The sequence below is a fragment of the Panulirus ornatus genome, chromosome 19, assembly GCF_036320965.1.
Source record: "Panulirus ornatus isolate Po-2019 chromosome 19, ASM3632096v1, whole genome shotgun sequence".
NCBI lineage: Eukaryota > Metazoa > Arthropoda > Malacostraca > Decapoda > Palinuridae > Panulirus > Panulirus ornatus.
In genome coordinates this window covers 63,508,470-63,783,519 of record NC_092242.1, presented here as the reverse complement: position 1 = coordinate 63,783,519, position 275,050 = coordinate 63,508,470, and the positions used below count along the sequence as shown (strand labels likewise).

The following is a 275,050-nucleotide window of genomic DNA, read 5'->3' as shown; positions in this document are numbered from 1 at the left end:
GGCACGACGGTACGACTCTTGAAGACGACTGTACGACCTTCGAGCAACACGGTAGGACCCTTAGGTATAATGGACCTTGAGGGAACTGTTAACGAAACAATACAGACAAAAAGCTAAGCTTGTAGACGTAGCTAGGAACAAGCCAGGGTTGATGCAGCAGCAGCAGACGTGGGCAGGAACAAGCCAGGGTTGATGCAGCAGCAGCAGACGTGGGCAGGAACAAGCCAGGGTTGATGCAGCAGCAGCAGACGTGGGCAGGAACAAGACAGGGTTGATGCAGCAGCAGCAGACGTGGGCAGGAACAAGCCAGGGTTGATGCAGCAGCAGCAGACGTGGGCAGGAACAAGCCAGGGTTGATGCAGCAGCAGCAGACGTGGGCAGGAACAAGCCAGGGTTGATGCAGCAGCAGCAGACGTGGGCAGGAACAAGCCAGGGTTGATGCAGCAGCAGCAGCAGTAGCAGCACCACTAGAGAAAGTCTGGAGGCGTCAGTGGGGTTGAACACGGCGTGACCGACGGCCCACAGCTGCTGACCCGGCTACCACACGGCAGCTTTTTTTGCTCTCCTTGAAAACTGACAGGTAAGTTATATGCACGGTTAATTGGTGCCCTCCCTCCCTCCCTCCCTCCCTCCTCTCTCTCTCTCTCTCTCTCTCTCTCTCTCTCTCTCTCTCTCTCTCTCTCTCTCTCTCTCTCTCTCTCTCTCTCTCTCTCATACATAAAATGTAATTATATAAATCGAAACGAAATCCTCCTTCTTAAGTAGAAACAGTACGTAAAAACACAGGCGAGGCAAAGCGAAGCATGACAGTCAACTAGCCAGGGCAGCACAAGGAACCCCAACCAGAACCTAATATGACAGACAGGATCACAGTCGATCCCCGTTGATGAAGCGGAGGAGAATTAATCGCTCATGTGAGCATCGAGAACCTCAGTGAAAAACGAACCTTCATACAGCAAAATATTTCAACACCCTAAGAGAAAAAAAATGAACGCCACTCGGACAGCAATCAGCTTTAACCCTCTAGAAATAGAATATATATATATATATATATATATATATATATATATATATATATATATATATATATATATATATATATATATATATTCAACCAGGTGTGGAATTCTCGCGAAATAAGGAAGTGGAGCACGACCGTAGCTAACAGCTAAGCCATCATAAAGAAAATGAATAAGCCAGAGTAGGATGATGAGGTTTAGAGGCATAAAGTATGACACAGTGAGTCGGGCAGCAGTAAAACTCCAAATTACCCTCAAAAAGTAAGGCTACGCAGTCACGACATAGAGGGAGGAACAAAGTGGTGTTGGAACTGCGTAATTATGATGATAATTGACTCAAAGTATCTAAAAACAACAATAATGATAATAATAATAATAATAATAATAATAATAATAATAATAATAATAATGGATACGGAATGGACAGGAAAAAAGAATAAGGATTGCATTAGAAAAGTGGAAAACGACATTAATAAGCTAGGAACTAGAACATGATATCCATACGTAGAAACAAAATATATTCATAAAAAGGAGTGAAACTGTGGCGCTGTACCGAAGTTACTCAGAATCGATAAGGTTGACAATGAAAACAGAAGACAAAAGCCTGTCACCTTACGAAGCCTTGGAGACCCAGATCATCACCAGCAAGTTGACTGAAACAAGTGAGCATCGCCTCGAAGTGACACACACACACACACACACACACACACACACACACACCAGATGAAAGTACTGAAACATACAATAAACTGACCTTCATCCTAAATATAAATGAGATCCACGAAGACTATTTATGATCATAGCAAGATTCCTTGGCCTTACTATAGCAGGAACCCACAGAGAGGAGATCTAGGAACAGATTCCTCTTGCTCTGGCCATTTCAGTAGCGGAGGAAAAAAAAGAAAAAAAAACCCACATCAGTTCCCCCAGCTAGAAGATGAGAGATCGTCTCACCTATCACACTCCATCACAAAATGAATTCCGCCTCATCATGGAACGAGAGAGAGAGGAGGAGGAGGAGGGGGATATATATTTTTCCTAGAAACCAGATGCGCTTTCTTGCTAATCTTCTGTAGCGGAATAGCGGTGCAGGAGGCGGGTAGGGTAGGGTAGGGTAGGAGTGTTAGCATGCGTTCCTCTACAACATACCTACAGCCATACCACCTACATCACCGTACCCACTCTTTATGCCTCTCCACACCTCTCCACACCACTTGCACCATTATTCGTCCGTGCCCTACCCCAGCTGCACGTCCCTGAGCGATAAATTGTGGCTACGTTGTGCAGTCAAGAGCAGTTACTTCCCCTGGCGGCCCCCCTCGCGCAGTGCTGCCAACGCCTGAGGTAATTGATGATGGGGGTTTTTCGAGGTCCCCGAATTTGAGTGGGGAAAAGATGACGAATTATTTCCAAGACGCTCGCTCTCTCTCTCTCTCTCCCTGTCGTGTTCGCAGAACCCACGAGCACATACCTCCTCCCGATCTAAACGCAGGAGAGATAATGTACACGGTAGCTTGTATCCGTCCACCATAGACAAAAAAAAAAAAATCATTACGCAGACGTATGGTGGAGGAAGGTTGGCGGAGGCGGGTGAGTGGCAACACTGGCTCCGCAGCAAGGTAAACACAGGCTGCCAACCAGGGGACTCTCGAACCAACAGAAAAATAAATGGATGCTTTAAGAAATACGTTCCAAAATTGATGCATGGAAAAGCTACGTATCTATACTTATGTTTGTTTGGCTAATGAATGCAGCGGAGGCAGGAGGGGGGGAAAGATGGCGTCTGGCTGGATGTAATACGGTGTCCGGTATAGCTAGTGTTGTGAGGGCAGACGAGGGTGAGGGTGAGGTGGGGTGTTGGGTTGAAGTGTCTCGCCGAGGAAGATGTTCTGAGAGACGCTTGGGGTAGCAGTAAGGTGGTGGTGGGCCAGACGGGACAGTGGTAGGGAATATTGATTTACAAAGAGAGGTGGTACTAGAGTACTGTTGGGAGGGAGTGGGTGCGTGGTGGGCTGCGAGGGAGGTGAGGTGCGTGGACAACCACCACACTCAAGCCTGGGTCGAGTATGGCATCAAGTTCAGGTATGGGTCGAATATGGCACCAAGTTCAGATATGGGTCGAGTATGGCATCAAGTTCAGGTATGGGTCGAATATGGCACCAAGTTCAGGTATGGGTCGAGTATGGCATCAAGTTCAGGTATGGGTCGAATATGGCACCAAGTACAGGTATGGGTCGAAAACGGCGACAAGTTTAGCTATGGGTCGAATATGGGACGGTACGACCCTCGAGCACGAAGGCACTACCCTCCAGCACAATGTTACGACCCTTGAACACGATGACGGCACGACCCTTATGCATAGGATCACAACCCTTGAACAACAACAGTACGGCCCTTGAAGACCTGACCCTTTTCAGACTCAGGTCAAGTTGGGTCGTACCACCGCTGCTGTTGAAGGTGTCGCTCCGACGTGATGAAGGAGTCAATCAAGAACTGCCATTGTCAGAACAGGCAGAGTGTTTGTGATCCTCCCTGTACAACAGCGTGGCCCGCTATATCTATAAAGCGACCCACTGGCTGCAGAAGGACCCACTCAGTCCAGTGGTCACAACTGAAGCAGCGCAGAAGTGAAGCAGTTCGAAGCTTTGAACCACCGAGCCTGGCAGTTCGAAGCTTTGAACCACCGAGCCTGCAGCTCGAAGCAGTGAACCAGGGGTGGGTTTGTATCTAGACGAATCAACTCAAAAGCGTGTAAAGGAAAAAAAAAAAAAAAAAAAATATATATATATATATATATATATATATATATATATATATATATATATATATATATATATATATATATATGCACATATAAGTGTGGGAATTTATGTTTCACTTTGATGGTTTTCGCTTCCAAGTACACGTCAGCTGACGTAACGAAGCCCTTTTTCTCTCCATTGTTTTCTAACCAAGAACCAATTAGAAACCTCATCCAAATAGCGTCTAGCAAAATACCACCTTCTTAAGGCTTCTTTATCAGATATACATATTAATGATATAATAATATATATAATCGTCAAATAACCTTATGAATGTCTAAAAGGTATGAGTGTCTATCTCTGCCATTATATGCCAAAAAAACACTCGAATCTTATCAATTTCATCAATTTTAGAATGTCTTAAAATTGTGAATAGTGTGTGGTAGTTATATGAATAAATGGCAGAATAAATGACAGACTGGGGTAGTGAGGACAGGGGTAGTGAAGACTGAGGTAACGAAGACTGGGGTATTAAAGACTGGGGTAGCAAAGACCGGGGTAGTGAAGACTGGGGTAGCAAAGACTGGGGTAGCAAAGACCGGGGTAGTGAAGACTGGGGTAGCAAAGACTGGGGTAGCAAAGACCGGGGTAGTGAAGACTGGGGTAGCAAAGACTGGGGTAGCAAAGACCGGGGTAGTGAAGACTGGGGTAGTGAAGACTGGGGTAGCAAAGACTGGGGTAGCAAAGACCGGGGTAGTGAAGACTGGGGTAGCAAAGACTGGGGTAGCAAAGACCGGGGTAGTGAAGACTGGGGTAGCAAAGACTGGGGTAGCAAAGACCGAGGTAGTGAAGACTGGGGTAGTGAAGACTGGGGTAGCGAAGACTGGGGTAGCGAAGACTGGGGTAGTGAAGACTGGGGTAGCAAAGACCGGGGTAGCAAAGACCGGGGTAGTGAAGACTGGGGTAGCAAAGACCGGGGTAGTGAAGACTGGGGTAGCGAAGACTGGGGTAGCGAAGACTGGGGTAGCGAAGACTGATAAGCAAGAGGAGAGAGAGAGAGAGAGAGAGAGAGAGCCACAAAGGGTAGTTTGGCCCGCCCCTAACGACCATAATTAACATTCTAACTACACAATTAGCCCAGTTGTGGCATGACCGGGAGGCAGGCCCGGCCTGTGTGACTGGTCATGTCGGCTCCTCGTGTCACCAGTGTTCATCATCTTCACGTCACCAGTGTTCTCCTCATGTCACCAGTGTTCATCATCGTCACCAGTGTTCTACTATTCTTACCAGTGTTCACCATCTTCACGTCAACTGTGCTCTCCTCATGTCACCCGTGTTCATCATCATGTCACCAGTGTTCATCATCATGTCACCCGTGTTCATCATCATGTCACCCGTGTTCATCATCATGTCACCCGTGTTCTCCTTATGTCACCTGTGTTCATCATCATGTCACCTGTGTTCATCATCATGTCACCCGTGTTCATCATCATGTCACCAGTGTTCATCACCCCATATCACCATTGTTCTCCTTACATCTATTACTGTACTTAAGTCTGCCTGTTACAGGATACAGTCTATTGTATCTATCATGACACACACAATCTGTGCTATATATATATATATATATATATATATATATATATATATATATATATATATATATATATATATATATATATATATATATATATATTACCGTACACTATCTATCACATCTATTACTGTTAACTACATTCCTCACCAATGACGTGAAATCTATTTTCTAAGCCCCTCACCCCCTTTGCCACACTGACCTTCCGGAGAATTTAACAAAAATGCAAATTCATTTGCAGTGAAGGTGTTGTTGGCTGGGGGGGCGGGGGGAGCCAAAGTTATGATTACGCCATCGACCAGGGCACACCGACCAGGTGTACAGGTCAGCAACGACCCCGAGGACACGTCAGCATCGACCAGAGCACATGTCAGCATCGACCAGGGCAACACGTCAGCTGACTGGGTTAAAGCTGAGGTGGACGACCCAGCCTCCTCCCCTCTGGGTATGAGGTGTCTTATATAAGCTTTTGACCTGACACCTCTTTGAGACTTATATCAAAAGCCATCATCGTAACTCAATCACGGTGTCATATATATATATATATATATATATATATATATATATATATATATATATATATATATATATATATATATATATGATCAATTATTGTCCATTTCAGAATAACGTTTGATATCCGCTCAAAAGTGATCTTCTCTCTCTCTCGCACTATGTCCACACCAGAACTCCCTAGGATAACCAAAGCCAGTTGTGAATACCAGCACAAACACGACTTTTAAAGTAGTCCAAGGTTGATTATGCATTCACAGTACACCTGCCAATTAGACCAGGTGTACATACGAAAACAGCAGACCATCCTGGCATCTCTCTTGCGTATGTCATCGGTGCCAAGTTATGAGGGTCGAAATATTTCCATTGCTCTTAATTCAGCCTCCTGGAGCACGGCGGTACGACCCTGAAGCACGACGGTACGACCCTGGAGCACGACGGTACGACCCTGGAGCACGACGGTACGACCCTGGAGTACGACTCTACGGCCCTGGAGCACGACGGTACGCCCCTGGAGCACGACAGTGCGATCTTGAAGCACGACGGTACGACCATGGAACGTGACGGTACGACCCTGGAACGCAACGGTACAACCTTGGAACACGACGGTACGACCCTTGAGCACGGTGGTATGATGGTGGCGTAGGCTTTGACCCGATCCTTTTGGTCAGGTCGGAGAATCCACCCAAGAGCCGTCTTGTGCTCAAGAACCATACTGTCGTGTACAGAGGTCGTCCCGCCGTGTATTCCAGAGACTGAATTTAGAAAAGAAAAAAATATAGAGGCAATTGTGATAAAAGGTTTTAAATGGCCGCAACGTCTTGTTCAAGGGGCATACTCTTCTGTTCAAGGAGTCGGAACAAAAATGATAAATGTCCAACGCATCTTGGTAAGCCTTTTAGGTAAGACGGCTGGAGGTTGTGAGCGGTGGATAGTGCTGGCGCCTGGACCTGGACGGGAGCCTTACCCCTGGGGCACGCTCGCCAGGACCAGCCTAGTAAACATGGAGCTGACGCTCATTGCCATGAACCATCCTAACTCACTCCCAAGCAGAGCGAAAGCACAAGTACCTTCCTAAAGTCACTACAGCAAATTACATCCCCCCCAAATGACGCTATTGTAGTATGACGACCTAATAAATTCGTGTATCAGGGGACGTATTTTTCATCAAGGGTATACAAGTAAATGGACTGAGACGAACAAATGGCCGCAGCTGAAGCCACGAAGTTTTCTGGCGGATGCGATCGTGCGTGGTAAACAAATGAAGATCATTGTTATGCTCGCGCTAATTCCAGCCACAGTCATCGTGGTATTTAAAATTCCTGGCAGTGAAAATATATTACGGGGTTGATGCTAATGAGGTAATTATCAAAGTGGGGTGATATAGGTGGGTGGAGTAATGTAGAGTAATTGGCCCCGTAATGGCCAGGGTTAACCCATATAATTTTGGCCTCAGGGCGCTGTTGTTCGAACGTAAGCTACCGCTCGAATGTAGCAGGTTCCTCAAACTCACACACAGACCAAGCGCTGGTTCGCTAAACCCAACCCTCCCTACCTTGCCTCGCTTTAGTTAGCGATCATCGCTTTTTACCACAATTCGCCAAACCATCCCGGGACTTCACTCTTTATATCCCAGACTTCTGAATACATTGTCCCTTCATGGGCGGCTGTTCACGAAGTGTCCATTGTCAGACGTTATCTATCGCCAGGCCGGGTCCAACACACTCCCGTCATGACTGTACACACAGCACTTTGATGGCGTTTCAACCTTCACACAACCTCTCACTGACCTTACCGTTAAGCTGTCCCCTTAAAAGTTTCCTAGTCTACCAAACCCTCTCAGTTTACCTCCGTTAACTATTCCTCTTGGTGTCTTTCTCCCCATTAGCCCCTCTGGAAGTTTCCCCATTAGCCTCCCACCCCCCTTAGGGTTTCACCATTAGCCAACTCCCACATGCGTTCCCCTATGAACCGGTCCCTGAGCGTTTCCCCATTAGCCAGCACACCCCCCACCATCAGCTGCTTTTCACCATTGATGGACCCTTGTGACGTTCTATATTAACCTGGAGGCCCACCTTGCGATCCCCTATTATCGCACCCCCACTTGCGTTCCACGGTTATCGGACCCCCACTTGCGTTCCACCATTAACCATACCCCTTTATGCAATTCACTCGTCGTATCGACACTCTAGAAGGTCCAGGAAGACAACGGGTGAGGCGATATGGGCGACCCAGCTTCCAGGAAACGCCGTATATCATTCCGCCATATTTAATTTTATCTAAATTAAAATTTTGATAGAAACAAACACCACGGGCGAGGAGGACCGGTCGAGTACCTCTCCTGTGCCGGCTCTGGCATGGGTCTTACGGTATGTACGGGTCGGCTACGGATAATTTGGCCGTGATTGACACTGCTGGTGGCTGCTGGGTGAACGGATCCCAGAGACACACGTCGTCTTACCCCTTTGGGCACGTCGGTACGACCACCGTGCACGTCGGTACGACCACTTTGCACGTCGGTACAACCATTGTGCACGACGGTACGACCACCGTGCACGACGGTACGACCACCGTGTACGACGGTACGGCCATTGTGCACGGCGGTACGACCACCGTGCACGAGGTACGACCACCGTGCACGACGGTACGACCACCGTGCACGTCGATACGAACATTGTGCACGACGGTACGACCCCTTGAGCACGAAGGTGGGACTATTGACCATGAAGGACAGGCCTTCTTTGACCTGACCACCTTATCTTAAAGTTCACGTCAAACACCACGACCTCATACCACAAAGGGTCGTATCGTCGTGCTCGTGGGGTTGTCCCGTCGCGTCCACGACGATTATCAACGACCAGGAAGGGTTGGTACCAGCTGCTGCTGCCCTTCTGGCCATAAACAATTAGTTGTCAGACAGAGGTTGATTACAGTGTTGTGTGGGCATGGGTTGTGCTGCCCATGGTAATGGGTCATGATGGTGGGGGGATGATCAGGTGTGAGCCCACGAGAGACAGACCCATTGACCGCTAATGACCCATTGCTCTGAGTTACGACAGGTGGAGGAGGGGGGGGGGACGAGGAGGAGGAGGTCATCGTTTTCAATCCCCCGACCTCGACAGGCCCTGTAAACCAGCCTGGGTAAACTTACGATGGGTTTGCCAGAGCACAGGCTGACTACAACACCATCGAGGAACACACACACACACACACACACACACACACACACACACACACAGCAAGCCGGTGTTACGAGGTGTGTTACTGAGGGGGAGGTTGGAACACTGACGCTTGTACGAAACAGAAATTGAATACAGTGGTGTTGGTGACTTTCCTTATAGAATACAATAGTGACTGTGACCTCTGCTACAGAATAAATACAGTAGTGTACCGGTGACTTTCGTTCTAGAATACAGCAGTGTTAGTCATCTTTCTTTCAGAATACAGTAATATTGGTCATACATCATTAAAGAAGAGGGGAGTGTACTGATGGCCTCTGCTGTATGATACAGCGTTTAGGGTCAATGTTATGGGATACAGTGTGACTGGTGAGGTGTGTTGTATAATACAGCCGCGTGCTGGTGACCTTTCTTTGTGGTGAGGAGACACAAGTGTTGACCTGCTCGGGAGCATGGCTCCTCCCCCTCCTCCCTACCCCAAACTCCAACCCCATCCTCGACCCTCACCCTGGCTATGGCTTGCCTGGCGACCCACATTCCTAGACGCTACTAACCCGGCCAGATAATGAGGTGACCTGTGACATGAGGTGCTGATGGAACGTCCTCAATGATGAGGGTGACCTGTGACATGAGGTGCTGATGGAACGTCCTCAATGATGAGGGTGACCTGTGACATGAGGTACTGATGGAACGACCTCAATGATGAGGGTGACCTGTGACATGAGGTACTGATGGAACGGCCTCAATGATGAGGGTGACCTGTGACATGAGGTGCTGATGGAACGGCCTCAATGATGAGGGTGACCTGTGACATGAGGTACTGATGGAGCGCCCTACCCATCTCCATCATCATCATATCCCCTCCATCTAGTCGGTATCATTCTCGGATGTACAGACTGGCAGTAGAAGACGTGGATTCAACCCTGCTATCTATCACTCATCTACTTCCTTCACCTTCCCCCTTTCCTCCCAGTTCCCAAAAACCCTCCAACAAACACATCCCCTCCAAAAGTCTCCTACAAAATCCGTCCCTCCACCCACCAACGAACAAAGGTGTCTATCTACTCATGGCTTCCCAGTCTCCACCAGACGTCTGGACCTGGTCACCGCCGGCACGGAGACCACCTGGTGACGCTCAGTAAAGACTTCCAATTTCCCTTCGCGGGACACCTTGACAATGTCCTCAGCACCAGCGGGTGGCGTCTCTGACCGCCTCAACACTCACTACGCCTCGTACAGTGTCCCTCAGCGCGCAGTCAACTGTGCACTGTGAAGTTAATATAGCAGTGGGGGATTATATGCTGGTGTACTCTACTATTACAAGGACACTGGACCGCCTAAATATATATATATATATATATATATATATATATATATATATATATATATATATATATATATATATATATATATATATATATACCATACGTTGCCGAGGTGTAACTGCTGGATTTGATATAGTCAATAGCATAAAGTGATTAAGCCCAAAATAAGCTTGTGTACTTAATCATGTTGTTAGATCTGATGGCTGTCGGCAGCGAAAGACCAATAAGCTAAATTCCCTGAGCCATACCCCAAGACCAGTTATCTATATCATGCTGACCTACCCAGCCGTAAAGCCAAAACATAACATGACAAAAGACGATTAGAAAACTTATGAAACATGACCAAAAAAAGTAAGAGAACCCAACGACCCAAATTACTATCAAAACACGAAAGAACAAGACGACATATCAAACGAAATTGATGAACAGAATTACTAATAAGAATTGCTTAAAAAATGATGAAAAACAAAAGAATAACGAATTGTAAAGACTTGAACCCAGCTGGTGGATGGCCTTCCCGTGTATAGCTGGTCGTTGGCTACACCTGGAGGAATAACAGGCAATATAATCCTCCAAAACTCACCTACAACAGCAACAGCGACAGTTCATACAATCCTCCCAAACTCGCCTACAACAGCAACAGTTCATACAATCCTCCAAACCCAGCTACAGCAGCAACAGTTCATACAATCCTCCCAAACTCACCTACAACAGCAACAGTTCATACAATCCTCCCAAACTCGCCTACAACAGCAACAGTTCATACAATCCTCCAAACCCAGCTACAGCAGCAACAGTTCACACAATCCTCCCAAACTCACCTACAACAGCAACAGTTCATACAATCCTCCCAAACTCGCCTACAACAGCAACAGTTCATACAATCCTCCCAAACCCAGCTACAGCAGCAGTAGTGGTGGCAAGAAGGCAATGCGATCCCTCCACTGCCAGACGGATGGCATACACAAGCTCAGCTCCCCGCCACGGCATTCCTCTCCGTGCGCCAGGAACCTGCATACCGTTTGGTATTACCTGGCCGGGAGTACGAAACGCTCGCCAGGCGTGCCCATGACGCCGTCCAGTCCGAGTGTAAACCGTCTGTAACCGAGGGGTCCTCAACCTTTGTGAACTAGTCAGCCACTGTACTGGCCAGCAGTAATTACGTGTTGGGTCGCGACGGCCACACGCCGGTCATCAAGCAACGTGGGTGTAAAATCTACCTCACAGGATTCAAACAGAGCATTTCAAGTTGATCCTGATCTACAGTTGGCATTCAGGTAGACAAAACAAAAACTGAACTAGCACGGTTGGAGACGTTAAAAAAAAAGGGGGGCAAAATAAAAAAGTGTCTCTTATTTCAAGTGCCAAATAAGTTATGCTGAATAAGGGCAAACAAAGTGCAGGACACGTTCATCGTAATACCATAACACGATCCGTTTCAGATTCACTCGCCTTTTCCTCCTAGCCTCTCTCTCTCTCTCTCTCTCTCTCTCTCTCTCTCTCTCTCTCTCTCTCTCTCTCTCTCTCTCTCTCTCTCTCTCTCTCTCTCTCTCTCTCTCTTCCACTCATCTCTGTTTCTACTCTACCCCAAAAATACAATCAACCACATCAAACTTGGCCCCATTTTCGAGCTTCTACGTCGTCCTACTGGCCATGGTCTGTCCTCTCTGCATGATAGATCGTGAAGGAAAGGGGGAGCTCCCCCACAAGCCTCACTCCTGGTACAGGAAGACTAAGTCTGTCTGGTACAAGAAGCCTATCGCTCCTGGTGGGGACCAGCAGGTGAACTCTTACAGATACTCTGGGTGGTGTCCAGCCACCCTCAACAGAGCCTCCGCGATCGTCCCGTGTGGCAAGAGACGAGAATCAAACAACCACTGAGCGGCATCTGCGCACTGGGGTGCGACGTGCAAGACTCTTATGTCCCACAGGCGGATTAACTGGTCATATACACTGTATTAATATGGACCGGAGCCGGAGTGCGCCTACATCATCCTCCACGTCCGATAAGATCAAGTCCCCCCCAGAAAAAAAAAAAAATGAATGAAACAAAGGATTTCTTTGCCTCCTGATTTAAATACGTTTGTGTTAGTTATCTCCCTACAGAGGGTAAGGTCCCGTCATGTTGGCCCCTAGTCTGCTGCTATCTTCGTCCTTGCCTTTAATTAGAACCTTCCCAATCAAAAATGGAGGAACTTTCGATCATAACTAAGGTCCATTGTTGGAGCAGACGTCATCGCCTGGGCCCCGATGACGTCCATACTTTAAAACTTAAGGGAGAACACCGGACGCTCGAACTTGAGACACCGCTGGAACTTAAAGGTGAACCCTGAACACGAGAACTTGGTGGTCGGTGAACACCATCGAACTTAAGGGTGTGCGTTGAGAGTCTGGGACCGTGAAAAAGGGAACACTGAACACAGGCCTTAGACAGTGAACGCCGTGAAAGGAATAAGTGGGAATGATGGAACGCACCAGCAGTGAAGAACGGGACTTTACAGCAGTGAACACATAGGAAGTTAGCGCTGACGCGAACCACCGAACCTAGAAGCACGACTCTTTAGGATCAGGTCAAAGGCGAGGCCATCACACCCAAGGGTCGTACACGGTCGTGCTCGAGGGTCGTACACCGTCGTGTTCGAGGGTCGTACACCGTCGTGCTCGAGGGACGTACACTGTCGTGCTCGAGGGTCGTACACTGTCGTGCTCGAGGGTCGTACACCGTCGTGCTCGAGGGTCGTACACCGTCGTGCTCGAGGGTCTCACACTGTCGTGCTCGAGGGTCGTACACCGCTCTCTGTGAGTTTAGGTGGCCATGGACTCATTATGAGCTCATGAGACAACACACTCAGTATGAGCTTGTGAGACAACAGACTTACCATAAGCTTATGAGACGAGAGATATATGAGCTTAAGGCACAAAAGACTCACTATGAGCTTATGAGACAAGAGACTCATTATGAACTTATGAGACAAGAGACTCATTATGAGCTTATGAGACAAGAGACTCATTATGACCTTATGAGACAAGAGACTCATTATGACCTTATGAGACAAGAGACTCATTATGAACTTATGAGACAAGAGACTTATTATGAACTTATGAGACAAGAGACTCACTATGAGCTTATGAGACAAGAGGCTCATTATGAGCATATGAGACACGACTCATTATCTCACAGCACCACACAGCTTCTCTCCCTGAGCTGTGAGAGGCTCATTACTCTAACCCCCCTATGTTGTAAAATAATTACAGGCAATCTTTCTTCCCCTTTTTCTTTTCTTACGTGTCATTCTTTGTCGGGTAATGACACTGCAAGGGTCCACGCCTAACTCGCGTGCTCTTCACTGAAGACAAAAACGAACTCTCCTCACACGTGTTGTGTGAGCTCTGGACACAGCAAGCTGTGTGTGGCGTGAGTGAGGCTTTACGGAGAGTTTACGATCGCGGTAGGGCAATACTCGACCATCAGTTCACAGTGTGGAGGCTCAGCGCCTCACTATACCTATACTCCAACACCGGTCCACGGTAGGTGACCAGGCTGTAAACGAGGTCGCCAACATTTACATTAAGGATTCCAGTGTTTACAACGAAGGAAAGGAATGTGAGCACGGTCACCAATATTTACATTCCACAGTTTACAACAAAGGACTGAAAGTAAACACGGTCGCCAACATCTACATTCCACTGTTTACAACAAAGGACTGTAAGTAAACACGGTCACCAACATTTACATTCCACTGTTTACAACAAAGGATTGTAAGTAAACAGTCACCAACATCTACATTCCACAGTTTACAACAAAGGACTGTAAACACGGTCGCCAACATTCACATTTCACTGTTCACAACAAAGGACTGTACGTAAACAATGTCACCAGCATTTACATTCCACTGTTTACAGCAAAGGACTGTACGTAAACACTGTCACCAGCATTTACATTCCACTGTTTACAACAAACGACTGTAAACACGGTCGCCAACATTCACATCAGGGATTCCATTGTTCTCACTGTCACGGCTCGATAATATTTTGGTTTAATTCTACAAATATTTTGCTTTAACATCAGGATTATTTTGGTTCAATTTCGCAAACATTTAGTTTATCTATATAATCAATAGAGGATATAGGTATATTAGCTATATCTATACCTCATAATCGATAACTATATGAGAGACTATCTCAAAGCTTTATAGTCTAACGTGAATCAGATATTCGTATACATATAATCATACTGAAACAGTAATATATATATATATATATATATATATATATATATATATATATATATATATAGATAGATAGATAGATAGATAGATAGATAGATAGATAGATAGATAGATATATAGATAGATAGATATACACACTAAAATACGTATGTACATTCGCAAACAAATACACGTACACACAGTCAAAAAACACTAAAATACATATGCATATCCACATATAGAAACACATATACACACCACCACGCGTGTATTATACGCTTGAATACACTGGCATTCAGGGGAACAACTCTTTCCTTGGACCATGAGAGAAAACTTGCCTCGACGAACGGGTAACTTAGGCAAATACCCTCCCGCCGCCACCACCCAATTCTAATCCCTATTTTTCCGATAATATATCATAGCCAAGCGTTCTCCTCATTTTAGTCGGTGAGGAGAAATTCCCTACTACGAATCTAGTCACTAAAATGAGGTATTATTCGTGTAAGAGAAGGTTTAATCCCTTCACAGATGCGTTGGAGACTTCAACTTGAAAAATTCCTTTGTTTGTAAAATCAATGTAATCTTTAAAGTTTCTCCCCGCGGTGTGAGCCTCAACACATCTGCTCTTATCCCACAGGTCTTGTAGGGTTTTTTTTTATGCCTACTCGGGGCAAGGAGGGGGAGCTTCAAAGCGGAGAGGTACCATGGTTGTGAGAGTTACTATAATAGCGAGGGGGTACCACAATAGTGAGGGGTACCATGGTTGTGAGAGTTACTATAATAGCGAGGGGGTACCACAATAGTGAGGGGTAACATGGTTGTGAGAATTACTGTAATAGCGAGGGGGTACCACAATAGTGAGGGGTAACATGGTTGTGAGAATTACTGTAATAGCGAGGGGGTACCACAATAGTGAGGGGTAACATGGTTGTGAGAATTACTGTAATAGCGAGGGAGTACCATAATAGCGAGGGGGTACCACTGAAGAGGTACCTCAATAGCAAGGGGGTAACATGGTTGTGAGTTACTATGATAGTGAGGGGGTACCACAGAAGAGGTACATCAATAGCAAGGGGGTAACATGGTTGTGAGAGTTACTGTAATAGTGAGGGGGTACCACTAAAGAGGTACCTCAATGGCAAGGGGGGAAACATGGTTGTGAGAGTTACTATAATAGTAAAGGGGTACCACTGAAGAGGTACTTCAATAGCGAGGGGGGGGGGGTAACATGGTTGTGAGAGTTACTATAATAGCGAGGGGGTACCACAATAGTGAGGGGTAACATGGTTGTGAGAATTACTGTAATAGCGAGGGGGTACCACAATAGTGAGGGGTAACATGGTTGTGAGAGTTACTATAATAGCAAGGGGGTACCACAATAACGAAGGGGTACCACTGAAGAGGTACTTCAATAGCGACGGGGGGGGGGTAACATGGTTGTGAGAGCTACTATAATAGTGAAGGGGTACCACAGAAGAGGTACCGCAGTACTGAGGGGTAACATGGTAGTGAGGACTTACCCATGATTGAGAAGTATAAGAGATGTATGTAGCCATAAGGGTGGGAGAGGTGCGGTAGAAGAAAAAGGTACAATGATGGCATCAGATACCATGGAAGTGAGAGGTACCAATGTATCAAGAGATACCACGAGAGTGATAGGCTGTGGAAGAGGTACCAAGTGAGAGCAAAGTGCCGTGGCAGAGAGAGGGGTACCAAGTGAGAGTAACGTCCCGTATAAGTGAGAGAGGTACCAAGTGAGAGTAAAGTTCCCTGGTGGAGAGAGAGATACCAAGTGAGAGTAGAATTTCGTGAGAGAGAGAGAGAGAGAGAGAGAGAGAGAGAGAGAGAGAGAGAGAGAGAGAGAGAGAGAGAGAGAGAGAGAGAGAGAGAGAGAGAGAGAGAGAGAGGTACCAAGTGAGAGTAAAGTCGCGCGGTATTGAGAGAGGTACTAAGTGAGAGTTACCGTTGGCCGTGCTTGGGAGAGGCCGTGGTGAAGGTCAAACTATTGATTGTCTGTGGCTTCCCTGGGAGATGTGGGTGGTGGGGTGTTGGGCTGGGGAGGGGAGGGGGGTGGGGGGGGACGACGGGCTGGAGGTGGTGGTAGTGAGATTGAAAAGAGAGGATGAAAGTCTGGGTGAGAGCGGTGATGGGGGGGGGGGGGGAGAGGGGAGGAGAGGGGAGGGGGACGAGTGAAAGGAGATGAGTGTAAGAATAAGTGAGAGAGAGAGAGAGAGAGAGAGAGAGAGAGAGAGAGAGAGAGAGAGAGAGAGAGAGAGAGAGAGAGAGAGAGAGAGAGAGAGAGAGAGAGAGAGAGAGAAGAGGGGGGCACTGAGTTCGTGTTGCCTGTAGGAGGGAAGGGGAGGAGGGGGGGGAACTAAGAGCGAATGGTGGCAGCGTGAGAGTAGAGAGAGCTGAGGCAGTGTGAGAGTATAGAGAGCTGAGGCAGTGTGAGAGTAGAGAGAGCTGAGGCAGTGTGAGAGCAGAGAAAATGGGTGGAAGAAAGGAAGCTCAGTGGATATAGGGAATATACATTCGGTCGAGACAGAACTAGAAAAAAAATAGAGTCCAGACATATAATAGTACAATGGCCCGGTCCTTTGAGCCGGTGGAGCATTATAAGGACCTTTGGGTTTCTGTATTTTTTATAAGTCTTTGTGGAAGGACCGTGGGACAGCTTCCAGTCATCGGGATAATATACAAGAGTAGCTACGGGGGCCTTAGACAAGACATATATATTCAGAAGAGCTATATGATATCCCATCTTAGTTTATCTGATTATGAAGAATATTCTATAAAGACAAAACATATATCAATGCCTGATCTATATAGATGATTCTTCCATTTCTCTTCGTTTATTCATTATGATGATGAATGATCATGTGATAATAACAACAGCTCGAGAGTTCATTCTATAAAGTGGAGCTGAAAGTTAGATGAGGGATCGCGATGGGGTGGGTGTATCTGTATTGACGACACAGGGCAAGGAGACTTTACACAAGAGTAGAGGTGAAGTATATATATATATATATATATATATATATATATATATATATATATATATATATATATATATATATATATATATATATATATATATACGTCTTCGGGTGGTCAATTGTCGATCTGGGGGCCTTAAAGATGTTAGCTGGTGCTGCCCACAGCCTCCGGAGGGGGTAGGTCCGGTCAGTCATAGATCTCTGTGACTGAGAGGTTTTCGCGTGTTCGTTACACGGAGCGTTCCCGATAACCCCTGTAGTCATGACGTGGAATCTGCGTTTACCATCACGTAAGTGGAGAGTGTAAACAGAGGCGGTGTGAGTGAGGGGGGTGGGGTGTGTGTGTCCCGTGGAAGAGCGTGGTTACAGTGAGGATGGAGGGGATGTGTGACGAGGGGGGAGAGCAGAGGAGGTGCTGTGTGGACAGTAAAGAGAGTGGAGGCGGTGTTTGAGTGAAGAGAGTAGATGCTGTGAAAGCGAGGAGAGCGAATGTGGTGAGAGAGAGAGAACGAGAAAGAGAGAGAGAGAGAGAGAGAGAGAGAGAGAGAGAGAGAGAGAGAGAGAGAGAGAGAGAGAGAGAGAGAGAGAGAGAGAGAGAGAGAGAGAGAGAGAGAGAGACAGAGACAGAGAGTATCGACCTATGGTCAATGAACCCAGAGTGGGTGAGTGGGCGGTCTGGTGGGTAAATACAACCCTGAACTACAGAAGTACTGGAAGGGCACAACACTAAACCCTTACCCCTACATTGTGACTCCTCCTCCTCCTCCTCCTCCTCCTCCTCCTCCTCCTCCTCCTCCTCCTCCTCCTCCTCCTCTCCTCCTCCTCCTCTCCTCCTCAGCTACGACCATCACCCAAACCCGTCCAACCGATCAAGAACGAGAAGTTGGTGAGCAATTCTCACTTGGCCGGATGATAGCGAGACAGACAGATGCTGCAGCGTGGCTACGACGGAATCCGGCAAAACATTGAGCGGAGGATGACATGTACGCAACCCGACTCCCTGCTCCAACTCCCCGCATGTTAGCGATCCCCTGCGTCTCCGGGACGTGGAGGATGAGAGGGTCGATGGTCCGGCAGGAAGTTCCCACTGACTGGTTGCAAGAGGCGCGGTACGTTCACACGTCATGACCAACATATCATATATCCACACCGGAGGTTGGCACGGGGGGGAGGGGAAGGGGGAGGGAGAAGGAAAGGGGGAGGTGGTGTGTGTGTTTGTTGGGGGGGGGGGGGGGGAGAGCTGGGTTAAGGCGGGCGGGAGATTTAATCAGTCTCAATCCGGGTACATCTTATGGTCCACATGCAATATTAAGCTCCAGTGGCTCACTCCTGCCCAACTGGAGTGGCTTTACTCACACACACACTCCCCCTCCCACACAGACACAGACACACACACACACACACACACACAAAGCCCCACCCTCTCCTCCTTGTGGGAAAAACTGCCATTCATTAGTCGTGCTCTGACTATTAACCTGTAAACCCTGCAGACATAAACCACAGGGAAAGCTAACTGGTGTACACCACCTTCAAAGGAGGGAACAGAATGGAGTACGTGGTAATGACGTGTGATACTACTAGGGCAGGGTGCCCTAACCTTGTACAGTACAGTTGTGCTTGTAAAGCATTCAGTATCAGATACAATGGTAAGGTTGCCCTCGCATCAGCTCCCTCCACACCTTGTCTGGAGAAAGCAGGAGACCATGTGGCTTACAACGCAGCAAGAAGACACAGTAAAGACAATGGCCCTATCACTTTTGAATCTCCCAACCTCCTGAAGAGGAGGATCGGCAATCCGAGCCAATCTTGAGCAGACAGGACCACAGCCCTGATCACCCAGGGCGGCAATCACAACCACGTAATCTCACGGTTGCCAATCAGAATCGTGGGTCATCAGTACACCCATAGCAGCCCAGACATTCGGCTTTCACAGAGACGTATACCTCGAGAGACCCAGCTCAACACCGGAGGTGGAAACATTAATCTCAGACACTCTCGTAGAATTCACTATGACCTGAGGAGGGGAGGAAAATTTGATACCAAAAACGAGCCAGTAATTTGTGAACTTCAGTTCGTTTGTCTATGCGGACGAGTTGGAAAGACACAGGCACTGGTGACGCAATACGGACGTTAAAAGCAAGTAAGGTACGTCTCATGTAGGACACAAGCGTTCATTGTCAGCAGCAGTAACATTACCTCACACACACACACACACACACACACACACACACACACACACACACACACACACACACACACCGGGCCTCCGCGGCGTAGTGATCAGCGTTCCTGACCGTGAGTCAGCACGGGCCAGCCAGGGGTCGGACCCGGCACGGATTTCGAATCTTGGGTTCTAGCAGTCGGCCCACACCCAACCCAGTTGTTCATCTTCCCCTCAGAGCTGGACGATGAATAGATACGTGGACTAGACTGGTGTGTGTGTGTGTGTGTGTGTGTGTGTGTGTGTGTGTGTGTGTGTGTGTGTGTGTGTGTGTGTGTGAGTAAAGACATGGTACATATATACACAAAGATAAGAGACGCCCCAACACGAGGGTAAAACTCTTCCCCCCTAACACACACACTTACACACACACACACACACACACACACACACACACACACACACACACACACACACACACACAGTAATTACACAAGCACCTTGTGAACTACCTGCTAATGCACCATAAATGTTAAGACAAAAGACCGAGGAAGGGATATTAACGACACAGAAAGGCGATAAAAACAGAGTCTTCAGCTGGTAATGTCATTACGGGTCAACAGGTCTTTCTATCACGTGTTTACACTCGTTAGATACATCACCAAAGCAGCCAGCGTCGTGACCCACACGTCTGCAGGTCATACCAAGGGTCACCCCACGCGTGCGTGCGTGTGTGCGTTGGTGTGAGAGGTCGCGAAGGATGTGTTGGCTGAGGCTTAGGTCAAATCCAGCGAGATTCGCTCTGTCTTGCCCTAACCAAGTGCTATACTGTCTCATTTTAGACGTAATTCCTGGTATAATCATGAGGAATTACGCCCCAAGATTAGATTAAGTTATGAATTTTACAAGACAATTGGAGAATCGTGGTGCAATTCCATGTTTACATTCTTTTTACATCTTATTTTTTTAATGTAATTTTCAAAACAGTAAACATTCATCAGCGGCAGAATTCCTTTGTGAAGATCTTTGTTTAATAAGGAACGGTAATTTCAGAACACCAAGTCATCTCGGAAATTTCTCATTTATTTTCTTAATCACGAGAGAAAATAAGCGTAAATTATCTTAATATGGAAGTAATTACTTCATTGGTCGCCTACGCTTGTGCCGGGGTCGCCCTAGCATGTGTCCAGGCAGTCATGGTTTTTATTATGCTTACACACGTGTTCATTACCGAGGGATTAAAGTCTTGACCTCCACGGTACGACCCTCGAGCACGACGGTACGACCCTCGAGCACGACGGTACGACCCTTGAGCACGACGGTACGACCCTTGAGCACGACGGTATGACCCTTGAGCACGACTATGCAACCCTTTGAGCACGAAGGTACAACTCCTTGAGCACGACGGTACAACCTCTTGAGCACGACGGTACTGCCACTTGAGCACGACGGTCGTGCCCCGCCCGGCCCAGCCATCATACTCAGGGGGTTGTACCGTCGTGTCCAAGGACTTATTGACCACCTTCTTCAAATGCCAGCAAAAACTGCGTCTTCCTCGACAAAGAGGCGTCAGACCTACCGTAATACCACAGTAAACACAGACTTCTTTGTCCAGCTGGCGGTAATTTCTCGGGATCACACACGTCCCTCGCTATTTCGCAAGTATACGACCACGCCAACAGGAGAAAATAAATCAGGGAATAAAAATAAATGAAGGGACGTAACAAATATGCACGAGCAGCCACAACAGCAGCAGGAGCAGCAACAAAAGCAGTTGTCGCAGCTGCAGCAACAGCAGCCACGGTGCCATCTATAAGCCACAGCTGTCGAGAGACAGAGACGGCCCGGGGGGGAGGAGGAGGAGGAGGAGGTCCCTCTTCCAGCACCTGCCACTTCACCGGACGCCTTACATCGAGGGAGACGAGCCCATAAGGGAATCGAACCAGCGTGTCTCCCTTCTGTTGTATAAGTGAGTATCTGACGTCGACCGCCACTCCTGCCAGCCCGCGCCTCTCTCTCTCTCTCTCTCTCTCTCTCTCTCTCTCTCTCTCTCTCTCTCTCTCTCTCTCTCTCTCTCTCTCTCTCTCTCTCTCTCTCAGTAAACATAAAGAACCAGCTGATGGCCTACATCTATTGCATCACAACGTTCCTGACGAACTCCGTTGCTAGGGCTTCGCTCCGCGGTCTCTAAACCTCCCCCTTGAGCACGACGGCACAACCCCTTGAGTACGACGCAATGACCCATTGAGCAAGGCGGTGCGACCCTTGGGTTTTGGGTGTTGACGGCCTAGCCTTCGACCTGATGATCCTTTTAAGGGGGGTGAGTCTGGTCGAAAGGGCCAGGCCAGGCTAGACCAGACCAACATACCAAAGTGTCGTGTCGTACCGTCGTGCTCAAGGCGTCCGTACCGTCGTACTCAAAAACTCCGTACAGTCGTACTTAAAGACGTTACCAAACGTCTGGTGCAGCTAAACACACACACACACACACACACACACACACACACACACACACACACACACACACACACACACTGACCCCCAGGGACCCCTAGTAAGGCTACTGTTTGTCTAACAACTTCGGTAGTAAACGCACGTCCGCGTAATTTACCTTATGCAAATACAACAGTGTTGAACAGCGGCGCTCCCAGATAATACCTAGCATGAGGTGTTGGCTGCGCCATCTTACACCGGCTGACGAGTGCTTGGCTTTGCATAATTGGGTCCATGGGCGTCAACACGGAGGTGAGAAGGTGGCGGGGAGGAAAAACAGTGTAGGCACGAGTAACGGCGGGTCCTGGGGTACCCCTCAAAGCGACAGGTGCTGCGCTCTGCAGGGGATCATGATGACGCTTTCCTCTGGCGAGAGAATGGGGGAGGGGTTGTTGCTGTTACCTGGTACACACACACACACACACACACACACACACACACACACACACACACACACACACTCAGCTCAAAAATCAGATAGAGTTGATAGAGAAGGTCCAGAGGAGGTCAACAGACTTAAGAGATCTCAGTTACAGGGAAAGGCTAGAAGGCTTACTTAACTGTGTCCATCTTGGAAGAGAGAAGAGTGGTGGACGAATGGAATAAGCTGACGGAGGAGGTGGTCAATGCAGACGACACGCGGCAGTTTCAAATGTTGGATGATAAATTACTAGAGATGGGCGGGCAGGGCCACGAGCGTAATCTACCCTCCCGCCCCCCCGTACAGTTACAAATAGGTAATTACGCACGCGTACGCCAACGCCAGTGGGCTGGAGAGAACCTATATTTAACCTCACTTATCTGTTTTCCTTCTCACGGTCGGAAGGCGGCGATGTCTTTTATCTACTGGTCGCATTCAGTGCTCCGTCTATCGGAAGGTCAAGGCTATCAGGACGTAGAGCCTACAATGCGGGAGGAGCTATCAGGCCGTCTGGAACCATCAGATCGTCGGCCTTACAAGGAATGCCAAGCCCATCAGAACATCCTCACAGTACATACCCCTACTGTGCATGAATGCCCTCACCTGCATAACTAATACTGGAACAGCATGTGAATGCGGTACATTATCATGATGCAAACACGGTACATGTAACAAATGCGGTACACTCTCATGCTGCAAGGAAGACAGTACATAACGCAGCAAACACAGCACATATAACAAACACAGTACATTCCCATGCTGCAAGTGACAGTACATGATGCAGCAAACACGGTCCATCATGCAGCAAACACGGTACATCATGCAGCAAACACAGTACATCATGCAGCAAACACGGTCCATCATGCAGCAAACACGGTACATCATGCAGCAAACACAGTACATCATGCAGCAAACACGGTCCATCATGCAGCAAACACAGTACATCATGCAGCAAACAGAGTACATTGTCATGCAGCAAATACAGTACATTATCATGCAGTAAATAAAGTCCAATGTCATACGACAAATACAGTATATCGTCATGCAGTAAATACAGTACAGTATAATACAGCAAATGCAGCTCGTTGTCATGCAGTAAATACAGTACAGTATAATACAGCAAATGCAGCTTGTTGTCATGCAGTAAATACAGTACATAACCATGCAGCAAATACAGTACATCATGCAACAAATGCAGGTTCACCATGCAACAAATGCATTAAAACGTTCAGCAAATGAAGCACATTGACGTGCAGAAAGTACAATACATCATGCAGCAAATAAGCCTCGCAACAAACACAGTACATCACGTAACAAATACAATGCATCATGCAGCAAGTACACGCTACAGCGAAGCCAATGCGTCATATGACAAATAAGGACATAATGAAGCAAATGCAATGCACAGCCATGCACCAAATACATCCTGCAGCAAATACACAATACATCATGCAACAGGTCACTAGAGGACGAAACAAACAGTAGGCAACCTTGGCCAGCCTCTCTCTCTCTCTCTCTCTCTCTCTCTCTCTCTCTCTCTCTCTCTCTCTCTCTCTCTCTCTCTCTCTCTCTCTCTCTCTCTCTCTCTCTCAGTAAACAACAAACAATAATGGACGCAAACAACGCCTCAAACTCCTGACGGTTGCCCAGCCGTCAATAGATGGTAATACACCCCCACCATGTAGACATATTCGAAAGCCATACCCGCTCATACCACGGAGATATATATTTCAAACTATACACGTTTACCTCATAAAAGTATGTGTATCTCAAGGTATATCCGCATTATAACCAAGAGGATATATTCCATATCACATGTTAAATGATATGAGGAAAGAGAGAGAAGCCTTCAGTGTCCCTCCTCTGTGCCCAGGGGGTGTACATAATGGGCACACCCCGCGAACCACGTCTCAACATTGTAAGGTGCGAGGGGCTCACACTTCAGCCGAGAGAGAGAGAGAGAGAGAGAGAGAGAGAGAGAGAGAGAGAGAGAGAGAGAGAGAGAGAGAGACTCTGTGTGTGTGTGTGTGTGTGTGTGTGTGTAACCGGACGCCTCACCGGTGTAATGGGACTGAACTCCCCTCCCGTAACACTGACCCTCTCCGACCCTCACGTCCACCACCTTCCTCTGATCGGCGACCCTCACCATTACGTCAAGCGGTGGTGGAGCAGACGTGGACCTACTGAGGTTTGCAGTAAGATACAGCCCAGCCCCGGGGTCGAGCGAGTGAGGTTCGATTCCCGGTTGCGAGGGGTCGGTCCACAGTCATCCCAGCTGTTCATCCACACTTAGCGTTGATGAGATAGCCTTAATTAAGGCTTCGATCGCTCGTGCAGTCTCAACATTAGGAGAGGAAAAAAAGAAGCCATTTCTTACACAAGGATCGAACTGAGGGGTACATTTTATAGGGAAATTGACTCCTCCCAAACCACCTCGGGAAATGAATGAAAATACAACCAGGACAGACATGTGATTACTGCAGGAAAATACATTAGGAGCTAAACTATGGGCTCATGTTGAAGGATGTAGGCTTGTAAAACAAATCCTAAGATGGTGGCACAGACGCCCAGGGTGCTATAGACACGCACGATGACACAGAGACATCCACGGTGGCACAGACGCCCAGGGTGATACAGAGTGATTAGAACGTACAAATGTATGAATCTGGGAAGTATACAGCGTGTGATATGTGATGAGGAGGGAACCACCCACCTTTAGGACGGGGGAAAGGGGGAAGTGGAAGATGGAGGAGGGGGGGGGTTGCAGGGCAGCTTCATTCTCCCACACACATCAAAAATGAGTCTGATGGTTCCAGGCGCCGTCAGTATGGCTGGGAGTGACCAGGTGGGGGTCTAGCGTGTGGTGGGCCCCTCACAAGAGACCACTGAGGCGTCCGTGTGTGAGGCACCACACCATCGTCGGCTGAGGGAGGGGGCCCACGCCTTCCTCACACCGGCGGTAATTGGATGCTGACGTTCATGTTTGCTGGCGAGGAAGGTACCTGCTCGCTCTCTCTCTCTCTCTCTCTCTCTCTCTCTCTCTCTCTCTCTCTCTCTCTCTCTCTCTCTCTCTCTCTCTCTCTCTCTCTTGCCACACACACCAACACAAAGCAAATGACCCGCGGACGACACGTCGCGACGACCAGCCCAGCCCGCACCCCACCACCACCACCCTTTACACGACAGCTCTCCTCCGCCATCCTCCTTCCGTCTGGAGGACGACCCATTCAGCTCCCACACGTACGGACCGGGTGGTGACCAGCCGTGGCACGAGGCCTCCGCCCTCCTTGCTGGACGACCCATCAACACCCCTCCCAACACCCTGGCGGAGTCTTCCACACACACAACAGGGACCACGAGACCATGACCAGGAAACAGAAACTTTCCCACCCGAATCTTTCACCTTCAATCATCTTCCTTTTCTCCCTGGTCGAAAGTGAGTAGCCAGCCAATCAGCTATGTAGACACTACATGCCGGGCGTAACAGCTTTTTACCCATCGTGCGAATATCCTTAATGAATATATCAACGAAGCGGTGTCTACCCGTGTCCAGTTCACACCCTTTCAGGGAAAATGACGAATTCTTCCCCCAATACGAAAAATCTGCATCGTCTTGACGGTAATGATTCACTTTATTCTTGTTTTTTATCCGATTTTATCGCTTTTTTTTATGCTCCTGGCTCTACATCACCTATGAACAAAGACCCGTAGGAACTCTGGCGAAGTCTAAGGGCAACCCATAATCATCCGTGGGTACTTTGTCAGACCGGGCTGATGGTAGTGGTTACCGTGGCAACTGGTGTAGTTCGGACGCCACCGTCAGGTGGCTCTGGCGATCGTTTGTTTTGATTCGTGAGGGCTGGACGTGGAGGGGATGGGTGGGGGGAGGGGGAGAGGACACTCACACCGCCACACGGATATAGTAACTTTACGCAACTGTTGTACCCATGAGTTTTCACGTTTGATAGCAAAACGTGAGCAGAATTATCATGGGCATGGAGGGTATATCGCGTTCAGACACTACAATCAGATGTCATCAAATCTCTCAATGGTAATATCATTCTTAATATGCTCAGTAAATGTGTATTTATATGCCAAATACTTCTCGATAAATTTCCATGGATCTATCGCCTGTCATGTGAGTTTCCACCACTCCTTAACCTAAGTCGACTGTGAAGTAGGAAGAGGAATGTGCAGCAGAAGCTGTAGCAAGGCACAGATCAGTGGGCAGCAGACATCAAGGAGAACCTGTGGAGAACATACAAGAACAGACGGATGTCACCTTTAAGAGAGGCTGACGAGGTTCATCAATCATTGGCAGCACAGCCCACGTGCAGCTCCCACATATTTGTGGAAACTCTTCCTCCATGAGTCGCTTATTTTTAGAGACGCGTGTGTGTGTGTGTGTGTGTGTACCTGACGTCCGTTTTGGGCGGGCTTCCTTGCTCTCCCCCCGCCACTTCCACCTCTGACCGAGGTATCCTGGTGTGTATGTGTGTGTGTGTGTACCTGATGAGGAGGCGGAGGCGATCTCGTCCAAGCTCGTGTATGCCCTGCACTTTGAGGGTGGACGGTATACTGCTGACCTGCCCCTTGTTGGTCCTTACATTGACGGACGGCCGATTCATAGCACCTGAGGCGCCAGCACAGACGCATGCTGATGGGTTTCTGGAGAGTCGAGTGCGACGTCGTCTTGTGCGGGAGTGGAGATCGTCCCTCTGGTTGACGCAACACCACAAACACTTCCATGATCCTGTGGTCCCCGACCGGTGGACGTGGTCAGCTTCCTGTGTGCTGCAGGAGCCTCATATGGATAAAAGGGACACGTTGGGACAGAGGAAAAATAATTGTGAGTGTGTGTGTGTGTGTGTGTGTGTGTGTGTGTGTGTGTGTGTGTGTGTGTGTGTGTGTGTAATCTAATTAGTCCAGTAGTTTCTATAAAAGTCCTGGAAATTTCTGGGCGGTGGTCCCAGTGCTCCACCAGACGTTTCATACTCCCTCCCAAGTCATAAACCTATGATCCGCGCGTCACATGTAAATTTTCACGTCATGGGGAAAGATCGATCGCTGTGCACGAGACCCTAGAATACGTGTCTCATGGTACGACCATATCATCCTCCAGTGACCATTTTGCCACGCGCGTCGATATAGATTCCAACGGAGGTTACTTCGGAAATGGTCCTTCCGAGGGAGGAAGCCCCACCATCGATAGGTCTGTAGAACTTAGGGCTGGGATGTCTCCGGGAGGTGTCGGGTCTTGCGTCGCTGAAACTGTACAGGATACGCTCATGTCCGAACACTCCATATCAGTGGTCTAGGTCTTTGAACAGACCGATGTCTCTGCATTCCCATACCGGACCATGTGGTCTGCTTCCATAAGCAATGAGGCTCAGGCACCCACTACACCCCAGTTCAGAGAAAGCTAGCAGCGCCAATCTGGCACCACCAGATTGGCCTCTTTGGTTTCACAGACCCGTACTATCGCCGCACGGGCCTTCTTAATTGATGCCACGGTTGGCGTGTGGTGCTGAGGACAAGGTCATTTCCTGCACTCCCCCTGGGGCGTCCCTCCCTCGTGTCATGGTTTATTTCGACTGTACTGTGACCCCTCTCCAGACGTCCCTCAGAGCCATCATGTCTCTCAACAGTGAGAGAGGAGTTCAGTCTGCTCTCCGATGAGGTTCACGTCATTGTCGCAATATGAATGGCTCCGTGTCTTGCAGAATCTGATCGTCCACGACACACCAGATCGCCCTACCGACCATAGCCGTAGTTAGGGATGTTCCCGGCGTGAAATAATAAGACATACGAGAGGAGCAGAGAGAGGGAGGGAGGGAGAGGGAGATAGAGAGAGGCGCGCGCCCACCTCTCAGCGGGAGCGAGCTAGCTATCCTCGCCACAAACTCTGGATTTAAGCAAGACACATTAACACCATCGTTGTGGGATGTGTACATTGAGCTGATGTCCAGCTGACGGATACCACGGTTACCCCACGTTGTGGTGACGTTCCCCACCTGAGGCTACGTCCACACACACACACACACACACACACACAGTGTACAGCAACGCTGAAAAGGAGGAAGATCAGCCTTCTCCACCTCTCCCTCTCAAACGGTGTGTGTGTGTGTGTGTGTGTGTGTGTGTGTGTGTGTGTGTGTGTGTGTGTGCGCGCGCGCGCGCAGAATCCAGTCCCCCTACAATCTTCCCTAACATCATTCATAATATCCTAATATAATTTGTCACAAAATTGCCTTGGCACACCAACCAATTTCCCTCCCCGGGGGATCAATTGGTGAAGAGGGAGCCGGACAAATTATCACCCTATTTCCAAAATTAGTAATTTGGAAAATGAAATGTGCGTAGAAACACGACCATACCAGAGCTATGGTAGAGCCAGTGTTGCTGTGCGGGCCACACCACCTCTAACACACAGTTGTACTACAGGATTTCAGTGTATATATGACGACCTGTGACGAGGTGAAACCCTGATGTGGTCAGCGTGTGACATGAGGCGTGGTATTAGGGACGTGTACGAAGGACGTGTACAAGAGGCACGGTATTAGGGACGTGTACAAGGGGCGTGGTATCAGGGACGTGTAGGAGAGACGTGTACAAGAGGCACGGTATTAGGGACGTGTACAAGGGGCGTGGTATTACGGACGTGAGCAACGGATGCGTAACAATAGGCGCGGAATTTTGGACATGTACAGGGGCGTGGTATTAGGGACATGTGCGACGGACGTGTACAAGAGGCACGGTATTAGGGACGTGTACAAGGGGCGTGGTATTAGGGACGTGAGCAACGGATGCGTAACAATAGGCGCGGAATTTTGGACATGTACAGGGGCGTGGTATTAGGGACATGTGCGACGGACGTGTACAAGAGGCACGGTATTAGGGACGTGTACAAGGGACGTGGCAATAGGGACGTGTACCATGGGCATGGTGTTAGGGATGTGTAACAATGAACGCCGTATTATGGACTTACACAGGTAACAGGGCATTTAAAGTGGCCCTGATTTTGAACCTTCACCCATATCAATGTCTCAACACCGTGACTCCTGGTGATATCTGCCCTTCCCATGTACCCCTGTGCACGATGCAACACAATACAATACTGTATAATGAAGGAAGATACACCTAACGGCTCACTAAGGGCCATTCTACTGTGAATTTCTCAGTAGAAGGTTATTGATCCATGTGCTTTAAGGAGACGCATTACGACCAAGTGGTTTATTTATTCCGGTGCGATGTCAGATATAGGGCTGGTACGTTCAACTGTTCGCCAGGTAAAACAATGAAGCCCATCTAGATTTATGCACATATACACTCAAAGGATCGCCTCGATTTCACTACCAAAACATTTAATGTAAAAATATGGAGTCGGTCCTCACCATTCGCCTCAATCCGTAATCTCATTCCTCTCTCAAAAAAAATTTACATTCTTACGTCAGTCCTGTTGACCACAACTTGGGGTCACAAGCTGAGGTCAATCTCTTTACCTCTGACCTTCGTAAGGGCTCAGATCCTTCTCCTCCCGTCATGTTCACGGATTAGGGAGTTACAAGAGGATTAGGAACGAGGGAGGGGAAAGTGATTGGATACGCGACGCCACCCTCCCCCCTGGCCAGTTTAACAAGTTGTGTAGATCTGGGGTTATACATGACCTGTATCATGGCTGACATTAAGTATGACTTAATATAACACGAAACCCATCTTCCTCAGCTCTAGCCTAACCTATCCCTCCGTTGGGTCGAGGCTCGACCCTGGTCTATCCCTGCTGGTGACGACCTCTCGTCGGTCGTCCCTGAGGGCGTCGCAAGTCTCCCACCCCGAGGTCGTAACACTAGCGACGCACCACGGTCGTGGCGGACACTTCCCCCAGCCATCCACCTGGCGAGCGACGACGACGAATCAATCTAGGCTCACCTGTATATAACACCCCCCCCCCTCAACCACCACCGCCACCCCCCTTTCGCAACAACACCTGGTGTCTGCATATATTTTTCCCAGGCCAGGATAATCTCTCCTGCCCCTCCAACGTTCAATCTCTCTCTCTCTCTCTCTCTCTCTCTCTCTCTCTCTCTCTCTCTCTCTCTCTCTCTCTCTCTCTCTCTCTCTCTCTCTCCTCTGTGCCCCATCAGTGTCGGCTCTGTGCCTCCCCTTGCTCTCCTCAGCCCAGCCTCTCTACCCTCGTTAATATCTACACTATTGTTTGTTGTGTGTGTGTGTGTGTGTGTGTGTGTGTGTTGCTAGGCTTCCCATGCATTACACCCTCGTGGCCTAGCCCTCACCCTAGCCAAACCTCACCCTAGAAGCACCTCACTCTAGCCAGATTTCAGTTTAGTGAGCATTACACTAGCCAGCACTCACCCCAGTTAGGCGTCACCCTGGCCAGCTCTCATCCTAGCTAGCTTTCACCCTAGCCGGCCTACACCTTAGACTGATCTGATCCTAGCAATGCGTCACTCTAGCCAGCCCCCGAACTAGCCAGCCCCCAAACTAGCCAGCCCTGACAATACCCAGATTTCACCCTTCCCAGCCCTCACCCAAGCCAGCGCTCACCCTAGGCAGCCTTTATCCAAATCAGCATTCTCCTTAGCAAGTCTTCGCCCTTGCCAGCGCTCACCCTAGCCAGCCTTCAGTCTATTCAGCCTCACCTTTATCAGCCCTCATCACTACCAGCCCTCATCACTACCAGCCCTCATCACCACCAGCCCTCACCGCCACTTTCCCCGCCCCCTTACCATAAGCCCCCTCACCCAAGCGCCCTCATCCCCAGCCCTCTCCATCACAGCCCTCAGACAGAGCCCTCCAAGGCATTAGACACTCTTGACCCTCTAGTATATTGCTGAACACGCTTGATATGGTGCCGTGTGCCCGAGCCTCTCTCTCTCTCTCTCTCTCTCTCTCTCTCTCTCTCTCTCTCTTTCAGCATCCCTGCAGTACGGCAAACAAGGACCATTCTGGTCTAGAGGAAAAACAACGACATTTAATATATATATTCATATTCATTCATTTATTTATTCATTATACTTTGTCGCTGTCTCCCGCGTTAGCGAGGTAGCGCAAGGAAACAGACGAAAGAATGGCCCAACCCACCCACATACACAGACATATACACATATACACATGTACATAATTCATACTTGTTGCCTTTATTCATTCCCGTCGCCACCCCGCCACACATAAAATGACAACCCCCTCCCCCCTGCACGCGCGCGAGGTAGCGCTAGGAAAAGACAACAAAGGCCACACTCCCACTGATCTTCACTGCACGTCAGTTGACTAACAAAGTCGCTCTTAACCACACTGATATTCTGTGTTTCTTTTTCTTTTCACATCGAGGAAGAAAAAACAAAAAACGGATGAGGTTGTTATTTCGTGTCCCCTGACCCAAGCCGACTGAATTTTCCAGCGGCACATCAGCCAGGACCCGCCACACCCCGCCACATCTCCCTCCCTTACAAGGACCCCTCATGGCTCCTCCATGTATCAATCACATGTTCTCCCCGAAGGGACGCGTGTCGTTCTCTGATGGAGGAAGACATCCACCGCTACGTGTCGTTGACGTATCATGACAGGTCCAGCCGGGGTGCCACAATATGAACCCCCTCCTCCTCCTCCTCCTCCTCCGCTGTGCAGAGCCCCGTGTTGCGACCACATGGCCCTCCACTGAACCGAGACCTATGGCCTTCTTCAGCTGCGGTGGCCAAACTTGAGAGGCGCATTCTAGCTGTGGCCTCACGTAAGATGGGAACGGCTTGCGGGACGTTTCCCTTACACATGAACTTGAATGTTATTCTAATATTTGCCAGCAGACAGTTGGTCTCCTCAATTATTCCCCTGTGGTGAGACTCTGGCGTCAGGTAAGGGGAAGATGTCGACTCCCAAGCCCTTTCCCCGCACACACACACACACACACACACACACACACACACACACACACACACACACATTCCTCCTGCTTATTACACCGCGTCCCATCCTCATTACTTTCCATTCCGCCGGAGACCCCGAACCCACTTTGAGAAGGTTCCTTTGCCATGAGGTCCTTTGTCCCCTCCCACTGAGGTAATCTTCTACCCACTGAAGGGGTTTCTTCCCTCTTATCCCCAAGCCTTCTCCTCTCATGTCTGGGCGAGAGAGCTCCCTCTCTCGTGGAACTCCATGAAGTTCTTTACCAAGAACCTCTTCCCTCCTGAATCAGCGTCGTCTCTCACTTCTCCCCTCTGTCGAATGCCGTTCGTCCTGCTTCCAAGCACAGAACACACCACACTTTGTTGATGTTACCGCCCTGCTCATCGGCATACAGTGTCAATCAGTGTGATTTCATTGGTCAGGACATATCGTTCGAAGTGAAGGGTCAGTGTAGTGAATGTAAGAGGGTCACAGTTCATCGGCAGTGTACAGTACCCCATGTGTTGGTCAGTGTTGTGTAGTAGACAGTGATGGTCAGTGTACAGACAGTGTTGTCCGGTCTGAAGTGTTACTCAACGTGCACCATTCAGTGTCAGGTTAGCGAAGGTCAGTGTAGAGCCTTCATCGATCGGGGTGGAGTGAAGGCGAGCGCTGAGAAGTGTACAGTATTGACCAGTGTACCAAAGCGTTGGTCAGTCTACAGTGTCAGCCACTGTGCGACGTTGGCCACCGTACATTGATGTCAGTATAAACTGCTGAGTACTACATAGTATCTGACAGTGTACAATCAAACGTGCAGTTCGGTACAGTATAGTATGGTGGGCGAAACTGTTCAATTGTGATATGAGTTGATCAGTATAGTGTAGGTAAATGACAATTATTTAGTGTACATGGTAACCTATCAGGGATCACTGTTTTGGGTCAGTGTACAGTGTAGCTGATCCGTGTTCAGCGTTGCTCAGTCTCCGGAAGAGTTCAGTGTACAGTTTCGACCTATGAGGAATACTGACCAGTACAATGTTGGCCAGGTCTTAAAGATGGTCAGTGTTGATCAGAAAATAGTGACCACCATAATGTGCTTCTCAGGGCACTGCTTTACACTGACCACCATCACTACACTGACCACCACCACCCTACACTGATCAGCATACAGAGTTCGTCAGGTCAATGTAAACTGTCCGTTTCAGTGTGCAGTTTATCAGTGTAAAAGTCGAGAGGTAACTCGACCTGCTGATCAAAACTGCAACACTGAGCAGTGTGCAGTGTCGGCCAGAGAACACAAGTGTAGTTCAGCATACACAGGAGTGTATGCTACTCTTGTCAATCATTAACAACAAAAACAACACTTGTAAACTGATGTATACAGTATAATGTCAGTGTACAGTCCTCCTCAGGAAGTACATTACAGTGTACGTATATTACTGGCTATACAGCAACAGTCAATGTCTTTCGTGGTATGAAAAAAAAAAGATAGCACAAACACAGCCATGATTTTTTTTTTTTTTTTACCTCCAGTACAATCCAGCCATCTACTGAAACTCATGGGAAAGCCATCTAACTCCACACACACACACACACACACACACACACACACACACACACACACACACACACACACACACACACACATCCTGCAATAAACAAACGCTCCTTAATACCACCACACTCCCGTAAAATGACATGTAAACAACACCACCAACAACAACCCCCCCCTTCCCCCCTCCCACTAATTATTAACTTGGTTAATTACTAAGACACAGACGAACACGTTCACGCGCTGGCGAGGAGGTCATCAAGGCTAAGGCCAGGTCACGTGGGTCAAAGTCCCCTCCTCGTAAAGGTCGGGGTCGAGGTCGAAAAAAAAATCCCCCTCCTCTCTCTCTCTCTCTCTCTCTCTCTCTCTCTCTCTCTCTCTCTCTCTCTCTCTCTCTCTCTCTCTCTCTCTCTCTCTTCCCTCAAAAAAAAGAGAAAAAAAAATAGCGAAGCAATAAATGGCGATATTTGGCAACTCTCATCATTTTACCGATGCGAATTTATTTAAAGAAAAAAAAGAAACTTTATGTATCGCGAAATGTCTTGGCAAGTGCGACATTTCTTGAAGCTTGCTCCGCCGATATTCCGTCACTTGTGAGTCTATACGTCGTCAAACTCACAGCAAATTAATGGCCGAGGCAAAACACATTCCATTTTCTAATATATATACTTTATCAATACATAGATCTGCCGGAGAACCACAGTGTTAGTCAGTGTACAGTGTTCACAAGTGTATACACAAGACGGTCCTTCTGCAGTATACCTGACAGTGTTGAGGGCTTGCACACTGTTGGTCAGTATAGATTTTCTCTGTCAGTGTAGTACACTGTTATCGATGTACATCACAGGTCAGTGTACAGAGTCAGGCAGGAGTACAGTGTCGACGAACGCACACTGTAGGTCAGTGTAAAGAGCTGCTGAACAGTGTACAGAGATAATCAGTACACCGTGTTAGTCAGTGTACAGTGATTATCAGCATACCGTATCAGTGTACAATGACCTGTCAGTGTAAGATGCCCCTAATTCAAAGTGCAGGTCAGTGTACAATGTTGGTCAGTGTAACGTGTCGGTCACTGGCCAAAGTATACTATGTTGTGCAATGTACAACACTGTCAGTCTAAAATGCTGTTCGTTGTTCAGTACAATGTGGCTTAGCTGTGTATAGTGTTGCCATGTGTGCAATCAATGTTGGTACACAGCTTGTCAATGTACACTGCTAATCTGTGTGCAGTGTAACTCGTCAGCGAAGTGTTAGTGATACTGTGAAGTGCAGTACACTGATATTCAGAGTACAATATTTAGTGTGCAGTGTCTATCAGTGTACAGACCTGCTAGTCAGTGTACAGTGAAGGTCATTCTACACTGCTGGTAATCAGATCATAATATTATGAAAAAAATCAGTGTAGATTAAAATACAATGTTGTAGGTCAGTGTACAACGCTGGTTAAGTCTCTACGTATAAACTCTGTTCACTGTTGGCCAGTGTACTGGTACTCAGTGTACCAGGATGGTTAGTGTTGTATACTGTAATGAGAGAAAGTGTGATTCGCCCGTGCAGTGTCTACACACTGAGTGCACGTACAGTGTGAATCCTTGTTGATCAGTGGACAGTGGAAAATCATTGTGCAGCGTCGGTACAGTGACGGCAAGTGTACTGTTACGCAGTGTACTGCAGCAGACATTTATATTTGTGACCCTTTCTTGTCAGTGTACACACTAATAGTCAGTGTATATGGTCAGTTTACTGTCGTGACCATCATTGTCCGTGTCCCTCTCTGGTCAGTGTACACAGCGTCAGTCAGTACACTCATCAGTGTACATTTTTGGATAGCTTTTACTGTTTACTTATGTACGGTACAGTGTAGATCAACACTGAAATTCTGGTCAGTGAAGCGTTCTCGTCAGTGTTTTGCCTACATGCATCACTGTTGGATGAACAGTGACAGTCAGTGTAGAATGATGACCTACATGCAGTGTAGTCATGTGCAGTACTGCTGAATAATCACAGCTCGTCACTGAAAACTGTCAGACAGTATACAGTTTTGAGCACTGCAGATCTCGAAGTGATGTACATTTTTACTCCCGGTAAAGTGCAGTGTATTTCACTGATGACTGGTGGTGAGTCAGTGTACTGTTAGTAAGAGCGGTTGGTCGTCATACCTGTTGGTGGAGCTACAGTGTTACTAAGTGTACATGTACATCTGGTCTCTGTACACTGAGGTTGTGCGGTTGTCCTTTCGTCAGTGTACTGTGTTCGTCAGTGTAGTTTGTCATCGCTGTTGATCAGTTCATCTAATGATCAATCAGTATGTAGCCACTTTTGATCAGTGTAAAGTCCATTTTGCTCATCTGAATTGGTCAGTCAGTATTACTGATCAACGCTGGTCAGTGTAGAAGGCTGACAGTGCTGACATCTGTAGAACAACGGTGATTAAAAGGTATTGGTCAGTGTAGATCAACACTACAGTGTAGTCAGTGGGTAACAGTAGCATTCTGGACAGTATAATGAACCAAGGTACGACTCTGATCAGTGTAGTGTATGGTCAGTGTATCATCATGGACGGTAAAACATTGATGGTAAAAGTCAGTGTAGGATGTTGTTATCAAATGTTCACTCTATCGTGTTCACTACACTGCAGTGTCTCGGGGTCAGTGTATAGCGATAAGCCTACAGTGTCAGTGAACAGTGCAACCAACTGGGCAATGTCAACCACCAGTCTGTCAGTCAACCTTCACTGCTGCTGAGCAGTACATAACGTTCATAAGTCCAGTGACAATCACTGCACGGTGTACAATACTGCTGGTCAGTGTACAGTTGTTTTCAATCACTGTCACTGAGAAGAGAAGTTACGACTTACATTAAAGTCATTCCTCTTTCCAACCCCTCTGCCGCCCCGTGGATCAACCTGACGACAAAATCTCTGTCTGTCATGGCCGCCAGTGAATCGCGAATCAGAATCATCACCCCCATACGACAGAATTAAAGAGACAGACACGAACTAACTTTGATTCATATGTGCCGCATCGCCTACAGAAATTTCCAGACCGGGAGAGACAGGGAAACGGGGAGGAGGGGGGCAAGAGGGGTGCTGGGGGTTTCCAGGTTCTCCCAGCAGGCTTCCAGGCCAACAGAAAATCTGGACGAAGGGAAGGGAAGGGGAGGGAGGGAGAGAGGAAGGGAGTGGAAGGGGCGAAGAGCTTTATAAAAATCTGGGGAGGAAGGGAGAAGGGGGAAGGGGGGGGGGTTGTAGATATAGATAATCCCGGAGATTTACGAAATCAAGTGTGAACTTCAAACCGCCAGTGTTGTATGGCGCTAACACTAATGGTTATTTGTAGACAGACAAATACGCTGGTTCTTGCTAATTATATATATATATATATATATATATATATATATATATATATATATATATATATATATATATATATATATATATATATATATATATATATATATATATATCACTTCTTTAAGACAAGGTACTGATGAACGGAACGAACTGAATTTAAATTCAAGTAGCGGAGTGAAGGTGAGGGGAGTAAGTGTTGCGCCTCCCTGGTAACAGAGGGCGCTGGGTACTCACCATATTTTGGCGGAGTTTCTGCAGGAGTTTGTCCATGGCGGCTGACTAGCTGGGAGGAGGGTGCTGGAGGCCGACTCCGCCCTTAGGGACACGGTTATGAATTCGATGTATCAGGGGGGTTCCTGGCCTGGCCTGACCTGACCACAGCCAGATTCACTCGACACTAAGATGCAGAAATACCTTGATGGGAGGGAGGGATTGTATGGCAACAGAACGGCCCGTCTACTGAATTTCTCCTCCCCTCTCGGCGTACAGGCTCGGGGAGCTGGCTAAACACTCAGGTTATAACAACAACAAATGGTTCAAGGCACAGCGGCGGCACGAGGAGCATGGGAAGGGGGTCGAGTGTCACGTGAGTCTCAGTCTTTGAGCACTTATGTTTGAGGGAGCGACCCAGGGCGCTTCTCCCTGCCTCACTAGTTACCAAGGTAGCTAGCCTCGCCGGGCCAGCACCAAGTATGGTTCCATCATGGTCTTTCTCTCTCTCTCTCTCTACTCTCTGAAGGAAGGTGTGACACTCGTGTGTGTACATCAAGGCACCATGCTGGCCTCAGGAGCAGTGCCGCCAGGCCCTGGGGTGTGGAGAGAGAGGCTGAATAGCTAGCGCTGGGGGCAGGGAAGCCTCCCCCTGCAGCGGTAGGAGCCGATCATGGCAGCGAGGAGGGCCAGACTGGAGGCGATAGCAAGTATCGACAGGGGAGCACACACAGCCCCGTCCCGGTGTCAGCTGTTGGGGCTGCCGGCAGCCTGCCCTCACGACCACCACACCACGCCCACACCACCATCAGGACGCCCACCACGCCCCTACGCCCGTAATTACCGCCAGTGTAGTAGCACCAGACCACCGGGGACACACGCACATGGCTACGTTGTACTTGCCTTGCACACCGCTCGTCGGGTCCGCCCCCGCCGTCAACAGAGGCTCGCCCTGCGCACCCAGACCATCACCCGCACCCCGTCGTTCACCAGGCGGCTCTCCCTCCCTCTCTTTCTCTCCCTCTCTCCCCGTCTTACTCCTGGGCCTCTCCTTCTTCACCACTTCCCTGGACGATAACTTCACTAGACTCGCCCTCCTCCTCCGTCGGTAGAGGACCTGGCATGCCGGGCGGGAGTGAGGGAAATGGTAGGAGTGTCTTACTACGTGAGCACTCCCGCCTCACGCCCAGGAATCGATAGGTTACACCCGGCAAGGCGCTCCACGCTCGCCCTTCCTCCCCACACTGCTGCACGCCTCGCCTTCCACCGCACGCCTTGTACCGCACGCCTTGTACCTCACGCCTTGTACCACACGCCTTGTACCGCACACCTTGTACCACACTCCTTGTCCCACACTCCTTGAACCGTACACCTTTCACCGTACGCTCTGCACGTACACCTCGTACGGCGCACCTTGCCGTGCGTGTTGGAGCTACACCGTGCCATTGCCTCACACCCTACCCGGCACCATACTCGAGGGGCCTGCCTCACACACTCTCCCAGGACCTACTCTGACCTCCCCGCACTCAGTGACTTCCACCACACACACACACACACACACACACACACACACACACACACACACACACTCCAGATGTCATACTTACACGTGCTTTACGCACCTACCACCACACTCCACGCACTCACCACACTACACTCCACGCACTCACCACACTACACTCCACGCACCCCTCACCACACTCCATACACCCACCACACCACCGTCCACGAACTCGGCCACGGCACACTCCTCACCACGAAATACTTCACATACTTCATTCACTATACCGCACCACATCCCACACACTCTACTCTTATACTCATCACACCACACCACACACTCTCTCCCCATCACACCACACACACTCTCCTCCCTATACCACGCGCCACGCACACTCCTCACCACGGCACACCACACCACACACACTCCTTACCTCACCACACACACACACACACTCGCCTCACACCACAGACCGGCCATACTACAGTACGCGGCCCACACCCGCCCTGACACATGTTACCCAGCAACAGTGTGAGTCGCTACCAGCCGGCCGGGGGAGAGGAAGGGGGGGGAGGGGGCAACAGTCTCGGCCAGTCCCCCTCCTAACATAAATTCTACCACAAGCTCCCCTCCTCCTGCTTCCATCCCTCCCCTCCCCTCTACACCTTCCCCTACCTACCACTTCTCCCTCCCTCCCCCTCCTCTACCACACTGTGTCTAGCCGACCTCCACCTCCCCCTCTACAACCACCTCCAACATCATCATCATCCCCCCCTAACCCTCCCCGGCAACCCATTCGACCCCACTCCCTAATATTCCCCCCATTCCTAACATCCTTCCCCTTACCCATCCCCCTTTGTGTGTTGCCTCCCTTCCCTTCCCTTACCTTAGTGTCTCACATCCTCCCCCCAGCCCCCTATATCCCTGCGTCTTCCCTCACCACCAGTGTCTCCCCTCACCACCAGCGTCTCCCCTCACCACCAGCGTCATCCCCTCACCAACAGCGTCTCCCCTCACCACCAGCGTCATCCCCTCACCAACAGCGTCTTCCCTCACCACCAGCGTCTTCCCTCACCACCAGTGTCTCCCCTCACCACCAGCGTCTCCCTTCACCACCAGCGTCTCCCCTTACCACCAGCGTTTCCCCTCACCACCAGAGTCTCCCCTCACCACCGGCGTCTCCCCTCTCTCACTGTACCGCCTAAGCCTCGCCACAAGCCTTGAGGATATATTTTTTTCTTTCTTTGTTTCCCTTGTGGTGTCATTCAAACCTCCCTGACTTCCGTTCTTGATGTAACAGTTATCGTGGCCTGTTGTGTGACGGGGTGGGGTGTTGTGTGACGGGGTTGGAGTGTTGTGTGACGGGGTTGGAGTGTTGTGTGACGGGCTGGGGTGTTGTGTGATGGGTGGGGTGTTGTGTGACGGGGTTGGAGTGTTGTTTGACGACGGGTGGTGTGTTACAGCTGAGTGTGTAACGTGGGTGTTACGGCCTGGTGTGTGACGGGTGTGTAACGTGGGTGTTACGGCCTGGTGTGTGACGGGTGTGTAACGTGGGTGTTACGGCCTGGTGTGTGACGGATGTGTAACGTGGGTCTTGTACGGCCTCGACGCCTCCCATATCTGAGGAGTGTGAGTGACCGTGACGTCTGCTGATGACCAGTCGAGACCTGTCCTTCCTTCCTCACCACACGCCAGCGACGGCGCTCCATGGGCACGACGGAACGACCCTTGAGCACGACGGGACGACCCTTGAACATGACAGGACGACCCTTAAGCACGACGGGACGACCCTTGAGCACTACGGGACGACCCTTGAGCACAACGGGACGACCCTTGAGCACGACGGTACGACCCTTGAGCACGACGGTACGACCCTTAAGCACGACGGAACGACCCTTGAGCACGACGGGACGACCCTTGAGCACGACGGGACGACCCTTGAGGACGACGGGATGACCCTTGAACACGACGGTACGACCCTTGAGCACGACGGTAGGATCCTTCAGCACGGCGGTACGATGACCTGGTCTCTCATTTGACCCTCTTGGGGTTCAGACGACATGCAGGTCCATCATGTCCGAGGGTTGTACCTCCCTGCTCAAGGGGGGGGGGGTCCGAGAGGGGGCGGTACCGTCGTGCTCGAAAAGGATCGAACCGTCGTCGTCAAGGATAGAACCGTCGTCGTCAAGGATCGAACCGTCGTCGTCAAGGATCGAACCGTGTCGTCGTTGCTTTATGGGTTCAGGTGTCGTTGCAAAGTCGTCGCCCTTAACTATTTCTCCTTCCCGTGTCGGGAGCCGTGCGGCGGGTGCTTCGGAGCCCCGGGGCTTCGCTCTGAGGTTCAAGGCGTGTCTCAAAGCGTTCGGAAAACTTTCGACAATAATTCATGAGGCGCTTCCCAGCCGGTGTACGGAAGAGTCTATACACCTCAGCTCCAGGGAGAGAGTTCCAGTCATTTATCTCACTTGGATGTTCCAGGCGTGACGCACCTCCCAATCTATCTATCTATCTTCCTATCTGTCTATCCATCTATCATCATAAGCTCCATTCCCAATATCTTTCCGGGGTGCATCAGGGACATGCTGCCCCTCTCCTGCGGTATATCGCAGTTTAGTATCAATTTAGTCCAGCAGTAAAGGAGAAACAACCTTCATCTGTCGCCTGATGCTACACATGTGGGATTCCGGCCTTCATCTGTCACCTGATGCTACATATGTGGGATTCCGGCCTTCATCTGTCACCCGATGCTACACATGTGGGATTCCGGCCTTCATCTGTCACCCGATGCTACACACGTGGGATTCTGCATAACTCAGTATTCCCAATTCCTTTAAAGCCTCTCCCATGATGTAAAGTCTCGTATGCTTCAGTCTTTCATTTTAATTGTTTCGTAATATTCACAGTGTTGGAGGTGATTCAGCTGTTTATATCTGGTTATCTATATATATATATATATATATATATATATATATATATATATATATATATATATATATATATATATATATATATGTGTGTGTGTGTGTGTGTGTGTGTGTGTGTGTGTGTGTGTGTGTGAATCTGTGTCTGTGTGTGTATGTGTGTAAAAGGTCTCAAGTGATTCGTCTTATCTCATCGGATTCGTACCTAATTACCCACCGGAACTCAACCGGTGATTCAGAATATATTCCTCCACGGTGTGTAGGGGAGAGAGAGAGAGAGAGAGAGAGAGAGAGAGAGAGAGAGAGAGAGAGAGAGAGAGAGAGAGAGAGAGAGAGAGAGAGAGAGAGAGAAAAGAGAAAGAAAATACTCATCTGATTTACTCTGTACCTCAATCATTCAGAGCGGATCCAATCCCCTACCCCTCCCACACACACACCACACCCCCTCTCTGATCAACGCTGAGTTTCCTGTCTATTCGAACAGTATATGCATATATCTTTATATACTAAATGATAAGTATGGCTTCTATTAATTAATAATGTTTCACATTCATTCGCTCGGGAGTTTTACGTCGTGCCTTTGTATCAAAATGTCCGGCTAACAATGGCGTTGGGTAGATTTCTTTGTTGTCTTTGTTGTCGTCCGCCGATAGAGTGTAGACATTTCGTATTTCCGTTTATCTTCGGTCGGCACGAACCTAAAAAAAAAAAAGGGGGGGGGAAATGGATGGAAGGATAGGGGGAGGGGGGAGGGGAGGGGGGCTTCTTCTTCCCTAACACATCCGTCCGTCCGTCCGTCCTCATCAAACCCCGTCAACTCGACGGTACGATTCCACAACACGTCGGCATCAACCCCAGACCCGACCCACCCCTGACGGCGCGATGTCTGCGACGCGTCGGAACGACCCTGGAAGCAGACGACGGCGGTTACGAACACCCCCATCCCCCCCAACCCCCCACACACAACACCCCCCCTACCCCCCTTCTTGGGTAGGTTCTGCCCGTCGTGCTCGAGGGGTCGTACCAGCGCGTTGTTCAGCGGGGTGACTCCCGATTGGCCAGTCAGGAAACAACAGCACGCGACAGGCAGAGAGAGAGAGAGAGAGAGAGAGAGAGAGAGAGAGAGAGAGAGAGAGAGAGAGAGAGAGAGAGAGAGAGAGAGAGAGAGCAAATACAGGGTTGGGCAAACATGATAAAAACAGAACAGAGAACAAGAGAATCCAACGGAACAAATGCGGCACACGAGATATGGTCAGCCCATGTATTCTACACACACATGTGTACACACACATAAACACACACATGAGCACACGTACACACACACACACACACACACACACACACACACACACAGGACTGTGTGTGTGTGTGTGTGTGTGTGTGTGTGTGTGTGTGTGTGTGTGTGTGTGCGTGTGTGTGTAAGTGTGTGTGTGTATATTTCCACGAGACACCATGGAGACATTTAAATGTTAAGGGAGGGGGTGACCCTCTACCATGGCGGGTCGAGGGATGGAGGGGGCATGGAAGTGGGGCGACGAGCGGGGGTGGTTGGACGGAGGAGTGGGTGGGTGAGGGAGGGAGGTGGGGGGGGGGGAGTTCTGGGCCGATGGGTGGGTAAAGGGAGTTGGGGGGGAGGTGTGGAACCCATTGATCGCTCAGGCCCACCTCAAGTGGGGGATTATTGCAGTGTTATCTCCGAGATTCTCGCACTTACCGACATCCTTGATACTCTCTGCTGCCAACACACACACACACACACACACACACACACACACACACACACACACACACACACACACACACACACAAGCGCGCGCTAGTGTCAGTATATCCTTACAATTAGTGAGTAAATGTGAGGGATGAGAGGGGTGGGTGACAATACAGATGAGTAAAATCACTGGTTTTCTGAATGAACGTGTGTGAGGATAAGTCAATGGCAGAACGAGGCACGAGGATGATGAATGGCCAAATGAACGTATGACCCGATCACCAATGAATGAAACGAGAGGCAAAACGTGAATGAATAAACAAACGAGAGGTCTGGGCGATGAATGAGTGAGAGGGCGGACGCGGAAGTATGGGATGAATGAGTGAATGCGGAAGTCACCGGGAGAGTCGATAAATCAATAAGGAAACGGACAGAAGGTAATGAATATAGAGGTGGACAACCAGCTCACGTGGATAGATTAATTCACCGCAAGTGAATGGGATAATGAATGAAATGGCGAGTATTCTTCTGCAGTGAAAAAATAAATAAATAAAAAAAAATAACGAAGAAAAATCATTCTTAATTTCAGTCTCTTGTCCCCTGGCATGATCGACACCGGGGACCTCAAGCGCCAACCACCTTCTTCCCCCCTCCCGAACTGACCAGGCTTAGATAGACGGATGGACTTTAAGAGGGAAAATCTTAGTCTAGAGACCACGTAAAGTAACTTCTACGTATGAATGATCTGGCAGGCATGTGCCGCTGTCTCAAGCCGATGGAAACCGTGATGGCGCGGGTGTATAAGGCAAGATAAGGCGGGGGGAGGAGAGAGAGAAAAGAAATCAGCGTGGATAAGGCGCGGTCTGTTTCTGCCCGCGTTTTCAAATGGGCGGGCGACGGTTTGAGACGTGGCAACGCTTGGCCGAGTCGTGCAACATTTCCGCTAATTTTCTTATCTTTTCTATCATTTTTCATTACCAACAAAAATATCATAAAGTACAACATACATGTGTGATCCAAGAAGAGATCTTAGCATTTAGAAAGACTCTATCATAGGCAGAAAAACAGAAATTGGGATCACATGCACAAAATACCTTCTTAAGAATTTCATATTCACTGACATTCTCTTGGTTGATTTATATGATTGCATGAAAGTGAATTCTGCTGCCGATTTCCAATACACTGCTGTGTAACACGTCTACTACTTGAGCATAGCAGTGCCACACGAATACGACCCGTGCGACTCTTGAGCACGACAATTACGACGGTCAGGTCAAAAGCCTGGCCAACACGCCAAGGGTAGTCCCATCGGGCTCTCGGATCGTAGAGTTAGGGTTACTGGTCGTACTGGCGTGCTTAAAGGTCGTACTGGCGTGCCCATGAGGTTAAACCCTATAGGTAAAATGGGTTTTTCACTTATCAATCTTTGGGAATTAGGATCCTCCCGTCTAACCACACCTACCTTCACAATTCGGGCCTCCTCCTCCTCCTGCTCCTGCAGAAGGTTGCCTCCATATCGAGGTAGACGCCTGGAGGATCGTGGTCTGGCAAGGACGCCCCACCCCAGTGAACAACTTCAGTTGGCTGAAAGCGACAAAACAAATTCTAAACCAACAAAAGAATTTTTCAGAATGCCTCAGGAAACTTCAGTCATAATTCATACTCGACTCTGAAAGTCATTTAATTGTCACGACGGCAGGGGGAAAAGAATACAACGCTGTCGGGGACACTTCTCGCCCCCAAAGGAACCCAACTTACCCTGTTTCCACATCCAGTGCAGACTCGGGGTTGCAGGAGCCTCATGAATAAGGCTCTAGTTACATAATAATATTAATAATGATAGTAATGATAATAATAATAATAATAATAATAATAATAATAATAATGATAATAATAATAATAATGAATTCCGTAAAATTACGTGTAAAACATTTCACAGTTCATAAAACTGCCAACAGACGCCCTATGGGTAAGCAGCCAAGCATCATCATGTCACATTGTAGCTGGGCAATTAGAACTTTCCTACACCCGAAGGAGGCGTTATCATCTCGATGGAAATCAAGTATGTATACGTCCTTCCGCTGCACCGGGTCCCCGTGGTCCTGTCTCCCTTTACCTGGTAGGATCTTGCTAAATCTACCCTACTTCCCTACGGGGCTAGCGCGTCGTGCTCACAGCAGGAAAACCCACGGTTATATAAAGATACTAGACGTGTGAGGTACGTGTCATGTGTGTGTGTGAGATGGAGAGACTGCAAACTCTGGAGAGAATGCCAGCAATCCCACGTGTGAGCGAGGCAGAAAGAAAAGGTAGCAACCTGATCCAAGGAAGTGAAACGTGACAACGTCTGAAGTGCTGTCTCGCTGCGCGCAAGCCCTCACTAAACCCTTGCGGTTCCGAGTCGGTGGCAGCCCACCAAACCATCCCCCACCCCTGCAGAAAAGAATATGATAGCACTGAGGACAAGCGGCGCGGCTTAGAGGAAAAAAAAATTACCATTGTCATGCTGCGGATTAGTAGCTGGAGTCTGGCGGGAACGTGTTAGGTAAGGTTGCACCCACCGCGGGAGGGGGGCGACACAAGCGTTGCTGGGAGGGAGGGGAGTCAACTGACGCCTCTTTAAAACATGGTAAAACGCTCCACATTTCGAAGCACTCACGAAGCTTCCAGAATTTAAAAACAGCTTAGATTACCAGATACAATCTACAGTTATCATCCTCGGTTATTTTTTTTTTTCATTTAATTTCTTAAAGTACTACTGTTAAGTATACAAATTTTAAAATCCGCATGACACCCTTACGTCCGTCGACCCCATTCATCTTCAAACGCATTGGTAAAGTTTACATAACACTTTTAAAGTTGCGTCGGCTCCGGGGTGCGACTGATACACTTGAGACTCTTGGATTTTGCAACGTCCCTGATCATCATCAGTGACCCGTGCACCAGCGTCTGAGGGCTTGCAGCAAACACCTCCCTGCCAGTCTCCCGCCGAAACTGGTCTAGACGGCGACACCACGCAACAAAGAGGAAGCCCCACCCCCTTATCTCGACGAGGAGAGGAGACCCCCTTGTAACTCTGCAGACGTTCCAATACCCGCGCCTTCTGCTCGTGACGCAAGCATTTGCAAGCTCATCACACACACACACACACACACACACACACACACAGCTAACAGAGATGGGTCGAGTGGAGGGCATCATACATAAATGGTATCGGAATTAAACACAGCTGAGCTACTGGGAAAGGCTAGAAGCTTTAATTTTCCCCACAATGGAAGAGAGAAGAGTGACGGGTGACCTAATCATATCTTTTAAGTTTTCATGCCAGACTGATGAATACAATGAACAGTTCTTCTGAAGATGTATGATAAAAACAACCAGAGAACATAACATACAATTAAGCAAGAATTTTTTTCCAAAAATATTTGAAGAAATATCTTTACATTCTAAATGTGGTGGAAGAGTTGATTAAATTGTAATAGGACGCGGTTAGTCCAGACAGTTTACATTTTAAACGTTGTTCAAGAGATGGGGCCCCACGAGTGTAAAACTTCCTCTCCGTATAATACATGTAGATAACTGCACACATGGAAATGCTAGAGGCCTTAACTTTGCCCGCCATGGATGAGTGAAGTGATGGTTGACGAAGACAAGGAACAGCTCTTTGAAAGAGCAGCCAAAACCCATAACTTGAAACTAAAGAAGAAACCTCTGAGGAAGGATGTAAAGTACTTTTATAATGCGTTAAAATGGATGAATGGAATATAGTAACTACGAACAGCACACAGAAATTTAAAAAAAAAAAAAAAAAAAAAAAAGTATGACATACAAATGGTTCAAGAGGTGAGGTGCCACAAGTGCAAAATTCCTCCTCCACACATTACAAATAGGTAAATACAATCACCTCGTCGCTCTTGGGGAAACAAGCCAATATCCAATCGTTGCTGTGAACGACCGTTTACATAGTCATCTTCAAATGATTATACTAATTATTGCTTACGTTCAGGCAACACAAGAGAATCACATGTGTGCCAACAAGCGAGACTGTAAAACTTACCAAACGCAATTTTGATCATCTTTGGTCGTTTGAGCAATTCCATCCTTTAGCTAAATATTTTTCGTAACGTAACCTTACCTACTGCCACAGTGTCTCTGAAGAATTGTAGTTTATAACAGCTTTCGTATATTTACCAGAGGACCATTGCCATACTGGAAATCCTCGACCCAGTAGAAATACCTGACCAATTCTCTGTTACTTAACTGTGAACCGTCTGGCAAAGAAGTGGCTACCAAGTTCCTTAGGAAATTAGAAATGTTGGAAAATCCCATACTAGAAATGAGGCACAGTCGATAATACAAAATATCAATCCGCAAGTCAGTCATGTAGACACTTACCTTTGGAAAACCTCATTAATTTCCCACAGTTACAAATTGTATTACAAATCTCTATTCTGTATGCAAAGGAATACCATGGGAACCACAAATAACTCATCTCTGGGTACACAAGTAAATATAAGTTTACAGATATTCTGTACAACGATTATTTACTTTTACTTACGAAAAAAAATTATATTAACTTAAGGATGATTTCAGTAAACGTTTTTGATCAAATTACTATTCTCTTTCGTCACTAAACTGCTTCAACAACTACTAAACCTGAAGTAAACTAACAACTATACTCTCTCCTCACGACCTTCCACTCACTCCTCCACACTGACATCTTTATGAAGCCTCGGCGAAAATTAATAATGATATTGCCATGGCTCATCATTATTACCCCAGCCAACAATAATGGCTGGGATTAGAAGCTGAGAAAAATCAGGAGGCTACGGTTTTACAGAATAATGGGAGATAAACCTTGGGTAGGTTGGCTACGGATTTAAATGAGGGGAAAAATCGTAAACACTTGCTTTAAATATCGATGGTAACGTAACTCATATTTACGTTATTCATTGTCTATTCCATCGAAAACGTATAAAACCTATCTTCATCTAGACTGATGCGGTTTATTTAGTGGCCAAGAAATCAATAATGCTTCAATAAACAGCACTGAACAAAACATCAGTAGGAAGAATGGGCGTTCAAGAGTTATGGCTTTTGCCTTACCTTATTTCGAACATTGTGATCCTGCAGGTGATTTTGTGCTTTGGAAATAAAAAAATAAAATTTCACGTCTTTATCTTAAGAAACACTTATAATAAATTAAACTACGAGCAACTGAGACCCGTTGATTTTTCCTTTACGGGAAACTACCAATAATAAGTTGCGAAAAACCTGTTGATATAAAGAGCATCGCATGAAGCCCAGAGCACCACGCAATACTGTAAACAACGGAATCCAAATGTAATTAGGCTCGAGTGCATTTCGGTAGGGGATCTACTTATGTTCTTATAATTCCCAGCTTTTATTCCAGCTAACAAAACTAGCAATTTAAATTACAGTTATAGGAAACCACCCACATTATTTTGTAAGATTGAGCTTTTTGAGGGTAGTTACTACACAAAATGATAGTTAAGGATGGTTTTGATTTTGGTATTCAAAACTACATAATAACCTGATATCAAAATCCCTCTGGCCAAAATCTTTTATGCATTCTGCATCGATTTATTTTCGCAAAGAAATAGTGACAGCTTTACAAGTATCAACATATGAGACACCAGTTTTAGTACAATAGTCACAACATCAGAAGACAGGGGACAAAGGAGAAAGAATACGGCCCATGTTTATTGTGTGTCGCAGAATACTAGAAGGGACGGGAGATCTTCCCCTCCTGTATTACTTTCAAAACAAGGAACAGGACACACACAAACACACATATATGCCGGTATATTGATAATGGCATAACCCCAAAAGACCAATCTGTTCTGACCTATACAAGATATTGTAAGAAAATATATGAATACAATTTAATATAATGAATTATAAATGAAACTGTAACAGGTTTAGAAAATAAGAAATATTCTTTTGAATGGACAACAAAGCTTTTTCTCCACTGCAATTACTAAATTATACCTTAAGGAAAATTTTATGACTAGGATGTTATGAAAACCTAAAAATACACAAATATGAGACAAACATCTTTTTACACTTAACTGCCTTTTCCGCCTAAGCGAAATAGCGTCAGGAACAACCGAACAATGGCTTCATTTGTTAAAGATTCTCCAGCCTTAGCCAAACACTGGCCTTTTGTCTTTAGACGGCCCGTCCCCCCCTTCCTCACTTGCACACATTCAGTCTTTAGTTACCACGAATAATGGACGAAAAATATTATTTGGACAATAAATGACTAGATCTTCCACGACGCATGCGCTCAGACGATCCCCGCGCCCGCCGTAGACTGCCATATAAAGACAGGAAATCGTTAGCAAGCGTCACTCATTGTCTTTATATTTCACTCTAAATTCTGCAGAACTGTGCCAGAAGCTAATGGCTATGACAGATTATACTTCTAATGACGTCTGGTATAGTTAATGCTGGGGTGGTACATGGGAGAGGCCTGATAACTGAGCTGATGTATGACTATTATCTGACGGAAGACAGTAATAGCTTCCTAAATTCCTAATCTGTATTGACTGAGACAGACAAGCAGAAGCTGGGTAGCTACATCTACCCCAGAAGACTCAGTCAACATGTTTTCTGTCCGGGTGCGTATGTTAGAAATGCCTCTTACCCATAAAATGTTTGACAGTGTTTCTCTTTGATGTTGCAACGAGGAACTATGGTAAAGTTGATATTTATCATGACTACATTATTTCCGATAAAGAAACTGAATACTACTCAACCATATTCATAAATGTTAAAAAAAAAATAGTCATTTGTTTCATTTCATTTCGACGCACCTGGGGATATTTCCCTTGAAAAATAATTCTGGTTCTATAACGAGAAATTTGCAGAAAATCAGCTGGATTTCTTTATCAAAACTTATTCAGTGCACACTAAATCTTTCAAGGAATAATTAGAGTCCAGTCATTCTTAATGAAGAGTTTGTAAAGGACAGAGCAGATATCCATTAAACCACCTTCACCATCGTCAAACCTTATTAATAATTACATTCCCTGAACTAATGAAGTGTAAGCTGCTCTCCTGCTTAATAAAGAACCACGATTTTAAGTCGACTGAAATTACCAAATATGTTTCCTGCAGATTTACGCTTGACGTATGATAACAATCAAACTATGATTAACCCTCATTAACGCGACAGCGCAGCCCTTGAACATGATGATACGACACTTGAACACATCACCAGTACAAATATAGGTCGGATCATCATACAAGGGTCATTCTTATGGGTCGTCGCGTCGCGCTCATGGGTCGTAGCGTCGTGTTCAGGGGTCGTGCTGTCATACTGAAAGGATTGGCAACCAATAAGCTGGTTATGGTCGAAAACTGAATAATAAACACGATGGTTAACCTTGTCTTCGTCTTCTAGCCACAAATTCAGCACCTTACAGTCAAGCTCAACGCCAATGTTAATTATTCTGCTTGCAGGAGCTCGAGCATGCGCTGTGGTAGCTGTTTGATGCAAAAATAGGAACAATCTTGCATAGCAAGGTAATCCATAGAAAGACTTACCAGGCGCTGTACCAGTAACACACACGCACGCATGCACCTCCACCCAACTTGTAAAATACACGATAATGTTACTGATTCTCAAGTGTGACATTTCTCGTTCTCAAATTTCGTTACTACGGTGTCAACTGACTGCATCAAATAAATAGTCGAGGATGGCTGATCCGTACCCGCCAGCTGTACTGACATTTCTGAGCTGATAACATTCTTCCCTGACTCCCGTCATTCTGCCCATTCACCTCCCTCACCATTTCTATCCTTAAGTTGGTGTTTTTTTTTAAAGGAATAAATCAAATCAAGACGAAATTAACTTTTCCTCGGGATTTCAAACTACAGAGATATACAGCTCGCGTAATACACTTTTACTATTCTCATCAGCCATTCCATGGAGGCAGAAAAAAAAAATCGTCCATGGAGGAGGAGGGGGCAAAAAATATGTCATTCACAGAAAATCTTATGAATTTTTCGCCAGTCGAGTTATTTTCAGACCAACAGAAATAGACGAAATCCAGGAGAGTTCAGGTCAGCTTCTCCCCCATCACCCCCTATCCAATTTTTCTCCCATAATCTGCAGAGGAGTAGCATTCTTATTCCTTTAAAAACTTTCGGTCTGTATTTTCAGTGTTTATTCTCTTATATATTAGATTACTAATGAGAAACGAAACCGGCTGCTGCTGTCGATCCCAGACGATGCCATTTCCATCAGTCTTTCTCGCCTTTTACCAACTTTCCTCCAAACCAACATTACTGACTGTGTATTTAACAAATGATAATAACCTTTTCAATTTAACATGGCTACAGTGGTATTCTAAATTCAAGACTGCAACAGAACTACCGCAAAACGAAATAATAACATAAAGTGTAGCGCGCTGAACTTGATTTCTGGTGGTGTCTGTGTTAATGATTGGAAATGATATCATGTATCCAGCACGGCGGCCGAAAGTTTTCTCCGCGTCTGCCTCAGGGGTTTCTAGTTGAGACCACTGGGAAGTCGGCCTGTATCTATCTATTATGATGGATGAGACAATACATGTTTGAATTATTTTCAGTGGTCATCCCGGGACTTAACCTGTTTTTCCTCCATGGTGAGGCAACTTCAATATCTTCCCCTAACATATTTTTTTCGTTTTTTGACCATTTCTAAAAATGGAAATTTTAATTTCTCACTGAACGTAGATCTATTAGTCAAGGTCTCTTCGGCATATCTTGTAGATTTTGAAGCCGCACAGAGAAAACATTTCATCTTCAGCAATTATCAGCACGACATGCATTTCTCTCCTGCACGGACCAAGAGGAGCTAGACTTCTTTCTAACCCCATGGCAGAGACAAAGGGGGGGGGGAGCTTCTTTCTAACCCCTTGGCACAGACAAAGGGGGGGGGTGAAGCTTCTTTCTAACCCCTTGGCACAGACCAAGAGATGCTAGGCTTCTTTCTAACCCCTTGGCACAGAACAAGAGATGCTAGGCTTCGCTCTAACCTCTTGGCACAGACCAAGAGATGCTAGGCTTCTTTCTAACCCCTTGGCACAGACCAAGAGATGCTGGGCTTCTTTCTAACCCCTTGGCACAGAACAAGAGATGCTAGGCTTCTTTCTAACCCCTTAGCACAGATCAAGAGATGCTAGGCTTCTTTCTAACCCCTTGGCACAGATCAAGAGATGCTAGGCTTCTTTCTAACCTCTTGGCACAGACCAAGAGATGCTAGGCTTCTTTCTAACCCCTTGGCACAGACCAAGAGATGCTAGGCTTCTTTCTAACCTCTTGGCACAGATTCCTCAGCGAGGTAATCAAAAATGTCGTTCATATTCAACACGAACGAAGCAACCCCCCCCCCCCCCCCACGGCATTCCTCCCTGGAGGTCAAGCATCTTGTGACACCGTGACCTTACGCGGCACCATCATACCTCATTACCTGAAATGACCTGATTACATTGCCTCCCCCTGACATTGCTGGTTGTCGCCTGGGAAATTTATAGCCTGAGCTATGTATAGTCGGAGCGGAGGAAGTGAGGGGGGAATGGAAAGGCGAGGAGGGTGCCCCCCTACATCACTTGTCAAAATCAATTCTTAAGAACGATAAAGGGAGAGCTCAGGCGGTAACCAGGAGTGACAAAAAGATAAAGCGTCCATATCATGGACCATCTCAGTATACATTTTCAGAGCTAGCATAGCCTAGGAGGACAGCTGGTAATTGGCTTTCGTGCGATAAAGATAACCCTCGGGGGGTCCCGAGGTTGAGTCACTCGGGTCGATGTGTCGACATCGAAAGGGCTCCCTCACCACCTGAGTTGCCGGCATCAGCACCGTCCAGCTGGGGCGCCGGCCAGGGGAGCTGCTGCCCAGTAAATTAGATATGTGGCCGGAAAGGTCAACTGCAGCACCCCAGGCCAGCCCCACCTACCCCCCCCCCACCAAGACTTTTATTCTCTCTCTCTCTCTCTCTCTCTCTCTCTCTCTCTCTCTCTCTCTCTCTCTCTCTCTCTCTCTCTCTCTCTCTCTCTCCCTCTCTCTCTCTCCCTCTCTTATCGCATATTTCTATCTCCGTCACTTTCCTTTACTGTTACTTGATTTTTTTCTCTGTCACCTTTATCTTTACTCTTTATCTTTCTCTTCTCATTTCCTACATGACTTGCCTCGTTCTCTTCAATATACTTATTTGAGTTCCACCTCTTCCTTTCTATCTTTCTTTAGATATTCATTGGCCTTCGTTTCTCATTATTCCTGTTATCAATTCAACTGTATTTCTTCCTGCAATTCATTCTCTCTCTCTCTCTCGCCTCGCTACTGACGTCATACATAGTGTATCATAATTCAAAATCAAATGGTATCTCATTTTTGTATACAGGGTCTATGTGCCACGTTATACATAATTATACAAACGTTTACATATAATTATTCTATTTGTGGCTATGTATATACGTGTTTTATGTAACACACACACACACACACACGCACACTATCCACCCTCCTGCCTCCCAAATCCACACACTCACCTGCACTATCCGCCCTCGAGAACTCTCCCGACCACCTCACCATCACAACTTACTCTCACCACATGAAAACAACCCAAACTTTAAGTCCTCCAACTGTAACTTTTCCTCTTACTTCTAAACCTCTCTCTCTCTCTCTCTCTCTCTCTCTCTCTCTCTCTCTCTCTCTCTCTCTCTCTCTCTCTCTCTCTCTCCAAGATAAAAACATACCATCCCAAATCAAGTTTTCGCCACCAGAGCGGCTGCGGTGGTAATGTATACACGACATATGTTTCCCGGCATCGTTCCATGGGTCCTCATGTCAGCTGACGATAATTCACGCCTTGAGGAACATACGTTTGCTACCCAGAGTCACACTGCATATCTACGTACATATCAAATTAATAATAATAATAATAATAATAATAATAATAATAATACATGGATGCGATGTAAGTCAAAGTTCTCAAAGAATTTATGCAAATAAATGAGCCAAATGATGAATGATCTTCATGAAATAATGGGCTTTCTCTGTTCACAGAAAGCACAGGGTTTACTGTGACAGATTATGTTTTGCTAAAACTAATTGGAAGATGACATGAATTACCTCCCAGAGAACAACTTATATACATCTAAACAGCTATTTGTGTGTGTGTGTGTGTGTGTGTGTGTGTGTGCGCGCGCACGCGTATTCACCTTTTTGTACTACTATACAGGGAGTTCTACACTCGTGGAGCCCCATCTCTTCAACTTGCGGCAACATACATTGTAAAATCAGTCGTGTTTGCATTTACCATGTCTGCAGGTGTGTTTATGTGTGGATGTCTGTCGGGGAAGGAGGGTTAGCACCATCCAACGTAAGGAGAGCCTTGACTTCCAAACTTAAAAAAAAAAAAAAAATCTAAAAACCAACAACTTCTGTATTTCTTCCTCACTCTTTTTACTCCCGTTCTCTCTCCCTTCTCTAGGTGACTTTACCAGGAGCACAAGGGATCACATGCATCATGTTACATCACCCAAGACACAACTCTCATGCCTTATTCTCTAATGACGATGATGACTCGGGTAGACACATGTCCTAGTCAAAGGCCACCTCAAAAGGGAAGAGAAAAATAAGGAATATGGATATTAAGTATAGGATTGCGGTGTTTCTAGACCTGACTCTTTAACAAGGAGAGGTTATGTAGGAAGAGGGAGGGAAAGACGAAAAGATGAGGACCATCCACAGCTTGGGGAGGGAAAGAAGGCATCGTAACGTTGTATATTCATACTCGAGTGGTCAGCCTCAACACACAAACTGAGGGAAGCAGCAGCAGCTTGAAAGTCATGGAAAACGCTTAAGGTGATCTATCTTGATTACCCTTCTAAACTGGTAGTAATATATACAGTATTTCCTTAATGATCACCTTGCAATCTTATTTTTTCTACGACTACTGGAAGAGAGAATCAACGTCCGCTAGCACGTTCAAACATTCACATAAATATCCTGAACACATGGAAGGGTCTGCTAAGCATCTGCTGAATGCTCTTCAACTAATGAGCCACCTCATCAAAATGTAAATCTCGCAAAGTTGTTACTATAACTTCTCGTCTACTTAACATAATAATGACTATGCAAATTAGATAAAAATGATCATACTAATAGTCTCAGCTTCATCTCAGCAGCACATCTACCAAACCAAAGACGTTGGCTACAATGACCTCCTCAAAGAGCACGTCACTGAAGCTCTAACTCATGTACACAGGAAAAAAAGAAAATTGCACTCAAAAGTACCTGCAATGAAATCTTGCCATAGGCAGCGCTTAACGCACGTCTTGTGATTAACATTATTGCTCTTGTCTGTTGCCACGCACCCTGTGCAACTGTCAGGCTTGGTAGCTTCATCTGGAAGAGAGTGTAATTTCCTAATTGTAAATACGTAATTGTACTGTCCAAGGAGGGAGATTGACACTCGTGGGGCCCCATCTCTTTACGTTCTTTCATACCTCATAAATCTATGTATGATGTCAGCATTATCTATTTTCTGTCATTCTGTTTCATTCATCCACCACTCATACTAAAAAAAAGTATTTACATCCTTATTAACAAATTTCTTAATTTCCTGTTACATTCTCTGGTGATCTCTCTCTCTCTCTCTCTCTCTCTCGAACTGTTCAGTCCACATCGTCGATCACGCATAACCTTAAAGGATTGTGATCAGGTCACCCCTGACTCTTCATTACCAAGGTGGGCAAATTTAAAGCCTCAGCCTTTCTCTGTGGTTTAGCTGTGTCAATTCTGGTACAATCTTTGTTGCCATCTTCTGAACCTTCACTATCAACTCTTCGGGTTTCTTAAGGTGTGTCCAAACGTGCACAGCCTATCCTAGTTTTGACCTGATTATTTGTTACTTGCCAGCAGACAATCTGTTTTCCAAACCATTCTTGTAATATGGGAATCCGGCGACAGGTCAGGAACACTATCAACTCCAAGTCCTTTTCACACAGGGAATCCTAAAACTTATTTCCTGCTGGGTAATAATCATACCAAGGCTGTCTTATGCTCTGCCCCATCCTCTACTTTACATGAGCTTGGGTCAAATTTCAGCAATCACGTTTTAAACCAACTTTGTAGTCTCCTTATAAGCTGATGCAAACCTCCTTGCTTTCCACTTCCCTCATGACCTGCATATTCGGGTAGGTCTCCATATACCTTGAGGTTAGCCATTGGCATTGACCATCAAGAGTAATAGGCACAAAACCGAACCCTGGAGTTCTCCATTGATCAATTCTACTCATTTGACAAAGGTCCCTCAAACATGCCTCCTTTGTTCCAACCAAATGAGATAAAAGAAGCTCTCCCTTATTTCTACATTGCAATCCAGCCTCCTCCAAATAGTCCACTCAGCCTTGATCTCCTTTCCCTAAAACTGATTTTTTCTCTTGGGAAATTCCTCCGGATAGTCATCCACTTGCTTTCTTTAAGTTTTCTAGAACCTTACACGGCATACTCATTGGTGAGGCTCATCGGTAGTCCAATGCCTGTTCCCGTCCTCCTTTCTATATGTAGGAATGATGTTCGTTCTTTAGCACTTCTCTCCAGTAACAAATCGAACAGTACTTCAAGTGGTTTATCTTGTGTATCTGCAAACATCTTTAGCACATACGGTGAAATTTCATCAGGACCATCACCTTGTATGGACAAAGTCCTTTTAGTACTGTAGTTATCTTTCTTAGATCTCAAAGATTTTCAGTACCTCCCTATCCCAACTCACTTGTATTGGGGCTGCAATGTCCACCACTTTGTAAACTTAAAAGTTGTTATTCATTTCCTCATATCCTACACAATATTCCAGCCTGAGTCCCTTACCTTGTTTAGCTCTTCTTTAACTGACAATTGACTCGACGAATTTATGGGAAAGCATTGGATTTACAACCTGCCTTGTTGATACAAGTTTCTTTGCTTCTCCTTTCTCATCCTGCTATACTCATTCTGTGCTCTTCGATAACTTGCAAATGCTGGCTGGCCGGAGAGATCCTTTGCTTCATGACACTGTTTATTAAACCATTCCTTCCTTTTTCTAATGTCACCCTCTATAATTGAGGCTTGAGGTACTTATGCGTCTACTCCCTCATTGTACATTTCACAAAACCTCTCTACCACAAAGCCTTTCAGGCTGTCCAGTCTTTCTTTTAAGGTCTACTTACTCCTTACAGGCATATTTCATTTGGCAAAACATATGTCCTCTCCATCTATCTTGTTTATCTCTCGTGCATTTCATCAGGCATTTACCAAGATTTTACAAAGATTCTTGTTGATTAAATTACTCCCATTACCTCCAGCAAACTACATGAAGTTAATTTCTTATGCAGATGACCTCACATCCTAACAACACAATACTAATATCAAACATAGCACTACACTGCACAATCTGAACAATGGTTCCTGAAGTGGAAGAGGATGAGTGAATTAGATTTTTGCTTTGAATAATATGATGCGTTGGTGGATTGGGTGGAGAGGTAAGTAAATGTGGTTCTTTAGAGAAGTAGCATTGTGGTCTGAAAGTGCAAGGCGCTTGGGAGGTTAAGTCAATTTTGTTGGCAGAGAACAATATGCCAGTGGCAGATTCAAGTGAGAAAGTGAAGAAATTGGCTTCCAAGTTTGTGACTGCGTGTGAAATGAGAAAGTTGTGGGTAAATGTGAATAAAAGCCTGAATATTAAGTTTGGCACTGCAGACATAGATCAGCTGGGGGTGCAAGAATGAAAGGCGAAAACTTGGATAAAGTACAGTATTTCAGATACCTGAGTGGGCATGGAAGCGTATGAAACAATAGATGAGCCATCTTTCAGTGGGATAGTAGGTGAAGGACTAGGGATTAGTGAGGAATACGTGGAAAGAGACATCACTATCAGGGAAGGCAAAGATGGGCATGCTTGAAGGTATAGCATAGACTACAGATGAGAATGTACAAAAAAGGGGAATATGCTGAAAATGAATTGTCTATGGACAATAAATGGTGTACGGAGGGTTGATCAGGTAAGAAATGACAGGGTAAGAGATAGGTGTATTGATAAACAGATGGTTGAGAGCCGAGTGGCTATGCTGAAACAATTTTGACATCACGAGAAAGAGCAAGGAGTGGTTGACCAAGAGGATAGATGTCTGAAGTGGAGGGAACAAGGAGAATGGAAGACTAAATATGGAGATTTTTGTCTGTTTTCCCGGCGCTACTCACTGAAGCAGGGGGTAGCGATGCTGTTTCCTGTGGGGCTGGATGGCACCAGGAATGGATGAGAGCAAGCAAGTATAAATATGTAGTGTATATGTCTGGTATGAGTATGTATATGTATGTGTATGAGCATTTATGTATATATGTGTATATAAATGGATGGGCTGTTCTTAGTCAATTTCCTGGCAGTACCTCACTGAGATGGGAAACTGATCAAGTTAATAATAAAAAATATTGCATTTTATCTTATTTATGCATTACAATCCATAACACACACTTACACGGCATATCTTGACATCAAAATATCAATGAAGTATGAAAATAACTGAAAACAAGGTAGGAACAATGGATAGAAGTAATAAGTAGGAATGTTAGACAAGAACTTTGGCTAAAAAAAAAAAAAGGTAGAAATAGTAGGTAAGAGCATTAGCTGAAAGCATTGTGTAGTAGTAGTAGGTTGTAACATTAGACAGGAAAATTAGGTAGACACAGTAGAATTAGCTGGTAGGAACATTAGGAAAGCGCCTCTGAAAATACTACAGTAGAGTTGCCCTTTGCCAGTGGCCTGTTAAGAGTGAGGCACAAAAGGTTAAAGAGCAGCCCTGGAGTTCAACATTAATGGAGACTCTTTTGCCATGGCTACCCCCTTAAGGAAGTTCCCAAAGGGAACAGGTGTCAGAGATACAGAGAGGTATATGCATAGAACAAGGTAAAAAGAGAAAGAAAAAAAAGACAAATGAATCAAAAAAGGGTGGCAGTCATCATCTAAGTCATGGTTTATGTGTGAAGTATCAGTCAGCCAGTGCATAAGGGCAGCAACCTATGCCAACCTGGTGCTATCTCCTGCTTGGGAGAGGGGCAACAAACCACATAGGATCTTCAAACTATTTTTTGAAAACTGTAAGGAACTTCTCTGTTCTTGCAGCTTAATGCAAGAAATGATTTCAGGATTTTCCAATTTATCATGGTGAAAGGATTATAGCAATATATGGAGAACTAAGATACATACAAGGAGCAACTACAAAGATATATAAAAAAAAGTACTCATAGTTATGACCACATAAGACGAACCTCAAAAAACTATACCAAATGAGTACCCAGAGAAAAGAAGCATATACACAAGACATCTGATGGGTAGAGCAGTAACGGTGTAGAAAAAGCAGTGTCCATTAAGCAAGCCAAGCGATAAGTACGAAATGCTAGTCCTGCCATAGTGGTGAAATCTCATCACAGGTACTTGTAAGCAGATAGGTGGTACTTCTTGTTCTCTCCGCTTATGACATGTATACCTGTTAATCAGATTCTCATAAGTAATTTTCCCCCATATGTCTAAACAATTACAATACACCTCTTCAGCTCCCTTAATCATATGCTTCTTACCACCACACCTTCCTCTTACTCAATCATTTATTACTTGATGAACCTTCCTCATGCCACATATTGTCCTCAATCATTTCATTTCCAACACACACACAGGATACTGCATGCATGTGCATGTGTGTGTGTGTGTAGCACATGCATGTCTGGATCTACATACACAGCAGTAAAGACATGGTACACATAAACAAGGTCAAGAGACAGGGTAACACAAGTGAAAAATTCCCCCTGTAATACACAATTAGTAATCACAAATAAATGAATATAAAAAGTAAATAAACAATACCTAACAGGAAAACATAAATGACTGATTGACCATTAAATCAAAACCTATTTGGAAAAAGGATGTTACTTTACATAAAGCAGGATGTGAAAAAAATTATGATCAACTTTCCCTAAGTATTTTATTAGCCGATCCATACAGGTGTTCAAAACCCTAGAGAAAACAATAGTACACTGGCGGCTGACTTGGGCTGGGGACTTTAGTTAAGAGACAGAATCTTTTCAACAAGATCTCTTACATTTTCAAGTTTCAAAACTGCATTTATGAATAAAATTTCATAAAATATCAAAAGCATTATACAGAAACTTGAGGATGATGTTTACGAGTTAATGGAGTTTGCCAGAGCCCTAAAATAATCTGACAAAATTTTGACAACTGTGAGCTGTAAGTGATTAACTATGGATGGATACTGTTTATGGTCACTGCCTGCCTTATCCACTACCAAAACACTGGATACAAGATTTTTTCTTTCTTTATTACAGCTCTTTTGAAAATCCTTGGGATTTATTATGTATAATATCAAATGGCATCATCTGATTTAAATTCAATTATAAAAACTATCAATATGATAATCTTAAAAATCTTTAGATAAATTTTTCAAAGAAACAGTTCATGGCAGTCAGTCACCTTTCACATCCAATAACCCATACTTAGTCATCTTGACAGAATGCCATGAAGTAGTGGCATATTATGTATGCAATTCCCAAAGTTTAGTTATGAGCAAAGGCATTGTGGATCGTTCTTTGTTACCAATAAAATATAGTTGATGTAGAATTCTGGCAACCATCTTTCAAACAATCCACGATGCATCTGCTGTTCTGCACCCATAAGGACTCCCCTGACTCGAGAGCTCAAACCTTCACTGGAGGCTCCACCTAAACTGGAAGTGCAAACTGAGGTAATGTGCAGACACTTGGTTGTCAAGACGAGCCAATAAGTCTTCCTAGTCTATCATTTCCTCGCATGAATACTTATACCCTGTTCTCAAGAACAGGAACATAAAAATACCCAATAAGGCACAGATAAGATGCTACAGTTTGGCAAAAATGAACCACACTGGGGGCTAACAGTATCAAAAACAACAGGTAACACTGTAGTCCTGAATCAGGAGACAATGTCAACCCGCCATCAACTGTCTGACAACAATGTCAAGCTACCAACAGTTGAGTCAGACAGTACTGCCATCAGCTGTACTTGCCAACATAGCAAGTCTGCCATCAGTTGTTTGGGCTCAAGTCTGCTGAACATATATCCACAGCCTGCTTGGCTCTCCTTCATTGAGCATGAAAAACATAAAGACCTAGGAGAGTCCCAGGCTTCCAACAGGACCCTAGGGCAGCAGTCACACAATCAGGAGGGACCTGGCCATCATATTATAAAGCTTTATATCACTTGCTTCGGCACATCTGTCTTGCATATCTCAGCATTGCACTGTAATGATTTCCTCCGGCCTCGAGCTTCATTTGACAAGTACCTGTTGTTCTGACCGTTTCCCATCGACCATTTGAATTTCTTAAAAGAAACTTACCCTGACTGGCTACTATATCATCTAACAGAAACAAACAAGAGAATAACAGCAGTCATCACAGCATCAGAGGAGGAAATATACCACGATTATCAGAAAGATGCACTTGGCTCATAATCATCCAGCTTATTCTACAAAATGGGCCAAGTTGGACTCTCTTCTCCACTAATATGCTTAGCAAACAAATTTCAAATTAAATAATAATCTTACCAACTCGAGACTTAATGCTTGAAATACATGAAGACTAGTTGAATAATTTTTCTTTTGTCAGCATATCACACTGCAATTACATCCACTACTACAATGAATTTAGCAAATTCCTACTTAGCTAGGTATCCAGTGCTAATAAGGAATTTTAGTCAGCAACCCCAACTACCATGACTGCCACACCTGATTCCCACAGATGTAGATTTGACATATTACAAAATACATGTACTCTGAAAATCTTAAATCCCCTATTATCGTTTGTACAAAACATAAGACCTTTAACTTGGGGCTGCTAGACTACTGAGCAAAAGCTCTACAACATATGCCAAACCAGTGTATCCACTCATAAGTCTATAATTTTTGTAACCCTAAAATAAAAGATTAAAGTTCTGATATACTGTACTGCATTAGTGCTTTGATTGGCTGTGCTAAATTTATTTGTTTAGAATTGGGTTTATGATTATACATATGAGTAAACTGGTTGGTAGGCCCACCATGTATTTCAAACAAATATTATATTTTCAGTCATCCATCTTACTAGCATCAATATGATTGAGATTTAATAAGGTACTTCCCTTGCTCTGAGTATGATGGCAAGAAATGTATCTATGAAACAAGCGGAGTCTAGTTAGTCCAATGGCCTTGGCCTAGAATGATGACCACTCTGATGCAGATCCCCTGTTTCCTGTAGCGCCTCCATAACCCCTTTCCCTCCCTACGGCATCCCACCCACCCTTTCCCTAATCAGTCTCCCACTCCCCTGTCCCGAGCACCCACACAATGTGCCACCTTGTAAAAATGTTACCCAGGATTAGATGCTAGTAATAATATTCAAAATTTATTACAATATTGAACAGAAAAGCCTGATTGTCAGGCAACAATGTAGAACCACACTACGATGGTGGTTCAGGAGTGACTTGCGTCTCAACAAGGGAACATCAGAGCTGTGCAGCACCTGGAGTAGTTCACACTGAGAGCACTCTCTTCAGGTGATCCCATACTAAATATGCTCCCCAAGGGAAGTATTTCTCCAGTACTGAGGTCTTCCCCAGGGTGTTGCTCCTTTACTGCCAAGCCCTGTGTCCAGGCAGTACCCAATATTTACATATAGTCATCCAAGTCAATGTCGTTGAACTCCTCTTCCAAGTCTGCTAGCTGTTGTAAGTCTACCTTGTAGCGCAAGATCCCTGCAAAAAATAAAAAAGTATATATAGTTAAGTTTTTTGCAACAACTCCTAACAGACATAAACAAGATCACTATGTTACCTTCCTTCTGCAATCACAAAAATACTTGTATTCATTCTTGAAAATAGATTTCTGGAAAACAAACATTCTTCAATCCTTGACAAATGGAATCTGACTAACATGACACATCAAGAATTTTTTTTAAGGTGAAAAAAAAAACAGATACAACAAAAATTCTTAATAGAATGTCTGGTGATCTCTCACAAGCAACAGCTGCAAATCCATTCACATACCAACTCATTAACAGAAAACTAAGGACTTCAGGATGTCAGTATTAAAAGCTAGATTAGGAAAAAATACTACTTAATTATCTCAGAAAAAAAATTATTCCTTGGGGTGTTGAAGAAAAACAGACAACCCACAAATCTCCTACATGTCACAGAAAAACCAGTACCCATGTATCTCCTATATGCCAAAAAAGGCAACTAAGAGGGGATGGAGTAGGGTGGCTGGAAATCTCTGCCTCTTGTATCATCACTTTCTAAATGATGGAACTGGAAAAGGTGATTTGCCACTCTCAAGGGCTCTGTTCTTGATGCTACCACATAAAGCAGATGAAATGGTTGAAAAGAAAAAAAAATCCTTGGCGAGGTAGCAACTAGAACAAACACATCCAATCTCTAGCTGACGTGCACAAAGCACCTAAATCTGGGACTTTCATCCACAGTCAAGCCCTACAGATTACTCCAATATCTATCTTAGATTGTTCCCTATGTCTTGATTCAGCCCACTGACAGTATGTGACCCCTATATACAACATAGATCCAATTCATTCTGTCCCTTGCATGATTCTTACTTTCCTGAATGTTTCAGCCTCAATATCCCAAAACCTATTTCACTCCATCCTTCTACATGCTTCTTGGTCTACCCCAATCCTATGTCCCTCCACTTCTGGCATGTAGATCCTGTAAGACAGTCTTTTTCTACATATCGTTTGTATACATTCAAACCATTTCAGTACACAATGATAAAAAACTCAATGAGACTACACTTAATATCAAACCCTCTTACATACATAAAAAATCCTCAGGCACTTCATTTCCAACACCTCCAACCTATTCCTTTCTTTGTTCATGGTCCAAGACATATCCATGCAACACTGTCAGGACTACTGTACCTTTAAACATATATATACACCTTAACCCTGACAGGCAATGACTTCTTCAATACACTCCTAATATGCATCCAGAATTTTAACCCACCCTCCGAAACTAAGACTTGGTTCAGTTACCATGACTCCATCTGCTGAGACATTTATTTCCTGGTACCTAAAGTACACCACTTCCTCAAAGAACCCCCCCATTCAAAGCTTTCTTTAAAACATCCTGTCTAACCACCCTGCAGCACTTCATTAACTTACTATGTTCACACTTTTAATTTTTTTTCACATACTCTCTAAAAACTTCCATGTTCCTCTAATACAAGCATAATGCAGATATAAGCCTTGCCCCATCATCCTTACATTTACCCCCTCACTGTCCCATTCTCAAATAGATTTAACACCCTTAATGAAATCACACACCCTTGATGCAGACCCACCTTCGCCAGGAAACAGTTCCCTCGTCCCTTCCTACAATATGGAGGCCTTACTTCCCCAGTAAAAGCTCCTCAGTGGATGCAGTAACTTTCAATTTACACCATATATCCATAGCAATTTCCATACAGCATCTCTGTCAACCCCAATATGAACTTTCTGCAGGTACATAAACCAGTCCATAAACCAGCTAACTTTCCTGAAACCATGGTGTTTTTCCACAATCAGCTGCTCAGAGCAAGAAACCACCCTCTCAGTCACCACTCTTCCATACATCTTACCAAGTACACTCAAAAAGCTGATACCTCTATAAATAAGAACAGTCTCTGGGACTTCACCATGGATGGTAAGCTCTTGTTTCAGTACATTTATAAATGACAGCTAGAGTGGGGAGTCTGTGCAAATGAGGCCTTTGTTAGTTTGTTCCTAACACTAAGGCAAGTAAAAATACTGTAGTTAATTGAAAATCATAATTCATATAACAAACCTAAACTGTATAATCAACCCATGCAATAATAAAAACAACTAATATTTATTACCACAACAACATCAAAGTTATTCATCCTACCATGCAACCTTAATTCAGAGTTAGATATATTATTTCTGGAGCCACTTCAAAGAAAACCCCACCATCTTACTGAAAACTTTTGATACAATTAAAGTTACATTAGAGAGAAAACATGCTAAATCACACAAAAATAAAGCAATCCACTAACTGACCCGAAACCAAATTTGTGGATTATATTCAAATATAATCATCCAGATCAACATCTAGGTCAGCAAGTTCCTCCATATCTTCCAGACATTGCAAGTCCACCTTGTACCGGAGGATGCCTAACAAACATAACACTAAGCATATAAATCAAATGAAGAATAATCATTAAAAGTATGAAAGCAGATAGAAAGAGATAACAAATACTCAAATTGGCTGAAAGAAAAGGTATGGTCCCATCAGAAATTTCACAAACTTATGAATAAGACTATTATTATTCAAGTTTGGCACCCTACCCACCATAAATATATCCCTGAGATACTGAAAGTATCATTACTCAAGTAAGGCTCTCTACCCAACACATATATATGTATCCATGAGTTAGTGTAATGTCCAGAGTCGATTATACATTAAATGTGACATACCTACACGTATCAACAACATATGATAGGGTTGAAGAGAAGCCTTGTGGAAGGTCTTACTAATTCATGGTGTGGGATGAGACATACAAGAAGCAGTGAGAAGATTCTATAGTGTTAGCTGTGTGTGAGGAGGTTGAGAGAAGAGTAAATGTTTCCAGGGAAAGTGGGTCTGCAGCAGGAGTGTGTGACGTCACCATGGCTGATGAATTTGTTTATAGGTGGGGTAGTGAGGCAGGTAAATGCAGGATCCTTAAAAAGAGGGGCGATTATGAAGTAAACAGGAGGGGAGGGGAGGCCTGGAAAGTGAATCATTTGTTGTCTGCTGATGGCAGCACTGATGGCAGATCAACTGAGAAGCTGCAAAAGCTGTTGTCTTAGCCTGGTAGTGGCTCTAATCCATGCAGGGGCAGGAAAACAACAGACTCATTTATGGCATGAAGGTCCTTGATAACACAGTACCCTTTTTTGTCCAATGTCAATGATATAGCCAACCCAAAGTTGAAGTCTCTCATAGCATAACCAAAAACAGGGCGAGTCTGTTAATATATGACCAGAAATACTGGAGACAATAAAAGTGATCATAAATACTTATGGCACTCTACAAAATCACCATGTTACATAATATTTTTCATAATATTACATTGACCAATTCAGATGACTACACTATTGATGCATAATATACCTACCTATTCTTCATTCAGTATGATAAGGGAATAATTCACAATCATGGAAAAATTTACAATACAAAAACAAAGATAGCAAGATAAACTAAAAATATCAACAAATGTCTTAGGCATCAGTCTTTAAACTCACTTCATATTGGTGATATTATGGCTAGATTTACTAGACAGTGTACAAAATTTTTGAGGACAATCATACTCGTAAAATACTCGTAAAAAACAAATATGTCCATATCTATGAACCAGTCACCATTATCAAATGCACCCAAGGTTTAATTTGTGGATGATGGCTGGGCCCCATCCAGGAACTCCCCCTTCCTCCCCAAAAAAGCTAAAGTCCTTCAAATAATTCTCCGACATTAGTTTTTCTTGCCCTTTAATTATCTATTATTCTTATACTCTCCCTATAAAGAAGAGTGTGCCACACAATGAAGCATCCCTTACACAATGGTTAACTTATATTTCCACATATCAAGCATACTGCAGCCTCAAATTAAACAGACAGCAGAGGAGTTCTAAACTAGTTTTTCATTAATGATTGAAATATGAATGTGTGATGCAAGAGAGAATTTGCACAGCATGAGGAAATGATAGTATAACTAGTTACGAAAGAAAACTGACACATAATACTTAAAAGATTATACAAGTTCTACTAGATGTGATTGACCTGAGAGGACCATAGCTTCATAAAGGAATGGATAAGAAAAAACAATAAAGACCAAAAATCTCTAAATAATAAAGTACCTCTGTCCTAAATTATTAATCAATTTAATACATACCTCCAATACCACCAAACCCTCGGACATATTGTGAGCCTTCCTGCGAGCGGTCTGTAATAATTTCTAAGGTTGCACCAAAGCTCTTGTAGTTATTTGCAAGCCATTCTAGTAATGGCATTGAATCTACTAACTCCAGTTCTACCCCAGTCTGCGAAAAAACAAATGAAACAATCAAAAGATTATGATACTATAGCTTGGTGTTATCAATAAAAACAACTGTAAAACATTCAGTGCAAGTTAGGTTCAGAAAGTCCAGAGGTCATAAAGGGTTATGTAGAGTCTGCATTACCTGTGATTTGACAACAGCTGCAGAATCAAATAATTCAAGGGGTGATGAAGGCAAGCCTAGAACCCCTTCCACTCCCTCCCAGTAATCCTAACTCCACCATCACCTCAAACCCGCATCACCAATATTTGTGGTATGCTTAAAGGAAGCCCAAATATGCGATTCTCTGGAAATAGTTTTACATCTTTTCATATCTACTTCATCCTAAAAACCACCGAAAAAGCATTATGCTCAACAACTTTACAAATCCACGTAATAAAATTCATTATTGCTAAGTTTTCATTTAATATCATCTTAAATGAATGAAACGAGAGCATTGTAAGTTGTTTTCAAATTAAGTTGCTTCATGTTAAAACATGCAGAAAACTGTTATGGAACATAATCCCCCTTATACTGTGGGTTTCAACAACTCAATTTACAATGACTCAAGTTGCAACGAGGTTTCCAATAATATAATGCAAATGTAAATTGGGGGCTGGAAGCACTGATTATCATTAACCCTAAAAGGAAAATCAATCCTTTTAGACTTCTGAGAGCACAATCTATATCCCATATCATATGGTAAACCAGTAAAAAATCAAAGGAATTCACCATTCCATCCAGCCACTTAAACTGAAAAACTGACAAGTATAATGTGCCTCAAAAGACATATGTTTTAAGTTAAATGACTTTAAACAAGAAGTTTTTAATGTTATTTTGACTGAGGGCAAATAACAACAAAGCACTGGTTGGAGTGTTCTGGAAATATGGGCAATGTACAAAAGGATAACATGCAAGAAAACAAAAAAAGGTAAATGTAAATGCATGATGGTTACACAAAATGTATCATGTGGCTCTTACTCCACTCTCACAAAGCAACAATGAAAGGATAACTCTGATGTAATGCAAGGGCAATCTGAATATTATCACACAAGTAAAACCTCCATGCAAGGGCAATCTGAATATTATCACACATGTAAAACCTCCAAGTGCAAATGATTTCAACAAACTGACACGTTAAATGAAAATGTATGAACAGATGAACTTACAGCTTTGTCTGTAAAGTGAGTCTTGTCCTTTTCTTGCTCAGGAGTTAAGTGTAAAATAGTTTCTTCTCCAGACTGGTGGTTCTTCAGGACATATCTGAGATCAGGGAATATGATCAACTTGTTACTCTTATCTACTCTACCTAATTGAATTATATAAATTGTTTTCTTCTACACAGATAGTATCATAATTAAGTAAACCCTCCTCCAAATACTAGTCTTTATTTATTTCTAAATAATATTAACTCTATCTTCCTCAATTATATCTTTACTATCCTTCAACTTTACCTTCCATCACCCTCTCATCTCATTCCAACAAACTAAAAATTCAACCAGGTGAATATCTGCTGACCAAAGACTGTTTCTATTCGTGGATAGGGAAGTGGAGATAAATGCCAGTCTTGAAAGTGAAGGTCAAGTCTACAATAAGGTTGGAGTGGTGGAGCATGATACGTGAATCAATTGCTGAGGGAAGCTCCAGAAACGTGCAATTACTTGACAGAAAGGTGAGAGCATATGTAAAAAATGTAAGGTATATGAGTGCACTAGGAGCAAGACAAGATCATTTGCATGTAACTAAAAATGTGGATGATTTAGAGGCAGACTGCTTTGGATAGCCTTAGAGTGAAAACTTGATCAATTTATCATCATGTAACATGATCAGTCACAAGGACCCCTAATAATGTTTTTAAAAATACGTTCACAAGGAAAGCTACCTTCTTTTTGTAGGACCCTTATCCACAACCACAGTTCTTGAGTCTCCACCTGATTAACTACTATCTGGACTGCTATCAGTCTCATAAAGGACATTGCATAACTACAAAAAATAAATACATTCTTTAACACTCAAGATCTTTCTTTTATGAATATATGCAACTTACCTGACAAGATCAAGGTTCTCCCAACAAATGAGAATCTCAACAGCTCCACATTCAAGAGCTTTCAGGGTGTCCGCAACTCCAAAGCAGTACTTTCCTGTGTCTTGACTAATCTCTTCAAAATATTTTGCTGTAGCAAAAATAAAATGATTGGATAAATAAATCATATTTCCAAGAAAGAGGTTAAAAATTTTGCTTTTTAACAAACAATAAATTCACATGTGTGGGTTAATGTGAAATATTCATTTCTAAAAGCAGTAAGTTATCATTTCATTTGTGGCTAACTTTCCATTCACTTCATATGGCATTTACTGTGAATGCAACCACAATTCTCAATGTTTCTCCTGTACATCTAGTCCCCACATACTAGAATTTCAGCACCTGGTTTCATGTGTAAGGAACTCATGAAAAAATATTTCATAAGAGATAAAAACACCAAAGGAACTGAAAATGTTTCAGAAACACCAGGCAATCACAGGCACAAGCAATCATTCGCTAGCAAGAGGCAGCACCTCCAAGACATATACACAGTATTATATCATGTATATTGTCCATGAAGACAAGAATGAAATAATGCCCTTAAGATATCAAAAATAAAATTCCCTGCAGCAGCTTGTCCATTTCACATGTGTTATGATGGGCACATAATCTGGAATGTTTACACTGTATATTGCGTTAAAATACCTTGCACAAAAGCAAACAGCGAGTCATGCGACAAGAAGAAAAGCTGAAGAGGCATGAAATACAGAGATAAACTTAAGACATACCAAGGCACTTTAATGCTGATCAACATGGTGCCGATATGGCCATAGCCTCAACCTACCGTTCCATATCCAAAGCAACTTCACATACACAGTTTAATTCAAGGTATCATATTACTACTGTACTTCTATGCAAATATTCTTCATTCGGATACTTAAATTAATAATGAACCTCCATCAAAAATGTACATTTTTTGTAAATCAAGCTAAAAAACCTTTCCCAAGAACACATCAATCATCCTAATAAATAATAAAGGAAAATCTGGTCCACTCCCCAGTGTTTCCATTAGTTGTGATTTCCCCTTTTTATGCTTTAAGGGTGATTTTTTTCTTTTCTAAAGGGGATTAGCAGACACATGAGGGAGAGATGTAACTTTATGATGATACATTTCCCCTGTAACAGGTGACTATAAGCCAAATCATTATATCAGTAAGTTACTGAACTACGAGACCCTAATTTAACTGTTGAAATTGAAATTCAAAATGCAGTACTTATTTACATACTGCATAAATATCAGACGAATTCAAGAGGAGAGACACCAGAAGCGAATGTAAAGAAAAACATATGCAAACACAAAAAATAATTCTAAAGGACTGTGTAGAGTGGTGCTACAACTGTACATGAAGCTTTAGACTGTAATTTCCCCAAAGAGAAGCTGGTAATTGGGATAAGCAATCTAATTCTGCAGGATAAAGATATCAAGTTTTAATCATTCTTACATATCTTGTCCTAATCAAGAAAATAATCATGAACTAATCAACAGAAAACAATTAAAAAGGGGCAAAATGATAAACTCTAAATACTAATTAGACAATGGGGAAAACTATACCGCCATATTCAGAGGGGCTATTAGATGAGTGAATAAGGATACTCAGAAATTGTCTTGAAATATGCAATAGTTTATAAAACCAAAGAAAGAATTACAAATGATGTTCAATGTGCAAAACAAACCAGAAAACTTATTCACCAATGAGTTTCTTCTCTTGGATGAACTTGACATTTGCAAGAGATTCTGCTGCTAGTTCAATGGCCTGATTGAAGCCATTCTCGCCACCGTATGATACATCAACAAGCTTTATCACTTTCCCTTGTAACCTCTGAAAAGAAAATATACTTCAAAGTTGTATGCTTTATCAGGAAAAACAATATAACACTAATTAGGCAATCAGCTATCAACTGCTTCAATTCTGTCATTGTCAACCGTTCATATATTTTTCACAAATATTTCAAGTATCACTGCCAAGTCTGATACCTGAAGATGTTGAAATCACTGGAAGCAATATATTCTAAATCAAAGAATCCTGCCATCCTACTTAAGAAGCAATTCTAGAAATCAATATTTTTATCAAGTACACTATTTTACTCTGAGAGATGTCATAGCACATACATTGTATGTATTCATCACTCTACAAGAGAGCACCCACACACACAAAAAAATTACTTTGTCAAATTCACAGTAAATATGACTATTTCCTTTATCATATTCAAACTACAAACTATAAAATAAACATATATGTGAATCTCTTTGTATGATCACAATAAAGACACCATATTACATGAAGGAGATTAAACATGAAAGTATTATGAGATACAAAGATCAGTACAGAATTTACCAAGATAGTAGGTAATCCAAGTATGAAGCTATCTGGTACCACTTTAAAGAAATTAGTTGTATGTTTGTTAAACTTCCTAATGAGAACCAGGGAACATGAAAAGCTGGGGGAAAACCATGGAAAGGTCTGTGTGGTCTGTTTATGGACAAGGGGCTGTGATATCAGTGAAGATAATCAGACTTAGTGAATTAGTTGATTTAGCAAGAGGTGTTTCTGACATAAAAATTGATTTTAGACTGCATGCATAAGACAATTACTGTGAGCCTGGATGGAGACAAATAAAAACGCACATCCTACCCAATGAGTAAGCCTGTATGCAAGATGAATATTCAAGGAGTGGTCAAATTAATGAGGAAAACCTTAAATGTTTTATCATAAGGAATAGGTAAAAGATAGTGATAAGGGTCCAACAAAGATTTTTGCACTAGGACTACCAAATATATTACTAAATTGATAGATATGGATGTAAATGTATAAGTGCATGTATATGGGTGTTTATGTATATATGTGTATATGGGTGGATGGGCCATTCTTCGTCTGTTTCCTGGCACTACCTTGCTGACACAGGAAACGGCATTCAAGTACAATGAATATAAATAAAAAAAGATAGAAAACACAGTTTAGATAACTTACAGGGTCAAACATATCTGACTGGGAGAGTTCAGTCTTAAAGTCAGCAGATCCCGCTAAAACTAATCCAGCAATGTTAGGCTTATCATTTGAGATAAATAGTTGGACTGCAGTCTCTGCTACCTGTAAGAAAATTTCAAGAAGATACTTCAACATTTACACCTTTACATGTAAGAAATCTCAACATTTCTATCTAACAATGCATGTATCTACTGTTCAAACCCTTAAAACAACAAAGTATATGGAGCAGCTTCAACAATCTTATACCAACCATCTATACACATTTAACCATTAATGGGTGAGATAGCAATACTCAAAATGTCAGTTAAAGAATTTCTATGTAAAACAGTCTGAGTACCGGCAAGCGCCAAATGCCTTAGTGATCAAGATAAAATGAGAAAATGTAGCAAAAAGTGCACACAGAGGATAATAGCAGTAGTTAAAACTCACCTTTCTAACATAATTGTGACGCTTCTCCATACGTAAACGTGCAAATCGTAAAGCTGACTGACCACCACGACCTGGAGCACAAAAATAAATTAATGATTTAATTCATTATAAGCATAAATGCTATTAAGTGATGAAGTAAATGGAAAGTTACAAAATTCTTTACCAGGATAGCAAGGCATTTGTGTAAGCATGATGGGAGGAGGGTGATTAGTTTCTAGTAAAGGTGGGCATGCATTAAAGATGTGTGATGTCATCATGACTGTTTAACTCCGTTTGCTGTGACAGTCTCTTTTTTTTATTTCTCTTTTAACTGCCTTGCCCTTTCCCAACTCAGTTAGGTAACACCAAGAACAATGACTGCCTTTGAGGAAAACTAAACCTTTAGTTCCCCATCTCACAACTATAGAAGAGGAAGGATTTCCTGCCCCTACCTCCAAGCCCTTTTAGTTGCCTCCTCAAACACCCAAGAAACACATTGGCTAAATTCTTTCTCCCCATCCGCAAGGATGACATTTGAATTTATTCAAAAATCAATTTTCCTCATCTCCAACATTTGGATTTACTCCACACCTTTCAAAAGTCTTTTCCCTTTACTGCAAGATTCACAAACCCCTTACAGAATTTGAAACACCCAACAAGCTCCCACGTGTGTTGCCATTTACGAACAATCTCACGTATTATGAAAATAAAACATAAATGACTTGCCACTTAAATTGCCAGGTGTTCTTCTAAACCTTTACCTGTCTAATGGTGTTCTAGTGTCTGGGGTAAACCATGGAAAGGTGTGTGGGACTTGATGTGGAAAGGGAGCTGTAGTTTCAGTGCATTACACATGACAGCCCTGGTTCAATCCAATGACAGCACGTCAACCCCGGTATACCATGTCGTTCCACTTCACTTTATTCCTTGCACGCCTTTCACCCTCCTCTATGTCCGGGCCCTAATTGCTCAAAATTTTCACACTCCATCCTTCCACCTCCAATTTGGTCTCCAACTTCTTCTCGTTCCCTCCACCTCTGACACATATATCCTCTATCCTCACTCATTCTCTCCTTATGTCCAAACCATTTCAACACACCCCCTTCTGCTCTCTCAACCACACTTTTTTTTATTTCCATTCATCTCTTACTTTTTCATTACTTACTAGGTCAAACCAACTAACACAACATTTTGTCCTCAAACATTTCATTTCCAACACATCCATTCTCCTCCGTACAACCTAATCTATAGCCCATGCTTCACAACCATAAAACACTGTTGGAACTACTACTCCTTTAAACATACACATTTATGCTCTCAGAGATAACGTTCTCTCCTTCCACACATTCTTCATCACTCCCAGAACCTTTACCCTCTTCCCCACCCTGTGACTCACTTCTGCTTCCATGGTTCCATCCTCTGCTAAGTCCACTCCCAGATATCTAAAACACTTCACTTCCTCCAATTTTTCTCCATTCAAACTTACATCCCAATTAACTTGTCCCTCTACCCTGCTGAACCTAATAACTTTGCTCTTATTCACATTCAACTTTCTCCTTTCACACACTTTTCCAAACTCAGTAATCAACTTTTGCAGTTTCTTACTTGAATCGGCCATCAGTGCTGTATTACTGGCAAACAATAACTGACTCACTTCCCAGGCTCATCTCCAGCAGACTGCATACTCGCCCCCTCTCTCCAAAACCTGCATTTACCTCCCTGACCACCCTATCCATAAACAAATTAAACAACCATAAATATATATGTGTGTGTGTGTGTGTGTGTGTGTAAGCAGACATATAATGAGAATGAGTGAGAGGTTGACAAAGAGGATATACGAGTCAAAAGTGGAGGGGTCAAAGAGAAGGGGGAAACCAAATTGGAGATGAAAGAAAAGTGAAAAAGATTTTGAGTGCTTGAGGCCTGAACATCTAGTTAAGTAAAAAGCATGCTAGGGATAGAGTGCAGTGGAGACGACATTCCATCAATGGACTGAACCAAGGAACCTAATAGCCAGGGAAAACCACAAAAAGGCCTGTGGGGCCTGGTTGTGGATAGGGGGCTGTGGTTTCAGTGCAATGCACATGACAACTAGTGAATGGATGTGAGTGAAAGAGGCCTTTTCTTTGTCTATCCCTGGTGCTACCTTGATAATGCAGGAAAAGACAAACAAGATTAAATATATCCCTCAAAATCATTTGGTAGGGTAACCCAAGCAAAGTAACTTTTGTCATTTCACAATTCCTAATTGTGCAATTTGAAGCATAAGGGTCTTAACCATCAACATTCTACCTCAACACAGTTCATGCAAAGTGTGGGATATGATAACAGTGCCAAATATATTGAAATATATTACCCTCTATTTCACATTAGTCCTCCTCAAGAAAAAAATATATCACTTCTGAGCTACAGTCATCTGTCTTAAAAAGGGATAACCAGGATATAAGCAAATCTTTGATGCTACACAGAAAGCTTGTGGAAACCAACAAGAGCAACCTTTACTGAATCCCTTAAACGATGTTCCTTCAAAAAAGTATTCATTCGAGTAAATTCAGAGGAGAGGGCTAGAATTTCATCTGGTGAATTAAAATATGTTTAACATTAATCTTCATTCGTGGGCAACTGCCAAGAAATTCCTAGAGCAGGTGTATTTCAGACGTTAACATGGGATATGTCAAGCTGGTGTTTACAATGCTTGGGGACATTTTCTATGAAAAGGACATCTTTTATCATACTTCCGGTGCTTGGATAAATAATTAAATCCTAGCCATATTCTGTTAGTACTAACCATGTTTCTTCGGAAGATCAACAGTAAATTTGTGTAGTACTTCTCGGGTATTTCCCTGCAGCGTCCCAAAGAGCGCACCATTACCATCCATCACAATGAAACCAAATTTGTTGTCGTCTGCCAATAGGGCAGAAAGAGCTTCTGTGTGGAACTGAAACATAATAATTATAACTAAATACAGACACAACTTCTTTAAGTGACATGAACACAACTGCATCATGCTGTCCCTCTTAATTCTGGCCTTCTTCCATAAACAATCAGCACATCTCTTTTATCATTTTCTTTCCTTCACAGGATGTTCACCGTTTCCTGCATAGCAAGGACCCATTCACTCACATCCATTCACTGTCACTTACAATGCATTGAAACCACACTCTGCTATCCACAATCAAGCCCCAAAGACCTTTCCTTAGTTTCCTCCTGCTGCTTCATATGCCTTGATGGCAGTCCACTGACAGTACTTCAACCCCTGTATACAACACTGCTCCAATTCACTCTATCCTGTGCAAACTTTTCACCCTCCTGCATGTTCTGGCCCAAAGCACTCAATATCCTCAATCTATCTTCCCATCTTCAATTTGGTCTCCACCTTCTTTTCTGACACATATATCCTTTTCATCAACCTCTCCTCACTCATTCCCTCCATATGTACAAACCATTCCCACCCCACATAACATCTTCAGCTTTCTCAACCATACTCATCTTACTACGATACCTCTCTCTTACCCATTCTCAACCCACTCATCTTACTACGATACCTCTCTCTTACCCAATCATTATTTTGTCAACCCTTCTCAAACCACTTTATGTCCTCAGATATCTAATTCCCAAAACATTCTCCTCAATAGCCCATGCATTTGCATCCACACATCACTGGGACTAACACTTTCAAACATATCCAGGTATCTAAAGCATTTCACTTCCTTCTGTGTATTCAAACTTACACCAAAAACAACCTATATCTCTGCAGAGATAAACCTAATAGCCTTGCTTTTATTCACATCTATTCTCAACCTTCTCCTTTCACAGATTCCCAAACTCAGACAACAAATTCTGCAGTTTCTCACCTGAATCTGCCACCAGTGCTATATCATCAGCAAACAACAAATGACACTTTCCAGGCCCCCCTCACGCCCTACAGGTTGCATACCTGACTCTCTTTCCAAGACCCTTGCACTTACCTCCCTTACAACCCAATCCAAAAATCAAATACATCTGTTTATCCTCTCTAACTATCTATATCTCTGATACCTGTTCCCAACTGGAACTCCCTCAAGGGTTGGCCACAGCAATAGCAGCTCCATAACTAGAGTACTTCAGTGCCACTTCCAAGCCTTTAGTGCCTCACCCTTAAAAGGTCTCTGGCAGAGGACAATTCTAGCACAGTGTTTGCAGAGGCTCTAATCTTATGTTCCTTCTGACCACTTCTACGTAACACTCATGCCTAATATTTCTAACTACCACTTCTACCTAATATTTCTACCAAATGCTCTTGCTGAAATGCTCTTATTAACTACTATTAATCTTACCATGTTGCCAAAAGGCAAGGCTAGCACAAAGTGCTCACAGCAGGAAAATCTAGAGTTACAAAGAATGAGTTGTGCAAGTTAAGTGTCGTTAAGTGTTATGTAAGACCATGAGAGATAGCATGTTTGTGGACAGAGTGCCATTAGTCCACATGTTAGTGAGGCAGAAGAAGACAGCAACCTAAGTCAGAGGAGTGCAAACTGACAACCACTAAAGTTCTGGCTCACTAAGTAGCTGTCACTAACCCTCCTGATACCCAAGCAAGTAGAACTAGTACAAAGCTCCCTTCCTTCTACCTCCACTTTGGTCTCTCGCTTCTTGTTCCCTCCACCTCTGACATATATCCTCTTTGTCAATCTTTCCTCACTCATTCTCCTCCTATGTCCAAACCATTTAAATAAACCCTCTTCAGTTCTCCCAACCACACTCTTTTCATTACCACACATCTCTCTTACCCTTTCATTTCTTACTCAATCAAACCACCTCACACCATATATCGTCCTCAAACATTTCATTTCCAACACATCCACCCTCCTCCATACAACCATACCAATAGCCCGTGCCTTGCAACCATGTAATATTTTTGCAACTACTATTCTTTCAAACACACCCATTTTTGCTCTTCAGAGATAATGTTCTCTCCAACTCATTCTTCGTCACTCCCAGAACCTTCTCCCCTCCCCCACCCTGTGACTCACTTCCATGGCTCCATTTGCTGCCAAGTCCACTCCAAGATATCTAAAACACTTCACTTCCTCCAATTTTTCTCCATTCAAACTTACATCCCACTCTACTTGTCCCTTAACCCTACTGAACCTAATAACCTTGCTCTTACTTACATTTACTCCCAACTTTCTCCTTTCAAATCTTTCCCTCCAGTTTTGACTTTTCCAAAAGAAGGAATAGAGAAGGGGCCAAGTGAGGATTTTCCCCCTAAGACTGTCCTCTGTTCTCGACGCTACCTTGCTAATACGGGAAACGGCTAATATGTGTGAAAAAAAAATATAAATATGTATATATGTACCTCGCAAATGCGGGAGACAGCGACAAAGTATAATAATAAAAAAAAAAAAATATGTGTATGTGAGAAGATGTGCCTTTCTTCATGTTTCCTGATGCTACCTCACTGATGTGGGAAATGGCAAGCATGAAAAAAAATACCTGGAATAAAGATCACAGTATACTATGAACATGAGAATCGATGAGTGTATGGACAAGCAACTCACCTCCATCTTTGTACATAAACTCAAGACATGAAAGGAATGTTCTCCAAGAAGCTGACAAATTCAATAGGACACAGGAAAGCCCATGATCTCAACCAAGGTTATGCTATAAAGTAAATGCAAGTTGTTAACTCTTTTAATTTCATTTTCTGATGTATTACCTTAATAAATTTTGAAGAGAAATCAGGCATGGGTTATCTATTGGTTCCCAGATGAAATTTAAGAACTGCTTTATTCTAGAACTTTATCTCACTAATGGATAATCTCTTCAGGTCTGATTTCTACCCAAATTTATCATAGCAATGCTTCTGAAGATGAAATTTCAACACAATCAAGAAAAAATGTAAATTCAGCTCCATCTCTAAAAACAAGTTACTTTCAATAAAACAATTATTGTGGCTTGATCTAATCAAACTCAAATTAGCAAAGCTAAGGAATGAGAATCAAATCCATGATGAATGTCACTCACCACTATGTACTATGCAAGGACATAAATAATACCACCAGGCTACAATCATACCTAACCATCAATAACAAGAGGTGAGAAGCCACAACAATAATTACCAGTATAAACACCCACCTTATTGTCGCAAAGGTAGAGTGACGTGTTGATTGGTTTAAATGGTTCAAAATCGATGTTAACCTTCTTCTCCTTCCCTTCTTCTGTTACAATGGTACCACAATAGATAACCAGTCCATTGGGCGGAACTAAAACAAGACATAATATTTTTTAATTTTCATAAAAGCACCAACAGTACATACAGGATTAGAATGCAAAGTGCAACTCTGTTATCTTACTTCATAGCATTGAAAAAACTAAAAAAATGATAACATGAAATATGTGGACAAACCCACCAAGTGGAGATGCCTACAAGCAAACCATGCAAACTTATCAGCACATCCTCAACATATTTCGTAACTGCCATGAATATTTGAAAAGCCACCTAAATCACAAAGCTAAACCAAAATCTTAATTTCAACCTCAGTGAAAAGGTCCCTCTCTCTCTGTGCATTGTACTTTGTTTCTGGACTGTTGTAGATAAAAAAAAGTCTGCCAAAATATAAACATAAATCTTTTTCATTTCCTTTCACAAATTGATTACAGTTTCCTCAAATTAGCAAGGCAGCACCATAATCAGACAAAGAAAAGGCCTCATCCACTCACATTCATTCACTAGCTGTCATATGTGATGCCCTGAAACCACAGCCCCCATGGACAATCAGGCCTCACAGACCTTTCATTGCTTTACCTTGACTACTTCATATGCCCTGGTTCAGTTCAGTCCATTGACAGCAAGTCACCCTCTATATATCACATTGCTTAATTTACTCTATCCTGTGCACATCTTTCTCCCTCCTGCATGTTCAACACCAGATCATCAAATATCTTTTTCACTCCATCCTTCCATCTTCAGTTTGGTCTCCCACTTCTTTCTCTCCCGTCCAACAAATTCTGATATATATCCTCTTCTTCAAGGTGATTAAGAAAAAAAAAAAAATTTATACCCCCATGTAGCATATAGAGGCAAATCATTCTATCTCAAGCATGCCTTTCACACTCATGAATGTTCAGGCCTCAGTACTGCATAACGTCCTCCACTTCATCCTTTCAACACACTGACAGTCACTCTTTCCCCATTGCTCCCTCCATTTCTAACAAATGGAAACTCTTCACTTGGTCATTCTTTGTTACTCCCCCCCCCCATATGACCAATCCATTTCAGCCCACCCTGATCAGTTCTCTTAATCAGACTGTACTTACTACCACATCACTCTCTTACACTAATCCCTTACATGATGAACCCACCTCACATCATCCTCAGGCATTTAATTTCTAACACATCCAACTTCTTTCCTATGGCAAAGAAACACCAGAAATATATCTTCTCCATAATTCAGTGAATCACTCATCAGCATACCTTTAGTATAGAGTTTGAGCCTCTGCTGTACTGACGTGATAGCCGATAAAACTGATAATCTGTTTACTCGAGATTTGATGTTTGATGCTGTGCCAAACTCATCCGCCAACATCTTACTAACTCGTGCAATCTGGTCTTTTGGTGGGATGATTAGCGAAATCATGGAGGTACCGTTCCTGAAGGATAAAATATAATAAATAATACAAATCAAATTTACAAACTTCCCATTTTCACGATAACTTCCAAACCCTGTACTATTTAGAACACATCATTAACTACATAATATAGAACAGATGAAGCTGGAGACAAAATTTTAAAGTTCAAAGCCAACAACAATCAAAATCAAAGGCTGAAAAGTAAGAAAGCCTTGACTTCAGCATTACTGTTCCATCAACACTAGATTTCTGCTTCTCACCCTCTGGCCATTTCCAGACTCTTTATCAATTTCTTGATCTTCCAGATCTCAACATTACGATCCGCACTAGTCTCATCCGAATTATACCCCTGGGACGCCATGATGCTGTGCTGCCTGTGCTACTTGGCCCACAAAACTTGCACTTATGGACTCTGGAAAAAGAGAAAATGGTACAACATTAATTATCCTACTATTTGCAACTGCTGTACATTCACGTATACAAAACCAAATCAAGACTACTTTCAATAAGTGATGCACCATTTAACAATGTATGCTAAAACTTTAACAATACATTGTACAAAAAAAACTTGTTTACTGACTGCACCATTAAAAGTAAAAATCAATAAAACGACTTCTATACATATCTGACATATATCATTAAACACAAAAATATACAATGCTATGCAATTTGCAAATTCACTACTCTAAATAATATCTGGAAACTAAAAACAATATTCTCATCAAAAATCCACGCAAGCTTATGAATGTGATGTTTTCTCTTAGAAAATCAAGATCTTTATGAATCATTCACTTGTGTTCTATCACCATTCTTCAGCAGTCGCCCTCTATCGTGACAATTCTGCCTTCCCTCTGTTCTAGAGATTATTCTAGCTACTGCTCACTACTGCTGTATGCAGACCATTCAGTAAGATCTGGATCCATAGTATATGACTAGCTTCTAATACCCAGTTCTGACATGACGACCAGCCAAAAGATCTTCCAAATATATTCCCTCATCATCGTGCTCAGTACTCAACAATATGCAACCCTGGACCTCCCTTCCAAAACACTCTGTATCTAACCAACAAACTCAAAGTAAAAATAAAAAGCTTGCCCCTACCCCAAACTTCAGTAACCTTTACTCAAAGATCATCCTACCCTAAAAAAATCTAATACTGGCAAACACCTTACAAACTGAAATTATCTGACAAGCACTAACCAACCACTCTCCCAACTCTGTCCTAAACTCCAAAGCACCAGACATACACCCATCATAAACCACATTTCCTAGACAAACATGGGTCACACTCTCCCAAATACATTCCAGACCCAACCAATCATTACAACACAACAAATGCTGTGTCATAGCTAAGATCCTTCATGCCTACGATGCAACTATCATAAAGAAGACTCCTACAACTTACTACTTAATTGCTTTGCATTCCCTACTCTGATGCATGCAAATCCCAACACTTCATGACCTACAGTCCCCATCACTGGGCATACCCAGCTTCCTGAGTACTGAAGCCTCATAAGGATAGAAGGAACTCTTAAGGCAGGAAGTAAGGATATGCATATATTTTCCTTCCTTCCTTTCTATCTTTCACACTTTTGTTTCCCATATTAGCAAGGCAATGCCAAGAACATATGAAGAAAAGGCCTTTCACCCACATCTACCTTCATGAACAATGTTTCAAAACCAAAGCGTCCTATCTACAACCAGGCCCAAAAAATTTTTCTACAGTTTATCCCAACTGCCACATGCCTTGGTCCAGTCCATTAACAGTACATTGCCCTATATAACGTGTAGCTCTAATTCACTCTACCCCATGTACACCTTTCCCCTTCCAGCATGTTCATGCCCTGAGCACTCAAAATCTTATTCACTCCATCCTTCTAATACCAATTTGGTCTCCCCCATCTCCTTGTCCCTCACATTTCTGGCACATATATTTTTTTTCTCAAACCTTCCTCACTCAATCTCTCCATATGCACAAAACACTTAAGCACAACATCTACAATATGGCTTCTTAAGGAGAGATCCATTGATGATACTCTTTCCTGTCTTACTAAAGATTGGTCATCGCACTGAAAGATTATTGGGAATCCTATGTGGTTACCCTTGACATATCTAAAGCTTCTGACAGTGGGTGACATTGGGGTCTCAAGTCTGGGCTACCCTCTCCATCAACAGCGGTGTCCTTCAAGCGTCTGTCCTGTCTCCTTCCCTTTTTCTCCTTTTTATCATTGATTTCCTTTCTTTTACAAATAGCCAAATGCACTCATACACTGATGACTCGACAATGCATTCCTTCATATCCTCCAATTCTGCTCCTTCTTTCACTCGATCTGCATCTCATCTCGTACAAAAATACACCTCAACTAGATACAAAATAGAACGATTTCATAACGAATAAAATCTAATTTCAGACAAATGAACAAAGCAACTAGCACCAATGTAGAAAAATTAAACAGTAGTTACAATCATAAGTTCCTCAGAACCTAACATTCCATAAAAACGATTATTCTTGTTTCTCAAAAATCTTATGTTGTTTCTTACACTGTCTAGGTTAAAAATATTACATTAAAACATAATGAACTTAAAAAATTAATAACAATTACACAACTATAAACTAAACCCTTACTCTGTACACATAACTCCTAAATATCTTTAGAAATTAAAATATTACCTCTTCATGAATATTTCTTAAAATTTCTTACATTCACATACTTTACAATAATCACAACATTCGTTTCCCTCTATGAAGCACCAGGAGTAACCCAGAAAAAGGGGTGCCTGAATGAAAATGAGCTGATACCCATGTTTTACACAACATAATCCTTTACTACCCACAGCAGAACACTCATTAACTGATCATCAGATACCAAACATCTGCACTCTCAAATATATGAAAATAATCAAATAGAGATTAACCATAATTCTCAAGAGACCAGCTCAAGCTTGCCAGACCACAGGAGTTCACCATCTTAGTTTCATTCACTATGTCTGGGTATCCAGTAATCCATCCCAGTCTCACTAGGTTTGTGGGGGGGTCCCATGACCTGGGAATGTTTCAGAACACTATGAATGGTCGCTAGGGCCCTTATACCACGAAATCTTAACACTACCAGAACAAAGTCAACACCTTCCAACTCGGTGGATATTTCTCGTGGTCTCATTTCACAGTTGCTCACCGACACTAAGACATAACACCGTATAGTAAATTCTACTGAAAGGCGCCCAAAACATGCCAGTGATGGGAATATTCCCCTGCCAGGCCCTTAATTGTCAACGATAAGGCAACTGGTAACCTGAGAGTCCGCCAGCTGATTTTGTGCCGAGGCTTTGTACATTGTCCCCTGCCCTCCCATATGGCTCCTAGGGTATCCCTGGCCCTTACACTAGGCGTCATCATCCTCTAGTATCCCTCCTACGATCCTGAGGAGGCTCTAGGATGGAAATTATACTCTGAATCCTGACCGCCAAAAGAGAAACTCTCTAGTAATAGGACTGGGCAGGCTCTCCGCGCCGGCATATTTCACTTCCACTGCGCCTCTCACCGATCATCCTTCCCTCTCACACTCTTACTATCCCATACTGGCGATATATGGACATCACTTACCTTAATTTACGTCCCTACGGTGCGACTAACTTTAAAAATAAAGAGGAAAAAATTTACAAGGGCCCCCTGTGACAGTAGCAGTACAGCATGGCAGTGCGGCACTGTTGAGTTGACAAGGGAATATCACTTTGCGCACACAACCACGTACGCATGTCACTGCATAATGGCGCAACGTAAAACATTGTACCACGTTATTTATTATCAATTAAGGTAATATGATGTAAATACAGCTAAGAAATTCAACCCAAGAATAGGCATTTGTGCTCCATTCCGTCGCGAGGGAATCATCGCCCCTAGCTGCACTTGAGGTAAATTCCATCTGCATTACTTGTTCATTGGAAATCCCAGGTTATAATAATATTTTTGCATGGCCTAGTGGGTTCTGAAATAAATATCACGCCTCTGTTTAGGAAGATCTGGTCACTACTCCCATGGGATGGTCCACAATCGAATTACTGACGGAAACGTGGAAGCAATCTCCGTGCATGAAGGACATAAGTCAAGTACGTGGGAGGTGCATTGGTTTTCTTTTTATCGCAAGGATGAATATCGTGCATTGGATTTTTTTTTTCTTTTGTCTCATTCCTCAGCAACTGCAGTCCCAGGACTCTATCCTGAACCTATGAGTTTGTCACCGATATAAGAGGGTACGGATTAGCTACACTAATGTCAGGATGGCGAATGGGTATAATGGGATATATAGGTCAAACTGTCAAGAGTCCACTACGCCATATTTGAGACATGTTGCTACGCATATAACGAAATTAGTTATCGGTATATATAGCTTTTAACACATTCAGACGGACTTTCACGATCGTTTTGAGAGTTTCTTAAAACCGTGGACTCATATCCTGTTTACAGTGGCTGAAGAAAAGTAGAGGAAGATGTTTCCTTCAGAACAATGGAAGGATTCACCCTTTTGTGTGTATTTGTATATATGTTTTGTGTGTGTGTGTGTGTGTGTGTGTGTGTGTGTGCGTTCAACCTTGTTCAGTGAAACAGTAAATGAGATAAATAAAAACATTTATCCCTTACGTAATGTTGCTGACATGACACGTTCGAAGCGGACGTACCTTTCGAGTACGAGGTTTGGCGATGAATGATGGAGGGACTTGCGTGTGACCTTAAGGTGCGGCAATTAAACCACTAGACTTTTCGTTGTCTTTGTGTGGCGCGTGTGTGTGGCTGTCTCCTGCTCTGTGTCCTCTTTCTTCCCATGTAAGGAAGAAAGGGTAACAGCTACCTTCACACTTCTTACAATCTTTGGCACGCGTCTGTTGGGTGGGGGACTAGCTGAAGTGGTGGCACCAGCGTGCAGGAAATTTTGAACCGCGGGCAAAGTTGATGATGCAAACGAGCGTTACCGAGGAACAGATGCGTTAGGGGGAGGAAGTATGTTGCACAGTCAATATTTTATATCATGGGCGCCGTACAATATTCAGGACGACATTTAAAACTGGGAAACCGAAACGTTAGAAAAAGCCCACCTTAAATGACATTATCACTGAAAAAGCCGAGGCTTCTAATAATGTGCGAGTTTGATGAGATAATTCTAAGTCACATGCTTCATTAAGGACCAATTGCTTTTCTTTTTTTCTATGTAACTCGAAAATATGATTCGGTCCACTCTGTTTGCATATAAAATTGGATCTTTGACGCGAAATTCTTCTTTTTCAATCAAATGGATAATCGTTCTTATGAAACTGGTAGATATTAGATTCAATTCAATTTATTTGATTTAATGTGTCACCTATGGAGTTAGAGATAGATCACTTGGTCACTGTTCATCAGTCGACGGGAGTACAATTATCTCGCAACATAACCTGGCTCACAACTTGAACAATACGAATACACATACTTATTTTTGATGTAGTTGTTCCCTAGCTTCTTAGTAACTGGCATAAGACCTATGACTAGTTTTATTTTCACGCCACTTATGAAAAGATTTAGCCTAGTTCCATTCTCAATATTACGAGCCACCCTGTTCTGAAAGCGACCTTGGCGCTCCATTAAGCATTCTTCTATTCCTAATATCATATGTGCCCATGGGGTTACTTCAGCTTCAGGGGCAGGATATAATTAGTAACAGACAGGGATGCAACCCTGAGGAATGAGAAGTTCTTCGACGAGATTGCAATCTCGACGAAGGGGACCACTCGTGGTGTAAGTACAATCAGGCTGATTCCAGTAACGCTACCCATATATATTTATATATATATATATATATATATATATATATATATATATATATATATATATATATATATATATATATATATATAGTATCCCTGGGGATAGGGGAGAAAGAATACTTCCCACGTATTCCCTGCGTGTCGTAGAAGGCGACTAAAAGGGAAGGGAGCGGGGGGCTGGAAATCATCCCCTCTCGTTTTTTTTTTCTTTTTTTTAATTTTCCAAAAGAAGGAACAGAGAAGAGGGCCAGGTGAGGATATTTCCTCAAAGGCCCAGTCCTCTGTTCTTAACGCTACCTCGCTGTCGCGGGAAATGGCGGATAGTATGAAAAAAAAAAAAAAAAAAATATATATATATATATATATATATATATATATATATATATATATATATATATATATATATATTTATTTATATATTATATATATATATATATATATATATATATATATATATATATATATATATATATATATATGTGTGTGTGTGTGTGTGTGTGTGTGTGTGAATGAGGAGCATCTGGAGGAGGTATAGTACCTTAAATACCTGAGTGGCACAAGTGAGAGGTCCGGAGCACACTGAGGCGTGTGTAGAAAGAATCCGTCTGGGGAGGGTGAATATGGGTATGTTTCATGGTATCCAGTAGTCTCAGCATGATAATCATGTGTTCGAATTCTTAAATTTTGTTTAGGAAGTGTTTCTGAAGTCTCTCGAATTTGTTTGACTGCTAATTTGACTGGTGACCACACGACGCAGCAGTATTAAACTTTGCTTATGTAAATAAATATTTTCATCATCAGTTTTCCTTGATTCGTTTTGATAGTTCTCATTATCGTACTAGTCAGTACTTGACCTGTCAGTATACCATCTGCTAATGTGTTCCTGGAAGTCAAGCTTCTCGTTGATTTTTGATGTCTATGCTTTTTATCTTTCCCCTTGGGCCTGTGTGAGGAGTCACTGGTATACTGTTAACCGCCCTATGACTTTATCACGTCTATCCTGATGTAATCACATCCGGTATTTGTTAGTTATATTGAAGACTTTTTTTTTGTCCTCTGGTCCTATTATTTCAATTTCTCTTGTGTGTCATCTACAAGACATCTGACTATACATTTCCTTTACCTTTCTGTCAACGTCTTGAATCGTTGTTGCATGTACAGTAGTCGCTAAGTTAGTAATGTTCCTTGTGGAACTCCCTGAGGTACCAGAGTGTGTATAACTACATACCTAGGGCGAAATTTAGCCAAAAGGCAGGTGACAGAGCGTAGAGCTCACCACAAGAAAGTCTAAAGTTACGAAGAACGAGTCGTTTGAAAAATGCATTATCGAGTTTTGTGTGTTAGATGGATAGACTGTATGGCTGAGGACCACACGTTAGCAACCTACGGGGGTTAGGAAGAGAGAAGAGACAAGCTAAACCAGTGATAATAGCAACTCCTCCAAGCGGTTCCTTCATGTTCTTCCCACTTTCACGTCGACGTAGGACATTTGTCAACACTGTTGACGAGATGATATAAGTCCTCAATTTTCTGAGGGCGATATTGTCCAAAACTGGGGGTTTAAATATTCATACGAGAGGGCAGGAGGGTCATATGGATGACATATGGCGGCATAACAACAAACGCTCATATCTTCTTCCCTCAGTCTACTGTCTACACACATTTTCACATGATCTTGACCGGCAAATGGAGTGTGAAAGTCGCATCTTAAACCACGAGAAAAGCATGGTTCCCGCCGTACAAGGCGAAAAAGTAATAACATTTATATACATACAAGCAATATTTCTATCAGCAGATACTTCCTTTATAACGAAAATAACGAAATGAAAGAGGTCTGTGTTACGTAGTGGTGATGTTGTGGTAGGGGATCCAGTGAGGTGTGTGTGGTGTGACGAGTGTGGTAGGGTAGCGGACAGGTCCCGTCCGACACCAGACACCATGGTTCCCCCCCTCACCCTACAACCAAGGGATCCTCAAGTCAGGCTATCGTGTCACATCATAGCATGATCCTTAATTATTCCGGATAATGTCACTGTAAAGACTGAACATGGTGTTACAAGACCCCTGCCTGCGTGTGGTTACAACGAGAAGGAAAAGTTACTTCGGCGAGGCTGTGTTACTGTCATTCGGCGTCCAGGAAGTTCACGCTCCAAATTTGGAGTCCATCATTTCTCTGCTTCAAATTGTGGCGCAGCCTCGAAGCTGCTGCAGCCGCATCATATGAGGGTCCTAGATTATTTAATAATACTCATACTAATAATACTAATAATAATTAATAATAATAATAATAATAATAATAATAATAATAATAATAATAATAATAATAATAACAATAATAATAATAATAATAATAATAATAATAATAATAATAATAATAATAATAGACACTAAAAACTAAGTTTGAAAACTATGCTATGAAATTCTGGATCCAACTTTTAAATGAACCTTATGAAATTGTCAGAAAAGCTGTGAAATGCCTTACGCCCCTTGCAACGATACACATCTCTGCCAAAAATCATTTTCTTTATGAAGAGCAACTAAAGATAACATAGAAACAGACTAAATGTAGGTGATGATCAACGCTTGAACGTGACCAGTTTTTCCAAGGCCTGAACTCTTGTCCAAGTTAAAATAATGTCATCCAAGTCACTGTAGCTCTGCCTTGAGCTGTGGGAACCTTTAAAAATTCTCGGTAACACCAAGACTCATCGAAATTGGTGCTGGATTAATTATAAAGAAAAACAGTTATCCCAGAAAAAGTAAAGAATGTCCACCTTAAAGAGGCAGGTCCACCATAAGATATTCATAAAAGTTGGGTCACCACCTCCTCTCTACTATATTACCCCATTATCAATTTGGTTCACTCTCGGGCTCTGACCCTACTCCACATTCCTTCATGCTCTCCATAAACCGTTCCTCCAGACACTCACAGCCTGTGACTAGACTCGAACTCGCCTGCACCTGTATAATTCTGTATACGCGAATGTTTCGAATGCCTGTGATGTTTTGCCCAGACCATAACTGATAAAATAAGAATCATGATATAGGTAATGGCGAGACTAGACCGTCATCCTTTCGGCCAACACATCATCTTGCACCTTCGATTATATAATCGTTCATACGGAAACGAACCTCAAATTATTCTATTTCAAGACGCCATGGCTCCCCTTCGTCCATAATGAGTCACCTATCACGAAATTTGTTAATGTTGCAGACAGAAGAGAGTAAGAGGTCAGAGACACTTTGGGTATAATGTCTGCTACACTATACAACACCAACATACCATTAAATAAATAGTTTTATATAAAATCTGTTATACCTATCATTCTCTTCAAAACGTTCAATGTATGTAACAAAATTATAAAAACAAAATCAGCCTTTTAGTTCATCGTGTGTATACAGTGTGTGCATATTTTCCTGTGCAGGTATCTGTACAATGATGTGTGTGATAGTGTATGCGTGTCTCTTTTTGTGTCTGTTCGTAACGCTGTCATCAAGTCTATACGCATGAGGCCCATTTCACGTCAGGCATGGATAGGGATCTCAGTAATAACTATATAGTTATTTTAATATATATTGTGTATCTTTGTGTGTGTGTGTGTGTGTGTGTGTAACTACTTATGTACAATTATGTACTTGTACAAGAATCATTATGTGTGATTCGGGAAGGGTTTTACACTCGTGTTGTCCCGTCTCTTAACCTTGTATATGTATGTACATCCGGTAAGAAAAATACCGTACCACTTTTGTACCAAACAATATGACACCAAGGACGAAGGATTTCAAGAAATAATCACTGGTTTGGCCTCACATTGGTGGTCCTGTTTTCATGATACTGTAATTTATCGATTGATGGCGTCATTTCCTGTCATTTACCACAATTAATGCAATTGATTTCATATTTTGATAGAAATAACTATAAAGTGGAGCATCATAATGATGAAATGTCCCATATACACACTTACCTAACATATCGAGATAACACGAGTTTTATTGATCACTTCAAAATTCACCGCACTCATCAGCGACGATACTTTCATTACCGTGTGTATACCTTATGTAAACACGTACATAATTGTAATACAATAAGATTTTCTGTGTTGAACAGCCTAGCTATCACCAGGTAACTGCTTCTTTGTACTGTACAGGGAGGGAGTTCTACGGTCGACGGACTCCTTTTTCAAAATTATTCAAGAATTGAAGTTCGTCAGCAAGTCACCCCTAACTTTATTACAAAATGCAAAATCTGTGTGTGATTAATATTTATGTTCCGAAAAAAGAGTGAACACTAGTGTTGCTCCGTCTCAACTTTGTATATGTATCATTTCTTTATATCGCCACCACTCAACTTCGTATTTTTCAGCCGAGTGGCTGCTTAAATCCAATAAACCGTTATTATCATTATTATATATACAATATGATTATCACAGAACTGGTCGACAGGAAGAACGAACAGTTGGGACCGAATGTCTGCTGTCAAATATTAGAACAGTTTTCACGTGTATTCACAAGACGTTCATCTTACGTAAGGCTAAAACTTTATGCTTTTCAGGTTAGCTTACCGCACCTAAAGTCGGGATCGAGAAAACAGAAGATATAACATGAAATAAAGTAAAATACGCGTCAAAAAAGATGTAAAGCAGTATTTTTATAGTATAAGAGTGGTGGACAAGTGGAATAAACTGAAAGGGCGTCGTAACTGTGGACAGCATTCAAAAGTTTAAAAGGCTTTACAATAGGAGAGAATGCTAAAGGGATGTGACCCCGCCAGTGTAAAACTCCCTCCACTTACAATGGAATAGGTCATTAAACACACACAAGCGCACGCGCACCAAGCGTTGCAACTCCGAGGGGAGAATAAGCACCTGGGTTACATGTGGGCAGATCGCCCAGCCCAGAATCTGAACCCAGGCGGGTCCCGTGAATGATTCATGGTCAGCGACGCCAGCCACTATGCAATGAAACCCGTGGTGTGTGTGTGTGTGTGTGTGTGTGTGTGTGTGCTCCCGCGTATGTACATGAGATTATGAGTAAGTGAATTCATAACCTTCTAACAGACCGCCAGTCAGTCATGACCAAACTAAGTGAAAAACGAGAATTGCTGAAAAGAACCTGTCGCCCTATCACCACGCGGTCACTCAGGCCGAGAGACGTGCAAGTTGCGACCACGTATTTTCCCCCCTTGATCGTCCCACTGCTCATCTACAGGCATTTAGAACTTGCACGTTAGGCAACATTGATTAACTTCAATCCTCGTATTCTCGGTTTTCAATCTTTCTGTTGCTGGGTTGAACATATTCCAGTCCCGTTACGTTATCAATAGGGAAAGGCGTCTTGTAGACAAGGCAGTAATTAGTTCCTATGGATTTTCGTGTGTTACGCGTGGGTCCCACCGGTATCACGCACGTTATTTAACAAGCTACTTATTTCAGCTAACATTCATGGTTATTACGAGCTTGTCGCTTGATTCCTGAATGCAGCACGGTAGGTACGCTCATCATTCTAATAATACGCTATTGCCTATGTACTTCAATTGGTGACTCGAGCGACGCAGTTGAACGAAAACATTATTGGTCGGTCTAATCTCACACTGGATACTGTTATCATGTTGCGGCCACATGCGTGACAGTATGCCCCAGATTTACACAGAGATACAGCAACATCCAAAACTTTTTATCTCCATTCACGAGATTGGTGGTAAAGCAAGACTGATATCGAAGCCGCAACAATGCCTGTATTCGTAAACTGAAATATGTAAATTTCGTTGAGCTGGTAGATTGCTCGACCTACGTACTACGTAACACATAGCTCACGGAACCGTTGAAAAGTGTCCTTTATTCAGAAAAATGTCCAGATGTGTACACATGGCACAATGGACAATGTCTGCGTTTCCTAAGGGACATAGATCCTTCTCATGGCACAAGGAAACAACAAAAAGAACAGGAAGTTCTCAGGAACCTCAGATCTTATCATGTCCCTTTTAGTGTATTTGGGTAGCGGTAGTTCGACGTAAACTTTTTCCCTCCCTCATTTTTACTCTCAATAAAACAAAGAAGTTTATTCACTCAAAACACTTGGACTTCAAAGTAGACGAGTCCTTCTAACTGCCAAGTGCTCCATACGACTGAGCCAATTAGCACATCATTTCATTTTATAATGCAAAAGCTGATGATGATGATGATGATGATGCTGTCTTGGTGAATACACCTTTCTCATCCCTCCACAACTAGCTTAAACGATTTTCATTACAAATGAGGCAAAAGAGGCTGGGCCATCTTTATTAGACAAGGCTCTCGAGCCATGCTAAATCTTAGCAAACCCGACATCAAATCTAAGGCGCGTCGTTTAGCTATTCAGACGAAGATCCTCACTCTAGATCGAAGAGATCATCGGTTTTAGAGTTTAAGGAGGGAGTGTAATCCCAAAGATTCTCCAGCAGATCCAAGCGAGGCCCTTGCTGGTGGGTAATACATCCCAGAGTGAGGATACTAACCTAACGCAGCGATCTAGGTAAGTCCCCTGAGGACGGTACTGACGTTGGTAAAATCCTGTTTAGCTTCGTGCTCTGAATAACAACTTTGGGATTTTCTTTCATACAAAATATTATCTTCGATAGTTAGAGGAATGATTATTCTCAGTGTTCCCCTTCCTGAGGGTAATAGGTTCGGTCTTTCTGTTGATGCTCGAACACAGTGAATACACATGACCAACGTTTCTGAGAAGAAATTCAAACCTAATTTAGAAAAACTCGCCTTTAAAAGCCAGTAAAATTTAACAACCAACTCAGGCAAAGCACTTAAAATTGTAAGAAAGAAAACTGCCGACTGAAATCTAGTCCTCTTAGCATAGCAAAGAACCTTCATATGAGAGAACAGTGTTAGAAGAAAAATTATCATTAAGCAAGCAGAACTAAGCTGGTTTTATCCTGTTACTTAAACTACTTAATCCAAACTTGCTATCAGATTGCAGATGATGTCATACACACCACCAAACCCCATAGTTTTATATATATATATATATATATATATATATATATATATATATATATATATATATATATATTAAACAATATAATTTCCTTATTCATATATATAGCTTATGGGCATCAGGGATAAGTCACCATGCGTGACACTACCCGATATTTATGCAACTTTCCTTTCATACACGACCAAACCTAATATTAACTCGACGACAACCTCTATTGGATCACAAAATTATAAAAAGCAATATCTACAAACATATAGAAAGAGTAATAATGTCGGCGATTTACCTTGAAAGATCCAAACCAAGAGGGAAGGGCAGCCTGCTCATGGCGAGCCTCGTTCCTTCACATACAAGTTCAAGTCCTTCCATCATGGATAACATTTCATTCATTTGATTTTTTCAGGGTATAATGATCCTACGAAGACTATTCCATAAAGATGCACATGTGTGATCATTAAGACGTCCATAGCCCCTCCTTCACTAAGCTGGAGAGGAATAAGGAATTCAAATAAGTCCTTGATGGCATTCCCTATACACCCAGTGACCTCTGCTCTTACGTAAGGCCACTGAATATCCGGGTTATTATATTTCATTCTTCCCGACTTGAACCATGTATTCACTTTCTTATAACATATGTGAACAGACTACCATGAAAAATGTTTGTAATGAGATCTAATAAAGTATGTCAACTTTTCTGATCGTGAGGCCCGGCTGGGGTACCGTTATGTAAACACGGCCACTACAGATCTGCTGACACTTGTCTGCAAATTTTCATATCTATAAACATATTTTTTGTTATCCATAAGTCCATTTCTCAAACCAAAGTCACTGTATATATATATATATATATATATATATATATATATATATATATATATATATATATATATATATATATCGGGAGCGGGGGGCCGGAAATCCTCCCCTCCTTGTATTAACTTTCTAAAATGGGAAACAGAAGGAGTCATGCGGGGAGTGCTCATCCTCCTCGAAGGCTCAGAGTGGGGTGCCTAAATGTGTGTGGATGTAACCAAGATGTGAAGGTATGTATATTTGCGTGTGTGGACGTGTGTATGTACATGTGTATGGGGGGGGGTTGGGCCATTTCTTTCGTCTGTTTCCTTGCGCTACCTCGCAAACGCGGGAGACAGCGACGAGGTATAAAAAAAATATATATATATATATATATATATATATATATATATATATATATATATATATATATATATATTTTTTTTTTTTTTTTTTTTTTTTTGGTACATATTCGCCTTATCCCACATTAACGAGGTAGCGTTAAGAACAGCGAGCCTTAGAGGGTATATTCTCATTTGACCCACCTCTCCGTTCCTTCTTTTGGAAAATCATAAACGGGAGGGGAGGATTTTCACACACTCAGAACGCGCCTCTTACGATCCTTACGATTGTCTATATCTTTGAAGCTTTTGCCTTTGTTTATTGGCCTGTTCCTGTGTTGCTCTAAATCCAAAGCTTTCCTATCCCAAAAGGGTAACCGTTCTCCTCTTTCCAAATATTGCTTTGTTGCATTAATAGCTATTTATTTCTAGGTTTTGTCTCCCCGTCTCTTCAATTTCTTTCAACTTCTTGAATTTCACAGTCTTCCATCTGATCATCAAAATGGCCTCCGGGTGGTTAAGATCCTCCGGTAATAATCCTTTCCCTTCTAGTTCCACATACTTGGCTTTTTCCCTTCTCTCATGTAGCTACTACTTGCTTTTCTACTGTGATCTAGCCATTAGCTTGATCACAAAATGCTTGGCAAGCCTCTGCATCACATGTTAACTGACTAGCCATTTGCAACTCTTGGGTGGGCCGTTTTGAAGCCTTTCTACACCCATGAGCTTTAAAGTTCAATAAATTCTCATCTCCAACAGTTATGACCCGATTCTTTTTTTTCTATGTTAGCTGAGACGGCACCGTCTAGAGTCTGTTGGAGGTGGGGAAGGGTCTGGGAGGAAAATCAGATGCTGTTTTCAGATGATACAGCTCTGATAGTATAGGTATATTCCAGTGAAAAACTAGAGAAATTGGCATCTTGAGTTTGAAGGAGTGTGTGCAAGTAGAAGCTTGAGTTAATGTGAATACAGATAAGGTTAATTGGTTTGCTATGGGACAGTGATAGGGCAGTTACAGTGTGAGTTTCAGTGGAGTGAAACGGGAGAAAGAAGGATGTATTAGACACCTGGGTGTGGCCATGGCATGGGCTGTAACTATAGGAGCTGACGTGAATCACAGAGTGGGTTGGGGAAGAAAAGGTCCTGGGTACGTTTAGGAGAGTGAGTGATGAAAGAGATCAATAGACGTCTGCGAGGGCAAAGATGGGTATGTTTGATGGAAGTTACAATGGAGCTGTATGGATGTGAGGCATATGCTCCAAGTGAAAGAGCACAGAAGGGGGTGAATGTATTGGAAATTAAGTGCTTGAGAATCATAAATGGCATGAAGAGGATTGACTCTGTGAGAAATAACAGCGTACCTCCATGTTGAGACCTTTTTTAAGAAATTTAGCCATAATGGGAACGCTTGCACATAGCATTCATTGCAAGTCTTGTTTGAAAAGACTTGTCTAGAGGCTTTCAAACCAATGAAAAGGGTATGCTGAAATAGTTTACACTTTTTTTAATTGACTGACATGGCACGGGCAAATAACATGCCCCAATCAAGGCCATCTTGGGTGAAAGAAAAAAAGAGGAAAAAAGTAGAAAATAATCAAGGCTCTGCAAGTGCTTGCAGACCTGATTCTTTAAGGAATCAAGGTTGTAAGAAGGAAGGACAAAAGAAAGAACATAATTAAAAGCTTCGCAGTTCAAAGGAAGAAGGACGCATCAAACAGCCAATCCTCAAATGGCAGTTCACACACAAGCTGTGGGAAGCAGCAGCCAAATGCATATCACAGGTACAAACTTCTGGGGAGAGGACATATGCACAGTTCACTAGAAGACTAGAATAGAGAGAAAGCAGCAGCATCATGGCATAAAGAAAGGGAGGTGATGCCAAGAGAATTAATGAGATGGAGGGTTTTACAATTAAAAAAAGGATGAATGAAGAGATACTGAATAAAACAATATATAAGTATCAGAAGTGGAGGGCAGATGGAGGATATCGAGACCAAGGAAGAGAGAGAAGAATGGAGTAAAAAATTCTTAAATTATCAGAGCCAGAAGTGTGTAAGGTGTGTATAACAGTGAATTAGAATGATGTGGTATACAAAAGATAACATGCCATCAAAGGGTTGAACTTGGGAACTGAAGCAGTCAGGGGAAACACAAAAGGGTCTGTTTGACTTGGCTAGGGATAAGGGGCTCAAGTTTCAATACAACATAAATGAAAGCTTGAGACTGGATGCAAGTAAATGAGGTCATTTATTATCTGTTCCTGGCACTACCTCATCAACAATGGAAAGAGCAAACATGTATGATACAAAATAGTTAATGCAGCACCATAATACTGTACTTCAGAAAATAATTCCAGTATTTTTTTTCATTATTGTTTCCCCTACAGATGACATTTCCCCATCTGTGCCTGATGCTACTGCTAATGAGAGACACAGCCATCAAGTATGAAAAAAAAAATCATAAAACCAGTAAATTTCGTCCACATCAAATAAAATCCAGGTGTGGCTGATGCATTCTTAATTTACATTCCACCGTTCCTATGTGGAACTCATTCATCCCTTTTCTGATTTGTTACTACAAGCATTGCAAAGAGTACAAATTCAAAGGGTAGTTTTTGCAAACTCAGCAATAACAGTTGACATCAATTCCTTGACAAGGTCAACTTCTTAGATGTAAGAAAATTTGTTGAATACTGACCTGAAATAAGTGGTACTTCAGTGCCAAAGATATGAGTAAACAAAAGGAAGGTAGCCCAATAAAAAATTAAATATACTAGGGATGTTCCCTTCATGGATAGCAGTTACTTGCTTCTTTCTTAATGATGTACTCTACATCTAATGTTTTATACTATGCTACACACTACCTACAGTATGTACATATCTAACAACTTATACACATCCAAATATAAAACATATACTGCAGATAAAAAGTGCAGTGAAGTGTTTTAGATATCTGGGAGTGGATCTGTCAGCGGATGGAACCATGGAAGCGGAAGTGGATCATAGGGTGGGGGAGGGGGCGAAAATTTTGGGAGCCTTGAAAAATGTGTGGAAGTCGAGAACATTATCTCGGAAAGCAAAAATGGGTATGTTTGAAGGAATAGTGGTTCCAACAATGTTGTATGGTTGCGAGGCGTGGGCTATGGATAGAGTTGTGCGCAGGAGGATGGATGTGCTGGAAATGAGATGTTTGAGGACAATGTGTGGTGTGAGGTGGTTTGATCGAGTAAGTAACGTAAGGGTAAGAGAGATGTGTGGAAATAAAAAGAGCGTGGTTGAGAGAGCAGAAGAGGGTGTTTTGAAATGGTTTGGGCACATGGAGAGAATGAGTGAGGAAAGATTGACCAAGAGGATATATGTGTCGGAGGTGGAGGGAACGAGGAGAAGAGGGAGACCAAATTGGAGGTGGAAAGATGGAGTGAAAAAGATTTTGTGTGATCGGGGCCTGAACATGCAGGAGGGTGAAAGGAGGGCAAGGAATAGAGTGAATTGGAGCGATGTGGTATACAGGGGTTGACATGCTGTCAGTGGATTGAATCAAGGCATGTGAAGCGTCTGGGGTAAACCATGGAAAGCTGTGTAGGTATGTATATTTGCGTGTGTGGACGTGTGTATGTACGTGTGTATGGGGGTTGGGCCATTTCTTTCGTCTGTTTCCTCGCGCTACCTCGCAAACGCGGGAGACAGCGACAAAGTATAAAAAAAAAAAAAAAAAAAAAAAAAAAAAAAGTGCATAGTCAAAATACCATGTTCAATTAGTAATACACGACTTTTTCTAATTTCATACTAAACTCCAGTGAACCAATATGAAACAAATGAAAATAAATATTTCCATAAACTTTACAATTCTGTGTTAAAAAGTAAGAAGTGTTTATGTTTGTATACAAGTGCCATATATTTCGCTTCAGCATACTGGACTTATGTAGAATGAAATTTTGAACATTGATCCCTCACTACCAGGGTACCTTATTCTCGGCTCAAGTTGTTTTTAGATAAAGCTTTTACCTGCACCCACCCTCAAGTACAAAACACTTCAAATATATATGACTTGTTCTCATTTCTGACATCAGCTCCAAAAACACTCAGTTCTAACAGCTCACTCACTAAACTCACATCCATTTCATTTGCAGACTCCTCCTTCCTCTCACACTTTCAGCTACACAAACATGACTTCTCTAATTTGTAATCTACCATGGCAATATGATGTAAAATATTTTCATCCATATGTGTACATGGAAACTATTTAAACTAAATGCAAGCAGACAAAAAATCCCTGTACCTAGAAAGTAATTTGTATATGTTTGAATGGAGAAAATACAAAAGCTTTATGTATGAGGGACTAATACTCCATAAAGATTTCATAAAGACAGCAAAAGCTGAGAACAGAGTAATGCACAATAAAACATCAAAGATACCATATGAAAGATTCAGTGAACAGTAAGAAGTCATGTACCAATATTCTATGACCAAATACTTGTGCAAGCTTGTTTGCATGTACATAAAACCTTTTTTCTTAGAAGACACAGGAGAAAAAGCAAGTGAAGCATAAATGAATAATGTCATTAGTTCAATAGGATTTATGAGAACAGATACAATAATTCTATTCAGGAATCTTTATTCTTTTAAGTATGTCTGAAAAGTAGCTACGGTAACAAAATATAAGCAGCATTTTGGGTATATATTGCTAGGGGGTTATATCCTAAGTCTGCAAAATCCCACTGTCCACAATGGTTTCAGTCTTAAAGTGTGCTGATAATCACAAGTTTACTGTGCTTCTGTGAACTAATTTCTAGATTCTCTGCGATGGAAAACTTCTCAGTTGTAACAAATGATGCGCTAAACAGTATACAGAAAAAACCCTCTAAAAAACTGGAGTCTAAAATTTCTAGGGAAAAAATATAAAAAGTATTAATATCCATTACTTTATCCATCTTCAAATATGTGAAAAAGTACTGGATACGTATGAAAATTCATTTATCATCACCAGAGTTTTTTATGTATCCAGTAAATGATGCATATACAAAATTCCTTCTCCTCTGTCCATGTGTAAGATGGTAACACCTCAATTGGCAAAGTATCACAACTAAAGAGTAAAATATAAATGATACTTACAAAAGAGCTGAAATAACTGTTAAAGATGAGAGTACTTCTGTTCGTTATAAAGAAACTAGATTTAACATAATTCATCTACATATGCCATGGGAACACTTGAAAGAGTGAGTTCCAAATACCAAAATAACAAGCCAAAAAATTACTATCTTTTAAACGAATTTCTTTTGTAGATATAAATAACTTACATATATCTATTAAACTTTGAATAAGTCTTTTATACTCATCCCTGGGAAAAGGTACTGTAATTGGTTCATTTCTTTCAGTGTGTGTATAAGTCAAACCTGTGTGATTAACTAGCAAAATCTCAGTTCTCATATCTGTAAAGTTTTCATGAGATGCATTTTTGGAAAAGCATGTACAGTCAGCAAAAAGTATCAGTAAACATGGGTTTGATGGAATTTGAAATGAGCAACATTACTCCAGTTGGTTCAATACATTTGGTACCTCTGATTACCTGATGCATTTCCTACATATAATGAAATCCCTACATCATGCCATATTCTTTAACTTAAATCTTTATTGCACCATAGTTATACTCTATAAATGAAATTTCTAAAGCTAAAACGAATGAGTGTTCATTTACCAAATATCAAGTGGTTATGACAGAAAAAATAAGAGAACAAAAGGGTTGACTGCAATCACTAGAAAAAAAGAAATAATGCTGAATGAAATATTCTAACAAGTTGACAAAATGATACAATTATCAAGACATCACTATTTCGTTTGTGAGGGAAATATCAAATGAATGCATGCTATTTTTCCTCTGCTTATATGACTGGATCATTAATGACCTTGAATGTTTAAAAGAAGAATTTAGATTCAAAAGGTATGACTGAACCAGACTTGAAGTTGTACTTAGTTGTTCATCAATGACCACTTGCACAGTAACATAAGAATGTAACAAAGAAATAATAGCGATATTTCACAAGCAAAAATGATAAAATCTCACATGAAATATGAATGAAATGGGAAAATTCAAATGTCATATAGCTGCACTGCATCTTTTTCTGAGAATTTTAAAGTTCAGCCAAATTTCCAAAATAGTCTTGCCTTGTATATTTGATTGGCAGACATTAAGAATTCAGGTACATATTACCAACAAACAAAAAAAGGCTTTCCATATAACAGAAATGAAAGGATAGGAATACAGAAGTCTGGTAATTCTATTCATGAAGTTCCATATCACCTGGAAGTTTCCTATCTTGGAAATGTCACAGCTAAAAATGATATAACATACCAGTAAATGATGACATCCAAAAATATTTATCAAAACTTGTCCTATTTTTCAAAATGTAAGACAAAGTAAGGGTAAGAAAACATTTTCTGCTGACTGTACATCTGGTGAATGCATGCATGAATTCATGCAAACATACATGGGGCAAGGATAAGGATATTACTAATGTTCTTGTTCACCATCAAGATTTATATTACTGTTAGTTAAAGGAGGGAAACATAATACATTTTTCTTCAATATTCAGATTTAGAAACTCACCACTCCCATACTTTATGTAGATAACATTCAATTATATTTCCTTTCAGCAAATGCAAAATTGGCAAGTGACAACCTACACTTTGATGTTCCTGTAGCAAACTGCTAGAAAATTCATCCAAAGAGTATAACAAATCCAAAAATATTCTTAAAAGGACTCTACTAATTAGTCATTATGTCTGAAGATGTGGACAAAATGGTGATGTAAAATGAAAACATGGCTGTGACAGTCGATTTCTTTCAATCCACTGGTCATATTATTAAGTGTTAACACATATTAAATAGTATCAGGATGAAATGTAACAAAAAGGCTTGATTACCATCCATGTGAAACCATGGAAAGTAATAAACTGTGTGGTAATAACTTTCTCATAATATACTGAATATCAGATTGCAAAATCTAAGGCCTCTTACTTGGTAAGCAGATATCTTGCATAATATCTTGTACACAATAATTTGTGAACACACATACTCACACACACACACTCATACACACAAACAAAAGAAGTACTTTTATAGTATAAGAGTGGTGGATGAATGGAATAGAATGCCTAAGGACATGGTTAATGCAGATAAATCTAAGAAGTTGTATGATAGCAAAGAATGTTCAAAAGATGGGGCCGGCCCCACGAGTGTAAAACTCCTTCCCCATACAGTACAAATAGGTAATTACACACACACATACACACAAAAAAATAAATAAAAAATACATATATACATTCATAAAATAAGTATGATAAATGTTTAAATGTAAAGCTTTATGAGGAAGATTTAAATTCTTTATTATTTCAGTGATCTGTTTGTACAGTCATTCCTCAATAGTGAGAAGTACAAAATTCTACACCATGGAAAGAAGAAAAAAGGGAAAGAAAGTTGAAAAGAATAAGATATCTAATGTACTTGAAGTACAAGAGTGCTGAAGGCCTCTTTCACTTTACATTTCTGACACTGGTAAAATGTGTAGCTTGACGCTGCATTATTCATAATCCTAAACAATCACAGATCATATGCAGTTACTGCAAATTTCAATGCTCATTTTTCACTGAAGACAAACTTCATAAGTTCATAAAAAACTGTTGCCTCTTCATGTACCAGTCATTAGCTTTTCCTTTCAAAACACACTTCTTTTGATTCACAGGGCATTTGTCTCACAATCAGTATTCTACTGAAGGACAGAAAATGGACACGTTTTGGATTTTCCTGACACCCAACAGTTCCCATGGATGATGAATTATGTGGATACTCTTTTGTAGAGGTAGATATACCCAAGATCCAGAGGAGGGTCTACTGACTTTGACACCTTGTTGTCATTGAAGATAGTCCACTCTCCATCCTTTTTAATGTGACACACATAGTGCCCCACAAATATTGACGTTCCCATGTGGCTTATGAAAGCACTTAGCTCATATCTGCAATAAAAGAGATAATTCACAATCCCATATTTCAAGGTTATTGAACACTATGATCAGAGCACCATAAAATATACCTTCACACTTTTACTCATGAAAAATTATTTTCAGTTGACTAATCACACATTAGCACAGTAACTGTGATTTTCAGGGGCCACAAACATAATTCAAAAGCAGTCACAGTACATGGTTATTCCATTATAAGTGATTAAAACATTTCTTAAAATAATACTGACAATGGAACAAGAAGGGTGTTGTCTGCAGCACATAATAGTATTGGGTGTGTGTTTATTTTGTTATTTTATGAACAGTAGTACTAAGAACTCTTCAGCTGTGAAGTTGGCAACAGTGTAACTTACAATAAACTTATGCCAGGAAGTAACACCTGGGGTTCTGGTGCTAGGTCTCTAACCATGTCAGCATTTGCTAAAACATAGGTAAACAAGCTCATGTTTTTGGCATGTGTGTACTGTTGTCCAGTATGAATTTCAGACGTATGAAATGTCATTCAAAATGGGTGAAGTAATCATATTAGGATATCATTTTCTCCCACATTACATATTCACATATCTTTAGCGCAAAGTATACTCACCGTACTCTAAATACGTTAGATAAGCTCACCAAATATCAATGCTTACTGTAGGGCATTAACTTATGCCTTAATCCAATGTTAAATGTCTATCTTATTACATTTTCAACTAATTTCTGCATTCTGTGAGACCAAATAAAAAAGCTAAAACTGATTGGAATTTTGTCATATAGGCATGCAAAAATGCTTGTGAGATTCCAGTCCTAAAATGATCAACAATCACCATTGGTGATGAAAGTGACTACGGATGAATTGGCAATGAAAAAGACATGCCATTTCCAACACCATCAGTGATTTTTCAAAGCCATACCATGATTACTACTTATATTAACCCTGGCCAATGTTAATCAGTTAGGTCAGAAATTTCCTGAATTTTTTTTTCTGCCTTTAAGAAAAAAAGAGATTTGCCTTTTTGTTTTGGCTTTCCTGAAGTACCGAAGCTAATCAAGTATGATGCATACCACGAAGCTGTATGCACATGATCCATATCCACCCCACGTAAATGTATCCCTGGGGATAGGGGAGAAAGAATACTTCCCACGTATTCCCTGCGTGTCGTACAAGGCGACTAAAAGGGAAGGGAGCGGGAGGCTGGAAATCCTTCCATTTTTTTTTTTTTTTTTTTTTCCAAAAGAAGAAACAGAGAAAGGGGCCAGGTGAGGATATTCCCTCAAAGGCCCAGTCCTCATCCTCTGTTCTTAACGCTACCTCGCTAATGCAGGAAATGGCGATTAGTATAAAAAAAAAAAAAAATGTAAAAGGAGGTAAAAGATAATAAATAAACAGAAGGAAAGCAAATATCATGAAACAATGAACACACACATCCAGTCCTTCCCAGGAAATGCCCAATCTGGCCTTAGTACAAATACCATTATCTCAGATCATAACTTGGAGTTTAATGTTCCACTAAAACCAGGGCATCTACAAATAAATGAATGCTTCATTCATTCCTTTACAAAAATGATTTTCTGTTTGTTTTACCAAAAACATGTACTTAACTAAGACAAGTAGAAATGGTGACTCTATGACCCAACATGGAAAATAACAAAAAGCACTTGCACAAGACTGAAACAAAATGAATAAACATGCTTAGATGCATAGCAAACAAATCATCTGAAGATGCTGGGATAAAGGCACGAAAATATCAGGAAAACATCATTTGACATGCATTTTATGCTACAAACAGTGTTAAAAGTCATTCATTATATAATCAAGAAGTTTGCAGAAGTTAAAAAACAATTGGAGAATATGTCTACATGTAGAACTGTGCTTCACAATTACATGTGTTAAATAAAGGAATCATAAAGAAGATACACTGAAAAAAATTTCTTACTTGGGAGGACCATCTGTGTAAGTAGGCTTCTGTGGGGGAGGAACTGTAGCTGCCCCACACTGAGCAGCTAAAAGTGTATCTAACTCATGTTGATGAGAAAATATCCAATCAGCTGCTCTTTCCAAGCTATTGCTTGTCTCCTTGAGGGCAAGCACTGCTTGTGACCGGGTGAAACCCATAGACATCAGCATTGACAAACTGTCTTCATTTGGGGTGAAATTATCACTACCTGGAAAATAAATAGTCTGTCAATAGTATGTCAAAATGACAGAGGGAGAGTAACTACCTATCTGCTTATGACAAGTTTTTGCCGGCATGAAGCATTCACCACATCTTATTTGGTGAAATAGACTGTCTTCAGCCACCACCTGCATTACATGATTATCACAGACTGTCTTCAGCCACCACCTGCATTACATGATTATCTTTTCTTGGTACATCTGAGACTGATAAAAAAAAATAAGTTGTCAAGTATTATCTTAAACATTGCTACGGTTGTTCAATGCATCTTTCTTATTCATTTTCATTATGTTCCATTGTACACTTGAAGATTTAATAACTCTATATCTTCTTTATATCTTTTTGTTGAGAAACTTTAAGTCTAATACATTTTCTTTTATACCTTCAATTTGTTGCCATGCATCCATTATTATATACCTATATCTTATTTCTAAGCTATTTAGTTCCACTTCTCTATACTTCTGTGGTAGTTCAAATATTCCATCCCCTCCATTTTGCATTAGAGGTCCTTCTGAATCCAATTAGTTTAGTTATATTTACTTTATTAGTGACCATATGACAAAGCACAAAATAAAACATTTTCATCAGCAAGTTTCTGCCTCTTGTAGTGAAAGTTCTCATAATTATACCACTTATCACAAGACCCTACAATGTTATCTTTTCAATATATTCCCTTAATTCCACTCTTTCACTTCACTTTAAATTTATTTCACTCATAGCCAACATACCCCCATTTCTCACAAAATGTTATCTAAGTTCCCTTTTTTCATCGAGGTTATACCTATACAAATTCAAACACCCACAGACTAAGTTTTTGAAGACAAATGCATATTTGGCTCTTTCCTCTGTTCCTTTCTTTTTTAAAGGTGGTAATAAAAAAGGGAAGGTTCCAGCCTCCAACTAGCTTCTTATGACATGCAAATGATTTATGTGCAGAATCAACACCCCTATCCCAAGGAATAATATCCCTAGGGATATAAAAGACTGTTTCATATCTCTGCAACATGTGGCAATCAATTCATTTTCTTTATGAAAGTCACCATACGGTGTGATGTAAATGTATACAATCAGACACACCCTGAAAATACAAACTTGTTAGACTGACCTTATGGATAGTGACAAAATAAAACCATAAACAAAGCATTTTTCATTACCAATATCATCAATAATACTGCATGAAAGTACTTGAAAAAATTCACTTGCTGCATTCGCAGACAATGCATTAAATTTCATAATGTGGTTCAGCTACAATACAAAATGAAAACATGGCTGTGACAGTTGATTCCTTTCAATCTAATGCTCTAGGAAAACATATTTGTATGGCCAAATACTCACTAGGAGATTTACTTGTAATGACAAGTGGTTCAGCAAAGTCAGGGTCACCCATGTGTTCCATTACCCAATTCATCGCTGCTTCACTACCGTTGTTACCAGTAAAATGGACAGCCTTTCTGCAAGCTTCCCAAGGGAAACCCATCTCTGCTAACTGCTGTATAATCTGAACATCAAGCTCTGGCTCTGCTAAGTATATTTTCATTACAAAATTAGCTGATACATCTTCAATATTTAAGAAAAATTACATATTTTACAGAAATTTGATATCATGGTAGAAATATACTACAGAAAAAATTTACATCAAAAGGAATATATGACACCTGGGTGAAGTCTGGTACAATAATGTAAAGGTGGTAAGAATCTCTGTTGGGGAAAGAGGAAGAATGAAACAGTAAAAGTGAGTGTGGAAACAGCAATTACAGAAAATTCTATGTACTAACCCTTCAGTAATGCAACGACAGTAACTTTTCTTGCACACTGAAGGCAACGTTTAAAAACACTGTATAAAAATGATATCTTAAACCTGTTCTTCTGAATAACTGGATTCACCATTTATGAATGCTGCACACTCTTAAACTTGTGCTACTCTGCTGCCAGGCACATGAAGTACTCCAAGAGTATTTTCTGGCATACCAAGTAAACTGTGGTATTTTTGTAAATTATTTTTATTTAGCTTTGTCGCTGTCTCCCGTGTTTGTGAGGTAGCGCAAGGAAACAGACAAAAGAAATGGCCCAACCCATCCCCATACACATGTATATACATACATGTCCACAAACGCAAATATACATACCCATACATCTCAATGTACACATATATATACACACACAGACACATACATATATACACATGCACACAATTCACACTGTCTGCCTTTATTCATTCCCATCGCCACCTCGCCACACATGGAATAACATCCCCCTCCCCCCTCAGGTGTGCGAGGTAGCGCTAGGAAAAGACAACAAAGGCCCCATTCATTCACACTCAGTGTCTAGCTGTCATGCAATAATGCCCGAAATATTTTTGTCAAAAACAATGATCAGAAATGGTTTTACATCAGTTATATCTATTATCTTGTAAGTGACACAGCAACAAAATACAATAAGTAACATGACAGCAAAAATTTTTGTTCCAGCATACTTGACATCTCAACATATTTGTGATGTCACTGTGGTTGTTTGATATGTTTATGGACAGAGTGATATGGGAGATGAATGCAAGGGTAACAGAGTAAGGGGTAGGCCTATGTCACACTGGTGATGAGGGGCCTGAGAGGTGAATTAGGTTTTTAGCAGATGACATAGCTCTTGTGGCAAATTCATGAACGATTTTCACCAATAACCACTCACCCCCATCTTCCTTCCTGCATTCACACAAGCCTTACTCTCCTGATGAAGACTCTTCAAAGCATATGACATCTTTCCATTTGCTCCACACATTCATAGCACCCTCCAAGTTTCTCTAAAGTGAATTTCATTTTCCACCTCTTAGATGAGGTTACCAATTTGTCTTATCTGTTTTGGATAATTCTGTAATACTTGTTAGATACTATTCCACTTTCTTTTGTATAATCCTTGGATGTTATTCCACTTTATTTTTTGTATAGTCAGAATACATAGAGAGATGGTCAATGTAATAATCTAGGAAATGCAACAAAGGCAACAGCCGTGATTCCATCACAGGGAATTTGTTGTCATTGTAGGAAATGGTGTTAAGAATACAAAAGACTATTATCATATGTGGATGACATACCCTTAGGTGAAGAAGTAGAAGTCTCAGGCAACTCCTCCTCCCCTGACTGAAGACCAAAGCCTCTTAACACAGACAAGTCAAGGCTTTCAGGCATATCTATTGATACATCATATTTCATAGGCACCCAACCTTGACCAATACCGAATTTCACAAGCTGTAAGAAAATAGTTGAAATCCATTAATAATCCTGAATGTCATCTCTAGCTTACTGTGAGTTTTAAATAAGAACTTCCAGAACAAATAACAATGCTGGGCTCATGCCACACATCCATACAACACTGTCAGGCTACTTCAAATATAACCATGTTTGCCCTCCCTGACAGTGACCTGTCTTTCCACACAATGCTCCCACGACCTTTACACCCTCAACCACTCCATGACTCACGTCAGTTTCCATGGTTCCAATCAGTGCCATGTCCACTCTCAGTTATCTAAAACATTTCACTCCTTCCGAGTTTTCTCCATTAAAACCCGCATCTCAACTAACTTGTCTCCTTGCCCTACTAAAAATAATAATAATATTGCTTTCATACACAATTATTCTAAACTTTCTCCCCTCACACACTCTCCCATACCCCATCACCAACTTTTGCAGTTTCTCACTTGAATATGCCACCAACACCATGTCATCAGCAAACAACTGACTTCTCAGGCCCCCCTCACTCCCTTCAGATTGCATGCCTTTCCCTCTCTCCAAGATCCTTGTTTTTCCCTCCCTCACAAACCTATCCATAAACAAAATGAACAGCCATAAAAATCAATAAATGCTACATGCAAATCCTTCTGTTTCTCTTAGAGTTTCTCACAAACATTCTTCAAAGCAAAAACCTGATCCAACCATCCTCCACATCCTCCATCACTCCTGAAACTATTTTGTTCCTCGCTCATCTGAGGACCTGTGTGCTGAAAAAGGAATGACGACTGGGTATACCAGGTTTACAAAGAGATGTACATAAGTACCCATGCAATAGGAAAGATGATAATTGGCCATAATTGGATATCATACTGATTGATAAATAAGCAAAAGAGAGACTTGTGGATGTAACTGTGCTTTGTATAGGTTTTCAGAAGAGAGGAAGTGATATGGGTAAGAAGGGGGAGGTGAAAGTGGGTGTGCTTGGAAAAGAGGATTGTGTGAAAAGATATTAGGAGAGATTAAGTGTTGAAAAGCAAAAGGTGAAAGTAAATGAAGTTAGGGGAGTGGATATGGAATGGGAGGTATTTAAGGAAGCAGTGCTGAAATGTGCAAGAGATGTATGTGGCAAGCAGGTGAGAGGTGGGCTAGCGAGAAAGGGTAGTAAATGATGGGATGACAAAGTTGAGTCGCTAGTGAAAGAAAATAGAGGTGTTTGGGCAGTCATTACACGGTAGGAGTGGGAATGATTAGGAGATGTGCAAGAGAAAGCAGGAGTTCATGAGGAAGGTGCAGGAAATGAAAAATAGGGCAAATTACAACTTGGGTGAAGAGCATCAGCAAACTTTAGGGAGGTTTTGGAAGGCAATTAATAATGTGAGAAACATAAGAAAACAAAAGGGAACAACAATGAAGGGGGTAAATGGGGAAGTGGTAACATGCAGAGATGAGGTGAAGAGGAGATGGAAAGAGTAGTATGAAGGACTGTCAAATGTTTAATGATGGATTAAAAGACGTAAGGTGTTTGAGTCTGGGAGCTATGCAAAGTAAGAGAGAGTCACAGCAAGTGATTTGGTTTATAAAGATATGGTGAAAGCATTGCATAAGATGAAACATAGCAAGAAGCTGGAGTGGATGGTACTGCAGTTGAAAATCTAAACAGATAACATTAATCTCTAATTTCATCAAATACGTTGATTATATCATATATAAGAAATAATGATTTATAAAGATATAAACAAATTTGTCAAAAACCATGTTGATAGGAGCTAATTATGATTTACAGTCTTGTCTCAAATGATGGTTTTCATTTGCTGACCAACTAGAGACATAAAACTAGCTGGGCAATGATTTCCAGGCAGGAATTTATCACCTTTTTAGGATTCTGATGTGACATTGGAAAGGTTCCAACCCTCTGGAACAATCTTTCATTGTTCTGGGATAAAATATATCAAGGCCACATATCTATTTCCCTTCATTCCTAAATATTTAATGCATATATGGTATATCTTGAACACATGTGTTAATACACTGCAAAATGTTTTACTCTCCAAACAAGAACACAGGATCCACAGGAACAAAGAAATAAGCTGGGTCTATGATGGTAAGTACAGATTTATATCAGTTCCTTCATCTGTTAACTGACTGACTAATACATTTTAAGTCTAATAATAATCTAATCAATTTGAATTCATTAAATATTACCCACCTGGACAACCAGGTAATCTGGGAAAGTACGAAGACGAGTAATTTTCTGCATGCTGACTTCCTTCTTCGCAGCAGAACTATACGCAACTATTTGCTCTGGAGATGCTAACTTTGACAGACAAACATCAAAGGGTATCTTTGCACGCACTAATTCCTCAGGCTGTCTGTAAAACAAAAAGGAATCATGCCATACTTTCCCAATTCAAAGATTTCTTTATAAATCTTCTCCATGTAAACATTAACCTGATGTCCGTGCATATGATGACAACTAAATAGTGGACGTAAACAAATGAGACTATTTCTTCATCTGTTCCCTGTTCTATCTTGCTAACATGGGAAATGGCAATCATGAAAAAAATCTACACTTTCACATATTTTTCAACCATGGCTTTGGACTGCCTTTTTTTCCATACTTGTTTGCCATTTTCTAGGTAGGTGAGGTAGTACCAGGAACAGATATACAATGGCAACATTTGTTCACACCTGCTCTTTAGCTGTCAAGTACAATGCACCAAAACCAGAGCCTGTATAGGCAGCCAAGTCCTAAAGACCTTTTCATGGTTCCCCCAACCACTTCATATGCCTTGGTTTAGCCTACTAACAGCAAATAACTCCCTGCGTCCCACATTGTCCTATTTCATTTTATTTGAAGCACACTTCTCACCCTCCTGCATGTTCAAGGCCCCACTCAAAGCCTCCATCACTCCATCCTTCTATTTCCTTTTCATTCTCCTGCCTCCCCCTTGCTTCCTTTACTTTTGTCATAAACAAAATATCCTTGGAGTCAATATCTCTTCAATCATTCTCTCCAAATATCACACATTTTACCATACCCTACTCAGGAAATTCCATCATATGCTGCTTATGACCAAGCCCCTCTCTTACTCGTCATTCCTTACATAATTAACCCTCCTCATATCACATACTGACCTCAAAAATTTCATTGCCAACACACCCATCCTCTTCATTCTTCAATATTTTGCAATTATGACCCATAACTTAACTAGCACAACACTAATGAGACCACTTCACTATCAAACATACCTATCTTTAAATGAACAGCAAGACCTCTCCAGACACTTCTAAATGCACCTGGGACCATTGCCCCATACTCACACTAAGGTTCACTTCAGCCCACACAGTTCCAGCTGCTGTCACATACATTTCCAGGCAAATTCACAACACTCCACTTTCTCCAGGTTCTTTGCATTCAAGCTTAAACTCAAGCCAACATGTCTTGGCCCTCATGCTTAACCTCATAACCATACTTTTATTCACATCAATTCTCAACTTCCTTCTTTTCACAAACTCTCCCAAATTCAGACACTTGCTTCTGCTGTTTCTCACTTAAGCCTGCCACCACAGACATGTCATCACCAAGAAGTAATTGACACACATCCCAGCTACTCCCTACCCTGGGCATAAAATAGACCCCCCTTTCACTCCAAAACACACACTTCTAATTCCCTAACCATCCCACTCAAAAACATATTTAACAACCATGGTGACATGACAAATCCACCTTTACCTGGAACCACTTACCCTCCTCCCTTTCTACTCACAAATGTGCTCCTCAGTAGCTGTTGAAGGAGGCAGGAACATCTTTATGTGCTCCCCACTTATGCCTTGAATTTTCTTTGTTTTTTACCCTTTTCATACCTCTACAACCTACTATGGTTGGATATAATCACCTACCAAAGGATAAAATAGCTTCTATAGTTGCACTTTACAAGGAAAATAATTACACTGGTGTGATTTTAAGATCACAATGGGTGAAGAAATTCATTGATAGCAGTAGCACAGCTACACCAACCCATGTGAAACAACCTGGGAAGGCTGGAAAAATCTCCCTATATACTCCAAATTCTCTTAAATGTCAACAAGATGCAGATCCATGCTTGAATGTAAAATAATAATAATAATAATAATAATAATAATAATAATAATAATAATAATAACAATAATAATAATAATCATGACAATAACGATAATAAAATAGACTGCTCACTGATGTGTTGGTAAGGAAGTGCAGCGCTGCTTATAAGAAGACCTTAAGAACTGAAGTTGCAGGCTGCATCCCAGTTGATATTTTCAAGATATATGTAGTGTGAAATATGGCTAAGTTTGAGAAATGTCTTGAGGAATTATGAGTCTACCTTCTATGTGACAGGTGGCCATGGCAGGCATGTGTATTGAGGACCAGGCTGTGATCCATTTGACCCTCAGTACACTGCAAATACTGTAAAGTGTCCTGCTTCACTTATGGAATGAACTGTTTCATCTAGTACAGTGTTGAGGATCTTGCAGTATTGCTAAAGAATGAAACTATAAACAGACATAGTTACCTCGAGCTACAGTGTGAATATCTTCTAGATTCATTTAAAAAGTGCAAGGCTGAAGTGTTCATGCAAGATGGGATTCTTTGTCACATTGCCAAACTAGTCACTGATTGGCTTAAGGAATGTGCAGAGGAGTTTTTCAGTGATCGACCTGGAAATTCACTGGATCTGAATCCATCTGAATCCAAAGGAAAAAATCTTTGGTGCTTATGAAAATGAAATTACAAAACAGGGATACTTTATTGCTACCTAAGGAGCAGGTGGACATTCGTAAAATTTTGGCAAAGATGGACCTAATTGGCTTCAGAACCTTGCTGATTCAGCTCCTGGTCATTTCAAGAAGTGTATGAAGAGATATGGGAAACTAATAAAGTACTACTTGGTGGTGAATACAAAGTTATTGTGGTTCTATTCCAGGTTTATCCTTGGTGGTTGTGCTGCAGCCCCATTGTGCCAACTTCATTGGAGAGCACTGTATAATTGGTGGGTATGATCTGCTGTCAAGCTGTGAGCTGAAAATGACTAATGACTGAGAATACCTGGTTCAGAAAAGGAACATATACAAGTATATGTGGGTGAGTGACAGGTCAGTAGGAATTACTGAATTAATTACTAATTGACTGGAGTGCAAAAGAAAGCCTTTTAGATATGAATGTGTTGAATAGGAAACAGGGGAGATGTATGATTACCTTCTGGTGAAAAAAAAGGGAAGATTATAGTGGTTTTAGGAATTACTTGGGAAGAGGATGGTGAAGTGAGCAAGCTTGGATAAGAGGCTTGTGTGCAGAGCTGCTGAGAGAGATTGGTTGAAGAATGGCACAAGGTTTCAAAGTAAATGATGTTAGAGGAATAGACAGGGAATGGAAGGTTCTCAGGGAAACACGGCTTACATGTGTGGCTGAAATGTAGCGCATGCAGAATGTGGGATGTGGGTGTTCAAGAAAGAATAGTGAGTGGTGGGATGAGGAACTTAAATTGTTTGTGACAACACCACATGACCCCTTGCTATGCAAATATGAAATTATGTGCTCATTCATGTATCTGTAATCTACATAAAATAAACACTAACAAAAGTGAACATTGTAGAACAGTGCCTGATACAGCAAGCAGTGCTAAGTGTTACAAGAATACATATTCAAAGAGTCAAATATGAAGCAACCTCTAAAATCTGAAGTGGGACTGACTACCTGGTATCAGTATCATGAGACGTGTACTACCCGTAACGCATAAATGCTTACAATGATCATAATCTGTGATACTGTTTTTGAGGTTATATAGCTTTTCGGATTTATCTTCTTGTAAGTGATTGGCGTATAATATCATATACAACAAACAGCAAATCTTAAATCTAATATCACCATTACTTTGTGAGTTTGTTGGTCAGCACATTAATATTCATTACTGGTTTGAGGTGCAGGGAGGGAACCCTGCTGAACTTGTGATTACAGGTATGGTCAGATAATGTACAGAAAAGTTTGGCACACACGCCAAATTATAACACTGCACATACAGACTCTATAAAGGATATTTAGTGAATTATCAACGCTTTGGTCCCATACTGCTTCCAGAGTATGCCAGCATAAGTATTCTGAAAGTTTTGTATGTGTCTTTTTCACATAAAGTTTATCCTCCTAAACTTGGACAGTGAAAATTGGATCCTCTATAACCTAGACATTTGAAAAACCAGCCAAAGTCCAAGTCTTGTCCAATTTACAGGAAAAGAAAGATACAATTTCAGGTTGTCGACATTATGTCCTGAAGATGCAATTAATGTTGTAAGATTTTAACATCTAAAACCCAGAAAACATCCTAAGCCTATACTGAATATTCCAGGTTTGAGAAGATATACCCAGATATCAAAGTTGGAGGACAATGGATTTTCTCCCAAAACCGACAATCTATCCCATTCCTGATCCCCTTTCACACCAATCATTCCCCGTTCGGAAATATACACTGAATTTCATAATATACCATATATTCCACAATACTTAATTACTCTGCTTCTTCCATACTGTTTAAGTTTAGTAATGCAGAGGTAACATTTTCTGGAACTCCTTTTATATGCTGACCTGTATATATTATCATATATCTTTCCCTTTTTCCTAGATTATACTGTTACGAGTCCTTTTAATCATTCACGATAGTCTATAGGTTCCATTACCTCATTCTGCATATAAAGTGTATCTGAATTTTCTCCAATATATTACATTCAGCTTGTTTAAATGATAACCATACAACATACCAGTAAATTTTACTTCTTACATCAATAACTAAACTCTGATTCAAGAATGCGTATTTTGCAACTTTTACAGCTAAAAAATCTTTAATCAGGAACCAGATTTCTGAATGAAAACTTTACTGTTACCAAATTTCTTCCACAATTTTATCGGACAAAAAATGGGAGAAATAAGCTTGGTTTCTTTGCAACCAACAATATTCCATATAACACAAACTACAATGTACAAAGACAATTACACTAACCTAAGGCAAAATCATCCTGAAAGTATTCATAGCATCCTTGGTTTTGATGAGTGGTATAGGAATCAGTTGTGAGATGCTGGTACGGGCATCTAGGAGCAGTATGTACACATGCCCGCAGTGTTACCAGGTCTTGCAGGACAAAGTAGAGTACGTTAATCTGTCTGCATAGGTGAAATAGCGCTGGGAATGTGCAAAATTTCGACCCAGCTGTACAGTTATTCAATGTTGGGTAAATGCAGTAGATGCTGCATCAATATATAATGAAAAGCACATATTTTTTCTCTGAGTTGTCTCCCTCTCGCTCTAGACACTTGTAATAAAAGACACCTTATGATGGAACAGTGTCACAGTGATTACTGTGTAGTGGAACAGTTTGTAGTATAAAACTCAAAACCCGAAACAGGCAACAGCTTGTTACAGATTTTTAATTTCATTACTTATGTTGAAGTTGACAACAATGACAATAATGATGAAAATACATCAAATTTATCAGACTCAGTGTCAAGGCTTGAACACTAATAGCATGGAATGTATGGTGAAGTGGTGAGCAATGGTACAGAAATAAAGGACGTACTGAGGAAATAAGTTACATGATACAGCATTTAAGGCAGGAAGAGGTGAACACAACAACCAACCAAAGAAGTAGAGATCCTCTCTCATCTCTTACTAATACTGATTCTACAGAAGTCCCTTACCAACTACTGAGGTTAAGTTCCAAAAAAAGACCCCTTGACTGGCAAAACTGTGGTTGGCCAGGTACAGGGCCTACAGGAAATGGTGGTTAGGGATAGTGATCACTCAGATACATACCTTAAGTTCCATAAAGAACATATCAGGCTTAAAAACACATGTTTTACTTCAAAAACAACATGCTTATTCTTAAAAGTACAAAAAAATAATGTACAAAACTGTAATATAATAATTTGATAGTAGTATGTCTCCATCTTCCCACAAAGCAGCCAGCCAGCTGAGCCACAAAAAGGCTACCTCAACAAACATCCAAGCAACATGCCTGTTTATGATGGTCCTTCCTTTCTCTAGAAATAATGGTCTGCTGGACTAGGCCAAAAGCAACCCATGGTCATATGAAACTTGCTCAATGCATGGATAAAAATTTTGGTGGTGCTGTGTGAAACCGGGGATTCTCAAAACCTGATATCATGATTGGTAAAATAGTATGAATTAATTTAAGCATGTATACTCAAAGCTGTGGTTGGCTAAGGATCACTATCATATTTGTGCTTAACAATAACATAGGATGTAATGCGGAAATCATAATGTAAAATTACAGAATGGAAGAGGTATACACAAAAAATCAACAAGACGAAGAAGCCAGCTGTGAGCAGTAATTGTGGGTCAAGCAACTGAGCAAGCAAAGGCAAGAAAGAGAAAAAAGCAGATGGCTTGCCTCACCAGTTACTAATGCTAGTTTCATCCTGTTTAAGATGAATAATACTAGTATAAGGCATACAGTGAAAATACTGAAAGTAAAATTGAAGGATGGAAGAGATATATACAATGACATCCAATCAAAGAGGACAGCTGCAAACAGTGGCAGAACAAGTGACAGAAGGGCTAGCACACAGCATTCACCAGGAAGCAAGGCTTTGTGGAGAGAGGTTCCGTGAAATTACAATGGAGTAGAAACATGGGTACCTCAAGCCTCTAATGCAGAGGAAACAGTATGAAAGAGGAAGGAATGTTTAAACAAAATAAGCTAAAAAGCTTCAAGATGTGTGGTGGCAAAGATAAAAAGTAATCCAGCCCGCCAGCCAGCACTGGCAAGGTACAAGAGAGCACAGAACAAGTACAGCAGGACAAAAAGGTAAAAAGAGAAACTTTGAAAAAGTATATTATGGACAAGGCAGGTGAAAATCTAAAAAGAATGGGATACAGCAAATTGAGCAATGTTGTTTACAAGGGGCAATGTGCTGTCAATGGCTTGAAACAGGGTATGTGAAGTGACTAGGTAATAAACAGCAGGTCCGTTTGGACTTGGTCGTGGATAAGGGACCCAAGTTTCTGTGAATCATATATGTCAGCTATAGGGTGGATATGAGGGAATGAAACCATTCTTTAACTGTTCTTGCCAATAACATGCTAACATGAGAAACAGCAAATAAGTATGAAAAAATCATACTGTGAATGCGGATCATATACATTAGTTAAAAAATTTGTATGACAGTAGAGAGAGTTCAAGAGACAGGATCCCATAAGTGCAAAAACCCTCCCCATACACTAAAAATCTTAGTTATACATAAGTTATTTTGCCAACATAAGCATACAAACATGCAAACACTTATATGGATATAATGCAGACTGCATACATACATCTAAAGAGTATGATACCAGATAATGCCCAAGAGATGGGGTCCCACATGTGTAAAACTCCCCCCCCCAATGTTCAGTATACACACGTGTTAACTGTTGGTCTGAAAGAAAGACAGGAAGACAAACAAACTTATACACTTACATAACTTTCTGTGATGCTTGAGCTTCTGCTTTTCGAGCATGGTAAGCTGCAACTTCTTCTTTATTCACAGCTTCTTCCATGGGTACAGGAAGAGGCAAATACTGGTCTGGTCGTGTCACATAACGAACCTTGCCACTAGCACTGCAAACAAACTTGTCTTCTACCTGCCATTAAAATAAGTACGTTATTTCATTAAAGATGAAGGAGACAACATACCTACGGTGAAAAAATTCAAGGTAAAGCATTTCTTTTCACCAAAACAAATTGTCGATGAACTTTGTTGAAACCCACCCATTCAAAAACACATAAATCACTCCAAATCAAAAACTTACAGAAGGCCACACAAGGATGACTTGGCAAATTAGGGAAAAAGATAATGACAAATCTTAAGGTTATGTCTCTCTTTGCACTCAGACGAACAGCTAAAAGTTACCATGTGTCATCTGTTTCAATTCCATGTGATGAATATAATGCATACTGGATCCCAAGCATTGCAGGCTTACAACGGGTAGAAAAGCCCAGATCCCTGAAGTAAACTTGAAAAGATTTAAAAGCCATCTTAGATCAAACTTGAATTTGAAAATACCTCAAACTTGAAACAGCTTCCAGGGTCAGCTGTTCCAGCAGAGTTGCATGATGTCATCTTTAATATGTGCTCTAAGAACTCCATGGCATCTTGCTGCTTCTTTGTTGAAAATTCTGCATGACCCTTTCCGACCAGAGTACGGAACATAAGTGGTGATATACCAGGCTGAAGGTCATCTACATCGTGATTTTCATCTATTTTGGTGGGTGCTACTGAGTACCTGAGAAGAGTAAAGAATAATACATTTTTACACAGGGTTACATTTGATGATGTTAGGTCCCACATTTCCCATACTTCAGTAATACATATTAAGTCCTGAATTCTATCATTCAGTCAGATCTAAAGCAGTAGGTGCAGTCTAATTAAGAAGGCAGACCAGAGTAAACTAAAATTGCTTGGACATACATAAAGGATGAGAAACAAACTACAGACTAAAAAGATCTATGTGACAGCATGAGGGAGCAAGGAAAAAAGAGAGACCAAAATGGAAATGGAAGGATGGAGTAAAAGAGGGTTTGGGGTAAAGGGTCCTGAATACTCAGGATGGTACGTGTTGTGCATGAGATAAAATTAAGTGGATTTAGGTGGTGTTGGGAGCAACATGCTATCAGTGAAATGAACCAAGGAATATGAATTAGTTAAGTAGAATGGTTGTGAGCAAATGAGGCAACTGTTTGTTTGTTCCTCATGCTATCTCACTCATGAGAGACATCTGGGAATAAAGAAATCAGGTTGTCATAATAAATATCATTATACAAAAATATTTCAAGTCCAAGAGAGACATTATTTGTAACTCCCTAGTTAAAAAAGAAGTCCACAGGCATTTCTCCTTACATCCTCTAATCACTTTTCTACTCTCTCATTGCTTGGGCCTCCATTTCTGATGTCTTCAATACAGCAGTCACAAACAACTTCAAAAGGATCCAATGGTCTGTTGCTGTTTATATTCCACCACAATTTTTTCCATCATCTATATTAAAACCTTATACATTTTCTATATTTATCTATCATACCTGATCACTGTTTCCCATGTCAGCAAGGTAGCACCAGGAAACAGACAAAGAATAGCCCATCCATTCATCTTTTCTTTTCTTTCAAACTATTCGCCATTTCCCGCGTTAGCGAAGTAGCGTTAAGAACAGAGAACTGGGCCTTTGAGGGAATATCCTCACCTGGCCCCCTTCTCTGTTCCTTCTTTTGGAAAATTAAAAAAAAAAAACAAGAGGAGAGGATTTCCAGCCCCCCGCTCCCTCCCCTTTTAGTCGCCTTCTACGACACGCAGGGAATACGTGGGAAGTATTCTTTCTCCCCTATCCCCAGGGATCCATTCATATACACATATATATATACATAAATGCCCATACATACACAAACATATACATACATATACAGCTACCTCACTGAAGGGAGGATGTTATTTCCTGTGTGGTGGGGTAGCGACACGAATGGATGAAAGGCAAACAAGTATGAATATGTACATGTGTATATATGTATATGTCTGCGTATGTATATGTTATGTATGTATATGTGCGTGTATGGGTGTTTATGCATATCATTATCATCATACATAATTGCTGTTTCCCACGTCAGCTAGATAGCATCAGCAAAAAGACGAAGAATGGCCCATGCATTCATATACACTATACATACATAAACACCCACATATGCACATATACATACATATACATATCAACATATACATACAAATATGCAGACATTACATACATAAAGATGCACATACTCACACATGCTTGCCTTTATCCATTCCTGTCACTACCCCGCCCCACAAGAAAACAGCATTGCTATTCCCTGCTTCAATGAGGTAGTACCAGGAATACAGACAAAAAGGCCCCATTCATTCACACTCAGTCTCTAGCTGTCATGTGTAATGCACCAAAACCATAACTCTCTGTCCACATCCAGGCCCCACAGACCTTTCCATAAGTGTATATAAGTGGATGGGCCATTCTTTGTCTGTTTCCTGGTGCTACCTTGCTGACTTGGGAAACAGCGTTTAAATACAATAATAATAATAATAATAATAATAATAATAATAATAATAATAATAATAACATTTACATATCAACATATATACATATACATACAAATACTTTTACATATATAAACATGTACATATTCATACTTGTTTGCCTTCATCCATTCCTGTCGCTACCCCATCCCACAGGAAAAAGCATCGCTACCCCCTGCTTCAGAGGTAGCACCAGAAAAACAGACAAAAAAGACCACAATTGTTCACACTCACTCTCTAGATGTCATGTGTAATGCACCGAAACCATAGCTCCCTATCCATATCCAGGCCCCATAGATCTTTCCATGGTTTACCCCAGACACTTCATATGCCCTAGGTCAGTCCATTGACAGCATGTCGACCCCAGTACACCACATCATTCCAATTCACTCTATTCCTTGCAAGCCTCTCAACCTCCTGTATGTTAAGGCCCCGATTGCTCAAAATCTTTTTAACTCCATCCTTCCACCTCCATTTTGGTCTCCTGCTTCTCCTTGTTCCCTCCACCTCTGACACATATATCCTCTTTCCTCACTTATTCTCTCTATATGTCCAAACCATTTCAACATTCCCTCTTCTGCTCTCTCAACAACACTCTTTTTATTTCCACACATCTCTCTTACCCTTTCATTACTTACTCGATCAAACTACCTCACACCACATATTGCCCTAAAACAATTTAATTCCAACAATCCACCCTCCTCCATACAACCCTATCCATAGCCCATGCCTCCCAACCATATAATATCGTTGGAACTACTATTCCTTCAAACATACCCATTTTTGCTCTCCAAGATAAAGTTCTCTCCTTCCACACATTTTTCATCACTCCTAAAACTTCGCCCCCTCCCCCACCCTGTGACTCACTTCCACTTCTATGGTTCCCTTTGCTGCTAAATTCACTCCCAGATATCTAAAACACTTCACTTCCTCCAATTTTTCTCCATTCAAACTTTTTTTTTTTTTCTTTTTTTGTCGCTGTCTCCCGCGTTTGCGAGGTAGCGCAAGGAAACAGACAAAAGAAATGGCCCAACCCACCCCCATACACATGTATATACATACGTCCACACACACAAATATACATACCTACACAGCTTTCCATGATTTACCCCAGACGCTTCACATGCCCTGATTCAATCCACTGACAGCACGTCAACCCCGGTATACCACATCCAATTCACTCTACTCCTTGCCCTCCTTTCACCCTCCTGCATGTTCAGGCCCCAATCACACAAAATCTTTTTCACTCCATCTTTCCACCTCCAATTTGGTCTCCCACTTCTCGTTCCCTCCACCTCCGACACATATATCCTCTTGGTCAATCTTTCCTCACTCATTCTCTCCATGTGCCCAAACCATTTCAAAACCCTCTTCTGCTCTCTCAACCATGCTCTTTTTATTTCCACACATCTCTCTTACCCTTACGTTACTTACTCGATCAAACCACCTCACACCACACATTGTCCTCAAACATCTCATTTCCAGCACATCCATCCTCCTGTGCACAACTCTATCCATAGCCCACGCCTCGCAACCATACAACATTGTTGGAACCACTATTCCTTCAAACATACCCACTTTTGCTTTCCGAGATAATGTTCTCGACTTCCACACATTCTTCAAGGCTCCCAGGATTTTCGCCCCCTCCCCCACCCTATGGTCCACTTCTGCTTCCATGGTTCCATCTGCTGCCAGATCCACTCCCAGATATCTAAAACACTTTACTTCCTCCAGTCTTTCTCCATTCAAACTTACCTCCCAGTTGACTTGACCCTCCACCCTAGTGTACCTAATTACCTTGCTCTTATTCACATTTACTCTTAACTTTCTTCTTTCACACACTTTACCAAACTCAGTCACCAGCTTCTGCAGTTTCTCACATGAATCAGCCACCAGTGCTGTATCATCCCAATTAACATACAAGCATGCACCCTCAGCAGGATAAATTCTGTAGAGCTAGGATCCCTAACCCCAGTCCCACAAGCTAGCTAAATGCAGGGATGTACAATTCCTTTGGTTTGATACGCTATGTCATTTTCTTTCATATCTGATCGCCATTCCTCTCATCAGTAAGGTAGTGCCAGGAACAAACAAAGGCCACATCCATTCTCTAGCTGTCATGTGTAATGCACTGACACTCCAGCTACATACATAACTATTCATCTGAAAAAATTTCTGACTTTAAAAGTAAAATTCAAGTGCTTGCACTACAATAACAGTTCAGTGACATGTTTTGCTACCATCCTCATTATGTTTCAAACATCTTTTGAAGATCTATAAGCATACCTGTACAGGACAAATAATGTACAATGAGGCAACCCCTGTGTATTACAGTACTGGCACTATGACAAACATACCTTCCTGAAAGCAGTCCATGAGCAAGTTTACTCATTTGAACATTAAAATCCTCTGCTGGATTAGCTCCTCCGTAGCCTTCCATGATGGCCTGTCCACCATGGTAAAACCTATCTACAAAACCAGGAACTGTGTACAGTACTTGTATGACTGAGTTGACATAGCAGGAGTTGCCAAGATTTCTCATCCCTGAGAAAGGGAGAAACAAATTTAAGGAACAGGGTAACTTTAGTATCCATGTAACAATAATTTTTTCATATGCAATAGCTTTCCCACCTTAGCATAGAAGCATCAAGAAGAAATGAATAAGAACCTCACTTGCTTACATTCACTCCCTAGTTGTTACATATAATGTGCTGAAAGCAGAACTATTTAGCTCAATCACTCTACATCAGCCCCTCTATTCAACACAAAAATAATTCATTCTGTTTAATATACACCTCTCACACTCCATTCCTCCAATTCCTTGGTCTCCCTATAACTCATCCTCCCCACACTTCTGACACATAGATCCTGGTAGTTAATTTTTCTTTGCTCATCTTTTTCATATGTCCAAACCAACTCAGCACCCATCAGACAATTCACTCAATCTTACTGCACTTACCACCAAATCTCTAACTTGCAATGACATCCCTTACATGATTAACCTGTCTTACACCATATACCATCCATAGGCTTGATGTAACAATATGTGAAGAACTAAACAAGTTCAAAAGCGTTTTCAGAGTGGAAGACACTATAGCCCTAACACTAGTCAGATGGAATGGTTTGGAGGTTTTGAAAATCATTGAGAAATCTAAAAAGATGTTATGATGGCAAACATCATACCTATATATAAAAAAGGATACTGGGAAAAGGCACTGAACTACAGACCAGTCTCCCTAATGAGTGTGGTATGTAAGGTTCTGGAAAAGAATATTAGAAAGCAAGTGGATGATATTGTATAGTACAGAAATTTCCAAAGTGAGAAAGCATGGATTTTAGGGAAAGGAAGTCATGTGCAACAAACTTCTAAGAGTTTTATTAGAGAGCAACTTCCTCGTACATGGGTGCCTCTCAATGACCATTTTCAGTCAAATCTATAACAAGACATTAATCAAACTGTAAGCCTTTATCTAACATTTTATCAGCTATAAATATATTCTTTGGGTGAATATCTGAGCACAGTTTATAAGCTTCTTCACACAAAACAATTACACTGCTATATATATATATATATATATATATATATATATATATATATATATATATATATATATATATATCTATATATATATTTATCATTTTTTTTTATTATACTTTGTTGCTGTCTCCCGCGTTTGCGAGGTAGAGCAAGGAAACAGATGAAAGAAATGCCCCCCCCCCCCCATACACATGTATATACATACGTCCACACACGCAAATATACATACCTACACAGCTTTCCATGGTTTACCCCAGACGCTTCACATGCCCTGATTCAATCCACTGACAGCACGTCAACCCCGGTATACCACATCGCTCCAATTCACTCTATTCCTTGCCCTCCTTTCACCCTCCTGCATGTTCAGGCCCCGATCACACAAAATCTTTTTCACTCCATCTTTCCACCTCCACTTTGGTCTCCCTCATCTCCTCGTTCCCTCCACCTCCGACACATATATCCTCTTGGTCAATCTTTCCTCACTCATTCTCTCCATGTGCCCAAACCACTTCAAAACACCCTCTTCTGCTCTCTCAACCACGCTCTTTTTATTTCCACACATCTCTCTTACCCTTACGTTACTCACTCAATCAAACCACCTCACACCACACATTGTCCTCAAACATCTCATTTCCAGCACATCCATCCTCCTGCGCACAACTCTATCCATAGCCCACGCCTCGCAACCATACAACATTGTTGGAACCACTATTCCTTCAAACATACCCATTTTTGCTTTCCGAGATAATGTTCTCGACTTCCACACATTCTTCAAGGCCCCCAGAATTTTCGTCCCCTCCCCCACCCTATGGTCCACTTCCGCTTCCATGGTTCCATCCGCTGCCAGATCCACTCCCAGATATCTAAAACACTTCACTTCCTCCAGTTTTTCTCCATTCAAACTCACCTCCCAATTGACTTGACCCTCAACCCTACGGTACCTAATAACCTTGCTCTTATTCACATTTACTCTTAACTTTCTTCTATTCCTGGTAAATTATATGGGAGGGTATTGATTGAGAGGGTGAAGGCATGTGCAGAGCATCAGATTGGGGAAGAGCAGTGTGGTTTCAGAAGTGGTAGAGGATGTGTGGATCAGGTGTTTGCTTTGAAGAATGTATGTGAGAAATACTTAGAAAAGCAAATGGATTTGTATGTAGCATTTATGGATCTGGAGAAGGCATATGATAGAGTTGATAGAGATGCTCTGTGGAAGGTATTAAGAATATATGGTGTGGGAGGCAAGTTGTCAGCAGTGAAAAGTTTTTATCGAGGATGTAAGGCATGTGTACGTGTAGGAAGAGAGGAAAGTGATTGGTTCTTAGTGAATGTAGGTTTGCCGCAGGGGTGTGTGATGTCTCCATGGTTGTTTAATTTGTTTATGGATGGGGTTGTAAGGGAGGTGAATGCAAGAGTTTTGGAAAGAGGGGCAAGTATGAAGTCTGTTGGGGATGAGAGAGCTTGGGAAGTGAGTCAGTTGTTGTTCGCTGATGATACAGTGCTGGTGGCTGATTCATGTGAGAAACTGCAGAAGCTGGTGACTGAGCTTGGTAAAGTGTGTGAAAGAAGAAAGCTAAGAGTAAATGTGAATAAGAGCAAGGTTATTAGGTACAGTAGGGTTGAGGGTCAAGTCAATTGGGAGGTAAGTTTGAATGGAGAAAAACTGGAGGAAGTAAAGTGTTTTAGATATCTGGGAGTGGATCTGGCAGCGGATGGAACCATGGAAGCGGAAGTGGACCATAGGGTGGGGGAGGGGGCGAAAATCCTGGGAGCCTTGAAGAATGTGTGGAAGTCGAGAACATTATCTCGAAAAGCAAAAATGGGTATGTTTGAAGGAATAGTGGTTCCAACAATGTTGTATGGTTGCGAGGCGTGGGCTATGGATAGAGTTGTGCGCAGGAGGATGGATGTGCTGGAAATGAGATGTTTGAGGACAATGTGTGGTGTGAGGTGGTTTGATCGAGTAAGTAATGTAAGGGTAAGAGAGATGTGTGGAAATAAAAAGAGCGTGGTTGAGAGAGCAGAAGAGGGTGTTTTGAAATGGTTTGGGCACATGGAGAGAATGAGTGAGGAAAGATTGACCAAGAGGATATATGTGTCGGAGGTGGAGGGAACGAGGAGAAGAGGGAGACCAAATTGGAGGTGGAAAGATGGAGTGAAAAGGATTTTGTGTGATCGGGGCCTGAACATGCAGGAGGGTGAAAGGAGGGCAAGGAATAGAGTGAATTGGAGCGATGTGGTATACAGGGGTTGACGTGCTGTCAGTGGATTGAATCAAGGCATGTGAAGCGTCCGGGGTAAACCATGGAAAGCTGTGTAGGTATGTATATTTGCGTGTGTGGACGTGTGTATGTACATGTGTATGGGGGGGGTTGGGCCATTTCTTTCGTCTGTTTCCTTGCGCTACCTCGCAACCGCGGGAGACAGCGACGAGGTATAAAAAAAAAAAAAAAAAAAAAAAAATATATATATATATATATATATATATATATATATATATATATATATATATATATATATATATATATCCCATTTTAGAAAGTTAATACAAGGAGGGGAGGATTTCTGGCCCCCCGCTCCCGTCCCCTCTAGTCGCTTTCTATTTCTTTCGTCTGTTTCCTTGCGCTACCTCGCAAACGCGGGAGACAGCGACAAAGTATAATAAAAAAAAATAATAATATATATATATATATATATATATATATATATATATATATATATGATCCCTGGGGATAGGGGATTAAGAGTACTTCCCACGTATTCCCTGCGTGTCGTAGAAGGCGACTAAAAGGGGAGGGAGCGGGGGGCTGGAAATCCTCCCCTCTCGGTTTTTTTTTAATTTTCCAAAAGAAGGGACAGAGAATTGGGCCAGGTGAGGGTATTCCCTCAAAGGCCCAGTCCTCTGTTCTTAACGCTACCTCGCTAATGCGGGAAATGGCGAATAGTTTGAAAGAAAGAAAAGAAAATATATATATATGAGAATACCAATTAAATGATGCAGGATAATACCTGTCAATCCTGGTCCAAACTTGGGCACAAGCTTGGTGCCTGACTCTGTGAGTCGAGACCATTCCCATGCTCGCTGATTATAATCCATTTCTAACTCAAGCATTGTCTTCTCTGTCTTCTCCATCACTTTCACATTTATGCCAAAGTGCTGTAAAGAATGAGAATAAAAAGGCCTCATTGTTAGCAATATTCACTTCCATCTTTACAGTAATGTTTTAAGCTTAATAATTTCTGATCTACAACTTTTAACGCAAAACCTTATCATTATCAAGAGAATTTTTGTCTATTGAGTTGAATAAACTTAACTAAAATTTTCTTCAATAAACTAATTTCTAATTTGAATGTTCTATGCCTTGGGAATTATGTGATTCATGAATGAAACTCTAGTGATGCAGAAAGATGAGTGTAGCAGGTGCAGAAAAATAGTAGTAACAGAACCACTGAGCTTCTGCATGAGCCACTATAATATACTGTGGCATATTCAATATTTTCTGAGTAATAATCTTTCTCTTATAAATAAAAGATGTTTACCTTAACAATATCTACAGATTCTCATCTACAAATGATACAATAACAGAAAAACTGACAAATCAGATAAATATGATTTTTTAAAATCATAATTTTCCTTTCTTTCATACCTAACTGCCTCTCCTGCCTAAGCAAGGTGGCAACATGAACAATCGTGTGGGTAATGTTCTTTCTCCCCATTTCCTAGTGTTGGTAGTAATTGGTAGGCAGCCACCAACCAGGGAGGCATATTACCAGTACTACACGCCTGGGTGTCAAGAAGGTTAGTGATGACTATAGTGAAGTAGCACTTCAGTGTTGTCAAGTAACTCTCCTCTGACCCAAGTAGCTGTCTTCTTTCTGCTTCTACCACATGGGGACAGCTGGCACAAACAAATGGTATTTCTTTATCACATAACACCTGATAACACATAACTAACAAATCATTTTTCCTATCTAGATTTTCCTGCAGTGAGTGCTCTTCACTAGCACTGCCTTTTAGCAAAACAGTAGATTCATTACAGAGAAGTAGTAGGTAGGAACATTAGACAGGAGCTTTAGGTGGAAACATTAGGTAGAAGTAGCGGGTACGAGCATTTGGTGCGAGCATCAGGTAGAAGCAGTAGGTTGGAACATTAGGAAGACAGGTAGAAATAGTCAATGGGAACATTAGGAAGGAGCCTATGAAAAGTCTATGCTAAAGTTTCCCCTCTACTAGTGGCCTGTTAAGGGTGAGGCACTTGAGGCTAAGAAGCAGCAATGGAGTTCACCAGTTATGAAGACTTTTGCCGTGGCCACCCCCTAAAGGGAAGGGGCGTTAGAGATAAAGACAGATAGGTAGATAGCACATGATTTGAAGTTAATAATTTTGGGGCACAAATTACTTACGGCCAAATGCTTTACAAGATTGGGGTCAAGCACCATGTCATCTTCATCATAGCTATAGACATCAGCATTTCCATCCTGTGTAATGGTGCCAAGCTTCACAGCAAGCGGATACTCTGGAAAAAGTGCCACTCAGTTTTGCATTGTAAAAATGGCATAGAAAATTTCAAGTGAACAACAGCCATGATTACCTCTGTACAATTCTAATGATATAAAGCAAATTTATCAGTAACAAATACTTAACAATACTTTGTTCTGTGGTAGCAAGACTGCCCATCAATTGGGCATCCCTGCTCTATGCCACCTTATATGGATAAGGATGGGAACACCAATTTTCCAAGATCAATTTCCACAAATGATACATGAGGCTTTGGAAATAAGTAGCATGCATGTAGCCATCTACGTCAATTTAAGCAGATCCATAAGACTGAAAAGAATGTGAGAGGAATAACTGATGAATGTAAATAGACACTAGCTGTAACTTTATCTAATAAAAGTAATCAAGATATGCAGTCAAGAATGCCAATGCACTCAAAAGTATGAAAATTATTCATAGTGCAGACTGAAGCAATAGATCTCTGAGTTGGCTCTATATGCAAAATGAAAAGAAGCTCCTGATCAGACCTAGTGATATACCTTTATAAAGGAAGAAGAAATTTTCAAGTGATACACAGCCACCAGGAAGAGCCCCATTTATTGCGAAAATCTTTTTGTATACATATAGATGCACTTCCTTGTGGAAAAAGGCTGTAAATGGAGGAGGGCTTCCAGCTCTAACTCATGCCTCCTTTGGTCACCTCTTACAACATACAGGAGATACTTGGGTAGAATTCTTACATCCCTATCCTAATTCATTCCTTTACCATCCTTCCAAACTCCTATACAGTTGGAGCTGGATGTAATGATGAGAGAGGTGATTGCAGGGTTATAATGAGCGAGATGGTGACACTGAAGCTGGCATATGTGGTGTCAGAATTGCAGCAGATGCAACAGTGATGGGACAGAAGTGATGGCAAAGGTGACAGGAAAGGTAATGGATGAGGAGGTACAAGGGAATGGCAAAGAGGTGGTGATAACAGAAGTGGTAGCAAAGGTGGTGAGGTATCCTGAGCCACAAATTAATAAAATCCATCCTTCAGAAGTGAAGTTAGTGTAACAAAACAAAGTAACCTGCAAGTGCACCCAACCTTGACCTTTGGCCTTTTGACCCCAAAATTATATAGAACCTTTGCTCCAAGGGAAGTCTTCATGAAATCCAATGAGTAAAACTTAAGTTATTGTGCTGAAAAAATATAATTTACAAGCTTGGTGGTGACTTTTACCTTTGACCTCAAACTAATAGGGAACTCTTATCATTCCTAAGGTAAAAACCTCAAGCTAAGTTTTGAAGAAACTTACTCGGCTGAATTATTGTTTAGACACAATCATTAAAATCAACTTAGGGTGGCAATGACCTTGACCTTTGACTTTTAAGAGTAAAATCAATAGCTACATTTGTTTACCTCCAAGGTACACTACATTCATACCAAATTTTCATGGGTTATGCAGTCATCTTGGAAATGCTAAACTGTGGACAAAAATGGCAACAATCATTCTTGTGAACCATATCATTCCTACAGACTATTTTTTTTCTTTTCTACAGCTTCAATAGTCTATCTGGTTTCTTTCCATTACTGAAACCTCAGTTCTATTCTTCACACTAAACCAAACAAGAAAACTGCATTCTAGAACATCCAAACTTTTTTTCATCATCTGAAAATTTGCATAAAACTAAATGCACATTGTTATCTCTGTGCAAATTCATACCAAAAACATATAATTATCATTCATCTATAACTTATAAACATTAAATGAGAAAAAATAAAAAAAACGTACAATACATTAATATGGCATCATCCACTATAGTGGCAATATTCACAATATGATAAAGCATTCTTCTTATCTAGAGGAATACTGTAAAATATTCTCCAAATCTACACAATTACTAAAAGCTAAGGATCAGCACTGGAGTTCACCAGTTATGTAGACTTTTGATCTGGCCACCCCCTTGAGAGAGTTCCTAGAGAGAATGGGCATCAGAGATACAGATAGATAGATAAACATAATTATTGAAAAGAATTTAAAATCTAATATATCCCACAAAAAGCATAAATAATACAGTTGCAAATGAGACTTACTTGTCTTTTCATAATGTTCAACTGCATGATTATTACCACCAGAGCCATCTAGCTGCCTTCGACCACAAAGAATCTTCCCATCAGTCAGGTTTAACCATAGGTTATCTGTTTTGTCACACTGCTCACACTTCCAGCCTCGAGGTGGAACCTACAAAAAAAAAAAAAAATCATAAGCTTTACACCTTTAACAGGTTGCATGACGTAAAGACTATGAGATCCAGAATTGCCTGCTGGAGAAACACAAGAATGAAGATGCATTTCACATACAATACTGTAACAAAAGCAGGAAGCACTACTTTTGAATACTCAAAGTCCTTCATCTAAACACAAGCTAAATCCCTTCATAACTAAATGCATCATGCATAACATTTCACCTACCAAGGTGATTTTAGAGATCTTTAAAGAATTCATTTTTGACAACTCATGGCATTATTCCATCCATTCAAGTCTCAGTATCTCAAAATTTATCATAATCTAACTACAAGTTTCTAAAAATTTCCACAACTGCCCCAATATAAAATTTCTTGTTATTAAGTTATTTTGAAAAGCTGAATAAACACTGCAAACACCTGCTATCTGCTCATATTTCTGGGCATCTCAGGGGATTCCTGGGATCATGCCAACAAACTAATCAATCCAACAATCATCATCAATTCCATCAGAGACACACGGGACTCCTAGACTCAGCCTATAAAGTTTTACCTGTGAAGAAGAAAGTGAGGGTACCTTGCCTTTTATTTTGTCACTGTACATAGACACATGAACCAGTTCAAATTCAAAATTTTTTATAAAACCTCATATACATGTATATATATGTACCATTTTTTATTTATTTCCTTTTTTTCATTATATTTTGTCGTTGTCTCCTGCGTTAGCGAGGTAGCGCCAGGAAACAGACAAAAGAATAGCCCAAACCACCCACATACACATCTATATACATACACGCCCACACACGCACATATACATACCTATACATTTCAATGTATACATACATATGCATACACAGACAGACATATATACACATGTACATATTCATACTTGCTGCCCGCAGCCATTCCCGTCACCACCCTGCCACACATGAAATGGCACCCCCTCCCCCCGCACGCGCGTGAGGTAGCACTGAGAAAAAACGACAAAAGGCCACATTCGTTCACACTCAAGTCTCAAGCTGTCATGTGTAATGCACCGAAACCACAGCTCCCTTCCCACATCTATATATATTTGTTTTTATATTCTATTTACCACATATGTATTCATCATACTTAATCACTGTTTCCCGCGTCAGCAAGGTAGCACCAGGAAACAGACGAAGAATGGCCCAACTACTCATATACACATGTATATACATAAAAACTCTACATGCACATATACATATCAACATACACATACACAGACATATACATATATACACATGTACATATTCATACTTGTTTGCCTTCATCCATTCCTGGCGCTACCCCGCTACTCAGTCTCTAGCTGTTGTGTAATGCACCGAAACCACAGCTCCCTGTCCACATCCAGGCCCCACAGATCTTTCCATGGTTTACCCAAGCCGTTTCACATGCCCTGGTTCAATCCATTGACAGCAAATCGACCCAGGTACACCACACCATTCCAATTCACTCTATTCCTTGCACGCCTCTCACCCACCAGTATGTTTGGGCCCCGATCACTCAAAATCTTTTTCACTTCATCCTTCCACCTCCAACTCTGTCTCCCTCATCTTCTTGTTCCCTTCACCTCTGACATATATATCCTCTTTGTCAACCTTTCCTCACTCATTTGTTCCACATGTCTAAACCATTTCACTCACCTCACCCAGGATAAATTAAAACAAATAAAGTTTACCTTAATATTACTTAATGCACATGGCATCTGCAGTCCAGCATTTCTTAAAGGTGAAATAGTTAGCATATGCAGTGAGTGAAAAAAAAAACATGAAACATATATAGATGATTAAGATGATATACATGTCAGAAGTGGAGGAAGGAAGGAGGAAAAGGAGGTCAAGAAATAGGCAGATGGAGTAAAAGAGGCTTTAGGTTTTAGGGTCTGAACATTTTGGAAAGTGAGAGATGTGAATGTAAATGAACGAATTGGACCAATGTAGTATATGGAGGGGGGGGGGTGATGTGCAATCAAGAGGCCAAACCAGAATATATTTTGTTTGTGAGGTTTGCCTTGGAAAGTAAGCTCTGTTTTCGGTGCAATATAGATGACTAGGGAGCGGATGAAAGTAAATGAAGCCGCTGTTCATCTGTCCCTGATGCTACCTTGCTAGGGAGGGTGAAGCAAATGTACATAAAAAACGTACTTTACATGTGGTACAGATGGACAGGAATCATGACAGAAGTCCAGGTAGTTAATGTTTGGGTAAAACACAACTGAAATCATGAAATTATGATTGGATGATATAAGTTTGAAGACCTGAAGTATTTCGTGTGATTAAATTGAACAAGTGTACCTTAACACCATTATCAAGCTGCTTCAGAGTATCAGCATTTTTGGAAACCTGCCGCACTTCCCCATCCCATGCACCTGACGCAGCCTCAACCTCTGCTAAGTGCAGTGCAGATTCTGCTCTCAAAATTGCTGCCACACTCTGCTGTACCTGTAAAGATAAAATACAACTAATTTTATCAGAGCAAAATGCTTTGAGCACTGCTAATAGCAGTTACTTACTGGAATGTATCAAATTTATAAACACAAGGTAACTGTTCTGGGTAGATTCTTCGGACATCAACTATACTGTGAAATACTGGTTATCCATGCGTCAAAAGTGAGTACTGTATGAGAAGGAGATTATATGTGCGTGAAGTATGAAAAGGGGATTATATGAGGTGATACCAGGAGAGCAAATGACCGTTGACTCTCTTATCAGTCTTAACCCTTGGTTAAATACACAGCAGTAATGCAGGCAAGGGAATGTAAAAGTCAAGTGACTACATGGCAATGATATTAAGAGAATCTCATTTTACTTTACTACCCAAACTAATATTCTTACTGTGAATGTATGATTTGCTCAATCTTGTCCTCCCATAAAATACCTACATTCATACATTACTTGACATCATATTTTCACAACCCCTCTATACATCCATTCCTTACTTTATGGGGTGTTATGTTCTGTGAAAACCTCACACAAAGAGAAATCAGATATACCAAACCAATAAACACAAAGAGGAAAATGGTATACTTTGATGGATTTTCTACCACACACATCCACATAGTAGTAAATTCTGACCACATTAGACAAGGGACTGGTAGAAGTAGGTTCCTTGAAGTATAAGTGAATCTGCATAAAGTCATCCCACATAATGTAAGGGATGGGTATAGTATGTTCATTCAACATACTTCCTATACTGTGCAAATTAAAACCCCATTTCTTAAACTAAGCCATACACTTTTTCCTTTTATAAGCACTAGCATCACAGCATCAGAACATTTCCCTCCTTCCAAGCTCTTGCATATACTGAATGAAAGAGCTCTTGTGCCACTGATTCCCATTTCTTCAGCATTTCCCTTCCTACTTAACCAATTATAAAGGCCTTTATATATTTTCTTTTTGGTCTCAATTTTCACATCCTTTCATTTCTAAACCCTCTGTTACACTCACTCATCACACTTTTCATTTTCACCCATGCTCTGCTAATGATCAGATTCTAATGTAATGTTATACAGTATTCTATAAAACAGTATCAAGTCCTTTCTACAAACTGAAACACTGTGAATCACAGCAAACAGACTTACAATTTCTGGAAGGTCGGGGTTGGGAAGAGGTATGACATCAAAGTCTGGCAGAATAACCAAAGAGTTGTGTTCCTCATATTCGTACCTCTTCTTGTTTGCATCAGGGTTGAAACCGCCCTCTACACCAATAGCTAATCGTGCAATTTTTTTCTCAGGCTCCATTTCCTTCTCTGGAGGAAGCTAGTAGATAAAATATTGATATAAAATAGTTTTGCTTCTCATTAGTTAATATAACTACAAACTATCCAACAGCAGCACATAAATTCATAATATACAGAATAAAGACCCTAATAATGCCATCTTTCTAAACATGTCAATAGATGAATTTACAGTCAATATGATCAAATGATAAGATAAATAGTCCATCTGATATGAGGCTGAAATATGGCACAGCTATCATAAAATGAAAAAAAAAAAAAGTTGTGGTAAACTGATACAATGTGGCAGACTTTCATGAGACGAATCAAAACAAAGCTATCACTCAGCAGGAATTTTCAATACATAATCTTTGGATTCCATGAAAGCTTTATAGGGACCTGTGGGGTATTTAATGAGAGACTGATAGGGTTACATACTCCAAAAAGTTTAAAACCCCTTACAACTGACAGTTGGTGTGCCACATATGACATGGGACACCGGGAATTTACTAATAGTGTGCCATATATGGTCTAGAGTATTTAAAAATCCTGAGCATGGTGAAGAGTGGAGTAACGAGTCAGAAAGCAACAACTGACCACTCAAGACTATGTTTTCACATCCATCAGCCACATTTTTCAAGTCAGCTATCTCAATCTCATATGGGACCTGAAATCATAGCAGGGTGGAGTGAAAAAGATTTTGAGTGATGGAGGCCTAAACATGCAGGAGGGTGAAAAGTGTCCATGAGACAGAATGAACAGGAAATGACAAGCTTTAGAGGGGACAACTTACTGTCAATGGACTGAACCAGGGAACATGAAGTGGCTTGGGGAAACCATGGAAAGGTCTGTGGGGCCTAGTTGTGGGTTTAGAGCTGTGGTTTCAGTGCAATGTGCAAGACAGTTTGAAATTGGATGTGAGTAAATGCTGTGCTTCTTTGTTTCTGACACTGCCCTCCTTATGTGGGAAAGAGCAAAGGTTCTGGGAGTGATGAATGTGTGGAAAGAGAGAAAGTTCTCAGAAAGCAAAAATGGATATGTTGAAGGAATAGTAGCTCCAACAATATCATATACAAAGTTGGGCACTAAACCAATAATCTAATAAAAGATAATTATCAAAGTTAATTTTTGTTATCGGACTATTTTAAGAAGTTAACTTCCATAATTATCGAACCAGTTAATGTACGATAACTTGATTTTTAGTCCGATAATGTCTGTTAATTTTTTCTATAAAATATTTATCGTTTTACATTTTCTTTTTAGGTTCTTCAGCATAATAGTATTCTTTGTTGTTAATTCTATTTCTAATAATAGGAAGGTCTAAACTATAATTGGTTATATAACTGATATACTTTGTTTTTCATTCTAATCATTGTCAGTTACATGTATATATGTCATGTCTTATATAAATAAAATATGTAGCTCAGATAAATTGTTTATTTGTTTCATATGTCCAAAATAATCATGCAATGTTTAATTCTTCTCACTTATGTATAGTGATGAAAATTATATGGCTTGTAAAATAATAAACAAATATTAAAAATAGATTAATCTTTGCTTTACATCTTTACATCATCAAATGTCAAAATAGATATTTTTATGTAAATATATAGTACTTTTGAGGTAAGACCTGGGAAGAAGATGCAACGTGGCCAAAACATACTCTTAGACTCAAGACAAATACATGCATACAAACAATACGCACATATACACACCACACCCAGCAACCACACAGAAAAATTATACTATTCCTGTATTCCCATTAAGAATATATACTCAATGATATCAAATATATACAGTCTATCAAATATGAAATATACGACTACACATGGCATTTAATGAGACAGTATGAGAGGGTATGAAACTGAAGTGTACAATAAATTAAATCTTCACAAATTATAATCTGTATGAAAAATATAACAGAAGGTTAAATGGCATACCCAATAACTGGGTACACTTAATATATTTCTAGCAATCTCATGATCCCTAAACTTATCAGTGCGAGACATAAATACAACATATCCATACCTCTTTCTTATTCCGCCTGAGGTGCAAGAAGATGCAATTCCCTGTTCGTTGTGAATATCGTGCAACATGTTCCTTGCTCCAGCTATAAAAGGTGTTCAGACAAACATACAATCCAGTCTCACTTTCCTGTAAAAAGATGTAGGAATTCCAATATCATATATATTCAAATAATACAAAAGAACATAACCTACAATTCTAATACATGTTCATCTTACACAATTTCAAACACCCTCTACAAATCACAGTTTGAATCCCTTATATACCCAACAGAAATCCTGATCACTATAAAGATTAAAAATTTTGTACCTTAGGAAGGTCTAACAGAGAGTTTCCTCTCAAGCAGGAAAAGGTTAGTAGTCCAAATAACCATAGGGTTGATTAGGTTTCTATTCTACAGAGCCAAAGCTGAATATTTTGGCCGTGGCTACAGGTACAGGACCATATCTTTATCAGGAGGGTACGAGAATCCAAGTTCTAATGCACAAGTTCTAATGCACAATTCTAAAAATTCAATAATGAGTACCACAAAAAAAAGAACTAAGTATTCAAAAATAAGTGCATTGCTGAACTTGACTTTTACCAAACAATGATCCCAATCACTGTTATACACACGTTAATACAATTCTATCTCAATATTTATCACATTCCATAGTTAATATGATGAGCGAATAAGTCAAAGTTTATTTTGGCATAATACAAGATGAACATATTCCCTGAAGACATTACACTAAATATACACAAACATTTATTCCTATGTGGTCCTCATATCTTCAAAATGAGTGATGATACAGCATAAAGAATGAAAACAAGCGTACAAAAATGTATTTGACTTCCATACAAAACAGAATGATTTCATAATTACTGAAAACTAATACCAATGAGCTGAGCAGAATTACCAGCAATAATTAGGAAGAATTAAAAGTTAGTTACACACAAATTAACATCATAAGCACCGAATTTCATCCATAATATGAAAAGGTTTGATACAAAGCACACTAAGGTTGAATATCACCATCAAATTACTCAAACACTTGAATATTACCATCAACTCCATCAAACAACGTCAATAAGCTTTATAACAGACTATAAACACCAGATTCTCAGGATAACAGCTAAGTGAATACTAACATATTACAAAGGTACAAATGTTTCCATCAAGGATGAGTCACGCAAGTATGATTCCCGTCAACTGTTCAGGTTAATCCCACTCTTCTCACTCAACACTAACCCACAAGCCCGTCACGAGGCAAACACGGCCAACAATTCCACCAAACTTCGTCTTAGAAATCAAGAAATATAATTCACCGGGTCGACTCTCTATATCACTGGTGCTGACCAGGGCCTTCACTTGACACACCTTATAAATATATGTCAATTGTCAGCATCTTACAGCATAAATCATTCATGGCAGGACACACACTTACTGGGGTGTCATAGCAGAGCATGCATTCATCCTTGTAAACTCTGTCCCCGCCCTTGGGAATGCGTATTTTGCTAAAATGATTCCTCAACTTCTCCATTGTCATGACACCAGAATCCAAACCAAAGCAAAGCTATTTTCACCAGAGTAAATTTCTAGTTTATAGCTCCTAATAAACCAATTTTATTTTCTCCCCATGATACTTGTTGTTACGGTTAATGTCAAAATTGATGAATAAAGTCTTCTTGTACCTAATGGTTTTCTATAAATCAATAAGGTTGGTGTAAATAATAGATAGCACGAAGGAAACGAGCCTATTCAATGACACTCAAATGAGTTCAGTTTATTTTTGGTGAAATATTCATTCTATGATCATCGACGACGACATATGAAGTATAATTACATATACTTATTTCTGATGTGGTCCTCAATATAATCTGATATTCTGCCTCGATAAAAACAATTTACGGGTACAATATCATTTCAAGTAAAATGTTACTGTGATAGTTAATGTTAGCATTTATTGAACGCAAGATGAATATCTGAACTCAGATGACACAGACGGCCGGGCAAAATCAACGATAATTCCTTGTTCGATTTTCTAAATTTGTGGGCTTTGTTTGATCTGGATTCATGCCGCAAAATACAAATATATATATTACATACCGAAGATAGCACATAAGGAAATTAAAAATACACTTCCAATGTGAATCTAATAACACATTTAAGATAATTGATGTCACAAAGTAAAGAAATAACATTAAGGGATTGCAAAATCATAATTGAACTAGTTACGAAATAGATTGATTTCATAATGATTACAATCGAATATTAAAAGACTGAGCACATTTACGAGTACTATGGATGGGTGGGTTTTGGAAAATTTTGGGTGTGGTTTTGATAATTTACATCTTTAAAGATACAGAAATAATGAGGATATTGAACTCTGATGTTATCAAACGACAAGCGGTACGTCAAGAAAGGCAAGAGTCAGTAATGGATTTGCAATCATTAACTCATAAACAAACTAGTACATGTTAAAAATTCTTTTGGCACATGTTAAAAATTCTTTTGATAATGATAAGGATCTAATTTGTGCATGCGTACACTGATGTTGAGATTATTATGAAAGCTGTGTTTAATAATGCTAGATCCTATTACATTTCTATCAACAGTCAAATGTCAAGAAACAGTCATCTGAGTGTTGCTCCAGTCAAGTAAGTGGATGTGCGGATGTGGCCTTTCTTCATGTTTCTGGCGCTATATCGCTAAAGCAGGAAACGGTGATCAAGTTTCCTGGGGCCTGGATGTGGAAAAGGAGCTGTGGTTTCGGTGCATTATACATGACAGCTAGAGACTGAGTGTGATCGAATGTGGCCTTTGTTGTCTTTTCCTAGCGTTACCCCGCGCACATGAGGGGGGAGGGGGCTGTCATTTCATGTGTGGCGGGATGGCGACGGAAATGAATAAGGGCAGACATTATGAATTATGTACATGTGTATATATGTATATGTCTGTGTATATATATATATATATATATATATATATATATATATATATATATATATATATATATATATACGGAGATGTATAGATATGTGTATGTGCTGTGTGTGGACGTGTATGTATATACATGTGTACGTGGGTGGGTTGGGCCATTCTTTCGTCTGTTTCCTAGCGCTACCTCGCTAAAGAGGGAGACAGCGACAAAGTATAATGAATAAATAAATAAATGTTGTAGCCCACACATCTCAAGACTCTCGTTACCACAGTTGAAAATAAAAGTAGATTCCTTTCTAACTTATCCTAACATTTTAATGTTTACCATGTTCTACACATCAAATTCTAATCATTAGAAATTTGACAGGCCTTTAATATTTTTTTCAACACTTCAGACTAATATAAAATAAATGGAATGTTAGTGACCTTGTTCTTGAAGTTTTCATTATCATTCTTTTGAATCAGCAATTAAACAAAGTTTGATTACCTTTTTATTTCTACACAATTAATACATTACCTAAACTATATGATTTATCAAACTATATCAATAAAGACCATGCAGTAATGGTGTCACAGCCTGTACTTCCCATGAATTGCTGTCAAAACCACGGGACATTTCTTTCTAAACTATTGTAGTGTCACATCATTTACCATGTTTTATATATATCTTTGTCTTTTCATTACAGGTTGAGCATCCCCAATCCAAAAATCCAAACTGCTTCAAAATCCGTAACATTTTGAGCTGCAACATGATGTTGCAAGTAGAAAATTCCACACCTTAACTCATTATTTTCTACTGTATCAGTGGCATTCCATATTCATTTGACTGTTAAGTACTTATGTGTGAATAAGTAAAAAATGATTGCTTATCCATAGCATGTAAATTCAGTCAGGAATGAAAGTGATGTCAAACAACCACAGATTGTCCACATGGGCAGCTGAGGTTATGACAGCTCTGCTCTCTGGTGTTCAGTGTTATACAAACTTTGTGTTATGTGCAAAATTATTGAAAATATTATAAAGTACCTTCAGAGCATGTGTATATGGTGTATATGAAACATAAATGGATTTTGTGTTAAGACTTGGGTCCCATCCTAAAGATATATCTCATTATGTATATGCAAATATTCCAAAATCCGAAACACTTCTGGTCACAGGTATTTCGGATAAGGGATACTCAACATGTATTGATTTAATATGCATTTCCTATCAAAGTGCAAATTCCACCTTAGTCCCTATGAATTTTGGGTTGCAAAGGTAAACTGTACACATGTGAATGGGGCTCTTGTAAGTTCTGTAGAAAAAAAAAAAGGAGATGAATACTGCTCCAATTCACCATGGATCTCAAATTTTCTAACAGTGCCATGCATTTCTCAACATTTAACTGCTTTCCCACTACCATCTTAAATAATGTCAACCTGTTAATTTCATGCAATTAAAAGGACATGCATTATTCTGCCTAGTATGATGGAGTGAATTAAAGTCTATGCATACTTTTGAAAAAAAGATTTTGGCCAATTCAAAGACCACATTTCAAGTTTTCTTCGTTCATGTGTTCATCATACACCCATAGACTTACACAATAAATAACTGCTTACAGTAACTCCTAAAACAGAAAAATACCTAATGGCATTAAATGAATATAGTAAACAATGATTACAGCCTAGCTGGTCAAATAAATTGAAGGAATTACTCAAAACTTTAATGAAGTGGAAACAGAGGCAGATGTGGGCAATTAGATTATTTCTGTAAAGCTCACTCTGACTTTGAAGCGATATGCACCCATAAGAACACAAAGAGGCAAACAACTTTATGCATATATATACATATATACGTATATACATCTTACCCTCATGAGCAGTAGCTACAAGTGTATACACTGTGCATAAACATTTGTTGAATATCATTAATCAGCATAAACTGTCAAGGCAGAACTGATGAAACATATGAAAAATAATTACACAATGAAGTTTTATAATGCAGTCATACCAATAAAGTATTCACTTAAATAATTATGATCACTTTCATAAAAGCAGTACAAAAAACTTATAAATAAGCATATGTAAAAAAATCCCTGGGGATAGGGGAGAAAGAATACTTCCCACGTATTCCCTGCGTGTCGTAGAAGGCGACTAAAAGGGGAGGGAGCGGGGGGCTGGAAATCCTCCCCTCTCAATTTTTTTTAATTTTCCAAAAGAAGGAACAGAGAAGGGGGCCACTGGGGTGAGGATATTCCCTCAGTGGCCCAGTTCTCTGTTCTTAACGCTACCTCGCTGATGCGGGAAATGGCGAATAGTTTGAAAAAAAAAAAGAAAAAAAAAATACACAGGAGGTTTTGACTAAGTTATTGTTTACTAATAGCTTATTTGAGCTTGGCAATAAATCACAATTGCTGGATACTTAAATTCAGAGGCTTATATGCAAAACATGCTACAAACTGTAGAACCATACAAGCTATTACCTAAATGAACCTGGTTGGCTGCATGGCTCACTTCTGGAATTGAATACAATGGCTCAATACAATGAATTCTATAAATTCAGTATTACATCAAAATGATTATTGAAGTGTAACTTTACAACAAAAAGACTGCTGTTATTTTTTTTATTACCATCATGTTTCCACAAACCCAAACCAAATTAAAAGAGACACAACCTCTATAAGTATAATGTTGCAAATGTCTTTTTATAGTCCTGTCAAGTGCCCCAGATTAATTAATCATGTCATCATTAAAATATTGTAACTCTTAAAATTCTAAAGTTATGAAAAGCAGTGAAGAACTGTGAAGACATCTGTACAAGTAAGAAGAGGGGAAGGTAAGTGTGAAGGTGAAGGTGGGTGTGCAGCAAAGATGTATAATGTCATCAAGACTGATTAATCTGTTTACAGACAAGGTGATGAGGGAGGTGAATGTAAGAATCTTAGACTGAGGTGCAGGTCTAGGGTGTGTTTCACATAATAAAGTATGGAAGATGAATCAGCTGCAGTTTGATGATGACATGGATGTGATGGAAGACCAGATAGAATCTTTAGAAGCTGGCAGTAGAGTTTGGGAGAGTGTGTGAAAGAAAAAGTTTGGAGTAAATGTAAACAAAAGTAAGGTAAGAGGTGCATGAGGGAATCTGTATATAACTAAATAGTGAGGACATGAAGGAAGTGGAATGCTTTAAAGTACCTAAGAATGGACATGGCAGCAGATAGAACTATGGGAGCTGAAAAGAATCAAAAGATGGAGGATGGGTGCATGTTAAGACAAAGATGGGTATATTTTAGGTACATTAGTCTTAAGTGTAGTATGGATGTGTCTTGGGTCTTGAATGTAAAATAAAGGGAGAGGGTGGATATGTTGAAAATGTAATGCTGAAGAATATTTGTTGTACGGCTGGTTGTTCACATAAGGAATAAAAGTATAGGAGAGAAGAGTGACAGTAAGAGCAGTCTGATTGAGAGCTGATTGGGATATGCAGAAATGGTATGAACTTAGGAGGACTGTAATATCTTCTGTGATCTAATGGGAGAAAGGGAAGCCACACACAAACTCTAGCTCAGGTGGCTTATTTCTGCCATTCTCGTACCACCGGCCTAATATATTACGATTATACAGGCCTAAACATATTATAACTTTGGTAAGAATAACAAAACTAATAATGTATATATATAAATCAATAAAGGCATTATATTAAGCATTTTTTTTTTGTCATACTATTCGCTATTTCCCGCGATAGCGAGGTAGCGTTAAGAACAGAGGACTGGGCCTTTGAGGGAATATCCTCACCTGGACCTCTTCTCTGTTCCTTCTTTTGGAAAATAAAAAAAAAAAAAACGAGAGGGGAGGATTTCCAGCCCCCCGCTCCCTTCCCTTTTAGTCGCCTTCTATGACACGCAGGGAATACGTGGGAAGTATTCTTTCTCCCCTATCCCCAGGGAATATTCCCACGTATTCCCTGCGTGTCGTAGGAGGCGACTAAAAGGGAAGGGAGCGGGGGGCTGGAAATCCTCCCCTCTCGTTTTTTTTTTCTTTTTTTTTAATTTTCCAAAAGAAGGAACAGAGAAGAGGGCCAGGTGAGGATATTTCCTCAAAGGCCCAGTCCTCTGTTCTTAACGCTACCTCGCTGTCGCGGGAAATGGCGGATAGTATGAAAAAAAAAAAAAAAAATATATATATATATATATATATATATATATAACAAAGATGAGCAAAGAAAGACTGACTAAGAGGATCTTAATATTAAAAGTAGATGAAACAAATGGGAATAGGGAGACCTAGAAGGAGATGAAAGGAATGACTGAAGGAGGCTTTGGGGTACTGGGGCCTAAACATTCAGGAAAATGAAAGGCATGCATAGGATAGAATGAACTGGATTCATGTGAAATATAGGATCAACAAGATGGTAATGGACTGATCCAGAGCATATGAAGCAATCTAAAAGACCTGGTTGTGGATGGTAAGTGCTGGTTTCAGTAAATCATACTTGACAGCTGGAGAGTGGAGATGTGTAAGTGAGGCCAGTATTATCACATTCCTGATGTTTCCTATACAAAGTTGGAAAAAGCAATTACATATGAAAAAAAAAATCTAAAATGTTATTATCTACTAAAAAACTCTTTACATTTGTATGTTGTTATTAAGGTACTGAATGGTAGAAGAAGCTGAATCCCCACAACGACTTGCTTTCTGAGCACTGTGTCCAAGAGCATTAACAAAGATTGATGTTGATCCACGGCGTTTTCGGTCTTCCTCACTAGCAGGTCCAAGATGAGAGGATGAACTTTTACTACTTTCCATTTTCTGATCTTGGTAGTGTGGCACTATCATGTTCAATGCAATATGTTTACTTTCATTTGTGCAGTCTTGTTCACTGTGTGCATCTTGAATGACAGGTCCAGGTGCTACTTCTACTCCTCGACGATGAGACTCACTACCTATGAGTAGTAAAGGTATTTCAATGATGCTCACATTGGACATGATTCTATTTCCTAAAAATCCATCGTCATAGGCATATTTAATGTATACAATGATGGCTGTACAAGACATGAATTTTTCAATACAACTTGAATTTTATTCATACTAAATGAAATATAATAAAAATGAAAATTAAATTGGTTCTCTAATTTGTTATGAACAAGGTGGTGAGGGAGGTAATGTAAAGGTCTTAAGGTAAGAGGTAGGTCTATGGTATGCTGAGGGTGGGGAAGCATGGGAAGAGAATCACTTCATATTTGCAAATGATACACCTCTGGTGGAAGATTGGACATAAACTCCAAAAGCTATGGAAAGAGTTCAGAAAAATGTAAAAGGAAAAAGTTGTGAGTAATGGTGAAAAAAATAAGATTCTGAGGTCAGTACGTGGTTGAACCAACATGGTTTGCATGTAAGTCTGAATGAAGAAGACCTGGCATACATGGAGTGCTTCAGATATGGTACCTGGGTGTGGCTGTTGCAGCAGATAGAAAAATAAACTATGAAATGAGTTTTTTAAATGGAAGGGAGAGCTAAGTCCTGGGTATATTAAGGGGTGTGTGGAAGAAGATGGCGAGTGTTTGTCTAGGCAAAGATGAGTATGTATGAAGGGACAGAAGTCCTAAGAGCATTGTAGGATCAAAAGTATTCACAAGAAAGGAGATGGGTGGATGGGCTGCATTCAGAGTGCATGAGGACTATATAAGGTGTGAAGTAGGTTAGTTTGAAGTGGAATGATGCGGTACCTACATACTTACAATTAAGTATTCAGAGACTCTACCATTATGCAAAGCTATAATGCAGCACACCATTATGCAAAGCACTCACCACTTATCTTGCTTAATTACCAATACTGTTTTTCTCTGCAGCCAAATTCATTGTAAAATTATTATCAATCTTGAGCTCATCTGAAATTTTTTTATCTATTTATCAAAGCTCCTTTGGAATATTCCTGTGCTTATACCAATGAAATGTGTCATTTTGTTTTGTACATTAAATATCCTACCATCTTTCTTGGTGGGCTCTGGTAAATCTTTTTGGATAGCCTTGGTATGGTGAGGAAGTAAGTGCAGTCTGATACATAAAGTTGAACAGGGTATGCTAAACTGGTTTAGACATATGGACAGAATGTGTAAAGAAATATTAATAAGATCTGCATACTAGAAATGAAGAGAGGAAGGAGGACAAGACGACCAAGAAGTAGATGGAAGGATGGAGAGAATGTGGCTTTCAGGTATCAGGCCTAAACATTCAAGAGAGTGAGAAGCATGCATGTGCCAGAATTAACTGGACTGATGTGGAGTGTGTGGGAAAGACGCCATATTGTCAGTAGGTTGAACCAAGGTATATAAAGCAGTCATGGTAAGCCTGGAGTAGTCTGTGGGGGTTGGCTGTAGTTAGTAGATACATTGAACATGGCAATCAGTGAGAGGATGTGTGCAAATGAGGCTATTTTGTTGTTGATGTTGTTGTTGTTTTGTTCGTGACACCACTTGTTAACACTGACGAGGCAATTGAGAAGAGAAAAATAATAAAGCACTGTTTGCATTCTTTTATTTGTCCATAATCCATAACACCTAAATTTCCATTGTCTAACTCAGTGTTTACAGCATATTATGGATCTTGTTACATTTTTTTTCAAAAATATGAAATGCAGAATGCAAGAATCAGTAACTAATCATGTCTTACCAGTAAATCCAGTGAGTGAGTTGTTGGATGACCGCGATGAAGGCCGTGTGAAGGAAGACGACCGACTGCCTTTATTGGAACATGTAGACCCACTTCGTTCAACTTGATCTCCATCCCTTCCACAATCTAACTTTTCCACCTTTGGAGTAATACATCATTTATGTTAAAGGGTTTTGAGTACATAAAAGTAAAACGTGAGATATTTGTTCCTTAAAATCAGTTGTTTAACTATCACATAGCATCCATAGAAAATCCATCTTTTTCACCTTTCACTCTGCCAAAAGTTGTGGGAAAAATCATTATGAGGCTACTGCACTAACGACCTCCACCTTCAGTAATGCAACCTCCAAAAATTTTCTGAGCTGAGACATTTTTTGGATCTAGTGTTACTTCATAAAGGACTACCGATGAATTTTTGAGAGAGCTGAATGGGGTGTGCTTAAGTGGTTTGGACATATGGAGAAAATGAGTGAGGAAAGGTTGACAAAGAGTATACATGTCAGAAGTGGAAGGAACAAGAAAAGGGAGAGTTTAGATGTGGATGGAAGACTCTGGGCTCTGGTTTCAGTATACCATACATGACAGCAAGAGACTGGATGTGTGCAAATGAGGATGGAAGACTCTGGGCTCTGGTTTCAGTATACCATACATGACAGCAAGAGACTGGATGTGTGCAAATGAGGAAACTGATCATCTGCTCCTGATGCTGCCTTACTGATCTAAGAAGGGCAAATGAATATAAAAAAGAAATCCCCAAATTAAAGTTGCAATGAGCATGAAGCCTAACATAAAGGATTTGCAGCCAGGAAAAGAATACCACAAATAACAATTCTTTCAGAAAAAAGTATATAGAAAAAAAAATTTCTCCAAAAAAGGATGCAACAAGAATAAAAATCTTTTTTTTACATATAACTAGAGGGGTCCCCAGGTTATGAATGGGTTTGGTTACTGGAACCTGTTTGTCAGTCAATTTGTTCATAAGCTGGAACATATTAAGAAATGCATGAAGTCAGAGAAACTACCTATACCTGAGTGTAATAATGTTTTAGATATTGTATTCCAAAGTAAATATAGTTGACAGAACATCAAGTTAAGCAAAATTTACTGAAAAAACATGCAGTTTGGCAGTTCATACGTATGAGTAATTGTCCAATCATAAGTGCGGGTGTTCATAGGTCAGACACTCTTAAGTTAGGTACCCCCTGTAAATGCCTCAGCCACAACAGCACTATCATCAGTAAAAAAATCAAAGCATTTGAGTGCTTTACGTATCTGTTTCTATAACCACAGGACCCCTTTTAAAGGACTCTTGTAAATTCGAAGCAGTACTTTTATCATCTGCAAAAATTATGAATTCCACTGGAATGAGATGAAACTCAATGAAAGTGTACTTCTCATACACTTATGATGATACAACCGAACCAAAGGTGACTTTTCACTCAAAGTATAAACAAGCAGAATCCAGACAGAAAGATGAAAGTTTATATACAAGAAAATAATGACATTTATTTTTTTACTCACTGCTTTATCTATAGCTTTAAACTGCCACACCCAGCGATAGTTGTACAGGAACTGTCGGTGGTCAAAGCGATGATCATCAGGTGAATATGTCTCGGCATGGTATGCTGGAGTCAAAACAGTCATCTTGTGGCGGTTAACACTGTAACAACGGAAGAACAGCTTAACTTTCTCTGCAACCTGAAAAACAGACACTTTCAATAAGAGCCAATCTTGAGTATCACAATAACTAGGTTAAAATTATACATGTGAACAAATTAGCCTGAAAATAACATGCTTTATGGCACACCATACCACATGACTGCAATCCTCATGCAGCACATTTGATATGAAAACAAAAGAATTCCAAAAGGTATATTTATTTCTCACTGCGACAAAAAAAGTCAGCAGGCAGCCACAAATATATGTATCTTACTGAACTTAGCTTCTCTGGCTCAGCCAGATTACCCAAAGCAATAAAGCTTATTACTGCTGCCCTACTCATGGCGATCATGTGTAAAAGGAGTAAAGCATACAAGAATGGATAAAAGGTTTATCAGAACTCCTCAGGCACTTGAAAACCTGACTCAAATGCTGAAAAGTTATAGGAAGAGGGGAAGACAAAAGAAGGGTATGAGTCCCACAGTGTCAATGTTCAAAGGAAGAAGGAGTTATCAAAATGGTCAGTCCTTGTGTGGCTAGTCCCTACACTTTCACATGATCATGATTAAAAGCAAGTAGAATAACATTTAGCATGTGGTCTACAAAGCATAATTATCAATCACATGCCAGGGTTGGAAGACAATGCTTTCATTAGGTAATATTCCAATTGAAAAATCACCTTCAGTGAGGTTATATCATTTTCAGCAGATGGTAAAGTTCAGTTAATGGGGGATTCAAACTGTCAAGAGACAGATCAGGATTCTCATGGTGATAGGAAGTTATGGAGACATAAGTTTTGAGTGTTTATGGATATTTTTCCCATATCAACATGTCAGTGAGCACTCTACGATGAGGGGAACTGACACTTCATCATAGCTAGATCTTATCTTCGCGATATTAGCATGGCTATTGAGAGTATTATAAATGATGCACCAACTGGAAAAAGTGATTACTTAAAGCTGAAGTTTGACTGTGTGGCAAATAAGGATACTAAAAAAGCATAGGTGAGACATGACCTAAAGAGGTATATTTGTGAAAACTACACAAATCTCAACAATCTTAATGGTAACACATTGTGGCAATAGGGTCTGCGAAGTTTACAATGAAGGAATAGGAACAAGTGTAGCTCTCAACTTTAATACAGATGGAATGGTATAAGAGAGGAAAGACCTGTTTCCCAAAAGATATCGAAAAGAAAAGGAGCTTTGACATAAGCCAAGGTGAAGATATAAACAGCACTCCAGTCAACCAGCATTTGTAAGGTATGAGTGAGTTAGCAGTGAGTATAGGAAGATAAGAAAGGAGGAACAAAGAAAATTTGAAAACAATATTATGAACAAGGCAGTAGATATTCAAATCTTTTCCAAAAATTCATCAAGAGTCAGTTGTAAATTAAGGAGTAGCTAATCAGGCCAAGGTGTTTGGAGAGAAGAGTAGCAGAGGACAATGTAAGGACATGTGATGAACTGAATGAAAAGTTCATAAGTCTTTTCACATAGAAGACACAGTAACCCCAACACAAGTGATATGGAATGGGGAGGAGGTTTTAAAAAACACTGATATATCTATAAAAGACTTTACCAGAATACTAGAAGGTCCTGATTTATACAAGGCCCAGGGTCCTGATTCATACAAGACCCAAGATCCTGATTCATACAAAGCCTAAGGTCCTGATGAAATTTTACCATAAGTACTGGAGATGTGTGCAGATATGCAATACAAGCCTCTTGAAATAATGTTCAAGATGTCACTGGAGAGAGACAAAGTGCCAAGGGAGTGGAAAAGGGTAAATGTCATATCTGCCTACACTATGGACTGGTTTCACTGATGAGTGTCTTTTGTAAGTTTCTGAAAAAGGTAATCAGAAAGCAAATGGATGACTTTCTAACAAGGAGAAATTGCCTAAGTAAACGACAGCATGGTTTTAGGGAAAAGAGGTCATATAAGAAAGTGAGCTCTGACTTCAACAAAAAGGAAGGCTGGGAGGTCTGTCTGTACATGGACTGTCAGAAAGAATTTGACAAATGAGAAGCTGATTGAGAGAATAGATCACCATGCAGGGATAAGGGGGATATTCCTTTGATAGGCAGATTATCTAACAGGAGGGGAGCAAATGACATGTCGGAAAAGGTCAAAATCACCAGCAATCCACAGAGTGCCACAGAGTTCTGTTCTGAATCTACGTTAATCGTATGTCTGAAGGTAGGGATTCCTACATGAATATGTTTAAAGGTAATGCAAAGGTCATATAAAGTAATGAGGATGGGTCACAACGAATGATGGCCTTGATGGGATTATTATCTAGTATGAAACAAACCACAGGAATCTGTGCGAAAAAGATTAGGAGTTGACATTTGTCCCTAATTTGTTACCAGAGACCCACCTTAAGAGAAAAGTCATGAAGACCAACTGTCTGATATTATTACATTTTGATATTATGATGGCATTAAAGTTTATGGATAAGGAAAATTTCAGCAAGCTGTTCTTATCATACTTAAGGGCAAAACAAGAATGAGCTTCTCAATTGTGGTCACCAAATCTAAAGAAGCGAAAAGAACTAAAAAAGGTCCAGTGAAAGGCAACAAAGATGGTGCCACAATTAAGAGAGCTGAGCTACAGGGAAAGGCAAGAGGCTTTAAATTTGCCCACTCGGGAAGAGAGAAGAGTTGGGATGACTTGATCACAACCTTGTGGTTTTTAAAACATTTCAATAATGAAAGCAGTGAACAATATTTCAAGAGACATAGAAACAGAACAACCAGAAGTTATAATATGAACTTAAGTAATACACTTGTTAAAAAAGATGCAAGGTAGCAGCTTTACAGTACAACTGTGCTGAATGAAAGGGATAAAATGAATTAAAACATGGTTAATAAAGACACCATACATAAATCAAAAAAAAATTATATAATAGCAACACATGTTCAAGAGATTGGGCCACATAAGTGTAAAAATCCCTCCCTCTACAAACAGGTAATTACAACATCATCGAGGACTTTCTGACCCAAAAAGACCCCATCTTACCTGCTCCCATATACAGTTGCATAAAAGAGGTCCTTAGCTTGGATATTGATAATACTCTACTAAAAACCCTAGTGCCAGTTATTTTATCAAACTTCTGAGTCACATCAATTGTCAGATAGTCAGAAATCTCTAACAGTAGATAATCAGTGCAATTCTAGGTACAATGTTGCTCAATGGGGAAAACCTCTGTCTACTTCTAGCTCCAATATACAGAAGGAGGCCCCAGTGCACTTAACTCTTTTCGAAACTTTGTAGCTGATGACAATCTTATGTTCACTGTATTCTGTCTACTTCTAGCTCCTATATACAGAAGGAGGCCCCTGTGCATTTAACTCTTTTCAAAGATTTGTGGCTGATTCCAATTTTGTGATCACTGTATATCATTAACAACTGATAGACAATCTAGCATGAGAGGTGGTAATCATCGTCTTTTGTTATGGAGAACCTTACCCTTTCTGAAGGGTATAAAACAAACTGGAAGGCAGCTTAAAGCCACAATTAACTCAGTTCACCTCTAAGAGATTTTCTTACAATCAAGTTACTGAAGAAACCCTTGATAATGATGATTACAGTAACAAATGATTAGATAAGATATTGAGTGTAAGACTTGACAAACCTCTTTAGGTGCACATTGATCAGACCAAAGATGAACTAGCTTGCCAAACATGGAGTATGGACCACAACATTCAACTTTTCGAAGCTTTCCATATGTGGACAGTTCATCATATGACATGCCCATGTCTGCTTCATCTGTTTGTACAAGTGAGCCCTCCTCAAGTGGTTCAAGTTCTGCAGTAGGTGGCGCTCCTAGAATATCACCTAGTACAGGAACATTAAGTCTGCAACACGAAAAAATGCAGCAATGTATTCAGAGTTAAATAAAGAGTTATCTAAAAAGTGGAGTGTCTATGATATTGTGTAAAAATCTGAGCACAGACACATCAATGTATTAGTTCAGTAAACAAATTATCAAAGCATTATTAAATATACCATATGGGTAGCTTGCAGCTTGATTAACATAAAAGTAGCTCTCTTTCTCTTTCTCCTTGGATCAGAGGTTCCCTAAGTCTAGTGTAACTGATTCCCTTGGGGCCAGCACAGGGAAGGAAAAAATTCTAGTCATTTATCTCCTACATATTGTAAAAGGTGACTGAAAGGAGCAGAAGCAGGAGCTAAAATTCCTCCCTTCCTTTATCAGAATTTTCTAAAGGTATGATCATAGGGAGAAAATTAACAATGATTTAGTCATAAAAGTTCACTTATCTGCTCCTGATGCTACCATGCTTAAGGCAAAAAGGTGTACACAAAAATTCCCTGCGTGTCGTAGAAGGCGACTAAAAGGGGAGGGAGTGGGGGGCTGGAAATCCTCCCCTCTCGTTTTTTTTTTTATTTTCCAAAAGAAGGAACAGAGAAGGGGGCCAGGTGAGGATTACCCTCAAAGGCCCAGTCCTCTGTTCTTAACGCTACCTCGCTGATGCGGGAAATGGCGAATAGTATGAAAGAAAGAAAAGAAAGATCTACAAAGATACATATGTACTTGAAGTTCTGCACACAGGATGTTGTACATAACAAACTGTCAGACAAAATTTTACTATAAGTAATTTCCATTTAATGGTGGTGGATCAAGTGTACACAGTCTTGCCATAAAATGTCATATACAAGTAACTTTTAACGATATCTGAATTTACAGTACTAACAACCTATGGTAAACTTTTCATTATCTAAATGTTAATCTTAAAGTATGATAAAGCATATGATTATATCACTGAAAGATTTAAGAGGAGTGATAAGGGTCAGAGCAGAAAAGAGTACAAGTCACTGGGTCCCTTAATAGGATAATGAAGGGTAGAGATGTAAGTGTTAATGTGAAGAGAGGATTAAGGGACAGCATAGTCCTCCCAACCCTGATCTATTTTGCCAAAACATGGACACAGAATGCGAGGAAGGCATGTGGGGACAGGGATAGGTGGAAACTTTTACCTTGGCCACCCCCTTGATTGGAATTCCCAGAGGGAACAGACATCAGAGAAATTAATAATACATACTATCCCTGGGGAAAGGGAAGAAAGAATACTTCCCACATATTCTCTGTGTGTTGTAGAAGGTAACTAAAAGGGAAAGGAGCGGGGGGCTGGAAATCCTCCACTCACATTTTTATTTTACTTTTCCAAAAAAAGGAACAAATAAGGGGGACAAGTGAGGATACTCCCTCTAAGGCTTAGTCCTCTTCTTAATCTTACCTAAACATGCAGGAGGGTGAAAGGTGTGCAAGGAATAGGGTGAATTGGAACGATGTGGTATACCAGGGTCGACATGCTGTCAATGGATTGAACCATGGCATGTGAAGCGTCTAGGGTGAACCATGGAAAGTTCTGTGGGGCCTGGATGTGGAAAGGGAGCTGTGGTTTTGGTGCATTATACATTACAGCTAGAGACTGAGTGTGAACAAATGTGGCCTTTGTTGTCTTTTCCTAGTGCTACCTCGCACACATGCAGGGGGAGGGGGTTGTCATTTCATGTGTGACGGGGTGGCGACGGGAATGAATAAGGGCAGACAGTATGAATCATGTACATGTGTATATATGTATATGTCTGTGTGTGTGTGTGTATATATATGTATACGCTGAGATGTATAGGTATGTATATGTGCATGTGTGGACTTGTATGTGTATACATGTGTATGTGGGTGGGTTGGGCCATTCTTTCGTCTGTTTCCTTGCGCTACCTCGCTAACGCTGGAGACAGCGACAAAGTATAACAAAATAAAGAATAAAATAATGTCTGTGCATGTATGTGGATGTATATGTTGATATGTATATGTGCATTTATGTATATATATATATATATATATATATATATATATATATATATATGTGTATATGAGTGGATGGGCCACTCTTCATCTGTTTCCTGGTACTACCTTGCTGAAGCGGGAAACAGTGATTAAGTATAATAAATAAATATATATATTCTAAATGTATGAAATAAATTATAAAATAGGTAAATAATTCCCAGGAGATCTAAGTGCTTAAATCATTGGTTTGTAAACTTGCCTGTCTTTGGCTAGAAGCAGAAATCTCTTGAGGTCAGCCTTGGAAAATCCACCGATGGGATTAATATCAGCAGAACTACAGTCATATTTAGTCATGTATCCCCTTAGTGCCTCATCTACATTTGCAGATCCTAAAACCAAGAGTCCACCCTGTCTTCCACGAACCCAGAGCATCAACTGAAAATCAAAGTCTTTGACAAATTACAGAAAAATTTTGCCAGTCTATCAGTTCAGTGAGTGAATAATCACATAATCATTTTCCATCCTTCCAGTAAAGCAGCACTCACTTTATTTCACCTCATACAAATATCCTTATTGGTTTCTCTTTTTCTTTCCACATCTCATTCCTGCCTTAACATTCCATCGTTCATTTCATTACCTACTTGTTACTGTTTTACTATCACTTCTGCATTCATCACATTACCAAGCCTTAATCCCATAATTCTAACGAGAAATTCTCCTCTACAATCATATTGCATAAACAATCCAGGTAAAATCAAAGTAACATCTAAGTCCACATTTACTGGGATGTAAGTTGGATAGACACAAGATGGGAAGGTGAAAGGAGTTTGAACAAGACTCTTTTACTACTTCTGTTGGGAATATTTGAAACACATCACCATCTGCACTAGTTACTTCACCAGTCACTTTAATGATAGAGAAATTATAATGCCTCTTATACCATCCACATCACCCATACCTAGAAACAAAACTCTCTGCTTCTGAGCCTTCCCCATAGTTGTTTATAAACCTATATATATACTTTTAGCCCTAAGAATCAGCACCTTAGTCAGAGGCATGTTGCACTAGGTGAGAATGTACTCCATGCAGACACAATGGCAGCAAAAGAAGACTTAGGGGTAAGGTGGCATCACACAAATACAAATACAGGAAAAGAATGAAGTATCAAAATACAAATACATTTGAATGCATTCATGAATATATTCATAAATAATTGGCTGTAATCTTTATAATAAATAAAAGTACAGTAGACAATGATACTGAAACAATATATTTTCAAGGATTTAATGATGCAATCAAATACAACTGAAAATAAGTCAATTCAAACAGCAACATACTATGGGTCCTAACAATGCTGTTTGTAATTGTGAAAAACAGAAACTCATACATTAACGTGAAAGATGAAGACCTGTAAACTTATCGTACAGTGAAGGAGGTGCAAATAATATCAGCTGTGGATTTGAAGCTAAATATCTATCAAGTCTTCACTTAAATGCATCTTTGGCATTGCTTTCAACTACTTTAATTGATAAATTGTTCCAAATGTTAACAAATCCAGTTAAAGATGCCTCATTCAAGGTAAAATGTTAACTCATGAGTTTATATCCATTACTATGAACATCACACAAATAAAGGGGATAATTTCCCGAGACATATTCAAAAGCCCTACCTATGAATATAAGAATTTTGTTTGCCTTTCTACTGCTTCTGTGCACTATTTCCATGGTTTTAGATCATCAGAGATTATCATATCCAGGTCCTTTACCCCATTTACCTTTTGTGATAGAATTCACAAATTAGCTTGCCTTTTCCTTTTTAAACCTTGCACTTATCAATATCAATATTCTCTTACTACCTAATAAACCAGTCCATTAGTTTGTCTGTATCAGTTTGATATTGCAGACATTCATTTTCTGTTGTAGATCTATTTCCCAATTTAGGATCATCTACAAATTTAGATATCTTAAAATGTAACCCATTATTAGATATCAAATCATAATTAGTATTATCATCAGATATACAGTACATATCAATGCACTGGAAACTTCTCTGGTTAGTAGCCATCTCTGATTACTACTGCATTACTATGAAGAAGCTTGTAATGTGAACATGGTTTTAGAGGGGTAATAAACAACACTTCAACATTAAGATGACTGAAATGGCTGGTTGGCAAGAAAACACCTTGATGTAGGAAAACACCTTGTGAGGAACAGCCTTTCCGTGACAAAATTGGTGTAAATATATATACCTTGGAGGTGGTGATGAGGTTAAAGAGCACAGTGGGCAATGGGGGTGGGGTGAGATCTGGATCACACATGTTGTGGGAATAGTGTGGTTTTGGGGAAGGAGACCTGGTTGCAGATATGGCCTAACTTGATCTCACCCAAGCCAGACTGTCCAGTTGCTAATCCCAGGGTCACTAACAAGGTGTCACGGCAGAGAAGCTAGTAGATTTACAGAATGTGTGAATACAAATACAAATACTCTGACTCAGTATTAGAACACAGGCATCAATACTTTCATCCTCCCACCCATGGATTTGAATATGAATATGAATACTTAATGCATTTGATAAGAGTACCCCATTCCTGGTACATATCCATGCAAAGTTGATCTCAGGTAAAAGTCTTGGTCTAAAAACTAATTTTTCATATAATTCATGGAAAAGTTGACTATTTTTAAGGGGATAAAAACCTTTTAAATTATTCCCCTATTTGAGTTAAGGGTAGTCTATAGGTTACAATATCTACTGCCTTCATTCTTGGGATATACACTCATAAGACAGAATTTGCAGAAATATGCATATATCAGTGTGGAAGAAATTTTACGTAAGACACCTACCTGTACTGCAAACAGCATAAAGGATATGGACAGATAAATAAAAAGTGAGTTAGGCATTGATCACGATTTCCTCACCTGAGCAAAGAGATAGGCAAGCACCATACGAAGTCTTGCTTGCACGTTCTGCAAGGCAAGGTTTTCTCTAACTGTTCCTCCACGCACTCTAAACTTTGGGATGAAACCTGTGGCAGCACTGAAGATGCCTAGTGCTGCTGATACCATACTGTCAATTGCTATTGGTATGTGGTAGCTGAATAAAAGGAAAAAAGTTTCATCATTCAAGAATATACAAAATATAACTATTTCAATATTTCTTAGAACTATGTTTCCAATCAATGAAATTAGTTCATTACAACAAATACCGAGACCATTGTCAGACAGCAGCACAAAAATCATGAAGTACATCTTATCTTTCTAAACTTACTATCATGCTACACACTTCATACCACTCATGATAAATAACATATAAATTCCATTCTCTAGCCTCCTATGTATAAGGCACCAAAACCACAACTCCCTATCTAAAACAAGGCCACATAGGCTTTTCTGTGGTTTCGCCACCTCCTCATATGCCCAAGCTCAGTCCATTGAAAGCAAGTGGCCCCCTTCATACTGCACTGGCCCAATTCACTCTATCCCATGCAAGCCTTACACCCTCCTGCATCTTCAGGGCCTGAGTACTCAAATTTCTTTCACTCCATCTTTCCATCTCTAATTCAGACTCTTCTTTTCCTTGTCCCTTCTACTTCTGACAGATGTATCCTCTTTGTCACCCTCTCCTCACTCATTCTCTCCATACATCCCTACCATTTTAGCACATCCTCTTCAGATCTCGCAACCATACTTTTCTTATCATCACATCTCTCTCTTACCTTATAATTTCTTACTTGATTAACTTTCACCATGCAACACACTGTACTCAAACATTAATTTCCTTATTCTCCCTCTTCCATGCATTCTCATCTAAAGTCCATGCCTCACATCCATACAACACCATCAGGACTACTATACCTTCAAACAGACTCATCTTTGCCCTACTAAATAGTGACATGTCTTTCCACACAATCCACAATGCTCTCAAGATAGTTTGCCCCCTCATCCACCCTGTGATGCACTTTAGCTAGCATGGTTTCATTCACTGACATGTCCACTCCTAGATATCTAAAATACTTGGCTTCCTCTTAGTTTTCTCTATTCAAACTCATATCCCAACCTTGTTTTTTTCTTTCACATTTATTCTCATCTTTCCCCTTTCAGTAACTCTCCCAAACTCAGAAACCATTTTCTGCTGCTACTCACTCGAATCAGCCATCAGCACCATGTTATCAGCAAACAATAACTGACTCACCTACCAAGACCCTACTTCTGCCAGACTGCAGACCTGCCCCTCTCCTTAAAACCCTTGTATTCACTTTCCATCAGCCCATCCATAAGCTGAATCATTCATATACAAAACCATAATAGTAACGTTCTAGAGTTAAACTTTAACCCTTTAGTAGGCAGGTATCATGCAAGGGACACTCAATGCACAGTGTTCTAAATGGTGGAAGTCCAGGGTCTTGTACACTAAGGAGTTAAGTGTCACAAAAAAAAATCATGGACCACCTTCCAATCTGCTGGGAAAGAAGTTTTGCTCGAGATTTGGTCTCTGTTGACGAGTTCTCAGTAGCCATGTAGACTGTGTGGAAAAGTCTGCCACAAAGCTCCCGACGATCTCGAGGAACATAGTCAGCTTGGGATACTATGCGTCTCACATCTTCCAGTACCTATCGAAATACAGGTTATTAAACTTAGAAATTTGAAAACAAAATAATTAAAATATTCTAATAGTTTTACTTTTCAATCATTTTATTAACGACCATTTATATCATTATGTTGCTCTAACTATACTGAGCTGTAATAATGAAGCTTTCTGAAAAGATGAAAAACCTCTGATCTAAAGAAAGCTATTATTCAACTGCTGTGAGAGGATGGTCTCTATCAGGGTCACCCACAGTTTGCTAAGTTATGCTGGGCCATAAGATCCATCAAATACAGACAAATACCTCTATATGCAAGGTTGAAAGATACTAAATTAGCACCAAATCCAAAAGTATTCCCATTGCCTATTCCACACTGCCATATGGCACTGTTCCTGTGTAAAGTGACCTGAAGTCTGCTAAACATACTACTACAACAGGAAGAGAGAGAACGTAGACCATCCTGTACAAGGAACCTGGATAACAAAGTGAAACAGAAGACAATGATCTGAACTCCCATAGTCTTACTGTAACTATTCAAATAGACAACAAAACTAAAAAAAGTATTAATGAATTATCATTAGACTGCAAAAGCTTGATGGCATATCACAATGGGAGAAAATACATATCTATAGATTATTTTGAGGAGCTACAACCATAAGTACATTTCATATCCCTATAGCATTAACTTTTTTGTTGCTTCACTTGCATGGTATTGAAACCAATAAATAGCATTCTTTGGCAAAAGCATTACAAGCAAGACTTAAGAACGAGAATGCATAAGAATGTAGAGTAACCATATTTCTTTTCTTTCTTTTCGTACTATTCGCCGTTTCCCGCGAATAGTATGGCCCCCTTCTCTGTTCCTTCTTTTGGAAAATTGAAAAAAAAAAAAAAACTGAGAGGGGAGGATTTCCAGCCACCCGCTCCCTCCCCTTTTAGTCGCCTTCTACGACACGCAGGGAATACGTGGGAAGTATTCTTTCTCCCCTATCCCCAGGGATAAGAATGTAGAGTAACCATATTTCATTACCAGTATATTATGCTGACTATCGAGGCTTAAATGCAATCAACTATATATGACACAGAGAATAAATAATAATTATATCTATACCTTCTCTTCACCATTAGCAACTGCCTGTATCACCAAGTGACACATGGAGAAGACAATGGCTGCTGTTGAGGAGGAGTCAACACCTCCAGATAACGGGAGAAGAAAACCCCCTTGACCTGAACGCCGCAGATAGTCCCACAACCAGCAAGCAGGGCCAAAAAGAATCTCTTCTTCTGGGGTTGGGATGCTATATTCTATTGGTACACATGATGGCAGAAATATGTCTTCATCATTGGAGAGGGCAAAGTTCACCTACAAGGAGTAATCAAACAGAGTACATACAAATGAAATATCTGTTTTTATTATAATTTGTCGCTGTCTCCCCCATTAGCAAGGTAGAGCAAGGTAACAGACGAAAGAATGGCCCAACCCACCCACATACACATGTATATACATACGTGACCACACACTCACATAACATACCTATACATCTCAATGTATACATATATATATATATATATATATATACACACAGACATATACATATATACACATGTACATAATTCATACTGTCTGCCCTTATGCATTCCTGTCACCACCCTGCCACACATGAAATGACAACCCCCTTCCCCTGCACGTGCACGAGGTAGTGCTAGGAAAAGACAACAAAGGCCACATTCATTCACACTCAGTTTCTAGCTGTCATGTATAATGAAACCACAGCTCCCTTTCCACATCCAGGCCACACAAAACTTTCCATGGTTTACCCTAGACACTTCACATGAAGAAAAGCAAATGGATTTGTATGTAGCATTTATGGATCTGGAGAAGGCATATGATAGAGTTGATAGAGATGCTCTGTGGAAGGTATTAAGAATATATGGTGTGGGAGGAAAGTTGTTAGAAGCAGTGAAAAGTTTTTATCGAGGATGTAAGGCATGTGTACGTGTAGGAAGAGAGGAAAGTGATTGGTTCTCAGTGAATGTAGGTTTGCGGCAGGGGTGTGTGATGTCTCCATGGTTGTTTAATTTGTTTATGGATGGGGTTGTTAGGGAGGTAAATGCACGAGTTTTGGAAAGAGGGGCAAGTATGAAGTCTGTTGGGGATGAGAGAGCTTGGGAAGTGAGTCAGTTGTTGTTCGCTGATGACACAGCGCTGGTGGCTGATTCATGTGAGAAACTGCAGAAGCTGGTGACTGAGTTTGGTAAAGTGTGTGGAAGAAGAAAGTTAAGAGTAAATGTGAATAAGAGCAAGGTTATTAGGTACAGTAGGGTTGAGGGTCAAGTCAATTGGGAGGTGAGTTTGAATGGAGAAAAACTGGAGGAAGTGAAGTGTTTTGGATATCTGGGAGTGGATCTGGCAGCGGATGGAACCATGGAAGCGGAAGTGGATCATAGGGTGGGGGAGGGGGCGAAAATTCTGGGGGCCTTGAAGAATGTGTGGAAGTCGAGAACATTATCTCGGAAAGCAAAAATGGGTATGTTTGAAGGAATAGTGGTTCCAACAATGTTGTATGGTTGCGAGGCGTGGGCTATGGATAGAGTTGTGCCCATGAGGATGGATGTGCTGGAAATGAGATGTTTGAGGACAATGTGTGGTGTGAGGTGGTTTGATCGAGTGAGTAACGTAAGGGTAAGAGAGATGTGTGGAAATAAAAAGAGCGTGGTTGAGAGAGCAGAAGAGGGTGTTTTGAAGTGGTTTGGGCACATGGAGAGGATGAGTGAGGAAAGATTGACCAAGAGGATATATGTGTCGGAGGTGGAGGGAACAAGGAGAAGAGGGAGACCAAATTGGAGGTGGAAAGATGGAGTGAAAAAGATTTTGTGTGATCGGGGCCTGAACATGCAGGAGGGTGAAAGGAGGGCAAGGAATAGAGTGAATTGGAGCGATGTGGTATACCGGGGCTGACGTGCTGTCAGTGGATTGAATCAAGGCATGTGAAGCGTCTGGGGTAAACCATGGAAAGCTGTGTAGGTATGTATATTTGCGTGTGTGGAAGTATGTATATACATGTGTATGGGGGTGAGTTGGGCCATTTCTTTCGTCTGTTTCCTTGCGCTACCTCGCAAACGCGGGAGACAGCGACAAAGTATAAAAAAAAAAAAAAAAAAAACTTCACATGCCCTGGTTCAATCCATTGACAGCATGTTGACCCAGGTATACCACATCATTCCAATTCACTCTATTCCATGCACGCCTTTCACCCTCCAGCATGTTCAGGCCCTGATCACTCAAAATCTTTTTCACTCCATCTTTCCACCTCCAATCTGATCTCCCACTTCTCCTCGTTCCCTTCACCTCTGACACATATATCCTCATTGTCGATGTTTCCTCACTCATTCTCTCCATGTGACCAAACCATTTCAAAACACTCTCTTCTGCTCTCTCAACCACACTCTTTTTACTACCACTAAGATGATGAAATACAACAGAAATATGGTTGCTATACAGGTTCCCCTGAGTAAAGAAAGTACACAATTTTTGGATACTAAAAACAAATGCTGTACATAGATATGTTACATGATTATTAACACAAAAGTTTTTTCATGTGAAAAACCTAAAATGTTATCAATCACCCTCTGAATACATAACTAAAGACATGTCACTCTCTGAATACTTAAGTGAACACAACCCTCAGCAAGCTTGCCACAGTAATAAAGTTTGGTTGATAAAGCAAGAAAGTTTAACTAGAGTCCCTCTTATTTTTACAAGAGTGAGAAGATTGGTGGTAAGGATGCTGTGGGACTGCTTACTGACCTGTTATAGGTTGTTAACAGCCAGAATGCAATAAAACTACAGGAGGATTCTTTTCAAACTTCCACTCTTTTGGTACTGTTGGAACTTTTCAGCAAGCTAGGAATGAAAATAAATCACAACTCAGTAAGATACCTGGACACGAGGATAAGCCTGACTCTTGGATGCGTGAAGACACCTGCTCCGAATTACAGATCGATAACAGCGGATGGATTCTAAGTCAACTGTTGCAGTAACCACTTCCACTTCTGATAAGCTGTATGGAGTTGCCCGAGCTACAATTGACCCATTAAGACCAATCATTGAGTCTCCAGAAAAATACACCCGATCACCTGTTGATTAAAAGTTATGACAGTAGAAGTTTACATGCAAATTTGTTCATCTTACACAGTACAGACAGCAGTTCCCTATAAGATGATGTATAACAAGAGCATGTTTAAACATATATCCTTTTCTTTATTGTCACATATGTATCTAAAAAACCAGACTGCTGGTATTCTGTCCCCAAACATACAATCTCTCGTTGTCACAAATAACAGTTGACAACACTTAACTCACACAACTCTGATTTTCCTGTGATGGGGATTTTGCACTAAGCCTTGCCTTTTGGCAAAATGGTAGGAGCAATAAAAAGTAGTATGCTGGAAAGCTAGACAGGAGCTTTAGGCAGAAGCATTGGGAAGAAGCAGTAGGTAGGAGCATTAGCTGGGCCCTGGGAACATTAAGTACAAGTAGTAGGGAGGAATATTAGATATTCACAATAGGTAGAAGTAGTTGGTAAAAACATCAGGTAAGAGCCTCTAAAAACACTGCACTAGAATTGCCCTCCACCAGTGGCCCGTTAAAAGTGAGGCATCAAAGACTAAGAGGCAGCAATGAAGTTCAACAGTTATGGAGACTTTTGCTGTGACCACCCTCCAAGGGAGTTCCCAAAGGGAACAGGCTTCAGAGATATAGACAGATAGATAAAACAGTGCAGTGTGCACAGACTGAAATATCAGTCACTAAAACCTGTTAGAAATAAACTTAATCACCTATCTTCCAAAGTTCATGTCAGATGTGTACTTACATCAAAGTTCCTCCAGACTGCCAAGCAAGTAACCCTGTACATGATTATTTGGGAACAATTTTCATAAACCAAGTTTTCACATCACTGATCTATAACTTAAACAGAGTGTGGGGATATGTAAAGACTGAATAAAAATCAATTCCTGAAGGTTCAGCTTTATTAGTTCCAGGACTGACTAAATCAAAATATATCCAAGGCAACTGCAGTAATAAGGATGGTATGGGTTTTATAAGGCTAGAAATGCTGGTTTCACTACAAATCAGATTTAAAACCCACATCCTAATCATATTAGTAAGTTTATTTCATTCTAAATTTCTTTTATCCAAACAAGAAATAAAGTACTGAAAACAAATGACACCAAACTTCAACTTGTAACAGATAGGAAAAAACAGGGAAAGTTTTGTGGAGCCTGGATGTGGAAAGGGAGCTGTGGTTTCGGTGCACTATACATGACAGCTTGAGACTGAGTGTGAACGAATGTGGTCTTTGTTGTCTTTTCCTAGCACTACCTCACGCGCATGCGGGGGGAGGGGGTGCCATTTCATGTGTAGCGGGGTGGCGGCAGGAATGAATGAAGGTAGCATGTATGAATATGTACTTGTGTATATATGTATATGTCTGTGTATGTATAAGTATGGAAATAGGGAGAGCATGGTAGGGGGAGCGGAGGAGGGTGTTTTGGGGTGGTTTGGGAGCATGGAGAGAGTGAGTGAGGAAAGATTGACCAAGAGGATATATGTGTCGGAGGTGGAGGGAACGAGGAGAAGTGGGAGACCAAATTGGAGGTGGAAAGATGGAGTGAAAAAGATTTTGTGTGATCGGGGCCTGAACATGCAGGAGGGTGAAAGGAGGGCAAAATATGTTCAGATTTTGTTCACTGCTACCTCATCATTTACTGTATAGTAACTATCTGCATCTCTGACACCTGTTCCAACTGGAACTCCCTCAAAGGGGAGGCCATAGCAACAGTCTCCATAACTAAAGAACTCCAGTGGCACATCTTAGCCTTTAGTGCCTCACCCTTAACAGGCCTCTAGCAGAGGGCAAGTCTAAAGCAGTGTTTGCAGAAGCTCCTACCTAAAGTTCCTAATTACTTCTATCTTATGCTCCAACCTACAACTTCTACCTAATGTTTCTACCTAATGCTCCTCTATCTACTGCTCCAACCTACTACCTCTACCTAATGCTCCAGCCTAAATGTTCCTACCTATTACTTCTATCTACTGCTCCTAACATTATGTCAAAAAGCAGGGCTAGCACACAGTGCTCAATGCAGGAAAATCTGGAGTTATGAAGAACGAGCTGTGTGAGTTAAGTGTTGTCAAGTGTTACATAAGACAAGAAGGGACTGTCTATTTGAGGACAGAATGCCAGTAGTCCACATGTTAAAGAAGCAGAAAAAAAAGACAGCTACCTGGGTCAGAGGAGTGCAACTTGACAACCACTAAAGTGCTGGCTCACTAAGATGTCACTAACCCTCCTAACACCCAGGTGGGTAGTACTGGTAATAAACCTCCCTGGTTGTTGGCTACCTACCAACTATAGTAGTATAGGAATCTAATTACTAGGTATGCCTGGAAGGAATATGAGACACTCATTGGAGAAAAGGATGTAAGGATATCATCTGATCTTAAATTAAGGGTACTGAGGAGGTTTGATACTGGCCAGAGAACTCATAGTATGCATAGCAAAATCTATTGGTGTTGCTATCTCTGTTATCTTTATAGTCTTAATGCACTAAAAAATTTGCCTTTAAAAATAAAAAATCTCAGGATATGTAAAATTGTGTGTAATCATCATGCACATTTCAATTGTGTCTGCAAAATACAGTAAGCATAACGAGGGCCAAGATAAACTGTTCACTTAATGTCAAGCACAAAAAAATAGCCAAAACTTAATGTTTCCTGCAAAGTTATAGTTCCTTTTAAGTGTAATCTTAACCAAAAAAATTCTTACCATCACATCCTCTTTGGTTACCAAAAAGGTAACATCCTCCACTCCTCGCAGTTGCAGATTTGATGAGATCCTGTGATACATATCCCTTTCGAATCTCTGTGTATGAGCTTGAACCATTCACAATTATCTCCACACCATCAAGAGCCATTGGAATGTGAGAACTGTGAAGGAAATCTTAAACATTGTGATCATCATAAGATAAGAATAAATATATTCTTCAATCTGCTATCTACCTATCTATCTATATATTGTCATACTTGTTCACTTTTACCAATGTAGTGAGACAGCACGAGGAACATATGTAGATCAGCCTCATTTACTCACATCCACTCTCAAGCTGTCAGATATAATGCAACAAAACAAAATCCCAATCCACAACTAAGCCACAAAGACCTTTCCATGATTTCCCTTGAATGCTTCATATGACCTGGCTCAGCCCACATACAGCACATCACTTCAATTAGCTCTATCCCATACATGCCTCAAACCTCCACCATGTTCAGATCCAGATCATTCAGTTTATCTTTTACTAGATCGTTCCACCACTTGATTTCCCCCTTCTTCTTTTCACTGCTAAACTTAACAACCTTGATTTTACCTGCTACACTTAATACCTTTAATTTTACTCACATTAACTCTCAACTTCCTTCTTTCAAACACTCTCCCAACCTCACACACCAGCTTCTGCAGTTTCACACTTAAATCTGCCAGAAGCACTGAAACATCAGCAAACAACAAATGACACCTCCCAGGCCTTCCCACCCTTTGCAGACCATGCACCTACTCCACTATCCAAGACCCTTGCATTCACCCTCCAGAAAACCCCATCCATAAACAGATTAAACAGTCTAGTTAACATCTTACACCCCTAAGTTAAGGATCCATCTTCAACTGGAATCACTCATTCTCTCTACCTACTTGCAAACATGCCTTACTCTCTTTATAAAAATGCCTCAATGCTTCTAATAGCTTTCCTCTCAAACCATATATTCCTAGCACCTTCTACAGAGCATTGCTATCAACATCATCATATGTTTTCTCTAGATTCAAAAGCCATAAATAAATCATCTTGTTTCTCTATATATTTTTCACATACATCCTTCAAAGCAAATATTGATCCACACATCCTCTATCACTCCTGAAACCATATTGTTCTTCCCCAATCTGATGTTCTGTATATGTGATCACCCTCTCAATCACCATCCTCCCATACAACTTACTAGATAAATTCAACAAACTTATGCCTCTGTAATGCACTCACCTTTACTCCCTTTGCCTTTATACAATAGCACTATACAGGCATACTGTCACCTTTAATATATCTCAAGCACAATATATGATATAAAATGCAATACCAAAAATATTCTCATTTTCAAAATTGAGCCTATTTCTATTAATGACAGATAATAACAGAGATTAAAATCTACTCACAACAGAGTGATAGCTTACCTTTCCGGATTCCAAAGTTCTTCACAAATTTCATAACCAATGCAAGTATCTCTGGTGGCAATAACAGCATCACCAAATGGTACTGTGATCTGTCCCGTTATTCTGCTGATCATTCTTGGTAGATAGTGATCTTCAACTTGGCGGATCTGAAAATATGAATGGTTATCAAATCCCATTGCACAACAAATATCCAAAATCTGCATTCAAGACATCCAGCTGTAATGTCATCCAAATATTTGTATCTGATGCAATTTATCTAACAAGCAAACATACTAGATGACCAGCAAATATCTATTTCAAATGCAGTGGGGATACTGGATGACACAGGGAATGACTGAGAAGTCAAGCCAAAGAAACCTCATATTCTCATCAGATTTATAACAAAACAATCACTGTCTTCAGCCATTCATAAGTTGTGTAACCTCTCTTCATCCTGCTACAAGCACTTTCCATATTGTTTCTAATGCTGATTCATCTCCACTTCTCTTTATCAAATTCCCCTTTTTACCCAAACTCCTACTTGATTATTTCTTAAGGTAACACACTGATTTTCCTACCTCCAGCATAAAGTTCTCCCCTCGCTAATACCTACTCTCCACTCTCCTAACCTTGAATCTTACTGAACTAATAATAATCTGTTTGTCATCACCCTTATTCATTTTCAAAGTACTCTCTACACCATTAAACTTCATTCTCATCTCTTATGTTTTTCTAGCACACCCTTACGAACACATCAAATCTTCCCCAAAACTTATCTATCTCCATCCAAAATAGTTTGTAATTCCTTCCTTAAATTTTCCTTCAGTTTTTCTAATATCTTTCACTTTATAAGTCACATGAAAAATAGAATTCTTTACCTTCCGCCAGGCAGTAAACCATCTTGTCTCACGGTAGTTACCATCATCACATAGGCATAACTTTGGACGGATGAGAAGAATCTTCCTGTGTGCAAAAAAACTATACATTATATATCAAAAAATACTCAAGCCATATCCATTTTTTTAAATCTTAATCATTAAACATGAGTTAGCTTTCAACTATCATCTAACTTGTATGAACACATATCTCAATAACAGTTCCATTTTACTACTTCTCTATCATCAAAAACTAATTCTAAATACATGTTTCTGTGTTTCAGAGTCAGCATGCAGTAAATGAAATCACACCAAAGAATACACCATGAAAACAATTTCATAAATAGACCATTCTTCACTATAAAATGACTCTTCACACATAATCAAACAGATGAAAATTTCAATATTATCAAAGCTATCACAGTTCTATAATTAGATCCAATGCTACAGCCTTTGTGGGTAGGCCATGAATGACAAAGTAAAACTGGCTAGGTTCAATTAGAATTTTTGTTCTCAGACAGAAAGCCATCCAGTGCAAAGATATACGATGTAATGAGTGAAGAAATGTAAAAACTGTGAGACTGAAAAGTTTTGTTATAGTTTTAATGGTACGCTCGATAAAAGTAAATCTAAAAGTGGGGATGAAAAAGACATAATTTGAAGTGGAATATACTGTTATGCATCAATCAACAAAAGGATCACAGAATAGAGGGAGGGAAACCCATACCTGTTAAGGTAGCTGGAAACTCTGAGGGAGACTGTAAAACTGTCAGATCCAGACTGCTACAGACAAGGCTGAAGTAAGGGACAAATCTATAGTAACATGTATACGAAAAAACAAATGACTGGAAAAAATGAGAAATTTCCAAATCAACATGTACCACTACAGAAGAAACATGTGAGTGAGTCAAGGAAGATATGAAAATCAAAGTGCTATGTCACATGAGACTTCATTAATGTTGAGCAAGCGAGGATACACCAGGAAATAACACATAACGTGACCTGAAAGGAAAAGGACCAGGCACCCAAGCCAATATGAAAGGAAAGACAAAGAATATATATGACAGGTGAAAAAATGGAAGAATTTCGATGTGTGCATTAATATGAACTATGAACACAAGATTATATGAGATAACCTACTTTACATAATAGGAGAAATGGTGCTTGACGAAGAAATAATAGAGGAGAAAAAGGAAAGGTAAGATTAATGCTTTCCATATCTTAATTGACTTTCACTAACTCTTCTTTTTGTCCCTTCTCCACCACCTCCTATGGATTACTGATACACAGAGAAATTCTACTAGTACTATTAGTTTAACATCTACGGAATCGTTATCATCATAATCAGTCTACCAAAAACTATCATTAATTAACCACTAATCAACATGGGTGCATAAATGTGCATGCTGGGCCATCCCTTCCCTTTTATGTTATGTGGGTAACTGTAACTCTAGGATTTTTTTCCTAGTGCTTGCTACATAAGGTATCTCCACATATCAATAAAGCATACCTTCCTATTTTAACTTCATTTCACCACTCACCTGGGCTAAATTTGCAATCACCACATGGTACAGATGATAAAGTAATTTGCCATTGTTTTTGAAGTGTTTCATAACTGTTAAGATGTTTCTTAAAAAAATTTCTTGTACAGTACCCACATAAAGGGAGGTACAAGTTTTGCTGTGTACTCCAAGGATAGGGTTAAATCTGATAGATTTGATGAATGTACACTTTTAAAGATGTAAAGCTCTTAAGGGGAAGCAAAAATGGAACCAAAGTTGATAATCAAAAGAAGTATTAATGAAACTAAAATATCAAGCCAAATCAAATGTACAGGAAAGTCAACAAAAGAAGTGGGGTGTCATGGTAAAAACATACTGATTAGTTTCTAACAAATACCCCAGTATGTATCTTAATACACAGCATTCCCAGTAATTTAAAAACAGTTGGAAAGCCAGTCATAAACAGGGGCATGTAATTGCTATTCATGTTTTACAGGGAGAGAATTTTATACTCATGACACCCACCATGTCTTCTTAACCTTGTATATATGTACCATTACTTTACTCCTAGGTATGTATGCACCTGTGTGTTTACCAATGGTAGCTATGCTCAGATCACATGGCACTGAAAGTTTTGGAAATAACAACTTTTCATCAGATTTGAGCTAAACACAAGAACTTATTCATTTGATAATTTATCATTTAGGATTTTTTTGAAAATATCTTGTCAACAAAAACTGCCAAAGTGTGCTGGTAGCAAGAAAGTAATCATCACAAACTGTGAAAATAATAAAAAAAAAAAGGTAGCATCCTATGTGCAACAATTGAGGTCTGAAGAGAAACATTAGTCTCATGAATTAATCAGTGTGCAAAAAAGATAAAGACACACAACAAAAATAATCAGGAAGCCTTTGTTTGATATATTATTACAATATTCAAAATCCAGGATCACTGGGACCCAAATGCTACCAGTATTTTCTTCCAGATTTCTCACCATAAAAAAATATACATACATTGAAAAAATCTAACTGTGCAAACAGGATCTTTGGCTTTGGTTGTCTTACCGGCAAGAGAGTTTACTTCTTTTTCTTGTTTAGAGATATATACACAACACATAATGGCACAATACTTTAAACCTAAAAAAAATGTCCAGATTTTTAAAGTTTCTGGACTTCTGATATATTAATTTCTGACACTGCACCATAGTGGACACAAGTTCAGGATGTGAATAAGTGAACTGAAAGGCTACATGCTATTGACCTTACCCCTGTTAAACTAGCAGAATATAAAAAAGCAAAAATATCTGACTCCTTAAAAAGCACGTTTACATGGACTGATATAAAATGGAATGAGTTCATGAGAATCAATAGAGAGTTATCACCAGTGGTCAAGAGCCCCTTGCGATGATTAGCACTGGCAGTGATCCAGTAACAATATGTATGGATATTTCATTTTTCTAAAATAACCATAAGTCAAACACACCCAAGTTTCCAAGTTCATCTTCACAGAGGACAATACTACTTAAAGTCAAAGATTCTTACCTGTTCAGGAAAACCAGTCTGCAATTATAGTTGACATTCTTGTGCATGACTGGTAACCCAACATCAATCATAATGTCTGTGCATGATGGATGCTGCAGTAATTCAGCAACCACCTCCCATGAGTGCAGTAATGTATCACTCTCATAATAGTGGTCTCCACAACTGTATCCACTAAAAAAATAAAACAATATGGTGTAAGCACTTGGTGATTCCTGAATTTATCATTACAGCCAAATATCATATCATACCTAATGACCCCTCCCATCTTAGAGTGAGGCAGCATAGGGAAGAAACAGCCAAGCTCCACAGGATATTCAATAGTTTACTTTGACCATTTCATACACCCTGTGGCAGTACATCATCCCAAGTAAATGATACAGATCCAGTTCATTCTATCCAATACACACCTCTCACCCTCCTGAATGTTCCTCTACCAATTTGCCAAAGCCTCCTTCATCCTTCCATCTCCCAACTGGTCTACCTTCCCCTCTCCCTAGCTCCCTTAATTTCTCATAGATAGATCCTCTTAGTTACTCTTTCTTTGCTCAACCTCTCCATATGTCCTAAATATCTCAGCAAATCCTGGTCAGCTTTCTCACAATTGGTCAGAATTTTGAAAGAGGAAACTGTCCACTTGCACAGACAGTATCAGAATCACATTCAAGTATAAGGACAAAGATATATTTGGTTAACTTTTAACATGATGTATAGTAAAACAAATTCTATTATTATCACTGAAAATATGTTTTCTCTTAAACACTGAAAATATGTTTTCTCTTAAACAATGATAAAACAATGGACTTCACATCAAAATCGAACGTGAAATTACCATGGATGGATAAGTTTCAAATTCCATGATGCTGAAAGTGAAAACACTGAAAAAGTTAATACATTTAGAATTTCAATAACGGGGTACTATCAACTTACGATATCTCAAGCTCAGGACCACTCCGATACATGGCTCCTGCCGTCTTAGCCAGCTGAACTGAGTCAATAATCCGTTCCAAGTTACCCTGAAAGTCCATGGCCCACTGGTTCAGGCATGATGTTGCTACCACAACTTTTCGCCCCATTCTGTCTGTCCACTGTGGTTACAGCATAAAAGACAGACTGTGAGGATTCTGTAAAAGAAAATGCAATTTCAGTATTCAATACAATACAGTAAATCAATGCTATCATAAAATCTTAAGTATTATTTCAGGAAGTATCAACATGGATTTCCATGATGTTACAAAAGTCTACTCCTTTATGACAAGTAACACAAAGAACTATGAAATACAGCAGTCATTTTGATCTTCCAGTTTCTGTATTGCATAAATATGTTAATTCAACCTTCACTCTATAGAACTATAGTCCTATGAAACATAAGCACCTAAAAGGGCTTCTTTAACATCATATGCAAATCCATAAATCCATAATGTGAGAAACTGCAGAAGCTGGTGACTGAGTTTGGTAAAGTGTGTGAAAGAAGAAAGTTAAGGGTAAATGTGAATAAGAGCAAGGTTATTAGGTACAGTAGGGTTGAGGGTCAAGTCAATTGGGAGGTGAGTTTGAATGGAGAAAAACTGGAGGAAGTGAAGTGTTTTAGATATCTGGGAGTGGATCTGGCAGCGGATGGAAACATGGAAGCGGAAGTGGATCATAGGGTGGGGGAGGGGGCGAAAATTCTGGGAGTCTTGAAGAATGTGTGGAAGTCGAGAACATTATCTCGGAAAGCAAAAATGGGTATGTTTGAAGGAATAGTGGTTCCAACAATGTTGTATGGTTGCGAGGCGTGGACTATGGATAGAGTTGTGCGCAGGAGGATGGATGTGCTGGAAATGAGATGTTTGAGGACAATGTGTGGTGTGAGGTGGTTTGATCGAGTAAGTAACGTAAGGGTAAGAGAGATGTGTGGAAATAAAAAGAGCGTGGTTGAGAGAGCAGAAGAGGGTGTTTTGAAATGGTTTGGTCACATGGAGAGAATGAGTGAGTAAAGATTGACCAAGAGGATATATGTGTCGGAGGTGGAGGGAACGAGGAGAAGAGGGAGACCAAATTGGAGGTGGAAAGATGGAGTGAAAAAGATTTTGTGTGATCGGGGCCTGAACATGCAGGAGGGTGAAAGGAGGGCAAAGAATAGAGTGAATTGGAGCGATGTGGTATACCGGGGTTGACGTGCTGTCAGTGGATTGAATCAAGGCATGTGTATGGGGGTGGGTTGGGCCATTTCTTTCGTCTGTTTCCTTGCGCTACCTCGCAAACGCGGGAGACAGCGACAAAGCAAAAAAAAAAAAAAAAAAAAAATTACAACAAATGAGAGGGATGGTTTAAGAGAAGTTATAATGATGAGTTAAAGAGACAGAAGTGTTCTCATTCCAATCTTGCTGCAGGATGGGTGGATATACACCACCCTAGATATGCAAGCAGTAATCGATATCAAGATAACTAAGAAATGTATAGATATGGATTACCTTCTAAGAAAAAAATAATTACAGTCTTGATCTTTTTTTTTCTATTCTACAAATGATAAATAAGACAAGAGTGGGAAGGCTAAGAAGTTCAAAAAAATTTAGGGTTAATTTAAAAGCACATAAAATACTTGTAGGAATTAACATAACCTAAAAAACTTACAGTAACCTTCTCTAGTAGCCAACAACTGCCATAATTTTCAGTGGTGTACTCGCAACATATTAATGACAATGTCATCTGCAGCCTGCTGCCACATAATGAAGACCATATACTGAACAAATTCATATCTGGTTCACTACATGTACATACAAAACGACTGGCAAGTAAATGTAAACCTCAGACAATGATGATCTTGCAATATTTCAAACAACACTGAAAATATGATGAATATTTACTGCCAGAGGAAGTGAGGTGAGGTTTTCAGATTCTGTTGATTTCTAAATGTATTTCACAAACTTTTCCACCAATCAATCCCACACATTCTGTAAGCCCTCTGTACTTTAGAGGAGGGAAAAAAATGATCATAAAAAGAGGAAAAAATATATAGATGGCATGCAAACCACTCAGATGATTGTGAATCTAGCTAAATTATATATTGGAATAAGTCTATGACGAGCTATTTCAGGGAATCTCCTCATAATCATTTTTCATTGTCATTATCTTATCATTCTGTGTTAGGCTGGGATGGGTGTTAAATACCAAAATAATCCAATTAACCTAAATACAGAGGACGAATCTTAAGTAATCCAAGAGCCACATTGATTATGTCAGCTCTACTCAACAGTACGTTAGATTGTCAGGTTTGGTTGGGTTGGCTTACAATTCAATATCTTTGATCCCTTACTTCAACTTGACCATTAAAGAGTGAATATATTCCCCATTATTCTACAGAAACAAATCGTCGGTAAGCTAATGAATAATGGCGCGCCGCGGAAACATTTCACTCTGGTATGACAGGGTAGATGTAGAATGAGATCTCTTACCTGTACCTGAGGCAGCTGGCTGGGGAAAATGTCTCCGGATGTTGACGTAAGTTGGTCTTGATCGCACTACAAGCATATATATCAGTTACCGGCCCCCGGGCGGCGGAGGTTGCTAGGGACTCAAGGCCGTTGCTATGAGACGCTATTCTTCCCGCCGTTTTGATATTGATACATTCTTGTTCATAGGGAAGGATAATTCATATAAAACATTGTTCCCTTTCATTTTTGGAAAATTGTTCCTCATTCTAAGACTTACGTGCCTTTGGAGGGGAAAAAAAAAGTTGTTGCTTGTTTAATGTATGAGGTTTCTTGTATACAGCAGGAGTGCGGCACGTCCACTGTTTGCACAAAGCCACTACAGTCCTCATGGAAGGTATACTTATTACCAGAGAATTACGTCCATCAAATTCCTGAGCACCGTATTATATCGACTGTGAGATTATCTTCACGTGTGGCATTCAAAGTAGATGTAATTGACCTGTGTAGGTTAAAGAGCCGTGGGGGTGAGACTGGCGAGCTTTCTACGGAAATAATAGCTTCATTTCAGAATAACATCTGTGCTTGGACAATGTATTAAAAACAAGGTTTATAATTTTCCACAAATATCGTCAGTTTCTGCAAGTGAATGTACAGGTGCTAGCCTCACCGCCCTCAAGTATCGAGGAAAAAGGCGCAAAAATTTACGACCAATTATTTTAACTGTGTTTTGCATAGATGGTCTGTGTATCACTTTGTTTTAACTACATATTATTATATGGTTGCCATGAGGTAAGCATTATCTGATATATTATGTTAGGTGGGGCTTATCTTAGGGTCTTAGATGAGGGACAAATGAGTGTCCCTCAATATTTCTTGACCGGGCCAGATTTTTTATATTTTCCGCAGGGGTATACGTGCAAAATTCCCTCTCTGTACTATGGTTGTCAAATGGTTTGGCTGGGGGTATAAAAGCCCCATATTTGAAGCGTCTGTATTGATTTCGTACGTTTTAATCTAGGTTGGGATCTTGCACCTGTGATAACGCAGGTGTCTACAAACATCACTATAATTGACACCACCTGTGGCATAATTTTCCTTGGTGCTTTATGCAACGTATAACCCCGTCACAGCCCTTCTAGCCCACAGTCATAATTCACACCTGTGACCCGAGATGACATTGGATGACCTAGTGCTCAATGCAGTTGTAGGATAACCCGCAGGCCTTTGGAGCCCCATTCTCCCCATAGAGACCATACCGTACCTGTGTTGCTCGTTCGCCTCCGGACATTAAGGCACATCATGTGACTTCAAAACGCCTCCAATGGCACAAACACAGGGCTCGGCAACAGCCACGGGGATCCGAAGACGTGTTTTCCCCTCATGCAACCCAGCAACATCATCTTGGACTTATCAGGGGAAAGCAGATAGGGTCCATAACTGGTTGCCATGTGTACGGTGACCGTTACCTGAGTCAGCAAGTGCCCGTCCTAGGTGGGGCCCTCGCGGGTTCGGATCATTGGATGGGGCAAGGAGCCCGCACCCAACCTCGAGGTTATTCATTATATATGCACCTGATTTTAGGCTTGTGTTTGTATACAGACATAGGATTATGATAGTAACTAATTTCTGTTTCTTCCACGTTAGTCCTACTTGCGATTAGCTTTCTGATATTTGTTTCTCGTGATTATGAAATCATTTTCTTTTGTATTTGGCTGTATTATATTTTCGTACTTTCTCATTGAAGTTCTTTACCCTGTGTCCTTGATCAAAAAATTTTAAATGTATTGAGTACCACATTGAATATACGTATTTGTACACACATTGAATGCTATCCTTGGTAAAATATGTTGATATATTCACTGTCTGTGTATTATAGTAAAATATACTTAATCACTTAATCATATAGGAAATACAGAAAATGTTCATATACAATTATCAAAAAATGTTATTCCGTAATAGGTGTGGAGGTGGTGGTCGTCGCCAGGGCAGCTGAGCTGACATCAACAAACCAGTAAATGGCGTGAGGTTACGAGTAGTTGAAAGGCATCAGTGGAAGGTAAAGAAATACATGCATATTAGCGTACAATTCGATAATGACACCATGCACACATTTATTGTATTTTGATTAGTGTGAGCTATGCAGCAGTAGAAGATGGAAGTCAGAAAGTTGATGATTTTATTGAAGGTAAAGTGTTGGGAGTGGCTTTTGGTTGGGCAGCAAGCTTATTAGTATAACAAGATAGTTTATTGAATAAACCTGTAACGTAACAAAGTAACTGCCTTTCATTTTTTTATATGGTTATGTTAAACAATTGGTCTGTTGTATGTTGATTTATTATTTTTTATCCCAAGATCTTTTGAGAGGGACTTATCGTGGTAATGTACTTGTCTAGCACTGCATCACTGTGAACTTTGAATATTGAGTGAGTTTTGCTCTGTTGTGTGTAATGTTCTAAGAATACAGTAACAGTTGTGGAATATGATTTGGAGCATATTATTTTATTGAATGATATAGAGTAAGTCATTAGTAGTATATTAGAGTAACGTAGGGCCGACTAACACCTAAAAGACTCCAGCCATACTTGCGACTTGTGTGGGTTGCTGTATGGAAACCCAAGCCATACTTGTATGGGTTGTCTTTTCCCTCCTTCATTTAATCTCGAAGATACCTGTAGAGATGCCTTATATCACAAGCCATAGTACTTAGCAGTAGAAGAAATTGTAGAGTGAAATATACCAACATAGCACATATTATGCTCTGTGAGGACCTTAGCCATACTTGTATACTTTAACTTTTCCTGCTGTCACTTAAATTGGAAGGCGGGTTTTATTGTGCCCTATGTCACAAGCACCTTCAATATGCATTGGAAATGAATTCTAGAGTCTATAACCCATGTAACATGATGAGGGAAGTTATGGACTTAGCATAAGCCCCTCACCAATTAGTGGCTAATTAGCGAGTCTCTAGGTCATTAATAATGTGATAATGTTTTCATGGGTGTTGAAATGGTGGCACTGGGAATAGTTCTTTGTGTAGCAGTAATCCATTGGTGGTGGCAGGGAAATGAAAGAAACACAGAGTTAGCAGATGTCAACAAACACACAAACTAAGCTTGTGTGGAGTGCTAAATTTGAATGATGGTACTACAATAAATATCAATGATTTATCATTTTTTTCATATCTTTTTAACTTTTTGATTTTTCTTATTATTTGAATGGCCCAACCCACCCACATACACATGTATAATACATAAATGCCCACACACACACACATATGCCTACCTATACATTTCAACGTATACATACATATACGTACACAAACATATACATATGTACACAAGTACATATTCATACTTGCTGCCCTCATCTATTCCCATTGCCATCCCGCCACAGATGAAAAACCACCCCCACACCCCCATGCATGCGAGGTAGCTCTAGGAAAAGACAACAAAGGCCACATTCGCTCACACTCAGTCTTTATCTGTTATGTGCACTCAGTCTTTATCTGTTATGTGTAATCCACCGAAACCACAGCTTCCTTTCCACATCTAGGCCCCACAAAGCTTTCCATGGTTTACCCCAAACGCTTCAATTGCCCTGGTTCGATCCATTGACAGCACATTGACCCCGGTATACCACATTGTTGCAATTCACTCTATTCCTTGCACACCTTTCACCCTCCTGCATGTTCAGGCCCCGATCGCTCGAAATTTTTTTCACTCCATCCTTCCACCTCCAATTTGGTCTCCCACTTCTCCTCATTCCCTTCACCTCTGACACATATATCCTCTTTGTCAATTTTTCCATGCTCATTCTCTCCATATGACCAGATCATTTCAATACACCCTCTTCTGCTCTCTCAACCACACTTTTTATTACCACACTTCTCTCTTACCTTTTCATTACTTACTCGATCGAACCACCTCACACCACATATTATCCTCAAACATCTCATTTCCAACACATCCTCCCTCCTCCACACAACATTATTTGTAACCCATGCCTCGCAACCATATAACATTGTTGGAACCACTATTCCTTCAAATATACCCATTTTTGCTTTCCGAGATAATGTACTCGCCTTCCACACATTCTTCAACGCTCTTAAAACTTTCTCCCCCTCCCCCACCCTGTGACCCACTTCTGCTTCCATGGTTCCATCCACTGCCAAATCAACTCCCAGATATCTAAAACACTTCACTTCCTCCAGTTTTTCTCCCTTCAAACTTACCTCCCAATTGACTTGTCCCGCAGCCCTACTCTACCTAATGCCCATGCTCTTATTCACATTTACTCTAAACTTTCTTCTTTCACACACTTTACCAAACTCAGTCACCAGCTTCTGCAGTTTCTCACCCAAATGAGCCACCAGTGCTGTATCATCAGCGAACAACAACTGAATCACTTCCCAAGCCCTCTCATCCACAACAGACTGCATACTTGCCCCTCTCTCCAAAACTCTTGCATTCACCTCCCCAACAACCCCATCCATAAACAAATTAAACAACCATGGAGACATCACGCACCCCCTGCCGCAAACTGACATGATTTTTATGTTGGTTGGCATCAGGGATATGGAGAGGTAGATAGATATGTTGAATAGTAACAAAAACATTTTGAAAATTAGTGTTGGTTACCACTAAAAAGCACAGCACTAGTGAAAGCAAGAGTGATTTTTCTTTGCCTTCCAGCACAGAAGTGTTGATAGAAATTAAGGACTGTTGAAAATAAGTTCAGCAGTAATTGCATATTTATGTTTTTGGTTTCAGAACTCATCATGAAGATACCACATCTATCTTGGATATTTGTAGCTCTCTGTTTGTGTGTGAGGGCAGAAGGGGATATTGATTTTGTGGACACTGAAACTGAAGAAGATGCAGAAGCTGCTCTAAAGTGTGATGCTTGCAAAATAGTAGCTTCCAAGGTAAGGAAACAAAGTTTTTGCTGTTGAGAGGATGGACAGATACTTTTGTCATGAGCCAGAATTTGCAAATATTGACAAGTTAGAGGGATTTTATCCCTTTTTTATCCTTTAGTTTTACTTTGAGCATATATACATACATGTGAAGTAAACTTTCCATAATCGCAAAATAGTATGCGTGGATGGCCACTTGAGAGAGTGCATCTATATGAGAGTTTTTCTTGGAGCGTACATTTAAACTTTGATAAAGAATTTACAAAAAACTAGCAAAGTACGTTAGAATGAATATTCCTATGCATTATGGTGACTGTCTGTGAGCCTATCACAGTAAAGAAAGCTGCTAGCTTTACCTGACTAACATATGGAGCTAAATTTGGGTTCCTTTACTTATGAATACTGAGCATCATTTATTGTTCTGTTTATCATTAAATTTGATTATAGCACCTGAGCCCCTGCTTATGACCTATGCGACTTTTGACCATCCATACATACAATCGGGAAAAATATAAATTTTAAAATAAAAATGATGAGATATGAACTAAAGAATCTTCAGTAAAACATAGAAACTACTGAATCATATGATAATGCTGGCTAATAAAAGAGATAATCATGATAGAAATTGAGTAGGATAAAAGAATGCTAATTTTCCATGCCATGCTGACGTGTCCGACTTACGTCCATTTTGAGATCCGACATGTCGGTCAGAACAGAAGTCAGACATATGTTAGGAAGGGGATGTATATATGCTCCAAATGATAATTTCGCCTGAAAGGTACATACACAGTATATCTCAACTTATGAGTAGATTATCACATATTTATTGGTTGCATTTATTGATGTTGCAGTTTGCAGAAGCTTTTGCTGACATCCAAGGAAGCCTCAAGCCCACAATCTCACCAAAAGATGAAGAAATTATTGAAGCTGCTGAGGGTACTTGTGATGAGGCATGGGAAGGGTATGTTGATGTTCATTGGTTATCTTACTTATAATAATTAGATTAATAAGCACTTTTGCCATTGACATAGAGCATAAATGAGGCTACAATTCCTATTTTTGCAAATTAGAGTCAGATAAAAGATGTATGGGTGCATGCTCTTGATGTACCCCATTTAACTAGGAATGGATTTATAGGTCAGAGATGAATTGCTTATTAAGGAAATGAATATACATTTTGTACTTTTATGTATTCATTCAGCTTAATTTTTCTTAGGTATCTTTTATTTTCTTTCTTGCAGACAGAGCCTCCATCCATTTACTTGCTAGTTGGCACTTGTTTTCCTATTTAATGTGAATGTTGACTTGTAGTATCTTTAATTTTATATCTGGCCCTCATATTAGGGACTGGATGGGTATTAGTATCTTTTATTATTGGGTTTTCCATTACATGAACCTTGAGTACTTTGTGCTATCATGAGAACATTTGTACATGTTGATGACAGTATGGCATATTATACTGGAAACTTAAACTTTGTTGCAATTATTTGGCTTACCAGTACTTTATGATTATCTTATGTTTCTTCATTTTGCTCTAGAGTGATTATAGAGCTTTTGTTTTTGGAAGAGAAAATCTGTCAACAAAATCTTGAAATATCTGCAATATACAACCTCCAGTCTTCCTTTTTAGGGTAATGCATCCTGTTTTTATATCCTTTTTCATAGGTATGGTGTGGTTTTAGTGGAAGGGGTAGAGAGACTGGCAGGACCAGGTTCTGATGTAAAATCAACCAAAGTTATGTTAGAGGATGGTATCTGGTCTCGCAGGTAAGAATATTGAACATTTCATTGCATTTAATGACCAGGGACACTGTATGTGAAGGATAATCTGATGTTTTAGAAAAATGGATTCCTTGTATATGCTGTTGCTATTAATTAGAACATAATTTTGTTGATTAAATGATGTTAGACTCAAGCTGGTGTGACATTTTATGTTTTCTGTACATCTTTAATATTTGCTGCTCTCCTGTCAGGAAAATGAGGCACTCCAGGAATATTTTAAAGCATTAATAGGGAGATTATTTTTTCCCAAATGACTATGATTAGTAAGGGTTTTCATCAGTAATATTATACTGTAAGAGTGATATGGCTTCAAAAGTTATTACATAACATGAGGACAAAGACCTCATACAGGCTTCCTTGACATTTTCACATGTACTAACCAGTTTATGGAAAAGCTTAGGAAGTTGTGTGTGAGAAACATGTTGGATGCCATGCAAGGATTCATAGATGTATATTTTTCTGCAAAGTAGGGGAAACATTTAAAAAAATAACTTGCTGTGAAATTAATTCCTAGTGGCATTTCCATAAATTGTATTTCTCCAGTAGAAAATGAAAATGGTAATCTCTGGCTCTTTTTCTATCCATTTCTCAAATGCTCATTCCCTCTGGGACTCCCATCAAAGGGATGGCAACAACAGAAGAGTCTCCACTTTTCCCTGTCCTTACTCATCTCCCTCACATACACCTATCCTCAAGTTCTTCCACCATTTCTCTCCCTTCAGTACTCATCAACTCTGTTTACCTACGCCATCAGTGGTCGGCCTCTTACACCAACCCCTTTAATTGTACTATCATACTTTCTCCTTGTAAACTCCATATTTTGCAATCTTTAAACATGCCCAAACCACCTCAAAGTATTATGTTTCACCCACTCTACCACTCAACGATTCATTCCCTTTGTATTCCCTTCCATACCACATCTCTCAAAAGCCACCTCATTTCTTCCTTTATTCTATAGAATCATACCTTATGCTTCTTTCAAATAGTTCATTTCCACTGCCTGGATTCTTGACATCTGTGACTCATTCCATGTCCATGCTTCAGCTGCATAGGTCAGGGTCAAAAGGACTGTGCCATTCCTTGATCCTTTCTTCACTTCCATACTTTTTTTTTCTACTATCCTCCGAGCATTATTTTTTTCTTGTTTTTTCCCTGCCTTATCTCCCCTCATTTTTCCAAAAATCTTTTCCCTGAACCTGCTATGACAACCTTTAGATTCATGCCTGCAGTCTACAAATTGTGAACTTTGATAGTCTGGAACTGAGTAGGATCTATAACATCTCAATGGCAATTGGTCATTGGCTGAGGATGTACCTGAAATGAGTGAGCCACGGTGATCAAAAACGATTGTTTGATGAAGGGTGGGATGATGCAAGTACATTCCTAATCCTGATATTCTAGAGAATGTACATCATACCTGAGGGACTATTCCAGAGAATGTACATTATACCTAAGGGACACCACCTCAGAGAACAAAGCCTTTCAGTTTTCAAAATGTACATTTTTAGCTCATTACAAACCATCTTTTAGTTGCTTATGCTTCTTATTATTATTAAGCTCCTTTGTTATTTCTTTTATATTGTTCAAAGTAGTTTTTCATTCTCATTTGTCCCTAGGCTACAAGATATGTGTGATGAACTTTTGGGTGAAGCCCCTGATGAAAAGACACTGTACCACACTTGGGCAAGTGGAGGTTTGTTAGAAGAATACTTGTGCAGGTGAGCTGAACTTTTTGTATGTAAACTTATTACATTTTATGTATAAATTGATTAAAAGGATTTGGTATGATTATGATTCCATGACAGCAAACCAAGGACCAATTCGTTTATGGTATCCTTCAAGCGTAGTTTGACTAGATATGAAAGCTAAATGTTTTGATATAGTCCTGTTTCTGAACTTGGATTTTATTGGTATGCTGTTTTATGTTGCTTCTGTAGTATTCATACCACTTCGACCAATGGCTGTTCAGTAGTAGTGTTTAAAAATGGTACCAGTAATGTGATATCTCCATTCCAAGTATTAGTGATATCGTCTTGTTTGCAGCATATCATCTCTGCCAGGCTTCACCTTGGTGTACTCTGTGAGTCATGTTTTATCAGCATAGTACTTTGATACCCATAATGAATTTACATTGGAGGAGTGCATTTCATTATGATGTACCTTTAAGTTGTATATAATCTTTTTTCTGTTAGATTTCCTCATTTTTCATTGTTCTAATATTTCATTTGCTTCTTACCCCCAGAGGTGAGGGTACCTTTGGAGCATGTTCAGCAGGTAACTGGGGTCCATGGCCAGGTGATGAGTATGATGATTATGATGATTCAGCAGAATTTGAGGATATACATGATGAGTTTTGATAAGTTTATCCATTAATTCTCTGATGTTAGTATGAAATGTATTTTGGTAATTTTTTTATGTTTGTAACTTTGTATGTTTGTAACTCAAAAGATGATAATCCTCATTTTTTTTTATATACTAATGTTAAGATGAGCATAAGTATAGGAGACTATGGTATATGAAGCATATACCCCACAGGTAAGCTTAACTGCTAAAATTACAGATTAGATTGAATCACTATTTTGCCAAACTCAAAGTGTGACAGGTTTTGAAGTAGCTGTCTAGTACCACCGGATTATCTGGCAGTGAACTGAATTTTTGAGCCATCATATTAATCTTCCACTGGAATACCAAAGATATACAGTAAATTTGATGTGAACTGTGATGTTACAGCAATGCATTTCCTGGTAGTGGTACATTTAAAAACTTTCATTGAATAAGGTTTTGTGGCAGTGCACCTGGTAATGTTGTATTCCAAGAAATACCATACTTTAATATGTATTAATAGTTCATACATTCCTCAGCAATTATGATTAACATTATAATACTGACAATCAGTCATGAGAATGTCATAGACTAAGAAGCTTCTTTTATGTAGGTGATAATTTGGCCTACTGTGTGGGTGTTGCATTTATAGAAAGGCAGGAAATCATTTGAAGACTTTTTTCCTCTTAGTGATTCGTTCTGAAGCCAAACCTATATCAGTGGTCTGTCAATCAGTGCCAGATTCCATTTTTTTACTCATCTGTTTTCTTTACCTTTGTATCTCTCTGAAGGTTATATTTAATGGGGCAGCTTCCCAAATTTGCATTCACAGTTATTAGGACATCATGTTTCTTTCAGCAATACTTGAATTATTTCTTATTATCTACCAGTTTCCTCTGGTTAGAACATTTTGTTTAGAATATTATGTCCAGTTCTTATCTTATCACCTAAGTTTACACTGAAATGAGCAATAGGTATGCTGTACAGCGTACTTATTTTCTTGAGTACACTAATTTCAGTGGCAGTTGTTATAATGCTTTCAATGTTTATTGTAAGAGCCTCTTGGTGTTCATCACCTTAATGGTGAGTCAGAACCACTGGGGCATAGTAGTTGAATGAATTATTCAGTAATATCAGCATTTAATTGTTTAGAAACAGATTCTCTTTAAAAAGGAACTGTAAATGAAGTACTTAGGGATAAGCACTGCCTCATGTTCATATCTCAGCTAAGATTGTTGACTTTTTATGATATTTAGTAGAGAAGTAGTCTTCTGTTTAACTTAAAATTATAGTTATGTTATAAAGAGTAATGTAATTGAAAAATGTATTTCAGTATTGGTCAAAAGTAGTTTTTGAGTGACTAGCTATGTGAAGGTGTGAAGCATAGGAATAGTCTTCCTGAATGCTGGATTTGGTACGTATAAAATCAAGATATTTCTTTGAAGTCACTTGTACTTAATATTTATTATTCATATACAACCTCTTGAAGGAAGTAATGGAATGAACTGAACTCAGTTTCTTTATGGTTTGAATTAGTATGTTCTCTGCAGAACTCTTTTACCCTTCTGTCATACAAATGTTTAATTTTTGATATTTTAAGAGGAACAAATTCAGTAAAACCTTGATTCATTGGACTTAAGAAACAATGGATGCCATCTGCAAGTCCTAAGAAAGTAGTCTGTATTGAAATAGACTCAGTCTTACATTTCACACATGAGCCAGGCCCTTCTCCAGCCCAGTTGGCAGCAACATCATTGATAATGCACAGACTTTACTTTCATGTCAGTGTTTCTTTTTGCTTAATTAGCATATAAAGTAAACAAAACTAAGCAACCATGGCCACTAAAGATAGTGGTGTGAAAACAAGTGAATTTGAGTGCTGTGCAAAAGCTAAAGTTGAATAAGCTACAATCTGGTGAATTAATTTGTTTGTTAGTGTAACTTCTGACCATTAGATGTGGTTGCTGGTGTACTTTGCATGATACATTATAATGAAACATCTGTATTTAATGGGGAGTCAGCATTTATGGACCCCCCCCCCCCTTCTGTCCCTAAAATCAGGGTTATACAGTAGTACATATCATGGGCAGTATGACAGTTTGAACCAAGACCAGATTTGCTTTGCCTGGCAAGTGGAGTTTGTGATGGTAACCCCAGTGGAAATTCCGCAAGATCCAAGTTCAGATTTTTGGCCAATGGAGGAACACAGTAACACAGTTGTTTTCAACTTTATGTTTATCTTTTTCATTATGTATTTTTGGGTTTTATATTAGGTGATAGTTTGTAAGTTTGTATGGGTAGGCTTGATCATCTTAGTCACTTGCATGTTAGTATATCCATAGAATTTGTATGAATTCTTTCATAATGGCCTTTGCTGTTTTTGCCAGCATTCTTAGTGCAAGTTACTGCATAAATTATTTTAATTCTTTAATTTCTACTGCATTCATTGATATATATCAACATATCTGGTTCATTTTTTTATGAAATCTAATATATTTGTTTGTGGTCTCTACATACAAGTTGTTGTTGCTGGATCCTTCCTGCTTGAGGTTACAGAGTGAGTGAAGAGTCACCTTTAGTAAGGCTGTATCATCAGTTAAAGAAAAAGTACAGTTTTATCAAAGAATTCACTGAGTATAACACAACTTTGAAGTGAGAGCAGTATCAGCAAGGAGTTCTAGGGTTGTACAATAGCAATAAAAGAATGAAAATAGAATGTCCAGGGGAGAAATTTTGAGAAGATGGTTTTGGTACATGATTGATTACATGAAAGTGAAATAAATTTTCCCAAATTATTTGGGAGTATAATGTAAAGGTCATTATTTAAAGTTAATATTATATGTTTATTTATAATTACCCCAGGTTCTTTTAAAGGTTTCTGCAGCCTAAGACTGCACCACCTCCATTAGTAGGGAGATTTAGACTCATTTAGAGTGATATGTTCTTGATGAGACTGTACTTCCCAAAGGTGACTTTTCATTCGTGGTATAAACTCCAAGGCAAAGCCTGTTACCAAACATATTTTACTTCCTGCCCCAGGAGTCCTTCCTATCCTTATGAGGCTCCTGCAGCACTCAAGTAGCTGGTCATACCCACCAGTTGGTATCACAGATCATAAAGTGTTGTGATATGTGTGTGCAGAGTGCAGGGTAATTATGTAGTAAGTTCATTGTATCTTTTTTATGGTGGTTGAATCTTGGGCATGAAGTAACGTGCAATACGTTGATTGCAGTCTGGAAATGTTACTTAGCTGTAAAGCAGTTTCCTATTGTTTCAGTCATAATGTGTTAGTTAACATTTTAGAGACCTAGCCATCAACCACAAGTGAATTGAAGGCTCTTTGGCAAGTGGTGACCTGCCCGTAAATGTTTACAATTTTAATTTGTGACATTTTTGGTTGGTTTTTACATGTGTTTGTTTGATAATAATTGTGTGTGAATATCATGTACACTAAACACTAAATCTAATACGAGCAACATAATTACAAAGCAAGTTTACAGTGCCACAATAAATATAAGGTTTGAAAAAGATTCGACCTATGTAAGTATTTCTTGTCATGCTGCATTATTATCAGTTTTTACACATTTATACTCATAAATTAATCCCCTAGTAAACATTGATAAACAGTAATGTAACATTCCACTGGTAAGTCATCGGAGTCAGTCATTATAATGTTACCAAAATATTACATAATACAGTACTGTGCGTTTGTAAAGAGCTAAATATTTTTAAGAAAATTTATTTTCACTTTTGTGTATTATTTATTCTTACACCCGACCCTCCAAATGACTTAAAAATGAATTTATGGTGTTTTTAGTGGCAATGATGCTATGAGCATCATTGAACACCAGGGTGTTAAGTGTAGCCTTGGTAGTGCTGTGACATTCTAGTATTGCTACTTGTCACAAAGTAGTGATATTTTTGGTGGTATAATGGTAGTAACATTTTAGTCTTATATTTTATGGTACACTGGTTATGATGTAATGATAAAATAGCAGTGTAGTTGATATTTTTGGTAATATAAAAATTTATATGCAACATTAACAAGTATGTATTAACGTCACAGATTGAGATTACGAAACTGGCAGTAATGGTTTGCTTTGTCCTTGTTTTCGGGTTTAATCTCAAATGTTTTCCACTGGTGAAGTCATATATTTTTTTTTGTTCATGTTATATCTTCTCAATGCTTTATATATCACTATAAGAACTTAACCGGATTTCTGACATCAGATGTCGTAATAGCACTGAATATTTATTGTTGCAGGACACAACATCCATTTTTGCCAATGTTTTGCAGTCACTAGCAGTGTCATGGTGTTTTTCAAGCAGGTTATTGTTACAGGAGGAGAAAAGGCAAAATTCCTTCCTTAAGTGTCCTCTGGAATTACTCCATATGACCCACTTTTTGTCTCTATCAGCTCCTCACAACCACGTTTTAACCTCTCATCTTATGTTGTGTTGCTCATCTCTTCTGACTTACCATCAGTTTTTGTCCCATATATCCAATAATTTCCTTCTCACCCTTATTCTCCTAATATATTCCCTTCCCACCATCTAATCATCATTCTCCTATATTTATTCACCTTTCCCACTGTTAATCTCACCTATGTACACTTAACAAATAAATTATCTTATGGATTTCAAAATAAACACTACGACTCCTGTTGTCTTGGTAAGGTTTGTATGTTTGAATGCAAGTCACATTTCTTTGTACGTAGCTGCTCTGTATAGTAATTTCTCTTAAATGAAAAATAAATAAGATGTATTATAACTTTGAAAACAGTTTGCTGTACTTCATATACTTTGTTTCACACATATTGAAAAATATATACGAGGAAAGCAGGGCTCCCAGTGTAAAGCTTTAAGACCTGAGACTATTTGTCAAATTCTTTTCCCATTGACTCATTCTCTAACAGAAAGATATATAGTTTTTTGTTAGGAGTACCTCTGACATTTTCCTTCATCTGTTACCCTCAACCAAGTCCTTCCACACCCTTTCATCATCTTTTAGCTTTTCCCTTACCATCTTCTCTCAAACCCCACATCCTTCCTTCACTCAGTGTACTGTAATGCCTCTACTCTATACACTTTCCACTCATTGCTATAAAACTTCTGAATATTTTTCCCCTCTTCCACACCCATTTACTTTTCCTCCTCCTAGATAGATAACATAGAGCTTAGATAGTGTATTGCAGCATAAGGTATGATCTTTTTATATTAATTTGTAAGATGTAATTAATTTAAAATAAAGTGAAGCAAAGAGATGGTAATTTTTAATCTCTTTTGAGCAACTGTTAGTTATTTTGACAGTTAAAGAAAAAAGTTAATTTTTTTCATAGTATTACCTGGAGAGTATATCATTATTATTATTATTATTTTTTTATACATAATCGGTTTCCTGTGTCAGCGAGGTAGTGCCAGGAAACAAACGAAGAATGGCCCATCCACTCATATAATCATAAATGCCCACATATGCACATATACTTATCAACATGTACATACATACACATGTACATATTCATACTTGCTTGTCTTCATCCATTCCTGTCACTTCCCCACCCTACAGGAAAATAGCATTGCTGTTCTGTGCTTCAGCAAGGCAGTGTCAGGAATACAGACAAAAAGGCTACATTCGTTCACTCTCAGTTTCTAGCTGTTATGTGTAATGGACCGAAACTACAGCTCCCTATCCACATCCAGGCCCCACAGACCTTATTATCATTATTTATTATACTTGGTCACCATTTCCTGTGTCAGCAAGGTAGCACCAGGAAACAGATGAAGAATGGCCCGTCCACTTATGTACACATAAATGCTGATACACGCACATATATATATATACATATCAGCATATACATACATACACAGACTTTACATATATACACATGTACATGTTCATACTTGCTTGCTTTCATCCATTCCTGGCACTTCCCCACCCCACAGGCACAGCATCACTACCCCCTGCTTCAGCGAGGTAGCACCAGGAAAATGACAAAAAAAGGTCTCATTTGTTCACACTCATTCTCTGTCACTTGTAATGCACCAAAACCACAGTTCCTATCCTCATCCAGGCTCCCCAGACATTTCCATGGTTTACCCCAGATGTTTCTCATGCCCTGGTTCAGTCCAGTGATAGCACGTCAATCCTGGTATACCACATCATTCCAGTTCACTATATTCCTTGCATGCCTCTCACCCTCCAGTGTGTTCAGGCCATGATCACTCAAAATCTTTTTCACTCCATCTTTCCACCTCCAATTTGGTCTGCTTCTGTGCCAGAGCAGGGACACGTTGAATTCCTTTAGAGCAAGAGGGTCCTTGAGGAGACCACTCACAGTGATAAATCCTTACTTAAGACAACTTCCTTTTGTTTGTTATTGGTGTAGAGTCCAGCAGCATCAGACTTTTATATTAAGACAAATACTTAACTCAGAACATCCAATAAAAATTTTTGTACATTTCATGGTTTCAAATTGTAATCTAAGTGCAATATGATTTTAAAATTTTTGTTGGTTTCAGTCTTAAATATACTGAAGGATCAGTTTAATTTTTGTACTTCAAGGAAATTTTTATTTTCACAGAAAGCAGATATACAAGTCCTCAGTAGTGTTTCAACTGTTGCTGTTGTCTTCAACATTAAGATATGTAATTAATGTGATTAAAATGTATTAAAAGAATGCATGTAGACTTTCCTGTTTTAAATGTAGAAAATAGCATACACTGTACACAGTACTTAAGAATAGTTAGGAGAGAAGTGGTTTTACCTCCCTGAGAGTTACATATCTGCAAGACTTAGCTTTTTAACTCGGCAACAAAACCCTCTACAAGGCCTTTGGTAACAAAATAATTTGCAACATCAGTCAGCAATACGAGAAGCAATGCTGAGCAGTTTGACCATGAAGATTAGCTCCTACCCTTTTATGAATCACCTCCAGTGATGAAACAGCTAAATATGTTAACACTTGCTGCCAGTAACAGTCCTCTTCATCCGTAGACACGCTAAAAGAATTTGAAGTCACTGGACAGTTGCAAAGCTTCATGTTACAGAACATTGACTTAACAGTTAAGATCTACAAACAGTCCGTCCCAGAGGTAACCAGCCACCTCAGCTGCATCAAAATTCACTGACTGCAAGACTTAATATATTCCCAAGTATCAGGTTCAGCAAGCCCACTGTTTTTTATTTACTTATGACCCATTGCCATCACCTAGATCCCAGGCTACTCTGAGTTTTGTGCTTGACTAGGTCCACTGTCATCATAAGCTCTGTAGATTCAAACCGTTTAGTAATATGAAGCCCTCTTTAACCACATTGTGCTTCACCAGCTCCTTAGACTTTATTTCATGTAACCAAGAGAAATATCAGACTTCCATGGTTTGAAGCTTCAATAGTGGTTTTTACCTAGTCATCCACAACATGACCAACAAAACAATTAGCTTTAGAGAACTCTCATTTCACATACTTTACTCAGTGGGTGACATAAGCTGTATGTTTCTTAAGGACCATTCTTCCACACTACAATAAGCACTTATATTTTTTAACTTTCACACAAGGAAGGTCAAGAAAGTGGGTGTCTGCATTGGCACCCTCAGTCCCACACAAAGAAAGCCTGCTTCTATTCATTTCTTTTGTGATATACCTTTTGTACAGGCTTTCACCTGTTTGTTCTTTTATCTTCACACAACATGCATATACTGTCATAACATCTCATCTGCAACATGCCTTGTATGACCAAGACATTTGCTTTTCTAATGATTTCTTCACACCCAGCACCAAGAGCCGATGCAGGCCCTGGAAATGGATTGACATGTTCCCCCTTCCCGGGTGAGGGGGTAAGCCGGTCCATGTAACAGGTAAGATGGCAGCAAATGATAATCTTTTTAAAATTTTCATTTTTATCAAGGGTGCAAGATGTATGTATGAGTAGGAAGAGAGGAGAGCAAGTGGTTCCAAGAAGGTTGGTCTGCACCTGTGATGTCAACATAGTTGTTTACTCAGTGTACAGATGGGGTGGTGAGGTGAAGTAGGTAAATTCAAAGAGTACTGGAGAAGTGGGAAAATATGCAGTATATGGGGATGAGGGAGCCTAGGATGAAAGTAATTTGTTGACACAGCAATGACAGCAGATGAGGGAGAAACTGCAAAAGTAGTGACTGAGTCTGGAAGTGTGTGTGAAAGGAGGAAGGTGCGAGTGAATGCAACTAAAAGCAAGGTTATTAGGATTAGAAGGTTAGTTGGGATGGAGTTTAACTGGAGATAATTTGGAGAAAGTGAAGCGTTTTATATTCCTAGGAGTGGACACAGCAGCCAATGGAACCATGGAAGCAGAAGTGTCACAGGGTGGGGGGGTGATGGTTCTAGGAACTTTGAAGAATGTTTGTAAAGAGTTTGTTAACTGCATGGAAGAAAATGGGTATGTTTGAAGATACAGCAGTCCCAGCAATGTTATGCAGGTGCAAGGCATAGACTATTGACGGGGAGATGCAAAAGAGGGTGGATGCATCAGAAAGGACATGTATTTGAGGACAGTATTTGGTGTGAGGCGATTTGATCAAGTAAGTAATAAAAGGGTAAGAGAGAGATGTATTAATGAAAAGAATGTGGATGAGAGTGCTGAAATGGCAGTGGGAATGAATGAAGGCAGCATGTAATAAATATGTACATATGTATATGTACATGTCTGTATATGTATGTATACGTTGAAATGTATAGGTATGTGTATGTGTGTGTGTTTATGTATATACATGTGTATGTGGGTGGGTTGGGCCATTCTTTCGTCTGTTTCGCTGTGCTACCTCGCTAACGCAGGAGACAGCAACAAAGTATAATAAATAAAAAAAAAGAATGAGTGGAGACCAAAGTGGAGATGGAAGGATGGAGTGAAAAGATTTTGAGTGATCAGTCCCTGAACAAGCAGAACAGTGATAGGAGTGCATGAGACAAGTGCATTGGAATGATGTGGTATACAAGGGTTGATGCATGAACCAGGCCATGTACAGTGGCTAAGGGGAAACTAAGGAAAGGTCTTTGGAGCTTGGGCGTGGATAGAAGCTGTGGTTTCGATGCATTGCACATGACAGATAGAACAAATTTGTGAAAATGCAGCCTTTCTTCATCTGTTCCTGGCACTTATGCAGGAAATGTTGATCAAGTATGAAAGAAATATATTTGATCACTTTTGTTACTGATATTTTCATATATCTCCCACCTTGAGCCACAGGGATTTTGCACTGGTATACCTATCCTCTTGGTGGACCTGCTTACATCACATACCTTTTTCATGTCTTTATTCTAATTCTAATGATACTACAAAAGTTATCCGTGTATACTATTATTTTTTTTTATCATCTCATCATAAGGAATGGGCTTAACATTCACATAGAGTTGGAACTCAAACTCGGTGCACTTCAAACTAACATCACATGATTTTTGCTTTCACCTAAATTCAAAACTAAAACAAAGTGTGGAAAGTATGTTTGCAACACTCACAACCAACGATACATATATTTTATGTACCCTTTTACCACTGTCATTATCATATATATGGGAAATCCTGTTTAGAGTAAACTGATCACAGCCTTTGTTTTAAAACAGATCAGTGACACAGGAAGAGAGAACAGTTCTTTGAGAAATGTTGGGATAGAACAACCAAAGAACATTACATGAAATTAAGCAAGAAAATTGTTAAAAAAGATGTGAAGTACTTTTATAATATAAAAGGTAAATGAATGATGATGTAAATGCAGATAAAGAAATTTTTCAAGAGATGGGATCCCATGAGTGAACAATTATCCTCCTGTGCAGTACAAACAGGTAATTACTCATTGTTCTTATTCATCTGCATTACTGTCTAATACACCTATTTCACAATGCCTCTCTAAATTAGTAGATTTTCGACTAACCTTTTCTTCCATACATCTATGCAAAGTGGTTCCCTTCCCCCTTTTTTTCATTTTTTACACAATTTCCATTCCCATACTTTTATTTATTCCTTGCATTTCCATTATAAACATTAGTAATAGAAGGAACATAAGCTGTTGTCCAGATTACTCAAAATTTCTTTGTACATATTATTTCTCCAAATTAGAAGAAACATAAGCTGTTGTCCAGATTATTACTCAAAATTTCTTCGTACATATTATTCCTCCAAACTTTCAGAAATTACTTGATACCATGCACATACTACATCATACTTTGTTGCTGTCTCCCGCATTAGCAAGGTAGCGCACGGAAACAGACGAAAGAATGGTCCAATCCACCCACATACACATGTAAATACATACACGTCCACACATGCACATAGACATACATACATAGACATATACATATATACACATGTGCATAATTCATACTTGCTGCTTCTATTCATTCCCGTCGCCACCCCGCCACACATGTATGGCAACCCCCTCCCCCAGCACGCACGCAAGGTATTGCTAGGAAAAGACAACAAAGGCCACATTCGTTCACACTCAGTCTCTAGCTGTCAGGTATAATGCACCGAAACCACAGCTCCCTTTTCACATCCATGCCCCACAATACAAATAAAATAATGAAAACAAATATTCACAAAAAAATTATTTTTCTTTTGATTGCAATTGTCAGTTTAGCAATATGTACTTCATCACAGTTCAGGCACTGCTTGTTTGCATTAAGAAACCAAATATGAAAGAATATGGTTTGCCTTCTCAGGTCTACACGGAGAAAACTGAAGCATGAAAAGTAAGGAATAGCAAAATTCATAGAGGAAATATAATTACTTGAAGGACAGTGTGGAGTAAGAGAAAATGTTGCACATTATAAGTCATGTTTGTATGTGACTATGAGCAAGAAAGAGATCTAACAGTGGAGAAAGAGAAATACCTATTCTCCCAAGGTTAAGCTTTTAAAGGTGACAGAGGCCATACCCCAGCCACTTTCATATTACTTTATGTAATTTTTACAAGTTTCCACATGCCATCAACAGTAGTATCAAGGGTACAAATAAATCCTTCAGAAGCTTCAATTTATGGACAATGAAAAATACAAAGCACCAATAAATCAAAGATATGCTGGTATTAATTCATTATATTCTTAAGTACTATTACAATAGCAGCCAAAGTGACTGAACAGTAAAGCAAGATTTATTTATTGAAAACATTTCACAATATTTGTAGTCAATATGTGATATGCAAATACTGCAAGCACGAGCTTTCTTTTACATAGAATTATGAAACTATCCATTTAACTCACAGATCAACAACATTTTACCCATTTTTTGTGCGTGTTTCAAAGAAACTCATTTGAGGTTTTATCACATAAGGGCATTTCACACTTCAGGTATTCTACATCTCTATAGTATCATAGACTTCAATTAAATTTCCCCTAGCAATTTTAAGTTTTTCTCATGTACAATCTTTTCTTCACTAACTCAAGACTAATTCTATACACATTTGGCTAATTTTCATCTCAAAAATGAAAAAGACACATCCTCACTCTAGGTGAGAGCTAATTCAACAAACAGCACTGATTAACAAATGTTTCAGACTTCTGCTTCTGACTTTTTGATATGGTGAAATGTATAATGAACAAAAGGTATAAAATGATTCTACATCCAATCACTTGCCTTTAATCCAGTATATATAATGAAAGAATGATAAACACTAGAAAAAATTATGGTAGTTATGAAGTTCAAAGGCACCACCAAAGTAGAATATGGAAGGGGAAGAAAATAATTCTATTGCTCAGCACCACCACATTTTATTCTCATTAATTTTACCAAAGGTAATTTAGACCAAGGGAGTGAGACTAAATTTTTTTCTTTCTTGCAATAAAGATTATGGAAATATGGGGATAATTAATATAAAAGTAGGTGAAACACTCCTAGAAATCTAAAGAAGTTATAACTATCTTACCCACCCATCTTCCCCTACCAGACACGATCTAACTTTTAATGTTATTAGGAAAATATCTAACCTGTGTTTACATGTGTACATGCAGAATTTTTGTGCAGCGTTTACATTTCCTTCCATTCATTCATATTCTGGCACACACAGCCAGTCCCAGTGAACATGTTTCACCATGTGATAGGAAGCACTACTTGTAAACAAAAGGCCATAACATTAAAAGTATGATATACCTCAGATGCTTGGGGAAGTCATTTTATGATTTTGACAAATTGTTTTACCCATTTTTGTATTAATGAACCCCATATTTTCCACCATCTTCAAAGCCCCCCATCTTGCTGAACAATAATGAAAAAAAATTACAACAAATCATGATCCTTCAGTCTTACCATGTCCTCCATGCATGACACTATCATTGCAAAACAAGATTAATTATATTTTTAAATAACCGAGATGGTGCCCGTAAACTTCATTACAAAATGTACACTGGAAACAGAATATCAACATACCCAATGGAAACCAAGAAAGCTAAGTTTAAGTATCTGGAAACATCAACTTTAAATCTATAAAGAATGGTAAATGTGGGGTTTAATGCATAGTATCTCTTGAATGTTTCCAGGAAGAGAAATTTGTTTAGAAGACTCCAATTACTGCTTCACAACATTGCATTTTTTCCTGCATGTTTTATATATAGAGCAAATAATGTATGTAGGTAATCCCCACCAAGTCAAGAAATATTACGAAATAATTTTTCACACAGAAGCCGATCATATGATTTAATTGCTAGCCACCATACTATAATAAATATTAAGTCCTAGTCATGTGATTTTGCAATGATTTCACAAATATTCATTCATCTCCATTTTTAGTTTGTATTTAAGATTCATATCAAGAAGTGAAACTATAAATAAATAAAGTACAACTAATACTACTTAATTTTGCAGCTGAACTGGAAACTTTATACAAACCAACTTATTGTCATGTTCATCCAATAGCTCCCATTGCACAATTACCCGTACCTGTGAACAGATATAATGTTATCCATGACAGACAACCAAAGAATAGAAGAACAAGACTTTAATTAAACTGTCTTTGTAATAATGAAAAAATTATACAGAAATGATCACCTATGTAAAAATATGCACATTTCCAATTAATGGGCAAATATTTTTTCATTTTCATATGTATCGTGTATTTTATCAAGAGTGTATGTGTCCAAGTAGGAAGGGAGGAAAGTGAGAAGTTCTTGGTGAAGGTTGGTCTGTGACAGGGGTTTATGATGTCACCATGGCTGTTTACTTTGTTTATGGATGAGGTGATGAGGGATATAAATGCAGTGGTCTCAGAAAGGGGGCCAGTATGCAGTCTGTAGGGGTTGAGGGGGCCTAGGAAGCAAGTCATTTGCTTTTATTGGCTAATGACACAGCACTGGAAGCAGACTTGAGAGAGAAAACTGCATAAGGAGAAGGTTTAGAGTAAATGTGAATAGAAGCAAGGTTCACAAGTTTAACCGAGCAGTGGAACAGGTTTTTTGGCTGTGACTTTGAAGAGAAAATCTGGAGGAAGTGAATTATTATAGATACCTAGGAGCAGACATGGCAGCAAATGAACTATGAAAGCACAAATGAGTAATGGGTGTGTGTGTGTGTTCTAGCAACTTTGAGGAATGTGTGGAAAGAGAGATCTTTGTCTGGAAAGGCAAAATGGGTATGTTTGAAGGTACAGTAGTCCCAGTAATGTTGTAGGAACACTAGGCATAGTCTATACATGATGTGCAGGAGGGTGGATGTGTTGGATATGAAATGTATGAGGACATTATGTGGTGCAAGGTGGCCTGATTGAGTAGGTAATAAAATGATAAGAGAGTGGTATAGTAATAAAAAAGTGTGTGGATGAGAAAGCTGAAGAGAAATGATATGCAAATATGGAATGAATGAGTAAGGAGAGGTTGACAAAGTGGATACATGTCAGAAGTGGAGCAGGGAAGAAGTGAGGATCAAAGTCAAGATGGAAGGATGGAGTGGGAGAGATTTTGAATGCTTGGGGTGTAAACATTCAGCAGAGTGGAAGGCATACATGGGATAGTGTGTGTTGGAGTGACTGTACAGGGGGTGAAATGCTAAACCAGGGCATATGAAGCAGCTGGGGGAAATCATGGAAGGGTCTGTGGTATAGCCATGTACAACATAAGGCACAGGTTATGTTGGTTACAAGGATACCATGGGAATTACAAATGTTTGTACATAGTGGAAGCATTTTGTGTGTTAAGGTGGAAATGGGTTTTATGGGACTCTGCATGCTCAAGATTACACCACGAGTGAAAAGTCAACTTGGCAAGGCAGTATCATTGGAAGTTCTGTCTTGTCAAAGAATGTATCACTCCAAAAGCATCTACATTCCCCTGCTATTGGAAGTAGTGCTGCCTTGAGCTGCAAGGACCTATAGAAAGGTTCTGGGTAACTCCAGAACTTTTTCATAGAAATTGGACCAGAGTAACTGGACCAGGAGTAACTATACACAAAATAAAATGAAGTGTGGAAATGTAACCTGAGAAATATGTAAGCAAATAACTGAGGAACATAGTAATGTAATTTGAATAGCTACATTTGCTTTAGCATGATGGATACAAGGAGGCATAAGAAATTTGATCAGCCTTGTATAAATGGGCAAGGAGTTGAAGTTCATAAAAAGATGAATGAAAATGGAATCGAGCTGATAATACTCTAGAATAACTTTTGGAAAGAAATGTCTTGCTTATGAAATTCTATAGCTATAACAAAAAACATACTTTACTTACAGAGGGATAAATTCTTTTAACTGGGAGTGATGCTACATAGACATTGGGTTGATCTGCCTGAAGTGGACAGACTAATCCAGAGTTGATGCAAGCATTGGGCTGGGGCAGTGAAAAGGGTACTGTAAGAGGCCCCAGATGACCTGACACCTTGGCATGAACAGCTTGTATTTGGGTGCCTAAGGGAAAAAAAGTGGTTACTGAAACTGAACCCGACTTAAGGAAGCATTCACTGTTGGTCTCGACAATCAAATTTGTAATATACCTAAATTCAAAATACTGTGCTTTAGGACATTCACTAAATTTCCTCTAAGGTTCACACTCATTTTACAGTTACCAAAGAAAAATATAAAACCTTGTTACAAATATTCTAACATACTTATGGTCAAAAAATATCAAGACTGCTGGTTTTCAAGGCCATGTGAATATCTTTTTTTTTTTTTATTCCACTCACAAATGAAAACCCACACTGTGGACATTATCCATGAGGCAAAGCATTCCTTTATTCAAAGGAAGTGCGATAACCTCTCATCATCCACAGATAGGGCTTTCTGGTCTTTAGCTAAGGGTGTCTCTAACAACTTCAGTTGCTTTAACTTTCCCTCACTTTTCCATTCTGACAGTACTATGGCTGTCTCTCCCATTGACAAAGCAACTCTCTTTGGTATCAGTTTCTCCTCTAACTCCACCTTGGATGACTAACATTCCTTTACCCCATGATGCTTCTCTTACTAATCCTATGCCTCTTCCATAATCTCTTCAGACTATCTGAAAAGCGATTCTTTCTCTGGACACAAGCAAGGCTTACAGTCCTCATGGCATCCATCCCTGTGTACTGAAAGAGTGTACCTCTGAACTTGCGCCTGTGCTTGCTCGTCTGTTCCATTTCTGTTTAAAAACCAAAATCTTTCCTTCTTCTTGGAAACATGCTTTGACATATCCCATCCCTAAGAAGGGCGACCATCCTGACCCATCTAACTATCATCCTATTGCTCTGACATCTACCATTTCCAATGTTATTGAATCCCTCCTCAACTCCCATATCCTTAAACACCTTGAGAATCACAGTCTTCTCTCTGATCACCAGTATGGCTTCTGTAAGGCAAGATCCAATGGTGATAGTCTTCCCTATCTTACTAATGTCTGGTCATTATCCCTGAAAGATCTTGGGGAGCCATATGTGGGTGCCCTCGTTATATCCAAAGCTTTTGACAGGATGTGGTGTCAAGGGCTCATCACTAAGCTCCCCTCTTTTGGCTTCCTTCCCTCACTTTGCTCCTTCATATCTAGTTTCCTCTCCAGGCAATCTATCTCTGTGGTTGTTAATGGATTGGCTTCCCCCCTTTTCTCCATCAACAGTGGTGTCCCTCAAGGTTCTGTCTTGTCCCCAACACTTTTTTTTTTCAACGATTTCCTCTCCTCCACAAATAATCAAATGCACTCATATGCTAAGAACTCAACACTGCATTCAACCATAATCTTCAATTCTGCTCCCTTTTCTTTCACTCGATCTGCATCGAGTCTTGACACAGCTTCCTTAATAAACTCAGACGGACAGGATGTCTCAGTGGGGTACACAAAATCTTGACAATTTTAATGCCTCCAAGACCCAATTTCTTGCCATCTCTCTATTCAAAACTCCTCACAACTCTCATCTCTCCTTTAATGGTTCTATGATTCCACCTCTTGACTCAATGGACATACTTGTTATTACTGTAACATCACCTCTTTCTTGAAAACCCCACATTACAGGAATAGCTAATTCTGTCCCCAAGAAACTGGGTGTCCTGTTTAGATGATGAAACCTCTCTTCTGAACAGTTTCTCTGTTTATATGTGGGACTGATTCATCCTTGTATGGAGTACTGCTCTCACATTTGAGTTGGTTCTAGCTCTGTATCGTTACTTGACAGAGTCAAGTCGAAAGAGGTTGGACTCATAAACTGTCCCAGGCTAACTTCCAAACTTGACCCCCTTGCCCTATGCCATAATGTTGGTTCAATTTCCCTCTTCTATAGATATTACTTTGGTTTTTTCTCCTGATAGCTGGCTGCTTGTGTGCCCCCACCACTAGCTAGACCACTCAATACTCAGCAAACTGCTGCATCACATGATTGTGAGGCCATCGGCAACTCAAGGGTGGGCTGTTTTGATAACTGCTTCTTTCCCTACACGTCAAAACTTTGGAACAATCTACCTTCTCAGGTCTTTCCTAGAAACAATGATCTGCCACATTTCCAAAGACGTCATTCACTTTCTCAAAAATTTGTGAATATTTTCCCTTGTCTTTTCTTTTTCCATTTCATAATTCTCTGTATTTCAATTAAGGCCTGGCCTTGATGTGGACTTTTGTCTGTGACTGGAACCTTCAACTTAGAAAAAAATATATACGTGTTGGAAATGAAATGTTTGAGGGCAATATATGGTGTGAAGTTATTTGATTAAGTCATAAAAGGGTAAGAGAGAGATGTGGTAATAAGTAGAGTGTGGTTGACAGACCTAAAGTGGGTGTGCTGCAATGGTTTGAACTTATAGGTTGAATCAATGAGAAGAGGTAGACAATGAAGATGTGTCAGAAGTGGAAAGGAAAAGGAGAAGCAAAAGATGAAACTGGAGATGCTCTTGGTAGCTGGTGTGAAATATTTTCTCAGCTTCATCCTCCCCACCATGGGGTACAAGGCACTACTCTTACTTGATGTGAAGGGAAGTGACATGTTGGCATTTTGGCCCTTCTTGAAGATACAGTTGCGTGGATTCTTATCACAGCCTGTGATCTTGATGCCATTCACATTTACTGTGGCTGAGCTACCTGAAATAAAAAAGATTATCAGTATACCAAAAAAAGCAATGTATGAAAAATATTGTCAGTTATTTTTTGCTGCCTCAAATTATGTGCATAACTATTCACTACAACTAAGACAAATAACATTGTACATTCTAAAAATGAAACCAAATTTACAGATTTCCAATCATTCTGTAATTGTCGAACAATGTAAGTGTTTAATATGTAATTTTCTGAATGCCTGATCTTCATTCATTCTTTCCTTTCTTTCTCAAGCACACTCATAGCTTCATAAGCAATTTTGTGGTAAATATTAGCCAAAATCAAGTTAAGAGAGCTCAATTTATAAAGTATGAACAATTGTACTGGGCTTATGCGAGTTTCACCTTTTTATGTTACAGAATTTTGTGGTATCTTTGAAGGATACTTATAGAACCCTCGAGTTCAAGAGAACACCGATTGAAAAACTGGCATATCAACACATGCACTGAAATTCTCTATTGCAACAATTAGCCACCACAGAGATATCTGTAAAAGTGAGCTGTTGGGGCTCCAGGATTACAACTCGCTCTTAGATGTAAGTTCCCAGTGTCACAAGTTGGGTAGCCAGGCTGTCATGTATGTCTGTACCTGTGTGCTTTTGAGATGGGTGCAACAGCAATACAAAGTCACTACTATCATTCTGCTGTCTTCAGTTTACAGCTCACCACAATACTACACAATACTATCATCATCTTGCAAGTCGCCACATCACTACCCTTATGCAGAGCCTTCAGTTTGCAGCTCACCAAATCACAGTCCTTCAGTTGTGTCTTGTCAGGTATTCCCCCATAATAAAAGAAAGTCTTATTAAGTAAGAGAAGCTATGTACCCTGACTGACATAGGCGTCATTTCCCTGGTGAAAGTGCTGATGGTGGTCTACTCAATGTTCCCCATCACGGCCTCCTAGGATATGCAAGCGACCAAGCATTGAGAGTCCCTCCAAAGTTTGGACACCTGAGAAACCTTTCCCAGTCAACTATCTTCAGTTTGCATAAGCCGAGTCATGGCTTGCAATGCAGAAACCAAACCGGGCGGTTGTCACAATGCCTTGACAATTCTCCCGATGTAGTATTTCACCTTGCAGGGTAAACTGCCAGGAATCTGGAGCTTCTATAAGTGTCCCTCCCAGCGAGCTATAACTTTTCCTTTACCCACCATTTCTTCTTGCCCAGGTGAGGGGCTTGTTATTAGGAACTAACTATAATGGTACATTCGCCTTCATCTCATCTTCACGTAATAAACTGAAATGCTTTCCTTTGAGAAGGTGTCCAACCTGGGTGGCCATATCCGTACCTGGATATTTTGTAACAATAACTGTCTTCCCAGTGAACCTAGGTCGAATGACTAAATTTTTGTTCCTTAAAGAACTGGCTGTTTGTGTTTAGGAAACTAACTTGCATCAGTCAGGAAGGGGGTTGGTCCTCAACCTCCGTCAGAATCCGCAAGGTTGCCAGTAACAGTATTTCTAACCGTCCGTGGCATATAAATCCCAGCTAGTTGTTGAATCTCCTCAGCATGATCGCCAGTCTCTTTTGAGATCCCCATTTGAAGAGGGGACCCGGAATGGTAACCATGGCACAGGCAACTTTTACAGCACCTATGGAGTGGAGGGGAACGCTTTGCCATAGCGACTTGCTGACCACCACTTTGGGTATATCCAGTGTAGCTAGGAATATCTAATCACAACATATTGTGCATCAATGCAGCTTCTATAACTGGCAAGTTTGAAAACTGATGCCTACGAAATATGATTCAGCAAGGAAAGAGCGCTGTCATCCACCTGCAAGGACATGGTCTGATTATCGTCATTCTAAATACATGAATAACCAATGATTAACACCATGAAACCATGTATCCAGACTTTTAAAGGAAAAGCAACGGCTACCTAATTCATTTGAAAAGAAAACTTTCCTAAAGTGCTTGGTAAAGTATTCCTACACATTGGGAAATCTTCCCTCAACATTAAGCAACCGCTTAACGGTATGAAAGCGTTCTATTTAACATAATATAGCCAGCCTGTTCGTTCTTTCATAAAAAAAAAAATACTTTTGTATATATGACAAATGTGGAGGCTCTAGAAGACACTTGAGGAGAGAGCAGAATGGTAGAAGCAGGCTGGCCAGCAGAAAAGTGTGGTCTAACGGGACCATGACGGCCCAGGGCGGCAGTCAAGTCATTGTTGCCACCACAAAGCTCTTTCTGTGCTTCATCTTTATTCTACTTAACACGTTAGGCGAGTGTGCCTATCAGTGAGCGAACGTTAACCTGTTTAAGGGTTACTGTGAATGTGTATTGTGCGAACACAAAGGCGTGCAAGACTTAAGCAGATCTGTACTGCAATGGTAGTTTTCCCAGTCGGCTTATGTAATAAACCAATTTTAAACAATTAATGGAATGAAAATCTGTCCAATGGGATATGATAAAGGCCCAGCGATCTCTTGTGCTTTTGCGTTACCTCTCAAGGTACAAGTATGGTAACAAAATTATCGGCGATATCAGCACAAATCAAATCAGTCGTAGGATTCCATCTCACGTACTTCATCATACAACTTTTTTAACTTTTACATGCTGTTCACATTCACTACATCTTTCGGATTATTCCATTCATATACTGCCCATACTATAAAAGTACGTCCGGTTGTTCTATCCTTGCAATTGTGATTACCATTTGTTTTTTAATAGGTAGTTTTGCATTCGTGTTGCCCATCTTAATCTTTATATGTGTACCATGTCTTTACTCGTATGGACACACACACACACACACACACACACACACCCTAGCCTATGTGAGGTACCCATTTCATCGACCAGCTGGGTGGACTGTGGATCGGCTCCCAGAACTAGGATTCGAACCTATGCGGGTTTGATCACAGGCGGAGCGTGCGTGCGTGACTGCAAGCAACGCTAACCGCTACACGACTCGGGTATGTGTGTATGTGTGTGTGTCCACTCAATAATGCCTTGGATTGGCCTCGTGTGACCACACCTCAGGTCCTTTGTCATACCCTTGGTTTGTCACATGCTCACACTAACTCGCTCATTCACAACTAAACCCCAATACCTGTAAAATTATGGCCCTTTACGATGCACATAGAAAATGTAGAGCTAATAAGACCCTTAAATAAATGCACTGATAGCTGTAACAAGGATAAGAACAGTCGCAACAGCTTGACTAATGAGACTAAATGACTACAGTAAAGCCCTATTGTCGTAATACTGATGTCAACACTTAAAGGAGATTGTACATGGGGAATGGTTGGGGGTAGGGGGAAGAGGTAGAATGGGGGAGGGTGATGTTAGGAAAGCAATGAACAAATGATGCAACGGCGTGTCCACCAGATTGTGTACCTGGAACGTATGGCGTTTCCTGGTGTTTACACTGTAAACACGGGAAGTGCTGGAGCAACGACTGAGGATGCAGGATTAAAGTTGTAATGCAATATATATATATATATATATATATATATATATATATATATATATATATATATATATATATATATATAAACTGTGCTGTCACCAAACAATGCTATAAGCATATAAATAAGCTAAGAAACGTACACACAAGACAAAGATAGTAATCATTAAGGAAATGTAATAGATAAATAACGGCAATGAGATGTCATGATGCGGACAGAGGCCATTTCAGTTGAGAGGTAGATCTCCAGGACTGAGGCAACATTTCATCCAAGTCTCATGGGTCATACGGTGCATCGACATCACTTTTTTGTTGTGATATGCAGAAGATATCAAGAGTACGAAAATATCACAAATAAACAATGCCATAAAGCATGAATAACAAAAAAAAAAACATTTGGAAAGTAAGGTAGGTGAAATTTGTAAAAAGGAGCTTTCCATGGTGAAGCGAGCCTCCAGGGAAGTGGTAGGGCTTCGGGTACGGTACAACGCTCTCTCTCACCCCACCTGCTGCTGAGGGAAGCCTGGGAGCGCAGTTGGCTGTGAGGAAATATGATACCGATTTCTACATTCAAGGTTGAACCGGTACTCAAATGAAATGACTACAAAATGCCTTAAGCGTACTCAGACACAATGCAGAAGCTTAGTCCTCGTAATCAAATGATATACGGCGACAAAAACGGTAATGTGTTATTCTAATAACTGGTTGTTCCACCCGTATCTTGTCCACTTCTGCTGGTTAACAACTCACGTGAGCCATGGTGTAGAAGCCTGAGTGTAGAGTATGTGCACGTAGTGTGGTGGGATTAATGTAGACGTGTGTTCAAGGTGAGAAAAAGGCGGAATTACAAACGCTTGGCAAAATAGCCACAGAAAACGTGTCGAGATGTGGTAAGCGTGAGCATTTATCAGACACTACACTTGCGTCGAGAGGTCTGGTGACGAAAGCACTGTAATACTTTCCTATTTTTCAGCTACCATAGCGCGATCAGGATTCCCCCCATACTGTTATAAAGTCAAGATTTGTTCGGTTAAGATAGATCATCCCGATCGTCTTATAGGTCCTTTGTATGCCCAGGGTTAAATGTAATGAACATTATCCACCGCCTTAAATGTATGCCTACCCGAAACGGGTTGCGTCCTATAGGTTTCACCTACTATGGTTACAAACTACTAATATAACCACATGACCTAAACCTGTTAGCAGTAGGATATGCGGTCATACAAAGTATTGTTAGGCGAGCCAGGTCTGTTCTAACCCAATCACGAAAGTAGAAATCTAATTCAAGCTGTTTGTCAAATACTAACTTCCTTCATTTCAACCTTCGTGTTCAGTGAGAGCTAACTCTTCCCGTGGAGGGTAATAAACACCACTCCATCCTTAAGGCCACCCTGCTCCTTTTCTTTAGTTTTTACTTAAGCGTCTGGCCAAATAAATAATAAAACCGTGACTGATCAATGGGAAAAGAATTGAAATTCCTTCTAATAATGCCAGAAGGTTATGTGGTGTAAAGATGTCATTAGAAAGGCACACAAGTGAAATTCTCAAGGGATTTTATCCCCAGAACTCATTGCAGATGTGTGATAAGCTAGTTAAATCACGTAGCGTAGTCGAAATCACAAAAGTAGACCACGGTAGAGATGAACAGATACGGTGAGAATTCTGACAGCTGCTAGGGATACTTCTAATGAAGATGGTAGAGGATTGACTAACGTTCGAAAGACTCAAACATTTAAATCAAATAAATGAATAACGGTTTATTGGATTCAGGCAGCCATTTAACAAACTACATAGTTGAGGTATTACAGATATTACATATTACAGATGTCAAATTACAGATACTACTAAACAGTTCAAAATAGAGCTAAATTCAAGGTGGGTTGGATATTTCCACATTTTGGATGAACACATGGGAGGTACATATAGAGAGAAAGGTAGATACAGTTGAATGTCCCGAGTAAAAACTATGCTTTATATATTATGCACTTGGATGAATATTGAATGATGAATAGTTACAGTAATAGAGTGGTTGACATGAAAGTACGAGGGTATGAAAAGTCTTAATCGACGTATCACAAACAGCCTCGAAAGGACACAATAGTTATGTTGTTGCTTGAATTCCTTTGTATCTTCAAGAGTAAGGTCTCGCCATCCTTGTCGAGCGACATGTTGGTGAAACTGTTACATGGCTTCACCATGACTGTCTTGAAATGAAACGTCACGTAAGGTGGTGTGCTATTTACGAAAGATCATTTCACCACGACTCCTGCGTAATCACAGTGCAATTTCTTATTGTATGGTACCGGTTTGTGATTAACGCGTAACAGCTCAGTTGCCTACGACTATCGTCAGTCTTGGCAATAATGATGAAATTTTGTAAGGTGACCGCGCGAGTCTCGCATGGCAACTCATGCGATCTGGCAATACTTGGTAGACCTTCGAGGCATGTATAACCCTAAAGAATTGCCTAACGTCTAAAACACCAGTCACTTTCCTCATCAGTTTTCATATTTTGCGTAGACCTATAATTCATGCACTGATACCTTGCGTTATTTACACAAGGTACCCACAGAAACATGGCCTGTCACCAAACTATCATTTTAAGTAAACGAACACCGCCCTAACTTTGCGACTTGAGGGTGGGCTTAACATATATACACATAACTTTTATCATTTTTAGTTTGATAGCGTGTGTGTGTGTGTGTGTGTAGTTACGGTAGGAATTTATCCACGCTGCTCATGTCTTTACCTAATTACTCCATCTCACATAAACTTAACTCATACTCTTAACAACTCATATTCACAGCATATTATTACCTTTGTTGTTAAAACAGTCCCAACGGTCCAATACATTGCTCTTGTAAAAGTACATTTTCATATCAGTCCTGTTGCTTTTCTTCGGTATCTTGTGCCCATCAGTCTTTTGTATTTTTACGGATATTCATTATCCACGGTATATGATTCATAACTATTGGTACCATTTACTTAATTCTATCATTCTTCCTACAAGGTTGTGTCATTCTCGAAAACTTTTGAACGCATCCTTGTCAATATTTACCCGTTAGCCAAATTATTCAGTTTCCCCGAAATACTAGTAAGCTTCTTAAACGACAAACCCTGAATACCATGTCTCTCGCATCAAGCGGGAGACTCGAACAATCAGTAGAGATCTCCCGCACTATGACCTCAGTGCTTTCAAAGCGATCGCCGTCGCATTCGGCGTAAGATATAGTTTTTACTACTTAAGATTCTAAACTTGCCACACTCACAGTGCCTATACTAAGCAATCATTTCAATAAGTATGGTTTAGCTTGTTTAATATACATGCACTTTCGCTGTCTAAGCAATGTATTAGTTTTTTGTCGTAAGATGACTCTAGCGACATATGTGAGTTGGCAATACCGTATTCGGGCCGTCCAAGGCTCCAGGCTCAACTGACCTGAAGCAGTCCTGATGTTTATATGGTATTGTGAGGCGTCCTGTTATCTCACTACTAGTGTTTGGCGGTGTCTGCCTACTGCGTGTGAATATACTCACGTAAGTATTACTGCATAATCTCAGTAATACTATAAATGAGCAGCTCACAGTTCACTCTTTCTGGAGTCCTTATTTTGTATTGAAAACAATCCTTTGAATCGAGTCGAAGGTAATTTCACGGTCCATCTGTCTATCAGTATCTCTGACGCCCATTCCCACCCGGAACTCCCACGAAGGAGTGGCCAAGGCAATATAATATCCACTTATCCCTGTCCTTCCGTGCCTCCCTCGCAGACACCATTCCACTTATTCTTCCATTTCTCTACCTCCAGTACTCTCCACTATTTTCCCCATGGCAAAGGTGGTCTTCCTCTCCTTCCGAGGAATTAAAAGTTCGACTAATACATAAATCATTAATATTATAAAGTATATTTTCTACTGTACACTTCTTATAGGTGATCACATCGTCTTCCCTAGTCATATGGTAGGCCTCTACTAATACCTGTTAAGTGCAAAAAAATATTCAGGTCGTTTGGTTCTGCGAAGGTGAATATGTAAAAAGCATGTAATATATGCAAGTTTCTGCGATCCTCAATTTAAACAGGTTCTGAATGTGGACAACCCTGTGGATAAATTAAATAAGCTTCACTATTGTACTTACGCAATACCTTAGTAGTGTTACGCAAACCATACAACACTCATGCATGTCATGCTCACTACGGCTTACCACTCACATTTACACCTTAACATAACTGTTAGCAAAGTCTGCCTACAATCTTAAATGAATCTTACATAACACAATATAAGATGAACCGAAACCCCTTGCTGTTAACTCGTTACATTGTGTTTATTGCTTTAACTACACTTACCGCACGAGGTATTGTTACTATCTAGGCTATCTTGATTTATGGTATTATATCTATGATTACAAGGCTATTGTTACCATCTCACCTGTTGTTACTATACTATGATAAACTGGTTCCCAATCTTTGTAACAGGCTAGGGTATTATTTATACATACTAGGCTATCTTGTTATAAGGCATTATCTTTATAGTTACTATGAAAGGGCATTGTTACTCTCTAATAGCTACTGTTACTCTAATACAGTGGTTCTCAATCTTTCTCAATCCACCAACCACTTTTTAGAAACAGTAATGGCCGATTCTCCATTAGAAATCAAATGAATTAACTCAAGAATGTCCTCCGTCGAAACCTCTTTATAATTCTCCCATTTGATTGTATGACTAACGAACTCTCATCTGAAGTATACTATAGAATTTCTATACTTTTCCAATGTTTTAGTACTTTTTACATAATTCGCTCTGACACGGTAATTAAATACATGGGAACAGAAACACCTATGGTCACCAAGTAGAGTTTTGGAGAGGTCTGTGGATAGAAAACTTATGTCAAGTTTGAAATAATTAATTGCCTCTGTATGGCTTTTCTATCATAAAATAAAGCCCAGGCGGATTGTAACACTCAGGTAAGGAAGTACTGCTCAAACATATCTTGATTTATGGCAATAAATCTATCACTTCCTTTATGCCATTACGTGTCTAAGCCATAAATCATACGAATAAGGTCTGCAAGATTTCATATTGCGCATGATTAACAGAATCCTTTCAGTTTGCACACGTTTCAAGGCTGTCTTTAACATGTACGTCTGAATCACGATCTTTTTTTTTTACATTGCTTAAGGGAAGTTGCTAAGGACCAAAAGTGTCTGTCGGTCATGATGAATAAGTAGAAGGATGTGCGGAAGTGTCGATCACTTAAGATAACATTACCCTCACTTGCGTCACTCGTGGGGCAAAAACATTCTCTAAAGGACCAGAAGAAGCGCCAGTCAAGTGAGGGGCAAAAACCTGCTCTACAGGATCAGAGGTATCACTGAAGTGCAACAAGAACTTGATCGGAAGGATCAGAATATTCGCGTGTGAAGGGCACGGATACTATCTTGGTGACACTTCTTTTGTATTGGGAAGACTGATCCGTTGGAGCTTTCTGGTCATCTTTCGAACTACTGTAAAATGGTCCTAAAGACGAATCACGAAGAATTGAAGAACAAAATGTCAGCCTTGACTAGCCCGAGTCAACGTGACGGTATTACCATCCAGGACGAGGCAAAATTACTTTCGCATTTAAAATCCTTGGTTCAAATCCTGAACTTTCTCCAACGATTATTACGCGAACACATTCACGGCTTGCTTCCTTGCACTAGCAACGAGATGCAGCAATTTTTGCCGTTTAGTTAACTGCAATTGATAACTTCGTAACTTCTCGTCACAATACCATTATTTATACGACTTTAAGCAGCAGCTTGACGCTAATTTATCCGTTTTTGTTACATTCTGTAAACTTAATCACCTACCAACAGTCGTAGGAACAGTACAAGGACTCACCATAAAAATAGCCACTTCCGAGATGCAGAACGTATCATTTTGCGCTTAAGAACCATTATCAAACGTCGAAAAACTTTAAAAAATTTATCATGTGGCCACATCAACGGAAGTTTGCCATTTCGTGATCTTTTAAAAGAAGCATTCGGCAAAACGGATAATACTTGGTTAAACAATCGCATGAGTAAAGACAGAGTTGATAGTTATTCACGAGATTTGAACTCAAAAACTACCAGCAGTGTGTCGCCTCTAAACAAAGCCGACCTCAGTGGGAACACATTGTACCCTGGGAATTTCATCGCGGACCATTCATACTGTTTTATTACGGAGATTTAACTCCTCCATCCGCTTGCAACAAACGACTGATTTGACATGCATAAACGCTGGTAAATACAAATTTATACCTCAAAATCAAGACAAACGTACTCAGTCGCCCACTTCACCCTATGAGCACTGTGAACATTTTATAGATGTGTAAATATACATTATGAGTAATGGACATATGAAGGGAAAAATATTACTAGTCACGGACAAAGTCCTCACCGGAGCCACACCGTAAATGCAGTACAAGACTAGCTACTACAAAGCTTGATTGTGAAAATGAGGAGGAAATTTACAGAGTTTTAGAGGAAGAGCAAAAATTGCATTTCAAAAGGCGGGGAAGTCCTCCCTGTTACGACGCGATAAGATGCATATGACGCAGCGCCTTCCAGAGTATTACGGCGTTAAACTTGTTAAAAGGCACACTCAGCCAATTCTCCGGATTTACTATATACTAAGCTGTGTTACTAAGGTTCATTCTACAGTTACGTAGGTACATTGCGCAGTTACAAGGACACCTTCCTTGTCAGCATGGAAGCGCCATGTGGTTATTGAGAGGGTGGGGGGGAGAGGGGGAATGAAGTCTGTACATGGTCACATGGCAGCTGTGTGAGCGTTACGTAACCCTCGAATGACTATCATCAGGTCCAGTGCACAACACCCCCATTCACTCACCCATCTCCTTGCCGACTTGTGTACACTTAACCACCTAACTTCTTACCACTGCACACTAACGCACATTCATGCCTACCACTAATTATCCACCGCCTTGCCTAACCCATGCAAATTCACCCACATTCCTGACTACCCCTACAAACCCCTACATACTTAACCACCTCCCTCCTGCCACTACACACTCGCTCGTTTCCCAGTATACGCCTACACACTCGCCTACCCCATGCTTACCCCTACACAATCACCACCTCCCTCCCTATCCCGACACATTCATCCACCCACTTCCCTGCCTACCACTATACACTCATCCATCTCCCTGTGCACCACCACACACTAATCCACCTACCAGTACACTTACCACCCCACTCCCTACCAGTACACACTCACTCACTCCCCCAATTCCTCCGTTTTGCGGTCACACACGAAATAAACTAACGTCTACTACTGCTCTCCATAATTCATTTACATACGATTTGTGATTTTACTGTTTATATTCTAACCAAGGCTGTTTCAGCCTGTTTAAGAAAAGGACCAGCCCTGCATCTCTTGACACAATGAGGACGGAGTGGGGGGTGACCTTTCCCAGGCATGACCACGTGGATGACCCCGGGTCACTTGACAACGCTACCAGAGGAATAATTATCAGGCAGATGGGACAGGCGCGGCCTTAATGACCATTAGGCGTGGGGGTGCGAAATCCCAGGGGGCGTGGTGGGAGCGGCCGCGGATTCCACGCGGCTTACCTATAACATACAACTTTCTACAACACAGACACAACGAACACGCAGGTTCGTAACTATATATATACAATAACTATTTATGGTTATCTCGATCTGAATATAGGTTGCTCTTAAGCGTTGAAAAGATCGACTTCTTACGTCGCAGAACATGTTTGAAAGAACCCTGTCCATATCAAGTGAAGCAATTAATTGTATTTACGTGTATGTCATTTTCCGGAAACAAATTCATACGTACACGAATCAGCAAAACACACCTCTTACTATTGGACTGGTCGTGAAATGCTGTTCGTGGACTTACTAAACTAGCGCGAGATACCAAGAAAACATAAAAATGCCTTGTCAGTTTCAGTGGAAAATAAAGACATGACAGACATCAGCGCTCAAGGGTGTTGCTGCACGAAACACCCCCTCCCCCCACCTCTCTCTCTCTCTCTCTCTCTCTCTCTCTCTATATATATATATATATATATATATATATATATATATATATATAGTCCACTTCACAAAGGTGACGGTGAACATGCAGTGTGGTAACTAAATACCAAGAAAGGTGCCTCCATGGGAAACATGAAAATAAATGCCACCTAATTCGGAGAACCATTTCACTTTCAAGCGCCCTTTCCTATTTGCCTGATTACGAGAGCGGTTTGTTCACGAGTGACTAAGCAGCAGCGTGGATGATGCATTGGGTCAGGGTTGAATAAGACCAGCATGAGTAACGATGCTAGACAACACTTGAGCGAGGAGTCAGAGGAGACGAGGGACCGCGCTAGCGTGAACTGCGCCAACAGTCCGTGTGTGTGTGTGTGTCCCTGTTACCCCAACAGAGGACGCCGCTTGCGACAACCTACACCCACATCCTGTCCTCAACTTCACCCCCCACCACCCCCTCGTCATGTGACATCCACATCAAGAGTACAGATGACCGATCATGCAGATGGATGAATGTCTCGGTGATCTTAAAAGTGCATTACAGTGTGTATTGATGATTATGATGAATGATGAACGCATGACTGATGAACTTGTAGCTGACTATGTCGATAGAGTAATGTAGAACAATTTTTTTTTAAAGAGCTCAGGTATGTGGAGATAGCATGCAAGAGGATGGATGACTATATTAGTGTTCCACTATTGTTACTTTTTGACAGGTTTCTTTCAAAACAACTTTAAGTTTGATTTCCACCAAGTTAACGGCATCCCAGCGAGTTCCACTGAAAACAAAAACATGCCGTCGTGAACACGCAATGTTCGTAGGATGTAATAGAATATCTTTCACGCCGTAGAGCTGGAAGAGGAACGTTAGCCCCAATAGAGACCTGTTCGAGACTCACTGAGAGACTGTCCTCTGACTTAAAATAATTGCTCGTTTTTTCAAGCTCGCTCACCCTCACGTTTGCTGACTGACCATCACAAGTCACAGACTGCGCCCTATGCCCCCGACACTAGACCCTCTTAAAAACCCTCAAACAAACATGCTTCTGCGGTATTAGATTTACATGCTAATTGTCTCATGTTTAGAATATAACAACGTGTATCCAAGCCAGCTTGACACACCCGGATCTAAGCTTCGAGACTAGGATTTCAAGACTGATACGCCATTATCACTTAAACATTAGTACTCAATACAAAGAGGTAATAGAGAAGGTTCAGAGGAGGGCGACAAAAAAAACAAAAAAAAAACAGGAATTACAGGGAAAGGGTAGGAGCTTTTATATTAAGTCTACCTTAAAGGGAATGATGGGTGACCAGACCTCAACCTATAAGTTTTCTAACACATCAGTGACGTGGACAGTGAACAGTTCTATAAATATGGGGATACAGCAAACTAACCGAGGAAAATGTGCGGTCTTAATTTACAACTCGCTTCCCAGATCAGGTTACTAAGACAAAAAAAAAAAAAAAAACCCGAACTCATTTCCTATAACGTTGTCTCCCGGTAACCGTCCGATCTTTCACCTTCAGAGTACCTCAAAATATATTCCACCTCCCTCAGACCAGTCCTTCACCATCCAAGTCAACTAACCCAAAGACCTGAATCAGGTTCAGTTAATGGCTGGGTTTGCAGGGAAATTCCACGTACTCAGATATTCCTATCCGATAAACCCAAGATTACAAAGACGATCTTAGGTTGAAGTAAACGCAAGACTGTCTGTCCAACAGACCCACTACACCCACAAGCTTTTGTAGGTCGCTCGAGGGTATTCACTCTGCCTGAACCGATGCCTCCAATACTTTCATCACGGTCTCTCGAGGGCAAGAGTATACGGGACTCGCTCATCGACTAAGTTCGTCATTGCAATGCTGTGGATATTCACGGTGACTACATGTAATATGCCCTCATGGAACAGAACGTAGTCCATGCATGGATACACCAAGATTTAGTTTGGAAGCAAACATTATGTTGCTCCCTCTGAATCGCCAGTTGCTGGTACAACCAGTTTATGTCGACCGATACACGTACTGTAAGTTAAATTTTTTCTCACTGAATATACTGGATGAAGCCCGGAGTCTAATTATCCCTCGCTGTTACACTAATGTCATCTTGGCAAAAACTCTGGAGGTAAAATCCCGCATCAAGAGCGATGCACAACCAGCCCACCAAGATAACAGATACGCTGACCTAACACGTGTGACCCGCAACCCTTGCCACACCGGATGTGGCTGGCTCCTGACAGCGTAAACCAAACCCCTCGGTGTCAGCGGCATGATCAGCTAAGCATAACCTCCGCGGGAATCCAAGTCTTCTGACGGAGAAGCCAGAAATGGGCTTTCCCAAATTCAACACCTATAGTGCCAAAGACGATACATGCAATTCTCAGTTTCCAAAGCAACATCGGCTTAAGTTATGATAGGTATCATGGAGGAAAATTAATTTTCCGTCTATAGGTGTGCTGACAAAAGAGGACGCACAGATGGACTAAAATGAGACCCCATTATGTAGAACTCTCCCCATACTGTACAGCTACAACAGATTCTCACACTATTCTTTTCAGACTCTTAACAAAAAGTCACAGATCCTCACACAATTCTTTGCACTCAAGCCTTAACACCAAGTCACCTGTGCCTGGTCTGTAGGTCGTTATAGCCACAATTTGCTCATATGCCCATTTTGTACTCACATCTATACAAACAATGTCATCTTTCACATCAGCGATTGTCTGTGAAAAAAGCAAAATGATTACTTGGTGATCATATGCCGATTTTTTCGTTACAAAAAGACAAACGACAGAAAGCTATTGAATAGACTGAACTTACCGCAGTTCCTAACTTTACTGCCGCCATAAACCACAGCACTGATGGCCAGCAAAAGCACAAGGTACCTCATCGTTGAGCGTGTAGCGGTGAACTGGTCGCCAACCCGGTAAATGTGGTGAGATCATCCACTGGTTGAGTTGCCAGACAGAACAACTCTAGACCTTCCCTATTGCGTTCTCGGAAATAAAGTGAACATGCGCTATATATAACAAAGAATGCTTCTTATATGTTCGGCTAGGATTTGAGTACTTTAAGCTCAATTCTGGATTTGAAAACTTTTACCGAAGGGAAAATAAAGTATATCTTTATTCTACGTTCATGAAAGGTATGTTATTAAAAAAAAAAAAAAGAATGAGTCCTGTAGTGAAAATTCGTAATTTGTTCTCATGGGAATGTGAGTGGTGGGATTAATACGGAATACCTAATATCGACCAGGGAATGCCCCTCCCCAAGATTGGGGATAAGCAGAGATGCCAAATACTTCTCTTCCTTTCAACTAGAGAACAAAAATTTTGCATTTTTCTCTGATCACTTTCATGTAATCAAGACTTATTGATAATGTTTGCACGCATTTTTTTTTTCATCTTGCTAAATTGATGAGTACAGCGCACATAGTAGATCATATTTCTTTAGTACTTAAACTTTCCATGGCGTGAAAGTTGCCAAAGTCGATATTAGAAAGCTATGTAATTTGTCACTAAAAGTGGTAGTGAAAAATCATTTTGAAATTAATGAATATTTGAAGTCAACAAATCAATATAGTAGCAGATTTGTAGTGTTCTGTATATGTCAAACATGGGGTTTGTTTGATCATTTTCTTAGATGTCTGAATCAAATGATTAAGATCATAGGAGAAGAGTCTTGTGAATCAACGTCAATAGGAACTTTGTATAACCCTGTAATGACTGTAGTTAATCATCCTTATATACCTTATACGATCGTCTTCAGGGAATCTTGCCTGGTCAGTTGTCATAGTTCGCCAGGGATGTTGTCGTGTCCAGATTTTGACCACTTGTCAACTTCTGTGTGTGCTCACCTTCATTTTGCAATTCATAGCACCATTTGATTACCACGGAATTTCGGCCCGTTTATGAATCTGAATTGCTTGTTTATGTCGGTTTGAAGTAATCATTAGTCGAATGGGAGGATAAACCTTATCAAGTGGTGGAGCATTTACCTTAGCGTTCTCTACGGCTTCACCCACCACTGAAAGGAAAATATGCACACTGACTGTAGTGTAAATTGGGCTCTTTTTTTGTGGGGGGGGGGGGGGGGGATGAGCCCCTTTTTACCTTATGTTGCCCCACCACTGAAAATTTCTTAAAACTTACTACAAGTGTGCATATAAGCAGTGGGGTAGGTGGACGCAACGGAGGGTTTTTGCCGATCTCTCGTCAATTAGGCAAGTTTGGAAGAAGCAACTCAGACCAAGGCTCATAGAACAGTATTGAGGCCTATCTAAATAGACCAAAGGCGAAAACTTAACAAGATGGATCATAAATCTCAAGAATGATTAGGGTCTATCAGACATAGAAATGGCGAATATCTACATAGTAAAACTGGAGTCTGCCGCTCCAAACTAGAATAGTAGAAATGGATGCAGTGTTTGCAAGGAGAGGGCAAAAAAATTACGATGATTATGGCTGAATGTTATAAACTGGAACAAAACTGGTTTAGAGGCAGGGAAATGAACTAAAAGCTGTCACGAACCTGCAGATCCGTAATCCAGAATAACAAAAGCCAACACCGTTAGAATCTGAAGTGGAGATCGACAAGAGTTGAGAAAACTAGCAGGGAAGACGTCTAACATAAGTCAGGTTTGACAGGTATCGAAGGAAAAAATGCATCCCGCGTGACCCCTAACAGAGATGCATTGGACCAGACAAGACACAACAGAGCCCACAGACATACCAGCCTTACACCGATGATTCTGTTGACTAACAGGAAGAGCGCGGTCACCCTTCACCTGCAAGAGACAAAGCGCCAGGAAGAAAAAAGAATGACAAAATTACTATAATAATTACGCCCTCATTACGCGTTTTCATCATGCATATGACTGTTAACCAAGCACAAGAGAGGGAGAACATCATGTTGATGTTCTGACGAACACTGCCAACTTTTCAGACCTCTAAAATGTAAATTAATAGAAACAACAAAAATAACTTCGAAATTTTGTGTTGGTCCTTGGAGAGTCAGGGGGTCCGAAAGTCTGTGAGTTAGACCCTAAAGCTGTCACAGCGCATATCAAATGAGCAATGTGGTGGCGTCTTGACCTTTGCAAGAACACCTCTTGACCTTATGGGTGTTGCTAACCGGAGGCGAAGAATACTGGGTTTCACCCTTTCGAACCACAAAAAATCTCTCAGTAATGGTTGCCATTTTCTTATATTCTTTGAGTTGTGATATCATAGTAATCTTTCAGGATGTGAGATAGGCTGAATGTTCCAGAAGCCAATGGCCCTAGGGCCCGATAGCTTGGGGAGGTCCCTGATAATGAGAAAAGACCCCCTACACTCCCAGAGGGGTGGGGGTAATTATTTAATCCCAGGGCCTCCTGATCCATACTACAACACAGGTAGTAGCCCCTCTCATCATAGTGAATAAGTTTTAGTGTGGATTCATCTTATGATATACGGTGGTGTACTGGCATGTAACCCGCACCATCCTCACAGTAGCCTTGCGAGCCGAGACATCACTGTACACGGAGCCTTTGGAATGTATACCTCCACCACACTCCTCCCCCCCTCTCCGCCCTCCGTCAGCACACCGGCCAGCCACCACATCTCTTGCATATCAACACAACACGCTCATCCTAGAGTATTCTATCACGTAGACCACACAACTGATGCTGGATGCGACTTAGAATCACAACCGGTGGCTCCTGCCACCTTGTGAACGCAGGATGGGAATGCCCTTTGTGGTTTTGTAGACATTATTGTGTAAATACCTCAAGCCAGACGTAGCGATTACGTCCTTCACTGCATCAACATTGCAGGAGTATCCATAAGATAGTTATGGTTGTGATCGTTAGCGAGGGTGATAATATGGGGAAATATGATGTCTTTAATGTCAATCTCTGGACAAGCAGCTGCCCTTGGTACAGCACAGTGATAACCTCACGCGTTAGAAATTTGGTAGTAGCTGCACATTGAGGAGCCTGCTATTCTTTCGAAGGCCCATATTTCCATATTTTCTCAAAATATAGGAACGTGTATATATATATATATATATATATATGTATATATATATATATATATATATATATATATATATATATATATATATATATATATAATTAGCTATCCAAGTGAGGGGCTTAAGACCCTTCTATTTCATTTATTAGCTGGCCACGTACGGAGCAATATTACGTCATCTGGCTGAAGGCGAGCTCCATTACTTTTCCGGAACCATAAAAAACACAAACATATCGGTGTTACATTCAACAGGATCAGCAGAGATATTGTATTATAATAATACTTTATCCCTGTCTAGTTTGTGACTCCGTACTTGTGCATTTCACCTCATGACGGGCGATGGGCCAACGTCGCGAGGAAAACCGTAAACAAAGAATTGGTAACACTGCACAATTGCGCCATGAACTACCGGAAGATTTTTATTCAGCACGTATTACTGTTTGCCATTTGGTGGCGACTGGGACGTGAAAGCCACCAAACTCCGGCTAAATATTGTATTCCATCAAGGCATGCATTTCACGGATCCAGATGCGTGAATGGTGATTATTAGCCTATTCCATTACAGTGGCACCATCGGTATACCTGTGCAGTCATGGTTGTGTATTATGATTACTATTTATGTGTTACGGGAGAGTGTTACGCTAGCGTTGCCCCGCCTCTTAAGCTTGTATAATGTTCATCATATCTTTACTTCGTGTTTACTTTGATTTTTAATTGCACCTGGACCTCTGTCTATTATCTATAGATACTGGCGTTACACAAGACAAGCTTCCTAAGGCTCTTGCAGCTCAAAGACTGCACTACTTCCAGTCGCAGGGACATGGTCTCCTCTGTAATGAATTCTTCGACGAGACTGTATTCGCATTACTTTCCTGCAAATATCGTCCAGACGCCTCTCTTTTCTCTTTCACTAACAATCTTACTTCTTCATCCCACCACTCACTACCCTTTCTAATCTGCCCACCTCCCATCTTTCTCATACCACATGCATCTTTTTCGCAAGCCATCACTCTTTCCCTAAATACATCCCATTCTTCACCCACTCCCCTCACGTCAATTGCCTTCACCTTTTGCCATTCTACACTCAATCTCTCCTGGTACTTCCTTGTACAAGTTTCCTTTCCAAGTTCTTTTACTCTCACCACTCTCTTCTTCTCATCATTCTCTCTTCTTTTCTGAAAGCCTCTACAAATCTTCACCGCCTCCACGAGATAGTGATCATACATCCTTCCAGCTGCCCCCTCTCATCACATTAACACCCAAAAGTCTCTCTTTTACACGCCTATCAATTAACACGTAGTCCAATAATGCCTTTTGACCATCTCTCCTACTCACGTACGTATACTTATGTATATCTCTCTTTTTATACCAGTTATTCCCAATCACCAGTCTTTTTTCAGCACACAAATCTACACGCTCTTCCCATTTCCACTCAAAACTGAACCCCCCATGTATACCAATTACACCTTCAATTGCCACATTACTCACCTTCGCATTTAAATCACCCATCACTATAATCCGGTCTTGTACATCAAAGCTGCTAATACACTCACTCAACTCTTGCCAAAACATTTGCCTCTCATGATCTTTCTTCTCATGATCAGGTGCATAGGCACCAGTAATCACCAATCTCTCTCCATCCACTTTCAGTTTTACCCAAATCAATCTAGAATTACACTCTATCACATACTCCCACAACTCCTGCTTCAGGAGTATTGCTACTCCTTAGCTCTTCTCCTCTCACCAACCCCTGATTTTACTTCAAAGACTTTCCTAAACCACCCTTCCTCTCTTCCCTTGAGCTTCGTTTCACTCAGAGCCAGAACATCCAGGTTTCTTTCCTCAAAATACTACCTATCTCTCCTTTCTTCTCATCTTGGTTACATCCACACACATTCAGATACCCCAGTCTGAGCCTTCGAGAAGGATGAGCACTTCCCACCTGACTCCTTCCGTTTCCCCTTTTAGAAATTTAAAGACAAGGATGGGGAGGGGGTTTTCAGCCCCCGCTCCCGCCCCCTTTAGTCGCATACGACACGCGGAGAATACGTGGGAAGTATCATTTCTCCTCTATCCTCAGGGATAGGGGAGAATATATATATATATATATATATATATATATATATATATATATATATATATATATATATATATATATATATTATCGGACTCCGTATATAAGGGATTATACCGCGAGCGAAAAGTCACTAGCGAGGCTTTGTCATAGTCACTGAACGGAAAGGAGTACAAACTCGCCCAGGAACTTCGCTCCAAAGGAGGCCATCATATATCCCTGCTCCTGCGTGGAGTGTATCCTTGATGCATCAGCAGCCCCATTTTTAAAAGGGTCTTGTGGTTGTATGTAGGTTATTCTCAAAACGTTAACTTGGACTCACCGCACGATTGGACTTTCAGATCAGCTGCCGATGTAGCTGCAGCAGAAGCCAGCAGGATCAAAGCCAGACACACCTTCATTCTGCAACGTGTGGTTAAAGAACGTTCTGAAAGATTTTCGCGAGACGCGGTATTTATATGATGCTCAGCTCGAGTTGCCAGTTACCTCGTATACACCATTCCATGTATTCATGTAAGATTGTGGTTAGAATAGTGAGCAGGTAAAAAGTTTAGCGTACGAGATTAAAGCGTGAAGCAGTCTTAAGTGTAATAAAGGTAGAATACTGAGGGTATGTATATCCTTTAAGGTGAGCACTACGAAACAAATGAAGCACAGTGAAGTCAACAGTGATTCTTTCACTAGATGAAAAAGTGGTCAAGGCAGATGTAAATATGGACAGTTGCAAGTTCTCATTATAACCTTATTTCCTGTTTATGGTGAAATGTGCATGTGTGGAGATCTTGTTGTATTCATAATGATGAATGTTAGAAAAGAATATAAAGTTCGTGGGTACTTCTTTCGTTTTCATTATTAGGATTAGACGGATTGGTCATAGCGTAAAAGATAGAACAGTCCATCAAACGTCGGAATTGAATGCAGAACAGAGAGATGATATAAGGGTAAAGTCGTAGAATTAAGAACTTCCAGTGTACTTCCAGCCTGAACCTAGAGCTAAGCGAATGAAAACGGAGTAGTGTGGTTCACCTTCGAGAGAGCCGCCCAAACCTGACACTCATCGTAGGAACAATGCTATGATGACTGGGCAATTTCATAAGGTAAAATGGGTCTTCCTCTCGCTATATATATATATATATAGTGTGTAATATTTTTTTCTTGGTAATTGAAACGGTACAGGCAACTAACCGCTCTGTATATATATATATATATATATATATATATATATATATATATATATATATATATATATATATATATATATATATATATATATTTATATATATATATATATATATATATATATATATATATATATATATATATATATATATATATATATATATATATATATATATATATCCCAATTTATCGACCGGGCCCGAAAAAGCAATGAACAATTTAGTTGAACAGGGGCGGGCCCGTGCATTCATTGAATTCAGTCGGTAACGCTAACCATTACACTCCGGAAGCTGGTGATTGTCATTTTGCATAATGGAAAAGCGAGTGTGTGTGTGTGTGTGTGTGTGAGTGTTGCCAGTTTGTGCTTTGTGGATAGGAATTTTAAATTCGCTAGACCTGATCATCTACCTTGTGTGTGTGTGTGTGTGTGTGTGTGATTACTCTTTTATTCGTTTAAGTTTAACGGAGATACCTACTCTAATGTAGTCCCGTCTCTTTACTTTGTATTTTTCGATATTGTCTTTACCCCTATGTATGCACACACACACACACACATACACCAGCCGAAGCAGGTACCCATTTGTCGACCATACCCAAGGGGAGGATGAACACCTGGGATGGGTGTTGGCCGACTTCTCCAAAGAAGTCCTCTTTGCATGTACTTTCCAGTCACATTGTCGAGACATTTACTTTCGCTGGACAAAACACCATTAATTTTAAGGATCGCATACGATGTATACATACGACGTTAACTCCCAGTCGCAAAATATCGACATAAAAACAGCATACAGATTTGATAGCAATCAGAACAATCACTGGCTGCCTGCAGCTGCAAACACTCAACTCCCAACACAATGAAACAGAGATCCTCCCGGTACAACCCCACCTCAACGTGCGCGGCAGTTAATTCTTCGCAATAGCAGTAGATTTCTCTCATCCAAACTACTCTCTTTTGCTAACCACTTTCGTGTGATGATCACATCGTCAGGGGAGATACAAGAAAGAGATAGAAGACGTAGATCAGTCAGTTGATATACAGGGAAGAGACGTAGCTATAAGACGCCCGCCATTGGTAAACAAGTTTTACCGATCATTACGCGAAAGTGCACTTAACGTGCTTCATTATCCTGTGGTTTTATGCAAATACTGGATCACATGCACCATTATGACCTGTGACTTCTTGCAATATATATATATATATGTATATATATATATATATATATATATATATATATATATATATATATATATATATATATATATACAAAGCTTTAGCGCTTTCATCGTACTTCCATCTTCAACAGTTCCTTACTATGCTCTGTAAAGGTGCGTAACCAAGCACACCGTAAGCTTGTGAGAGGGACCCTTCTTCGAGGTGCACATATGCAAATTTGTTTGTTTGCATTATCTACAAATACGTTTCTCCAAATATGTGTTACATAATCTTCAAGTCAGGGTAGGATCCTCGGAGCAGGACCCGGAAGCCATCATAGCAGTGACATTTCCTAGGAAGAGTATCGTCTGCCTTCCCAAGGCTGATGTCGCTGGCACCTTGCCTTTATGGGTAGCCTGAAACCCCCGCAACCCCGGTAGCTGGACTTTGTCTTACCACCACCGCGGGCGCGGACCGACGCAAGGTTCGAGCTGGGCTCAAGGTGCATTGCATGAAAGAATCAGCGACGTTTTGATAATGTTTCGGGTTGATTTCAGGAAGCTGTTCTAATCCCATATCGGTCAGTTAAGCAATGTGTGTGAGCACCATGAGCGCGGGGTGATGACGTCACCGTGTTGTAGGGGCAGTTGGGCACTCGCGTCTTTGGAAGTTCGGTAATGCGAGTTCTTTGGTGTAAGATATTACGAACGGCTTATATAGTCATATAATGAACACCATTAATTTTTTCCTAAGACACATGTAAACGTCATTTTGCAAGCATTTGCACGAGACGTCTGAATCATGCGGTTGGCGAATTTTTGCTTGTCACTTGGGATGTGAATTACCAGAATACACCCAGAGGTCTCTCACAGATTGCCCTCCAGAAACGGTGTAGTAGGGTTAACATATTTCAAGGCAGCGAGAGTTCCCGGGACCCCTCTGAAGGATATATATATATATATATATATATATATATATATATATATATATATATATATATTAGAAGTAGATTTGACTTAAATATTGGGATACTGGTTTCACTCAGTATAGACATATTTCCTTCAAAAACTTGAGGGGAAAATCAGAATCAAAATGGATGTAGCAAGAATAACTGTTTTATGAAATGTTTCAAATGCTGCATCATGTTTCTTTACCATGTCAGTGACTCAAGGAATCAAAATAGATATACATAAGTGAATTATTATAATCCATAATCCAAAGTCCAGTTAATGGTGTATGATTTCGTGCTGGTCCCGAATGGGGTCTCCACAATGACCCTCAAAGTAGGGATACAACTGGACCTCCATTAGTGGTATTTTTTTCCCCCCCTGACCTTCGGGTACCGCCTTCGGTACGCCCTTGGGCACTACGTACTGTATTGAGAGTCTCCTGGGGAGAGAGGGGAATAAACATCATATTGATATCAATTTTATTGAGTGACCTCCTCAGGGAATAAACATCAAATGATCATGATGGAATTCCTATTGAGTGACCTCCACGGGGGAAAAAAAACAGCCTATTTGAAAGATGGAAGCCTATGTAACTCAACGAAGAGGGGCGATGCATTGTATAAAAGAAATATCGTTTACGGCGCTCGGCAATATATCAATTCATCACTTAAACATGTTTAGCGAAAAAAATGTGATTTTCCCCGATATGGATGCACAGGGAACTCATGTCTATGTATTTTCACGTTAAGTTAATTCTAAATACCCGTTCCACAATGTATGGGCGTTCCAGAATGTTAACGAAAAGCTTCCGCATATGGCAAGTAATAAATTCTCTTGAAAGCTGAGGGAGACGGGGAATTATTACCGCCATTCACCGCAGCATGCTAAGCAGTTATCCTCCATATGGAACATCAGCAGAATCCTTACCAGGAAGTAAAGCGGATGATTTACGCGGAGAGAGAGAGAAAAAAAATGACAAGGACGCAAGCATAGGATGGTAGGAGGAGCGGCACGGAGTCAACTTGTTAGACGGGTGTTCATAGTATATTTGGATAGTTGCCCAGTGGGACACCAAGGAGGTTGGTGGATTCAATAGGTATCGACGACAACTGATCACTGGGATATTTTTTATTTTTTTATATATATATATATATGTGTCTGTTACACATTCCAGAAAATGAGGTACAATTCTTTACTAGTTACCGTAAATAGTAGGCTGTTGACTGCAGCCACCCCTTCCTGAATTAAGAGTGTTGAGGCGATGCCAGGAATCATCTTACTCGCCGAGTGTGCATTGTTGTCTTACTTTCCATCTCGATAGCCTCTGGGGTAGCCTTAACAATTCCCTGTATGCACCATTCACCCATTTATTATCATTTTTTTTTTCTACCTATTTTCACACTCTTCTTACCCTTCCCTCTGAAACGTTACACATCACGTTTCTCATCACTTATATACGTCACCTTACAAAAAAGTTTTGTATCTCCTTTAAAACCCTTCAGTTTCACCTATCCTTTTAAGCTTTAAAACCTCAAGAATTTTTGGTCTTGTCTGCAGCCTTCAAGGGCAACAACGACAATAAAAAAAATACGGCATTGATTGTTCGTGTCCGGACACCAAGGTTCTTTAGGTTAAACGAATTGCTAGCCTAGAAAAAAGGCCGTATGAGCAGCCATCGCTTGGCATCCTAGGCCGTTAACTTTTCACATTACAATCCCTTCTAAAACTGTTCTGCTAACTATGGACCAAAGTTAGGTGGTCCCTTTTTTAACAACTATGTTGACGTCGACCAATCCTGTACAATCCCTCCGTTAATTTTATACTCAAATCTCTGAAACTTATGGATTGATGTAAACCGGACATATCATGCAAAGTTGAGTGGTACTCAGTACATACACCGAACGAAATCTCTGTGACATTTTGAAACGAAATGGTCCGGATAAATCTTAAATAACCCCTTTTTTTTTTTTTTTATCAAATTCGTGTCCGGCGATCCCACCCAAATCCCAGATGGTTGCTGTTAAGACAAGTAGAACTTTCATCAAATACACTCATCATTTGTTTATGGGTATCATTGTCTCGCAACCGAACTGCAACCGCAATGCTGATGATAATTTTCTGTGAAGTACATAGAGTTCTGACCTTATCTGTTACACCCAGTGATCCTAGTTTTGACAAAAGGGGATAAGAAAAAAGGGAAAAAATAATGCCAGGTTAGCGATAAAGGCCATGTGAGCTTTTATATATATATATATATATATTCCACGGCTTTTGATAGATTTGATGACATTTTTCGATATATATATATAACATACAAAGCTCCAACAGCCAGGATCGAACCTGGGACCCCTTGTGCAAGGTGCGCGTTCATATACACTTTATTCGTATATATATATATATATATATATATATATATATATATATATATATATATATATATATATATATATATATATGAAAGCTAATCGTCCATGTAATTGTTATGTTATAATACAACTCCAGGACCCCTTTTGTGGAACTCAGCTTCAAGAGTGCACTGTACTCTGAAGCAGGAGAGTGACAATGATTTCTGGGGTGAGAATGTCCGTTAAGTATTTTTTTCCCAGTCTCCTGACAGTGATTTAGTCTTACCAAAGGTTACTTCTCGCTCACGGTGTAATCACAACCAGGTGGGGGAGTCCGGTAACATATACAACCCGACCGTGAAAAATCTGTAGGAACCAAACCAAAACCCAAACACACGCAAAAAAGAAACAGTGATGACAGGCAAAACTGGCCGACCAAGGAACACCAGTTAAACAAACCACACTTAGCCTTTGTGTCTCTGAAAAGTCTCCTGTCTGTTTTCGAGTGGTGGGACTTGCCCTTGAGAATTAAGGTCTGCCTCAACTTTCAGTATGTTGACAAGGTAAGCGGGCTGTCGTAATCACAACAACTTTGAATATACGGGTATGTACTAAACTGTTTTGATGTTATCTTATTGGACCCATTTCCTCAGAGTCCTAAACGTGAGGGGATCTTAGATAAAACTCTCAGAGGAAGGATAACTGCGTCGTTGAGAAAGATCAAGGTGGACCGGAGGGGTGTGAGGCTCAAATATATCTGTGTGGTAAGCGCAGCGCGTCCCCTGGTCGAAACCCCATGTATTGTGCTCACAGACTATTCTAACTCAAACTCATACCGTTTTTTTTTTTTTTATAATGAATCCATATCATATTGGGAATACATTATCTTTAAGGTAATGCTGAAACTGTCCTTGCAATACAGATTTAATCATATCGAAGCTGTAGCCTTATCTAACCTAACTTGTCGCAATGATAGGAAAACCAGAATTGAATGCTCTCGTCGCCGGTTGCAAAGAAAGAACCAGCCCCCTGTGTCGGGGCAGTTTCAGCCCGTCAGTCTCAGACCACTTCTTCGGTTTGTGCCATATAACGGTCCTTCCTTCATATAACCTTCTCTTGTACCGTTTTCACTCGTATTCTATACTGGTTTATTTCGCTCGTGGCGCGTTATATTTAAAATGATTCACATTTAGCATGAACAAAAGAAAAATATTATCAACCAGTGACAAAGTAAATCCAAACCATTGTTTTCAAGTTCTTGAAACTGTCTTGCCCTGAGGAGCGAAGAGTCAAAGATCAGCAGATAAGAGAATTTAAAAGCGTCTGAAAACGAAATTTGTAGGAATGTCTTACGAACACTTGAAATTATGAAATACGTCAATGAACTATTATGATTATATTTTTGCTTGTTTGCTATTTGTCGGCCAAAGAAGCGGGTACACTAGATTTTTATGTTGAAGACTCCAGTCACGACAGAAGCCCACATCAAGGCCGGGTCTTAAGTGAAATACAGAGAGAATTGTGAAACGGGAAAAGACAAAGGAAATTATTTACCAATTTTGGAGGAAGAGAAAGACCTGTCCTGGAAATGTGCAAATGTGCCAGGTCATAATTACTGGGAAAGACATAAGAAGGTAGAGAGAGTTCCACAGCATCGTTTTATTTCGATGTATTCCACTTCTTGGGAAAGGTTTCTTGGCCTGAAAAAAGAAAAAAATGCTCTGAAGTATTTAAAACCGGATTTTTTTGTCATTTTTTCTCATGGGATATAGATTAGCGTTAGAACTTCAGTGTAAGTCATATTTTTCATACTGAGTAAGATTCTAGGTTCGAAACGTTGTTTTAGTGGCATTACAGCCTGTAAGTAATATTTGAAATCTTTATGTATTTGGAATATATCATGATTATTCTCTTGATGTTTATTCGGTATCTGTTGGCGAAAGGAAGTAGTATGTAATATTCTTTACTTAATGTAGAAGTAGTGGGTAGACGCATGAGATAGAAGTAATTAGGAACATCAGGTAATTGCCTCTTTGCGAACACTGCAGCTAGACTTGCCCTCTGCCCGTGGCCTGTTAGGGAGGAGGCACTAAAGGTTAAGAAGCAACATGGGAATTCATTAGTTGTGGGGACTCTGTTGTCGTGGCCACCCCTTTGAGGGAGTTCCAATACTAGTTTTTTTTTTCTACAAGGTTATTTTGACATGGAAAATTCCGAGTACTATTGAATTACTTTTCTGTCAATTTTCTTCGAATAACAGGGTTGCTTAAAGTCCTCTAAATTGGTCATATTTTTCGAAAAATTGGTATGCTTTAAAACTTCCATGTAAATCCAATTTTTCTTGCTGAACAAGATCATACGGTTTAAATACTGTATGGCTTGTAATTTAGTTTTAGGATTACATATCTAAAATACAAAATAGCTTCATTATTAATCGTTACTCGTCGGCCTGAGGAAGCGTTTAAGAATTATTTGCATTATTTTTGTATTATATTTTTCTCTACCTGCATTCTCTGTCTTTATTCTTCTTCAGAATCAAAGATTTGTTTTAAAACCTTGATATAGGTCGAAACATTATATCATGGACGACAATGTTGTAAGTACAGTGTTGTACCATCAGTTACGACCAGTAGGAAGATTTTAGCGTGTCTCCCCCCCCCCCCCCCCCCACACACACACACACACGCTTTCTGTGTATTTTACATGGTATGCGACTGTCATGTCATACTTAGAAGGGTGAGAACAAAGGTCATACGTTATCTTCAACCGTGATAGGATATCTGCGACTCAAGATTATGATGATGATGATAACGTGAATGACTGGCAATAATTCCCTGTCATATGTTTGTATGAAAGGCTAATAACAACCTTATCTCTCTCTCTCTCTCTCTCTCTCTCTCTCTCTCTCTCTCTCTCTCTCTCTCACACACACACACACACACAAATTCAGGATCGTGTGCTATTTACAGGGACATTTTTCCCCTTTTTCGTGGTAGTTTGTCGGCATTTTCTAGCGGCAAGATCAGGCTAAGTTTCGAGCTATCGAAATTCCGGACGCTGACTGATCGAGTTCCCCCACGAATAATTTCTGAAGCATACCTAGCGTCCTTGAAGTGGTGTTCCGGGTCATGCTATCGGGTACGAACTTGTTTCTGGCTCTGGCCAGTACTTCACTAGAGATCATGTGAAGATTCGACCCCCAAACCTTACCCATACCTTTAATTTTTTGCCCCAGGCTGTTAGGTTAACGTACAAATCTAATCTTATCTAACTTAGTGTAACACAAAATAACGCTGGGAGGGAAGGGGAGCGAAATTTCACCCCAGACCTCTCGGTAGGATGAAGAACGGGAAAAATGTCCTTGTAAATAGCACACGATCCTGAACTATTGAGGTGCTGGACTTGAGCCTCGGGAGTACAAGGTCATTGGCTAGGCTTATATAGGCTTGTTCAAGAGTTTTCCGGATGTCTTGTTCAAGAGTTTTCCGGATGGTCTCTATATACATCAACACAGACCACATTCACATAGGCCATCCACAGGTATCCTTAATTCATATGTCAAAACGGTAAGGCTTCCGACACAACTTCAAGCTCAGCACCAATTCTCGCTGTTCACACTAACGTCAGTGCTAAGCAGCGCTTGCGCTACATCAACATTGCTTAGTAGGATATCGTCACCACACTTGCTTACTCGCCTACTTAACTTCATTCCACTCGGTGTTACCATCTCTTCTCATGCATTATGAACTTCAGGGATCTTCGTCTACCTGTTCTGCCTAGCCATAGCTATCCTGACCTTTTTAGCTCGCACTACAGTTATAATATCTTCTCCAAAACATGTATTTTTTCCCCATAGTTCTGCATACCTGGCAATACTGTAATATGTTCCCAATCTCAGATAACTTTTTCAGAGTTCTTCATAATTCTTTCCTTATTTTTGCAGTGCGAATAAAGTCTTTCACTGCTGTATTGGCTTTTTCAGCTAGGCTCATTACTAACACTATTTTTTTCGTATTGTTTCATTGAGAACATTTTGAATATATTGTGCACCTCTCTTTGATATTATCTTCCATTTCCACTTCTCAGATTCTTCGTTTTTATCCTCTTTGTTTTCTCAACAACACTCTTGTCCGTAAACCTCACTGAAAAGATATTTGAAATATCACAGTCGCGTGGTAAGCGCAAGCAAACCACCACTAGAAATTTCGCTCCTGTAGTCTCTCTCTCTCTCTCTCTCTCTCAACCGGACAGTCATACTCTTACGTAATATATTATCTCTGCAAATACATTGCATTGTTATGCACATTCTTTTGCGGTGTTAGTAACAATGACCCAGCGATGTACAAGCTCCGTGTATCCTTTACCGACGTCTTGTTCCCACAGGACTCATTACCCGCCCATCAATACCCCGTTATTCTCGTCTCTTCGTTCAGTGACGCTGTGGGATTCTTCCCCCGTCATGCCTTTTTCTGAATCTCATTTCACTTAGAAAAAAAAATGATCAAAAGTCGGAGCTATTCAGCCGATATGGCTTTGGTTTCGGGCATGCTTTGTGCCCGTCATGTCGGTTGCAATGAGACAAGTGCAGTAACTATTATCTCTTCTTGGGTCTATTCTTCGTTTGATCGTTCAGAATCTTGAAAAAGAATCTCTTAACCTCCTCGAGGTCCTTGAGTAATTGTGACATTCAGTATGTCTTTCCAGCTAAGATGATTAAACACTGAAACCGCTGCACAGAACTTTTTGCCGAGAAATTTAGGAAACATCTTCGGTCGCCTTGACCTCAAGCGTCTTTTGTTGACCATTACACACGTCTTCCACCAACGCCTTCCATCTGGTTTCATACATGCTTAACGTGTTCATTCGTTATCATAACTCCCAGAGGACGGTGGAATGATGACCTGGCCTTTCACCTGACCCCTTGAGGGTCAGGACCGTTGGGTCAAAAAGCCAGAGCATTAAACCCAAGGTTGGTACCATTGTGCTGTGTGTGTGTGTGTGTGTGTGTGTGTGTGCTATATCACGCTCCAGCCAGAATAGACAAGGAAGACCCACCGTCTGTCTGTGAATGACTCCTGAAATCGGCACTTTCTTTCTTACCAGTTGACCTTATCTCTCCCAACTCTCCTGACCCCTGCAGCTCTTGACCTGCTTAGACGGGACTACTGTTCTTGCTCAGAAGAGAGAGACAGGTTTGTTGGTGCGGCGCCACACATGTCCTTCCACATCGTAGCCCACACTTCCGCACCTGGCTTATACTTCCACGCTTGGCTCACGCTTTCATCACTAGCACCCACACTTCCACCCCTGACCCACACTTCAACACCTGACCACACTTCTCCCTCTGACCCCCACCATCCCAGTCCCACGCTGACCTGGAAATACTGGGAAACCACAATAATATAGGGATCTCGACCCTTAGCAACCCCTTTGTCCAATCCGGACCAGAAACCCGGCGCCAAACGCCCTCACAAGGTTTTTATTTCAGTGACCCAGTGTATCCTAAGAACCACAGCAACTTTATCAAATGGTGCCGTGCTACCTGAGAGGCGGGATGTGTTCACCAATCCCCAACCTCCAAACTTCACTTTTAAGAGCTGATTGGCTGTCTAGGGGGTGGCCGGGGAAGCGAAATTCTTACTTTTCAACACACAGATGTATCTTTCTTCCGGTTCTGCTGCTTTGGCCTCGTCACCGAGGCTGTGTATCAGTATACGTCTCTTATGGTGAAGTAAACATTACATTCTACCTCAGGACGTTGTTCATACTTATTCACTTGAATATTGTTTAAGATGAACGGTTATTCATTAAAGTCGTCGTCAGGGGCGCCAGTATCTCAGCAATTTATCGAATCTGTTCATCCTTTGTGTCTTGGTCCACTCCATCCTTTATTGCCGTTTTTCAACAGTGAGAACACAACGATATGGTCCTTAAGGACAACAGTACGATCCTTGAATAATGACCATGGTGCATAATAGTCTGGCCTTCAACTTGACCCTGCAGGAGTAGGTCTATAGGGCAGGCCAACATATGTGGAGTCCTACCTTCGTACTCAAGGATCGTTCCTTCGTGCTCAAGGGTCGTGCCGTCGTGTTCAAGGGTCGTGACGTTGTGCTAAAGGAATCAAATACAGAGATTTTCAAAACTTTTGTCTATCATTTTTGTCTGGCTACACCACCTAAACAGATTGTTAGCACTTAACTCAGTAACTATATGTTCACATGTCTCCACTCTTTTATAAATGTTTCGCCTGATATTCTGAACAAGCTGCCGAGCCTAGTTTTCTACTGCTTTCATTTCTTACATATCTGTACGTAAGGTAATTATAGACTTACATTCATACGTATTTATGTTTTGTATACATATGTATATAAGCTTTCTACTGTTTCATTTCTTACATATCCGTACGGAAGGTAGTTGCAGTCTTACATTCATACGTACTTATGTCTTGTATAGATATGTATAAGGTACATATACAAAAAAATACACATGTGAATAGATATATACATTAGCAGCTACTGCCTTTTTCTACGCAACACACGAAACTCGCCCAGTTTGCGGCCTCCACCCACAGATGAATATAATGAATCACCTACCGGATTTCAGGATGTCTTACGTGACCTTTGCTCTTTAGTGGGGAAACACTGAACAATGAATCAAGAACGTCATGTATTATGGAAAAAAAAAGTCTTGCAGAAGTAAACGCATGTTGCGAATGAGCAGTTTTTCCACACAAACAAAAACAGAACACGTAGTCGCTACACTAACTATGATGTCGAATACATTAAATGTCAGTAACTTAAAGGCCATTGAGGCGATGCGCTATTACTGTCTCGCTAAGTCAAGAGGTTAACAACAAAGTCATTAAGTCTGGATCCGTGCCAAGGCATCCTAGGATTAAATTCTTTTTATTTATGCATCAGACAGGTACTATTCATTGCTCTGGATGGTAACAGAAGAATTTTTTTAAGTTGGGATATCTTACAGGTTATATTTGAAACTCTCAAAGACTTTGTTTATTGATATGTGGATATACTTCATGAGTATACTAAGAGTACAATAGCCTGGAATCCTGGGTATACGTAAACTCGAACATTTCATCTCGTAAATATTGACAGTTTTACGCTGTTAGCATACCGGCTAAACAGGTAATACGTTTTGAGAATTTCAACTTGCTCTCGGTAATAATTTCGATGACAGGAGTGCTTCCTAACCTCACATTCAACCTTGACATTTGGAAACTCCCACACCCTTTCCGTTTACTATATATCTCACTCGGTTAAGTTTATTGCAGAGCCTTTTTTAATCATTGCATTGCAAATATCATTTATGTTATAGTAAAACATTCGACTGATGTGTATTCACAACAGTAGGAATTTCCCCAAAGGGTTGAATGTGCCTCGGCCCGACACTCTGGTAATATCTCATGGATATGTATAATCGACCTTCAGACGTTATCACCAAGGGAGCAATTTTCGAAACATTCCACTTCGAGTTTACAGTCCACTTATATATACATATATATATATATATATATATATATATATATATATATATATATATATATATATATATATATATATATATAGAGAGAGAGAGAGAGAGAGAGAGAGAGAGAGGTAAATCATATTAGCAATTCTCATAGATATAAGCAAATACATAACTAACATTTACATCTATAATTCTGACTAATAGGAAACCTTCACTGTAAGAGACCTGTATTTTCATTACAAAGTTACTCCTACGGACAAGCTGTGTTTTGCAACAACTGTATCTATGATAAAAGTTCATATTTCTATAACTAATGGAAAGACATCTATGTTAATCTGTATTCGTTAATGATTGGAGAAAATGGGGCTTGTAGCTTTTAATAGGTCACGTTTGATGGACTTGTGTTCGTGATTCGACAAGTTTTCTATGATAGCGATCGTAATTGTATCGCCAACTAAAGAAAAATAAGATAACTCGTTTACACAATTGAGAACTTCTGTAGAATAAAATTAGAATACTCTTACTTGTATTGAGTGTTATATGAATGTTTGATTATATCAATAATCTTATATAGGTCAGTATATATTGATAATGTAGCATTAAGGTGGAGGTAAACAAATTTCTCAGGGTGATTACACTAAGTATATATATGTTATAAAAAATCAGGAAAGAATTCTACGTATGTATTTATTTTCTATATTTCAATTTATATTAAAATTACTATAAAAACATTCTTTACTGTTAATTTTGTACAAAATGAGTATTCATCGCACCATTATATACTTAGAGTAGTACATTCATTACAGAATCTCTAATTGACATATAGTATATAGACACCGATAATACTGTTTTCTTCATAAATATAAACCTAACATTCGCTTTGAAAAAATTCTACATCCAGATACTAGCAGTAAGGAAATTACCACCAGCAATCTTCTATAGCTTAAATGTCGTATCCATGCCTTGAACGGAGGGTAAAGTAAGGGGGGGAAGTAGTGAGGCTTCGAAGCCGAGGTGGGAGTGGTGTGAACCTCGAATCCTGCTCTGCCCAGGAGCTGTCACAGTTACAGAGAAAATGATTCTTTTCATGGGTTACTACAATGGTTTATCTCACTCCCTATGGAACTCCTTTACAAGGATCTCTCCGTGACAGATATTCATCATAATTTTCATGAACTGTAGTTGGATATTTCAAAAGGTTATTCTTTTCTTGATTAACAAATATAGTTAAATTTGAATGGACTATTCAGATTTTTGTAGGTTTTATGTTTTAGCCTTAGATGTATGATAGGTGGCTGATGATATGATTCATACAAATCATTGCCTATTTTAGACAGGATTCCAAACCATAAGTAAAACTCCAATGATTTCTTACGTTCACTTGGGTTATCTTCATTCATCGAAAGGTCCTTTGATTTTACCAATTCTTCTCTGGTACATATACTGATTTTATGTACGTGACGTCATCACAGACGGGGTCACAGACTGGCAGCCAGAATGGTGTCATGCATGGTTATCTTGTCATGGTGTCATGATCACTTCCGTCATCATGAAACTAAACCTAAAGTGGTCATCAGCCGTATGAACTGACGAGTGATTTTTCTTTTTAGATGTCTGAGACGGCACGGGCAACCGAATCTCTAATCTATCTTATTAACACTATATATGAGTTTACCCTACCTGAGCTAGGTATCCATTTTATCGACCAACTTCTTAAAGGTGGATGAAGAGTTGGGTTGACTGTGGATCGACTGCTGCAACCAGTATTTGATCTAATGCGCTCGACCCTGGGCGGCCCATTAATGCGTTACAGTCAGAAACGCCAATGTGATTGTAGTACAAATATATATATATATATATATATATATATATATATATATATATATATATATATATATATATATACACACATACACACTAGTGTTTGTGAATGTGTTTACTCCGTGTGTAACAGGGAGAGTGTTTTGCTCGTGTTGCCCTGTCTCTTAACACTGTATAATAAGTATCATGCCTTCACTCTTTTGCACACACACACACACACACACACACACACAGGCATGTATACCCATTTACTAACCAGCTGTGGGCCGACTGCTGGGCCCAGGATTCGAACCCCCGTGGCCCATGTGTGAATCATGGTCACGACGGTACCCAGTTCACCATGAAAACTATGTGTGTGTGTTTGTGTGTGTGTGTGTGTGTGTGTGTGTGTGTGTGTACAAGTCAAGAAACTAGAGAATATGCCATGATACGAAAGAAGCAAGGGAAAAATATTTAATCTATTAAGCAATCTTTTTTTTTTTTTCTTTTAACTGGATCCTTGTGATATGTGCACTACGGAGAAATTGCTTTCCTAGGGATCGAATCCTTGTGAAAGGGTTTCGCGCCTACACACCTGGAAGTGTGGGTCTGGGCCGCCCGTTGTGTGGAGGTCCAGGCCACACCTGGATCCTGTAGGGATAGCTCTACATCTCTTTCACAAATTTTCATGGAAGGCTTACGCAGCTGCCTAAATATAGAAGATACGCCATCAACGCATCGTATGATTCTCATGCTAAAAATAAATACATATATACCCTAAACAAATTTCTTGTTGGATATCTAAATGGAGAGTACCAAAAACGCATGAAAATGCAATATACGGTACGTCTCATTATATCATCTCAGAATCATAATCCTAATGTGGATTTGATATCAAAGAGCCTTAGTTCATTCATCTATACGCAGCAAGCGAGAGGGGGTCTGCCGGTATATTGTATTCTGAATGATTATGTTTCAAACCACGAGAATGTGAGATGAGTTTTTTGTCATTTTATGAAATGCATGAATAATGAAATGGCTGATTGTGAAGACCTTGTATTTGAAAATTAGCATTTTCTCTCAAAATGTTATTGATCTTCACAGAAGTTTTGCTTGAATAGTTGTAACCGGCCTCTTCGTCTTCATTAACATACTGAAAAATCGGACTGTTTCTATTATAGTATGCGATATTCACTACAAAATTGCTCATTAAATTAAATGATACAGAGGAGGTTATACTGAAAATTTGAAATCTTTCTATTCTAACACTATTTTGTTACCTCTTATCTTCATAGTTAGTGGTCCTATGTTTACAGAATCTTGTTCAAGAATTATATTTTATGCAGTAACTAGAAATATTAATAGAACTAAATTAAATGCAGTTGCGACGTGGCGCCGCCATTCTGTTTTTGTACCCTAAGCTTCAGCTGGTTCGTTCGGGACTCGAATCCGCGTCATTGGCCAGTCCTCGCCAGTTGCCAGCTAGGTACGAATGTGTATTGGGCTAGACTTACCAAGGTTGTATTTGTATCTTTTCCATGGGATTAACTCCCATAATCTTTTGCCGTCGAACGTTCGCCTAAGGCAATCTTAGGTTAGTGTATCATTGATTTATTGAAGTGTAGGTTGTATAGTATTACCTTGACCCAGGGTGTCAGCTTCACCATATGAAAGGTAAAATGGGAGGCCTGTGGGAGCTTCAAGGCTGAATCAGGGTAAAGCAAGAAACAGATTCCAGTTTTGAGGCAATGTTGTCATGATTTATTATTAACTAGCTATATGTCTTTAGATATTACAGCTGCTTTACGTATGTAGCGTATAGGACTCACGACGTAAGCCAGTGTAATGAATGAAACGACATCATTCTGAGGCCTGGGTTAGAAATTGTGCTAATTGTAAATATTATTACACCCAAGTTGAAAATTATATCAAATTTAGTGTTTATACTATTGTATCTTTACGTTCATTATGTATGTTGTGTTGGCAGTGGGGGGTTGGCCAGTGTTCAAGAAGGAATTGAGTAGTGAAAGCAGTGTCTGTCTGGTGTCCTACTTACTGCTATCTACAATAGTATATGTTAGTTGTTTTAGTTGTCCTACGGCAGGATACAAAAGTGCTTTATTCCACAGTCACAATACGTTAATAGAACTGTAGTTTGAACAGTAATTTATAATATGCAAGAGAAATATTTTTGCCACTGCCTCTGTTTCTGTGACAATAGTGTAAGTATTGATAACAATTGTCAAAATCCTACACATATAAAGAATCACACTGGCATTTATATAGTGAAAAACGTGTGATATGTGATTACTGACTGTGACAAGAAACTACTAATAACATTGATTGAAGGAGCTAGAGATTATTTGATAATTAGTTATGGGTGTCAAGATGCATGTTACAGGAAGTACAAAGTAAGAAGTTGGTGATGTGCAATTATAGAATATTCTTGTCAACAAGCCACATATAACAAGAAGACCTGCAGCATTTGTTATAGTAAGAAGTCACTTATTTATGTTTATACTTTAGATATGCTCTTATATGTTAAATGAGTAATGGTACATATTATTTACCTATTTCATTGTGTGTACACTTGCCATACCCAGATATAATCTGCTGTGAGATCATCAGCACTGAAATAACATCACTTATAGCATATGTGAGAGAATTTTTGGAATCAGTGAATACTTATGGAGCAATAATTGTTTATTACCAGTATTTATGGTATTCTGTAAACAGTGTGCCGCAAGAAGAGAAATGTGATATAAGTCAGGGTTGATTATTAGTTTAACTGTGCCTTTACATTTGCTTGGGACATTGAATTTTGTTTTGCAGTGGTAGTATAGTGTTTAGATTAATAGAATAAGAGTGGCTGAACAGTATTTATTATTCTTATGTATTAAAGAAAACAATAGTGGTGAGGGTTTTGAAGATCAGGGAAAATATGGGGTTGGTTAACAAATGTAAGCAATTAAAAAAAAGTCAACAGAGTGTATAAAAGCTTCATCCAACTTTCTTAAAGGGCTGGATTTCTAGTAGAAATATGTAAACATTATGTGATCTGCTGTTGGTTACGGCATGGAATGGCTTCGTTTTGGGAAGCTGGCTGGCAAACTATATAGCCTCTTGCTTTCTCATCTATTTTTATACATTTACGGACAGTTGGCGTCATGCTTCATGGGTGTATCTGGTATATTTTGATTTTGGTATATTTTGATTAGAATATTTAAAATTAAGGTAAATCTTGGCTGCTAGGTAAAGGTAGATGAGATTTTTTTTAGGTTTTGTTTTCTTGCTAGTTTTGCATATTTACCTGAAAGCCTCCGTTATGTTCATAGCTCTTACCATTAATGCCTTATTTACCCTTATTCTATTCTCTAAAGACTATGTTATCATTGCAAAAAAAGATGATTCAATTTTCACTGCTGTTAGTGTGCCAGAGCTAATGTGATGCATTACTGGACAGGATATAATAGCAAGCAGATGCATCTTAAACTGTTTTGGTACTTCAAACCAAGCCAAACATAAATTGATCTCTTAATATTTCTCATGCTCTTAAGAGACAAAACTTGATGTTCCAGAAGTCAGAGAGTACAGATCACATCATAGTTTTGCACGTAAGATTTATTCTTTCAGAAATTGAAGTGTTATGCTGGAGTGCACCACATCATAATTATCAATATGTACTACTTTCTCACCCTTCCCAAATTTTAGTGGAATTAATGTCATGGTGTCTCTTGTCATTTTCATGATTCTTGTGCATCTTACTGCTAACAAGCAAAGTTAGTAATTTCAGAAAATAACCTGTTGCTTTTTTTTCATTTGACTTTTCATCAGTGTTAGCAACACTGGATCAGCATCATTAGCTGTTACATGATATGATAGTGTGTGTCAACACTTGCTGGCAGTGTATATTAGAAAATGGATACTGTATATGACCAGCTGATCTTGATAGCTTCATTCTGGATGATGATGAAGCTGAGCAAATATAGTGCCACTATCATCCAGTCTGATATGATTAATGTTATTCTGCTAGATGAATAGTTAGTTACATATTCAGTGACTGTTAGCAATTTGCTATAATTAGATTTTATATTGTTAGACTCCTGATTGTTTAACCATTGAGTGTGATGTTATATCTTGAGCACATCGTTATATCCCTTGAGGGCAATGGTGTGCCCCTTAGATATGATAGCCTGACCTTTAACCTAACCCTTATTGGTCATGTCACAGGTTATGTAATCATACCCATAGGTTTTACCATTATGAACAAGGGTCATATAGTTCTTTTTATCTATTCATGTATTTATGTTTACCTTGAGATCACTTTCTGACAGGGTGCTGGTGTTATACCAAGACCCTTTTCCAGGGGCTCCTGCAGCCCAAGGCTTCACTGCATTCAATAGCAGACATGAGGTGGACCCCTTTGGAGTGGGAAGTTTTTCACGAGACTGTACCCTGTTTTATCAACAGACGGTGGATAATACAGCTTCACCAAAGGTGAATTTTTACTTGTGGTGTAACCACAAGCAGGTGAAGTCCTGTAACACATACTGTTTTGTTCAAGGGCTTAATCAGATTTGTTATATGCTGGCATTTTTTTTTGATAAGTAGATTAAGGAAGGATAGATTGTGAATGATGAGAATAATTTTAAGATTTAATGTACTGTATTATGATTATACTAGATAAGCATTATCTGGTATACAGGGGCCAACATACTGTCATTGGACTGAACTGTGGCACGTGAAGCAGCTGGGGGAAGCCATGGAAAAGTCTGTGGGGCCTGGTTGTGGATGTAGTTTCAGTATATTGCAGCTAAAGAATGGATATGAGCAAATGTGGGTGGGCTTTGTGTGTTCCCAGTGCTACCTTGCTGATGCAGGAAACAGCAATCAAATATGAAAAGATACAATGTTGATGGTTATGGTGTGCATAATCAAATAATATGCCATGAAATAAAAGTAAAAGAATTTGAAGATGTACGGGATGATTATTTTTAACATAAAGTCTTACCATTGAATGCAGAGGAAAAGTGGAATTATTTGGACATGAAAAAGATGCTTTAAAAGTCAAAGTGCAATGACCTTTGAGGAACATAAAAGAGGGCTCTTAATTCTTTTTCATTAAAAAGATCTCATGCATGCTATTTAGAACTTTAAGATAAGGGAAGTAAGACGACTAATGACATTATTAGAAACCTTTTATTTTTTTCTTATTGGGATATTGCTGTATGCTAACATTGCATAAAGCCCGAGATACTGCTAAGCCAGAAAGAGCTCTATCCATTGTTTGCATCCATATAGTAAAACATAAGAATTAATGGGACACACTGCTGTATAAGCTTGTTTGTCTTAGAAAAGATCATAGCTTATAAATAGAAAAAATATTAAGATACTTTAACCCCTAAAACTAAGTTTTTTTGACTATGAAATACTGGAAACATTATAGAAGAGGCAATCTATCATTGATGCTTTTATTATATGTCTTAAAACATAGACATAATGTGAAAACACAGTGGCTTACAGATGGAAAAATATTAATTGGCTCTAAGCTTTATTATTTGGGGGGTGAAGAAAGTGCAAGATGCCAGAACAAAGATCATTGACATCTTTATCCCCTTTTAAATACCTCATACTGATGAACAGTTTGGAAATACAGTATATATATGGGTATTGTTAGTTTGTGATCTTAGATGAAATAATCCATAAGCATGTAAATGAAAATAATGTGTTGAATTGAAATGTTTAAGGACAATATATGGTGAGATGGCTTGATCAAGTAAATAATGGAAGAGGAGGAGAGATGTTAGGTAATAAAAAGAGTGTGGTTGAGAGAGTAGGTGTGCTGAAATGGTTTGGACATGTGGAGAAAATGAGTGAGGAAAGATTGACAAAGAGAATATGTGCCAGAAGTGGAGGGAACAAGGAGAACTGGGAGCCCAAATTGGAGATGGAGGGATGGAGTGAAAAACATTTTGAGTGACCGGGGCCTAAACATGCTGGAGAGGGAAAGGCATGCATGGGATAGAGTGTATTGGAACGATGTGGTGTACTGGAGACAACGTGCTGTCAGTGGCCTGAGTCAGGGTATGTGAAATGTCTGGGGTAAACCATGGAAAGATTTATGGGGCCTGAATGTGGATAGGGAGCTGTGAGTTTGGTGCATTATACGTGACAGCTTGAGAGTGGATGTGAGCAGATGTGTCCTTTCTTTGTCTGTTTCTGGCACTACCTTGCTGATGTGGGAAATGGCAGTCAGATATGAAAGAAAAAGAAATGATAAATTAAGTCAGCAAGGTAAGCAGCTGAGAACTTGAATTGTTGCAGCCCAGTGAGACCTAGTTAGTGTCAAAGTAGGTAAGCAGCTATTCTCTGCCAGTTTTGTTTAGACTGTTTCAAGTTGAGTTGGCTGTATTTAAAATGTCTGCACCCTACAATCATGAAAACCTTATAAAGTCCTCGAGTTAGTAGTGTTAGCATTTTTTGAGATTGAATTTCTTATTTGCTATAGCTTCTGCCACATGAGTTTGTATGTCTTATGTTATGGGATCTTATTAAAGATTTGTCTCTGTTTTCTACGTTCAGTATCATATTGTGATTACATTTTAATTCGGTGTTTAATTTTTGTAAATTTGGTTCGTTTTTCTTTGCTTGTCTGCAGATTTCAACCAGGTGATTATTTGGCATTTTTTTATTGTATTTCAAAAGATCTGTAGTATATTCACATTGTTTTATCTAAAATCTACTCCAAGTTGGGATTGGTATGTAATGCAGGGTGTTTCAAAAATTTGGGATCACAAGCAGAATCCTCTGTTGACCCTTAGTTCAAAGGTAATGATAGGAGTTTTAGAGAGAGTGGAAAATCGATCTTAAAGAGTATTTCATAGCTATTTGGAATATACCAGTGATTTTGAAAAGAACGTGCTTATTTGAGGAGGGCAACTGGCTTTATTTCTCTTTTTTCCATCCATCATTATCATTTTTTGTACTTTATTTTTTTTTTAATTAATTTTCAAGTATTTGTGTTAATTTGTGCAAGAATCTGAAAAGCAGGCCAGAATACCAAAAAGAAAAGTTACCTCTCCTCTGGGAGTGAGCTTAGGTCTTGTATTGTTTTGTCTGTTTGTCAGATATTCCGAAGAATTTATAAGAACCCCACTTTTTGATTTACATTATATTAATCTATGCAGGATCATAAGCAATAATTTTTTTTAGAATCATTCCAATGATTTTGAATATTGTACCAGTAGTAGAGAGGCTTGGTTTCTTTTATTGTTTAACTGCTGTATTGTGAAAGTTCCTAGGTTATATCTCCGTCCTAGATTTAATTATGTATAAATGGCAAATGTTACTTGATGTTCTTTTGTGTTACACTACAGTAGCTGTATTACATTGTGTTAAACTTCATAATTTTGCTCAAGAAAATGATTCACTTATATCATCACAGCACAATATATTTAGTAATAAAGTTTGTTATAATGTGTTACTACTGTTACACATTAAGTGTGATAAGTTTACTGTTTTATGATTTATAATATGTTGATTAGACAGAATTTTATAATGAGTTGTTATTTTTGTAGTCCCATGGGAATCCCATGACACTCATTTAGCCCCAAAGATAAGTTGGATGATGACATGAGGGTTCTGTGTAGGACATGTATTATGTACAGTCCTGGCAATGATGGGTACTGGTTAGGTCTGAGGTGTATTAGCCTGACAGATGTGTCTGTTGGCAATATGGAATTGAAATTATGTATCTTGGGAGGAGTGTGTTGAGAATAGTGTTTGTGTGGTGATGTTCATATAAATTAATTTGGTTTTACTTTATTTGGTTCATGAGTGGGGGGGGGTATTTATTTGTATTGGTGATTAAACTGTACATGCATCTCTTTTCTTTCAAATGGAGGTGAGTGGTTTGTGAGGGGATGGCAGGGATGACTGGGGTGGTGTTTGGCTGCAATATATTGTTTACCTCATGTTTGAATATGTTTGGGTTTCTGCCTGTAGATCATCTGTATTAGTGGCTTAAGTGTATCATGGTATTGTTTTTAGAAGTTTTGGAATTTTTATTAGTTTGTTTTGGATATAGTGCAGTTGTATGTATGTACTATTTATAGAGGATGAAAAGAGTTACTCTTGCTTCAGCCAAGTTTGGGTCTTGTAAGAGTACTATGTTACTCTTATACTATATATTTTAACCAGTATGATATGCTGTCCTGTTACTGCTACTTAGTCATGAACATGGAAGTATGCCTCTACACTAATATTAGTAATCACGCAAATGCCTAGGAAGGTGGGTGACCGCTCACATTTTGAGAACAGAGAAAATGTAGAACAATGAAGAAGTTTTCGGTTATATTTAGCACATATGAAAGTTGTTTGTATAATTAATGTCTCTTAAAGTTGCTGGAACCCACTCTGGAATAATTAAAACTCAGCGTAGGCATGCCGTACCTCAGCATTTATGAGGACATAAAGTTTAAGGTACACGTAGATCGTTAACTTCTTGGATTTGATGTAGGCTGTGGTCCTGACCTACCTCGGCAACTGGGAACGTGTGATTGCTCCAGCACATGGCGACGCACCCTTACCTCCCTCAATCCCGCACCGTGGCCAGCACCTGGCCAGTTTAATGTACACCTGCTGGTGACGTGTCATTTTCCCCCCCACACAAATGCTGCAACCTTTACTGTACTGTAAAGTTGCTCTGATGCTGTTTTTCTAACCATTTTCATAGCGCTCACGACGTGGTGAGGGAGCTCTAGTATACAAGTGGGCCTCATCACATGCGTCATATATCGAGTTAGTTACTAGTGTATTTGTCATCCTCTACCAGTGTCATGTCATTTAATTTTATCGGCCGTCAAACTGTTTTGATATACTGTTTGCCTATGTTTCACCTCATGTGTTATATGTTATCAGTCATGCGTCCGTTACTCATCAACATGCAGAACTCCTCTCCGTCATATAATATCCGCATAATGATGGAAGTGCCTGCGGAAAATGCACAACATAAAACAACTTTTCAAGGCTAGGATGCACAGTTTTTCATTGCATAATTTTATCCTACGGTATCCTGAGGTGTTTACAGGAAGCTCTTGGACGCATGATTATTGTCATATAAAATGTTGACGTGTAATGACCGAGTAGTGCGAGCATTGATATACGTGTTTATCTTCGTCATCCAGAGACTTTTTTCATAGATATTTTAGAATGATGACGTCTCATTCTCGTAATAACGTTTAAAGTCATTTTACGGTAAAACATATGTGGTACTAATTAATGATGGCAAGGAATAGGGGACTTGGTCTAATAAATGAATATGTGGCATCTGAGCCAGGCTTTGAGTGGCCAACGTTCAACGTTCTAAATATTAAAGGTTTGTATAGCTTGACAGTAGTTAACTTAGGGCATGGAACAGGACGTAGCGTATATCTTCAAATATAGATTATTCTATTATCTTTAGAAAAGCAACATTAGTATCAACTGTAGCTACACCAGCAGAACTCTTGAGTGAAAACCCGACTTGTCATGCATGATAGGGTGCACCGGTTGATCAGTGCACTAAGACGGGCTTTGTTGACCGTGGTGGTGCTGTAAGGCTTGTGTTGCTATGTACGTATAGCCGGCATCGACCTGTAACACGAGTCACCGCTTGGTTGAGGGTAAACAGTAGTGCTTGGCTAAGAACCGAACCCATGTTCATGCGGCGGTAAGCACAGTTTGTTTTCGTGGTGCCTGCTGCCTCCCACCCTCGCACCCTGACTCGGGTTTGGCCAGCACTTACTTATAAGTAGGGCGTAGCTACGTTTCATTAATTGATCTGAGTCACGACCCTCCTCCCCTCACACACACACACAAACAGTTTGTATTACTGGTATTATGGCTGATTATAACCTGAGGAGTCACACACCTAGGTTTCATCTCCTAGGATCAATCTCTTGTGTAGGTGTGTTGCTTTGATATTGAAGGTGTAGAGGAACAGTCGCCAGTTCAGCTAGCTTCAGACGAGAAGCTAAGCTGTTTTTTTTTAGTCATACTTTTGTGTGTGAAACTAGTTATGTGATCCTTGAGGCGTGAAACCACACTTCCTTGGACGTGCTGCCATTATCGTCGGGCAAGTGCACTCTCTAGTCCCCAGTGTGCTGACAGTTTCTATCACCCCTCGCTTTTACTCGTACACTCCTAGTAGCATGTTCTATTATGTAACTCTCTCTCTCTCTCTCTCTCTCTCTCTCTCTCTCTCTATATATATATATATATATATATATATATATATATATATATGTATGTATATAATGTGTGTGTGTGGAATTATATTTTTGTTTATTGATACGTTATTTTCTTAGTGAACGTTGACTCAGCTGCCTGAGTTAAGATAACTGCGAGTTAATGAATGTGTGTGTGTGTATGTTATGGGTGGGCACAAATTCGTACTTGAACGCATTCATGCTGGTTCATACTGGAAATTCACTGCCTCTGAGCGAAATGTCGTAGGTCCTTACATGAAAAGTTCTTCCACTCCTTTATCCCCGTTTCTCTTTCACTCAATCTAGTCATTAACTCCATTCTTATTTAAGTGGATATATTAAGTTCTTAAAGGTATGCACTTTTTGTAAGAATTAATTTTGGAGAAGTGGGTTCCCCAAACCAACCCCGCAGGCTTGCAAAGGGCAGGGTCGCCCAGTTCCCTCCGGGTAGACTGGCTAAGCTGCTCTACTACCTGTCTCTCTCTCATGTAATGTTTTCTCTTGGTTCCAGGCTGGTGGGTGGGTAGTGAACTGGGAATCCTCAAGACGCAGACGTTACTTTTAGAGGTGAGTGTTAAACTTCGTTTCATTGTTAATACTAGAAGTGCAGGCAGATGTTGTAACGCTGACAGTGCTTTCTGTAACTTTTCACACTTTACACAATTTATTTTACATCCTAATATTAAATCTACCACCTGCATTTATGACCATGTCTTAGTATATTCACTGCACAACTTGTGCTTGAACCTTGCGGCTATGAACTTAGCGTTCTTTATAACGCTGTCTGTTTTGTAAGTTTGACCTTTCATCCCATTTTGTATACCTTGTGTGTTACTAATGTAGACGTTTTGAACCTTTGATGGTGCTAACTCTGTAGTGTGTACCGTAGACCCTACAGTTTCTTGAAATGATCGTATATTGCGCAACCTCATCATCGAATGGACACGGTTTTTGAACACCCGGCAGTTAGGTGTGACAGTTGTCCAGCTGCAGTATTGCAGCTTGTAGTTAGTTATCTTTTGTCTGGCGCTGTACAAGTCATTATGTGGACTGGGGGACTGTCTTTTTCGCTTATATTTTTGCGTCCTTGGATATGATTTTTACGTATTAATACAGATTTTTAGACTGATGTTGATTCTCGAGTGTTTGAATATTCAGGTGCAGTCCCAAACAGGAGGCGGTGGTGGCAATGAGACATAGGGGGGTAGGGGATGCTACAGCAGTTCTAACTGCTTGTTGCACTCTCTCTCTCTCTCTCTCTCTCTCTCTCTCTCTCTCTCTCTCTCTCTCTCTCTCTCATAATACAAAGAAGTGATATGGACTACGATACAGTTTGCCTCCCTGACAACCCTTATCGGACTGTTTTCCGCTGATAAGTGACAGGTCAGTAGTGATGTGAACTCCACGCTCCCTCGTAAAGCTTGAATTTTGTGACATCTTCAACACGGTAGTCAGTCACACCCTGCTATGTCTCCCCCCCCCCCCTTCCTACCTTAACAACTTATCTGTTAACCAGCTTCGTATTTTGTGTGGGCCAGTGCAACATATCGCACTCCATAGTCTTCCATATTCAAAGTTTAGGCATCGTCAGCGAGTATCCTTGGGCACGAAGGGGTTTCCTTCAGGAGATTAGTAACGTAGATCAGAAATGTTACTCGTTCTCTTGCTTCTTCTCAGGTTAATAGCTGTTGATCCGTCTTAATCGTCGCCTTGTGAGACCAGCTGGGAAAGTTTAGCTTCATCACCTGTCTCGTGTTGTGTAGGAGAAGCCCTCTGGCCGGGCAAGTGTACACAAACCAGTTATCCGTCTCTTGTCTGTTGTTGACTCTTGTAGGAGTTCAGTACACTCGTCGTGAATGATCTCCGTGAAAGCATGTGGTCCTTCCCTCGTGTATTTTCTGCTTCCCAGTTGCTCTTTATTGACACCGTTGTGTGGTTCTTGGCTACCTCTCCCTTTTGTTTTAGTCTGCAATAGGTAGTAGAGTAGCTTTTCCTAATCTTTTGTGACCCACCCTTCAGCCAGATATCCTAACCAGCATCCAACTAGCTTGTTCCAAGTCTTTGCACTCTTCTCATGGGTCCAAGTGACGAGATGCTATGTGATACATGACCTTTGTGCGAGTCCCGTTCCCTTGGGCCTTAGTCTCTTGCGTGTGGAAAGTGCTGGTGGGCAGGTGGGTGGGAGGGGGTGAGAGAAGTCCAGGTTAGATTTATTCAACCTCCCCCTCTGTTCTCCCTCTCCCCCATTTCTACCCTATTCCCCACCCATCCACTTCCCCCTCCCTCCTCCTTCTCTGACAGGCAGCGCCAGCATGGGAGCAAGAACCACGCTGTGGTGTAGTGTTGTAGTAACGGATCGCGTCTCCCGTCCCCTCCACCCAACTCTCCCGCTTGTACCCTCTTCTCCGGATGTGAGGGTGGCTGAGGAGCAGGTTGTGAGGCCAAGTGGTGAGGGTGTATATGAGGCCAAATGGTTTCAACTGGTGTGTGTGTGTGTGTGTGTGTGTGTGTGTGTGTGTGATAGCAGGAAGAAGGTCAGACAGGTATCTTGGCCTCCAACACCGTACTTTTGGGTCGGGTTTCTTTGAAAACACTCATGTTGTGAGGTGCTGGCCTCACAGGACTCGCTCTCACTCCCTCCCCCCCACCTTGACCCTGCTTGCTTGTTTCCTTCCTGCCCTTACCCCACCTCTGTACTGTGCCTTCCTCCACTAGGAGTCAGACTTTTTCTTACTTTGATTTATCTATCTATCTATCTATCTATCTATCTATATATATATATATATATATATATATATATATATATATAGATAGATAGATAGATAGATACACAGACCCAGGGTCCAAGCAAGGTGGTCTGGCCGTGATACGTTCATATTTTACTGAGATACGCAGGCCACTTATACACAAGGTCCAAGCAAGGTGGGTCTGGCCTTAACTGCACTTAAAAAAAGAGAATACAGTCCCCTTAAAAGTAATTGAGGAAAAGGATAACAGAGCAGTCTGAGCTTCCACTCCCTCCGGCAGCATGCCGTACAGAGACCAGTTAGAAAAAATACCTTGCAGGATTGATGTCCATGAAGAAAATTTTTTATAGGAAATTTAGAATGTATATCGAATGTGAATATGTCATGTATCCCATCACCAACGACATACACCCTTTCAGTTTTTGATATTAATGCAATAGTAAGTATAAACTTTAAGCTCCAGCCTTGCGACCTACCACGTATGTTTTACTTCTGATGTGGGAGGTACAACAATCCTTTCTTGACGCTGGTCAGGCAATGATGTTAAGTTACCACAGCATGGCCAAAGCGAGATTAATGGTTGAGGAGGTAGAATGATATGCCACTACGTTTTGATGCTTGAATTAAAGATTTTTTCCAATAACTGAGAGTGACAGGTGATGATTAAGCCTGATTTTGAAGATGTTAATAGTGTTGCATTGAACAACATATCGTGGGAGCATGTTCTACGCGTCAGTAATGTTTTTAGTGAAGAAAATATTTCTTGAAGTCCATATTAACTCGGTGACCTCTTAAGTTTTAGTACATTTTCTCATGTTGGTAGTGTTGGTGCGACTTTTTTTTTTTCTAAATCAATAGCGACGTTGTTGAATCTTTTAAGTATTTCAGAACATTCTATTAACTTGCCTCGGAGCCGCCTTTTACTTTGGAGGAATAAATTCATTTCTCGTAGTCTGTTCTCATATGGTTTGTTACGCAAGGAAGTAGTAGGTTTACTTGCTCTTCGCGCTGCTAGTTCCAGTTTGAGAAAAGCCTTGCGTTAGTGGTTGGGCACAGAACTAAACTGCCTATTCGAGGTGGGGTGTAAGTAGACTCAGGTACGCTGGGAATACCACATCCTTGCTTTTGCATGTAAGGTCTCTGTTAATAAATTGTCACATCGTATTTGCTTTTGTGGCACTTTCGTTACAATGCCGGGAGGATTTATGGCACTTTCGTTACAATGCCGGGAGGATTTATGGCACTTTCGTTACAATGCCGGGAGGATTTATAAATTTTTGGAGACAATGACTGCTAGTTTCCTCACACAATGGTTGTCCTTTATCTTGTGACCCATTGATTTGTCGATTTTTTTTTCAGCTTTCCTGCTTGTTGTAACAGTTGACAGTTATCAGCGTTGGAGGGCATTTGCCATTCTCTAAACCATTCAGGAATAGTATCTAGGTCCTCTTGTAATCTTAGCTGTATCTTCTTCAGTTGATATGGCATTGCCGATGTTTATGTTATGTGCAAATTTGGACACAAGTTATTCAGTCCAACATCAACATCTTTAATATAAATGATGAAGAGTGTAGGGCCCAAGGACAGACCCTTGGGGGACCCCACTGGTAATGGGTTACCACGTTGGTGATTTACCATTCATTACGACTCTCTGTCACTCATCACGAGACGAGGCTTCGATCCAGTTTCCTCTACAACCAGTAATCCCCAGGGTTCTTGCTCAGAGCACCAGTTTAACGTGGGGAACGTTGTGGAATGCTTTTTAGGGAGTCTAGAAGTATGCCCCAGTCGAGGCCATGTTGATTGAAGGGTGAAGTAAATGGGTATGGACGGGGCCTTGAGCGTCGACCTTGACGGAGAAGTGGTGTTCCCCAAGGCAGCCATGACCTCACTTGTTTTTAGTCTCAGCCCGCTGTGACACAACTGTGAGGGGGTAGTACTTCCGTCCTTCATTCTGTAGAGTGGTTGATGCTCTTTTTCTTTCCTTACTGCTCACTCTTGGTCGTGACGGTAACTGCCTTTCGCCTCGTCTCCTAGTGTCTGGTAGTGGATGTTTTTCCTTCATGATGGCTGCTTTCGTCCTGACTTGGTGTGGTGTTGTGACCTGAGGTGGTTGTGCGACCTGGTCTGGTAACGTGACCTGGTATGCGTAGTGTTTTCTGATGTGTATGATGACCTGACGTGGTGATGAGACCTGGTACCTGTGTAAAATTGGTACGAGGTTGAGTAATTTGAATGCTCTTTGGGAGGATGGTTGTTCTGAGAAGTGTGTAATTACGTATTTGTACAGTACTAGGAGGAAATTGTATATACGTGGGGCCCCATCTGAACATTATGTACTACAGCAGTCAAAACAGGTACCCATTTATTGACCAGCCATGAGGGAAGAATGAACATCTGGGTTGTATGTGTGTGTGTGTGTGTTATCCTGGTCGGCGGGGAGGAGGTAGGAAGTTGACAGAAGTGATGCAGGTCGTCATGGCAACTCGTGAGGCGGGCCAAAGGGTGGGGGTGGGGGGATGATGGCTGTGTGGGGGGAGGTTCACACGCTCAAGGTCAGGTGTGATTATCACTAGATAAGGTTGGCCCGGGATGGGGGTACTAGCCAGGTGGGCATCTGTAGTGAGGTTGCCTTTTTTCCTCTTATCTCGAGAATGGACTTTTTCGATATCCGAATCTCCTTGGCTCGGTTGTTTGCTGCCTTTGATATACTGTGATATACTTCGCGTAATTCTGGTAGATTTAGTTGGTAAACTCTCTCTCTCTCTCTCTCTCTCTCTCTCTCTCTCTCTCTCTCTCTCTCTCTCTCTCTCTCTCTGTTGAGTTTGTTAATCCTGGTGCCTTTTTCTTGTGATTCCTCTCATCTGTTTCCATGCTTACATTCCCTTTTGTGTGTGTGTGTGTGTGTGTGTGTGTGTGTGTTCTCCCTTGAGAGAGAGAGAGAGAGAGAGAGAGAGAGAGAGAGAGAGAGAGAGAGAGAGAGAGAGAGAGAGAGAGAGCCTAGTTGAAAGTTCTCTCATGTCTCCGTTCCGTTCTCGGATGGGAGGGAGGGTGTGTGTGTGTGTGTGTGTGTGTGTGTGGTGGCCCGGGACTCCCCACAGTAGATGATATACGTAGATACGTGTGTCCCGCGTGCGGGTCGAGGCATTGTCCCCCCCAACCTCTGTTATGACGATAACCCGCTTTGTGCACAGCCATACGTACCCCCCCACCAACACGGCAGCACGACTCCCCCGCTGAGCGTGGCCGTACAACACCCATGAGCGCAGTTGCACTTTTTTTTTTTTCTTAGCACGACGGCACGACATCCCAGAGCACGGTGGTACGGCGAGCCCCGGGCACCGAGATCCCAGAGAACATTAGCACGACGGTACGAGATCCCAGGGCAAGGCGTGCGGCACGGTCTTGGACGGCTAAGGTCGTCTGGTACGTTGGCCGGGTCTTTGACCTGAACCTCACGGATCTCCATGACTGTCGGGGTCTTCATGGGACTGTACGGATGTTCTGGTCTCACGGATCGTTCTCTTCCATCCTCGTGGCACATGGCGTCGTGTCACAACACAGTGGAACATGATTATCCGCAAAGCGATGAATGTGTACAAGGAAGACGCCAGCGGGTTGGTAGCTGATAAGGTTGTAAGCCAGGCGGGTGCTCTCTCATGGCGCTTATCTTATCGGTCGCCAGAACGTCCAAACAGAAACCTAACATTGTTCCCGACTTTGTCTGGTATTATTTATAGCAGAAAATTGGACACTGATAACAAGAAATGGTAAATGAAAATAACCCGTAGTTCTACTCTGTGCAGGTTTTTACTCGGTATTTTAACTGAAGGTATATTACTCAGTATATCCACTGCAGATGCATTACTCAGTGTGTCTACTGCAGATGTATTACTCATTATCCCCCCTGCAGGGCATGTTCGGTATGTCTGCAGTAGGTACCCTCATTGGCAGCCTGTCAACGCCGACCGCTAGCAGTCTGTAAGATTGATTATGGTGGGTCGTTAATGTCCAATTGTCGTTCCGTCATGCTCAAGGGTCGGACCGTCGTGCTCAAGAGTCGTAAGCTTCGCCTTCCTCAAGGAGGTGGGATGTCTTCCAGTGTAATACCTCCCTCAACCAGACACAGTGTTAGGTAGACTCATCGCTGTGTTGAATCTCAGTGAAGGACTTTATTTGCTCATTTCTCGCGTGTTAAGAAAAAAAAAAAGAAAAGTCGTGTTCAGTTTTGATGTCTTTAGTGATACACTAGTGGTGAATGAACTGAAATAGACTTGGACAATTGGAGGGAGGGACATTCGAGTCTGGGGTGTGGTTAGACGTCTGGTCTGTGTCATGAAGGGAGGTTGAGCGCTTTAGGGTACGTTTTGTTCCCCGCGTCCGAATGACTGGACGCGAGTGTTGAGACAGCGATAGGTCACTATTGATTGTCTGGGCCTGGAGGAGGGAGGGAGGGAGGAGGAACGGGTACGACGGGAGGCGGTGCTCCACCTGCTGGTGGGTGGGAGGGAGGGAGGAGGGACGGGGTGAAAATCCTGGGTCCAGTTCGTTGGGCGGGATGGGTAAGTAAGTATCCCGGGCCTGGTGGCCGTGTCTTACGCCTGTTTTCCCCAGCCCCATGACTCTCTCTCTCTCTCTCTCTCTCTCTCTCTCTCTCTCTCTCTCTCTCTCTCTCTCTCTCTCTCTCTCTCTCTCTCTCTCTCGTCGGGCTCAGCCTGCACTGGGAATGAAAATTCGTATTTGGCGGGGCTGTGTCATTGGTTATACCGTCACCTCAAAAGAAGTTCTCAACCGAGAGGAGTCCACGTTTCCCAGCATTTGGAGGTAGCGCAACCATGGGCTACAGGAGCCCCTTGAAAGAGGTCTTAAGGATGATAATGCGGACAGATACAAGCATTTGTTAGTTGGCATGTGTAAAAGGCTATGAAGTGCTGGCTTTGTTTGCATGACATAGTCAACCAGTCACCTGATAAAAGATTAGCTGATTCTCAGTCAAATGAACCTGTTTTACGCATCTGCTCTGTGTAAGTCATCGGCTAATCATTCAACTATTAGTTTGATCATTTGCTGATATATATATATATATATATATATATATATATATATATATATATATATATATATATATACACACACGAACATAGTGCATAGAAACGCGCACCTTCATAGAACATAGGCCCATACCCTAGCGGTTAGCACTCCCGCCTCTTGCACAGGGGTCCCAGGTTCGATCTTGGCTGTTGGAGGTTTGTATGATATACTGTGTATATATATATATATATATATATATATATATATATATATATATATATATATATATATATACACACACACAGAGCAGAATGTAGTGCCACAGACTAGTGCCAACAAGAGGCAGTTATCAGATAATGAAGATAAACATAGATAGAGGGTTACACAGCAGAATTCCCATGAAAATAGTGATACTCAACAGAAGTCCGCTGTCAGTGCAGTGTTCCGTGATGAAAGGGCGTATCACCACACACACACACACACACACACACACACACACACAAGCCTCGTGACGCAGCATGATGAACGTTATGTATACGCTTGTCTTGACGCACCTGCGGTGTTGCGCGGCATTTGTCTTTTGTTCGTCCGTTAGTTTGTGTGTCTATAACCTGGCGACGGGACGGAAGGTGAAGGGTTGGGTGGGGGGAGAGAGAGCGAGAGAGAGAGAGACAGATACAAGAAGCTCCAGTTGTGAGCCTCGATGGTTCCGTAAACAGGAGAATGTATTATCATGGTAACATACTTGAGGTAGGGGGGAGGGGGATGTCTCTTCCTCAAGAGAGTGAGTCTGCGGATGTTGAAAGTAGCTCATCTTGGTCTTTGAGTCGGCATCTGTCTTTAGTACCAGTTTAGTAGCTAAGGTGTTCTTATTTTTTGGAACACGACGCTACGACCCCTTGAGAACGATGGGACGACCCTTGGAGCACGAAGGTACGACCCTAAAGCACGACGAGACTTTGACTTAACTTTGACCCATAAGGATCAGAGAGTCAAAGGTCAGGCTGTCATGCCTAAGGGTCGTCCCGTCGTGCTTGATCAAGGATCTTCCCGTCGTGCTAAGGGCTCGTGCCGTGTTTGTTGGCGAAGACCTCTCTCCCTGAGTCGAGAGTCACAGGCACCATGTGTTAAGTAAGGCTACATATGCCATAGTTCATGGTGTGGATGTACTGCCGCCTGTGTGGATGGATGCGCAGCTTGTGTGAATGGATATTACTGCTACCTGTGTGGATGGATGTGCAGCTTGTGTGGGTGGATATACTGCTTCCTGTGTGTGTACAGGGTGGAAGTTTCGCTATCTGTGTGGGTAGATGTTCTGTCCGTGTAGTTGGCTGTACTGCCGCCTGTGTGAGTAGATGTGCTACCTCCTGTTTGGATGGATGGATGGCCATACAACTTGTGTGGGTGGAGCACAGGCTGTGTGGATGGGATTTACGGCATTCATAAATCTTTGCGCTTCTGTTCGCTCCCCGTTAGCTGCAGTTAACGGCATAATAATGTTCCTTAGCGAGATACTTAGCCACTCTTTTATGTAAACATCTTGACAGCGTCACAAGTTAAGAAAAATATTTATAAATCGCTGAGAAAAATTACTGTAGTTGTGATGGTGATGATGGTAAAAGGGTTCTCTTGGCGAGGCTGCCGTGTGTGTCGTATTGAACCGACAACCACACACTGCATACGTGACTTTGCTCTGAGCTTACAGCTGAGGTATACTGAAATACAGATGAGGTTGAGTGTAAGGTCACAGCCATATTGGATTGGGTAAGGTCTGCTAGGGATAGTCTTTAAGGTCCTATCTGTGTTAGACTGGGTATTAAACTAGGTAAGGTCATTTGGGTATACATTGTAAGGCTCCAGCTGCGTTAGACGTGGTAAGGTCAGCTGGGGATAGACTGTAAGGTCACTGGACTGGGCGGGGTGTGAGGAAGTTACTAAACCGGGCAGGACCGTTATTATGGCCGACCTAAGACGGGGTCGTGTCGTCGCCCAAGTCCAGTATTTTAACCTTGCTTGCCGCTGGCCGGACAGCTTCAGAAGCGAGTGTTGGCTCCCTCTTGCTGGTTTTTCTCTCTGACTGAAAATAAGATGACATGGGGGAAGGAGTGGGAGGGCCCGCAGCCATTCATCACGGTAGATAATGTGTGCGGTTCAGGCAAGGCCGCTGTTTGTTTACAGTCGGTACCAGGTGTGTGTGTGTGTGTGTGTGTGTGATCAGTTCCTCGCACGAACTGCTCCACGTACCCCTTGAGCATGACGGTACGACCCTTAAAAGTGTCGTGCTCGCGTCACTGATCTTGCGCTTGGTTCATGTCTGAGACCTAGCCATCCTACCCAAGAGTCGAACTGCAGTGCTCTATGGTAACCCTATCTTGCTCAAGGGGTTAAGCGGGAGCCCTTTGGAAATTGAGGCCAAACGTTCTTCTGGGGGCGGGTGCGGTTTTATGGCGGCTCATAGAAAGGGCATTAATTTGTTTGATGGGCCAAAGTGCTTAGTGTTGAAGAGAAAGAACGATCATTGGTGACGGGTGCAACACTTTCCACCCCCTACTTCCCTTCACCCTCCGTCGGTGAAGGAAAGTTAGGAACTTTGTGGAGTGTACCCTCCTGTTGTCTGTCTGAGACCATGGCACTGGAGGAGTTGATCGCAAACCGAAAGAGACGCGGTGATGGTTGATGAGTCAGTTCTGACCCTCGTCCAGAATGGATGGTTGGCCACCGTCGCCTATGTTGGTGTGGCCTTACATTATCCTCCACCAGACTTACTTCAGATAAGGCTGGTAGAATTACGTCTCACCCGACCCAGCCTAAAGCCCAGTCAGCGCCCTAGGCAGTGTCCCTTCCAGTGCCTCGTATTGGTACTCCACTTAGTGCCCCTTCCAGTGGCCCACCCAGGACCCAGTCCATCGCCCCACTCCATGCTCCGTCCATCACGCTTCCCAGCGCCCTGGCCAGTAACACACAACACCCCTTCCATTGCCCCTCCCAGCACCCTGTTCAGTGCCCCACTCAACACATCGTCCAGTGCTCCACTCAGCACTCCATCTAGTACCCCGTCCATTGCCCTGTCTACTGCCCTACCCAGCACCCCTCCATTGCCCCACCTAGCGCCTCATCTTCCACCCTACTCAGTTCCCTGTCTGCCGGCCCCCCAAGCACCTCATCCACTACCCTGCACGTTGCCCCATCCATCTCCCAGCACTCTTTCCACTGCCCCACCGAGCACCCCATCTATTGCACCTTTTGCCATCCCATCCAGAGCCCCATCCACCACCTCACCCAGCACTCTGCCCCATGTCCTACTGAACCTCCTGTCCACTGCCTAACCTACACAATTCCAGTCACCCACTTACCACAATTAGCATTGCTTTTTTTTATTGTAACAGTATGCATTTCCTTTTTGATAGTGTACAGTATGTGAAAGATTTTATACTGAAATTTTTTTGCATTCTTACCCCACCTGTGTGGCAGGCTCAACCTGTGTAGTTGGTCCCTCTTTTATGGTTGGTCCCTCCCATATGGTTGGCCTTGCCTGTGTAGCTGGCCCTGCTTTTGTGGTTGGCCTTGTCTTTGTGGCTGGCCCCCATCTGTGTCAGTGGGCCTGCCTGTGTTGCTGTCCCCACCTATGTGGCAGGCCCCACATGTGTGGTTAACCCCTTCCATGTGGTTGGCCATGCTTGTGTGGCTAACCCTACCTGGCAGGCCCCATGTATGTGGTTTACCCAACCCATGTGGTTGGCCCTGCTTATGTGGCTAGACCCAACTGTGTGGCTGGCCCCATTTGTGTGCCTGGCCCAACACTGTGGCTGGCCTAGCCTGCGTGCTTGGCCCAACCTGTGTGGCTGCCCCGTCTGTACGGTAACATTGCATTATATACTGGAAGAAAATTGAATGATGGCTGGCCGATGTAGTAGTACTGATGGCCATCTGCTTCAGCTTGTGTACATTATAGAAAGAATAGAAACAATAAGCTCATCCTGTGGGGCACTTCTTACTGTCATAACCAGGGCTTGCTTCACAGCCTCTATGATGCATGCTTAGGAACTGCCTGATACTACATCTCATAGGGCATTCATTTCTTATGCTATATATATTTTTATATACAGGAAAAATTAAAGAAAAAAGGGAATTCTGCTGCATCACCGTTCAAAGAAAGAAAAGCACTATCACATGTACTTTGAACAACATTCTCTGATTGAGCTCTTCAGTGGCCATAGTATGTGGCATCATATCTAATTACAGTGCAAAATTGTTTGATGTATTGAAAAATTGAGAAAATAATGTCTATTGAACAGAAGATACAAGTTTTTAAACATTTGGAAGTATGCTTCTAGACACTATGTTTTGGTGTGATGATAGTGATATTCTCTTAAAGTGGATTTGGACAAAGACTGAATGTGTTAAACAGTTCTACTTTTGTGTACTGTATATTAGATTGTTTTGGGAGAATATATGTACTGTTGGGTGAATGCAATACATGTCATGAGAACCATAAAAAAATTTTGCAAGGCATTGATGAAATGTTTTTTAACTACTTCATTACCATTAAATTTTGTCAATGTATTAGGGACTGCTTATATTAGTAAAGTAGTATCTTTGTAAACGTGACTCTGTGTAAAGTACTTAAGAACTTCAAAGCCAGTGAGTAGCCTCATTTTGAAAGTTAATTCTTTAAAATTTCATGAAATAAGAATTATGATACTTTCAGACAAGATAGATTCTTGTGTAATGTTGATTTATGGTAAATCTTTTTCCATCATTTTTCCTGTTTTCTGTGTTAGGAAGATGGTGCCAGGAACAAATGAAGAAATTGCCTCATATACTTGCATCCACTCCCTACCTGTTATGTATAATGCCCTGAAATTAGAGATCAAAGCCTCTTACCCACAGCTAAGCCCCATGGGCCATTCTGTGGTTATCCTTGACCTCCTTATATACCTTGGCTCAGCCCATTAACATCACATCACCCCCTGTATACCACATTGCTGTAAATTGCTGCATCCCATGCATGCTTTCCACCTTCTTATATGCTCAGATCCCAATACCTCAAAGCCTTTTTCACTCCTTTCCACATCCCTCTCGGTCTCTTTCTCTCTCTCTACCCTTTGCTCCCTCCACTTTTCACATGTATGTCCTAGTCAGTATCTCCTTACTCTTCCTCTTTGTATGTCAAGACCAGTTCAGCACATCCTGCTCATCTCTCTTGTATACTCTTTTTACTACCTCACCCCTTTCTTATTCTGTCATTTCTTGCATGGTCATCTCTTCTCATGCCTCTTATTGTCCGTAGGTATTTCATTTTCACCACATTCCCCCTTCCCATTTTTCATATTTCTCTCAAGTTTGCCAACAGAGTTGTCATTTGCAAACAGCAATTGACACATTGGGCCCCACACTAACAGCATACTGTATGTGTCCCTTTTCCCAGGGCCCTCACACTTGTGTCCTTCACCATCCCATCCATAAACAGGTTAAACAACCATGCAAATATCACAGGCCACTAATGCAGGCCTACCTTCACTCGGAATCATTCACCCTCCTCCTGTCCTATTTGCATACATGCCTTACTCTCCTGATAAGAACTGTTCACTGCATTCAGTAACTTTCCTCCCACACCATATATTTGAAGCATCTTTCTCAAGGCATTTCTGTCAACCCTCTCTTATATTTTCACCAGATTCATAAAAGCCACAGACAAATCTCATTCTTCTTCTAGGTATTTCATATACAAATTCTTCTAAGCAAGCACCTGGTCCACACCATTCCTAAAGCCAAATTGCTCCTTCCTAATCTGATCCTCGGTGCATGCCACAGTTCTCTCACTTGCCATCCTTCCATACAACTTGCAATGTATGCTCAAAAGATTTATACCTCTGTAGTGTGAGCATTTATTTATGTACCCCTGGTCTTGATATAATGGCACTATACAGGCATCCTGTCTGTTCTCAGGCACCTCACATTAAGCCATACATGCATTGCAAATCGTGATTAATCAATCATTTTCTGTCACTCTCTTTCTTGAAAAAATCAACTACAGTATCATATGCTTCACCTGCTTTGCCACATTTCATCATATGCAGGACATTTATGACAACCGGTTGTTTCACTAAATCATTGACCATGACCTTCCCACATCTGCTACCATATTCTCTAGCACATTCAGTGGTTATTGTAGAATTCTCATTCCATCTTTTTTTCCCTTCTTTGCTTATTACTTCCCCTTCTTCTCCCCTCACTGTTACTTCCATTTGCTCTCCTGTTTTCTGCACACTGCTGTTATCCTTCAAAATGAATTTCTTGATCTCCCTGAAGATAGTAATACTCTATAACCCCATCTCCCATCTGCCCTCATTTTCAGCCTAAACATATTCCTCTTTATCTGATGCTGCTCTCCCTTTTACATCTCCCAGTCACTCACACTCCTTTTTTGCAGTTATTACCCATACCCCTCTCTTTCCTCTCCCTCAATAGTAACTTCTTGATTGCACCACTCATTACCCCTTCTTAAAATACCTGTGTTAAAGAGGGGCATATATTTTTAGTAGATTAGTTTTTCTAATGGTTATGATACGTGAAAGTTTCAATACGCAAGATTGCATGCACTTGATTTACTTATAGAGTTCATAATTCAAACATTATGCAGAAAGTTGATACCCCAGCTTAATTTATGCTTTTGTGTTTCAGATGAGGTAAATGCAAAGATGGTGCGGTTGGGTGTGACAACCAGTTCTTCTGGACAAAGACATGATGGCAGCGGTTTGTATACTCAACCTGAACCCGATCAGCACTACTCTCGTCAAGATCACCACCTTCATCACCAACACTCTCAACATCGTCATGCATTTGAGCCTTGTAGAAATTCATCTGTGCTCTATGAAGTAGAAAATTATTCAGAGCCAACTTCATCAGGGTCTCACTTCTCCTCCAATCAAGCAATTCATGAAGTCTCACCACCAACTACTCATTCCCTTTTGACAGTTCAAAATACTGGTGGTCAGATAAGCCAGGTACATCCCACAGGATGGTCTCATAGGACAGTAAGATCCCCAAATGAAGGTCACCTTAGAACCCAGAAACGCCCTTATCGAGAAAGTGATAATCCCTCTCCTGACGTTCCTAGTGAAAGTAAATATACCCGAGAAGTTAAATGGTGCCCCATATGTCGTTCTCCTACTCTGCCTAGTGTGGTCCATCAGTGTGCAGTTGTGTTACAACATGAATCCCATAATTTTACTCATAGAGGGACATCTGATAGAACTTTGCACCAAGTTCCACTCAGTTCACGAGAGTCCCACGTACCTGTTAGCACACCTTCTGCTTTGTCTCCAACAAACATAGACCACCACCACCATGACCCAAATGATAGTACACATTTTCTAAGTAGAGTTCCTGACCTCTTGCCAATAACACCCAATCCCCATCAATCAGCAACTTCTGAGGAAGGAAATAGACAGGGTGCTGTTTTAACAAAGCCTTCATTGTCAAAGCCCAATGTACCACCGCCACCACCACCACCACCACCACCTCCACCACTACCACCACCATCAGCAACTCATCCCAGTCTTGAGTCTCCTCCTCATCCTGAAGACCATGCATCATCATCTCACAGAGTCTCGTCTTTGGGGAAATCTTGCCAAAGCATGTCATCTTGGCCTTCAAATGAAGGCAATCTCCCTTCACTTGAGAATAATGCATGGGAAACCCCTACTAGCCTCATCTCACGACTGACTGCAGGACTAACTGCTCATTCAAATCAGCAACAACAGCAGGAAGATAAAGCTTCATCACACCGTAGCTGCCCTTCTCCGTCAATGAGTGACAGCAGTGATGTTTCAAGTTTCTTCTGCCAGAAGGACCCAGTACAGTAAGTATATTTATCAGAGTTCTTCTTCTTCTTCTTCTTCTTCTTCTTCTTCTTCTTCTTCTTCTTCTTCTTCTTCAACACAAAGATCCCACTATTACTTGGAAAATCAAATGCACAGCTGTTGCTTCTTTGTTTACTGTATTGCCCAGCTTCAAGAATTGTTTTACAGCTCACAGAAGTGGATGTGTTTGAGGATGTGTTGTTACCAATGATGTTGTGTGGTCTGTTGGTCAGGATGTGCAGAGGAGGATGGATGTGTTGAAAATATGTAGTATAAGGATCATTAGGGCCTGTTATTAAGTATTTGTAAGTGGTTAGTCTTTTTGAAGATTCTCAGATTATTCACTTTGTATTTATTATGTATCTGTTGGCATAGGGAAGAAATTTGAGATATTTTCTGAGATTATTTCAAGTATAGGGTAATTTTGTTTTGTTATATTTCAGTTTTAAAGTTTATGGATGGGGTTAGGGAGATGATTGCATGAGTTTTGGAGAGAGGGGCGAGTATTCAGTCTGTTATGGATGAGAGGGCTTGGGAAGTGAGTCAGCTGTTGTTCACTGATGATACAGCAGTGGTGGTTGATTTGGGTGAGAAATTGCAGAAGCTGGTGACTGAGTTTGGTAAAGTGTGTGAAAGAAGAAAGCTGAGAGTAAATGTGAATAAGAGCAAGGTTATTAGGTACAGTAGGGTTGAGGGACAAGTGAGGAAGTGAAGTGCTTTAGATATCTGGGAGTGGATTTGGCAGCGTATGGAACCATGGAAGCGGGAGTGAGTCAGAGGATGGGGGAGGGGGCAAAAGTTCTGGGAGCGTTGAAAAATGTATGGAAGCCGAGAACATTATTTCGAAAAGCAAAAATGGGTATGTTTGAAGGAATAGTGGTTACAACAATGTTATATGGTTGCGAAGCGTGGGCTATAGATAGGGTTGTGCGGAGTAAGGTGGATGTGTTGGAAATGAGATTTTGAGGACAATATGTGGTGTGAGGTGGTTTGATTGAAGTGACAAAGTATGATAATAAAAAAAAACAGCAAAAAAAATTGGGGGGGAAAAGAATACCCTGCTTTGCTTAAAAATTTCAGTATAAGGACTATTTACATGCTGAATATGAATCTGGGGTTGAAGTGTGAGTTAGGGGTCATTAAGGCTTGTAAATGAATATTTAATGATTACTCTTTTAGCAGATCTCTCTCATATCTTGCTTCCTCTCAAGCCAATCTATCTCTCTTACTCCATCAACATTGATGTCCCTCAAGGATCTATCCGGTTTCTTACACTTTTTCTCCTTTTTATCAGTGAATTCCTGTCTTCGACAAATAATCAAATGAATTCAAATGCTAACAGCTTAATGCAGCATTACCCCACATCCTTCAATTCTGCTCCATCATCTCTCACTCAATCTCTGTCATGTCTCAACACAACTTTCCTAGTAAACTTTGAGTTGTACAAGATATCTCAGTGGGAAGATGAAATCTGGATAACTTTAAGCCTCCAAGACCCAGTTTCTCCCTATCTCTCTGTAGAAAATTTTCAGTTTTCCTCTTTCCTTTGATAGTTCTGTAATTCCACCTCTTCACTCAATGAACATACTTGGTATTGCTGTAACATCCACTCTATCTTGGAAGCCCCACATTACATAGATAGCTAAGTCTGCCTCTAAGAAACTAGGGTCCTGTTTGGATTTAGAGTTTGTTTCTTCTGAACAGTTTCTCCATTTATACAAAGGATTGGTCCATCCTTTTATGGGGTACTGCTTTCACATCTGGAGTGGTTGTGGCTCAGCATTCTTGCTTGATAGAGTTGAGTTGAAAGTGGTTAGACTTATAAACTCTCTCAGGCTAGCTCCAAAATTTGACTTGCCTGCTATATGCTGTGATTTGGTTCACTTTCTCTCTTCTGTAGGTATTACTTTGGTTTTTGCTCCTGAGAGCTGGCTGCAAGTGTGCTCTCACCATTAGCTAGACCACAGAATGCTCAGCGAGCTGCTGCATCACTTGAGTACTGTGTGGCTGTTGGCAACTCAAGGGTGGGCTTTGTTACTCTCTGCCCTCTCTTTCCAATATCTATGAGTTGGCATATTTGAAAAACAGAGTTTCACTTCTAAAATTTGTAAATACTTTCCATTGTCTCTTCTTTTTCCATTTCATTAACCTCTGTATGTTTCAAGTAAGACCAAACCTTGGTGTGGACTTTCATCTATTATCTGAGTCTTCATTGTAAAGAAAAATTGTAAGATACTGAAAAAAACACAAACTTCACATTCCATATCATTGCCTAAATGTGTAGTTAAGAGCACTTTAGTTATTTATTGAATTTCTTTTCAGATTTATATTAGAATGTGCTGTTAGGGACTTTGTAAGAAAATTTTTTTGAACCTTTGTTTTTCTCATAGACATTGTCTTAGAGCTTGGCCTGATGTTTTGCTTGTGGCAAATACTGTGAAAAGTTTAGATTTAAGGAAGTACTACTTGGTTAATGTCCATCTAAGTAGCAGACTGACTCTGCTCATAATGCTATTTTGGTCCTCTTGATGTAATTGGTATCAGTTTCCACATTCACAAGAGAAAATAGTTATTAATTTCGTCATACTTTTCCACAAGATGGAGCTTCTCTGCCTCCTAGCGAAGAAACATGGCACTTAACTGTTGAGTAAGATCATTTACACAATGTTTAATACATGGTAAGATGATTAAGTAGCTTGGTATGATTGTGTGTTTTGTATTGTGAGAATGGTAGTGTTATTGTTAGTGTTACAGTTTTGATAGTACATGTTGAGTATATGTTATCCAAAATGCCTGGGACCAGAAATGTTTTGGATTTTGGATTTTTTCAGATTGTAGACTCAAGTCTAAACACAAAATCAATTTGTTTCATATACACCTGACACACTTAGCTTGACACACTTAGCCTGAAGGTAATTGATACACTACTTTTAATAATTTTGTGCAGTAAACAAAGTTTGTGTAACACTAAACTTACCATCAGAAAGCTAAGATGTTACAGCCTCAGCCGCCCATGTGGACAATCTGGTTGTATGGCATCACCTTCATTCCTGACTCTGAATTTATATTCTGCTGATAAGCAATCTTTTTCATACAGTTATTCACACCTAGATACTAAAAAGTAAAAAAATATGAATACCATTAATACAATTAAGAAATAATGTGTTTAGGATAACTAAGTAGCACAGTAGCATCAGCGGAATTCCTGTATCAGCTGTTAAACAATAACAACAGCAAACAACAGCAGGTTTTCACATTCCACCAATGATACTGTGGTGTGGAATTTTCCTTTTGTAACTTCATGTCGCCACTCAAAAAGTTTTCGATGGAGCATTTCGGTTTTTGGATGAGGGATACTCAACCTGTATTATATAGGCATCCACATATTGCTTGCTACCCCTACATTAATAGCTCTGAGTATTTTCGATTGGGAGTTACTGAATTCCCTCTGCCTGTGGTTATGCCACAAACAAAAAGGTTGTATTATTGAAGTGCAATCTTGTTGAATAACCTCTCACTCTAATGTTGTCCATCCTTCCCTTGCTACTGATTGTGGCAGTCTTGAAGCTGTAGGAGCTCTTGGAGAAGGGGTCCTGGGGTTATAAGATAATGGTGTGTAATGTTAAATAAGGAAAAGGGTGGGTTTTGTATGAATTAAATGCCTAAGGACAGTATGTGGTGTGAAGTGGGTAGATTGAGTAAGGAATAACATTTTGAGACTGAAGTGCAGCAGTAAATGGAGTACGTTTGAGAGAGCTGACTAGGGTGTACTAAAATGGCTTGTAGATACAGAAAGGATGAATGAGAAGAGACTGACTAAGAGGACATTTACTTCAGAACTAGAGGAAGCAAGGAAGAGGAGACTGAGGACAAGATGGAAGATGGAATGAAAGATGCTTTGAGTTATTTAGAATTGAACATGCAGGAGGGTATGAGGTGTGTATGGGATTGAGTGAAATGGTGTGATATGGTACACATGGGGTGATGCGCCATTAGAGGGGTGAACCAGGTCTTATGAATTGGTAAGGGGAAAGCACAAAAAGGTGTGTAGGGCTTGGTTTTGGATAGAAGTACACTTGTTTTAGAGTAGTATGCATAACAACAAGAGAGTGGAAGTGAGCAAAAGGAGCAGCATTCTGCTTCTGTTCTGGCACAACCACATTAATTCAAGAAATGGCGAGCAGACAAAAAAAAATTATAAATTTATATTGTTTTTGTTGAGCTGTGTATCAGATTTCGTTGTTAGTCTGATTTCTCTTCATTATATTGATATATTTTCTCCACAAGCAGCAAGCCTTGACAAAATAGGAATTACTTTCCAAAAATAGAGCATTATACAGCAAACATGACAAATGGTGAGAAGAGGAGAGGCAGTTGAGAGAAACTGTCATTCATTAAAGAAGACAAATGATGGGCATTGCATGCTATCCCTTCCATGGTGGAAAAATTGTCTTCGGTACTTGTTGGCATTCTCTCTCTCTCTCTCTCTCTCTCTCTCTCTCTCTCTCTCTCTCTCTCTCTCTCTCTCTCTCTCTCTCTCTCTTCTCTCTCTCTCTCCTGTATTTTTTACATTCATCAGTGTATTTTTTCCCACAGGCCTGAAGATCCTTTTCAAATGGCACATCAGGAATTAGTAGATGAAGTCTTGAAACTGGATCCTCTTACTACTAGCACTCACACGCTTCACATGAAAATTCAGCGAGATAAATACATGCCATCTGAAACAGGTAGAAGTAGAACCCAGAGGTTTACAAGTAGTGAATCTGTTTCCTCGGAACCAGTGCATGGTGACTCAAGTGTTTGTGGCTCCCAAGATTCTGACATGGAAGATAATGGTAACTGTAGATATCTTACTGAGAATGGCCAGCTGCCAGATCTTGACACACTTCTTAAGACAATTAAACAGCCACACCTCAGTCCTTATGTACCTGATAAATCAAATATCCATGATTTTTTGGAGCCTAATGAAATTGGCCATATTAACCATATGATCAAAAGTCTTTCAGATGCTGTGTTAACAATTAATTTACCAGACACACTGTATAAGAATAAAGGCTTTACTCCTTTGGATTATATGGACATCCATTTAAATGCTGTTATGCGTCAGTTTTTCTTTGTGTTCAAAAATGAAGATTTTTTAAATTTGATGATGTCAGATCAAATTGCTCTTTTGAATGGTTGTTCATTACGAGCTGTTTGCTGTGCTGGACTCTATCTTTTCAATAAAGACTCTGGCTGCTGGTATATACCTGGTTCAACAAGCAGACTCAACCATCCTGTAGTCCATGTCTCGGATTTGCTTCAGGTTTACCCTCAGTGCTTTGTTAATAGGCTCTTCGAACTGAACTTAGCTGCTGCAAAACTAGATTTTGATTGGCCCATGGGAGTCATTACAAACTGCATTCTTATGTACACTCCAATAAAGAAATATATCCAAGAAATGGATAAGGTTGATACTCTCAGGAACAGATATGTAAATCTTTTATTGAAATACATTTCCTGGAAACATGGTCATCACAATGCATCATTGATATTTCCTGAAATTTTGAAAGTTTTAGATGCTTTACTTCTTGTTGTTGAAGATTTGTCATCACTTACTCTTAATCTCAGTGAAGATGAAGTAATGGCTGTTGAAGAAAGGCTTTCTGCTCTAACTCTGATACAAATGGCTCCCTTCAAATGCCATTCTAGTAAATTCAAGGAAACTATAGCTTCATGGACAAGTTTGGAATGTGTGAAGCTTGGGGATATTCAGAATAGATTATGCATGGCACTGCAATTCTGCATGCTAGAATCACTCCAGTCAAATACTGCTGAGTACTGGACAACAAGTAGCATGTTGTATACATCCAATCTTTCTCGAGATAACCATTACCTCTCTCAGGAGAAGAATCTGCCTCAGATTATGCCCTCTGCTGACAAGCCATCTCAGAAAGATCTTAGATTCAATCAATTACCATGTATAGACCAGAAGCCTGCTCAATCATGTAATAAACTTGCAAAAGTCAACAGTTTCTTGGCAGAGAAAGATTTAGTATTGCTGCGAAAATTTTTAGAGGATGTTACAGGTAAAGAAGGCTCCTTATTGATTCAAAATATTAAAGAAAAGATGGATTCTAATCAGATTCAAATGATCATAAGAAAATTATGTTCTTAGCAGTTTGTACTGGAAATTCTGCTTGTGCATACTATTACAAAATGTTAAGAACTCCTAAATATCTTCACAATTTCATGTTTTATACATTCACGTCAAGCAGTGAAAGATGGGTATTGTACTTTGTTAAAATGTTGTGAATGTTTAGTACCCATTGTAAACATGACATACTATCCACTTTGTTATTGTATTGGTTAGAAACTTTTTGGATAGTAATTGATTAAATGGTTTTGAGCTCTAGGCTAAAAGGTTTCAGGTTTGTGTTTCCTGTTAGAGATAAAGAGAGCTCAGGAGTGAACCAGTGCCCTGATCATAGGAAATCTTTACACAACCTAAACCCTAGAGAATGACAGATTGAGAGCAGTATAAGATATTGTACTTTTGTTTTCCCCTTAAACCCTTGATTGAAAAGGCACAATAAATTTTCTGTTATAGGGTATAAGTTTTGATGTTTAACTGCTTTTCTATGCTTACTCAATCTTGTTTCGCTAGTCAGTGATATTAATGGGAAGCCTTAGGTCATCTTCTAGCATGTATGTTTACAGTCTCACTGTCTTTATCTGTGCGTTTCTTCCATTGGAGGACCGCAGGTGTCAGATACATCATGTATTAAATCAATACAAATTGATTGTTTAATGGCTTTTAAAGGTTTTATTTTATGAAACTTACATGTGAATAAACAACATGATTTCAATTGTGCGCAGATAAAGAATGGAAATTACTCTGGATTTGAATTACAGTAGGAAAATCTCATATGAAATATTGTATGGTAAAGTTTGTTTGTGCGGAGATACCCTCAATATACTGCAGATTTGATCTACATAAATGTAAATGCAGTTACCTCATCTGTTTCACCATAAAATGTACACAGTACATAAGCAGTTTTTGTTCCATGTAGTATGTGCATTTTCAACTGAAATTGGTCTTTATTTTTCCTAGCAACTCCGTATCTTCTGCATGTTTAGGTACAGTTAATTCAGCTGAATGTTAGCAAAAACTGATTATGTAGCCTTGTATTTTAGAGTAGCTTATTATCAAACCCTCCAAACCCCAGATCAGATGCAGTGGAGAAGGAAAGACTTTCATAAATGCTGTTCCAGATATAGCATCATATATTTTATAGAATGATGAGTACAAAAGAATATGAACAGTTTTATGGAGTGCTTATGATCATTAGCATTAGAAAAGGGTATATCTCCTCAATTGTGATATTTGTAAATGCATTTATTACATGAAGAAATGTAAAACATGCTTTCATAAACCTTTTTACACTTACTTTCAATATTGATTTGCTGAAGTACATTATGGAACTTTTTAATGAGGATTGCCAGTCTTTTTAAACTAATTCATCTTGACTTAAAGTAAGCAGTGTTACTCTAACAGAAATTACATGAAATTCCTGGCATTGAGTACAGGAAACAGCAGAAGTGATGAATTATAAGGTTCTCTTCATCTGGCTTCCTAAAATTTGGACAGTAGGTTATGATACTCCCTGCCTATGGATTCCCATCTGTCTTTATGGGGCCCCCACAGTGCTCAGTCTCAGGAAGCCAGCCACGTTCACCAGGCAGGACCATAGGGCATAGTGTAATGTTGTTGAGTTTGTGTCTATGTGGGGATTTTGCAGGGCAATTGAGCAGTAATGTTTGGTGTCTTCACTGTGGTAGTTGTATTAATGGCTTAAAGGGTCTCTGGATGTGTTGAACCATTGTTTGTACAAATGTGGGGATAAGTGATATCCAAAGCATAGATAGGAAAGTGTAACTTGTGTTTGTATGGGGAATGTGGTTTCAGGTGGGTGTATGTCTGGTGGTGTGGTATTTTGACTGAGTTTGGTTGGGGAGTAGTTTAGCACAAAAACGGTCTTTTAAGTGTTTATGTTTTGTCATTGTTATGTTTGAGAGGGATGAAGGGACCTGTAATTAGAGGTTGTTGAATGCAAGGTAGGGGCTAGTGAGGAACATGTGAAAATGGGGCCATTCACTCACATTGCTTCTCTAGTTGTCATGTATAATGCATTTAAACACATCCTGGTATCCTCACCCAGACCCTACAGACCTTTCTGTTGTTTTACCAGGACCACTGCATATGCCTTACTTAAATCTGTATCCACTCACATCCATTTTCTAGCTGTCATGTGAAAAGCACCAAAACCACATCTCCCTGTTCACATCCAGGCCCCACAGACCTTTCCCTGGTTTACCCCGGATGCTTCACATGCCCTGGTTCAGTCCATTGACCGGATGTTGACCTCAGTATTTATTTCTTTCATACTTGATTGCTGTTTCCCACATTACCAAGATAGCCTCAGGAACAGATGAAAAAAGGCTGCATCTGCTCACATCCATTATCTAGCTGTCATGTGTAATGAACAAAACCACAGCTACCTGTATGTAACTAGACCCCACATACTTTTCCATGGTTTATCCTAGATGCTTCACATTCCTAGCCTCAGTCCATGACAGTGCATTGACCCCTGTATATCACATTGTTCCAATTCACTCTAACCCATGCATGCCCCTCACCCTCATACATGTTCAGGCAGTCTTTTTGACACCATCCCTCCATCTCCAATTTGGTTTCCCATTTTACCTGTTCCCTCCACTTCTGACACATATATCCTCTTTGTCACTAGTAGGGTATGCGTGTTAGAAATGTAAGGAACAAAGAAGGATGGAGTGAAAGATGTTTTAAAGGCTCAGGGCCTTGTTCTCTGTTTCCCACATTACTTAGGTACCACTAAGAATTGATGAAATAAGTAATGATAAGGTGGGAGAGAGTTTAAAGGAAGAATGTGGTTGAGAAAGCTGAAGAGCGTTTGGAGATATCGAGGAAATGTGTGAGGAGCAGTTGACAAAGAGGATATATATGTTAGTAATGGAGGGGACAGTGAGAAGGGGGAGACCAAACTGGAGATGGAGGGTGGAATGAATAAGATTTTTGAGTGCTCAGGGCCTGATGATGCAGGAGGGTGGGAGAAAAAAAAACAGAGACAGCACGGCATCTGAATCCCTAATCAAGGCCATCCCATTAATACTATATGTATCCCTGAGGTAGGAGAGAGAGAGAATTCTACTTCCATTTTCCCTGCATATCTTGGAAGGGGACTTATAGGAGAGGGAGCAGGGGGATGGAAATCCTCCCCTCAATTTTCAGTTTTCCAAAAGAAGAAACAGAGAATGGGGCTAAGTGAGGATTTTCCCTCAAAGGCTCAGTCATTTGTTCTTAATGCTGACTCGCTAATGTGGGAAATGGCAAATATGTATGGAAAAAAATATATTTTATTATACTTAACCGCCGTCTTTCGTGTCAGCGAGGTAGCACAAGGAAACATGAGGAATGGCCCAACCCACCCACATACACATGTGCATGCATAAACTCTCACACATGCACATATACATACATATACATTTCACTGTATACATACATATACATACACAGACATAAACATTTATACACACGTACATATGCATACTTGCTGCCTACATCCATTCCTGTCGCCATATGGTTTTGGTGCATTACACATGACAGCTAGAGACTGAGTGTGAACGAATGTGGCCTTTTTGTCTGTTTTCCTGGTGCTACCTCACTGAAGCAGGGGGTAGCGATGCTGTTTTCTGTGGGGTGGGGTAGTGCCAAGAATGGATGAAGGAGAGCAGGTATGAATATGTACATGTGTATATATGTATATGTCTGTGTATGTATATGTCGATATGTATATGTATATATGCTGATATATATGTGTATGTATATGTCGATATGTATATGTATATATGCTGATATGTATGTGTATGATTATGTGTGTGTATGGGCATTTATGTATATATATATATATATATATATATATATATATATATAGAAAGAGAGAGAGAGAGAGAGAGAGAGAGAGAGAGAGAGAGAGAGAGAGAGAGAGAGAGAGAGAGAGGTGTTAACGGACTCTTCCTGCTTAGGGTTACACTGTGAGCAGAAAGTCACCTCTGAAGAGACCATATTACTGGGAACACAGTCTTATCAAACAACTTCTTACTCCAAAGGAGTCCACATTTCCCTGCTACTGGAAGTAGAGCAGCCTTGAGCTTCAAAATCCTCTCAAAAGAGGTCCTGGGTAATGCCAGGATTCTTTTTTAGAAAATGGTTCCAGGTTGATTATAGATACACAAATAATATACCCTAGAAGTTAGCTTACTTCTGAAGTGAATTTTTTGAGATTTGACTTGACAGAATATATTACCATCTGAAGAGACCTCTTTACAAGCTTAGGTAATGGAAGCATTGAAATTATCAGTCATGGTCCTGAATCAGATGGCTAGGAAGCATGACTAAATCATATTAATGCATTAATTTGGGCCTATGAATTAGAAGAAATAATGATTAAAAAGAAGTTTTGTTTTATACAGAACATCTAGACTCAGCAATACTGTAACATATGTAATGACCAACACCCTGCCAAAGACACCAACATTGCCTGATGTTTGCCAAAGCCAACCTGAAAAAGGATATATTTTAGAAAAATAAAAGTTCCAATAATATATTGGCTCAAATATTAGAATATTAAATGGGCCAGACTGAGAGGAATTTAGCTTGGCAAGGATGCAGTGTTAGAAGTGCTTTATTGTAGGATTCTTGAAAATAAGATATAAATCAAAAGCTACCTCAAGTAGATGGCCTGTGATGATTGTTTGCTGTTGCTAAGTAAACTTATTTTAAAGGTTGAAAAATGAAAGATTATAGATTATGAAAAGAGATACATTCATATGGTTAATCTTAACACCTCTAGAAGTGACAGAACTATTTCTGGGCATTAATACTCGTGGGAAAATTTACCAAGTGATATACAAATAAATGAAGCAGAATTATCAGAATAGTCTTATCTTTAAAAAGGTTTCAGACTCAAATGATTTTTTTTATTTGGTGGCTTAACATCATTGGCCTTTGTATATACTTTTTGAAAGATCCCCTTTTCCAGGGGATTCTGAGGCTTCAAAGTTATACTACATTCGGTAGCAGTGAAAGTATGGACTCCTCTGGAGTGAAAAGGTTTTCAGTGAAATTGTATTTGGATGATACTCATCATTTAAGTTGATTTTTTCACTAATGTTGTAACCACAAGAAGTTGGAGTTTGGGAACACTGACATAACACATTACTAAGATCAGCCAATTCCTTTGCTGAGACATGAGAAAAAGATGATTAAAAGATGTAAAACCTCATACTATATTAGGTGCTCCAGAAAATTCCCTATAAGGCTGTATGTAAACTTAGCGTGTTACTCAAACAAAAAAAATGAAATTTATTCTGAATTATTTCGGCTAAGTTTAGCACAGCTACATGAGTATTCATCTTTTCTTTCTTTTAAACTATTTGCCATTTCCCGCGTTAGTGAGGTAGCGTTAAGAACAGAGGACTGGGCCTTTTTTGGAATATCCTCACCTGGCCCCCTCTGTTCCTTCTTTTGGAAAATTAAAAAAAAAAACGAGAGGGGAGGATTTCCAGCCCCCCGCTCCCTCCCCTTTTAGTCGCCTTCTACGACACACAGGGAATATGTGGGAAGTATTCTTAATCTCCTATCCCCAGGGATAATGAGTATTCATATTTATTGAAATATTCTTTTTATGCCTCATCTACAGATTATAAAACTGAAACACTCACAAGAGAATTGGAAATCAAGGGGAATCCTTTATATGAAATGTTATAATTTTTTCCCTACATCATGTCATAGGAAGCAAAGGAAAAGAAGCAAAAGACTTAGGTTTCTTATGTCTGATATCATTCATCCAAAAGTATTAATTTTACCACTATAGACAAAGAAATGTAGGAGCAATTGACCTTGATTCTAGGAAGAGGGCTGAAAGAATATGAAACTTTTGTAAGATAAAGAAAGGAGTGATCTATAAGCATTAGAAGAACCTCAAGGAAAATTATTAAGATGGTGTTTCTGTAGAAATTGTATGCAGCCATCACAAATTTTAACATTACCCATATAGCCATCTTTAGAATCCTCTTCATCATCTGCAAAAGCCTAATCTTGATCTGGAACAAGGGAAGTGATCAGTCCACCTCTCTCCTTCATTGTGTGGTTTAAAGTGATATGCATATTCACCTCTTTGGGAGGAGGTAAGGAAAGCAAAAACTGAAAATACTTTTAAACTTTTTTACTTTGTTTATACATATTGCAGTAACTGTATTGCAAGTAAAATTTATTAGAGTAGAGTGAGTGTTAACCTGTTTCAGTAAGCATTATTCACACATCCATCCTAGAACTTGTAAGGGCTGGATTATGATTCCTGGAAACCATACTCCAGAGCAGTAGAAAATTAGCATCCATGTGAATGTGTTCATCAACATAGGAAAGATTTCTTTGTACCAAAGGAGATCCATTTATAAGTAAAGGAATAGACCAAACACAGAAGGTACACTTCAAATGAACTAAAACTAAAGCACTCCACCAAAGAATTAGGGTAAGATGTTGGACTTATAGAATATTTATCAAACATTTTTTCAAGAAACTGCAATTTTGATCATGCATCATCCACCTATTCTTTTTGAGCTCTTAACTGAGCCATGCTGCCTTTATTATCCTGCCTTGTTCAGGCTGAACAGTGCATTCCATTCTGTAGGGACCAGACCAAGAAATTTTTTTATCCATTCAGCAAGCATCGTAATATATGATCACTTCAAGACCTGGAGATGTTCAAAAAAATAAAAGAATTCTGTTAATAGAACAAACTCAAGGTATAGTACATCAGTATACAGAAAATATTTACTTTTAACAAAATAATGATGACTTTACTAAAGTTTAATGTAAAGAAAATGATTCATCAATATGTGGTCATTTAAAAAGATACGGTAGTACCTCTTTTGGTCTTCAGACATTATTTATGTGACCTGGAGTGCATTACACATGAGGTACAGCAGATGCTGTAGGGGCAGAGTTAGTGTCATATGTCAATAATAGAATTGCTGTGTATTTTTACTTCCATTGGCATTGGAGAGGAATCTGTTCTTGATAGAATCCTTGAGGAACAGGAAGGAACTGGTGATGTTGGTGGTTTTTGAGATCTGGTAAACATTTATGTCCTGGTAAGCTTCTTGTAGAGGGGTCTGTGAAGGCAGTAAACAGGAATGTGCACTACTGACCCATGACATCTTTTGTCGTAAATCATTTTGATTCCGTGCATTTAATTATCGCTTCAAAGGCTTCTTTAGTATTTTATAAGTGATTTTCTGTATTCTTCCCCATCTGAGTACCTTTCTCCATTTAATGTAATTTGGATTTGTGACCATATCAGTTAGATCATTATCTGTTTAAACTGTTAGAACTGGATAAATGGACTTACCAGATATTATGTTATTTACTATATCAGCCCACCTTAACTTGGCTGTATCCGTAAATCCAAGCTTTGATCATTCAAAATAATCCCAGTCAGTATCACTTGAATTAACTAGGAATCTATTTGCTGGATATTTGAGATAATAGTGAAAAACTTTCAGGAACAACTTTCATATATGTACTGCAAGACTAATGAACCATAGAATGGGATTGACAATTCTGTCTTTTTTCATGAAAATTCTTGTATGTATTCCAGCATGATTTTAGAGTAAATATAAAAATCTTAAGGATCACTATTGATATTACAATCTCTTTGGAGGGTCATTTCACAGGAGTTAGCCTCTTCAGGGTCTGAAGCTCTTTTCTTGATGTCTGCAAACATGTCCTTGTAGCAAACAAGAAAGCTCATAAATTAACAAGGGCAGTTAGTTGCTGGAGCAGCACATTCATAGGCTTGGTGGTTCATTTGCATGGTTGGTTTCAATTTATTGTTAGTATGAGTGGAATGACCTATTGAGCTTGCTTACTGTTTTGAACCTCAACTACCAAGCATATTGAGCACAAAATAGACATATATCTCAGTAATAGGACAGGCAAGGCATAAAGAACAAAGTTGAATACAGACTTAGGCAATTATCTAAACATAACCATACATTTATGTTTCAGTTGTCAATAAATAATCTTTGAATACCGGCAAATTTTTAGAAACTGAAAATTTAGTTTTATATTTAAAAGTTAAAAGTTGACAATTGATAGCTATTTTGATTACCAATCACATAGAAAAACATTAATAAATCTAGCAACCAATAAGCTCTCCCTTCCCCACATATTATTATATTATCTTTAAATCAGACAGACTCATGGATAATCTCTATTAGGTTATAACCCTCTATAATCGATTAGAACTTATTCATGTGTATATCTGATTTGTAAATGATAATGCTATCATAGTTGAGGAAACTCTCTCTGTGA

At 40.5% G+C, this 275,050-nt stretch overlaps 7 protein-coding genes and 1 long non-coding RNA gene across 17 annotated transcripts in view; 2 read left to right on the top strand and 6 right to left on the bottom strand.

The window, feature by feature from the left end:
- The window catches only part of LOC139755593 (uncharacterized), a 219,165-nt gene extending 179,613 nt beyond the window's left edge, over window positions 1-39,552 (bottom strand). Inside the window, exon 1 of the mRNA XM_071674115.1 lies at window positions 37,692-39,552. Within this exon, the coding sequence (XP_071530216.1) occupies window positions 37,692-37,727 (36 nt within the window). The 5' untranslated portion in view covers window positions 37,728-39,552. The remainder of the gene's footprint in view (window positions 1-37,691) is intronic.
- A 21,256-nt stretch (window positions 39,553-60,808) lies between these two features.
- On the bottom strand, window positions 60,809-84,787 carry eRF1 (eukaryotic release factor 1). Of its 2 annotated transcripts, XM_071674113.1 has the most exons (13): window positions 84,650-84,787; window positions 81,306-81,457; window positions 80,891-81,066; window positions 79,552-79,679; window positions 76,222-76,372; window positions 73,455-73,525; window positions 73,008-73,127; window positions 71,729-71,858; window positions 70,003-70,129; window positions 69,125-69,218; window positions 67,811-67,958; window positions 65,938-66,051; window positions 60,809-63,625 (listed from the first exon to the last, which is right to left on the bottom strand). In XM_071674113.1, exons 2-12 carry the CDS (start codon window positions 81,404-81,406, stop codon window positions 65,963-65,965), a joined length of 1,335 nt encoding a protein of 444 aa, XP_071530214.1. In that variant the 5' UTR covers window positions 81,407-81,457; window positions 84,650-84,787; the 3' UTR covers window positions 60,809-63,625; window positions 65,938-65,962. The 2 variants fall into 2 exon arrangements, with proteins under 2 accessions (XP_071530214.1, XP_071530215.1); XM_071674114.1 differs by lacking the exon at window positions 65,938-66,051.
- Window positions 84,788-99,555: 14,768 nt separating this feature from the next.
- Window positions 99,556-138,077, bottom strand: Usp5 (ubiquitin specific protease 5). 2 transcript variants are annotated; one of them, XM_071674111.1, is made up of 15 exons: window positions 137,919-138,077; window positions 136,495-136,620; window positions 134,330-134,509; window positions 133,044-133,190; window positions 130,580-130,727; window positions 128,406-128,518; window positions 127,011-127,158; window positions 122,821-123,007; window positions 118,435-118,654; window positions 117,849-118,012; window positions 110,557-110,719; window positions 108,215-108,368; window positions 106,465-106,650; window positions 104,890-105,118; window positions 99,556-102,967 (listed from the first exon to the last, which is right to left on the bottom strand). In XM_071674111.1, the coding sequence occupies exons 1-15, from the start codon at window positions 138,018-138,020 to the stop codon at window positions 102,790-102,792; spliced, it is 2,445 nt and encodes an 814-aa protein (XP_071530212.1). In that variant the 5' UTR covers window positions 138,021-138,077; the 3' UTR covers window positions 99,556-102,789. The 2 variants fall into 2 exon arrangements, with proteins under 2 accessions (XP_071530212.1, XP_071530213.1); XM_071674112.1 differs by having other exon boundaries at window positions 101,472-102,967; window positions 106,465-106,647.
- Window positions 138,078-139,892: 1,815 nt separating this feature from the next.
- Window positions 139,893-143,240, bottom strand: LOC139755590 (uncharacterized). Its single transcript, XR_011714130.1, has 2 exons — window positions 141,740-143,240; window positions 139,893-141,488 (listed from the first exon to the last, which is right to left on the bottom strand). It is a non-coding gene; the product is annotated as an uncharacterized lncRNA (long non-coding RNA).
- A 272-nt stretch (window positions 143,241-143,512) lies between these two features.
- LOC139755589 (glutamine-dependent NAD(+) synthetase-like) lies at window positions 143,513-174,182 on the bottom strand. Its single transcript, XM_071674110.1, has 15 exons — window positions 173,732-174,182; window positions 171,225-171,418; window positions 170,298-170,468; window positions 167,258-167,342; window positions 166,401-166,546; window positions 164,952-165,112; window positions 162,062-162,258; window positions 159,233-159,484; window positions 157,985-158,145; window positions 156,455-156,629; window positions 153,798-153,973; window positions 151,361-151,583; window positions 147,583-147,759; window positions 146,062-146,200; window positions 143,513-144,335 (listed from the first exon to the last, which is right to left on the bottom strand). Exons 2-15 carry the CDS (start codon window positions 171,368-171,370, stop codon window positions 144,019-144,021), a joined length of 2,526 nt encoding a protein of 841 aa, XP_071530211.1. The 5' UTR covers window positions 171,371-171,418; window positions 173,732-174,182; the 3' UTR covers window positions 143,513-144,018.
- An 879-nt stretch (window positions 174,183-175,061) lies between these two features.
- LOC139755587 (marginal zone B- and B1-cell-specific protein-like) lies at window positions 175,062-187,991 on the top strand. Of its 2 annotated transcripts, XM_071674105.1 has the most exons (7): window positions 175,062-175,261; window positions 175,670-175,766; window positions 178,480-178,634; window positions 179,477-179,586; window positions 180,291-180,392; window positions 182,024-182,125; window positions 182,650-187,991. In XM_071674105.1, exons 3-7 carry the CDS (start codon window positions 178,488-178,490, stop codon window positions 182,762-182,764), a joined length of 576 nt encoding a protein of 191 aa, XP_071530206.1. In that variant the 5' UTR covers window positions 175,062-175,261; window positions 175,670-175,766; window positions 178,480-178,487; the 3' UTR covers window positions 182,765-187,991. The 2 variants fall into 2 exon arrangements, with proteins under 2 accessions (XP_071530206.1, XP_071530207.1); XM_071674106.1 differs by lacking the exon at window positions 175,062-175,261 and having other exon boundaries at window positions 175,757-175,895.
- Window positions 187,992-193,718: 5,727 nt separating this feature from the next.
- LOC139755588 (NPC intracellular cholesterol transporter 2 homolog a-like) lies at window positions 193,719-220,245 on the bottom strand. Of its 2 annotated transcripts, none has more exons than XM_071674107.1 (4): window positions 220,110-220,245; window positions 200,098-200,214; window positions 197,410-197,585; window positions 193,719-195,631 (listed from the first exon to the last, which is right to left on the bottom strand). In XM_071674107.1, the coding sequence occupies exons 1-4, from the start codon at window positions 220,186-220,188 to the stop codon at window positions 195,545-195,547; spliced, it is 459 nt and encodes a 152-aa protein (XP_071530208.1). In that variant the 5' UTR covers window positions 220,189-220,245; the 3' UTR covers window positions 193,719-195,544. The 2 variants fall into 2 exon arrangements, with proteins under 2 accessions (XP_071530208.1, XP_071530210.1); XM_071674109.1 differs by lacking the exon at window positions 220,110-220,245 and adding an exon at window positions 214,520-214,675.
- A 15,923-nt stretch (window positions 220,246-236,168) lies between these two features.
- On the top strand, window positions 236,169-267,996 carry LOC139755586 (uncharacterized). Of its 6 annotated transcripts, XM_071674100.1 has the most exons (5): window positions 236,186-236,299; window positions 239,040-239,202; window positions 245,464-245,519; window positions 259,415-260,594; window positions 265,192-267,996. In XM_071674100.1, exons 4-5 carry the CDS (start codon window positions 259,432-259,434, stop codon window positions 266,750-266,752), a joined length of 2,724 nt encoding a protein of 907 aa, XP_071530201.1. In that variant the 5' UTR covers window positions 236,186-236,299; window positions 239,040-239,202; window positions 245,464-245,519; window positions 259,415-259,431; the 3' UTR covers window positions 266,753-267,996. The 6 variants fall into 6 exon arrangements, with proteins under 6 accessions (XP_071530200.1, XP_071530204.1, XP_071530201.1 ...); XM_071674099.1 differs by lacking the exon at window positions 239,040-239,202 and having other exon boundaries at window positions 236,169-236,299; XM_071674103.1 differs by lacking the exon at window positions 239,040-239,202 and having other exon boundaries at window positions 236,173-236,191.
- The last annotated feature ends 7,054 nt before the right edge of the window (window positions 267,997-275,050 follow it).

What these genes read in the sequence shown, in the direction of transcription:
- eRF1 (XM_071674113.1), bottom strand. Translation starts at nt 81,406, where the DNA reads ATGGCGTCCCAGGGGTATAATTCGGATGAGACTAGTGCGGATCGTAAT. An exon ending in CTCACTTTACAGACAAAGCT is followed by an intron (nt 67,959 to 69,124) that starts GTAAGTTCATCT and finishes GTTTTTTCGCAG; the next exon opens with ACTGGGGTAGAACTGGAGTT. An exon ending in AGGGTTTGGTGGTATTGGAG is followed by an intron (nt 66,052 to 67,810) that starts GTATGTATTAAA and finishes TATGTTTGTTAG; the next exon opens with GCATCCTCCGGTACAAGGTG.
- Usp5 (XM_071674111.1), bottom strand. Translation starts at nt 138,020, where the DNA reads ATGACAATGGAGAAGTTGAGGAATCATTTTAGCAAAATACGCATTCCC. An exon ending in CAAGCATCACAGAAAGTTAT is followed by an intron (nt 110,720 to 117,848) that starts GTAAGTGTATAA and finishes TTTGTTTTACAG; the next exon opens with ACAGCCTGAGGAATTAGTGC. An exon ending in CAGATTACCTGGTTGTCCAG is followed by an intron (nt 108,369 to 110,556) that starts GTGGGTAATATT and finishes ATTTTCTTACAG; the next exon opens with CTTGTGAAATTCGGTATTGG.
- LOC139755589 (XM_071674110.1), bottom strand. Translation starts at nt 171,370, where the DNA reads ATGGGGCGAAAAGTTGTGGTAGCAACATCATGCCTGAACCAGTGGGCC. An exon ending in AGACTGGTTTTCCTGAACAG is followed by an intron (nt 167,343 to 170,297) that starts GTAAGAATCTTT and finishes TTTTGCACACAG; the next exon opens with GAAGATTCTTCTCATCCGTC. An exon ending in TTGCTAATGGTGAAGAGAAG is followed by an intron (nt 158,146 to 159,232) that starts GTATAGATATAA and finishes GTATTTCGATAG; the next exon opens with GTACTGGAAGATGTGAGACG.
- LOC139755587 (XM_071674105.1), top strand. Translation starts at nt 178,488, where the DNA reads ATGAAGATACCACATCTATCTTGGATATTTGTAGCTCTCTGTTTGTGT. An exon ending in GCAAAATAGTAGCTTCCAAG is followed by an intron (nt 178,635 to 179,476) that starts GTAAGGAAACAA and finishes TTGATGTTGCAG; the next exon opens with TTTGCAGAAGCTTTTGCTGA. An exon ending in TTAGAAGAATACTTGTGCAG is followed by an intron (nt 182,126 to 182,649) that starts GTGAGCTGAACT and finishes TCTTACCCCCAG; the next exon opens with AGGTGAGGGTACCTTTGGAG.
- LOC139755588 (XM_071674107.1), bottom strand. Translation starts at nt 220,188, where the DNA reads ATGAAGGTGTGTCTGGCTTTGATCCTGCTGGCTTCTGCTGCAGCTACA. An exon ending in GTCACTTCCCTTCACATCAA is followed by an intron (nt 197,586 to 200,097) that starts GTAAGAGTAGTG and finishes TTTTTCCCTTAG; the next exon opens with GCACCCAAATACAAGCTGTT. An exon ending in TTAAAAGAATTTATCCCTCT is followed by an intron (nt 195,632 to 197,409) that starts GTAAGTAAAGTA and finishes ATCTGTTCACAG; the next exon opens with GTACGGGTAATTGTGCAATG.
- LOC139755586 (XM_071674099.1), top strand. Translation starts at nt 259,432, where the DNA reads ATGGTGCGGTTGGGTGTGACAACCAGTTCTTCTGGACAAAGACATGAT. An exon ending in TGCCAGAAGGACCCAGTACA is followed by an intron (nt 260,595 to 265,191) that starts GTAAGTATATTT and finishes TTTTTCCCACAG; the next exon opens with GCCTGAAGATCCTTTTCAAA.